At 34.2% G+C, this 288358-nt stretch overlaps 1 protein-coding gene across 3 annotated transcripts; it reads left to right on the plus strand.

The window, feature by feature from the left end:
- Positions 1-19555: 19555 nt before the first annotated feature.
- Positions 19556-190500, plus strand: VEGFC (vascular endothelial growth factor C). 3 transcript variants are annotated; one of them, XM_074228922.1, is made up of 7 exons: positions 19556-20198; positions 136823-137033; positions 138755-138945; positions 159737-159888; positions 173282-173391; positions 173973-174306; positions 184630-190500. In XM_074228922.1, the coding sequence occupies exons 1-7, from the start codon at positions 20055-20057 to the stop codon at positions 184742-184744; spliced, it is 1257 nt and encodes a 418-aa protein (XP_074085023.1). In that variant the 5' UTR covers positions 19556-20054; the 3' UTR covers positions 184745-190500. The 3 variants fall into 3 exon arrangements, with proteins under 3 accessions (XP_074085023.1, XP_074085026.1, XP_074085024.1); XM_074228925.1 differs by lacking the exon at positions 19556-20198 and adding an exon at positions 52807-60289; XM_074228923.1 differs by lacking the exon at positions 19556-20198 and adding an exon at positions 102123-108661.
- Positions 190501-288358: the final 97858 nt, after the last annotated feature.

Here is a 288358-nt window from a genome sequence, read left to right on the forward strand (position 1 = left end):
CCCTATCTCCCTCCCTTCTTTCTCCCTATAACACTCCCTCCCTCCCTTAATCCTTCTAAAAAGTCTATTTTGCTTCTGACCTTTGCCTTTTATCAGACAATCCTTTTTCTTATTTCCTTCCCCTCCCACGTCCCTGTTGGGTAAGATAGATTTCTATATCAACCTGAATTTCTATATTATTCACCCTTTGAACCAATTTCTATGAGTTTCAAGCTTTGGCTATCATCCTCACCCCACACACACATTTTTTCTTAACATTGTAAAAACTCTTCCTTGCACATCTCTTTTATGTGATAAATTTTTCCCAGTCTAACTCTCCCTTCCCTCTACTCCCAGAGTATTCCCTTTTTCTCACCTCTTAATTTTTTTTATTATCCCATCATAGTTATTTCATACTTGGACTTTGTTATCTTTGTATACTTCTAACTATCCTAATAATGATAAATTTCTTAGGAGTTATTAGTACCATGGTCCCATAAAGAAATGTAAACAGTTTAAATTTATTGAGTACCTTATGTTATCTCTTTCATGTTTACCTTTTGATGTTTCTATTGAGTCTTTTGTATTTCAGCCATATTTTCTGTTCATTTCTAGTCTTTTCATTAGGAATGCTTGAAAGTTCTATATTTCATTAAATATCCATTCATCCCTTGAAGGATTATACTCAGCTTTGTTAGGTAATTATTCTTGCTTATAATTCTAGATCCTTTAAATTTCCAGAATATTACATTCTAAGCCCTTCACTCCTATAACTTGGAATCTGCTAAGTCTTGTGTGATCCTGACTGTAGTTCCATGATATTTGTACAGTTAACTTCTGGCTGCTTGCATTATTTCCTCCTTGACCTGAGAGTTCTGGGATTGGGTGTAATATTCTTGGGAGTTTTTATTTTGGAATTTCTTTCAGAAAGTGAGCAGTGGATTCTTTCAGTTTCTATTTTAGCCTCTGTATCTAAGGGCAGTTTCCCTTCATAATTTTTCAAAATATAATCTCTAGGGTTTTTATTTAAAATCATGACTTTCAAGTAATAATAATTATACATATAAAGTTATACAATAATACTTAAATTGTCTCTCTTTGATCAAACTTCCAAGTCAGATTTCTTCTATTTTCCATTCATTTGACTTTGTTTTATTGCTCCTTAAAGTTTTATATAGTCATTATCTGCTATGTGCCCAATTTTAATTTTAAAGGAATTACTTTCTTCACTGAGTTTTTGTTCTTTATCTCCATTTGGCCAATTCTGCCTTTAAAGAAATCCTTTTGGCCAGCAAATATTTGTTTTTTAAGATGATTTTCTTCAATATTTTTGTGCCTATTTTACCAAGCTGCTAGTTCTCTTTCCTTAATTTCTTTGTATCACTCTCATTTCTTTCTCAATTTTTCCTCTACCATTCCTATTTCTTTAACTCTTCTGGGAATTCTTACTGACTTTGAATCAAATGAGCATTCTTCTCTTAGGTTTTGCTTGTAGATGATTTCAAAATATTGTCTTGATTTTCTCTGCTAAGTAATAGGGTTTTTTATGGCTATGGCTCCTTTTCTATTATTTGCTCATTTTCACAAACGTTTTCTTGATTTTGAACTTTATGCTCAAGTTGGGTCTGCCTGCTCACTTGGAGATAGGGAGGCGTCCCAAACTTCCAGCTTTTTTGTGCTGCTTGTTTCCAAGTCAGTTGTGGGAGTCTGTAAGTTTTTATTGCTTCCTAGCTGGTATTATAGTGGAAAAGGAGTTGTCACTTCTTTCCTGGTCTGTGCTCTGGTCGTTAACCAGGAAGAGTCCCTGCTCTTCTGTTATTACAAGTTCTATTGTTTCTCTTGACCCTGGAACTGTGATCAGGTCCCCTGCTCTGCAGCAACTATATAAGTGCTAGCACCTCTCTTGGCTCTCAAATTTTGACCAGGTACTTACTCCCTTGTGACTGACCACAAGTGCTCTTTTTCACCCTGGAATTGCAATCCCAAACTACTTTTGGGCAATAGAGTTGTCAAACAGTTCCAGCTGCCCCCCAGTGCCAGCAAACAATTCCCTGTAAGATCTTTTTGATTTGTTGTACAACTCCCTTACTGTTCTGGGCTGAGAGCTCCCAAAACTGCTGTTGCTATTGCTGCCATCTCCAATGCCTATGACTGATGTTCTTGCTGTGCTCCAGTTCTGAACACACCATGGTGTTTCAGACCTCTTCTATGGAGCTCCTAAGTTGTCATAAGCTGAAAAATGTTTCTTTCTGACCTAGTTGGCTATTCTGCTTCAAAATTTGACAGAAGTGTTAATTTAAATTGAAGTGAAATTTAAAAGTGTTTTGGAGGGGACTGTTTGGAGAATCCAGAACTCCACCATCTTGGCTGCAACCCACCCTCCTTAAACTTCTTTCAATAATTTTTAAAGATCTTTTGATCTTTAAGTGAATAATCCTTTTTAAAAGACTAGTAGAAATTAATTAAATATACATTTAATTATATAACCATTACTTTGCTACATGATAATTGTGCAAAAAAAGATAAATAGTTCACATAAATTACTATAAATAGAATTAATTTCATATTGACAAATTACATATTTTGTTCCTGTCTTCTGTCTTGGTTAATCTTCTAGTACCTAAAGTCAGTGTTAATGCCAGTGCCAGCCTTTTCCCCACATACCATATATATCATCTTCATCACATATGTTAAAAGACAAGGGAGATATCCCATGTTCCAAGACAAAGTTTGCTCTATTCAGTTCATTCTCTCTTATCAGAGCAATTATCCCCCATGATCCCCTGAGTGAGACCTTAGACAGTTGCCCCTAGTTCTCTCTCATCTTAGATGCTCTCGGTACTAGATGGAAGATGAAATATATGTGGTCTGCATCAGGGCATATGGAGTTTGATATGAGGGATCACTTATGTCCATTCTATAATGGAAGATTTGAGACTCAGAACAGTATTAGTAGTTCAGAGTTAGAGAGAAGATTTAGAGAAAACAAATTCATGAATTCTTAGCAGTTAAAGGTCTTGGGGTAGAGTAATAGACGAAATTAGATTTGAGAGAGGTAGGTGAGGTGATGAAGTGAAGGGACTATGATATCCTATAATCACATTTAACCAAGATTCACTAAAATGACTAAAATGGGCTCACCATTATCCTGGTAAGCAAGGCATAATCTGATTTAGAGTAAAAAGTGATTTCCCCATCAATCAAAACTGCATATTGTTCCAAATACTGATCACTTTTTCTTTTTTAGATCTGATTTTTATTTAATCTAAGTGTAACCTATAACTAAGTTCTTAGGTTTATTCTTTTTAATCACACACCTATATCACTAGACTTATTCTAGAAGTGTAAAAGAAAAACCTCTTTCAAGGTTTTTTCAACCAGGTAGTCAGTTGAGGTTAGTTGATCAAGCACATCCAAAAGAATAATTGATTCTGTTTAAATGGATCTGTGATCTCATTAGTATAGGCATTCTCTCTATGAGTTCATATCATCTTTTAGCACCTGCACACATCACCAGCACAAATCTAGTCCATAACTTCCCATATATTTTCTATAAATTATTCTTGAGACCATCTTCTAAGTGTTTTTAGCATTCTGTGGAAGCTAGTAAACCATTAAGTCTGTGTCTCTGCCATTCCATAATCTTGCTCCATGATCAGCCAGTCTTCATGCCTTTCTGCTCATATATTTATTGAATGATCTTTATATTAAGTAATTGATAAAATTATGATGTAATATACTTTGCCCTTTAGATTACAGGCAATATCATTCTTTCATAAATTTGATTGAATCAAATAATGAAAAAGTGTTATTGCATACTTACCAAGTACCAAGCATTGTAATAAATGTTGTGATTATAACTAGAAAAGCAATATAGTTTCAGTTCTCAGGAAGCTCAGATTTAAGTGGGGGAAAGAACACCTGTAAGGGAATTCAGCTAAAAGGAGGATAAAAAGTCTGAGCCATCTGAAGGTTAGAAGTGTAAAGCAGATAGAAAAATCAAGTGGTCCTTGGGGTATCCCAGAAGTAGCTAAGGTAAGGTCCAATGTCAGAAGGTAAGGTCCAATGGATTTTTGGCATTCATTTGATGAATGAATTGGGGAAAGAGGGAGCCTTAAGTGTTTCCTAAATGCTAAACAATGTATATTCAACTAAAAAGAGAAACTGTATCTATTCTTAAGAAACTTATACTCCAAATGGAGGAACAACATATATAAGAGAGTATATAACTGAAGAAAAATGTAGGGGAGATTGAGTATTTGAAGGATACTATAGAAGTATAGCACAAGGGAGGGCCTGAAGGTACCCAGTCCTTGGGGAAGAATTATATTTGGTTATTTGATGCTCATCCAAAGGCACTCTCAAAGGGAGGGAGTGACTTAGAAAGGTTCTGCCTACCAACACTGGGAAGAGCAGTCCAAGAGTTGGTCTTAGCCCAGAGGGGACAAATGGCAAGAATGGAGAAATTCCATTTTACAATAGAGCTGTTGCCTGATGTGATGCTTTTTTAAAATGAGTTTTGGAGTCTATGCTTATAGAATGTCCAATTTTGCAAACAATGTTTTTCATATTTCATGATGATTCTCCACAAATAAATGTATACATACACACATTTATATTCAGTCTGAAATATTAACATCTTTTCCATTATTTCCTTAGGTCTAGACAGTCAACAAAGCCACAAATCCAAACCTGGTTGTAGGATTTGGTGATTTCCAGGGTGAAAATGTGCATACTGAACGTTTAATAATTGGCTCTCTCCAGCTAGCACAAGCTAGCTCCACCACACTTCTGGTTTATGGCCAATATAAACTTAACAATTCAATTTTCCCTGGAAAAGTGATTATGTTATACCATTAGCATATCTTTATTGTTGTTATATCAGCTCAAAGAATTTCAGTGTTGGAGGAGACCTCAGAGGCTGGTTTCTTCAACCAAAGTCTGAACAAAAATCATTGTACAGCACAATCAACAAGAGGGAACACACAACTTATGTGGCAGGCCATTCTAGCTTTTGATTATTCCATTTTTTCCTTGTTTCATTCTTAGATCTGTTATTCAGTCAGGTCCAACTCTTTTGACTCCGTTTGGGAGTTTTCCAAAGATACCAGACAGGTTTGTCATATTTCTTTTAATATATGAGGAAACTGAGGCAAAGAACGTTAAATGACTTGTCCAAGGTCACATATTAAAGTATGTGCTTGAAAATAAATTTGAACTCAGGAAGATATGTCCTTCTGACACCAAGCCCAGTACTCTAGTCACTGCCCCTATCTAGCTTCCCTGTAGTTGATACTAGTTTTAGAAAATTGTAATTTTTGGCAAGTTTTACCCTTATTTCATTCCTTACTCTGATTCTCTGTGATTTCTACAAATTTTTCCTAGTTCTTTCTCTCCACCCCAACAAACAAAATATTTCTCGACCTTCTACCAGTATAATCTCCTCTAGTTCTCAGACTGTTTTAGAAGAAAGATTAGCAAACATGACATAAAGGATTCAAGGACTAGATTAAAGGGTAGGAGAAGGAAGGGGAAAGGTGTGCTGCTTAGTATGGGGTAAGAATAAGTGGGTGAGTATGACATATAGGATTTGGGGAAAACTGGCAGTGTTCAGAACAGAGTATGAGAAGGAATTAACTGATTCTTTTTTTCAAAAGACAAAGGACAATTAGGGAGGCTGATGTAATCCTAGCTTGGCTTAGACTCCTTTGCCTACTCTAGTTCCCTTGTGTGTGTGGTATATGCTTTTGTGTACACAGATATAGTTTTAAATTGCTTACTTAATTTTTTCTCAGAAAAAGGAACTTTGTAAAAAGTTCACAAGGGGACAATGTCACAGGACCTGAGTTAGAATTCTTGTTCTCTCACTCCTTGGGTGGCCTGAGGCAAAATCACTTCACCTCTATCAGACTCAGTTTCCTTATCTGTAAAATGAAAGGAGTGGAGTAAATGCTACCCCCCTCTTTAAATCTATGAAATATGATTGTTGACTTCCTTTTCAGTAAAAACTTGTGCTCGCAATTTTTCCCTAGGCAAATTATTCTACTACTATTGTGATACCTTCCATGAGGTACTAACTAATTTGAAAATATACTACCATGGTTCCTGCCTATGAAAATATTTGGAATTATTTAAACTGAGTATTGGATCAAAGTTAAGAGGCCTGATCAAACAAACAGTCAATCATGAGACCTAGATTCCTGTCAGGTTCAAGTCAAGCTGTGTCATTTATTAGCTATGTTACTCTGGATAAATTGCTTAACCTCTGAAAGTCACTAACTTTCTCATTTGGAAAATGAGAAGTCTGGATCAAGTGATCATCTATATCTCTTCTAGCTTTGACATTCTTCTATGAATTAAAGCTTCTTTTTAAAAAAGAATAGACAGGCAATGCAAAAGAGAAGCTGTTCTATATTTTAAACTGATTTTGTACAATTCTTTTTAAAAGAATATGAATTTTTTTTCATTTCAGAGAGATTTAATTTTGAAGATTATAACCTGTATTGGGAATTGTCTATATTTTGTCATTGTAGAGACAGACTTTAATTCCACAATTCAATTAAGGGTAATTAAAAAAATAATTCAATTTCTACTCTGGGCAAGATACTAGGTTGGGGATGCAAAACAAAAAATAAAAAATTTCTTGCCTTATATCCTAATTTGTTGGGGAAATGTGCACAAAAATTGTAACTATGACATTTATGAATTAACGCAAAATATTTCAATGCTCTGTTTAACTCTGCATTTCTTAACTTCTTCCTCAATAACCCAGGTGATTTATTCCCGTTAGTTTATTTTTAAATCCTGCTTGTCTCCTCATTCTTTCAAGTAGTCCTCTAGTTCTATTTCTTCTTTCCTCCTTGTCAATTAGAGATAAAAGAAACTTTTTTGTTAAAGGTCCTTTAAACCAGGGGTGTCCTAGAACCAGCTTGAGCCAGCTAATGAGAGTTAATTGTTAAACTTTCAATATGAAAATTTTCACTTTGGAACTCAGCAAATTTTACAATCAGGGCTCGATTTATGTGTTGCTGTTTGTCTAGACCTAAGGAAGTCATAGAGAAAATAGTAAAAATACAGACTGAACTCAAAAGTGTGTCTTACAGACATTTATTTTTGGAGAGTCAGTTATTAAACATGACATCCATAGATAAACCCTACTCAATAAAAGTTTATTTGAATTCTTTTCTGAAAAAATTAAAAATTGCAGACACCTAGGAGAGGTAACACATTGATGTGAGGGAGTTTCAATAAGCATGTAAATGCTATCAGACCCTTTCCAGCATTGATTGAGAGAGAGGAGTAAAAGGCAGGAATGTTCTGGGCAGACTGATGGAACAGGCAGAGTTAACGCTTGCCATGTAGAGTTGACAGAAGAAGGAGCAAAAGAAAGAAAAGAATACAAGAGAAACCGAAGTGAAATTTATTCCCAAACACAATTTTGCAGCTGTTCATTTTCACTAAAAACTTACAAATCTAAGCAATATGACCCCATTTTGAGCTTGTTACACTGTATGCCTTAGCATGAATTGTCTTCTACTTTCTAATAAGTGAAATAGTATTTTTTTATAAAGATTGAAGGTAAGGGAGCCTTTAATTGTATAATTAGAAAGGACCATAAAAGCAAAAAGATTGGTTGGGGGAGGGGAATTTAACCCCTGAGTATCATTTTCTATATCATTTAGTCAAAGGGTATTCACTAATCAACTGGGGTGGGGGTGGGAAATCAATTATTTTCCAATTTAATTGGACAATGGATCCCAAGTGATTGAAAACCTGAGTTGACTCCTGGCTTTGTCATATAATTGAAAAACTTTCCCTCTTTGAGCTTCAATTTTCTTATCAACAAAATGAAAAGTTTTGACCAAATGATGTGAAAGATTCCTTCCAATTTTAACATTTGATTACTTACAGAGCAGAAATATAGGGGCCTGCAGCAGTAAAGCCATCATCCAGGTAAAGGTGCTGAGGACAGAAAACAAATTGCAAAGACTTCAGCATTATGTTTAGGACATGTCCTGTTTACTTTTAACCTTTCTGTCTCCCAACTCCATAGATCTTCTATATAATACAAACCAATAAATTTTTTTATACTTGAAGTTGACTCAACCTTGGACTTTTCCTACTGGAAAGAACCTCCCCTCCCCATGTGTACCCCTACCCTTCCCTCAGTCTCTTGTTTTGTTTTGTTTTTTGGCAAGGCAATTGGGTTCAGTGACTTGCCCAAGGTCACACAGCTAGGTAATTATTGTCTGAGGCTAAATTTCAACTCAGATCCTCCTGACTCCAGGGCCAGTGCTCTATCCACTGTACTACCTAGCTGCCCTCAGCCTCTTCTTTTTGTAAAACATATTTTGTTTTTCCAACATCGTGCAAGGGGACTTTTCAACAATCATTTTGGAAGCAAAGTTTTGAGGTTTCCATTTCTCTCTCTCTCTCCCTCCCTCCTTTCCCTTCCCCTCCCCCTGAGAGAAAGCAATATAACTTAGGCTCTGCACATGTAATTATGTTAAACATAATCTATATTAATCAAGTTGCAAAGGAAGAACCAAACCTAAATGGAATTTAAAATATATAGAGAAAAAAAGACATAATGCAACTTTTAAAAATTGAAGATAGTAGGTTTTGGTCTGCATTATTTTCATCACAAGTCATTTAGAATTATCTTTTAGATTATTATACTGCTGAAATTGATGCAGGGGAGATGAAGAGAATTGTGAATGTAGAAATTGGATGGAGATGTAAATTGACTCTTGAGATGTAAATTGCTAGAAATAGAGAATTATGATTGTAAAGAAACAAATGTAATCTTAAAAGCTGCTTGGGTGGAGACTCCCCATTCTTGAATGTAAAATTTGTATCTTGTTCTCCTTAGGCTTTACTCTCTACCTAATTCCAGGTCCAGTTTGGGGAAGGGAATTCACCTTTTGCCTTCTGGAGGAGAGGCAAGGCATGAAAATCTGGCTTGGACCCTGGCTCAGGGCTGCAGTTTTCCCTGACCATGACCCAGCCAACACTGCTTGGCTATTCTTTTCTCTCTTTCTCTCTCTCTCTCTCTCTCTCTCTCTCTCTCTCTCTCTCTCTCTTCTCTCTGAAATGCTCACTCTCATTCTCTGCCGCCCCCACCCTCTGCAGAGGGAGGAGAGAGGGAGAAGGGAAATGTTTCTTTTTAAAACTTTGAAACTCGGGGAAGCTAGGTGGCGTGGTGAATAAAGCACCGGTCCTGGAGTCAGGAGTACCTGGGTTCAAATCTGGTCTCAGACATTTAATAATTACGTAGCTGTGTGGCCTTGGGCAAGCCACTTAACCCTGTTTGCCTTGCAAAAAAAAAAAAGAAAAAAGAACTTTGAAACTCAAACCTATGTCTCAGATGGAATGCATGCTTCACTGCAGAAAACTGTAAGACACCCCCCCCAAAAAAAAAAAAACTTGTTTTAGGAAACAGGGGCCCCATGCCTTCTTCCTGGTTTGGGGAAGGGGGGTGGGAGATGACCATGTTTTCAATTTCAAGCCCCATTCCCTAAAGATGTTAGCTGGGCTGAGAAAGCCCCACCCTTGGGAGGGGGAAGGGAAATGAGCAGATTGATTGAGCCGTGAATTAGTTAAAGAAAGGGGAAGATAACGTTTTTTGGGACTAAGAAATTCATATTTCATCTTTAAATTAACCCTGTGCTAATAACTAATATTTCTGTAATAGAGTAACTGGAGTTGAACTTTATAAAATTACTTAAGAATGCATTCAATTTAACTATTGTTTGGCTATTTCAAATTCTTAATGAATATATACATATATATGTATATATATATATATATATATATATATATATATATATATACATATATATATATGGCACCTCAAGAAATTCTGATTGATTCTAAAAGTTATTTTTGACTGGTCGTAATTGGTACATTCAAAAACTATAATATATAAATATATATGTGTATATTATGTACATGTGAATTTAAACATCATTGGGACATTTTAACAACTCTCTACTGACCCGGAGAGGTGAGAAATTGTTTATCTGTTCTGAGATCTGATACTGGCCAGGGCATCAATCTCAGCTTGGCAAATTTGTTGCAAAGGAGTTGTGTCTACATCTAAACTCCTGTGTCTGTGTGTGTGTTTGTGTGTGTGTGTGTGTGTGTGTGTGTGTGTGTGTAATTCAAATCTGAAATAGTTATGATTACCTGAGTTAAATGTTATTCCTTTTAGTGTGGGTTTTGAATTTAATTGCTTACAAAAGTCTAATTTTAAGTAAATTATGAAGTTGGGATCTAAGCTTATCCCACTTATACAATTTAAAAGTGGCAAAGTTTGTGAAATGATCTCATCTGTGAGCTAACTCCCTGTCCTCAAGATGCTTTGAAGAGGGCAGGAAAAATATCTAAGAGTAATTCAGTCACCTAAGTTTTGTAACAAGTCTTGAGAATGTTTGTGTGTGTCTGTGTGTGTGTGTGTGTGTGTGTGTGTGTTATTAAGAAGGAAAATTGGGATAAATTGTATGCCAAGGAATTTGGGAATATTGAATCATATAATTTACTGATTTCTTTTGGGAAAGAGAAATATTGTACTAAATTTTGTAATCTGATTTGTGTTGATGTTAAATTGATATGAATTGTCAGCAATCTCACAAGGTCTTTTGTTAAAGGAAGAAAGTTCATAATCTTTGTCTCATCATCTATCATCACATGTTTATGGAAGGGAACATATGTATATGTATTTATCAGTTACATGATATTCTTTTGTAACTTCAAAGAAATTATATTAACAGTGTTTGGTTCTCTTGTGAACATGTAAGTTATTTGAATACTGTAATGTTAAAGCCTGGAATTAACATGTGACTGCTTTGAAGGTGTGGTAAGTGAAGTATCACAAATTATGTCCCCCTTCTGGGATACATCTGTGGATTCATGGACAATATAATGGAAATATTATTTTGTAAATTTACTAACTCATGTTGTTAATTGACTTGAATGCCTAGTTGTTTTTACTATTGTTTTATTGCATAGGAATCAGTGGCACATGTTAGAAATTTAAAGTTGCCTAAAATATTCTAATGGCTTTTTTTAAGAATTCTGAAAGTAATAATTTGTACTTTTGAAGATGGTTAGTAGTTTATATATAGAAGTTTCTAGCTATATATATGTAAACTGGGGCTTGGAATTGAAAACATGGTCATTATCCACCCCCCCCAACCAGGAAGAAGGCATGAGGGTCCCCTGTTTCCTAAGACAAGTTTTTGGGGTTCTTACCTTTCCTGCAGTGAAGCATGCATTCCATCTGAGACATAGGTTTGAGTTGAAAAAAGTAAGATTTCCCTTCTCCCTCCCTCCTCCCTCTGCAGAGGATTGGGGCAGCTGAGAATGAGAGAGAGCACTTCAAAGAGAAAGAGAGAACCACCCAAGGATAATTTCCAGGAGCTCAAGTATTTTGTTTCTGTCAAATCTAATTCCTCCCAAGGGGCAAGCGCACAGCTGGGGGGGCATATTTTTGGTACCAAGTGGTTATTTGCTTTGAGGGATAAGCACCTATGTAACATGAGAAAGATAAAATGATGATGATGATGATGATGATTTCTCTGTGACAATCTCTAGCCATTTTGTGAGAAGTATGGGGATGATGGGCAGCCTCCTAGCCAGAAGGAGATGTTTAGTTACTTTAAACATTTTATAAAAAAATATGAATTAGGATTATTGTTTTTACATCTCAAAATCTGTTTATTGCATTTCATTTACAGCCCTTTCCTTAGTTTTGAATAACAATTGAATTAAGATTTTTTTTTCTGCTGGATCTCTTATACCAAGTTATAGACTGGCACACTCTTCCTTCTCCTTGGTGCTCAAGCCACCTGAAGCTCGGGAAATTGCTATATTACAACATATTGATCTACCTGACATCAGGTATGAAAAAATAGAAAGATAATATGCCAATGAAGCCATTTACCCTATGGGGTTTGATGTTTTGAAGAACAACCCTAGCCTCAACTAGGGTAGGATTCTTCTAAAAGTTCCCTCACCTGGTTCATTGTATAATGGAACACATCCTCTTTCCCCTCTCTGCTCTGTAATAACAAATTGCTTACCATGGTCATTCCAGGTGCATCATAATTAAATGGCTTTAAAGGAGAGATCCATTCTTCAACTAGAGTTTTTCTTCATTCTAAACATGGCCAAAGCTACAATCGAAAATTTTGTTGCAAATTGCTTTTTGGACATGTGCAGTTTTTAAAATGCCTTTTCAGTACATTTGTTTTATGCTATTTTTGAGCTTTTTCTTATAACTTATGTGGCATCCACTAATGAATCTGTGGTATTGAAACCCATGTTCTTATAAAAGGTATTTTGATACTGGCTTAAGATCATAAATTATAATTCTAGCCCCTTCTAGCTTTTTCCTGATTATTGGAATTATGTTCAATAGTCTTCTGTGTTATAATATCTCTGGTTTTTGCTTGCTCAATTTTTTCCTTTGAATTTTGATTCTCTTAGCTGTATAGCTCCAAGAACAGCCTCTGTGGATACTAACCCGCTGTGCCAGCCAATCATTCCCTGGACCCTGCCTCAATGAAACCCTAACTGTAATACATTCATTTCCAAATGGAATTTGAAAGGCCCAGAAGAATCTGGCCCTGAATTATTTTGAGGGCGGAATGATGCAGGGGAGATGAAGAGAATTGTGGATGTAGAATTGGATGGAGATGTAAATTGACTCAAGAAGCAAATTGACTAGAAGTAGAGAACTGTAATCTTAAGAGCTGCTTGGGTGGAGACCCTCCCCATTCTTGAGTGTAAAATTTGTATCCTGATCTCCATAGGCTTTACCCTCTACCCACCTTTTGCCCTCTGGTAAGAAACAAGACATAAAAACCTGGGTTGGACCCTGGCTCAGGTCTGCAGTCTTCTCTGACCATGGTCCAAAACTATTTTTGGCTGTGTTCTCTTGTTCTCTCTCTCTCTCTCTCTCTCTCTCTCTCTCTCTCTCTCTCTCTCCCTATGTCTTATAACCGTTTTAATAAATTTTTGTTTTGTTTCCACCCTTGATTTCCTGAATCTGAATAATGATACCTCATATGAAGAATGGAATACAAGTAGCTAGAAGCTACAAAATGAACAAGTCTGGGGTGACTAGGTGGCACAGTGGATAAAGCACCTGCCCTGGAGTCAGGAGTACCTGGGTTCAAATCCGGTCTCAGATATTTAATAATTACCTAGCTGTGTGGCCTTGGGCAAGCCACTTAACCCCATTTGCCTTGAAAAAAAAAATGAACAAGTCCAACAAAGTTGATCATCACCCCAAGTAGTTGTTAGTGTGTATAATGTTCTTCTGGTTTTGCTCATTTCACTGAGCATTGGTTCATGTAAGGTTTTCTAGGTTTTTTCTGAAGTTCTGTCCCTCATCAATTAGAGGATAGTGATCCATCACATTCATATTCCACAGTTTTCTTAGTCATCTCCCAATTGATGGGCATTCCCTTAATTCCCAATTCTTTGCCACCCTGAAAAGAGCACCTATGTTTATTTTTGTACATACGGGTTTTTTTAACTTGCTTTGTGTATCCATAGATCTAGTAGTGGTATTGCTGGATCAAAGGGTATGCACAGTTTTATTGCCCTTTGGGCATAAGTCCAAATTTTATCCAGAAGGGTTGGATCAATTCACAATTCCACCAACAATGCATTTGTGTCCCAGTTTTTCCATATCCCTTCTAATATTTATCATTTTCCTTTTTTAGTCATATACATTGATCATTTTCCTTTTTAGTCATATCAGCCAATTTGATCAATGTGAGGTGGTACCTCAGAGTTGTTTTAATTTCCAGCCTCTTCCTTTAATAAGATTAGTTGTTCCCAGAACCTCCATTTAAAGGAAGATGCCCAGGCTAATCCAAACTTCACTGTTCCAGGAGATCCACCTGACTCTCTGAACTCTATTACCCCATTAACCTCCCCCTTTTTAGTTTCTTTTTAGGTGTTGTCTTCCCACATTAGAGTTTAAGTTCTTTGCCATTATAGATTGTCTTTTCTTCCCTTATATTTGTAGTCCCCCCATTTAGCAGAATAGCAAAGTACCTGGCACTTAGTGTTTAATTACTACTTGTTGACTTAGAAAAGATGTACATTGTATGCAAAGGTTATAGAAACATAGGCAACTTTGGTTCAGCTAGCTCGTCCATTTGGTTGGTTTTAAACATGATGGACATCTTTCAAAAGGAATTTTATTTCCGGGAAAGTAGTACTCCTTTACAAATTGACTTCTCTCACCTTTATCCTCACTCTTTTACCAGATGGTAACATATCAACATCAAAAAGTAGTTAAAAAAAAGGAAAAATGCAAATTCAAGTTGGCAGGGGAAGAATCTGTGGGTATGCTAGTATTTGTAAATTTTCTCAATGTAGAATACTTAATCAGTTAAGGTATTTAAAAAAATCTTATAAATTGATTAAAACAAATAAGGTCCTGCATTTACAAATTTCCCAGTTCTCTTGCAACATGAAACCACAGTATTTTAAGCTCCTTAAGGATGAGGAATATGTCTTATTTCATTTTTTTCCCTCATCTCCAATGTTTAAGAATGAACTTAATAAATGTTCTTTGAATTGAACTGACAGTGTAAATGATCACTATCTGTATATGGAAGAATATAAAAATGAATGTAGAAGAAATATTTTTTCTCTGTTATTCAAACCTAAAAGTCATCTTTCAGTTTAAAGTTGTTGATATTTGTAGTTTAATTCAATTGTCTTCCAGTTCATATTGCTACATAGGTCACTATATTTGTCAGAGCAATAACTAGCAATTTTCCTACCTTAGGGTGGGTGGCATTCAGTTGAAAGAAAATGGAGGGAAGAGGGAAAATTGCCTGGGAATAAGCTCAAACTACCTGGTACCTTCCTGGTTGAACTGATGATTGTTTCTAAGTAGGTCATAACACAATTCTTATAGTTCCTAAGTGGCTTCAGGTTGGATGGTAGTAAACAAACCCTCTAAATCTTAAAGCTCTGGGACAAACCTCTAGTCATACCCTCCCCATTTAAGTCAAAAAGTGATCTCATCCCTGATTGGAGCTGAGGTAGCTACAGAGGGCATTTCCCAGCAATTGGTCACTGGGATGACATAGGATCACATGATATAATCCATATATCTTTTGTCTGACCACCCAGTTTTTAACCACCAGTTTACCATTTAATAGTTATTTGGGCAACTGAATGTCATTCTTGCGCATATATACACAACTCAGTAGACTTTCTGTTGCTTCAAACAGTACAGTTAGTAACCCAATTAAATTCTAGGACTTTTCCATGACTAAGTACATCCTGGAGATGATGCTCATAAAACTCTTCAAGATCATACATCTTCAAAACTGAAACCCAGACTTTTAATTTAGAGATGATAACTGCTACCATCTAATTTCTGCTCTCTCTCTCTCTCTCTCTCTCTCTCTCTCTCTCTATCTCTTGTGTTCTTTATACTACACACCATAGTGAATGCTCCTGCTTTGCAAACTGTTTAGTTTATTCTCAACATTGATGCTGCATTTATTGTATCCTCATTCTTCCAGAAAGGACATTCCAGCTTCCTTCATTAATTTCTATCTTTTTTTTTTTAATTTTTCAAGGTGGGAGGGGAGAGAAGAGTAATTAGTATGTCATTGGCTAACTCAATGACAAACTTTATAATGAATGAAGCACTTATTAAGTTTTTTGCTATAAGCCTGGAAAAAAAGAAAAAGAAGACAGTTCCTGCTTTCAAGAAGTTCATATTCTTATCATCACAGGAATACTTTTATTTCTCAACTTCTAGCTCAGAAACTAAAGGTTATGCTTGAAATATTGAACAAATTCACTTCTAGATCCTTTGCATCATCAGATTTCAAGCAAGAAGAGTTTATAAACCATCTGTTCTATTCCATTCCCAAGTTGGGTTTCAAAGATGTGAAATTCAATTCAATAAACATTAAGCAACTACTATGTGCTAAAAACTGTGCAAAGGACTAGGAATATAAAAGAGGCAAAAGACAGTCCCTGCTTCATAGAGCTTAAAAATCCTATGGGAAAAATCACATGAAAACAAAAATTACAATGCAAACCAGGTACAGGATAAATGACAATAACTAACAAAGGGAAGGAATTAAAAGGGCCAGGGAAAGGCTAACTATATAGGAAATGAGATGTTAGTTAGACTACTTAAAAGGCTAGGGTGATCCAGGTAATATGTCATAATAGAATTTGAAACCACATTTTCTGACTTTCCACATTTGTTGACCCATAGATGACCAAAAATAAAGACTTTATGCAATTTCTGAAAAATCCTTTTATAGCAATTTGCTTAAGTGGCATCCTGCTGGGGGGGGGGGGCATTGTGGAAAGCATCATGGGAATCTGAATCAGAATACCTTTCAATTTCTAACTTTACCACCTGCTAGCTACACAACTTTCCAAATTCCTTATTTCTTGCAGCCTCAGTTTCCTTATTGGTAAATGGGAATTATTTTCATAATATCTTTCTTCTAGTATCATATGAGAAAAAAATGTTTTGTGAACTATAGAATGGCATATAAATGCAAGATACTCATGAGACTTATAAAGCTATTAGGAGAGTGTCATTTAAATTTTATATCTCTCTTAGTACTTATCACAGTAGAAACAGGGTACTGCTGTTCACACTCAGTTTTTCTTTGTATTCATAATATCTAGCACATTGCTTTGTAAATAAAAACTAATAAACCTTAGCTCATTGAATTGAATTAAGGAATGCAAGTTGGATGAATGAATGAAAATAGTGACTATATGCTCCATACAAAACTTCCAGAAATATCTTACTGACAGAGTAGGAAAAAAATTTCATTGGGTCATTAATTTCAGTGATATCATTTTACAGAAAAAGAAACTGAGATCAAGTCAGATGAAGTGTCTTGGCCAAGCCAGTCTGGATCTGAACCCAAATCCTCTCATTGAAGTATCTTCAATACTTTCCAAGGCATTACCAATGTGCCTAAGACTGTCTTTTGAATAAGACAAGTACTATTTTTCTTTGGTATCTATTTCTGTGCTTGTGAATAAAACAATGTAGAAAGATACAGACATAATGTTTGTCCTTCATTTTTAAATAAGGCCACAGCATCAGAGAGGTGATGCCATGATGCCATGTATGCAAATTGGATTTCAGTGAGGGGGCTGATGTGCTAAGTCACCAAAATGACTTTGTCCTCCAGAGTCTTCTGGGTTCAGATGCCAGATGTGAATCAGGACTACTGGAGAAGGTCCAATATACCAGGCAATCAGATTTAAGAGATTTGTTCAAGGTCACACAGCTAGTAAGAGTCAAATGTTGGAGGTCAGATTTGAATTCCTGTTCTCATGACTAGAATGGGAACGGATGAGGGGAAAAGGCAACATATCTATACAAATAATTTAATTGATAAATTATGTGAGTTACCTTGGATAGTATAAATTTCCACTGTAAATCAGATTCATGAAGGAAAAGGAAATTGTGGCAATTTTGCCCCCGAGCTCAAAGTTAGTTTGGCCAACTTTAAGGAAATAGACAATCAATGAACATGTATTAAGATGAATGTTTGTCCTTTGTTCTCCAAGAAGACCATCACATCCGGGAGGTGATGCCAGGACAAGCACATGACTTGGATTTGAGAAAGGGGTTGTTGTGTTAAATCCCCAGCCTCACCTTCTCCTAGAGTCATCTGGATCCAGTGGCCAGATATGAATCAGAACAACTAGAAATGGAACTGGAGGAGAGGCAATCAGGGTTGATTTGCCCAAGTGACTTGCCCAAAGTCACACAGGGTCATTGTCTGAGACTGGATTCAAACTTCTGAGCTCCTGACTCCAAGGTCAGTGCTCCATCTACTGAGCCACCTAGCTGTTCAAACACTTGACCCCATATGGCTCTAGAGGAGAAAGTGAGACTTGTAATTTAGCATGGTATCCCCCTTCAATTAAATCCATTTCATGTGCTTGTCATGGAATCACCTCCCTGATGCCATGGTCTTCTTCAAAAAGAAAAGATGAATATTAACTGCTTATTAGGAGTAAAGAACTGTACTAAGCACCAGAATCTGATGTTCACCTGATGACTTCCACCCAGTGGATTCAATCACTCAAACAATTTTTCCAGTGATGAGAGAGTCAAGGGACCTTGACTTAAGGGCACACAGAGATGTCCAAATCCTGTTCCTTTTTGCTCAAGGATTTGGCTTGAATCATGACATCAGTTTCTGCCCATTTAATCCATGCTACACACTATATAGACCAATCTCCATTTAGCATTGTCAAGTTGTTGCATTTCTCAGACCTTGTGTAGAAGTGGATACTTGGAGATGGATAATTCTACGAAGTGGAGGGGAAGGGAGGTATATGGACGTGTGGGGGACTAGTACAAAGGCATGGTGATGATGGCAGATGGGATTTTGTGTGTTAAGGAGCAAGCAGACTGGTAAGGTTGCTTTGCCAAAGGAATTGAGGGGAGTAATGTGTAGGAAGTTTGGGAAGGTGAGAAGGGACCAGGTTGTAAAGAGTTTTTAAACACTGAGGGAGTTTATATGGATCCTAAGGTAACAGAGAGCCACTGGAGTTAACTGGGGTGTCGCAATACAAAATCTCTGGTGGGTCTCCGTTTTCTCATCTAGAAGACATTGGACTAGATGAGCTGAAATTTCTCCTAGCTGGACACGGGTCATCTTAGATCCCTTCGTATGGGTGTGCCCGGGAGCCCTCAGACCTTATATGGGGTACGTATTTGGTTGTGCTCTTAAGAGGTAGCAAGAATCCAGACCTTGACTCCTGGGGCTTTTCCTAAGGACCGCTCTCCCCTCCCCCTGTTGTCAACTACCCAAAGTTTAAGATTTCGCTCGCCCAAACTAAGAACCCTCTCCACTGACTTTTTTAGGCTAACACCCCTGTTCTCGCTCCTGCCCCATGCCTGCCGGCCCCCACACCGAGAAGGGCAGGGAGAGGGGGTGTCTCCCGCGGGATCTCCGCCATGCCGGTGATGCCTTTCCCTCGGAGCTCCCCAGTTGGACCAAACGCTGGTGGCCGGGGGGGACCAGGAGGGGCTTGCGAGGAGCTGGAGGGGTTCCGGGGGGCTTGCGAGCGTGGGCGCCCGTCGGCCAAGTTCGCCCCTTTCCCTGCAACTTTTGCCAGCGCCGCCGCCCGAGCCTCTGCGAAGGGAACCCCGCCGCCCTTGCGGCTCGGGCCGGGCCGGCCCCCGGGGCCCAGGTTTCCGCCGGGGTCCGGGGGGAGGGGCAAGCCGGGGGTGGGGGAGGGCCGCCGGAGCGCTCGCGGCTTCCCAGGGAGAGTGCGAGGGGAGGAGGCCAGGGCCCGGCGCTTCCTCCTCAGCCGCTTTCTCTCACATAAGCGCAGGCAGAGGGCGCATCCGTCATGCCCTCCCCCTGCGCCCGCCGCCGCCGCCGCCGGGGCCGCGCAGTTCCACGCGCCCGGGACGCCGGAGCAGCCGGGAGCCTGCAGCCGCCGCCGCCCTCGCCTCCCGGGCCGCCATCCGGAGCCCCGGAGCCGGCCAAGCCCGGGGCCTGAGCCGCCGCCGTCCCCGCCGCGGCTCCTGCCCCCTGCCCCCCGGCGCCTGCCGCCGCTGCCCCCTCAGGGGCTTCCTTGGGGAAAGGAGGGAGGGGGGCGGGGGGAACCATCTGTGCGGGTTCAGACTTTTCAAGGGGGGGGGTGTTGATGCACTTCCCCCCTCCCCAAAGAAAAACAAACGGAGGGGGCGCCTTTCCCGTCCCCGGCTCGGGCTCTCGCCCTTCACCTCGCGGCCTCCTGAATGAGGAGGACTCGGATGTCCGGCTTCCTGTGAGCCTTTTTACCTGACGGGCTCCGACGCTGCCCCGCACTCACGGGGAGAGCCGCCTGGCAAAAGTTTGGAGCCCCCGCGCGACGGAGCCGCCGCCTCCCGTCCGCCCGCCGGACGTTCCACTGGCTGGATACTGGGGGCCGCGACCCGCAGGAGCGCTCGGCGTTGCAGGGGCGCCCAAGCCCCCGCCCCCCGTAAGCCCACCAGCCTGCCCCCCTCCCCACCCCGCCCCAGCCCCCCCAGGGGTCTGTTCACCATGCACTTGCTGGGATTCCTCTCCCTGCTCTGCTCCCTGACGGCGGCCGCTCTGCTCCTGGGACCGCGGGCGCCCGCCGCCGCCGCGGCTTACCAGTCCGGACTGGGCTACGCCGAGGAAGAGCCGGATCTGGGGCCGGCGAAGGTAAGCGCGTCCCCACGGCTCCTCGGGCTGCCCCGGCGGGCGGGGGGCGGAGAAAGGGAGCCGGTCCAAAGAGAACCGTTGGGGGGTCTTGGGGAAGTGGGGGCTCAAGATGAGGACGCCTGTTCTACCGAAGAAAGACGCTCACAAACTTCCTTAAAAACTGTGTGTGTGTGTGTGGAGGGGGATAAAGGGGAGGGGGGGAGCAAGGGGGTTTCTGAAGCATTTGCAAATGAGCCTAAGTACCTAAAGCACACTTCACTTAAGTGCCCCGAGTAATGTCTACTGATAGCCAAGTGAGCCCATGGATGCTACAGACAGTCGAGCTTTGCCCAGTGACCCAACTGCTGTAAGGCTCAGCAGCGCAAGACGGGCTAGCAGAAGCGCGCCTTCCCGGGCAAATCAATGGTACATGGAGGCAATTTTGTCCGTGGGCATAGCTGATCAGTCAACCTACAAGATTTCATTGAGTAGCTGCGATGCGGGCTGGCTCGCTCAGAGGCTTTGTAGGGGGTGGGGAGGGGAAGAAATACAAAAGGAGTAGAAGAGACTTAATGACCTGGGAATGATGGATGCATTAAGACGCCTCAACCATGCTTGGGGAAAGAAACTTGTTCACTTGCGGAGGAAACTGGAGATGATTCTTATCTGGTCCTTTCAAAACCAGGCTGGTTTTCACTTTTAAAATTGCACTTCTTAGATCTCTTAATGATTTGCTGAAGGTGTGACAAATCCCAAGTCTGAAAATGTCTTAAAAGGCTGGTAAGGAGCAGTTAAAGAGGCTTTCCTTTCCAGGCTGAGATTTACCTTGTGACTTCAAACTGTTGCTGTTCCTTGATCTTAGAAAACTGTTACTCTAGAAGGTTTTAATATGCAGTTGGTGAGAGGTTGGACAGTAACGGTATCTAAGCACAATGTCATATCATACAATTACTTGATTAAAGATGCTTTAATGTATCTGGATAGAAATTTTGTGAATGAATACAACAGCAGAACTCTACTAGAGCTCCAGTTCAGTTTATGGCATAATGGAACGATAGGCAGTCAAAGTGACATGGTCTGTCTACTCTGGGGTTATTGCATTCTTTTTCACCTACTTTAACTCCTACTTTTATTTATCCTCAGCAATCATTACTTGATATACCACACTGATGCTGATGACAGTTTTAAAACACTTGTTGACTACAGAGAAGGGGGGAAGGAGGTTAGGATTAATTGCTATTCCATAGGCTAAATTATGCCTTAGAGTTCACTTTTGGAGTTAAAAAAAATGCTGTTCAAGTTAATTTTGAATTTTTAAGTTACAAAACATGGGATGTGAATGAAAAAAGTTTTCATGATATTTGAATGAATAGCTGCAAAGTTCTTTAATTACTCTTCTCATAGTTTTTTTGGTAAATTTTTTTTCTGTGCATTAAATCAAAGAAAATGCATTGAGTTAATTACCTCGCTTTTTAAAATGCAACTATTATTTAATTTCATAAGTTAAGAATACTGTGCTATTAACTATGATCTTAAAATAATTTATAAATTGACCCCAAATTATTATTTTAGTCAAATAAAGGAATGATGGAGAAGAGTTTTGTGAGCTAGGACAGTATAAGTTAAATTGTATAGCAGTTTATAGCAATGTAGTTTTTATCTTTTGAAAAGTTTCTGTTATTAATGCTGATGCTAACTATATGTGTGAATGATTTCCTGACCTAAAGTGTTATAAAATGCAATATAGCAAAGTCAAGCTCTTCCTAGGCTTTGAATATCAGCGCACATTTATTAGATGGGTGAAATAGTGTTTTAGAATGGATGGAGGGCTGACCTTGAAATCAGGAAGACCCAATTTCTGACATATATTAGCTTTGTGACTCTTTGGATGTAAGAGGTTAAGTGATGTCACTTAACTTGTGTGCCTCCCCCCTCCCCCCCACAGCAGCAAGTCACTTACCTTTTCCCTGCCCCCTTCAATAACTTTCCAAGACTTGAAGTTACAGATGGGTTACTCATCTGCAACTCTACAATTGGACTTCCCTATAAGGATGAAATTGTAGATCTAGACCAAATACACGTGTTTGTTTGTTTTTTTTTTTCCCAGAAAAGCAAAGCACAGGAGACATGAGTAAAACATAACTTCTATTCTGTGTTTTTAAGAAGAATTTCCTTTGGTTCTGTTGAAGAACTGGGAACAAGGTTGTGGAAGAGGACACTTAAATAAGTAATAATTGATAAAGCAAGTATTAAATAGTATGTGTGTTTCTGGGGAAAACAGCCAATTCAGCTAATAGAACTGAGTTGATTATCCTCAGTGTGCTACTCTGTATATGGATGTTTGTAAGTATGATGGTATTGACCTCTGGGGGGAGAAGAAGAATCAAATTTAATTTTTGAAGAAATAAATAATAATAGTACTGTAGAGAAGAGCCGATTAAATAAAAGTTTCATTAACTTTATACATGGAGTTCTTAGCACTTCTAGTCAACTGAGTTTTCCTTTTTTCATGTGAATTTCTGGTTTGGATTACATATAAATTATGTTATACAATTTCAAATTACATATAGTTTAATGGAATATAATAGTGACATTGAATTCTACTTCTTGGTATCTGTGTACCTTATTAGTCAGGTGTTTAAGAATTCATATAATTAAAGTCACTAAGACTATAGAGATACCAATCAGTACATTTCATGATCTGTAATTCATTGACTTCAAAGACAGTTCCCCTGTAATACACTGGAACAGTAATACCTAAATGGAATCCCAGAGATCTCAAAGGGTTAGAGTATCTCCTTATTTGTCAACTTTATGACCAATGGTGAATTTTGCACTGTTCTTTATTTACAATCATAAATAGGAACTTATGTACTTTAAGAATCTTACAAGGGGCGGCTAGGTGGCGTAGTGGATAAAGCACCGGTGTTGGAGTCAGGAGTACCTGGGTTCAAATCTGGTCTCGGACACACACTTAATAATTACCTAGCTGTGTGGCCTTCCTTGGGCAAGCCACTTAACCCCATTTGCCTTGCAAAAACTAAAACAAACAAACAAACAAAAAAAAACAAACAAGAATCTTACAGCTCATCTCCAATAGTTTAAGTTGAACGTTACCTTTATCTCCTCCATCTAGCCAAGGACATTTTGTTACAAGGAGGTCAAAGTAGAAATGAGAGTCAGGTCTTGGATTATCACTGGAACTCAGGATCCTATTCCATTCGGCATCATCCTAAATGTATAATTTACAAAAATGTTTTTAAAAAATCTTTTCTCTCTAGTGCTCAATAGGACAGGCAAAGAGTCAAAAAAAAAACAACAAAGAACTTTGTTTATATTGGGATCAAGTTTAGCTAGAACTAGCCAGGGAAAGGGGAGGATGAAAAAGGAGAAAACATGAAAGAGTTTAATCAAACCCAAAGGAATAGGAAAATGTGGCCAAATTATCCAATCCATCCTCTTGTCAACATGAGATTACTTGGGATTGCATGTACTTTGTCATTTCATGCTAGGACATTAGCATCTTTAGAAAGATCAGTTTAATGTAATTGAAACAAAATATACTAAGACATAGTCATCACTAAATACTACCCAATGTGTTATTTTGGTATTAAGTGATGCCTTGGTGACCCAAAAGACTAAACCAAAGGTACTTTGGTTTAATAAGTAGTAAAGGTACTTATTTCAACAGTACCCCAATTGATTGCCTGGGCTAAAAATTCTGAGTAAAAAAAAAATGGCTTAGAAACTTCAAGGATACCTGACTGGTAATAGCTTAATTAGTGAACTAAGATATTTTAGAATATAACATTTGAGGAAGACATAATTTCCACAATATACACATTAGTAGGCTAGATATATCATGAAAATGAGCTAATAAAGACCCTAATGGGGCAACTGGGTAGCACAGTAGAATGAGTCCTGGAACTGAAGTAAAGAAAGTTCATTTTCTGAGTTCAAATCCAGTCTCATACACTTACTAGCTGCATAATCCTCTCCAAGTTACTTAGTTGCCTCAGTTTCCTTATCTGTGAAATGAGCTAGAGAAAGAAGTGGCAAGCCATTCCAGTATGTTTGCCAAGAAAACCCCAAATCGGATCATGAAGAATATAACACAATTGAATAACAACAAATCAACTTTCCTTTCTTTTTTTAAATAAGTCACTTTTAGGAATTATATGTTTCATATAATAGATATTTACTTATTAATATATGAATCATTAATTTTAATAGCAATTCTGTTTTTAAATAACAAAGCATTTGGTTTTGGTACTTCACATTTAAAAATTATGATAGGCAAAGTTTTATGTATATATATACATGTTTATATATAATATTTTTCATCTTTTAGCATATATGTATATATTTATCTGTTATGTCATTTATGGCCTTCTCTATCATATTATAATTATCTCTTTACATATAAATGGGGTCATGTATCATAAGTCTTTTATAATAATGAGTTCACTTTCCCAAAGTATGTTCAGGATTATATAAATTATCTTCTCTGATCTTCACAACATATTTCTGAAGTAAGTACTATTATTATTATTTTAATTTTAGAAATAAGGAAATGGAAGTTTAGAGAAATTAATTGAATTTAATCAGTTAATCATCATAAGTTTATTAATAATCTACGCATTTGAGGTAAAGTGCTAAGTAATGGGGCACTGACATTTCCCAAGTTCAAAAAGCTAAGTATCTAAGGAAGGCTTTCTTGTTCCAAGTTCAGAACTCCATCTAATGTACTAAAGGGCCTCATTCTGTATCTGACATTATCTAGTAGGATACCCAGATCTTTTGACTAAGATCAAATATTTTCTATCTGATTTGTCTGTGATCTTTGATAATATGTCATAAAACCATAGAATGTTATAAGTAGTAGGGGGAGGGGTGAGGGGGAGGTCTTAGAGATTATCTAACAGCCAGTCATCTCATTTTAAGATGAGGAAACTTAAGCTCATAAAGATTAAGTGTTTTAAATTAGGTGACCCAGGTCATTAAAAAGGTTGCAAATAAAAGCCGAATCTCCTACTCCCAATCCAGTGTCCCATCATCATCAAATAATTGATTTATCCTCAAGGAACTTAAAGTCCAGTTAAAATAAAGAGCATATATAACATCTAAATAGGTGTTTGAGATAGCTTACAATAAATATTAGAAGTAAATTACAAAATATGTGTCACAAGAATATAGAGGTAGAAGAGATCACTTCTAGTTGTGGCAGCTAGGCGAAACCCCACAGGAAAAGTTGGTCAAACTGCACTTAATTAAATTAGTAGAGAGGGTTCTAGATAGAGAGCATGTTGTGAGCAAAGGCTTGGAGGTAATCATTTTCATGATTGAAATAATGAATAAAAGAATTTGGCTCTTCTGAGTCAAATCACCCAACAAAAACTGGTCAAGGATGACCTAGAGAATTAAAATTTATTTTTGATCACAAAAATATCCCCTATAACCAATGATAATAGTAAAATGCAATAATATAATATACTATACAAAATAAAAATAAAAAGTTGAATAATAGAACATATACTTTTTAAACAAACCTAAGAGCATGCCATTTTTAATGTGATTATTAGTCACTCCCTCTTTCTGGTTATATAACAGGGGTCACATGAATGGGATTTGAAAGCCTGAAGTTTGGAGTTAATTCTGTACTGGCTCTTCTCTTATGTCTTTATACTCTTGGCAATCTCATCATATCCCCAAATTCAATATTTTTCTCTACAGAGTGCTCCTCAACTCTAAATCCAGCCTTATTCCTCTCCATAATATCAGCTGCTTGGTTGAAATCTCCACCTATGTGTTAGAGTAAAAAAAATACCTTTTTTCTTAACAAGTCTATTTCTGTCAAGGTCAGTCATCTATCTTTGCAACTTGAACATCAACATCATTTTATTTATTCTAGACATTATGCTGGATGGTGATGGTAAGGATAAATGGATTAAGGATAAATCTGTGATTTCACTGGAACAGAGGACTTCTAGTGCAGAAAATCCCTATATTTATACAGGTTAATATGTCATCTGTGGCTTATAAAAATTGCCTAGAGCCAAGGTGTTAAAATCAAAAACATAGGAGCCACTGATTTGTACCTAAGCATCTCTGTAGATTACATATTAACTGTTTCAGAATGTAATATTAGTTATTGTAATGTTATTTTTTTTTACTTGTTTCCCAAATACATTTTAACTTGGTTCTCATTGCACTCACGAGTGTTATGAGCACAAAATAAACAGGAACATAGGTTTGACATTTGTGGCCTAGAGCATTGGGAGGTTAAATGATATGTCCTAAGTAGAACTTGAACCCCACTGGTCTTGGTCCCTCTCTGTCTATTTTGCGATTCTGTCTTTATAGGCATACAAAGCAAGAGACTGCCCTGTCCTCTAGGAGTTTGCATCCTATTAGAGAAAAAATAAAGATATAATATATTAAAATACATGCATATCCACATCTTTTCACTCTCACTGTCCCAAACTAATAAGCTGGCATCTTTTATCTTTTAAATCACCTCAATACCTCTCACCACTATCATCTTAATGAGTTGTTTTAATTCATGTTTCTTGGCAGAGATACTGGAGTTGTCTGTCCTTTCCTTCTCCAATTCATTTTATAGAAGAGGGTACTGGAACAAACAAGGTTATGGGACTTGCTCAGGATTTCACAACTATTAAGTGTCTAAGACCAGATTTGAATTCAGAAAGATGTGTCTTCCCTTACTCTAGGGCTGCCACTATCAATTAAGCTTTCCTTAGTTTTTTCCCTAATTCATGCTAGTTCAATCCCCATCATTTTTTTTGTTTAGATTATTTGAATAGCAACTGAATTTATTTCCCTGAATTCAGTCTTTCCTTTTCTAGTTCATCTTCCACACAGATATTTCTGAAGCTCAAGTTGGACATGCCACACTCTGTTCAAGGGCCCTTACTTCATCTCCATTGTTGTAATGATCAAATACAATATCTTCTATTTTTAATTTAAATTTCTTCACAATCTGGTTCCAAAGTCTCTTTCTAGGCTGAATACATATTACTCCCCTTTTTATATACTACACTCCAGTCAAACTGGACTATTCAACTTCTCTCAAAAAAAAAAAGACATTTTACAGACTTGTTAGCATGTGGTAAACATTTCATATTTTATGGTTAGAATGCACTCCTTCCTGAATCAACCAGAGCACCACTCGTTAAGAGATGTTTTTTGACATTTCTAAACAAGGGAATGGTGTGGCACAGTAATCTTTTAAAAACCTTCATCTGGCAACAATATACAGGATGGATGAGTGGGATAACTAGAGAAAGGTGAGAGAGACCAGAGATTAAAAGACTGGGTTAGAAGATTAGTGCAATAATCCAGCCTCAAAGTGATGAGAGACTGAGGCAATGGGGAATGGAATGACTTGGAAGAATGTGAGATTTTTAAGGAAAACTCAATTGACAGAAGTAAATTTAATGTCGAAGAACAAGATATAATTTATGCTTTCAAGCCTGAATGATTGGAATGATGCTCTTGATAATTAAAAAATCTGGAACTGCTTTGTAGGGGATATATTCCTCACATTTGAAATAGTTTTAAGGAATAAGATTACAAATTGCAAATTCAATTCAACTGAAACCAGCAAGTAATCTGTTCTTATTAAAAGGGAATAATGGAATTAAGTCAACAGAATTTAAACTATGTACAAAATTCCACAGCCAATCAATCCACAGCCAAAATAAGATACATATATCCTGATACGTAACATAGAAAAAATTATAAATTTCAGTCGCTGTATAACAAGAAGTCAAGTCACTGTTCTTGTTTCCTCAGCTGAAAAATTTCCTAAGGTCTTTACAATCTAATGTTAAGCATCTTATTAATAACTAAACAAAAAGTATTGGAGTTTTAATATACTGTGTCATCTCTGTGCCATCCATATGTTGCAGCATCAATAATCTTTGTCATTCTACAGATTCCCACACGTTATCCTTGCCATCTGTCTACTTTTGGCTGCCTGGGAAGGAGATTTAAGAATTCAGAAATGTAGAGAATATGTGGGAATAGGATAAAGGGTCTTTTTGCTTTCTTCTACCTAATACTTTACACATGAAATTACTGGTCTGATAGTCACTGGAGGTAATGGGGGGGGCAGAAATCTAACAGTGAAGAGGTGGGATATTGCCACTCTTTTCTTAATATTCTAGTTTCTGAGTGCATTCATATGTTGAAATAATATTTGTATATTTCTATTATTCACATCCTCTCTTACATGTCATATTTCCAAAATAATACAGAGGGCAAGAGAGGATATCTGGCTTTGGAGGACATTAAAAAGAAACATAACGTAACTTTCAATTGTTAATGTCCATCCATGTTCTTTAATTTTGTACTGTTTTGAAATGTTGCTTTATAAGTGACCTTAGATATGACCTAACAAACCTCTTATTTTATTGTTAGCAAAAACAACTAAGTAAAAGTTAAATGACTTGCCTAAGATCATACAAATAGAGCCTAAAGTTCACACTGTATCCTAATCAGTTGATGAAAAAGACACTATTTCTATATGGTAATATTTGTACCTTTATCCGAAGTGAAATAGGAGTCACTTTTTTTTTGCATGTGCATTTTTTTTATTAATTTTTGAATTTTACAACTTTTGCCTTAATCTTGCTCCCCCCCCACAGAAGGCAGTCCAATAATCTTTACATTGTTTCTATGCTATATATTGATCAAAATTGAATATGTTGAAAGAGAAATCATATCCCTGAGGAAAAAACAAAATATAAGAGATAGCAAGATTACATGATAAGATAATAAGATGATGGTGTTGTTTTTTTTTTTTCTTAAAGGGAATAGTTTTTAGCCTTTGCTCAAACTCTACAATTCTTTCTCTGGATACAGATGGTATTCTCCATCGCAGATACCCCAAAATTGTCCCTCATTGTTGCACTGATGAAATGAGCAAGTCCATTAAGGTTGATCACCACCCCATGTTGTTGTTATGGTGTATAGTGATTTCATTGTACACCAGCTATCAGTTCATTCAAATCCTTCCAGGCTTCTCTGAATTCCCCATCCCTTCTGTTTTCTAATAGAACAACAGTGTTCCATGAAGGGCATATACCACAATTTGTTCAGCCATTCCGAGTCACTTTTTTTAACTCTAAAATGAGCAAGTTGGACTAGGTGCTCTTAAAGTTTCCTTAGAATTCAAAAAACTCGTTTTGGCAGTGACTATATTTTGTGAGCCCATATTTGCCTTACATAACTTGGTTTTGGTGTTCTGGGCCTGAAGTCAGTAAGACCTGAGTTCAAATCCAGTCTTAGATACATACTAGCTTTTTGACCATAGGCAAGATGCTGAACCCTGTTTGCCTCAGTTTCCTCATCTGTAAAATGAGCTGGAGAAAGAAATGGCAAACTATTCCAGTATCTTTGCCAAGCAAACCCCAAATGGAGTCATGAAGAGTTCAACAGAACTGAAATGACTGCAGAATAATGACAATTTGCCTTACAAGAGGGTGGGAGATATTTATAGGAAGAAATGTAAAGTCATGATTGGGTTCAAAAATCAAATTGCCTAGCTGTATGACCTTGGGCAAGTCACTTACCCCCTTACCTTAAATAAATAAAAATTTAAAAAATACAAGTGGTTACTTTAAAATTATCTATAAGTGATTACTTTCATGAATGACTTTTCAAGTCCCAAAAGGTTAATGTAGCTTCTAGAACTGTTTTTTCTACACTAAAGTAGTAATTTTACATAAGAGATGTTGACAAATCAATTATGCCTTTAATTATTACAATATTCACTTAATATGGGCCCCAGTGGGATGTTTTATGCACTTCCACTAGATTAGATACAAATTTTTTGAAGTTAACATATATGATGTCATGCATTTTAAAGAAGAAATCATTTTCTTAGCTTCTTACACATAAGCTTAAAATCTCTTTAAATCTATTTAATTCCTCCTTATAAATATTCTCTAGGATCAACCCTATGGAGACAACTCCATACTATAAGGATGAAAAATTTGATTAATGTAACCAAAAAATATTTTTTTCTATATTATGTGTATGTCTGTGTATGTATGTTTACATCACTGTGAGGAGAAAAAGACACATTTTGTCCTCTGACTTATTATCTTAACTTTTCACTTTTGTTTCTAGATTCATTTATAACATGTATGAACAAGAGATTTTACTATTAGTCTCAAGTTCTAAATATAATAGGCATAAATATTGAGCACACAAACATATACACACAATGAGATATATCTTGGGCAAATACCTTCTCATCAGCTTGGTATGATTAAAATGATCAGAAAATTTATTAACTAAGAACACAAAGTAATGTGGAAAATATGAAAATAAAAGTTCTTTGGGGAAAAGTGATTCTTTAGGTCAACAGGACAGATAAGAGTATCATGTAACCCTGAAGTTTGATTAACCTACTGAGAAATTCTAATAATAAAAATGTAAAGTAAAAACAAAAAAAGGTAAAAAACCCCCAAAAAACCACAGAGTCACCTGAGTAACAAACAACTCTCTTGGGTTTTAGGTTCAGACCATAGGTAATTTTAATAGAAATTCTGCTTATCTGATTTATTTGCCTCCCCACCACCACCTTTGCTCCCATCACCACTACCATATTGAAACTGGAAAACTGAAGAGTGAACTTGCCTTTAGATATTTATTTGATTCCCATAACTATAGACACAAGCAATAAATAGAATTGAAATAGTAAAATATTTAACTAGGACTGAAATATAGCATGAAATAATCGGATAATAGCAGTGGCCTAAAGGACAACTAATATCCTTTCCATCTCACACTGTGATCTTTTGATCACCAACATTCCTAAACAAATACAATCTCATCTTTCTTCCTCCTTGGGTAGTTTGGAAAATAAATTGCTCCAATAGGAAGGACTCTGTTTGAGAAAATTTTACCCATATAATCAGCTTGCCTCTGCAATTCACCTTCAGCTTAATTGTTCTCTTTCCTTACTCTGTTGGCCCTCAGGCACACTCCAGGACTCCTGCATTCCTAGACATCCCCCATTGGTAGTCTTAGTTGCCCCTCTGACCTCTTGACATGATCTCCAGACACAGAAGAACCCTTCCTTAAAATCCCACCCTACTCTTTTCCCAAGTCACATTGCTTCTATTACTTTTGGGCTATTGGCTCATAGTCTCATGGAAAATGGAGTCCTAGCAATTTCTTTCATGAGTGATCGCAGTCAATGCTCAGTCATAGTACAAAAATCAGTTCTGTTTGATACTATTCTTATGCTCCTCTGTAAAACAAAGCAAAAAACATAAATTTCAGTCCTTCCAAGTTGAGCATACATAGTGAATTTGCAGTTTATGACAGCTATATTAAAGTTTACATGTACTTAAATCATTGAGTTGTATTTAGAAGATAGGTAATATTTAGTTATACTGTCTGTAGAATCAAACTTCAAAGTTATATATATATATATATATATATATATATATATATATATATATATATATATTAGTCTTCAATATATTCCATCAGTAAGAACTTTTTTGGACACACACACACACACACACACACACACACACACACACACACACACATATCCCTTGTCCTTTTTTTAACTATTCTCCCAACTTTATGGACAATCAGTAGGTTAGACTTACTTAGGTTTGAAAGTCTGAAGGTCCATTTCTGGATCAATGAATGACACAGATGGTATAGTCTTTTCACCATCTCTGCACTTTATAGGTACCACTATTACCTTGGGGTCATCACAACTGGAATATCTTGCAAGGGAGAACTGTCCCTGAATTTCATTCTCTCCCTATCCACTGTTTAGGCAGAGTGCTTCCTTGGTTTATGAGACAGGCAATGTTTAGTTTTTCTTTTGCAAACATTTTATAACATTAACTCATTCTATGTAATGTTTTTGTCTTTCTCACAGAAGGTGCTCAATAATACATTGTGAAATTAGTTTGTGAAGCATCTTCACACTTAGAAATTTGGCCTCAACTTTTTTTTTTGCTTTTCTCCCAATACATAGAATGGTATTAAGTGCAAAGTAACTGTCCAATTCATACTTGTTGATTCACACCTTCTGAGAATTTTAGAGATTAAAGTAGACTAAATAAGGTGAAGTACTCCAATGACCTGGATTCAAATCTGGACTCTGCCTCTTAATAACTATGTGACCAAAAGCAGCACTTCATCCTTTGGGGTCTAAGAATTGGACTAGAATGCAACTGAAATTCCTTCTAGCTCTTAAAGTATGATTTTGTGAATATTGGAGTTAAGTGTATATGGGGTGTTCCAAAAGTGTTAAGCTCTCACTCTCTCAATATCTTTCTCTATTTCCATACACATGCACATATCATGCAAATAGGCATCTGTATATGTACATACGTACTTTTCTTTATATATACATATATGTATGTAACTTCATAGATTTTGCTAGAGTTATTCTTGGAATTATAGGATTTAAAAGCAACAAGGTAAGAGGATCACATAGAGTTGGAGTATTGGAAGTATCAAGTCCATGAAAGTACATGAAAGGAATTCCCAATATAACATCCCCTTAAGAAGTCATTCAACTTGTTTGTGGATTTCTTTTTCTTTCATTTTCTTTCTTTTTTTAGGTTTTTTCAAGGCAAATGGGGTTAAGTGGCTTGCCCAAGGCCACACAGCTAGGAAATTATTAAGTGTCTGAGACCGGATTTGAACCCAGGTATTCCTGACTCCAGGGCCGGTGCTTTATTCACTATGCCCCCTAGCTGCCCCCTATTGTTTGTGGATTTCTAAGAAGAGGAATTCATCACCTCTTGGGGCAGCATATTGCATACCTGGAAAACTCTAATTAGTATGAGTTTTCCCCTGACAATTAGTCCAAAATTTACCTCTTTGTTACTCCTACTCATTACTCTAATTCTGTCCTCTGTGACCAAAGAGATCCATTTAAATCTTTAAATACAGCTGTCTTGTCCCCACCCCCTTCTTCTTTTCTCCATGCCAAATATGTTCAGTTCTTTCAATTTGAAACAAGACCTTTTACTTAAATTCAGAGTCAATCTATATCTGATCCTTTCATTTGTAGATGAGAAAACTAGAATTCTTAGATTGACTAAATCACTTTAAAAATTTTTCTAAGAAAGTGTTGTCTTGTTTCAAATATAAATTAAATTAAATATGGGTGAAAATGGATTTACTCTTAAAGCTCAAACTTTTAGATACTTAGTCTAGGAAAAGCATCCTAACAATTTAAATGCATAATGTCTCATATTCAAAGTTAAATAGCTTTCACATCTTTCCCTTGTGCAATCTGGCTTCATTTGCATCTTCACAGGCAAGATTGTGCCTTGTATTGAAAAGTGATAATGGTAATGATGTTATTTTCTGTGCTAGAATTAACAGGGTCTTCTGAATTCGATTTAGCAACAATTGTAATGACTTATTGCTAAACAATGTTGAATTCTTGTCTATGAGTTAAAATTTACAGGCATATGGAGTTTGTAGTTAGGGAGTACAGAACATATCTATTGGCAGAGGCATCTATGTATAAAGACTACAAGGTCTTTGGGGTACATTTAAAAAAAAAAACCAAATAGTTATTTAATAGAATACCATCTGTTCATTTTTGCATGCATAATCATATTTATATATACAGGACTTTTAAAAACATAAAATGCATGTATGTACTATTTCAGATTTGGTTGTGCTACAGAGATATGGAAAACTATGAACTCTTCTGTGGGGAAGAATAGTGGAAAGGACGCAAGGTAGAGAAATTTAGTGTGTGATGTATAAAGGAAGGAAGTGCAGAGGACTTTTAGTAATAGAAATGTACTGAAATTTAGGAGTATTGTAGTCCCAAGATTGCTTTTGTGACACTACTGTCCTTCCATTTTTTTTTATTTATGCTTTCTCAACTCAATTATCTAGTTGTTAACCTTAATTTGAATTTAGATTTGAACTCAGTTATTCCTGACTCCAGATGGCGGATTGCATCCACTGTGCCAGCTAACTTGTTCTTGTTTTAATCCCTCTTATCAAAATTTACCTGACCTTGCTCTAAAGTAAAAATAGTTGTCCAAAATGGTAGTAGGTATATTGGAGAATAGAATAACTGTAGTGAGAAAGACTTTTAATAGGCTAATGCAGTAGTTCAGGGAGAGGGTAATGAAAGGCTGTATTTGGGAGGCATAAGGCAGAATCAGAGGTGGCATTCGAACAGAGGCTTTTCTGTATCCAGATATGACACTTTCTCTACTGCTAGAAGTTAGATGCAATGCTATTAAAGATATGAACCTGAAGTTCAGAAGAGAGATACAGATTTTGCAATTATCTAAATTGAGATGATATTCAGAGCAATTTGTGTGTGTGTGTGTCTGTGAGCAAGAGAGAGAGAGAGAGAGAGAGGGAGAGAAGGAGGAGGAAAAGGGGAGATGATAATGATAGAATCAAAGACAGAATATTGAGAATGATCTTCATGAATCTGAAAAGAAGAGAGATCCAACAAAAAATAGTAGAATACAACAATAAGTTTTAATAAATTGGGTTGTTCAGTTCAATACAATTTAGCTTTGATTTATATTATACTCAAATATAGAACCTATCTCTAAAATCTCAATTGTATTTTTTAAGATTCATTGAATTTTATAAATAAAGAGAAGTTCATTTATAACATTTTCTTTCTGTTCTATAAAAAGGGGAAGGAAAGGAAATAAATATTTGTATAGTGTCTGCTATATGCCAGGCATTGTGCGATTTAGGCACTTTTACAAAAACTTTCTTATTTGATCCTCACAGCAGGCCTAGGAGGGAAGTTCAATAATTATCCAAGTTTTATAGTTGAGGAAACTAAAGCAGATAGAAACTAAGTTACTTGCCCCACGTAACAGCACTAGTAGTATCTGAGGTCAGGTCTTCCTAAATCTAGGCTCTGTTCTGTATTCATTGTGCCATCCATTGTCTCTCATATCTATTCGATTTTTCTTCATATTTTGCATAAGATAAAAAGTTGGAAGAGATCTCAGAGGACATGATGAAGAAAGATTATCTTTAAATAATTTAAATAGCATATTAATTTGCATATTTCTATAACAGTCATCAATTCCCATAGTTTTCTTTTTTGTACTTACTCTAATTTCTACCTACTAACTGATATCTGAGAAGTCAAATACAGTACAATTAATCTTGCCTTCTTGTTCAGTCATTTTTATTCATGTCTGACTTTTCATGACCCCATTTAGAGTTTTCTCAGCAAAGATACTGGAGTGGTTTGCCATTTTCTTCACATTTCACAAATGGGAAAATTTGGACAAGCAGGGTTAAATCATTTGCCCAAGGTCACACAGCTAGTAATTTGAGGTCAGATTTGAACTCAGAAAGATAAGTCTTCTTTATTCCAGGCTCAGCACTCTATCCATTACACTACTTAGGTGCCTTTGTGTGTGATTTGGTTTTCTTATCCTGTATCTCTAGATTGTTCAGACTATTTTGCTGTGAAAGTTTGGAGGGAGAAACTTTGTATCCCTACAGAAACATATTGTATGCATTTGCTTGTTGCCCTATTAAGCTTGCGTTTATTTCTTTTTAGAAAATATTTTCTCATCGTAAACTGTGCAAATACAATAAACAATCATAATAAACAAAAAATTTCAATATATGAAGAAGTATAAGAATTGTATCAGAAACTATAAACTTCTGCTTTGTGCACATACAGACTTGGTTTAATGGCGTAAAAAACAAAATTGCTCTATTGGTTCCTGTCCCCTTTGTACTTTTTTTTTTATTTTTTGAAGCAGACCAAGAAGACTCATTGATTGGTGTGTTAAATCCTTATTGTTTCTGTTGATTCATCTAGATACAATAATAATAATATAATCACAGATCTTCGCACCTCAATATTCATTTTAGTCAAACATTTTAGCGTGCTTAAACAAAAAAGTCAAAGGTATGTATTTAGATGAATTAAATAATTTTGACTGCTATCCAATAATGTAATTGGTTCTTTCCATTTCCAGAATGTACCTCTTTTCCTTTACATACACTTATTTTCTTGAAGCAGTAGGTTTTGTTTCATTTGTTAATTTGCCAAACACTTGGTAGTCTACGATGAGTCCAATATCGTGCATTTGTTCTTGTTGTATATTCCAGGCCAATTTAGAAGAGGAACAAAGAAGAGTTACAGATAATAAAATTGAACAGTATTTAAAGAGCTTATGAAAGGGGAAGAGGGTTGTAGGGCTGTGGTTGGAGTACTTTAGAGAAGGAGGAAGAAAGTGTACTTAGAGGGGCTAGGCATGAAAATGTCATGAAGAAATTTTGCTTTGCTTAATACTTCAGCTACAATTGCAAGGAGTGTGCTTGGTGGGGGGTATAAATCATTCATGCAATTATTTAACTATGCATAATGCATTGATTCATGAGGAGTGTGTGTCCATCGAGGGTACTTGAATAGAGGGGGGGAAGATAAAAAGTGATTATAATTTGATGAGATTTATGACTCTTGAGAAGTATATTTCTAATGAGATTTTAGAAGGGAGGATACTTAATGACAGTGAGGTAATGCTACTTATCAAACATTCAAGCAATCAAGAAATTCTATCAGAATAATAAAAGGAGTATATTTTTACAAAGGAATTGTAAGTACAAGACAGGGTTGAAACAATAAAAATATAAAAAGAAGGACTATAGTAGGAGAAGGCTAGTCATTAGTGGATAAAAACATCAAATGAAGGGCACAAGGACCTGTTATAGTAGAGGGAAACAAGGGAGGATACTGAAAAATACTACTCAATAGATTTGGCCAAGAGAGGAAATAACATACATTGCCAATTTGGTTAAAAATCTGGGAGTGAGGGAAAGAGAAAGAAAAGCGAAGAAGGGACTGATAAAAGGGAAGGTCAAGTTCAAAGTGAAAGTAAAGTTAAAATTTAAAAGAAAAGTTAAAGGGAAAAGGGAGCAAAACATTGGTGAGGAAAAAATAAGAGAAAAGTGTAAATGGAAAAGACAACATGGAGGGAAATATAGAATTAGTAATCTTAACTGTAAATGTGAATGGAATGAACATTCCCATAAAACAGAAGCAAATAGCAGAATTGATTAAAAACTAGAATCCTACAATATGTTGCTTACAAGTAACACATCTGAAGCAGAGAGATTCACAAAAGATAAGCATAAAAAGATGGAGCAAAATATATGCTGTAGTGTAATTAAAAAAAATCAGGAGTAGCAATCCCGATCTCAGACAAAACAAAAACAAAAGTAGATCTCAATAAAGGGATAAGGACAGAAACCACATTTTCTTAAAAGGCATCATAGATGGGGTAGCTAAGCAGTGCAGTGGATAGAGCACCAGCCCTGGTGTTCAAATTTGACCTTAGACACTTAATAATTACCTAGCTGTGTGACCTTGGGCAAGTCACTTAACCTCATTGCCTTAAATTTAAAAAAAAAATTAAAAGGAACCATAGACAATATCATTATTAAACACATATGCTCTAAATGATACAAAATTTAAATTCTTAGAGAAGCTGAATAAATTACAAGGAGACATAATAGCAAAACTTTAATAATGGGAAACCTCAACTGCCCTCTTTAAGAATTAGATAAATTTAAACAAAAAATAAACAAGAAAGAAGTAAAGAAGATGAATAAAATCTTAGAAAACTTAGCTATGTTAGACTTCTGGGGAAGACTGTATGGGGGTAGAAAAGAATATAACTTTTTCTCCAGTATATGGCACCTGTACTAAAATTGACCATGTACTAGGGCATAAAATTCTTACAATTAAATACAAAGAGGCAGAAATAAAAAATGTGTACTCTTTAGATCATGATGCAATAAAAATTTGATGTATTTAGAGGGCCCTAGAAAGATAAACTAAAAATTAATTAGAAACTAAATAGCTTAATTTTAAGGGATGAAGAGATCAAAGAAGAAATCATAGGCATAATCAACAATTTCATCTAAGAAAATGATAACGGTGTCATCATACCAAAATTTATGGGATGCACCCAAAGCAGTTTTAGGGGAAATTGTATATCTCTAAATACTTCTATGAATAAAATAGAGAAAGAAGAGTACAATTAATTGGGTATGCAACTAAAAATGCTAGGAAAAATATTTAAAGATCCCCAATTAAATATCAAATTAAAATTTTGAAGATCAAAGGAGAGAAAAATAAAATAGAAAACAATTGATCTAATAAATAAAACTAAGAATTACTTTAATAACCTCATTTCAGAACGAAGAAACTCAACAAACTCTCTAAGTAAAAGTCTCTAGTTCTAGAAACATTTACAGGTGAATTCTATCAGACATTTAAGGAATAATTGTTTAGTCCCTTTCTAGACTCTGCCAATCTTTCCCAGGCAAACATTGAAGGGGTGAGAGACAAAGAAGACAAGGATGACAAGTTCTCCAAAATCCCCAAGTACTCCAAGGTCTCCATTTATTGAACCAAATACCGGTGCTTAAATATCCTTTCTATTCCCTCAATCCACTCCCACTCCCTCCACATTTAGTAAAACAAGTCTCTGGTGCTCAAGGAAGCACACCAAGTGATGAAGGTTCACAGCACTCCCCCATACAAAACTTTCTCTAACATGTCCCCTTTCTTGTTTTTTTTTTGGGGGGGAAACAAAATTATTATATAATGAATGCCACATAAATTGTAAACCAAAGTTCAAAAATAGTATAAACAAATATCAATTAAACAATATTCCCAAATTCCTTGAAATACATATTATCCCCAACTTACAACTAAAGATTACAAAGTTTGTTTTTCTTTTGCCAACCAAAAAACCTTTCAAAGCAATCAAATTCAAAACCCAAATTAAAAGGAGTATGTTTTAACTTTACCTAACTATTTCAGAGTTTAGACGCTAACACAAACACAGAAAACAATTCCCTTGTATTATATTTACCAAGCTGAGATTGATACCCTGGCCTGTACCAGATCTCAGAATATAGAAACATTCTCCCACCTCTCCAAGCCAGTAGAGAGATGTAAAATGTCATATAGATGTTGAAATACACATATACACATATAACACAGCAAAATATTAGCCATAGGCACAGGCTTCATTCAAAAGACAAAATCTAAATTACCCAGTCCCAGAAAAAAATCTTCTTCCTCTTTTCTCTTAATTTTTCTCTTAAGGAAACTTCCCAATCAATAACCTATTGAAAAACATAGTCATTGCTCAACCCTGCCCCCTTCCTCCCAGAACCAGGAAAAAGACATGGAGGTCCCTTTATTTCTTTTCTTTTCTTTAATTAATTATTATTGAATAATTTTTGGAGGGGTCTTGTCCTTGTTGTGAAGCCTACATTCCATATGAGACATAAGCTTGAGTTTCAAAGTTCCAAAAAGGAAGATTTCTCTTCTCCCTCCCCTCTCCCTCTGTAAAGGGTGGGAAAAGCAGAGAATGAGAGAGAACATTTGAAATTACTTGAGTTGTTGACAACAGTACAATTTGTAGTTGTTGCATTTTCTGAACAATAGTCAACACCATTACAAACTGTCCAATAGCATGTGGCACCTTTGCTCTCAACACAGGAAGGGCAGTTAGTGTTCAATTCACAGCCCTCTGCTTCCTGAGCAAGACTGAGGTGCACCTGGCTGTAGGCTGAAAAGTGAAACTCATTGTGGCTTCTGAAATGAAATTCATCATTGGCCTCATAGTCTGCATCAGGATCTGCATACAGGTCTGCATCAGTGACACAGAAGTCTTTGAAATTGACCATAGATTTAGGAGTTTGGATTTCCCTTAACATACATAGCGTAATCAGGTAGGCAGTGGTGGCCAAAAAAGAACAGCAAGCATGTTCTCCACATCCCAGTCATGGCGCTGAGCAGTGGCAGACTACTGCTTGAGGAAGAAATTCTGTCCCCTGTGGCATTGCCTCAGAGACTCCACTTCTGCTGTCTCCTCAATGCTGAATACTATTTGTCTTCTCACTTTCCCTTTACTTAATGCTAGCTTACTTTTGTTGGTTCCTTAAAGCTGAATATTTGTTTATCTTTTCATTTTTGCTTTACACCTCTTTGTTCCAACTTAAAATCAGCCCCTGGTAACATCAACCTGTTACTTTCTCTGGAGTCCTCTGCTCCAAGATGTCTGCCTGGTTCCTCTTGCTGGTATCTGCTAGTCCTTATCCCAGACTTCCCTCAGATAACTTTTCCCTGTATGTGTACCATATATTAAGTTCCTTTCCGGATTCCCTGGAGCATTGAAGGGGCAGGAGACAAGGAAGACTAGAATGACAAGTTCTCCACGATTCCCAAATACTCCAAGGTCTCTATTTATTGAACCAAATGCCAGTGCTTAAATGTCCTTCCTGGTCTCTTAATCCGCTCCCACTCTCGTGGCACATAGTAAAATAAGGCTCTGGTGCTCAAGGACACCAGGTGATGAAGGTTCACAGCACTTCCACACACAATAGTCCCTAACAAACAATTAATTCCAATTCTGCATAAACTATTTTTAAAACATTGGAGAAGAGATTCTGCCCAATTTTTTTTTCACACTAATATCGTGCTGATACTAAACTGGGAAGAATCAAAACAAAGAAAATTATAGACCAATCTCTCTAATGAACATCGATGCAAAAATCTTAAATAAAATTTTAGCAGTTTACAAGTTATTACTAGGATAATGTAAGAATATCCTTTTCTATCCCCTTACAATTTTCTCCAGAAGTCTATCATATCTAATTTTCCAAGATTTTACTCATTTTATTGACTTCCTTCTTGTTTATTTTGTGGTTAGATTTATCTAATTCTGAAAGAGGAAAGTTGAGGTTTCCCATTATTAAAGTTTTGCTATGTCTCCTTGTAATTTGTTCAGTTTCTCCTCTAAGAATTTGAAGGATATACCACTTAGTGCATATATGTTTAATAATGATATTACCTATGGTGCCTTTTAAAAAAATTTAAGGCAATGAGGTTAAGTGACTTGCCCAAGGTCACACAGCTAGTATAACATAGTAAACTATTGTTTGACAAAATAGAAAATAGAATGACAAAAGTTAGGCATAGACCCACATCTCATGCTATATATCAAAATAAGGTCAAAATGGTTACAGGATTTAGACATAAAGGGTGATACTATAGACCTATTAACAAATCAAGAAATAATCTTTTGGCTCTATGGAGAGGGAAGAAATTTATGACCAAACAAGAAATAGAGTACATTATAAATTGCAAAATGGATGATTTTTGACAATATTAAACTACAACTTTTTTATACTAATAAAACCAATGCAACCAAGATTAGAGATTGATGGATCTCTTAGGTTTTAATTGTTTTCTGGGTGTTATATTCATAAATATATATTTTTTAGAGTGGGATGTACCTTAGCCAAAGATCATGGGGCTTATTCAAACATTCAGAGAAGTGGTTTCAGGTTGTTCTGGCAATTCCTCAGCACTTAATAGAAAATTTTGTGGTAAACATTACCTCAGTGGAAGTAAAAAATAAAATTCAGTGTAAAATCACACACACACATACAACGCATGTATTTTTCTCCATACACTTATGTTTATTTACAATGGGACTTATTAAGGATTTGTTAGAGTTTGCGAATCCATGCATGGACAACATGTGCAAGTGACTTGAAAGGCACTAGGGACCCCTTAGGTGTTTACAGTTACACATTTCTGTAGATATCATCTTTCCTCTGTTAGCCTTTGTCATGGTGATACAAGAAGTGATATCCACTTGAAGATTATTGAATGAGATTTTGGCAGCCATGCCATTTGCAACTGAAGTATGTATTCCTTTTTAGAAGAAAAGTTTCATGCCTGTCATTATCTCTTGTCAATATTATTATTTGATTGATCTTTAAGATCTGGGAATTCTAATTGCCCAGAGCACACATGGCTGTGGGCAGTCTTTTCTGTAATTGTTATAAGTCTTCTGGGTCAGGAAAACTTGGTAAACATTTAGGACCTTTAGTAGTAATTTGTTTTCTAGGGGAAAATGATAACAGGCAGGTTCTCACAATTAACCTGAGGATAACATACAATCTATGACATTCAGAGATTTCTTGTTCAGTTCAGATACTAATGATTTTCCTGAGAAAAATTAGGAAGAAGCAAGCAAAAATGATGACTTTAAACCATATAATCCCAGTATATTTTCTAATAAGGCTTGGAATAAGGGTCCCTCAAAATATAATACAATACAGATCAATAAATTAGTAGACTAAACCTAAAACTCTCACTTACTCTTTCCTAAACTGTTGAATTTCCAAACTAGCTCTCTATATACATTTCTGTACCCTAACATATTTCTCACTGAAACCATTGATTTTAAAACAAATAAAGTTTTTTTGAAAAATTATTTTATTAGTTGAAAGGAATAGAGTCTAAAATTGTTGCATTATTTAAAGAAAAGCTTATATGTGACAGGGTGGGAATACAATAAATAATGAATTCAGTGGCTTGGTCCATCACTTAATCTCAGATTTAGAGACAGAAATTTATAAATCATTAGCACCTTGAACTGTGAACTGTTCCAACAACACTCAAAATAGGACATCAATTAATATAACATCTACTCAGGACAGAAAATAAGAGATCATCTTTCCCATCTTAATCATGGAAAACAAACGCAGCAACTGCTGTTACTACTGTATTGCTTTAAACTATGCAAATTAAGTTATATATATATATATATACACACATATATATATTGTCTTTTTTCTGAATTAGAATTTTTTACTTCTATTACTTTTTAATGACATTACTTTCTTTTTTTAGTTATTGTGGACAGTCTGCTCTAAGGCAACCCTATTCCCCACATGTTCTCTTCCCCTCACCCTAGAGTATTTTACCCTTCCCCAATTTGTCAGCCTTTCCCCCAGTTTTAACAATGTATTTATTATGTTTTCTTTCTTTCTTTTATCTAATTATCTAATTCTTCCCTCTTTTTTTTCCTCTGTAAAGGAAGTAAAACCTTGTTTTCATTGTTTTCATATTTTGTACATTTTTTTCTAAGAAAGAATTTCTTTACTTCATTTTAATCTACTTTTGTCCTCTTCAGTCTATCCTAAACTTCTTTGATTCATAGAACTTAATACTTATATTTATTCTTTAATCTCTCTCTTCCTCATGGAATTAAATCTCCCAAAGTGCTTGTTTTGAGGTCCCTTTAGCAATTTCTATGTTATTGCTTTTTTTAGATTTTGTTTTCTGCAACCTTTTTTTTTTCTTTTTTGGTGTTCCTCAGTTTTAAAAGTATCAATTCCTACAGGAGATAGAAGGGTTACTACAAATATTGCTTCATGGTAGAAATTTTCCTTTGTCCCTGATTGTGTGGCTTATTTGTACCTCTTTCTATCTGCTGTGATCATGTTATTTCTCATATACCATGAAATCTTTCTGAATTGATGTCCTACAATCTTTTATACCAAATCCCTGCAGACTATGTCCATCTTCAGGTATCCATCTCTCATTATAAAATCTATTCCATCTTCCTTCATAGTGTTCTTCAATGGAATCCCCTTCCAGAACTGAATCAGTTATTTCCTACCCTTTCTTAATTCTTTTTAAATCTCTCCCTTTTCTACCTCACCTGTATTACTTTTTACTATGAGACAAGAGATTATTTTCTCTTCACTATTTATCATTGACTTGTAATTGACATTACAGATTCCCCTTTATTTTCTTTCCCTTTTCTTAACACCTTACCACCCTGAAAATTATTCTCATAGAAAATGTTGATTTACTAGTATGATATTATGAAATTTAGTGAATTAGATCTTTTCTACTGTTATGTTTATTTAACTTCTACTCTTCTTTCCTTCTTTACCTTCAAAAAGAAATCTCTTAAACATGTATCTTGTTTTTGTAGTCCTTGTTGAATTCCAGAGTCATATTCTTTCTAGTTCCCCCTCCATATTTTTTACAGTAATGTATTTTGTAACTTGTGTTTTCCTTGGTGGCTGCATTTATTTAGCTTTCTTATGCTTCTTTTGTTGAGGGTATTTGAAATGTGATTAATTTTCTCACATCTTCTTTTAGCTGGAGTTCTTTCAATGTATTTCTTATAGAATGTCCATCTTTTGTTGTTGATTATGCTAAATTGTAAATGACGTACTATCCTTGGTTGCTTCTTAAGGTCCCTTCCCATTCCTTTCAGCCATTTCTGGAAGTGCAGGATAATGGTCTCAGATTATTCGAATTTCTTTTATATTTGAAGTTCTTTCCTAGTCAGTTGAAGAATTTATTGTCATTGGAAATGACAGGTATCATGAGCCTTGAAAAAATATTTTCCTGCTGGGAGAAATCTGTGAATTATTTCATTTGGTACTTGATTTTATTCAGAAATTCTGGAAAGTTTTTTTTAGATTATTTCTTTCAATATATGTTCCTTATTTATCATGTTCTTCTGGCAGACCAAAATCCTTAAGTTGTATATAAGCATCCTGCCTCTGAGATCAATAAATTTTGTAAGTTCGGAGATCATATTTTCTTTAAACCTTTTTTTTTGCTTTTCTCCTTCCAGTTTATCATTTTCTTCTATACATTGGTATTCTCAATCAATGATTTTCTCTTTTGCTTCTTTGGAGAGACTTACAAATTTTGATTCAATTATTTCTGCCCTGGAGATAATAAATTCAGCTATAAAATTCTTATTTCTTTCTTGACTCATTTGGGAATTTTCTGCTGTGCTTCCACATTGTCTTTGGAATCCATAGATACTTTAGCATCATCAAATATTTGTCCAATTTTCATTATTTTTGTTATATATTCAGAAATGCTTCTTTCTATATAGATATCTTGGTGGTCATTCTTATATCTATTATCTTTTTGCAAAATATTCTTATTGATTTATCTGTTTGTGCTCAAGGTTTTAAACTGATTTTCTTCCTCCTAAAATCTTTTTCAGGCTTTTTTCTCTCAGAGTCCCCTTATAGCTTACTTTCTAACTCCTTCTTTTATGACAGATTCCCCAAGGACTACCTTATAAGTTTTTTCCCATGTTGAGTGTGGTTGTCCCAAAAGTGACAGAATTTGTCCCAGTTGTTTATCAGGTCCTTTTTCTTCAAGCTTATTGCAGCTTTCTTCCTATTGAAGGTAAATCAACCCTGGTCAGAAAAATAGAACATGTTCAAATCTGCCATACTGATAAATACTGGAATCAGGTCACCTATTCACACATCTCCTCATCATTCTCCTTCTCTTCTTTTTCCTTCTCCTTTTCTTCTTGCTCTTCCTCCTTTATATTCCTCTTTCTCCTTTTCCCCATCCTCTTTCTCCAGAGCTTATATGGTATACTAACACACACACATACATACATACATACACATACCATAGATAGATATGTAACATATAGCTAACATAAGGAGAATCTAGAAGATATCTTTGACCTTATACATTCTGCTTGGCCTTAAATCAGTCACACAACTACAAGAACTTCAATGCTACACTACGTCTTCAACAATAAACCTTTGCTTCTAACCAACAAGATGTGTCTTTCCACTTTCTTAATGGGAACTTTCTAGTCTAAGTTTTCTAGCCTCAGCTCAGGAAGCCAGAGTCTCTACCACCAAAGACTGTTAACTTTTAGCCCTCATGGCTCCTGTTGAGAAACATATACTATGTGTAAAGGACTGTGATAGATAAGTAAAATAATGAGGTAGCTATGTTGTCTTGTAAATGCAGTATTAGACTTGGAATCAAGAATTCCTGAGTGTAAATTTTTCCTCAGATACATAATGAATCTGTGACTTTGGACATATCACTTAACTTCTACCAGCCTCACTTTCCTTATGTGCAAAATGAGAATAACAATAACCCCCTACCTCATGGAATTATTGTAAGGATCAAATCAAATAAGATAAAACAGGCATAGTACTTTGCAAAACTTAAAGCATTACAGACATGTTTTATTGAAATTCTAATAACAAAAACAATTTATTATTTCAAGTATCTTTTCATTTAATATTGACTTTTTAGAAATAGTCATAATGCTTGATTGCTTGATTACTGTACACTTAACTGAATATACAGGATGAACAAACAGAAAAGAAAAATGTATTCCCTTTTCTTGAGTTTAACCTTAAACAGGTAATTGCTTGAGTTCCTATGAGGTTTTAGCAACTTATATCCCAATTTACTGTTTACTTGATGTATGGACGATGAATTAGTCAGCTCTAATAATCAGATACTAGAGGGTTGTTATTTTTTTTATTTTGGTTTGTTTTTCCCTATTGGACTCCCAATAACTTCAGTGATTAGATTGGGATATTCTGTAACAGAATTCTGAGCTCCTAGGTCACAATAATTTCATGGGGAATAGCTAGTTAATAGCAATTGACAGATGTATAGCTTTTTATAGTCAGCATTGTTTATTTTATTACAATATCACTTGCCTATGTGGAAAATTTTAAATTATTTTCTTTTTTATGTTTGCGTCTGCTGTATGTAATTAGTTACTTTAGCCTTTCTTTAAAAGACTTTTCCAAGTTTGTGTTTAAAAATTGGAACGCATATTTTGATTCATATTTGCTTATGGGTCAGGACACTTGTATCTATGCTAAAAAGCACACTAATTCTGTTGGGTGTGAGCCTTATTAATTTTTGACATGAAGATGATTCATTGTTTTGTTTCTTTGAATTCTTAGTCTTTCTTTTAAGTGTGATAACCACAGCCAAAGTAGAATTTTTTTAATAAGGCCAAAATTATCCAAGTATTAAAAAATCTCTTAAAATGAGTGTTCTTATAACCTAAAGTTCAATTGAGATAATACATGTAAAGCACCTGGTACATGATGGGTGCTTAATACATGCTTCTTTTCTTATTCTTTCTTCTTCCTTAAGTTTGAGTAATTTTGGGGAGTGAGCATGAAGTAATGTAAAGAATTCTAAACTTTGAGCCAAAAGATATCTGAATTCAAGACCCACCTTTGACATATATGAGTTATATGACCCTGGACAGGTTACTTCACCATAAGCCTGCATTTCCTTATCTCTAAGAAAAAATGGACATAATGGCTAACATTTATAAAGTGATTACTTTGCTAAATGCTTTACAATTTTTATCTCATTTGATCCTCCCCACAAACTTAGAAAGAAAGGAAGTTCTATTTTTATCCCCATTTACAGATGAGGAAACTGAGGCAAACAGGATTAAGTGACTTGCCCAAGGACACCCAGCAGTAAGTTTGGGAGGCTAAATAACTCAGATTTTCCTGACTCCAGGCCCACTTCTCTATTCACTGCACCACCTAGCTGTCTAGCTGATATTAACTCACAAGATTGTTTTGAAGAGATAATGTTATAGTAAAGTTAGCTTTTACTTACATATGCAAAATAAATGAATTGTGATGTATTTGCCAATCACTAATGGTGACAAATTATCAAACCTTCAATGATGCAGTATGTTATCCCTCTCCTGATAATGAGGTGCTGGACACAAGATGAAGAGACACCTGTTTTTAGACATGGTAACTGTGTAGATTTCTATTACTTGCCAATACTTATTTGTTACAAGGTTCCACAACTCTTTAACTTAGAAGGGGAGACCTCAGGGAGAGAACTTCAGAATGAGTGATGACGAACAAAAGTTCAATAGAATAAAAGGAAGTTTTGATGGAGGCACAGATAAAACAGAATCATTTTGACAGCAATATATAGAATTTATATTACATACTTTTAAAAAATCAAATGAAATGAAAGGGAGATCCATAGTTTTATATAAAATCATTTTTTTTATCAAATTCTTTGATGTAAATGAAAATGCTCCTTTTTTGGTGTGTAAATTTAGAGTTATATATTTATGTATGCACCTAGTGCATTTCAGCAAACATATACTTACATATATAATTATAAATGTAAAAACTTACATATGACACCCATTGAATCAACATGGGTTAGTCATTTAACTTCTCTCAATTTCAGGGAACTTTCTAAGACATAGCTACTAATTTATGGACAATTAGGTGGTACAATAAACAGAATGAGAGGCCTAAAGTTTGGAAGACTGATCTTCCTGAGTTCAAATCTGACCTCAGACAGTTATTAAATAGCTATGTGACTTTCAAAAAGTCATTTTAACCCTGTTTCCCTCAGTTTCCTCATCTGTAAAACAAGTAGAGAAGGAAACAGCAAACCATTCCTGTAATTCTGCCAAGAAAACCTCAAATGGGATCTTGAAGAGTCAGACATAACTGGAAAAATAACTAATATATAGACTAAGTATAGAACTTTGACTTGAGTCAGTGGAAGAAGTTCCCATACTATAAAGCTGGATTTTGAAGTATGTACCCTAGCATGACTTTTCTTAATGTTCTGGATAATCATTTGAATTTGAATAAGATATCTGGGGGGGGGAAGGGAGTGATAATTGAAGGAGTAGAGAATGATGGGTGTGCTGTGTGTCTTGATGTTATGCTGTGTGATTTGTTCTATCCTTTGAATCCTGTGAATGACCTGAAGCTCTCATCTCTCTAGGGATGGTTTTGACAGCTACATTTACTTTCAAATCACAATTTTATTGTCATTTTAAAATTAAAATTATAATTTTATGGTACTTTAAGAACTTTTATACAAAACTCTTTTCCTTATACAACCATTAGTCATATGACTCATAGCCTTATAAAAAAAACTCAGTAATTTGCTTTGTTCAAAAATACAGAGAAAACACCCAGTTTTTAAGTTCTTTTACTCCATTCTGCTGTACTCAAATGAGTATGCTATTACACACCAACAAATTTTGAGGTCAGAAAAGCTGACCAAATCCTACTTTTTCATGTTTTTCTACAGCTTTCTCTAATAGGTAGTTGGGATTTGATCTTCCATATATCTTGTTCCAGTTATCTCTGGCTCTTCATGAGCCCATTTGGAGTTTTCTTGGTAAAGATATTGGAATGACTTGCCATTTCATTCTCCAACACATTTAACAGATGAGAAAACTGAGGTAAACTGGGTTGTCACTTGTCCAGGGTAAGAGTCTGAGGCTACATTTGAACAGGAAGATGAGTCTTTCTGACTCCAGGATAAGGCATTCTATCTGTTGAGTCACCTAGCTATCCCCTTAAATAATAGAAATAGAAAATAAGATATTTTTGAAGACTTAAAAAAGATAGAGTTAGAGGAAAATATCTGTCCCTTCATCTAAACTTCTCTAACCAAATTCATTTGAAAGCTTCACTTTGGGACATTATTGTATTTAAAGTAAACCCCCCAGAAGCAAAACAGTCCACAATAGTGAAGTTCTTGGTTGAGATGTTAACATTTCAGTCTACCTATTAATGGCTGGGTACAGAAATAGGAATTGACTATCTTTCCCTAAGGGACCTACATTAAAATCTTCTAGTCATTCAATTTTAGATCTTTTTTGTGCATGTGCTGAATTTTTTTTATACTTTTGGCAACAGCTGGGAAGTTTCATCTCGTGCACATGTGGCAGTTTTTTCTTCCTGGAATCTGTCATCTGGTGTGTATTATACTTGGGCCTCAAAGCTTCCTATTCTTTTCTCAGAGTGACCCAAGGTGTTAATTGGAACCTTTACATGTAGCTGGGGCCCACTTATTTCAGATATGATTTGTTCTGTAAAGCCTTGAAAATTAAAAACCCATAGCATTTCTGTCCAAGACACTAACTTTTAGAATAGTATGCCATAACATTATTTGGAAAGGGGAAATGCTTTGGAGGTCATCTACTACTCCATTCCTATCATTTTATATTAACAAATTCAATTTATTTGAAAAAAAATGACAACTTAGTTTATGCAGTTAGCTTTTTTGAAATCCAGCCTGTGAAGCCCAGGCATCTATCAATTACTACCCTCTTTGTGGAGGATTTATGTCTCCTTTTATATTTTCTTCAATTTTTGTAGGAATCTCATGTACCTCAATGTGTAAAAGGATGAGCTTCTGAGCTGTAGCATGTAGTAAAAAAAGCTGGCTAGCTCAGTGGATAGAGCTCTGGGCCTGGAATCAGGAAGACCTGAATTCAAATATGGCTTCAGACACATACTAGCCATGTGACCCTGGACAAGTCATTTATCCCTGTTTACCTCAGTTTCCTCATCTGCAAAATGAGTTGTAGAAGGAAATGCCAACCACTCCAGTATTTTTGTCAAGAAAACCTCAAAAAAGGGGGGTCTTGAAGAGACAGACATGACTGAAAAATGACTGAACAACAAAGCAAAGAGGGATCAACAGGTGTAAATTCCAGTCACATTTCATACCTGAGGGTCTCCATATGAATCCATCCCCAATGATAGAAACACTCCCTTTGTTATAACTAATTAAAGGGCCAAAGTGAATATCATCCCTTCTATTTTTGGTTGGATGTTCTCCCTCCCTGATAGTAAATTGAAGCAGCTATCCACTTAAAGATAAAAATGCTAAGCAAGCATATTAAGAAACATGAACTAGTCCAAGAAGGTCTCTCCTTTCCTTTAAATAGAATTTTTTAGAATTCCTAAACTTAGCACAAGATAGTAGGGGATGGGAGGATGAGGAGGGAGTGGAAATTCATGTTCATAAGTTACTTGATGCTTGCAACATGATTTCATGCATTTTTATCATTTCTCCCATCATATCTGCAATATAGGTAGGATAAATATTTTCCCCGTTGTTCAGATAGTCTTCAATATCTGAGACAGAATGTTTCCTGTGGAGGACCCTTTTCTCTGAAACTTCTCTTTACCCTTATTCTATCAGAACTTGTTGACCTTTGGGGTATTGTGCATGATATATCTTTCTGCTCCAGCATTCTTTACCAATTAGTGTTTTGGCTCTTTATTGAAGGGGAATTTTAACTGCTGGATTCCATTTAACTGTTGTGTTCGCCTTATGTTCATGTTTCAAGTCTCCATGAAATGACTACATTTCAAATTTGATTAAGTAAACTATCACAGGAGTTTTGAGGAGTTTGGCCCTTCGAGCTATTAAAATATTAATAAGCTTTTGAGAGATCTATGACCAGCTGTAATTTGGTTGGGGGGAAAAAAATGTCACTTGTTCCTGAAACCCTTTGGGATTAAGGAGTAAGGAAAGCAGACAGCAGTCTAGGAACTGACAGGGAAAATGTGTGAGAAACAAAATCTGTATGCACTTCATTTAAAGAAGAGAAAATATTAAACTTTTAGATTATTCATGGATTTAGTTGAATGTAGATGTTTTGCAAGGTTGAGTTTTTCATCATATTCCATCATGATGAGAAATTAGGAAAGTATGCTAATTTTTAATTTAGAACAGCTGGGGAATACAATTCATGGAGTGAAAGCTTATCTTCTTGTCTGTCAGCAAGTGTTTGCAGATGTCATGTGAAACATTAACTACAATTATAAAACTAAATGGAATGTTCAGAGGTGATTCAAGAAATCTAATTGGCTAACACATAGAGTACTAATTCTTAGGAAATTCTCTGTCCAGTACCAGTTTTTAATGTACACAAGCTGTTCTTTTACCTTTAAAGTGATCTAGTTTAGTATTTCAAGGGGGAAAATTCAGTTTCAAATAAAAAACAGTTTTTAATCATTTGTTTATAAACACACAGTAAATGAAAGCTCACTTTCCATTAGGCAGTTGTTTCTCTCAGTCTCCAAGTGTCTGAACTTAAGCCTGTTCTCTAGGCTGTAGTAATCTGATAAAGATTGCTATCTCACACTGGAAAGGCTTCTTCCCTAATGACAACTTTCATTCCTTTTGAACTGTTAAACATTTCCCTGCATTTTAACTGGACTGTCTTAAATTCAGCTTTATCACATCATTTCCCAATGGCTGCAAGCTAAATTGACAAGCCATTAGAATATCTGTAAATCAATAAGATTTATTTAGTGGCTGCTGAATACTTTGCATTGGAATCTACTCTTGGGTGTTTGGATGAAAATATAAGCAGATTCTCTGCCCTCAAGATTATAATATGATACTTATTGATTGATATATGGAAACATGCTCCTAATCTATGCTAAGTATTTTAGTCATTCTTTTTCATCATTTCTTCTTATGAACTAGCAAAGGATAATGACAGTCTTCTAAAGACCCAGAATTTATAATTTGTAAATATTCATTACTGAAATAGATCCAACCAAATTCTTGACAATCAAATAGGCTTTTGTATCAAATGTGGAAAACTTACATAAGTTGCAATAAATGTTTTCTTCCTAAATTTTCTGTGCTGAGGTTTAAATGTCAAGATAATTAAAAGCTGCCATTCATTGTCTATTTATAAAGGGAGCAGAAAGCTCAAATTCTATATATGAAAGAATATAGCTTAAAAGGATAGGACTAGGAGCTTTATTTATAGGTTGCTGGGTTTAAGTCAAATGATTCTTGCACCTTACTGACAGCAGTTTAACATCATAGAATTTTAGCCTTGGAAGGAACTTTAGAGATAATCTAATTCAAAAATAGAGACCCCAGGAAGCAATACTGAATTGCAAAGGTCACATAGAGAGAATTTTTAGGCAATTTACAATAACTATTTTAAATGTTACTTTCTATAAAACTTGAATCTTGATGCATATTTTAATTACCTTTAGTTTTTATATTTTTTTGCTTTAGCATGTGAACAAATTTTTATTTAAAAAAATGATTTTGAGATAAGTCAAAAGAAACTTAAAACTGTGTTTTGAGTTGCTATATATTGAACTGTTCCATAATAACAAATATATTAAATGTTTCAAAAAGTAAAACTTATAAAAATCAATATTTGTTAACTACCTTCTTTATTGATGCTGAAGTTACAAAAGATATTCAATAACATTTCATTTGTTCAATACCTTCAAGAATGACACACATTTTCCACCTAAATGAAACTTATCTCTTTAAATACTTTAACTTTATAAAATTTAATGGTTGTGAGAATTCCTTCTAAATTCTATTATGCAATTTCTCGAATAAGAAGCAGTATGAACATTAACATCTTAAAGACTCAGGATTATCACTCAGAATACCAGTAATTGTCATGTTTCTGCCTATCTTCAATATCTGCCATTCACTTCTCCCTTTTGGGGGGAAGTACTACTTCTTATGTCTGCAACCAAATCTATTGTTTTTTTCTTTTTTTCTTTTTCTCTGATATTTTTCTTCTTTCTTCTTTTTTCATCATTCATGCTGATTTTCTTCATATTCTCCTTCTTTATGGTATTTGGCTTTTCCAATCATTTTATCCAATAGAAAGTCAATTAGAACAAGTAAGCAATCATGCATTTATTAAGAACCTATTAATGTCTATCAAGCACTTGGGCAATGGAATTACAAATATTGGGATTAAAGAAATTCCTTCTATGTAGGAAACCACTGGTCCTAGAATTCAGGAGAAAGAGGAATGGAGGGTGGATTGAAGTTAAGAAACCAAAAATTCTTCCAGAAGCAAACAACAAAAGACCTTTTTAAGCTCTATCATTCTTCCATTGTTCGCATATAGGTGCCAAAAGCAGAGTTCTGCAGTCTCAAATAAGTCAATTATTGTACTTTCAAAGGACATTGTAGAGACATATGATAGGCTTAAATATTACCTGCAGCAATTTTTTTTTCTAATACTGATGCATTAAGCAAGAAATAGCACAGATATGATCAAAACCATGTGGGATTAGGGAAAAGAGGTTGCCCTGGTATCCAATAAAATTTTAAAATAAATAAACTTAAAGGAAAGCCTCTCCCCAAGCACATTGTGCTGTATTCTTATGACTTATAAAACAAATGCCACATGTTGAAGGGAGTAGGTGTGTGTTTGTGTGTGTGTGTGTGTGTGTGTTAGTTTTTTGTTTTTTGTTTTTTTTTTTTTTTGCAAGGCAAACGGGGTTAAGTGGCTTGCCCAAGGCCAAACAGCTAGGTAATTATTAAGTGTCTGAGACCAGATTTGAACCCAAGTACTCCTGACTCCAGGGCTGGTGCTTTATCCACTATGCCACCTAGCTGCCCCTTGTGTGTGTGTGTGTTTTTAAACTTCCCTAGCAAATGATAGTCTGAATCAATGTCAATTCTTTTATCGATTTCTCATTTTGTCTGGATCAAAACTGTTTAAATAGGTCAGGTTGAAATCCATTATTTTTTCTCCTCACTCTTCTTTTTCTAACTTGGTATTTTTGAGCATTCCTCTAAAAAGCTGGAGAAGGTCAGATTATAGATAGGTAATTAGGAACAGTTCCCACATGAGACATCTTTTGTAACTAAGTCTTCTTGTAAATCTTAAAGTGTTTTATATGTGTGAACAATCATCATTATTTTTCTCTGAACTTTTAAAATCTACTTTTCTGAAGATAAAGGCGTATGCTTGACTATGCCCAAAAATCCCCCTGATATTAATGAAAAATATCTCAGGATGCAATCCCAATATTTTTTAATGAAAATAATCATTTCCCATGCTGTGCTAAAGCTTTGAATAAGCTAGTTCATTATTAGTGAAGAGCTAAAGCTTCCTATCCCCTGCTTCCCCCCCGCCCCCAATATGAGTCAGTCATACTATTGATGCTGGATATGAGTATTGTCAAAATTATTTCACATATTTTACTATAGCCATTATTACATGTATTATATATGTACTCCTCTGAGAACATTGTATCTTAGAGTAATAATAGTATAACCAGACATCACTATCCAGAAAGCAGAAATTGGGAAATAGTATTGGCAAAGATTCATTTCAAATAGCTAGAGATAATGATTTACTTAATCTCCCATCCCCACAAATGAGAAGTCCTAGTGATGACAAGCCCTTAACATATTTGCTTGTTTATTTGGTTCTTTTTTCTTTATTTTAATATTAAATTTTAATTGTATTCACTTTAATAGTTTAAAATATATTAAACATATAAAACAGTCAATTAAACAAGGAATTTATAGCTAGGATCATCATTTTTCCATGGATTGAATTTTCACCTGCAACCATTATGACAAATTGTAAACTATACATTTTATATCTCTTTGCATGATGAATCATTATCTCTTAACATGATCATACTTAGATTTTAAATAAATTTTCATTGATCTCTTCTATCAGTACAGATATATCATTAAGACTACCTTGTATCTACCCAGTTTTAATCTATTCTTTACTGATTTATGTATAAGTTGTCTTCTTCCTTAGGAAGTCTAATCAGGACAGAGTCTATGTTTTTCTTTTTCTTTGTATCAATAAAATAGTTATTTAAAAATGTTTGTAGATTGATTAATTAAATGTTTAATACTAGGCTATTTAACAAAGGGGGGGAGAATTTAGAGGAGGCGTTTCCTCCAGGGGTGCTTAAATGTGGTCAGAATGTTATGCTCTTCAAAGTCCTTCTTACTTCTTTATTGCCAGCTACACCCAGAGTCCTATCACTTGGAACTTTTTCTCACATCCATATTTCCCCTACATTCTCCACAATAGGGGATGGGCCATTCTCTTTTTTGGCATCATTGTATCTGAAACCAAATTGTCCTCTATATCTAAGCCCTGATCCCTATCCTAACTGACTTTGTCCCATGGGTAAAAAAACATGACTAGCCTTATACGTGTTTTTAGATACCAATGAAAATGTGAAATCCTTTATAGTTTTTTTAAATTAATTTTGATCTAGACAAATTTATAATAGATATAATTTTATTCATGTATTACATTCTCTAGTGTGGAAGCTTCTTCCATTCATGAAAATCAGAAAGTGATTTAAAACTTTTAGTCTTAGAGAATCACCAGGGGCACAGGGAGGTTCAGTTTTTTGCACATAGCCACTAGTCAGTGCCAGAGGCAAGACTGAAACCTGTCTCTCCTATTCCAAAACAGAGTTTCTGACCCCTATTCCATGTTGTCTCTCTTTGAATCAGTATATATTTATGTATTCCCTAAGCAAAGTTTGAATAAGATGAAAATTTCCATATTTAAACAGAAATGATAAGGCTGTTTCCAAAATATATGTAGATATTGAGAAGACAAAATGTTTTGAAAAGCAAAACCTGAGTTTTTAAAATAGAGTACACAAGCTGGTTTATATGTGGTAAATAATTTACCCTACAATAAAGGAGATTCATTATTAGTGAAAAGTTGCTAGCTTCCCCTGCTTAATTTGAGTCAGCTGTATTATAGATGCAGGATATAAGTGTTGTCAAAATTATTCCACATGTTTTACCATAGCCATTACTACATGTATTGCATACCTTCTCCTCTGAAAGAAATAAAAAGGAATGTCTAGATAATTACAATGCTTCCATTATAAAAACCAAATAATGTGATGTGCCATCCTCTATTTTGTTCAATTGTCCCAAACAAGATTTTCTTTAAAATGAAGAAAACTATTTTAAGTCTCAATAACCTCTTAACCTACCTCTTTATGTTCTTTGACCATTTATCAATTGGGGAATAACTCCTATTCTTACAGATGTAACAAGGTTCTTTGTATATTTGAGTTATGAGAACTTTATCTGAGAATCCATCAATAAATCCCTCCCTTCCCCCAATTTTATGCTTTCCTTCTGATCTGGACTACTTTCATTAAATATTTTTAGATCTAAAAAGAAACATAGAAATCATCTGGTCTACATGTGTTATTTTACAGATGAGGGAAATGAAATCCAGAGTGGTTAAATGACTTGCCTAAAGTCTCTTGACCTAGTTTGTACCTGGTTCATGGCAAAACCCCTATATAAATTAAAAGAAGTATTTATGATTGTGTTTAAGGCAGATGACATAGATTTAGTCAGTTGCCCAGGCTTGTTATAAGGAAAAAACCTTCCTAACATTTACAACTATTCGAGAGTAAATTGTATTGTCTTTAGGATATAGTGGTGATCTACCAAAATTGAATGACCACCTCATAGTGATGATTTCTTTGGTGATATGACTTGGATGAGATGTTTGTAGATGTCCCTTTCAACTTTGAAATAATCTGTAGTTTATGGGTCTATGATATTTTCAATGTATCATGAAGTGCCAAATGTGGGAAGCTTCTTTACAGAAAAGGCTGATTGCCAGTCTTCTGCCCTTTCTACTCAACTTCCCTTGGCACATTAAAGTTTTGTGATGAAGCAGGTAATAATCTGCTCCATGTTGGTAAAAGGTGATTAGTTATACTGGGTAATTTTTCATGTAAGCACTGTTCAAGTCAAGAGGGAAGAGGAGACAAGTATGAAAGGAAGAAAGAGAAGTAGTCTAATAGTAATGGAAATGGTTTTCTCACGCTACCACGATTTTCCCAAAGAATAGTAATTTTGTTATAGCAACATAAAAAGATACATGCTAATTAGCAATATTTCCAGATAGATTATTATTCTCTATCAATCTGTTTTTGTTTCCTAATTTCATGAGAATCCCTTGTATTTTGACCCCTTTTCTCTCCTCCCAAAGTGGATTAATTTACACATTAACCTCTTTCTTCTTACTCCTTCCATTTCCTGATAACCCATGATTATCTTTTCTGCAATGCTCCATCACTTTAATATATTACACAGAAAATTTCTTTAAATAACACCCTATATATTTATAATTATAATTCAACCCATAAATTCATCTGATCCCATTCATGTTTTATGTAGCTTATAAATGGATTAAGACCAATTGTGACTTTTTATGTCTAATTTATAATATCCTGAAGAACAACCAACCTGACAAAAATATTTTAATACTACTGTTTGCAGATCATGGATCATTGCATCATATTAGGGGGATGATAGATTTAGTGTTGCAAAGGATCTTAGTGACTATTTCATTTTACAGAAGAAATTGAGACACAGAAGTTAAAGGACTTTTTGAAGGTATCATAACTCCTGAGGTCATTGGAGTGACTAAATCAGGTATCCTCTATGATCAAATATTTGGAAAATAATTGTAATGGATCTTTTTTTTAACCACAATACAAACACTTTCAATTATGGATCATGTTTCTTAAGACTACACTAATTTTATGTTTATATACATATATATGTATATGTGACTGTGAATATGTATATATTTATATATATAGTACATATTGTATATATAGTGACAATTGAAAATCTATCTAATTATTATATTGGGGTATCACAATGGATGAGTGCTTTAAATTAAAGACCAAAAAACTTGATTTTAAATCCTAAGACATTGACCAGTTGTGTGACCCCTGTCAAGTTTCTCCTCAGCCTCAGTTTATATGTAAAATGGCTGTAATAATAACACCTAACTCTTAATGTTGTCATGAAGATCAAATTAAATATTATGTAAAGTACTTAAATGCTCTATTAATTCTAGCTTATTGTTTTATCATTATTACATACTACTGTTATTACATGTCTAGAAATCTGACCCAAAGATCCAGTTCTGGTGCTTACTGACTAATCAAATTCATGTTTTGAGAAAATTCTTCAGAAGATTAGATAATTCATTAATTGAAACAAAAAATAATGTTTAATATAACTAGCTAGAAAAGCTTTTTTTCTCCTAGTGATACTATCTAAAACCCTTACCATGATGACAAAGCCAGAAATATTTGTGGATTGGATTGTTGTGCCTTTGAAGAATCTTCTTTAAAAGAATTCTATTTTTTCCAAGTATCAGCAAAAGGGGGTTGAAGTCAATACTTGGTCAGTGGAAAATATAATTTGCTTAACTTTCCCAACCTCATTTTAGGCAACTTTATAGAGGAGGAATTTAGTCAAAAATATTTGAACAATCATTTTGGTATTCAAGTCATCCCCTTAATGGGAATTTTTAAGACCATTGAAATTTTTCCTCTTTATGTTGGTGGACTTTTTTTTGTTCACTTAGTAAATAACTCTACTATCAAAGCAATGTTCATTGTTGCTAGTTTGGCAAAGAGAATCTGCAAGGAAAACAAAAATCATTTTTATAATCAAAGACTCTTATACTTTTCCTTATAATACGCTAAACTCAATGGGAATAAGACTCTGAGTTTGTTTCAAAAGATAACAAATAAATTTTATTTTTTAAAATGACAGCAGTTATCAATATGTAAAGGTAAGTGCTCTAATCTTTAGGTTTTATGCCAGACTCTACCTCCTCCATCTCCACAGAGACCAAGAAGCAGTTAAGATGATGCTGATCAAGGCTTGAGCATTTTGAGGGTATCTAATTTTCTGAGATTATTTCACACAGGACAAGGGGAATAATTATTAGTGGATGAACTAGCCAGAGGTTAAGGTTTGTAGTTGCTCTTAGTCATGCTTTCAACACTTCCTTGGACTTGTGCACAATGTTCCATCTAGAAGACTTTGCTGGCATTCATTTTCTTGACATAGGAAGAATCATTGGAAGTCTTAGACAATCATGCTACCTAAAAGGGTCAAAGAGGTGTGGACTAGAGCTTTGTTCAGAATTTCCATGAAACAATAATGATTTTGGATATAGGAGGAGCAACAGAGGGGCTGAGTTGCAGTTTTCTTCATATAGAAAGATTATTAGTAGAATATTTGACTGGATGATTGGGAATTTATATTGATTCCAGTAACTGAATGAACTTGAGAGTTTTCTTTGAGTTTTTTTAGACCAGTATGCACCATTTTTTCCATCAGTCTCTTAAACTTCCCAGAATAAAGAATTTCACTCAGATCTAGTGGCAAACCAATGAATCAAGTCCATCTAGTTCACATGGAACAGATAGAGCCAGATTTTTAGAGTAGAAGGGAGTAGGGGAATATTGACTCTGGTATCCTGTTGAAAAGCAAAGAAAAACCATCTGACTTCTTTATTCTTATGCATAAGTATCAAACTCCAATAGAAAGAGGAGGGTACAAGAAAATACCTAAAAGCTTAGAATGTTGACTTAGAAAACCACATAATAGTATTAATAATGCTCTGTTTTATTTTTTTGTGTTGTTAAATATTTGCCAACTACATTTTAACCTAGTTCAACAGCATTTCCAAAGTGAACCACAGAGGGCCATACCTTTGTACTCCAGCATTTTGGAGCCTTCTGACAAACAGTAGCCTGAGCAAGAACATATTTTGCCTATGGAAACAGAGGCAGTAAGAAGAAATGTCAGAATTCACTTCTAACTCTGAATAAATCCATTGTTCTTTTCACTACAGGATAGTTTCTTCATAGTTCAAAAGGCTTCTGGAACTACCTTGTGGGAAATTTATTGAGGGTCAGAAAAATGAGGTGCTTTCCTGAACTCAATTTTGCCAAGCCAATATTCTGAAACTATTACACAAAGAGGATGGGTCTTCTAGATTTCACAGTCAAGCGTAAGTTTCTAAATTTCAAGAAACTACTAAACTCTTTCCCATAGTCATATTGAAAGCAAGTGGTCTTGCCGGAATGGATAGAGACTTTCTGCAGTGCAGGTATCCTTGAAAGAACATCCATTTGTTGGGAGGGGGGTTCATTGGATTTTGAAATGAAAGGAACTTAAGGATAATTGAATCTTACTCTTTTAAGTTATGTAAGAGAAAAATAAGAAGAATAAGGAAGGTGGGCTTGAGAGGGGGTGCTGGAGGGGTGCATATGAAATGATTTGGCTAAGGAAATTCAAATCAAAAGAAGCTAAGTGATTTGTCCAAATTCACACAGTTCAGTCGGGATAGAGCCAAGAGAAAAAATCCAAGGTTTCTGGTTCCTAATCTTGTGACTCTTCTTTATATTAATTAAAATTTCAAAATCAAGGAAACAAAAGTAAATCCAAGTTAATTTGACTTTAAGAAATCAACTGACCAATTGAAAAATAATTCCATTTACTTCCCATTTCATTGCCTGCATTCTTTATATGCTAAGTCACACAATATAATTTGATGAAGCATTAGAAGTCCATTGATTAAAATTTCACAATTAAAAACAAAGGAATTCCACAAGGTTATAAGCATTGCATCCCCAAAATAATAAAAATTACTGTCATTTATATGAGTAATTTTTAACTATCCTTAAAAACCTTGTGGATTTAAGGACTGCAAATAACACTTTTGAAGATCTGCATCTGGAATGATGATAATCACACAAACATGATACTAATAATAGTGATAGTTGAGTCCCTCCCTCCTTTTCACATTCTTATTACAATTAAGTTCCATTGAAATCATGAAACAGTATGGTAGGACAGCATTTTGGACCATCATGTCTCAGATGAATCAATACAGAACTAGTGTTGTGTAGACTGAGCCTTTAAAAAATTATCTTTCTACATTATCACATCATCATCTTTATCCATCTTTCACCCCCCTATCATCTATCTATATCTGTCATCTATTATCTCTAGCTATAATTTAGCTCTTGTTCTTTTTATCATAATTTTACTATCATCTCCATCATCAATCTTTCTCATCTCTAGCTATCAACTCTTTCTAGCTATCATCTTTATTATCCTATCTTTATCTTTGTGCACATACACATATACATACCTATATCTTAAGGGTCACCTTCAATGAGTTAGAAGGATGTCTTCCTCAAGTCTGTGAAGACTTACTCTGCTTGAATTGGCAGATGAGAGCAATTATTTCCAATGGCTATTAAGATAGTTGAATCAACCTCTGTGTGGTTCTTCGGCCTTGGTCAGACATTGAAGGTACCAAAGTCATCCACCACATCTACAGCCAATACTAGTTGTCTTGACTTTTGTTTTTCTACTAGACTTCAATGACTTTGGTAGGGAGAATAAGGCTGATGACTTTCAGCAGTTCTGTTTCACTTAAATCCAATTCACACTTGAGTCAAGACATCACACTACTATGTCATTGGTTTTCTTTGAAATGAAAGACAAACATATATGCATACAAATAATATTCATATATGACTTGTCTATATGTTTCCATGCCCATGTATACTTGTGCACATGTATGTGTGTAAAAATGAACATTATATGTGTCATTTAACTTTTTTAACTTCATTTCTATATCTCTAAAATGGTAAGTAATATAAATACTTGTACAAATTATGTCAGAGACTTAGGTCATGAGGTTTAAATGAAATAATGTATATAAGGTGCTCTGAAAAGCATACTTTAAAGTTACTGATAATGTATCTAATTCCAATATATTTTCTTTTCTTGGTAAGATTATTTTCCCTACTGATATAGTTTACAACCTGCCTATGACTCAGGTTGCAGTCTTTAAGATTCAGTGTTTCTTAAAAAAATTATTTCCCTGCTAACAACTAGTAATGGAATATTGCAAATTTAAGTTGGTCTTCACATGTATAATTTAGACCTGTGTTCAGAGCCCTTCCAGTTTGATAGATTCTGCCAAAACTTTTTATTCTGCTAGTGTATTTAGTTATCAAAGGCTGGAGATGATCATCTTCATACCATAGTGAGGCATCAGAGTGGGAATTCAGTGGAGAATATGAATCTTTCTTTGAGAGATGATAGAGAGATTGATGAGATGTGATATCACTATGTTTACGTGTATATAGACATCTGTCATTCAATTTTGTATATGTCATGTTGCTCTAAATATTATACACTGTGTAACTATTTTTCCAATAAAGTGGAGTCTTCAATGATGTTCCATCATGATTTGAACAATACCCTAAGATCTGGGGGTACTATTCCTAGTAACTCAGCCAAGGAGCCACAAATATTTGATCTCATTTAAAACATTTCACAGCTAGGGTTTAACCTATATTTCCATGTTTATTGAAACTTACTCCTCACTATGACAATTTTATGCAACCAAACTAGGCTTGCTATTTCCTTTATAAGACATTTTACGTCTGATTTCTATGCCTTTGCATTGGTTGCCCTCATTCCAGGAATGTATTCTCTCTCCTCAGCTCAAGAACCACTTTCTTTTTATTACTTTATTCAAATAACAAGCCTATATTTTCTTTGAATCATCCTAATCCCACTGGGGATAGAAGAGAGAAAATCGAAGTTCTTCAGATATTCATAGCCAAGCAAAATAAATGTCTATATTGACCATGTCTATAACATAGTTGGTCATTGTGTTGATTAGAATTCCTAAGTCCATCATAGTTGTTTTACAATGCTTTTAGTGTATAAGTTGTTCTCCACATTCTGCTCATTTTACTCTGGGTCGGTTCATACAAGTCTTCTCAGGTTTATCTGAAATCATCACAGAACAATAGTCTTCTATTATATTTATATGCTGTAAATTGTTCAGCCATTCTACAAGTGATGGGTACCTACTTCATTTTCAATCCATCACAAAAAAAGCTTCTACGACATGTAAGTTGTTTCCCTCTGTCTTTCATCTCTTTGAGTCATTGGCATAGTATTTTTATCACTATGTCAGAAAGTATAGCTTAGTGACTTTTTGAACATAGTTCCAAATTGCGTTCTAGACTGGCTGTATCAAGTGACAGCTTCCAATTCCAGAAAAGAAAATTCCATATCTCACTAGCTAGTAAAGGCTTCTAATAACCTGAAGTAAAATTTTTAAGATACTCCTCCAGGAACTAGACTGGCCCAGTTTGTAGAAGTCCACCACCAGAAGGCTTTCAGATGATGAATCATTTTAGCCACAGCAACTTTTCTCCTATCCCCCAGGTCTTTTTCTTCTTTTGCTCTCCTTTCTCTCTATTTTTTGTCATTCTGCTTTATCTCCTTTTTTTTTCTACCATTTCTGTTATTCCCTTAAGTGATTCATAGTAGAGAATTTATACACAGTATAATATTTATTAATGCCCTACATCCAAAACTCCCTTGTGTTGACCTCATTTTATATATTTATATTTATTAATTACATTTGTGCTGCATACTTGTTATCTTCCTCATTAGAATGGAAGCTTATTGTGAATGACGGTTATTTCATTCTTTTTATTTATAGATGCAAGTAAGTAGGACATTAGATTGTGCTGGGTCTAGAGTCAGGAAGACTAAAGATGAAATCTGAACTCAATTACTAAGAAGTTGTATATTCAGTAAGTCTTTGGATAAATATTTATACCCAGTAGGACATCTAGATAGAGCTGTATATATATAGTGCTGGGCTAGGAGTCAGGAAGACCTAAGTTCAAATCTTTTCTTGGACATGAACTAACTGAGTCATCCTGGGAAAGTCACTTAACCCTGTTTGCCTCCATTTTCTCATCTGCAAAATGAGCTGGAGAAAAAAAATGGCAAAACCATTCCAGCATGCTTGCTAGGCAAATCCCCAAGAGGGGTAACAAAGAATTGAACATTCCTGAGAACAACTGAACAGCAGTCCAAAATGCCCAGAGCATACCAGTCACTCTGCTAAGTACTGGGGGATACAAAGAAAGACAAACAACAGTCCTTGGTCTTAACCAATTCATAATCTAATGATCTTGCTTCAATTTCCTCAGTTGTAAAATTGGAATCATAATATCATCTACCTCTCAGGGTGGAAAATATCAAATGAGATAATATTTGCAAAGTTATTTGCCCAGTGTAAGTCCTTAATAAATACTTAATCATTAGCATTCTAGCCCTTCTATTTCAAGCACTTGGAACAATGCCTTGACATCAATTAAGAGGTTAATGAATGCATGTTGATTGATTGCCAAAACTCATTGGGTTATTGGATTAAATTTTGTGTTCCATGACATACAAATGTAAATATTAAGTAGATTCAAAATTATATATTTCTCTCTAAATATAAAATATTATATATTTACTTAAGCATTTCAACTAATTTTTCCCCTTCTATGTCAGACCTTTATAGGGGAAAATGATGCATAAATATCTGATTTATGTTACTAGATAAGTTGTATCTATTAGTACAAATAGAATAGATTAAAATAAATTATAGACAAATTCTTTATAGATGGATAAATTATTTTAAAATATAGAACTTTTTACAGAATTTTACAGAATTTTTTTTGGTATAGGATTATTACTTGCTTTTGCATGATCAAGACTAAAATTTTGCCAAAATTTTTTGACTCCAGAGAACATGTCACTTTAAATTCATAATATTTTAGCTACTTGCCTATGAGGTTGGGCTTTCAGCTTTTTGAGTTTTTTAATATGGACTGTTTGAGTTCTTTAACCATATGCAAAACAACTGTTGCTAATGTTTTCAGCAAGGATAAGTTTAGACTACAGTCTAACTCAGATTAATTTAGTTTGGATCTGCCTCAATGTGGTTGTCCTCCAGTCTATGAAACTATTTCTTTTGTTTTGGAATCAGAAGGAATTATTAATAAATGGAGTATGACTCGGGATAAATAGAACTTTTGCAAAATCCTGTTCATTGGAAAAAAGGTAGACTAAGTGAGAAAAGGACTAGGCTTCTTATTTGATAGAACAGATTTGGACTGGCTACAATAGTACTATAAGTAGTGTTCTCTGATTAACGTCATAATTTTTTGATTCATGGCAGCATAGAGAGAAGATGATAGCAGGCATTTTGAGATGGCTAATTTGTTGTTTTGTTATACTTGACTATGCTAATTTTTGTTGCAAGGCAGATTTGGTTTGTGAAGAGGTGATGTTTTGAGTTAGTGAGATGTGACAATAATATATAAAAAATGATACCAATTAAACCTAAAATTTTTTTACAAAGATAATGCCAGAGGAACTCAAGATATATATTTATGTATAACCAGCCTTATTATATTTATTTTATTGTTATATGAAACTCCTACAGGGGAAAATCCTTCTAGCAATGAAATATACTCCTGTTCTGCAATTTATAGTGTTAAACAGTAGCCCAAGGCATCAAAAGGTTAAGGAACCCATCCAGGGCACATAGCTAGTATTATGTATAAGGTAAGATTTGTTCCTAACCTCCATTACTCAGAGACTGACTCTCATTTCATTATGTCATATTGGCTCTTAAGGTCTTAATAAACTGGAAAGGATTACCATATGTAATGAATGATTGACTACGTTTATTGTTCAAGATAAACACAGAAATAACAAAAGTCGGGCCACCAAGTCTGTGAATTCTTTCAGTCCCAGTGTTCCTGATGGACTATTAAGTACATAGAAGCAGATGACATCCTATCCACATTCATGAAATCATAGATCTTTGGAGAATTGATGAATACTATTATTATATCAAGTGTAATAGATAAGGCATTGATAGATGTTTTTTGGAAAGGGAATGTCTTGTATAAATTGTTTTATTTATTGCTTCCCTGGAGATATTTAATCAGTCATCAAATGCTATTTTTATTTTAAAAAAAATAAAAAAAAAGAATGTTAGGAATAGAAGACACCTGAGATATCATCTAGTCATACTTCATCATTTTGCAAAGGAAGCAATTGAGACCCAGAGAAGTTAACCATTTAACTAGCTATTCCAGGTAAAGCACAAGTTCCTTGACTTTCAACTCCATGCTTCTCTGTCTCTGTCTCTGTCTCCCTTTCTCCCTCCTTCTCTCTCTCTCTCTCTCATTTAAGGAACAACAGCAGTTAAAATTCTGGAAAAAAATTACACTATTCTTCAATTTTATATAGATAAGGTAGACATTTTAATATTATTGAGAAAAGCTATACTTGATTACCCCACATTTTATGTAGGTTTTTTATTCCATTGAAAAAGACAACAGGGAAGTATTTCATTACTTTAGAATCTAATCTAACTATAAGTTTATGAAGGAAAAAAAGGTTACTTTCATTTTTGCCAGTTTCTCCTATTCTTGGAAATTTGATATTTTAAAAAATTATCAGTTATATTTTACCTAAATTAAATTTTAGCTTCAAATATACTCTATAGACCAATGAGTTAATTTTCTACACAAAGCAAGGAGTAAATATTGTTTAAAAATGCCTTTTCCACTTATTGGAAACAAGTCAAGTAAAATTTTATCCTAGGTATTCATATGCTTTTGCACAGTTATACCAACTTATTCTGTACTTTCATCTCATTTGCAGAGAAAACAGCTAGATATTGGAAAGAATATGGGACTATATCGGTACTCAGTTTTCTTCATCTGCTTCTATTATAGTGGTTTAAAAAAGTGTTATTCTCCTGTTGTCCCAGTATAACAATACAAAGAAACACATTATATTTAATGAAGTGTCTAATATCTTTTGGTAGCTTATCCAAACAAATTCTTTGAGGAAACAGATTAGGAAGTTTCAAAATGTGTGCTAGCTATTTCATGTCAATAGTTTAATTTAGCAAAGTATGACAGGCATCATGATCAATGGAAATAAGACATATGAAGAAAAGCTAAAGAGACAAGAATTTTTTGTACTAAAGGTGAAATTTAATAGTTATAAATATGAAATGATAAGCTTTGGTTAAAATTTTCAGGATTATTTAGGCCTGAAAAGACTCAAGTCTTCAAGAGTATGACAGAGTCTGATTTGTTCTACTAATTAACTCTTCTTTTTAGCTCCTTTTCTAGAGTGAAAGCTCCTTGAGGACAGGGAATATTTCTTATCTATCTGTAGGTCTCCTACAGCATCTTGAACATGATGGGTAGATAGATGCTCAATAAATGTTTGTTGCACTAGTGAATGCATGAATACCACAGGGAGTAAAGGAAAACAAAGAAGGAAGGATGAGAAGAGATTTAGATTTTATATAGGGATTGATTGCTATATGTCACTGTGCTTGTTGCTTCCCTCCCATCAAATTATTTAACATTTTTTTTTGAATTCCAAAATCATACTTTGCTGCTTGTCTCAATGGAAAGGGAAAATGATATGTTGTTGTTAATTAGTGGTGTGAAGTCATATAAAATATATTTCCATATTTTGTTGTTTTATCATTTTGCAGTTGTATATGACTCTTCATGACCCATTTGGGGTCTTCTTGCTAAAGATACTGGAGGGAGTGTCTTGCTATTTCCTTCCCCAGCTCATTTTACAGATGAGAAAACTGATAAATGAGGTTCACCAGGATCAACACCTAGTAAATTTCTGAGACCAGATTTGACTCAGGATGAGGAGTCTTCCTGAATCCAAACTGGTACTCTATCTACTCTGCCACCTGACTGTCCTTATTTCTTTATTTGCCATGTGGCAAAAGAAAATATTACACAAACATAATAAAAATAATGTTTTTAAAAGTATGCCTCAATCTACTCTCAGAATATATCAGTTATCTCTCTGGAGGTAGATAACATTTTTCATCATGATCCTTTGGAATTCTCTTGGATAATTATATTGATCAATTTAGATTTTACAATTTACCATCTTTACAATAATGTTATTATGAACAATAATATCCTAGTTTTGCTGAATTCACTTTGGATCAGTTCATTCAAATCTTATCATGTTTAATTTCTTAAAGCATAGTGTACTCCATCACAATTTTGTGCCACAAATTGTTCAACTAAGCTACAATAGATTGTTATTCCCTCAATTTTCAATTCTTTGTTATTATGTTATGAATATTTTTGTACATATAGGTTCTTTATTTTGATCTCTTTGGGTTACAGACTTAGGAGTGCTATTGTTAGGAGTGCACAGTTTTATAACCCTTTGGGCCTAGTACCAAATTGCTCATCAGAATGGTTGGACCAGTTTACAACACTGCCACCAACTCATCAATCATCCTTTCCTTATTTTTAATTTCTGAGAGGTGTGAGGTATATCTAAGTGGTGTTTTCATTTGCCTTTCCCTAATAAATAATGATTTAGAATTTTTTATATAATTATAGATAACTAATTTCTCTTTCTGAAAAATGCCTATTTATATCCCTTGACAATTTATCAATTGGGGAATAGCTCTTATTTTCATAAATTTGACTTTTTCCCTATTTGTTTGAGAAGAGTGGCTTTTATACATTTGCTGTAGAAATTTTGAATATTATTTTATTTTAGATGGTACTTTTTATCAAAATTTAATTTCCCTGATTAATTCTATTACTTTGATCAATTTTTCCTTTTGCTTTGTCTGACAATGATTGCTACAGCTGCTTTTTTTTATTTCAACTGAGGCATAATAGAGTCTGCTCCAACTCCTTTGTTTAAATGTGTATATGTCTGTGTGGGTGCGTGCATATGGTATTTGTTTCAAATGTAACTTGGAAACAACAAGTTGTTAGATTTTGTTTCTAATTCATTCTGCTACTTGTTTTTGTTTTATGAGTGATCACATCAAAATAACATTCACAGTTATTATTACTAATTATATTTCCCTCCACATTTTTTCTGTTTATCCTTCTCTCTCTTTTTATTCAGTCCCTGCACAAGTCTGTTTTCCTGCTGTCTGCTAGCTCCCTTAATCTTCCCTTCATTTTATCAACTCCCTTCCCTTTTTCTAATTTCCTTCCCTTCCTATTTCTCTGTTAGGTAAGATAAATTTCTATACATAACACTGTGTGTGTGTGTGTGTGTGTGTGTGCATTCTTTCTTGTTTGAACTGATTAGAATGATGTTCTGGAGTGCCTGGCACCTTACCCATTTCCATTCTATTGAAAAGTTTTCTCTTATGTGAATCTTTTACAAGAGATAAATTTTCCCATTTTGCCTTTCCCTACCCCCTTTACCCAGTACACTTTTCTTTCTCATACCTTAATTTTTTAGATCATCCCAATATAACCAACACTCATTTAGGCCTTCTATTTTTGTAGATTCCTTCTAACTGCCCTAATACTGATGCATTTCTTAGGAAGAACATGCATAATTTTCCCACATATAGTTGTAAACAGTTTATCAAATTTACATGTATTTGTTGAATCTCTAATTTTTTTCTCTTTCATGGCTACCTTTTATATTCTTCTCTTGAGCCTTTCGAAAAGGAATTTTGGTTACATGAAAGGAAGAATTTCATGATTATTATTGTTGTTCAGGCATTTCATTCATGTCCAACATTTTGTGACCCAATTTGGGGTTTTCTTGGCAAAGATACTGGAGTGGTTTGCCATTTCCTTCTCCAGTTCATTTTATAGCTGAGGAAACCAAAGTAAATCAGATCATATGACTTCCTCAGGGTCACAAAACTAGTAAATGTCTGAGTTCAGACTTGAACTTAGGAAAACTTGAGTCTTCCTCCAGGCCTCTTTCTGCCAAACAGGAATTTTTTAGATAAATTGTGGAATTTGGCTCTAGTTATTGTAAGGGTGTAGGTAGATAAATTCCATTTAATATTGATTCTGTGGAAAGGTAAAATTTCTGAAGAAATATATTGGTATATGTGATTAAAGGAAGCACTATAAATGTATGAAACATTAGAGACAAGAATGAAGAGGAGTGATGGAAAGTTTACAGACAATGTGAATTACAGAAGGAGAAAGAAAAAGTCAGTGAATGATTTGAAATTCACTCAAAATGTGCTAAGTAAACACTAAATAGTGTTATTGACTGAGGTCAAAGGGTTAGATGAAGAAATTTTTAGTATTGACATTCCTCTAAGAAGTGTTAATGCTATCAATTTTGTTTTCATGTTTAGTAGAATGATTCACGCCTGGGCACAAATGAGGTGAAGCAATTAGTTTAAAATATATCAATATGAAATCTTCTGTCCTTATCCTAGATTCAAAACCAGAAGTTCTCTATTCATCGTTCTCATTTAAATGAGTCACACACATATATACACACAAGAACACACAAATATACACATACATATATATGGAACCAAGAAATCTATAATGTTACATTTATAATTATTTGTCCAACACTTGTATTGACTCTATGGTAACAATCATAATGGGTACTTTTTTAAAGCAGATGTGTGATTTAATTAATTTTGGATCTTTGGGCTGCCTTATCAGACTTATCAATTTGCAAACTGGCTTCTCTCTAAACTTTTGCAACAATCAATGTTTATCCTACTCGTATGGACTTGGAAGATACTATGGCATGTTCTTATTTAGCTGTGTTTTGTCTCAAATGCATGGGTCTTCTGAGGATTTTCCCTGTATCCTCAGGGTCTGTTACATGCAATTTAATGAATATTTCTGTAAGTAAACAATTCCGTGAAGAATATGTGCCTTGGACAGAAGGCAACATACAAGCAGAAACAAGACTTCTTTGCTTTCAAGGTGTTTGCCTTCTATTATCAAACCCAGAAAATAGGAGATATTCAATAAATGTTCATTTTTATTATCAAGCTGTATGAAATAATGGAAGCTAGAGCTGGGGGTCAGCAAAGACTGAAGTTGTAAATATCAGTCTTGACATTTACAAGTTGTCTAAGTGAGTGACTGTCCTCAGTTCTAAAATTTGGATATCGATATTGGTTCTTGCTACTTCATAGGGTTGATTTTGTGATGTTTAAATGAAACCCTTTCTCTAAAGCACTTAGTAAACCTTAAAATACAATATAAATGTCGTCTATCATCATGCTGATAAATTTGCTCTATTCAGCTACTCATTTTCCCCTTCACACTTTCTCCCATCTATGTACTCTTTCTCTTATTTCTCACCAAGCTATATACCTTTCATCTATTTACAAAATTACTGTATTGACTATACATACTACAGCAAAACCTACTAAACCATCATGGGGTTTTGGAAGAGGCAACATGGTTTATTTGAAAGGATACTAGACTTGGAATCTACAACAATGACCCCACTTTTTTCCTGTCACTGTCTTCTTAACACCCTACAGTTTGACATCTGGCTTAATACTTTAACCAAAATACACTCTCCAAATTTTAAAATTATTTTTTAATTGTCAAATCAAATGACTTTTTTTTTATCAATTCTCATACATCTTGATATCTCCAGCCTTTAACACTGTTGATGTTATATCAGTATCCCTGACTTTCTCTTCTTTCAAAGTTTTCATGACACTACCACCTCCTGGTTCTTTTGCTACTTTTCTGATTGCTCCTTATCAGTCTCCTTTGTTGTATCTTCAGCTTGGTCATGCCACTTTACATGAATAATAATAATTCATAGGAACCTCACAGAATTCTAACCTGGACCTTTTTTCTTTTTTCTATATTATTTCAGTCATTAATTTCATCTCTGATAGGTTCAATTATATCTGTGCTATTGATTATCTAACCATTTCTCTAACCCAGTCCTAACTTGTATATTCTTTTTTAAAATAAATTTTTACAACAGCATGTAATGGTAGTTTGCACCAATCATTTTTTTATATGATGTTGAGTTTTATATTTTTCTCCTTTCCCTTGCCTGCCCTCTGACAGAAAACAATCTAATATAGGCTCTACATGTTTATTTATGCTAAGCCCAGATCCATATTAATCATGGTGTGAAAGAATCAAATTCATATGGGTGAAAAAAATTAGAAAATGTTGATGACATAATACATAAGACAACTTTTAAATTTGAAGATAATAAACTTTGGTCAGCATTTAAACTCCAGTTTCCTCTCTGGATATGGTAGTATTTTCTCATCACAAGACTTTTAGAATTATCTTTGATTATATTGCTGAAATGAATAAATCCCTTGTGGCTGATCATCATCCAATGTTGTTGTTAATATGTATATTGTTCTGTATCTATTCATTTCACTCAGCATCAGTTCATGTAAATCTTTCCAGTTTTTCTGAAGTCCCATCCTTCATGATTTCTTATAGAACAATAGTGTTCTATCACATTCACATACACAGTTTGTTCACTCATTCCCCAGTTGATAGGCATCCTTCCAGTTTCCAATTCTTTATCACCATGAAAGGAGTTGCTTTGAATATTTTTGGCCATATGACCTATTTACCCTTTCTCCTGATCTCTTTGGGATACAGACTTAATATAGATATTCTTGGATCAAAGAGTAGGCACAGTTTTATTTCCCTTTGGGCAAAATTCCAAATGTTTCCAGAAGGATTGGATCAGTTCACAACTCCAAGAACAATGCATTAATATCCCACTAACCTGTGTACTCTTCATCTTCAAGCTTGTATCTGCAACTGATTATTCATATTTCCAACTAGGTTTCCCAACTCAACATGTCCAAAATTGAATTCATTATATTTCTTCACAGACCTAATTCTCTTCCCAGATTTCATATTATTGTCCAGAAAATCTCTATCCTCCTAGTCACTCATGCTCACAACCTAGATGTTATTCTCCAAGTCTCACTCTTGCCTACTATATAATGAATATGTTGCCAAGCCCTGATGATTTTACATTTGTTACAACACTAGACTAGCATATTCCATCCCTCCTTTGATACTGCCATTACCATGGTGTATCGTTGCTTCATGCTTGGATATTGCAATAGGCTGCTGGTTTTCCTGCCTGCCACAAGTCTCTGTCCATTGAATTCCATCCTCCACTCCACTGTCAAAGTGATCTTCCTGAAGCACAGGTCTGATAAACGCAATGACTTATTCCCCTACACGAGTACTCTCTGATCCGATAACCCTGTCATCCTTGCTGTTGAATGAAGTTACTTCATCTCTCAACTCTAGGAATTTTCACTTATAACCCCATCTAAAATTCTCTCCCTTCTCATCTCTGCCTCTTAACTTTCCTAAGTTCCTTCAAGTCTCAACTAAAAATTCTCACTTTTTTTTATAGAAACCTTTCCTGAAATAATAGCATCTTTCCTCTGTTGACTATTTCCCGAATTACAGATGGAGTGACCCAAGCTGTCTATGAAGGCTTGAATCCCTTCCCATCAAATGTCAATTATACAAAGAGAATCGCACATAATAAATGGCAAATAAACCCAATTGTTCGAATGAATAGAAAACTAAAACAATAATATTTCTATGACATTTTAAGATTTGAGACTAGTTTGTAAAAACGAGAGTCCAGTGGGAATGAAATTTATATTTGTACTAGACCTAGTCAATATTATTGTATGACTTCTACCAGTGGCATTCAGTAGTATATGAAAAGGAAAGAAAACCAATGGAGATAAACCGTGCTAGGGTTTAACAAAGTGTAAACAGTACTAGTGGAAGTGGGAAAGGGCATAAAGACAGTGTCAATTTTAGAGCCAGGACAGAAGTACGAAATACAAAGTAAGATTGAATAGTAGATTAGGGAAGACTGAAAGTGTAGGAGGTCATGTTGATAATGATACATGCATTGTTGGAAGGGTTGTGGGAAATCTGGTACACTATGACATTGTTGGTGGATCTATTAACTCATCCAACCTTTCTGGAGAGCAAGTTGGAGCTATGCCCAAAGGGCAATAAAAATGTGAATACCTTTTAATCCAGCAATACCACTACTGGGTCTAAACCCTGAAGAGATGATGAAAAGGGGTAAAAACATCACTTGTACAAAAATATGCATAGCAGCCCTGTTTGTGGTAGCAAAGAATTGGAAATCAAGTAAATGTCCTTCAATTGGGGAATGGTTTAGCAAACTGTGGTATATGTATGTCATGGAACACTGTTCTTCTATTGGAAACCAGGAGAGAAGGGAATTCAGGAAATCCTGGAGGGATTTGCATGAACTGATGCTGAGCTGAGCAGAACCAGAAAAACATTGTACACCTTAACAGCAACATGGGGGTGATGATCAACCTTGATGGACTCACTCATTTCATCAGTGCAACAATCAGGGACAATTTTGGGCTGTCACAATGGAGAATACCATCTGTATACAGATAAAGAACCGTGGAGTCTGAACAAAGCCCAAGGACTATTTCCTTTAATTTAGGGGAAAAAACTGTTATCTTTTTGTCTGATCTTGTTATCTCTTATACTTTATGTGTCTTCCTTAAGGATATGATTTCTCATTACACTCAATTTGCACCACATGGAAACAATGTAAAGACTGACAAATTGCATTCTTTGGAGGATGGGGGGAGGGAAGTAAGATTGGGGGGAAATCGTTAAACTCAAATAAAATCTTTAATGATAATGATACACAGACTAAGGAAGAGTAAGGTATAGAGAACAGTAGAAAGAGGAGAGAAGGTAATTAGATATAAGGGTTTATATTTTTAAGAACAGAGAAGTAACAGTGTTAGGGAAAACAGTTCTAAAATATGACCAACCTTACGAGTGAGTGAGTTGGAGTTAAGATATAGGTCATGAGAACTAAAGAAGTAAAAGAAATGAAAGACAAGAATGTATGGGGCCATCAACGAATATATTAAAGTTCACAATTATTATTTAAGGGTTTAGGGAAGAGTGAACTGTGAAATATGTACTGAAATGTTTCAGAAAGGAGGGAAAGGAACCTGAAGTTATAGCAATGTGTCTGAAATTGATGATATAAAGTTTACCTGAAAAAAAGAAAAACTGCAAAATGCTAGTGGTAGAGAGTATATTTGAAAACAGTAGTGGTAAACAAAGACTGTTTTAAGTTGATTCTGGACATATATATTGAGGACATGGGGATAAAACAGTTGTTACTGGAAAGCGATGCAAGGGAAATGGCAATTTCTGGTTCACCTTTTATAAAGTCCAAGGATCAACTACTGCATTTGTTTCTAATACTCAAAAATAGCATTACTTGTTTTAAATTGTTCTCAGAAATTATTTTCTCTTAAAATTCTTTATATTTGACTTTTAAATAGAAATAGAATTTTGGTCAAATTTATGTTAAAACTTATTACTCATAAGTATACATTTAGCTGTGTTGGAGCAAAGAACCAATATGCAAGACAGCCATGTTGCAAAAGAAAATAAACATAAAATGTAATGTATATATATATATCCTTTAATTTGTATTGAATTCATCAGTTCTCTGACTAGAAGTGGATAGTATTTTTCATTATGGGTCCTTTGTATTGTCTTGGTTCATTGCTTTGATTACAATAACTAAATCTTTGACTGTTAAATATTGATTTAAAAAAAATCCCCCTCATAGAACAACTTTAAATGGAAGATTTAGTTTTACATTGTTGAATGAAAGATTTAAAGTAGGTGATAGTATATTCAAATCAGTAAGAGAAAAAAATCAGATCATAAACCTGATTCATATTAATCTTAGTTAATTATTACATGTATCTCATTTCCCTATTATCTTTTCATTTTTTAATGCTTCAATGACCATGCCGTTAAATTTTATGCATGAGTTACATAATAAAAACTCCATTATGTATTTGCATTTTGAAAAAAACTTTGGGTAGTATAAAGTGGAAAAAAATGAAGCTAAATTATACCACTTGTTCAGTATGCATAGTCATGTAGACTTATCTGTCTTCCAATCTACTCCATGAGGTGTATATCACTATGCTATCTAGGCATTCAAGCAACAAGTAAATTCCTGAATCTGGTTAATATATTCAGTATTCAAAACTTTATCAGCGTCTGGTATCTGTCTTTATTTGGTAACTTCATATGAACAACTGGCACATGGTGACCTTGGTAATGGTTATCTAGTATTCTCAGAGGTTTTATATTCCATGACATAATATAGGACATTTTAATATTCTTATCCATTCCTTGACCTTCTTGGTTATATGCAGTTATATGCAGGCTAAAAACTCAAATCTACTATAAAAAAATCAATGTTTTCTATTCAGACATAGTGTAGTCATTTACTTGGGCAAATATTTCAAATTTCTTCAACTTTACAAAGCTCAAGTATGCATGAGAATAACAATATTTAAGTAGATTATATAGCTTCATGAGAAGGAAATAATATGTATCTTTATGACTATAACTATATCAATCTACATGGATATGTTTTTATATTGTTGTTCATATATTCTTCACTAGAAGAAAAAAGCCAAGTCCTCAAAAATTGGGAATATTTATTTCATAAGCTAATTGTCCTGATGGAAAACATTAAAATAGCCATCTAAGATCATTTAGTATTTTAGAAAGTTGATGATTTAGAAGACTGAAATACCCAATAGATACCTAATCAATGCAAATAACCCTGGATGACATTTTATGGTGAAAGAGTATGCCAATTACCTTTTATTGTATCATTGAATGATAAGCACTACCTCTATTTGAAAACTGTGGAAAGGGGGACATTATTTTACAATTATCATATTCCTATGATGGAAAATCCCAATTCCTCAGAAATTCTTACAACTTTAATATTAGAATGGATATATTAACTCTTTGATGTGGGTAACCCCTCCAGGGTTACAGATATCATTCTATCCATTGTTCTGACCCTGCAACCATTCTTCATATCCTCTTATCCTCATATACTCTGGCACAACCTACTTAGCATTTGAGGGACCTTCCTCTATATTTCTGAGGATTGTTTACAAATTCTTAAAGAATGGTTAATTATTAAGTAAGGTAACTAGATGGCACAGAGAATAGAACACTGGACTGAGCTGGGAAGATGTGAGTTCAATTCCTTCCTCGGACACTTACCATTTGTGTGTCCATTGGTAAGTCATCTAAAATCTCATCACTTCAGCCTTAGTTCTCTCATCCATAAAATAGGAATAAGAATACAATCTATCCCACAGAATTTCTGTGACCATCAAATGACTATGTATATACACCTATATACTCTTGATTTCATATAGATAATATAGAGATCTATCATCTCTGTGTGTATCAAAATAAAAAGTATAAATGTGTCTGTATGCATACTCATTTGTTGATCATATATACTGATTTGATTAAAGATAGATATAGAAATAGTAATATATAATCAGAAGAGTATATAGGTATATTTACAATCATTTGATGATCACAGAAATCCTGTATATAGATATGTCTATATCTATTTATATATCTAGCTCTCGCTGTATTTATAATGTATATGCATGCATACATATATAAATAGATCTAAAGATATGGATATATGCATATACATAAGCATATACATATACATAGAAAGAGAGTGAGAGACAGAGAGATAGACAAACAAGTGTATGAGAATGTTCAAGGAGGCCTAATACCCCAAAACATGAGGACTTACTATCTACCTTTGGTGTTGACCTTTAACCCAACTCAAACCTGTAGCTCCAAGAAGTCGTATGGTAAAAACTGTTTCAATATATGAGTTAAACAATGCTAGAGTAACTGATCCACTGGTCAGTTGAGAGAATGCCTACCCAAAGTATGTGAAACCTTTCCAGTAGAATGGCTGAAGGAGAAGAATTTATTCTAATGTCCATGAAGGCAACTGAATCAGGTACTGTAGACATTGGTCAGAAATTGAAGAGGCCGGGGCCAGTTAGGTGGCATAATAGATAGAGCACTGGCCCAGGAGTCAGGAGGACCTGAGTTCAAATGTGGTCTCAGACACATAATAATTACCTAGCCATGTGACCTTGGGCAAGTCACTTAATCCTTGCAAAAAGAAAAGAACAAAAGAAAAAAAGAAAGTGAAGATGCCAAAGTCATCCTCTGCATCCTGGGATATCACCAATTATCTTGACTTTTCTCAGTTTTGTCATTGTCTCTTTGACACTTGACATTCTTGCGACTGTACTTCAATGACTCTAGAAGAGAGCACCAAGTTGACAATTTTCTATTACTCTGCCTTACTTAAAATCCAATTCACACTAAAGTCAAGACATCACCTCATGATGTCATTGGTCCTCTTTGAAATAAAGGTCAAATGACCGAGGGGGGTGAGGGTGGGAGAGACAGACAGAGACAGAGGGTTAAAGACAAATGAGAGAAAGTCAGAGAATGAAAATTTGGAAATCTTAGAGGATTCTCTAAATACTATCAATTATTCCTCACTCTTGAGATATATATAATATATATATATATATATATATGTATATGTAATTATCCTATATCATTCTCTTGTTATATATCTCTCTCTGAAAACATTTTTTATGTTTTTCTGTTATAGGCCTTTTTTCTGATAAATGTTTTGCCCTGTTCACACTCATCATATACCTTTCCATTTTCCTTTTAATTCTTTGGAGAATTCATCAGAGACTATAATAATGACACTCATTCAATAGACATTTATTAAATTATTAAATATTACCAGAAACTGTTCTGAGTACAAAGGATACAAAGGAAGGATACATACAAAGAAAAGTAAAAAAAAAATTGATGTTCTCAAAAAAATTGCGTTCTAATGGAGAAGACAAAAATGTAAATAATTATGAATTTAGAAAATATATACAGAGTACATGGAAAGTAATCTCAGAAGGGGAAGGCAGTACCAGTTGAAGGTGAGGAAGGGAAAATCCTAAAGATAAGACTTTATTGGAGTCTTGAAGTATGAAAAGAAATCAAAAGCTAACATCAATAAAATACTGATATTTTAAAACATGGATTTTTTTTTGTTTGCTTCCTGGAGAAGCTTCAGGTGATTAAAAGTACTCTGTAATTTGCCAAAGGTAATCCAGCTCAATTTCCTCCTTTTGTTCAATTCTAGATCCAGTCTTTATCAACTCCAATGTCTGTCCAAGATATGGGTACTAATGTCCCTTCTGTTTGGGTTGTCCATCCATTTCATAGCATAGACTAAGTATTTTTCAATTATTTGTTTATTCAGGCTAAATGTTCTTAAATACTTAAGTAACTAATACATAATATGTTATATTATATATTATATTAATTCTTGTCCATAGTACCTTTTAGCAAAATGTAGTTTCTTTGCTTAATTCTTTGAATTAGGCCTGTTTTTGCTTTTGATTTGTGCAAAAGCTGTCCTTTTTTATTTTAGGTGAAACATAATAGATTCTGCTCCAATCATTGTAGCTTAACTCTATTATTACTGTCTTTGCTTCAAGTGTGTCTCTTATATGCAACATATTGTTGGATTCTAGTTTCTGATTTATTGTCTTAATCACTTCTATTTTATGAGTTAACATCCCATTCATATGCATAGTTATGACAGCTGTATACTGCCCTCCATCCTATTTTCTTCTGCCTATTCTCTCTTCTTATCCTGTTTCTCCTCAAAAATATATTTTGATTTTGTCTACTGCCTCTTTTAATCTGCCTTCCCTTTTTACTACCCCCTCTAACATTTCCCTTATCACCTTCCCCTCCTATTTTTATATTTGGTAAGAGAGTTGTCTACATCTACCCTGGTGTGTGTTTGTGTGTGTGTGTGTGTGTGTGTGTGTGTGTGTGTGTGTGTGTGTCTGTCTGTCTGTATTTCCCTCTTAGAACCAATTTCAAGTTAGGCCTAAGTATTACACCCACCTCCCAATTTCTTCTCCAGTGTAAAAGCTCTTTCTTTAGTGCCTCTTTTATTTGAAAAAAATTTCCCTATTCTATCTCTCCCTTTGCTCTTTTCCCAATACATCCCTTTTTCTCAGCTCTACATTTTGTTTTTGGAGACCATCTCAATATAATCAGCTCACATGTGGGTCCCTATGTAGACTCATTTTAACTGACCTAATAGTGTAAAAGTTCTTTGGAGTTACATGTCTCATCTTCTACTGAGCTGACTGATCTCATTTCTGTATCTGAAACTGTCATGACAAAAATTGAATTGCTTCAATTTGAATTATCTTATGATGATTTTAAAAATCATAATACCAGACCCTGAGACTGAGCTCCTTTCTTGAGCTGAAGGACCAAGCATTCAAACTGAACTACAAAGAGTGCAGCTCTAATGGTCTGGCAGCATTGTTTGAATGACAAGTATACCAAAATTTGTCTAAAATATGTACGGAGAATTAACACAAGACAGGTACTCACGTAAGAATCAAAGCAAAAGAGATATAAGGAAACACTCAAGGTCCCTTTGAAGAACTTTTATATCTATTGTGAGACATGAAAAACACTGGCATAGTATCAAGCAACATAACATGCCTGTAATCAAAGAAGATGCTATGCTTTATGAATGAAGCAAAATTTCAGTACTCAAAAAATGTGCAGTATGCAAATTTCAAAACATTTCTTTCCTATATGGTCATATAGATTAATTGTGCTCTACCTGTTGTAGAGCCTTCTGAGATCAGCTTTAGTATGGCCTGCCACAGCATATAGTATACATTGACCTGAACATCATAATGTCATTTTGGTCATCTTTCACCATGAAGACAAAAAATAACAATCATCTTCCTATATAGGAATGTAAAAAGTTTAACTTTGAGTCTCTTATGATTATTCTTTCATATTTTTTATGTTTCTCTTGAGTCATGTTTGAAAGTGAAATTTTCTATTCTGTCAGTTCTGGTCTTTTCATCAGAAATGCTTGAAAGTTCTCTATTTCATAAGAAGATGTCCTTGTTTGTCATCTCACCTCCTTTGCCTTGTGGAATAACCAACTCTAAGCCTTCTACTACATTAACATGGAAGATATTAAATTTGTGTGATCCTGATTGCCTTCCTGATATTTTAATTATTTCTTTCTGGGATGCTTAACAATATTTTCTCCTTGACATGGAAGTTCTGCAATTTGGCTATAATGTTCTTAGGAATTTTCAGGAGATAATCTGTGGATTCTATCAATTTCTATTTTACCTTCTGGATAAAAGATATCAGTCTTTTCCTTGATAATTTCTTGAAAGATGATCTAGGCACTTTTATGATCATGACTTTTAAGTAGTTCAGTAATTCTTAGATTCTCTCTTCTAGGTCTGTTTTCCAAGTCAGTTGTTTTATTGATGAAATATATTTTCTTCTATTTCTTTACTTTTTTTGAATTTATTTTATTGTTTCTTGAATTCTTATAGGTTTATTAACTTCCAGTTGCCAAATTCTAATTTTTAAGGAATTATTTTCTTCAATGAGCTGTTGTACCTCCTTTTGCACTTGGCCTATTATTATTTTCAAGGAATTTTATTTTTTAGTAATTTTTTGTCTCTTTTAAAGACACTTCTGTTTTTAAGATTGTTTTCTTCAGTATTTTTGTGCATCTTTTATCAAGCTATAAATTATCTTTTCATAATTTTCTTATATTACACCCATTTTCCCAATTTTTTCTCTACCATTCCCTTTTTTAAAAAAATTCTTCCAAAAATCTTCCTGGCCTTGACATTTTCACATTGTTGTCTTTTGAATTTATATCTTGGTATTCCTTGCCACCATAGGAGCTATTTCTGGTTTTGGTCAAGTTCTTTTTTTTTTTTTTTTGTCATGTGCTCATTTCCCCAACCAATTTTTCCCCTTTAACTTTATGTTAAAGTTTGGCTCTGTTCACCAGGGGTTGGGAAGCACTCTCCTAAGCATTAGACTTTTTCTTGCTGTTATTCTGTTTCTGAGATGAGAGAGCTCCTGAAGCTGCTGTTGCCATCTTATTGTGGCTGCCTCTAAGACCCATCATTGACATTCCTGCTGCCCTCTGGGCCTGTGACTACCCTGAAAGTTACAAACCCTTTTTGTGCAGCCCCTAAATTTTCTTAGACTAGGAGCATGTCTCTCTCTGAGGTTTTTTTTTTGACTCTGCCAAAATTTGATTTGAGGCATGATTTTAAAGTTGTATGGAAGGGAATTTTGGGAGAGTTCAGCTGGATACTAATCAATATCACTGTCCTGGCTCTGTTGCTTAACAAAAGTTGTTAATATTTCATATTGCATTAGCAATAAATTAGACATTTCAAGTTGCTGGAAGCCACTACATGGCTTATGATAGATCTTAGTATATCAATTTTCTTTTGTTCCATTGTATCAATCATGTCTGATTTTTCATGACCCCATTTGGGATTTTCTTGGCAAAATTTATTAGAGTAGTTTGCCATTTCTTTCTCCATGTATACCAGAGCAGTCATTTCATGAATATCTTGAGATAGTTAATGCAAGTCACAAAAGAGTGAGGTTAGAAATCTAAGACATCTTAAAATGATATTTTTTGAGATTTGGAAGTTGTGATTCTCTATGTGTAAAATTCATCATTGCCCCCAAGCATGGAAAATTTTTAATACAGAAGGTGAATTTGAGAATGGATGAATAATGTTTTAAAAATCAACAAATGTGGTTTGTTTTTTCTGAGTCAGAGTAATTTCTTTTTTCACAAAATGTGACGAGTCATAAAGATCATTCAATTTAACTCCTCCATTTGATAGATTAGTGAAGGGTTAATATCCATTCTGATCCTGGGCAAGGCCATATGCTGGTTCCCCCATCACCTTTGCATGAACTTGAATATTTTTGCATGTGCCCAATACTCCCTCCAGGAACTAGCCATTCCTGCAGATTGAATCTTGGGAGGGTTGGCTACCCGCCCAGAGGTTCAACGTTTTGTTTCGTAACCTTGGCCGCGAATCTACCCAGGTCATGCACCTACTCTTCACTTGGTCATGTGCGTACTCTTCACATGCCCTGGTTAAGTGCCAAAAAAAGCGTATATAAGCCTATTGGCAGTGTGCCACCTTTTTCTAGGACACCTTAAAAGTACCTGACATTGAGCAGCCCCTCAGAGTTTCACCCATGGAAAGGATGCTTTGCCTGGGACATTTTCCCCATCGTAACTCTGAAAGGCTATGATTTGGAACACTCCCAGGTGCTGTGGATTTAGATGTTGATACTCCCCTGATTGGTGATGTTTTCTTTTAATATCTATCTTTATGTAGGCTTTGCTCTTCTTTTTATTATAGTGGGTCTTATTGGTTACTTTTGTTGTAAAATGGATTTATTTCTACCTATTTTATAATCACTTTATTAAATATACTTTTTGTTTTGTTTTGTTTTGTTGGTGAGGATGTGTTATTTTGTAGGAGTGAATAGAAACTAAAACTCCTTAATCAAACAATAAGGAAATAAGGGGTCTTGAGAAGACAAGTGTAATACCTGAGTGACAAAGCTTACATCCAAAACCCATATCTTCTGTCTCTTCATGTAATGCTTTTCTATTCCATGATGAATTATGATCAAATGTTTCAGAAGTTGAGTGAATTTTGAAAAAAAAATTGCATAGACTCCCAAGAAGAGAGAAGGAATATGTGTGTATAATCTTATTGAATATATTGGTAACTTATTTAGATTTATGAACTTTTGAAATGTTAATGCATTATGAAGGAGAGTGTATAAAGTGATAATTTTCTTACATGACAAGATAAAAGTGAATTTGAAATATGTGTTTATTCCTAAGTGTATATATATATATATATATATACATACATGTTATATATATATATATATATATATATATATATGTCTTTACCCTTGTACCCTCAAAAATCACAATGATCTTCAATTATGAGTCCCAAGAGATAAATATAAAAAGGGCTTTTATCCATTCCCACTTTCAGAGTCTAGAGAGGCTCCAGTCAGATCAGAGTTAAAATTTGAACCTCAATCCTCTGGCAGTACTCATTCTATTAAGTCTTCTTTCTCCTAGAGGAGGAGGAGGATGAAGAAGAGAAGGAAGACAGAAGATGAAGAAAAGGAAGAAAATAAGGAGGAAGGGAAAGGGAAAGAGAATGAAAAGGGGAGGAAGAGGGAAAAGGGAAGGAAACAGCTGCAATAAAATCTTTAGGTTTTGAGCAAGTATGTTTGAGCTCAACTCCTGATAAAGTTCTAGAATATAATAGAAAAGAGATGATTTGTGAGCATTTGAGCAGGATATTGATGATCACTGAAATCCAGGCTCATCCAGGAAAAATAACAGTGAAACAACATTGAAGTACAATGACAGTAGTAAAGTAATTACATGCATTATCTCATTTGAATTCATAATGAATCTATAGTGTTAGTATTATTATTCTCCATATTTTAAAGATGAGGAAACTGAGGCCGACAGAACCACATAATTAGTATTTATCTGAAACAATTCAAACTGTTTTTCTGATTCCAAACCCAACCTACTTTCCACAATGCCACTTCAAAGACCTGATTTCCTTTTATTAAAATTGCTTGTTAAAAGATGCCATAGAGGATATTCAGATTTTAAGCCATCTGTTGCCTCTCAGGTTATTTTTGTGAATTAGAGGATGTTACTAGTTAATTAAATGGTTAAGTGGTTTCCAGAGAGACCAAATGATTCAAAGAATAATGATTAACAAATTACTATCAATATTGACTGGAGAGAGGCTGGGGTGGAAGTAGAGGATGGTTGAAGGCCCTAGGTATCTGTTCTTTACCTCATAGGATCTTCAATTTAGAGTCAGAATGAGTCTCAGAAACCAATTAGTCCAACTCACTTTATTTTACAGATAAGGAAACTGAGTCCAGGAAAGACTGAAGGATTTGCTCAGTGTCATAAAACTATGTGAACCTTGCATGTGAACCCAGGTCTTCTTGCCAGTAAAGTCAACACTCTACTATGCCACTTCTTTTATTCATACTTCATAGAAGTTTCTTTGTCCAAGGGTTGTTAGTATTCACCTTGTTAAATACGGACACTAGAAACTAAATAGTAACTTTGAACATTAATCTTATAAAGATTAAGGTTATTTTTCAGAAAGTTAAAACAACTTCAGGATGGTGTCAGCATGGTTGAGGGTATAACAGAGTATTCATAGAGTGCTGTGTTTGAAACGAATTATTGCCAGAGAAGGGAATGAAATGAATATCTTCTAACCTTTACAACCCTTTTCCCTGTCTGATCATTTCTTTGGAAAATGTTGATTAAAAAAAGAAGAAAATGTCAATAAATTCCAGAAAATGTGGTCCTGTTCCCCAGTTTACCTTTCACTTTCTTTCTGTAGCTCTTGGTTGAAGTTCAGATAAAAATAATCAGTACAATCAGAAACAGTTGCACAGAACAAGTCAGTTTACAAGTATTTTAAATATTTTGTCAAGCAAAGGTTACACTTTATCTTTTTCATTAGCCACAGTCTAATGTGTTTAAGATGTATGGCATATCAGAGACTGTATTCATTTAATTTTTTTTTTGTAATAGCAGTCTGAAGCTTCATCTACACAACTAAAACAAAGTGGTGCTCTGGCTATTATCCCAGGTTACAGTAATCAAGCTAGCCAAATTAGAGAATCGAAATCCCAAAGTGACTTTCATGGACAGAATTATCAAACCTTCATCATTAGTATTTAGGATCCAATTTCTCATGATTCTTTGTCAGACCTTGCTTTTGCACTTCACCATTCTCTGTCCTTTATAGTAGATATTTATAATATTTCTTATCTCCATTTCATTTAACTGGATTTAAACATAAAATATGTTTGTTTAAATTATACCTTGGGTATTTATTTAGCTATATGCTTATAAGCAGTCAGCTGAACTTTCAGAGTTTCAATTTAATTACCTATAATATGGGGATAATGATACTTGTAGTATTTTGTTCAAAGGTTTATTGTAGGGAGATGCATCCAATTCTTAAAACACTATATATATATATATATATATATATATATATATATATATATGTATATATATATATATATTATCTTTGTCATTGCCATAGCCTTTCAACTTGTTCTATGGATTTCAGATAGAAAATCCAGGGGTAGGTTGCCATCCTATTATTTATTCTTCTCTTGTTAATATCCTATAGACTATTGAGTAGGTGGGAGAAATGACTGTTCTCTATAATTGAATAAAAGTAATTGGAATAGAAGCTCCTCTTCTATGGGTACACAGAAATCATCTTTGAGATTACTCCAGTAGCAGATAGGAAGATGGGAATGACATATAGCATTCTATTTCCTTATGATTTTCATTTTGTCATTTTAGAAATATTTTTATTCTATGTAGTTTAGATATTATAGATTTTATATGGCACTATTAAAAATATTCTTAAATTGTGTAAATCAATGTTATGACCAGGCACTTGAGGATGATTGTTTTGTCTGGGATTTTGTTCAGAATTCTAGTGCAGTTTTTGTTGTTGTTGAATTTCCAAGTATAATTTGATATTTGCATTTAAAACCAGGGATTTGTCATCAAAATATTGTTCAGAGATGACTAGTTTCTAGACTATGATTGGGCTTTTTTCAGTATGGTCCTCTTTTTAGGTTTTTGCAAGGCAAATGGGGTTAAGTGGCTTGCCCAAGGCCACACAGCTAGGTAATTATTAAGTGTCTGAGACCGGATTTGAACCCAGGTACTCCTGACTCCAAGGCCGGTGCTTTATCCACTATGCCACCTAGCCGCCCCTCAGTATGTTTTTATTGGTTTTTTTCAGTATATTTTTTTTTAAATTAGAACCCAACATTTAAAACCCAAATACTTCCTATTTTCTTTCATAAATTGAATTAATACCTTTACTCTCCTTTAGAATTATTGTTGTTTGTTATGTAGATGCTTCAGTCATGTCAAACTCTTTGTGACCTGATTTGGAACAATTAGCATTTGCTATTTCCTTCTCCAGCTCATTTTACAGATGAGAAAATTAAAGCAAACTGGGTTAAGTGATTTGTACAGGGTCACAGAGGTAGTAATTAACTCAGGCCAAATTTAAACTCAGATCTTCCTCACTCCAGACTCGGGACTCTATTCCCTTTACTTGATAATTGCCTTTCTATAGTTTTGGTGGTGATGATGATGATGATGATGATGATGATGATGATGATGATGATGATGATGATGATTGGGTATTAATTCACCATGATAAATCCCTACAGTTTTATAAACAAATCCAGCTCTTGCTGATGATTAAATTTCTGTATGTTAGGATCTATTTCTTATTCAATACTTATAGTGGCCCATAGAATAATTTGTACATAGGAGGCACTTTATAGTTTTTTCAATCACCAAGCATTTATTTTCTTGCCTCCTTGTCCCTCTCCTGCCCAACAATACAACAAAATAATGTCCACATTGTCCATGTCCAAAATTGTATATTGAAGTCTGCTTCTTGAGTCTATCATGTATCTATCCTGAAGTCAATAGAATGCTTCATCATTAGACAACTGGAACTATGCATAGTCATTGTATTATTCAAACTAATTAAGCATTTCATAGTTGTCATTACAATATTGTTATTGTATAAATTGTGTTCATAGTTCTACTAACTTTATACTATAAGTCTTCCAGGATTTCTGAATAGTTCATAGTCTTTAACCATTAAGGGAATGGCTTTTATGCTTATATATTTGCCTCCCCCAACACACACACACACTTCTTAGGGATGAGAGCTATATGCGAGAAACTTGCTACAAAATTTTGGGTCTTTCCTCCCTAGTTAATTGCATTGCTTTTATTTTATTTATTTTTACATTTATTTTATTTATTATTTATTTATTTAATTTTATTTATTGCTTTTATTCATGCAAAATTTTTTTTGGTTTTGTGTAATGAAGATTGTCCATTTTCACTCCTTTGATCCTATCTCTCTGTCTCTCTCCCCCTCCCTCCCTCCCTCTCCCTCCCTCCCTCCCTCCCTCCCTCCCTCTCTCCCTCCCTCCCTCTCTTCCATTCCATAGCTCTGAAATGTTTATTGCTTTCATTGACATTGCTGTGGTCATTGTATATATAGTTTTCTGGATCTGCTCATATTGCTTCAATCCATTGATATAAATCTTTATGTGATTCTTTGTTATTCATCATGTTTCTTTATAGATCACAATGATATTTATATTCAAAATTACTTGTTCATTCCCCAAACAAGAAGCATATTCTCTTTCCAGTTCTTTAGTACAAATAAAGATTTTGCTATACATGGTGTCTTTCCTTTTGAGTATGATTTCCTTGAAGTCCTTATCTATATTAAGCAGCAAAATCTCTGGGTCAAAAAGTGTGACTATTTTAGATGTTTTATTAGTGTGATTTCAAATTAATTGCTTTACAAAATTTGTTGTTCAGTCATCTTTCAGTTGTATCTGATGCTTTGTGACCCCATTTGGAGTTTTCTTAGTCAAGATACTGAAGTAATTTGTCATTTCTTTATCCAGCCCATTTGACAGATGAGGAAACAGGCAAACAGGGTTAAGTGACTTGCCCAGGGTTACTAGGCAAATGAGGCCAGATTTGAACTCAGGAAGCTAAATCTTCCTGACTCCAAGTCAAGCACTTCATCTACTGCACTACCTAGCTGCCTATATTTTACAGAATATTTATAGATTTACTCAGTTCTATCAGTGTGTCTATTATTACATACTCCTTCCAACATAAACTATTCCCATCTTTTGCAATTTTGTCAATTTCCTGAGCAGGAGGAGAAATATTAGAATTATTTTGGTTTTCATTTCTCATAGAACTATGAATTCTTTCTTATTATCTTGCATAGTTTCCAGTTTTTCCTTTGAGAAGTCTTTGTTATATATCCTTTGAGCACTTATCAATTCAGATACAAAATGAAAGGGAAAATTGATTAAAAATGAAATCTGTTAAAGATAAACAAACTCTGATATTCCACCCTACATAAATCTTTCATTTTCTCCACTTACTTCCCACAGCCTTCATAGATTCAAACTCTTAATCTGTTTTTAAACATGTAAGAAAATGCCAAGGCAAAATATATAAAGCCTGAAACTTTGTCTGAGCTGACAAGGAAACTGGTCCCCCTCCCCAAGGTATGCCTGAGACTTGCAAAGAAAAGAACTATGGGGAAAGAAATTTCTCACCCCCCCTACTCCCTCAGGCATTTGAAATAAGTAATTTTCCCTAAGCATACAAGTTGAAAAAGACTGGAGGTTATCTACAACTCAGGATCTCATTTCTTTTTGAAGCTCCCAGTTGCTCCAACTGCTGCTGCAACTTACTTGCACTATTCCCTTGCTTCTGTTTCAACCTTTGCTGCCACCATCTTGTTCCAGAAATCTGGTTGTAAAGTCAGAGGGAAAAAAATGAAAGAAGAAAGTGAAAATTTCAAATAATTATCATAATTTTATTCTACTACATTGTTTCTGCCCCTGGGCAATCTTTTTTTTAAATTATTTTTGATGCCAGAATTATCAGAAATCACTAGTATCTATCTTCCTTGCTACATCCATTCCTGTCATCAAAGGATCTCCACAGAGATGAGCAGAGGCACTAAACCAGAGTATGCATAACAGCAGCAATGGTAGTGACAATTAGTTTTTGGAACATTTAATATCCAAGGAATAAAAGTTCCCATGAGCCTCTACCCCAGAGGAAAAAAGAATGACTGAGGAGAGTTATTTTACATAAGGACTTCTTGATCTTTTTGTCAACTGTTGGTTACTTGAGTCATAAAATACTTTGATATTTGGGATACATGTGAATTTAATGAAAGAAATTGCACTGGAAAAGAAACGGATGTTAAGAAAAACTAACATTTAGATAACATTTTAAAATTGGCAGTAGAACTTTTTCCTTAATAGACAATAGGGTGGAGTGGCAAGAGAGATGGTCTTGGACTTGGAAAAATATACTAGTTGTATGACCAGAAACAGATCATTAAACCTCAAAATGCTCTGGACCACTCTGAGAAAAATTACTGAACTACATTATTAGAAGTAGTTTCCTCCTCTGGGAGTTCTGAACCCCAGTGAAATCACAGGTTTCTTGTCCTCTTGAATGTTTTACATAATCTCATTTGATCCTTACAGCAACACCATGATGTAAGTGTTTATCCAAGGCTCAAATGGAGTTGTCATGTGACCTGCCTTTGGTCATTTACTCAACTTATGAGTGTCAAAGGCAAGAAATGAACCAATATATTCCTGACTTCAAATAAAGGAATATATCCATAGTGCCACACTTCCTGGTCATATTTTGAAGTTAGTCATGCAGTGTGTCTTATAGAAAAAAGAATATTAGTTTATATTTAGAGAAAGGAAGATCAAGGGATAGGCCAGAGTACATTTAAGTAGGAGATTCATAGAAATATGGAACAACGATGTTGCTTGAAGGCTTCAATTTGAAAATCAAAAGGTTGGATTAAAGAATTTGCAATCTTAGGATTGTAAAAAGATAATGTTCCATGTAGTCACAGAAAATAAGTCCAGTTTAAGTCCAGTGATTTAAACATTAAATAAATGGATCTCCATGAGTAATGGGAAAACATTACATCATCTTCAATGCTGTCAGAAAAAAAGAAGGAAAAAAACACAGAGAAAATTCTATTGTCCTCAAGAAATTTACAATCACTATGAGCATTTCAATTCCTTTGACTTGTGGCTTTATATCAATCATGACTACTTTTAAGAATGTCATTTTGGGGGTGGCTAGGTGGCATGCACTAGCCTTGGAGTCAGGAGTACCTGAGTTCAAATCTGACTTCAGACACTTAATAATTACCTAGCCATGTGGCCTTGGGCAAGCCACTTAAACCCATTGCCTTGAAAAATATATATTAAAAAAAGAATGTGAGTTTGTATTTCCTCCTTCAGGATTTTTCTGGTATAACAATTCAAGAGCACAGCACATTGCTTTCATACTTTCTGGGTCCTGAACTTCCCTCCTTTCCTCAGATTAAATTTTGAAACTTCTTGTTCTTTTCCATAAAAGTGAGATTTAATCTCCAAATCTTTAATTTTATCATGATGATGAACAATGAACATTTTTTTAGGTTTTTGCAAGGCAATGGGGTTAGGAGGCTTGCCCAAGGCCACACAAATAGGTAATTATTAAGTGTCTGAGGCAGGATTTGAACTCAGGTACTCCTGACTCCAGCGTTGGTGCTTTATCCACTATGCCACCTAGCCGCCCCAACAATGAACATTTTCAAATGAATTATATACATAAAAATTGCAAATTGCAGAATATATGACTAATAAAAATACCATTGGTTGATATATATCTGCAAATGCATACTTGTTAAAATTTCTCCCTGATTTTATCATTGTAAGAATTCTCTTCATGTATGCTGATTGCAACTCATTTATTCCTTCTCATTCTGTATGATTTTCATTCATGTCCTCCCATAAACTCTAAAGGATTTTTACCAACATGCTGGATTTCTTTCTCTAGACCTTTTTAGAATTTCATGGATAAAAGAATAACACTAACACTTTTGGCAAAAAGTTATCCAACTTATTTCTCTAAAGGCATATATTTTTCATTTTATCTTTTCTCTAACCTACTATGTATCTCACCATTAAAGATTATGGAGAAGAAAGTGAGTCTGGTGGCTCACACAATATAACTCTCATTCAAATCTAGTTCACATGCTTGTCATGACATCACCTCCCTGATATTGTGGTTTTATTTGAAAATGAAGGAAAACATTATTATTACTTCAGTTGATGCATAATATATTTGATCCAGCCTTTTGCCTTTATTCTGTGTGTTGATCAGCTTCAAATTTGTTTCTTGTAAACAATATATTATGAGTTTTGTTTTTAATCCAGTCATTTACCTACTTTCATTTTATGGGAAAATTTATCACATTCACATTCACAATTAAGATTGCTTGTATTTTCCTCCATTCTTTCTTTCCCTTATTTATACTTTTCTGTATCTCCTTTCATTCTGTCCCTCCTCACCAATATGTTGCTTTTGACCACTGCCTTCCTGAATCTACCTTTCCTTCTTTTCCCCTTCCCCTCCTGCTTACTATATAAGGTAAAATATATAAAATATATAAGATAAAATTACTCAACTGAGTTTGTATGTTATTCTTTCTTAGTGCCATATCCAATTAAAGTAAGGTTCAAAGAGTTCCCATGCCCTGCCTTTTTCCCTCTCTATTTTAATAGTTGTTACATGTTTTATTCATGTGGTATAATTTAACCCATTCTGTTTCCCCTTTCTTCTTCTCCCAGGACAAACCTCTTTTTTTCACCCCTTACTTATTTTTTTGTCATCACATCAAAGCAAACTTATACCCATACCCTCTGTCTAAGTATACTGCTTCTAATTGTCCTCATAGAAATAGAGTTCTCAAGAATTAAAAGTATCATCTGCCCATATGGAAATGTATACAGTTTATTCTTATTAATGCCTTATTTTTTTCTTTCCTGTTTATTTTTTGGGCTTCTCTTGAGTATTGTATTTGAAGATCAGATTTTCTATTCAGCTTTGTTCTTTCTGTCAGGAAATTTTGAAAGTTCCATATTTCATCAAATGCCCACCTTTTTCCCTGAAAAAAAATTATACTCAATTTTACCAGATAGTTGATTGTTAGTTGTAATTCAACTTTCTTTGCCTTCCTGAATATCACATTCCATATTAATGTTGAACTTGCTAAGACTTTTGTAATCCTGACTATAGCTCCTTGATATTTGAATTCTTATTGTCTGCTTTCACTATTTTATATTTGACCTGACAGTTATCAAATTTGGCTACAATATCCTTGGAGTCCTCATTTAAGGATCGCTTTTGGGAGGTGATCAGTCCATTCCGTCAATAGTTATTTTAATCTCTGGTTCCAGAATATCAGGGTAGTTTTCCTTGAAACTTTTTTGAAAGACTGTCAGGCTCTTCTTTTGAAAATGACTTCTGAATAACCCAATAATTCTTAAATTATCTCTCCCGGATCTATTTTCCAGGTCACTTGTTTTTCTAATAAGGTGCTTTACATTTTCGTCTTTTTTCCCATATTTTTTATTTTGTTGGACTGATTTTTGATGTCTCAGGCTTCTACTTGTTCATTTTCTTCCATCTGTTTTTCTACCTACTTTTCCATTTGGCCAAATTCTACTTTTAAAGGAGTTGTTTTCTTTAGTGGGTTTTTTTCTATTTGACCAATTGTATTTTTTAAGGATTTGTTTACTTTGGTCCATTTTTATGCTTTCTTTTCCAGGCTGTTGACTTTTTTCCATAATTCTCTTGCATAACTCATTCCTTCTCACAATGTTTCTGTTAATTTTCTTACTTTATATTTAAAATTGTTTTTCAGCTATTCCAGGAGGAATTTTTGGGTTCAAGACCAATTCATATTCCCCTTTGAGGCTTTGCATGTAATCATTTTGATATGGTTTTCCTCTTCTGAGTTTGTTTTATGATCTCTGTTACCATAACAGCTTTCAATTGGCAGGGATCTATTTTGTCTTGTTTTTGCTCCTTTTTTATAGTTCAGTTCTGCTCTTGGGATGTAGGGATCTTTGTTCCAAGCTTTTTCCACTGGGGGCCAAGGGTCTGGTAACTGACTTTCTGCTCCAGGGCTTCTGGGGTTGCTGACTGCCCATTGTGCTAGGATGGCTTTGTCACTGCTGTTGTGCCCTGGGTTACAAGGCTGGCTGTGCTGGAGTTGGAGACCCCACAGCTTCCCTGCTTTGCTACTGACCAGCTGAGCCCAGATCCTACACAGTTCTGTGGTTAACAGCCTCCTGTTGGTTTTCCTGGACATTTTCTTTGCAGGGCTTCGCTCTCTCTCCCCCTTTACAAAATGACACAGACCTTTCCTGAAGTCCTTCTTCATTATCTTAAGCTAGGAAATTGTTTCAGTTCACTTTTTTGAACATTCTGTCTCTCTAGAATTCTTTTAGAGACTTGATTTAATGTTGTTTCCAAGGCAAAATAAGGAGAGCTCATGACTTCCTAACTTATCTCCATCATCTTGGCTCTGCTGCTTGCTTTATTAAGACTTTATTCTTCATTCATTTCTTTTTTTAAATTTTATTTATTTAAGGCAATAGGGTTAAGTGACTTGCACAAGGTCACACAGCTAGGCATTTATTAAGTGTCTGAGGTTGGATTTGAACTTAGGTCCTCCTGACTCCATGGTCAGTGCTCTATCCACTGTGAACCTAACTGCCCTTTCTTCATCCTTTTCTACAATAAACTCTCAGTACTCTAAAGCTATTGACTCTGCATACACACAGAATATTTTTTCTGATTATTGCTTCTTAATGATATCGCAGTGTCACTTTTGTTAAACAAATCTTTGGTATTCATATAATACAGGTACTTACACTAATTATACGTCTTTCCATTGCTCATTAGATGACCTTCTACTTTGACTGTTTTAAGGTCATGATGTTCAAGGATTCATATATCCATATATGTTCACCAGAAACACATTGGTATTGAAGAGATGGGCTTTATAGCAGGGAATCATTTAGTTTAATTAAAAATCAAGGCATCTTTCCCAAATGTAATCTATTATCCTTCTGTTATTTGATTCTGGGTATTGCTTGTTATCTGTCTATAGTTACTGTTTAAAAACTACATAAATAGACTAACTCAATATATATTTTGTCCAAATATGTATCATGATCTAAGCAACTTAGAATCTGCATCAAATTTTTCCTTTGCTTATGTATTTATCACTCTCAAATGATGCATACAGATATATGCGCACACACACACACATATACACACACACTTGCATTGTTATTGGCCTTGGTGGAACAGGTACCCTGTCATGTGACTAATCAATCAGTCAATCAAAATGACATGCTTTACTATATTCCAGGGCCTGTATTGAAGTCCTGTAATAGAAAAAAAAAGCTAAGGAGTCATGCCTGCCCTCAAAGAACTTTTATTCTAACAGAGCATTAAAAAAAATCTTGATTTTTATTCTGGTTGCCACTTGTATAGGAATATATCCAATATGATGTCTCTGCTTTCTCTCTCATTTGATCATTTTTAAAGAAAACTATTCTATAGTTCTATTTATCCTAAAATATTGTGTTATTTGGATTATAAAAGTCCATATCAGTTTTCTTAAACAAATTGTGAAACTCTACCTGTTCCTTTATCATATTTTTCTGAAAGGTTCACTTGATATATGGACTGATCACAAGCATAAAGATTTTATAGACATGAGAAAGGAGACAAATAGGAGTTGATCACTGATGTTTACTTCTTGGTGTAAAGCCAAATACATAATCTTTCCCCCTTCCTTTAAAAATCCCTCCCTCGGGGGGCAGAGCCAAGATGGCAACAAGAAAGGATCCAGTCTTAGGTGCTCTCTGATAAAACTCATAAGCTAAGGACTCTAACTAAACTTTCCAGAGACAGAACCCAGAGAGGGACCCAGTGAGGCAGTTCTCCTACTCAAGGTAACCTGGAAAATAGCAGAAAGGCTCTGCTCCCCGGGTCGGAGGGGAGGCCAGCCAGAGGGGTGGCCCACCAGAGCCAAAGAACTTCAGCCTCCTGGAGGCAGCCCCAAGGCTGTGGGAGCCACAGCTCACAGCAGCCAGGGCAGTTTCCTGACCTGTGCCCCGGGGAGCACCGGGCACAAAGTGGGGGAACAGCCGGGGACCTCTGCCAGAGCAAGCACGTGGACCCCAGCCCTCAGGGCACACAGCTAGCAACCTGGTCTTTCAGCAGGCCAGATCCAGGAACAGAAGCAGGCAGAGCCTGTAATCAGGAGCCCCCTAGGGCATGAGCCCATTGAACCTAGGGAGGGGAGTGAAGAGAGAGACTGCAGAGCTCTGTCCTCTGTCCCTGGAACAGGACTCTGAGGCTCTGACCACATTCAGATCCTGATCCTAGTCTAGGCTCCCCCCAGAATAGCAGCAGCCCCCCCCCACCTCAGCCCTGTGGCAGAGGGGGGTGCACACGGTCATTCACAGACCAGGAGGGAGGACAGAGCCTCACACACTGAGACCCTTGTGGGAGTGTCCCAAAAGATCAGGAAGCACCACCAAAACAGGCACAGGCTGGGAAAAATGAGAAAGCAGAGAAAAAAGAGGAACACAATTGAGAAATATTTTGCAAATGAGCCCAAGAAGGATCAAAATACTCGGTCTGAAGATGAGGAAGCACAAGCTCCTACATCTAAAGACTCCAAGAAAAACAGAAATTGGGCTCAGACTATGACAGAGCTCAAAAAAGACTTTGAAAATCAAATGAGGGAGTTAGAAGAAAAACTGGGAAAAGAAATGAGAGAGATGCAGGAAAAACATGAAAATGAAGTCACCAGCCTAGTCAAGGAAATCCAAAAAATCCTGAAGAAAATAGCATGCTAAAAACCAGCTTAGGTCAAAAAATTATGGAGGAGAAGAATGCTTTAAAAAGCAGAATGGGCCAAATGGAAAAAAGAGATAAGAAAAATCTCTGAGGAGAACAAATCCTTCAGACAAAGAATAGAATTCAGGGAGATTGATGAATTTGCCAGAAATCAGGAATCAATACTTCAAAACCAAAAAAATGAAAAATTAGAAGAAAATGTGAAATATCTCATTGAAAAAACAACTGATATGGAAAACAGACTTAGGAAAGATAATTTAAAAATTATTGGAATACCTGAAAGTCATGATCAAGAAAAGAGCCTTGACATCATTTTCAAAGAATCACTACAGGAAAATTGCCCTGATATCCTAGAAGCAGAGGGCAAAATAGAAATGGAGAGAATCCACTGATCACCCTGAGAAAGAGATCCCAAAAAACCAACCCCTAGGAATATCATAGCCAAGTTCCAGAGCTCCCAAGTCAAAGAGAAAATATTACAAGCAGCCAGAAGGACACCGTTCAAATATTGTGGAGCTACAGTCAGGATCACACAGGACTTAGCAGAAACTACATTGGAAGCTCGTAGGGCTTGAAATATAATATACAGGAAGGCAAAAGAGCTTAGAATGCAGCCAAGAATGAACTACCCAGCAAGGCTGAATGTCCTCTTCCAGGGAAAAAGATGGACTTTCAATGAACCAGGGGAATTTCAAATGTTCCTATTGGAATGGCCAGAGCTGAAAAGAAGGTTTGATCTTCAGATACAGGACTTGGGTGAAGCATAGAGATTGGAGGAGAAGGGGAAAATATGAGGGACTTAATGATGATGAACTGCATGTATTCCTGTATAGAAAAATGACACTGATAATACTCATATGAACCTTCTCAGTTAATAGAGCAGGTAGAGGGAGCTTTTATAGTTGAAGCACAGGAGAAAGCTGAATTTGAAGATAAAATATGGTGTAAAAAATGGAGTCAATAGAAAAAAAAGGGAAATGTAATGGGAGAAAGAAAAAGGAGAGGGGGAATAGGCCAAGATATTTCATATAATAAGATTTTTCTTTATTATAATGAGCTATTGCAGTGATATGGAAGGGGGGGAGGCAAGGGGGAATGAGGGAAACTTCGCTCTCATCAGAGGTGGTTAGGAGAGGAAACAGCATATGTACTCAATGGGGTATAGGCATTTGGAGTAAGAAGGGGGGGGACAGGGGGGAGGGGTGGGGATGTGAATGATGGAGGAGAGGATGGACCATGGGGGAGAGTGGTCAGATATAACACATTTTCTTTTTTACTTATTACAAGGGGCTGGGATTGGATGGCCTGTCTGGGACCATAGGGCCAGGTGGATGCTGGTCCTAAAGGGTTTTATGTGGGCTTGGGGCCTCTTGGCCCGGGCCAGGGATCTGTCTGCTGCACCACTGAGCTACCATACAGCAGAGTCAGAGTGAAAGGAGAGAGAAAATATAGTACATGGTAGTGGAGAAATACCAATGGAGGGAGTTGCAATCAGCAATGGCAATGGTGGAAAAATATGGAAGTAACTTTTGTGATGGACTTATCCTAAAGAATGTGATCCACCCACAACAGAGTTGTTGGTGTTGGAACAAAGACTCAAGCATATTTTTTATTATTATTATTATTATTATTATTATTATTATTATTATTAGGGGGTGGATGCAGGGCAAATGGGGCTGGGTGGACTGCCTGGGGCTGCATAGCAGGCGGATCCTTGGGTGTCTGAGGCCGGATCTGGACCCAGGTACTCCTGGCTCAAGGACCAATGTTCTGTCCACCACCCAGCCACCCCTACTATTATTAATATTTTATTTTATTTTGGGTCTTTTTTTTCCTTTTTTTTGGTTTTTGCAGGGCAGTGGGGTTCGGGTGGCTTGCATATCACACAGTTGGGTGATTGGTGTACCAGGCCAGATGTGGGCTCGGGTGCTCATGGCTCCAGGGCTGGTGCTCCGTCCATTGCGCCACCTGGCTATACCTACAATTATTACTATTATTTTTTTATTTTAATTTTTTTCTCTCCCCTTTACTTTATTGCTGAAGCAAGTCTATATTTATGGGAGGAGGGGGTATTTCGTTTACTCTTAAACAAGAATATTTTACTAATGTAAAAATAACATTAATTGTACAAAATGAGAATAAATTTTAAATAAAAAATAAACAACAGAATAAAAAATAATAAAAAAAATAAACAAGAAGGGAGGAAGGCCTCTCAATAGTACAGAGAGCTAGGACAACTGTATTAGACTAGCTATGGACAATGTTATCTCTATCCAGAAGAAGAAAAAAAAAACCACACTCAGAAAAAGCAACCCTTCAAAATCTGATGAACACTTTATAAAAATTTTATGTTATGTATCTCTTTTCCCTTAATTCTAATTCTTCATACTGAAAATAACTAATCTGTAAACATGTTTATCAAAAATATGTATATACAATGTATATGTAGTGTGTGTGTGTATATATATATATATATATATATATATATATATATATATATAATGTATACGTATATACAAATGCTAACCTGACTGTTTATCTCTGAAGGGAAGGGGATGGGAAGGGAGGGTGTAAGAAAATTTTGTAACTTAAAAATATATATGTGCATATGGATGAAAATAAGTAAATAAATAAATAGAGAAGAGAGGGAGGAGAAAAATTTGGAACTCAAAATCTTTCAAAAAATGAATATTGAAAAATGTCTTTTCATGTAAATAAAAAAATTATTAAATTTTAAAAAAGAAGCAGCACAGTAAAAGAAAATAAAAATAAAAAATAAAAAATAAAAAAATCCCTCCCTCTCTGAGATATCTCACAAAATGATACCTTGAGAATGTAGGCACAGGATCACCAGTTTCAAACATTCTTTCTAACTTCTTTTTCTTTAATGCCTTTGAAATCTTAGTACCTGATGAAAAAATATTTTTTTCTGACAAAGCAAACCCCCAAATAAATTCATGCTGTGTTAAGGTTTCTTCCTTTATTAGGAGAGGGGAGAAATCGTGCCAGAGTTAAAGGAGCATGGAGTTAGATCTGGAAGAGATCCTAAAGGTCCAGTACCCTCATTTTATAGACAATTAGAGTCTAAGAAATGTTGAGTTGCACAGAAGTACAAAGATAATAATTTTCTGAAGCAAGATTTGAGTCAGTTCTTCCTGATTCTAAACCCAATGTTCTCCCCACTTATGGGTAAAGTGGATCAGTCTCTCCTGCCAACTCCCTTTGCTAATCAAGATTAATAAATTCAGCTGTAGGGTATCATGAATAATAGGAGTCATGATACCCAATGTAAAAAGTCTAAAAGAATAATCATTGTAAAAGTCTGGGATCAAGAGTGTGATCAGATTGGATATGTACTGCTGGGAGATGTCTGCATAGAAATGATAAAACCATGGGAACTGATGATTCAATAAGTGAGATGTAGTGTAGAAGGAGAATAGAAGAATCTGAAATAAAGCATTTCAGGGACACTCCTACCCTCTTCCTTTAATAATAGATATAACATAATTGAAATCCAGTGAAGCAGAGTGAAAATTACTGGATCATTCCCTCACTGATATCATTTGTCTTCATTCAATCACCAAGACTTAAATAAGTTTTTTCATATACCTTAAAGTCTAAAGAACCAAATAATTATTATATACTTCTATTACACTTGCCCATGAAAGTATGAGATGAAATCCCCTTTACTACTTAAAATGACTGACTCCAAAGTCTGAAAGAGGATTAGTCTTTCATTTTATTCTCTTACCTGTCCCTAACATTTTGTGATATCAAGAATATCAATGTGAATATCCTCAATGGATAAAAGGGTATCTGATAAAATACCTCTTGCTCCCACTTATTATATACATTTTGAATTTGAAAGTGATCTGTGAGTTCATCTAGTGGACACTTTTGTTTATACATTCAATTGAATTGAATTCAATAAACATTTATTAATATGTGTCAGGTACTTTGCCAAGCACTGAGGACAGAGAAAGACCTTAAACGTAAGGAGCATACAATATATTGAATGAATGCATCTTAATATTCTCTAACAGTGAAAGAAAGAGAAGAGGAACCAGTCAAGATAGTGCTTTATGATTTCTTTCTAAGGGCTAAAGCTCTGTGATGGTAAAAATAAATGAAAAACTCTCCTTTAAAAAAAATTGAAGAGAGGCAGCATGGAATGGTAGGACAGAAAACAGACTTCTAAGTCAGGAAGATCTAGGTTCTCACTGCCTTCAGGAGTCTCTTTAAAACTAAGTTGCACAAAAAGTATGGATTTGCATTTGTAGTGGACGATCCTCAACTAGAAGGCTCTCACCAACTAAGTCACAGGTAATGGCCAAAAATAACAAAAGTAAGAAAACAAATAGTGCATATAGGATTGAGATAATAATTCCACTGTGGTCCACATCGCATATACTATACTTGGATTTCAATTCTAGGTACCACATTTTAAGAGGGATATTGAAAAATACCTATATTTAGTTGTAGTAGTGGATTATCAGGAAGGAGATTAGGTTTATAAAATACCATAGAACCACAGCTAGGGTGGGGTACCTTAAGGAAAGTTTAAGAAGCAACACCCACATATATTTCAAAATGTCATCCTCTTGGGGTATTAGCATCTATGGAATTTTTACACTTCTCAAGTGAATAAAGCTTGACTTATCACAAAATATATTCCTATGTTCTATAGAGAATAGAATGTGTTTATTTTTAAAAATATCCCTGTGTCCACTGTTTTATGTTATAGATGACTACCTTTCAAACCTGCCATTATTCTTAGCTATGCATTTAAGGAATGATTGGAAGAACTTGGAATGCTTTGAAGAGTTTAGGACAGGGGTAGCTCAGTGGCACAGTGGATAGAGCAGGGACCCTGGACTCAGGAGGACATTGAGTTCAAATCCAGCTTCAGACACTTAATAATTATCTAGCTGTGAGACTTTGGGCAAGTTACTTAATCCATTGTCTTACAAAAAAACCCCAAGAAAAACAAAACCAAAAAGAGTTTAGGATATTGCTATTCCTTTCTTTAAATATTTCAAGTGTTTTCATCTTTAAGAGGGATTAGACAGTATTGATAGCTCTAGACTGAAAAAAAAATTATACAAGTTAATTAATGTTAAATTGGTTAAATAATGTACTAGAATCCCACCCATCCCCACAAACAAGGACTGGTAAAAAAATGTCATTGACTGTCTTGTAATGAGTTACTTAGGATGACATAGAATCTACCTGACTTTGAGGGGAACTCCATAATGTGAAATAACTGTTTTCCATGCTAAGAATGCTCTCCTTCCTCCTGTTCACCTCTTGGCTTCCCTGACCTCTTTCAAGCCACAGCTTAAATCCTACCTACAGCAAGAAGTCATTCTCAGAGGCCTTATTTACTAATATCTTCTCCTCCTAGGTTATATTTCATTGATTGTGCATGCTTTTTTTCTTTGCCTAGATGATTTCATATTGCTTCCCTCATTCAAATGAGAGTCTTTTAATGGGAGATATTATTAATATAGTACTTAATAAATTCTTTTTGATGGACTCTAAGTTCTCATCCAATTTATCACAAATCAGATTAATCAGAATATATGGGTGATAATTCATTTTATAAACAAAAATACTTCAATATAGCTTGCAACCCACTTTTTAACAAGTGAAAAAAATTTCTTTGAATAATCATTGATAGAAATTGTCATTATACAAAATAATGTTTTGTTATCAAAAAAAGATCCAGAATTTTGGGGGAGAATTAAAAAAACCTTTCATTAATATCTTCTATTAATCATATTTATGGCAGTTTATAAAAAATTTCAAATGTTTGAATATATATATAATTATATATATATATGTTTTAAATGGTTAGACAACATGGGTGATCTTTTAATATTATTACTCACATCTGTAAACTGTATGATCCTTAAGAGATTAGAATTCATATAGTAATTCAAACATTTTGTTTAGGCATAAAGCTCAACAGTTGCTTATATTGTAAGCTCTATTATTCTGCAAATGGGAGAGATTTTTTTCTTGAAGTACATCATTTAAAATGAAATTATTTCAAAGACGTTTTTGATGTCTTACTAATTATTTAGGTTATTGCTTATTTTTTCTGACTATGCATAGGTGTTGCTAGTGATTCTCAGTTAAAAAAACATGAGGGTATCAGGAATGAGGGAATATGGAATAGCCCTAAGAGATGAATAAAGCTATTTATAAAACATTAACAGATCAGAACAGAAACTGAAATTTTCATTTGAAAAACAAAGATTGATTTAGAGAATAATTTTATTTGAGCAATAATTTTTTATATGAGGCTATGTGATATAGTAAATAGAAATCTGAACTCAAAGGATACTTACTGATTGTGTGATTATTAACCTCTTAGTACTTTAAGAATCTCTCTAAACCCTCTTGGCTGACCAATATCAAGATACTTTTGTCTCTAATCCAATTATTTTCATTGGCTGTTCACCATACCTAGAATGCTCTCCTTTTAATCTTCACCTTCTAACTCTCCTGGCTTCCTAGCTAAAAACATCAGTTTCTATAGAAAAACTTCCCATAGGCCTCTTAATTCTACTGCCTTCCCTTTTGTTGAATATTTCCTATTTATCCTGTACATAGCTTGTTTATACATAATTTTGTGTGGCCTCCTCCTTGGAGATCCTTGATCCTTGAAGGCAGGAACTGTCTTTTGAGTTCTTTGTATCCTCAGAACTTAGCTTAGTGCTTAGCAGTTGTTTAGCAAATGCTTGTAGACTGACAATGACTAAGGCTAAAAGGTTTTAGGAAAGGTGCTTACCTTGGAAGAGGAAACTTTGGTCCATCAGGGAGTTTGTTATAACAATAAAATCACAAGTCAATGACCTATCCTCTAAATTTTCATTGAAATTTGTATTTCATAAGCTTTTCAATCCATCTCATTCCACTGCTAAACAAATTTTACAAAAAAAAAGTCAGATCTGTAATTGATTTTCCAAGACATAAAAAAATTGAAATTTAGTGCATATAAATGTCTAAAAATAACAGCAATTGTCCTTTGGTTTTGAAAAGGTCCACACCAACCAACTTAATGGTGGCATGACTTGCATATTATGTTTATTATAGTGAAGGGGTTGTTACACAATGCTATCTTTCTCACTTGTGTTTTCCAGAACCTTGTCACTTTCTGACCTAATATAATTAGAAATAGGATTTCTGATTATGGTCTGAATGCTGTGAGAGTGACCTTTGACTATGGTTTCTTCTCCCAAATCAGCGAAGCACCTTGGCACTCATACAGCACCAGGCAAAATGTCAGTATATGCTTTCTGGTGACAGAATGGCAAAACCACAGTATATCCAAGCCTGTTTCTCAAAGGATTAATTGTCAGTATGATCTTTTCCTCACATATCAGTGAGGCACTATGACATTTCAGCAAGGTTGTACAAAGTGCCAGTGCTTGATATATGGAAACAAAGTAGTGATATAAGGTATATGAGGGACCAAGATATTTCAGCAATTTAAGCTGTGACAACATGATTAATCCAAATCTGTCTGTCAATTGACTAATCATCAGTATGGCCTTTCCTCTTGGAACTTCAACCACACTCCCCCCAGAACCCAAAGACTTTGGGTGCCCAGAAGTTCATGGGGATAATGGAGTTAGATCATTAGTCAGCTTCATTTATGGTCAGAACTAGGATGGTATCTGATCATCTTTAAACTTCTGACTTTCATTCTGAATTAATGAAAACATTCTTGGCAAATGCTTTTTCTCTGGTGATTCAGTCTGGCAGAAAGGATAGGGAGCCAGGTTTGAAGCCAGGCAAACTCAGATAGAAATCTTACCAAAGCTTCCTGGGCAAGTCCCTTACTTTATCTGTAATGTCAGGAAGTTGCAAAGCAATGCCAACTTGAATTGCAACCTAGAGTTTCCTTGTACTTTATGCCAAGAAAATCAGAAGTCTAATCCCTAAGTTTATGTGATCAATACCTAAATTTCAATTTATAGTTAAAGGTCCAGAGGACCTTTAACTGCTTTTCATTGAATCCAAAAATAAATGGTGCTTTTGAAAAAGTTTAAAATATTGATGTGTGTATGTGTGTATAACAAGTGCTAGAATAATAGAGGTTGAAAGTATCATCACTGTACCAAAAATATACAATGTTATTTGGGAATTACTAAATTTGGTGGCATGTGTCATATTTTCTCCTTTTTTTCCCTTTGTTTTAACTCTTCATCTCAGCTAAATTCAATGCAAAAGTCATTTTTATTAGTTGTCTCTACTGCCTTTCATTTTACTTTCTTCTATAACCTTTCCAGTCTGTGTCATGATACACTTGACTCTTCAAAATTACAATTGATTTCTTAATTGCTAAATCTGTTGGTCTTTGCTCATCTCATACTTCTTGACCTATCTGCAATATTTTGCCATTGTTGTTCATATTTTTTTCTTTTTAAACATTATCTTCTTGGAATTTTTTCTATAATGCTTTCCTCTTCATTTTCCTTTTAACCTCTCTGATCTGACTGATCCCCAGTATTTGGATCTTCATCCTTGTCACATCCTCTAAATGTGAATGTCCCCCCAAATCTTTGGCCTGCTTCTATTTTTCTCTCTACAATAGTTCACTTCATTCTCTTATCAGCTAATAAGAATTCAATTATCTATATTGATGATTCCCATAACTTAATGTGTCCTCTTCTCTGACCTAGTTTCAGTCCCCCACCACTTCCTACTGGATATTTTGAATTGCATACCCCATAAATATCACAACTTCAAAATTCCCCAAACATAAGTCATTGTCTTTCCTCAAACCTCTTGAACTCCAAACTTCCATACTACTGTCAGGGTCATCACCATCCTTCCAGTCACTGAGACTTGCCATACCATTTAATCACAGTTACCAAACGTTTTTTTCTGCCTCCATGGTAAAGAGTTTTCATGTACAAGAGAGTCCCTGTCTACCCTCTACTTACTCAGACATTAGTCTGGTTCAGGTCTTCAACATCTTTTATCTAAATTACAACAAAAGCCTTCTGAATGGTCTCTGCCCAAAGTCTCTATTTGCTTTAACCTATGTTTCATTCAACTCTCAAAATCTTTTTTAAGTTATTGACCTCTTCATGTCATTACCTTTCTCAATAAATCCCATTGGTTCCCTCTTATCTTTATTTCTTTTTATTTCATTTATTTTAAAATTTTTTTAGTTAAAAAGCATTTTTGTAAATCTCTTCAAAATCTACCCCTTCCCTTCATACATTTTATTCCTCTCCATAGGCTCTATATTGAGTCACATTGCTCTAATTCATTCACTCACTATCTTCCATTTCTTTACCTTTGCACTCATTATTTCCCCTGCCAAGAATGTTCTCACTCCTGCCCTCTGAATCTGTTGACTGATTAGTGATAGCTCTAATTAAAATTTGGGAAAGTATTCCAAAATATCTCTTTATTTTTTCTTTTTTCATCAATATTAGTGAAATGAAAAGTGACAAATAGGCTGTTTAATTCTTGGAGAGATTTTGTCCCTTAGTTTCTCTGTCCAAGGTAGAGGTGCTGAAAAAGAAAAATGAATATGTCAGGAGTTAGAGCCTTTTTTTTATGCTTTTCATTTATACATTTAAAATGGAAGGCAAAAACTAAAAGTAGGATTAAAACTGTACAATAATGAGTTCTAATATTTTTATTTCAATATAGCTGAAACAGTAAATAATAATATTCAATAATGAAAATGGTTAAACAGCACTAATATGTGTTATATAAGGAATTAAAGACTTTATTTTTCTGAAGCCAATAATCTTAATGATTTTTGAAATTGAGAGTTATATTGATAACATTGAATACCTACCAGGGTTAAATTGAACAATAAGAAAAATATTGCATTTCCTTTTAACATTTTAAGGAATAAGGAAAGAAAGGCTATAGCAAATATGTATGGATGGACAGACAACCTCAAAGAAGATAATTAGTCTGTTCCTAAGAAGTGCTCCATTTGGAGAAGTGTTTTTTTCACAAATGGGTTTTGCTTTTATTTAATGTTAAAGTAGTTATTTCCCAGTAGTCACTCTTGAAACACTTATTAAGAACTATGGGTCAGGTTCTGTGATAAGGACACAAATCACAAAGTAGTTAAAAAAATTCAAAGAAACTTCCAAGTGTAAAGGAAGAAAAAATTTCTCCATCAAAACAAGAGTATCCAAATTTGAATGTAATACCAAAGAACCAGTGAAACTGGAAAGCATTTGAAAGAGATGGGGTATTTTTAGGGGTTTATTTTGCAAGGCAATGGGGTTAAGTGACTTGCCCAAGGCCACACAGCTAGGTAATTATTAAATGTCTAAGATCACATTTGAACTCAGGTACTCCTGACTCCAGGGCCAGTGCTCTATCCACTGTACCATCTAGCCACCCCCAAGATGTTTGTTTTCAAACTTAAAATACTAATTTCTTTAAAAGATGATTTTTAAAGAGAATTGGTAGAAATTTTAACAACAATATGAATTATAATGAGCAGTTTTGATTTTTGGTTCTTCATTGTTATTTTGATTAGACTTTGATTCCTCCACTTCAAACTTACAACTATTTTATTTTAGGGTTATTTTGATTCTTTCTTTAACTCAGGAATTACATATTTGAGTTCTGCAAACAAAAATGCCTATTTATATGAATATTTTTCCAACAATCATTTCATAATGTGAAATTACTAACTTGTGCAGTTTTTATCAGTGACTTCCTCCAATCTTTTACCCCACCCCAAATAAATATTTAATTATGTAATAATTTGAGGTGAGAGAGAACACAGGTAATTTGATAATAGAAAAGACTTTACGTAGGAAGTATCACTTTGATTGAGCTATAATAGAAGCTGACTTCCTAAGATCAAGAAGCAAACCAGTCAGTGAAAAGGGATGGAGCTAGAAAATAAAATCAGTATATTTAGTTACTAATCCAAAATTTGCATATGACAGTAAATCAATGTGAATTATAAAAAGAACTGATACTAAGAAGATGAAGTTAATGTAGCTAGAATATGAGAAGCAAGAACCAGATGAACACTAGAAAAGTTAAATATTATGTTTGAATAACATCACCTTTCTAATCTTAATTATGCACAAATATATTCTTGCAGTCCTTTGGGGACAAGATAAAAAAAGAAGATTTATATGAACTCATTGGAATAGAATTTAACTGAAGGCTGTGTGTGTGAGAGAGAGAGAGAGAGAGAGAAAGAGAGAAAGAGAGAGAGAGAAAGAGACAGAGACAGACAGACACTGAGAGAGAGATTGAGATTTAAGACTGGAAGAGAACTTAGAGGAGATCATTTTACAAGTTATAGAAGAGGCAAATGATGCCCCAAAAGATTAAATGACAAGACTAAACTACTATTGTTCCATTGTTTCAACTGTACTTGACTCTTTGAGACTGGACTGATTTGCCATTTCCTTCTCCAGATCATTTTATAGATGGGATAAACAGGCGGTGACATACACAGAGTCATACAGCTAGTAAGTGTCTGAGAAGGAATTTGATTTCAGATATTCCTGATTCCATTCTATCTTATATACCACCTGGCTATCTAATATCACCCTTCTAATAAGAATTTGATTTAGGGATTGAACTTAAAACACTTTCTGTAACAGTGACTTTGTGTTTTTATATTTTTGTAAATGAGTTTATAAGAGAATAGATTTAAGAGATGAAAGGTACCTTAAAGGCCATGATATCTAACCCCTTAATTTTACAGGAGGAGATTTTAAGATTCTGAAAGCTTAAGTGACTTGGCCAGAATCATATAGCTAGTGTCTGATATAGCATTTAAACATAGATCATCATTAATCTATGTCCTATGCATTAAATAATCTTCCTTCTAACTGCAACTAAACATATTCAAATATTGATTATTAATATAGAAACCCATTCATCAGAATCTAGGGTTATATATTTTTGTATGTGAATGTATACTTGTGAGTGTGTATACAGTCAATTCTCAACATTCACCCATTTAACTTTTGTGACTTCAGGTATTCCTATAATTTTATTAGCAACTTCATTTTCATTTTTGCATTGGCAGCAATGCATATTCAGGCCTATGTACCTTAAAGGAAAAAAATGAGAGGTACAATGTGAGGAAGTGTGTGGAACAATTGATATCCTACTAGGCACTCACTGGTTTTGTTCATCCTGCCACTGTAAAGAAGGTCCCTGTGCATTTGTTGCATATTTTCGTTGTTTGTTTTTAAAACTAAAGTTTTGTGCTAGAATAACCCCCGAAGTGTAGTACAAGTCATTTGGGCTCTAAGGTGATGTCCAGATCTCACTGATAGCAGTGGCTAAAGTCCTAGCAACCTTTCCCTTGGTTTCAGATTGCTGCCAAGGTAGAGAAGTTTACAGAAGTATAGTATATAGTACTTCACATTACCATCTGACACAGTAAAAGGTAAGATTCAAATTTTTATGTGTTTTTGTTTTATGAATTTTATTTGCACTATTTATGGTGCTATAGAGTGCATGTATTATGAACAATGAATATAGGCCAAAATCAGTTTATTTGTCAAGGTGTTAACATAAAATTACATGAAATTCTAGGTTAAAAAAATATTTGGCATGATACCAATTTTGTTTCTTATGCAGCATTTTATGGGTTATTTCAAGGTTAATGTGTTAGGAAAAATGCATATTATCAGAATTAATGTTTTATTATAAAGAATTGCATGCAGAAAAGAGTATTTTTCAGCAATACCAGCAAAAGATTAAAATTAGGTTGTGAAAAAACTAAACTCATATTTTCTCTTAATTCTCAGTACCAATATTCACGCTTCACATTATTTTCTAGGAATAGTACCCTTGCAAATGTTAAGAATTCATTTTATGTTTGTATATAACCCTCATTAAAGATATACTCTGATTAGCTACAGATATAGAATATTTATATATATATATATGTATAACACATAAACAGTTTAATATCTCAAAATTACTCTAAGTGTGTAAGCATAACTAGTACACAACACATTAGATATGGTTCTTGAACCTAGATCTTCCTAAATGAGAGTCTCTGGGTCCTTTATTCCATTTAGCCATTCATACATTTGTACTTGCCTGTACATATTTGTGTATATCTATTCTGTAGTGCGAAGGAGGGGGTAAGATGGGCACTGCTAAATCAGTACTCTACCCGCAATGAATAGAAGAGGTTTTAAAGGAGAACAAGAAAATAATACTCATTAAGATACCATTGGTCTTGGGGTTCCTGAATTTGAAAAAAATAAAGACTAAAGGATCAGGGACATAAAAGATCTCAATAATTTTTGCAGTTCCCTATAACCTCTAGTTTGAGAAAATGGAGTTTAGAACATGCTATTCTCAGGGAAAGAGTTTGACTTTGTAATTCTTTTCTTCTGTTTTAATAGAAGTAAAGTTTGTCTACCTTTGTAGTATTCTGTTGAAGCCATCTGTTTTTCTTTATGCTATAAAAAGAAAAAAGAACAGAAATGGGTGTTTGGAAAATGGCCATTTAAAAGATTTGTGATGGGAGACTCAAAAGATTTCATTAATTTACTACTCATTAATTTGGCTTCAGATGCATTCAACATTTTCTTGTTGCTCATGTCTTGGCCTCTTTGGGACTTTTTATTGTGATTTGTTTTTACATTTTATCCTCATGAGATACTTTTTAAGGACAAAAAGAAAAATTTTGTCAGCAGTTCACTATCAACAGACAGTTGATAAACCTTGAGCAAACTATCCAAATAGAATAAAAATAATTGTTAAACTTGTTGTTTCATAACTTGCTGAATAGATTTAATATTGAGAGTGAAAGTCATAGAGTGTAATGAAAATCTCAGTTAGAAAGATCTAAGTTTAGGTCCTTGGCTCTAACTCTTACTAATTTTGTGACAAGAACAAAGCACTTAAGCTTTCACTACCTCACTACCACAACTCTCAGAAAAGTTCCCTTCTACATCAAAAGAAACTATGAAAACTGTGATAAAATCACAAGTTCAGATCTGTTAAATAGTCTAGATTAGCTTTAAGATCATTTAAAAGGTTCCACAGAAAAATTAACCAAATGCTATATTAGCTTTTCAAATTTTAATTTCAAAAGGACAAGTAGCAAGTTTAAGAAAAAAACTGTTATATAATTCTTAGAGTATAAACTTGAATTTGTTGTAATTTGCTTGGCTCTGGGAGTACAAAGAGAGTTGAGAGAGAACTGCCTTCAAACATATAATTTTGATACAGTAATACAATAAATAGGACAAGTGAAAGTAAAGTGTTATACAAAAATTTAGGAAGGGGTTCCAGGTGTTTTCCTATGGATTGATAATCTAAAGTTTCTTTTCAGCTCAGAATTGTGTGATTCCAATTGAGGAAGACAGATTAAAAGTCAAGTGATGGAAACTAGATATGTTGATGTGAATGAATGTCTGTATAACTATTTTTTAATCTTAATGATATTTTATTTTTTTTCAATTACACATAAATACTTTTCACCATTCATTTTTGTAAACTTTGGAGTCCTCCCTCCCCAAGACAGCAAGCAGTCATGATATATGTCATACATGCACAATAATGTTAAAACACATTTCCATCTTGCTCATGTTTTGAAAGGACCAGAACAAAAAGGAAAAATCACAATAAAGAAAAGACAAAACTATTTTAAATAAAAATAATATGCATAATATGTATTCATATTCCACACTTCTTTTTCTGAGTGTACCTGATCACTGCATTACTGAAAAGAGCTATGTCTATCATGGTTGATCATCAATATGTTACTGTGTACAATGTTCTCCTGGTTTTGCTCGCCTTATTCAGCATCAGTTCATGTGAATCTTTCCAGGTTTTTCCTGAAATCTGCCTGCTTATCATTTCTCTCTCTTTTTTTTGCTCATTATTTCTTATAGAAATATAGTATTCCATTAAATTCATTTACTACCACTAAGCTAACCATTCCCCAAGTGATAGGCATCTTCTCAATTTCCAATTCTATGGCACCACAAAAAAGTGCTGCTATAAATGTTTTTGCATATGTGTGTTCTTTACCCTTTTTTAATAGGATATTGGTATTCTGCGATCAATGGGTATGCATAGTTTTATAAGCTCTTTGAGCTTAGTTCTAAGTAGCTATTTAGAATGACTGGATCAGATTGAAATTCTACCAACAGTGCATTGTGCATTAGTGCTTCATTTTTCCCATATCCCTCCAACATTTTCCTTTTCTGTTATGTTAACTAATCTGATAGGTGTGAAGAGATACCTTAGAGGTGTTTTAATTTGCATTTCTCTAATTAATAGTAATTTAGAGAATTTTTAATATGTCTGCAGAGAGCTTTAATTTCTTCATCAGAAAAAAATGCCTTTTCATACCCTTTGACCATTTATTATTTAGGGGATGGCTTATGTTCTTATAAACTTGACTCAGTTCTCTATATATTTGAGAGGTCTTAATTAGAAATAGTGACTGTAAAAAGTTGTTCCATAGTTTTTTGCTTTCCTTCTAATTTGATTGGATTGGTTTTGTTTGTGCAAAAATGTTTTACTTTAACGCCAAAATTATCTATTTTGCTTTTTAGAATTTTCTCTATCTCTTGCTTGATCTTAAATTCTTTTCCTTTCCAAACATCAGACAGGTAAACTTATTCATGCTCTCCTAATTGGCTTATGATATCACCATTTATGTCTAAAATATATACCTACTTCAACCTTCTCTCGGTATAGGATGTGAGATGCTGGTCTGTGCCCAATTTCTACCATACTACTTAACTGTTTTCCCAGCAGTTTTTGTCAAATAGGAACTTATTGTCCCAGAAGCTGGAGTCTTTGCATTTATCAAATAGTACATTATTATAATTATTTCTGACTTGTGCACCTAAGCTAGTCCTCTAATTCACCATTTTATTTCTTAGTACCAAATACTTTTGGTAACTACTATACAATTTTACATCTGCTACAGCTAGGCTACGTTTCTTTGCATTTTTTTCATTAATCCCTTTGATATACTTAAATCTTTGTTCCTCCAAATGAATTTTGTTACTATTTTTCTAGTTCTATAAAAATATTTTTGTATGGGGCAGCTAGGTGACACAGTGGATAGAGCACTGGCCCTGGAGTCAGGAGTACCTGAGTTCAAATCCAGCCTCAGACACTTAATAATTATCTAGTTGGGTGGCCTTGGGCAAGCCACTTAACCCAATTGCCTTGCAAAAAAAAAAAAAAAAAATATATATATATATATATATATGTACATATATATATATATATATATGTAGCTAGATTGTTAGCTAGTGCTCTGGCACTGAATAAATTGGTTAATTTAGATTGAATTGTCATTTTTATACTGACTCAGTTTACCTATGAACAATTGCCTTTTTTCTATTTGTTTAGATCTAACTTTATTTTAAATAGAATTTCTCTATCTCTTGTTGTGTGGGGCATTACTGATTACATATAGAAATGCTGATGATTTCTGTTGGTTCATTTTATAGCCTGCAGCTTTGCTAAAGTTAATTGTTTCAAGTAGCTTTTTAATTGATTTTCTAGCATTCTCTAAGTATTCTATCATATCATCCGCAAAGTGAAAGTTTTGTTTCCTCATTGTGTATTATAATTCTTTCAATTTTTTTCTTCTCTTAGTGCTAAAGCTAACATTTCTAGGATAATATTGAAAAACAATGTTGATAATGAGCATGCTTGTTTCACTCCTAATCTTACTTGTAATACTTCTAACCTATACTCATTACATTTAATGCATCATTTTAAGAAAAATCCACTTATTCCTATGTTCTCTAGTGTCTCTAGTAGAAATAACTAGTGTATTTTTCATAGAATTTTTGGTATCTATTGAGATAATCATATGATTTTTTTAGTATTGTTCTTGATATGTCCAATTATGCTAATGGTTTTCCTATTGCTGAATCAACCCTTCATTCCTGATGTACATCACGCCTGGCTGTAGTGTATTATCCTCATTATAAATTACTTCATGATAATATTTATTTAAAATTTTTGCATCAATATTCATTAGGGAGATTAGTCTATAATTTTCTTATTATGTTTTGGCTCCTCTGGGTTAGGTATCAGCATCATATTTGGATCACAAAAGGAATTTGACATGACTTCACCTATTTTTCCAAATACAATATGTGGAATTGGAATTAATTGTTCATTAAGTGTTTGGTAGAATTCACTTATAAATCTATCTAGCTCTGGAAATTTTTTCTTAAGGATCTCACTGATGTCTTGTTAAATTTCATTTTCTAAAATGGGTCCATTTAAGTATTTTATTTCCTCTTCTGTTAATCTGAAAAATTTATATTTTTGTAGATATTCATCCATCTTACTTAGATTCTTGGATTTATTGTCATACAGGTGAACAAAATAGTTTCTCCTCAGAATGACTTTGGCTGCATCCCATATTTTGTTATATTTCATCATTATTATCAATCTCTTGGACAAAATTATTGCCTAACATTGATTCTATGATTTATTATGTGTTCCACATATTCTTTAAGATTACACATAATTTTTATTGCTTATGATCTGAAAAAGATTCATTTAATATTTCTGCCATTCTGCATTTGATTATGAGGTTTTTATGCCCTAACATAGGATTAGTTTTTGTATGGGTGCCATGTACCACTGAGAAAAAGGTATATTCCTTTCTATATTCATTAAATTTTTTCCAGAAGTCTAGTATATCTAATTTTTCTGAATGTCTATTTACCTTCTTAACTTCTTTCTTCTTTATTTTGTGATTAGATTTATTTAATTCTGAGAGGGGGAAATTGAGGTTCCCTAATAATATAGTTTTACAGTCTATTTCTTCCTAAAATTCACTTAACTTCTCCTCTAAGAATTTGGATGCTATATTTCTTGTTGCACAGGATTAGTGTTGATATTATTTCATTGTCAGGGCAGCTACATGGCACAGTGGATAGAGCACTGGCCCTGAAGTCAGGAGTACCTTAGTTTAAATCCAGCCTCAGACACTTAATAATTACCTAGCTGTGTGGCCTTGGGCAAGCCACTTAACCCCATTTGCTTTGCAAAAACCTTAAAATAATATTATTTCATTGTCTATAGTACCTTTTAGCAAGATGTTGTTTACTACCTTATCTCTTTTAATTAGATCTATTTTTGCTTTTGCTTTTACTGAGATCAGGATTGCTACCTCTACTTTTTTCTTTTTTTCCTTGAGTGAAGCATAATATATTCTGTTACAGAATTTGACCTTTATTCTTTATGTATCTCTCTGCTTCAAATGTGTTTCTTTTAAACAACATATTGGAAAATTAAGGTTTTTAAGCCACTTTGTTATTTCCTTCCATTTTATGGGAGAGTTCATCCCATTCATAGTTATGATTATTAACTATATATTTCCCTCAATTCTATTCCCCCACCCTCTTTCTTAAGCTGCAGCAAACTTTAACTTTGAAGTGATACATGATTCTTTTCTTTGGCTTTCTTAGAACTTAGCCTCTAAAACAGTTATCATGTCTATGAAGGAGATGGGAAAAGCCTTGCCTCTCCTCCTGACAAATTCATCTTAACTCCAAAGCTACTTCACTTCTTAAGCTATTTTAAGTTTCCCTAAAGTGTTTATTTTTAATTAGTCATTTTCACTTCTCATGATGTATTTGTTTGTTGCTTTGTGAGGCAATTGGGAATAACTGACTTGCCCAGACTCACATAGTTTCCAACTGTCCTGAGGCAGGATTTGAAACTGAGTACTTCTGTGCCACCTAACTGCCCTAAGGACTGCAATGTTTTGAGAAATGTATGTAAATGAATAGATAGGACAAAGGCATGACTTTAGTCTATATACTCATTTTTTTCGTCTTGTCAGAAATTTATATATAGTTCAAACCTTGCATTCTTTCTAAAGTGGGGAATTTCTTATCACATCTAAAAACTTGACCCTTTACAATTCAATGTCTTTGTTTTTAGTATCCACATATATTCTTTTTTGCTGGTCTCATTAGGGCACCCCATCATATACAAAATACATATAGAGCAGATACAAGATAACTGTAGAGGGTGAGAGCAATAATAATTTGGAGGGTGGGGGAAGGAAAGACCAGGAAAGACTTAACATAAAGGATGCTACTTGCACTGAGTCTTGAATAACTCAGTTCAACACAAGATGTTGTGATGAGAAGAGAATTTTGAGTATTGGTTATAGGCAGTGTAAAAGCGTTGAATGCTCCCCACCCCCCAGAAGGGTCTAACACCATGAATAATAGCAGCCTAAGGAGAAGGCTAACATTATGGGGAAAGGAGGGTAAAAATCCCTCCCTCTCAAATATATGGAATGGAATCATATTGGAATTTGAGGGCATGAGGTTTTAGTTCTGACATTACTTTTCTATTTTAAAAAAAGGCTAAAATCTCATCAAAATTGACCAGTTCAAGAAGGATATAGATAAGTCAGATGCATGTTTGTTCAATTTATCAAAATATAAGAGATAGGTTTTAATCCCTTTAAAAAAAAGAGAAGGGGAGGGATAAAAAGAGAGAAAGCTTTATGAACAATGAAATTAAAAATTGAACTGAAGGTTGTAAGCTTCATGGAATTTGTTATACCCCACACCCACCCCAAAGGAAACAATTAAAATTAAATTCAGAGGCAAAAAATTATAATTAATGTAAGAATAACAATGATTTAGATTAATTCATGTGTGATAGGCCATTACCTAGTGGTAGGCTAACATCCCTGTGATTTGATATTGATTCCAAGAAATACCTTTGACTACCACTGCCTAGCTGAACTGACTTTCTGAAAAACTGGTTTGCCTTCTAATATAGAATTATTCATATTATGTTACATTCACTTTTTCTTATATGAAGATCACAGGTTTAATGTGACTAACCAGCGCATATTTGTATTGTACAGGCCCCACATCATTTTTTCTTCCTTGTGTTGATCTAACTCACCATAATGGAAACTGAACTTGAAATTTTCACCTCATACATATTAAGGCATATATTGTTAGTATTAAATATTGTTATTGCCTTCATTTTATTAGATGAATATCAATGGGGAGGGGGGAAGTGTTCTTCAATTATCTCTACCTCACTTTCTTTTAAAAGATGTCTATACTTCAAATAAATAGGCATTTACTTACATTTATTCTAAAATTAAAAACTCTATTCAGTAAATATAACTACCATAATAAACATATCATATAAGCAAATCTTTCTGCTGTAGATCAGCTAAAATAAAGTTACCCATTGCACATTTGCCACGAAAGTTTTGTAGGAGTAAATTTGAGCAAGCCTGTGTTACAATTACATTTTTATAATACCTTTTTCAGTCAACAAATTAGGTAAAGTTAGCCTGAGTCCATATAAGTACTTTGACAAAAGCTTTAAAGAGAAATTCTATTTATGGATTCAGAATATCAAAAGCACAGAAAATATTAGCTTTTTTCTCAGTGAAATGAATTTTTGTATCAGGGTTTATCAAATAATTTTAAATAAGCTAAAACATATAGCTTTAATTTGACAACTAAGACATTAGTCATTTCTTATTAGATAAGTGAGCAAAGGATATGAACAAATAATATGAAAAAAGAATTCCAAACTATTAATGCATATAAAAGAAAACCCCAAATAATTAGAGAAATGGAAATCAAAACAATGAGATTTCATCATTTGTCTAGCAAATTGGCAAAAAAATGAGAGAACGTGAGGATAGCCAATGTTAGAGAATTTTAGAAAGACATGAACACCAGTCCATTGCTGGTAGAGCTATAAGTAGAAGCATTCTGAAAAGTAATTAGAATTATATAAATGAAATGAATCAAGTGTCTGTATCCTCTGACTACAAATTCCACTGCTAAGCATAGGAAATTCAGTGAATGAAGAACTCCTTATATTTATAGTAGGACCTCTTTTTGTCACAAAAAAATTGAAAGGAAAAATGCCTTGTTATCTGGTGAATAAATAGTGCATGAATGTAATGGAATATTACCGAGTCATAAAAATGGTGCTTCTAATGAATGAAGAAAATAATTTAAATGAGGTGATACCAAAAAAAGTACTATATATGTATATATATGAAAATTCATATCTATATTATGTACATATATATATTACATAATAAGTAAAATAAAGTAAATGAATAACAAAGTAACCAACAATTAATGTCATGAGATTGTACTTTCCAAGATGGATATAATCTTGTTATCCAAGATATTGAAGGAAACTGAGAGTGGGAGATGACTTGACCTTAAGAATTTCAAGATGCAGTGTGCTAAGCCAATCGTTTATCTTTGCCATCACTAGCTGTTGTTTGTCCTTCATTTTCAAAGAGGACCATGACATTAGAGAGATGATGCCATGACATGCAAGCAAATTGGATTTAAGTTAGAAAAGACTCTGCACAGTCACCAGGCTCTTCTGGAGTCTCTGGCTGTACACATAATGTGTAGAATTTGAGTTGTTGAAAAAGTACCAGTGGAACCAGAATAAACTAAATATTTATACTCAAATAGACCTGTGATCTCACTGAATGAGTTTTCTACAATGTCACATTACCAATACACCTATGTTCCTGGTCATCTTGTTAGACTCTTGCCTCAAGTCTCTGAAAGGTTCACCTTTGGAGAGAGGGAGGGTCTACCTAATATTCAGGGGATTTCTTGATTTCTCCCCATAAAATGAGGATGCAAGTAGAAGATATGCATTATATACCACTTATTGCTTCAACTTGACACATGATCTCCCTGTCTTATTTCTTGACCACAATTTCTTTATTATCACCATCTCTCCTTCTTCTTCCTTCTCCCTTCTGTTTCTTCTTCTTCTTCTTCTTCTTCTTCTTCTTCTTCTTCTTCTTCTTCTTCTTCTTCTCTTCAAGGTATTTTAATTTTCATTCCTCTGGTGACCATAGTGTTGTGTGCAATAACTTAAGTAGAGGATTTGTACTAAAAAGATTCTGTCTTTATTGCTGGGAGATGTTAGAAGTCACAAAGATTTGTAATCAATACAATCTGCTTTTCTTAAATTGTGAACCCAATGCACTGTCTTATAATCAGTCTTATAAAAATATATTTATGGGCAAATTCTTTAGGTTATCCATTGAGCTTCATATAATCATATAAATTATGTAAATATTCTTTATTTAGATCTTTGAAACTTAATAAATCAGCCTTCCATACTATAAATCAGCCTTCCCTACTATTATCTTATTATCCACCCCTTCATTTAATTTCCTTAATAATGACATTTACATTTGATGACTTTATTTTCCAATTTTCACTTCTAAACTTTCTAAAAATCTGATTGATGGCTTTATCTTTCAAATGAAACTATTCACTCCAAAGTTACCAGTGATTTCATAATTATCAAATTTAATGTTTTCTCATACCAGATTCATCTTGATCTTTCTGCCTTATTTGACAATGTTAATCACCATCGTCTTCTGAATTTTTTTCTCTAGGTTTTTGATACTCTTCTCACTCCTGGTTCTTTTCCTCTTTCTCCTTTGATTTTCCTTAAGTAGTTCTTCATCTATGTCACACTTACTAATCCTGATGTCCTCAAAGGTTTTTTTACTGGGCCCTCTTCTCCTTTTAATACATACATACACTCACACACACATATAAAATCTCACTCAATGTGAGGTAGTTATATCAATGGATATAACACTATGACTAGAATCAGAAAGACCTGAGTCTAAGACACTTTCTGGTCGTGTAATCTCAGGCAAGTCACTTAATCTTTGCCTGAGAGGTAGCTAGGTGACTCAGTGGATGGAACACTGTGCTTGGAGTGTAGAAAACATGTACTCAAAGCTGGACTCAGAAAGTCACAAGTTATGGGACTCTGGATAAGTCACTTTATCTTTATTTTCCTTAATCGACTAGAAAAGGAAATGGCAATATTTTTGCCAAGAAAACCCCATGAACAGTATGATCCCCTGGATCATGAAAAGTCAAACATGATTTTACTACAACTGAATCTCACTTGGTAATGTCATCAATTTCCCTGGGTTCAATTATCATCTCTAAGCAGACAATTTTCAGGTCTTTGTATTCAGTTTTAACCTCTCTTTCTGACTCAGTTCCAGCTGATTCTTAAACATTTAACTGGATAGGCATCTCAAACTCAACATGTACCCAAATCAGGATATCATCTTTCTTCCACTCTCTCCCAACACCCTCCAAAATTGCTTTATAGGAATCAGGGAATTATTTAAGCATACAGCATATTTACTCTTCATTTTCAGTCATCCCACATATTCATTTTATTGCCACATCTTGTTACAGCTTCATGACACTTATATAAGTAACCTCTCCACTCAAGGAGAACAACCATAGTTCAGATCTTTATCATACCTATTTGATTATGGGATAGACTGAAACATGTTCAGAAGAGAGCTAAAGCTTAATGATAAAAAAAAATATAAAAAGGCTGTGCCATATGATGCTTGAAGGAACTAAGATTTTTGACTTAAGGAAATTCAGATTTGTTGGGGGGAGGGTAGGTATGATGTCTGTCTTAAATAATTGACTGGTTGTAATGAAAATTAGTATTAGGATCATGTTTGACCCAAGAGGATTGAACTGACATTTTCTTCTTTTTATTATAGAGAGAATAATAATGACATTTCACAAGCAGAAATATACCTTTCTTGTCTTTATAAGTATTATTCATCACCACATATTCTTTTGTTCAGTCACACTGGCCTATTTTCCATTCTCCACACATGATATTTCATCTCCCCTCTTTGTATTTTTGTTCTGACTATCATTCATATCTGGAATCCTCTTCCTCCTCACCTCCACCTCCTATGAGCCCTGATTTCCTTCAAAATCCATAGTAAGCATCATTTTCTTCAAAATTAGATTTCACGGAGTCTGGGAACTTGGAAATTTTAAACATATTGATAGTTGTATTTCAATATGTTATCTTTTTAATCCAGTGTATCATCATATTATCAAAGAATGGGGCCATAGACTTCACTTGACTGACAAAGATTTACCTGAAACAAAAAGGTTATGAAGTATTACTTAGATGAATACTCTTTAAAAAAGATTCTTATAAATAAGACTCTCAGAGCTGGAAGGGATCTTAGGCAGCATTAAGTTCAACTTTCTCATTTTGCTAATAGGACAGTTTAAAAGACAATGAAAGATTTTCTAAAGTTTCCATAGTCAGTCAATACCATACCTGGAACACCATCAATCAATCATTAAATATTTTTAATCACCTTCTACCCTAACCTGACATGGTTAACTATTGACTCAAATGTGAATTTGCTAATGTTCACTCCACTACACCATCTCTACAAAAACGTCTAGTCCTACAGGCCTCTACAAATAAATTACATCAAAATCAAATTATTAAAAAACTTAAATATAACTGTCTCCTAAAATCATCAACACTTATTGGGAAGTTATGTAAATTATATATTAAGTTACATAAATACCTTTGCGCCCCTATCTGTGGACTTATTTTTTTCCTATGAATTTTAAAGTAGATCATAACTGCTGAGGAAGATTTAACAATTCTGGAATTAGCAAAAAGAAGAAGAGGAAGAAGAGGAGGAGAAAAAAGGAGACAAAATTATGTTATTTTCAGATGTAGCACTTCTGGTTTAATAATTCAACTTTGTTTTACTCAACAATGTTTCATAGCAACGAACCCTCCCCCTGCTATGTTAGTAAGGAATCTGGAATCTTTTTGAGACAGAAGCACACAAGCAACCACAAATTCATCTGGATTTAATTACAATATATAAAACAGGTGTGCATTTTCAGCTCACAATATTATGAAGATCAAACTGAGTTGTGCTAAGATGTCCAAATAATCTACATAGCCATTTGAAATTATCCCAGTCTTAGTATATTTATAATGTCTTTCATGAAAAAGACATTTGTGTATCCTCAGAACTCAGCTTATCAGAACTTATTTTTATACATCTAATTTGAGATTAATGTGTAGTGGGTAGTGTTTTGCAGCCTAGGATAGGTAAAGGAACACAGGGAGGGAAAATGGTTTCCCATCACTACTCTGACACAACCTGTGTGACCTCAGCAAACTCACTTAACTTCTCTGGTCCTGAGATTCCTTACCTATAAAAGAAAGAGGTCAGATTATATAGCTTCTAAAGATCTCCATCTCTAAATTTATGATTTAGGAAGAAACTGTTACATACTAAGCTATTTTTTACTATGCCTTTATCATTTCACTCAACATCACAAACATCCAAGTGAGTATTATCACAATTGTCATTATTTAGCTTCAGCTAGTTGGCAAACTGGTTAGAATGGTATACTGGGGGTCAGAAAGACCTGAATTCAAATCAAGTCATTTAACCTGTATTTATCTTAGTTTCTGTATCTGTAAAATGGGGATAATAATCAATACAACTATGAAATTGTTGTAAGGACAAAAAAAGTTATGAAATAAGTGAATCATTTTCCAAATCTTGGAATTCTCAAATTCTCATTCTCTCTCTCTCTCTCTCTCTCTCTCTCTCTCCACATAAATATATGTGTGTGTATATATATATATATATACATACACACACATATATATATGTAAAACATGTATGTATATGTATTTGTATGCCTGTATATACACAAAAAGTAGCTATTGATTTTGGCATTGATAAAAGTGAAAGAAGGAACATAGAAGTCACAGCTGTAATAGACACATTAGAATGACCTAGTCCTTTTCCTTATTGTGCAAATGAGGAAACTCAGGTACAGAGATGGGAAAGAATTTACCTATTCCACATGGACTAAGTTACAAAACCAGGATTCAAATTTAGTTTGTCTGACTCCAGTCAAACACCTCTTTTCAATCTATTTGATGTCCTAGAGTCCAGGCTCATTTTTTTAGTTAGAAAAATAAGTTCCAGAGAATTGAAGTGATTTTCCCCCAAAATATGATGAACACAAATGGATTAATTCATTTAAAGCACTAGGAACTTATCAATTTTTGCTGTTATTTACAAAATTATCCCTTAGTAGACAAAAAATAATGCATAAAAGCCTCAATTTTAAGAATCTCCTTCATTAATTTATTTTTCTTTTGTGACTTTGTAACAAAACATAAGGTTTTATAGAAAAGCATATTTTACAAAAGAAATCATGCTAATTATTCAAGACCTCTAGATCTGAAATAAATTTTAACCAAAAAGAATCTAGGAATAAAAGAACTCCATTTAAAAACACTATCATATGTCAGTAAATTTCAAAGTTAGGAAAAGCAAAATTTTGTTCTAAACTGGAATGAATTATAAATAGGGTTCTGGAGTTGCTCAATCAATAAGCTTTTAGGAAGGACTCCCTATGTTCCTTTATTATGCTAGAGATAGAAATACAGATAATACAGCAATCCCAACTTCAAAGAATTTATATTTACATTCTAATGAAGGGGGAGGCAAAAAGTATGTATGTGTTAGTAAATGAACATATATTTGAATTTAGATATTTACATTTATAATACAAACTAATTAAATTAAAATAAGCACAAGTTAAATACAAGCTTGTGAGAGAGGACACTAGATCTTGGAGGATCATGAAGGTGTTCAAGCAGCAGTCAGAGTTTCATTTGTATAAAAAGAACCATGAGATCTAAACTTTATCCTAAAAAATTATTTATATACTTAAATTGACTTCTAGTCCTATTGGTATGATTATTTTCTTCACGGGTAGATAGTATAACCCTTCCCTGCTTTCTCTACCTCTAAAATTCTTATCCATGTCTTTAAATCTGAAGGAATATTCACTGAATGTAATCAATGTTTCTCATTAGTTCTTTCAATACCTTGAGACTATCAATATCCTATTGTTAATTGGTAATAGCAACTGGTTAATAATCTACACTATTACCTCTCAAATTATATGAATTGCCCCCTTCCTTTTTTGGTCATATGTGTCTCTGATAATCTCTTTTAAAATAGTTTTTCTTTGTTTTTATGCACTTGAGCACAAGTTTCTTTGGAAACATGATGAAGCTTGCTGGATATGTTTGTGTGTGTGTGTGTGTATGTGTGTCTGGGTGTTTCTATTGCATTTGGCTCTATCTTATTGTAATTTTTTTGAAATTGTACTGCTTGAGTTTCATATGAAACCTGAGTTTCATACTCAAGTAGGATCACTGGGAAAATATTGATATTTAATTAGATGAACTTTTGAAATAATAAGCATTATAAGATCGCAGAAAATATTTCCTATTTTATGACATGAAAAACAACCCTTTTGCCACTAAAATATTGAATTAGTTCATTCTCTAGATATGTGTGTATATATATATATATATATATATATATATATATATATATGTGTGTGTGTGTGTGTGTTTGACATTCAGAGATCTTTCTAATTTGCTCCCTATACCTTTCCAGTCTTCTTAATACCTTACTTCCCTCCCCCACCTATCATCTGGAGTTGACACTGATCTTGTTATTCCTTCCATATGACACCCATCTCCCAACTCCAAGAATTTTTAGAGGCTGTCCTTTATATCTGAAATTCTCTCCTCATCATTGCCTCCTTAATATTTTGTTTTTTACAGGTCCCAGATAAAATTCCATCTATTACAGGAAGCTTTTCCTAACTCTCCTTCATTTTGATGCTTTCCAAATATTGATAATCCCCAATTTTTTCCTATATACAAGTATATCTCAGAGATACTTCAGGTCCCTTCCAGACCACCACAATAAAATTAATATTGCAGTTAAAACAAGTCACACAATTCTTCTGGTTCCTCAGTGCATGCAAAAGTTACATTATAGGGGGCAGCTAGGTAGCGCAGTGGAAAAAGCACCAGCCCTCACCTCAGGGACCTGAGTTTAAATTTGGTCTCAGACAATAATTTCCTAACTTTGTGACCCTGGGCAAGTCACTTAACCCTATTGCCTTGCAAAAAAGCCCCAAAAAATAAATTTAAAAAGTTACATTATACTACAATTTATTGTGTGTGATACTGTGTCTAAAATATACATTCTGGGGCAACTAGGTGGTACAGTGGATAGAGCACTGGCCTTGGAGTCAGGGGTACCTGAGTTCCAATCCGGCCTTAGACACTTAATAATTACCTAGCTGTGTGGCCTTGGGCAAGCCACTTAACCCCATTGCCTTGCAAAAAAACCTAAAAAAACCCTAAAATATACATTCCTTAATTAAAAATATTTTATTTATCAAAAAATACTAATTTTCAGAGTTGCAGCAAAGTCATAATCACTTTTCTGTTGGAGCATCTTGTTTTGATGTGTATGGCTGCTCATGGCTGCTGACTGATCAAGGTAGTGATTGCTGAAATGTGGGTGACTGTGGAAACTTCTTAAAATAAAAAAATAGGTAATATGATGGATAGAGCATCGACCCTGGAGTCAGGAGGCCTTGAGTTCAAATTTGATCTCAGACACTTAATAATTACTTTGCTGTGTGACCTTTGACAAGTCACTTAACTCCATTACCTTGCAAAAAAATATATAAAACAACAATGAAGTTTGCTATATCAATTAATGCTTCCTTTAATTTGAGGCCATCGTAGGATTATTTGTTGGCCTAATTTCATTATTTTTTTGTCTCCAGGAATAGGAATACCTGAGGAATTGGGGAATGGCCAGTGAGTGGAATAGTCAGATAGTACATAATATTTAGCAATTAAGTTCACAATCTTATACAGGCATGGTCTGCAATACTGCAAAAACAGTTTCAGTAGGACATCAAACATCACTGCTCAAAGATCATTATAGCATATGTAAAATACTTAGAATTTGACACAGAAGCATTGCTTGAAATCTTGCCAGAATTGTTGCCAGAAATATTACCAAAATCTTACAGAAAGACACAATGTCATAACTTACTGTTGGAAAAAATTGGCACAAGAGATTTGCAGATGCAGAGTTGCCACAAATTTTCAGTTTGCAACAACAGGAACAAAAAAGAATACAATATCTGCAAAAGCTCAATAAAGAGAAGCCCAATAAAACAAAGTATGCCTGTGTAACCATAGGTCTGGATTAATCATATTGTTGCAACCCAACACTGCTGAAATGTCATGGTGCCTTGTATATGGGGTCACTATTTTGCCACCAGGTATCACATACTAAAGTTTTGCCCAACATTGCAGGGATTCAGATGATATGGGAAAGGAAGTCATATTCAAAGGCCAGTAACATTCAGATCATAACCAGAAGTTGTTTCCTATCAGTTCAGGCCATGGCATGAAATGGTTCTGGAAGAGACAAGGAGAAGGATGTCTGTGCACAACCTACCCCTCACTAAAGGCTTCATATAAATCAATTCTATGCACATAGTACAACCCAACTAGTTCTACTGTTTCTTAAAAAAAGTACTCGTCTTCTATATCTGTGTTTGCATTGACCCTCACCCAAAGAAATGTACTACTTCTTGGAATCCACAATTTCCTTCAGTAGAGCTGCAACTCTGCCTTGTTCATGATGCCTTTCTATAGTTCCCCTCTGAAAATAGTGCCTTCCAAGGTTCCCTTAAATCAGTTTTGTTTGTTTTTTGTTTACCTATAAAAGTACATGTTGTTCTCACTATTACATGTAAACTGTTTGAAGGCAGGGAGTGCTGTATTATCTTTTTGTATGTGAATACCTATTACAATTATCTCCCACATAGTAGGTACTTAAAAATGTTTTGTTGATTGACTATGAGATTACTTTGAAATCTAGCAGTCATGCTGGATTCCCCATTATCTTTCATGTCTCCTCCTAACCTGTACTTCAGGAAAATCACTTGAATTACTGAATAGAAGATAGAGTGGCATGGAGGGAAGGGGAATGGGATTCTTAAACAAGGCAGATTCACCAGCAAGCTATTTCACAAATCTATATGTGAAATTTAAAGTTCTACACTAGAGTGGCAGCAGTCTCAAAAGAAAGGGGTATAATAAAGAGGGGCTATACACATGAAATCAGAAGTCTTTGCATCATGAACAAGGTAGGGTTGCAGCTCAGTACTGAAGGAAACCAGGGATTCCAGGAAGGAGTGTAATCCTATAAATGAGGGTCATTCCAAAAAACACAAAGGACAGAGTCCTTTGTTTAAGAAACTGTAAAACCATTGTGATGTACTATATGCACAGAATTCATTTATATGAAGCCTAGAAAGTGGTAAATGATCAGGTTGTGAAGAGCTTTAAAAAGGTGCCAAACAGCAATTCATATATATATATATACAAGGCAAAAAAGAAATTATTCTAGTTTACTAAATTCCACATACCAAAAGAAAACTATAGATGGTCCTGCCATTTAGTTATATGTTCATACTAGATTTCAATAATGTGTGCTATTATGAATGTGGTCTTACTGTTTCCATGAATAAAACAACTTATATGCCATTGGACAAAAATTTCACTTTGAGAGTAATACTAATTAAATTAATGCTTTTTAGTAGTTCATGAATTATGTGATTCTTAGCACCTTCTGGCCTTTCCTACCTTCTTACTTTGAAAAATAAAATAGGTCATCCAGAAAAAGAACCTTTTAGTTGTTTGGCATAGAACTTCAATGGAAGCCAACAAGAAACAAACAACAACAGTGTTGATAGAAATAAATAGAAAATAGACATCCAGAGATATAAAGCCACATATTTAAGAAACATAAATGCACAGTGATAGAGACACAGAAATAAAATGTCTGAAACAGAGGGAAAAAAAGAAATTTAACTCTAAAATGCAGGAAACAATAATACTGAATCTCAGAGAATAGTTCTGTCTAAGAGATAGAAATAGAGAATAAAAGTGTGATAGAAAGAAGGAAGAAAGAAGAGGGGAAAGGGAGGAAGGGATGGAGGGGGAGAGAGAGAGAGAGGAGGGAGGGAGAGGAGAGAGGAGAAAGAAAGTGTTAAACTAGAGGCTATTTAGTATTTTTACTGTTACACAGATATTAAGGCTAGATAATTCATCATTTATCAATGAAACCTCTGGAAATGCTCTTCTTATTTAAGTAGACAGATATTCAGACCATACACATAGTCTAGTGCTATATACATGTATATATCCAAAACTTTTTTACCTCATTAGAAACTCAGAACTAAGAAAGAACCTTTTAGTTGTTTGTAATAAAACCTCAATGGAAGGCTAAGAAGTGGTCATCATCATCATCATCATCATCATCATAATACCTGAACCTCAGAGAACATTCCTGTATAAAAGATAGAAATAGAAAATAAAACAGAGGTAGCAAGGAGGAAGAAAGAAGAGGGGGGAAAGGGAGAGGAGGGGTAGGAGAGAGTAGAAAGAATGCTAAACTAGAGGCAAATAGAATTAACTTTCAAAATGATAGAAAAGGAAGGTGGAGAATGTTCCTCAAACAGAAAATGCCTTTTTCATAAGTACCATTGTAAAAATGAAGGTTATTACAGATAAATCTGTGAAACTGTACTAGCAACTAAACTAGCAGAAGCATAGATGTTTTTTTTAAAATGTCAAACTCAAGAGATTGGTCAATAATTTACTGTTTGTGTTTTAATTTCAAAGGTGGTATTTATCTTCCTAAGAGCTTTTTTTTATTATAGCAATACTGTGTTTCTGAAATTAAATAAATTTTTAAAAGGTTATGTCATCTTTCAAATGAAAATAATAATGTGGTTTTGATATTTACCCATTAAAATGAGGTTCTGGGTCAGAAGAGAGAATATATGTGAATTTTCTTCCCTGTTACAGGTCAGGGAATATAGCAATGAAAAATGTCTAGCTTTTCTCAATCAGAAGACTTTCCACAGGGTAATTGAATCATTTGTGCTTAAGTGTCTTTCCAACCCCTTCAGAGAATTTAGATTCTCATAGGGCTTCAATCATGTTATTTCACAAAACAAAATTGACAGGAATTTTCATCCTGTGGATTTAGCTTCTAAGAAGTAAATAGATTTTTTCAGAAGGATGGCTAAACATTAATGAAAAATAATTGACAGGAAAATAAAGGTCCTGATTACCAACTCACTGTAAAAATTAATCAAAAGGGGATTTGAATAAGCCAATAATTTTTCACTTCTTTGAGACTCTATGGATTGTATCCTTGTAGTCATTTTCTGCACCCTACCTCTCTGAAATGCTACCAGAAAAATTCTTTATAAACTTATCTTAGACATTTTTTGTTTGAGTTATTATTACATTCATTAATAACAATGAGACCCATAACAATTAATACAAACTACTTTTCAAGTTGATGATTTTTAGAGGGGAATACCCATATGTATGGAATATGTGAAATTAGATGACAACTCTACTCATCTCCCTTCTACTTTGCTCCCCATTTCTTCCTTCCTATAAAAATTCTTAAGCATCTAAAATATTTTGATAAATAAAAATCAAATTACATTTGTCATAGACTTTAAATGCAAGAGACTTTAGAGATCTTCTAGTACAACTTTTTCATTTTATAGATGAATAAATGAGCCTCTGAAGGATAAAATATCTTTTCCAAGATGTCAACTCTTACAAATGGCAAAGGTATAATTAGAGCTCACTCTTTTGGGTCTTTATCCCTATGCATTGTGTCCTTTCTACTTGTCTTTGCTAATTACCAAAAAATACAGAGAACTACTTGTTCACTCACCTGTTTTTAGGGGGCAAGTTACCTTAGGTCAGGTGAGAATACTTTTGCTGCTGAATTAATTTTGGGTGAAAGGTTAAAACAGAAAATACTTAGGGTGGTGGGATTGGATTTTTTTCTAATCGTAGAAGGGCAAAGATTGAAGGGGATCGATGAGGGAGGATGAAGAGGAAGTCTGTAGTTATATGACTAAGATTATTGAAGAATGATAGGAAAAAAGAAAATTAAGTCTCTAGAAATGGAAGAAGCAAAGTACATGGTTCATCTAACTCTAGTCCCAATTCCATTTCATCTCTCTCTCCAAAGTGATCAATCCAAATATTAATAGGTGTCTTTTGTTTAAAAGAAAACTTCCCCTCTCTCTCCTTTTAAAAGCTTGCTTCACCAAATGACACTTCTGTTTTTGGATTTAATAAAATCTTCTTTTCTTTCTCCTCAAGAGTGGAAAGAAGAAAATGAAGTGTATGTGTTTGCACTGCTTTCTTTGAAGAGTGAATTCTAGTAGATTTTTACCCTAGAGAAGGAGCTATACCACTTAACATTTATTCCCTTTTTTAACATTTTGGCCTTTGAACAATCCCACTCAGTCCTAGGGGTGTTTGAGTATCTTTTCCTAAAGCATAAAAAATTATATTTCCCCCATATAAATTTGTTAGACTCCCAGTCGACCCTCTGTAGCTACATCATAAGGATGTAGTTATGGAGTTGGGCCTTGGGTTAAGCTGCAGCTGTGAACTTCATTGTCTGTTACCAATTTCTTTTTCTCTGATCCTTAATATCTGAAGAAGACATGTGCTTTTAGGTGTGGCAAATTACTTTAACGTGATCCATGTGTGTCCTTTTTCTCCTGTGAATTTCTAAAGATTCCTGAGAGTAGACAATGAGTGACACTCTTAGATACATAAGAGGCAATTCATTACAAATCTTGGTGAGGCAGTTGAATGGAACACTGACTGGCTTCTTATCAAGCTCAGTACCTAATTCATTTTCACTGATAAGTTTAGGACCATTAATGGTGTCAATAAGACATGAGTGGCAAAGGGTTACCATGGGGTGACTGGTTAATTAAGTAGACTCTCCAGAACCACCTCCATAATTGGAAGACAAAGATGAGATATACTTATATGATCTGGTCCTGAACCTTAGGTTTCAGTGTCTTGGGTTAGGTTTGTGGGGGCACTAGCCTCTCTTCTTGGAACAAGTATTCCCTTATTAAACTTCTTTTATTCCTAAAACCAAATCCTTTTAACATTAAGCTTGTTGGACCTCCTTCGTCTTTCATCTGACCTTGTTCTCTGTGTGCAGAGATCATCTACACCTAATCTACTTTGCTCTTCTTAAGCTATCATTTTTTGTTTTTGTTTTTTATTTTCTAATGTAAGCAGAGATAATTTTCAACTTTCATCCTTTTGCAAGCTTTTGAGTTCTAAATTTTTTATCACTCTTCCCATCCTTCTGCCCATGGAAACAAATAATTTGATACGGATTATACATGTACAGTTGTCTTTAATATATTTCCATGTTATTCATGTTGTGAAAGAATTAGTACCAAGGGGAAAATACACTGAGAAGGAAAGAAAAAAATTGAAAACTGAATCCACAGTTTCTTCTCTGGATGTTGACAGCATTTTTCTTAATCAGGATTGTCCTTAATCAGTGAACTGCTTCCATCACTGAAATTGCTTATGTTGCTATTAATGTGTGAAATGTTCTCCTGACTCTGTTCACTTTATTCAGCATCAGACATACAAGTCTTTCCAGGATTTTCTGAAGTCAGGCTGCTCATCACTTACAGAACAATAATGCTTCATTATATACCATAGATTGCTCAGTCATTTCTCAATATAAATTGGCATTATAAAGAATATTTCACAAAATTTCACAAATATATTAATAAGCTTTATAATGTCTTTTGTCTTCTTTATCCCTTTACATTAGATCTTTTTTTTCCACTTTTGCTTTGTCTGAGATCAGGATTGCTACCCTTCCTTTTTTTTTTTAACTTCAGTAGAAGCATAATATATTCTGCTCTAGTCTTTTACATTTACCCTGTGTGTATCTCTGCTCCAAATGTATTTGTAATAAACAACATATTTTAGGATTCTAGTTTTTAATACACTTTCCTATCTGCTTCTATTTTATAGGAGAGTTCATACCATTCAAATTCACAGTTAGGATCACTAATTCTGTATTTTCCCCCATCCTATCTTCCCCTCTTTGTACTTTTCTCTCTTCTTCCCCATAGCCTCTTTGACAATGTTTTCCTTCTAACTGTTGCATCTCTCATTCTGCCCTTTCTTCTACCAGCCCTCTTCCTTTTTTCTCCTCCTTTCCCCCCATTTATACATACATATATATATATATATATATATATATATGTATATATATACTTTTATTTTAACTTTACCTTTACCCTTATTTTTACTTATCTTTTCCCTTTTATCAACCTCACCTTTGTCTTTCTTTTATCTCCTACCCTACTTCCCTATAGGGTAAGATAAGTTACTAAACCAACTGGAGAATGTATATTATTCCCTCATTGAGTCAAATCTGTAGGGAATAAGCTTTACTTAGGGCTCACACCCTCTGTTTTCCCCTTTGCTATAATAGGTCCTTTGTGCTTCAGCCAATTGTATTAGTTATTAGTTATCCTTCTTTTCCCAATTTAATACTTTTTATGTCATTTGTTTTATACCTGTCTTCTACCCACATCTTGTCAAAGAATATTCAAACTGTTCTGATAGAAATATATAGTTCTCAAGAACCATTAGCATACTCATATCATAATAAATTTAAACTCACACCCTCTTTTCAAGTACAATCTCTCCAGCTGGCCCCAATATAAATACAATCCTCAGGAGCTAAGAGTTTGAACACATCAAAGTCTATTTATACCCACACTTCCCTTTTCAAGTACTCTCCCTTTCACTGACCCAATAGAAATACAACCTTCAAGAACTAAAAGTTTGATCATATCAAAGTCAATTTATACCCACATTCTCTATCTAAATATGATCCTTTCAATTGTCCTAAGAGAAATAGTTTTCAAGACTTAATTAATGCCCCCCTTCTGTGGACCTTTTTATATATCTCTTGAATCTTGTATTTGAAGAACAAATTTCAGTTCTGCTCTTTTTATCAGGTAAGATTGAAAGTCCTCTATTTTGTTGAAAATTCATCTTTTCCCTTGCTGAATCTTTTAGGCTGGTTGATTCTTGGTTGTAATTCAAGCTCTTTTGCCTTTTGGAATATTATATTCCAGACCTTCCAGTCCTTTAATGTTGAACCTGATAAATCCTGCATAATCTTAACTGTGGCTCCCTGCTATTTAATCATTTATTTTGGATGCTTACAATATTTTCTCCTTTAGCAGAGGATTCTGAAATTTGACTACAGTATTCCATGGAGCTTTTATTTGGGAATCTCTTACTAGGGCTGATCAATGGATTATTTCAAGGACTATTTTATCTTTGATCTAGGATATTAGGGCATGATAATTTCCTGGATGACATTATCTGGTTTTTTAGTCTCATTGTGGTTTTCTGGCAGACCAATAATTCATGAATTATCTCTCCTGGATCTATTTTCCAGGTTGGTCATTTTCCTAAGAGATACTTTCTTCTACTTTTTTAGTCTCCTAGTTTTGTTTGATGGATTCTTGGTGTCTAACAGAGTCATTAATTTTCCATTTGTTCAATTCCATTTGTTCAATTTTATTTTCCTCAGTTAGCTTTTTTTCATTTACTTTTCCAACTGGTCAATTTTACTTTTAAAAATATTGTTTTCTTTAGTTAATTTTTCATATTTCTCCTGTATGACTCTCATTTCTTTTCACCATTTTTCTTCTTTCTCTTTTCTCTGATTTTTAATATCTTTTTGAACTCTTCCAAGAGTTCTTTTTGGAATTGAGATTAGTTCATCAACCCTTCAGAGCCTTCACATGTAGACATTTTTTCCTTCCTTTTCTCTTCTGAGATGGCACTTTTCATCACCACTATGAGAATAGAAGTTGACAATGGTTATCACTTTTCCTTTTTTGGGGGGGGAGGGGACTTTCCACTCTGTCAATCACTGTGTTCTTGGTATGTACCCTGTCCTAGGTAACCCAATCTTGTGCCAGCTTCTCACTGAGCTGGGTTGTTGGGTCCCTCACTGCTTACAAAGGGATCCACTTGGAGTTGGGTACCTCACTGCTTACAGAGCTTCTCTGTGGCTAAAGTTTCTTTCTGATTTGCCTAACTTTCCTACCTACACTTCACTGCACTCCCTTTTTAACTATATAACTGACCTCTTCCTGATATTCTTCCAAGTTGTGTCATTGTTTTTTAGGATCTGTTTAGAGGGTTCATTTAAAGTCATTTCTGGAAAAACTCCAGGAGCTTTCCAACTTCATGCCACCAACTTGGGTCTCTCCCGGAAGTCTTCTTATGCCATCATTTTTAATTGTCCTGCCTTCTCTTTTTCTCTTCATCTGTGTGAATATTTTAGGGCTTGTATATAGAAGAAACACAACAGAAATTTCGGAAAATCACATGACAATTAGAAGTATACCTCTCAAAACAATCTACCCTTTCTTCAGAGTGCCACTTAAGCTTTCTCACCTTGTTTTTTAAATAATAATGATGGCCATTCCGCCTTTCTATCACATACAAAACTGTATAAGAAAACTTCCTTAGCTGATTTAAGAATTACTTAATGTCATCCTTCATTCCTTCTTCTAAACCCAGGTTCACTTTTAGCCAATCAAAAATATTGTTGTTTGAATAATAAAATTGGTTAGGATTTTATCTATTTTGTAACATAACTGCTTTGCCTTCTACTCCTCCCTCAGAATAGAGTAGGAAAAAAAAAATTATTGCAAAGTTGAGTTTTTTTGTTTGTTTGGTTGCTTGTCTTTGCCTCAAAAATAAGAATTAATTTAACCAGTTTAGAGGTCTTCTCAAATTCATAACAGACCTTTTCTCTATTATCTATTTTTTTTTGCTTTCAGTCACTCAGATAACATTTGTTAGGGATTATCAACTGAGGCAGGTAATACTAGATGATGCTAGTACGCATTCAGGAAGACCTGAGTTCAAATGTGTTCTCAGTTACTTACTAGCTGTGTAACTCTGGGCAAGTCATTTACTGTCTTTCTGTCTCAGTTTCCTCAATTATAAAATGGGAATAATAATAGCACCTCTTTCTCAGACTTTATGGAAATTAAAGGAGATAATATTTGTAAAGCATTTAAACCATAGTAAGCCAACTTACTCCCTTTTCTTATCAGTCCCACTAAATTAACTACAAGAACCTGAGTATTATTCTATAGACTCAAACCTATTTTTATGACTTAGATGGTTATATGCATTACATTTTAAAATATCAACCTGAGATATATTTATGCACAGGCAAAATGAATTCAAGGAATAAATGTTAGAAGTATATATGACCCAACTCCTTGGTAAATTTTTTTAAGAAAATGATACTTTGTACATACTTTAGATTTAGTGCATCATCAAGAACTTTCTACTAGTCTCTTGCTACTTAATTAAGCTTAGAATATAAATTTTGAAATGACATATATATAATGCACTATTACAAATATTAGTATGACTACTATATAATAACAGCATACACACTTACACACACACACACACACACACATATATATATATATATATATATATATATATATATACATATCTATCTCTCTTTATGCTTTTTATTTTAATCTTGTCACATTACTCTTCAAACCAAAAGGTACTGAAAGGACCTGTTTTTACTAAAATGTCATTTCATTATTTAGTAAATAAGTAGCTATGAGACATAAGAATGTATATTCTTAAATATTTTAGATTGAAATAGTCAGTTCTTGAGCAACATATAAAATGTCAGAGTATAATTAAGTCACATGATCCTTTTAAAATTATGTTCCCAATGTTTTTTTCTCTATGCTTCCTCCCTATGAAGTAAGCAATTAGTTAAGAATGGTAGAAAATTCTTATATTTTAATCACTTTCACTTACCTAAAAATATTTTATATTATTCTGTCTGTATATATATATATATATATTTATGTGTGTAGATTTGCAGATTTATATATGCATATATTTTGTGTATATATTTGTGTATATGTTTACATGTGTGTTTCTGGGTTATATATATTATATATATATATATATGTATATGCATATATACATATATGTATTGTTTCCTCCCAATAACTCTTTAAAGTCAGAAAATATTTCATCTTTTGCTTTGTGCCCATAGTACCTAACATAGTTCCTTGCACATAGTAGGAGCCTAATTACTGGTTGCTTAATTGATGTTAATACATTGCCATGTAGGACCTAATTTGCATAAGTTGTGAGTTGAAATTAAAATTGCCATAATCTGTATAATGGTATTTAGTTAATATTATGAGCAGAATAATTTTAACATTGTTTTTAATAACTTCTCTAACATTGACCTTCATGAGAGCATAGATGATTTAAAATACTGAAATAGTATTTCCTCTTAGTATGGTGACTCTTAAAAAACCAAAATTATATCCTTAGAGGATGAAATTAATATGCTTATCCTGATTTAAACTAACTTGAAAAATTGTCACTTAGTCTTCTAAAAACCCCAAATTTAAACAACTCGTGTAACAGTTTCAGTGGTTTATCAATTTTTCAATAGCCATAGAACAGGCTGTATGAAAATTGATCACATGATAATGATGCTGTTATGTTGTATAGAGATATTACTCCCATGTGAATGATGCTTGTAGTAGAGAAAGCAATTACATACATACACACAAGCACATGTATATATGTATACATATATACATAGCAACACATGTGTATATAGCATGTAGTAGAGCTCATTTTCAGATATTCTCTACTTGTCCTAGTGTGAAGAGAGTAATTGAATTATTATAGGTTCAAAATCCCAAGGAACATATTCTACTATCAAAATAAATTATTTTTTAAAATTTTCCCCTGAGGTTTTGTTAAGAAATGTTTTCTAAAATCCTCTTACACTTAGTTCCATTCTTCTTAAGTAGATTTATAAGAGTTTTATGAAATTTGTTGCCATAATTTTACTTTAGAATATTGTTCAAAATAGTGTATTTAGTAGATGCATATAAGGCCATCTAAGGCTTATAAGCCCTTATTAAATACCATTTGAATTGTTTCAGGTTTTAAAAAATACATATTTTGATGACTAAAGAATTTCAGCAATGTTATGGGATTCAAGTCTCTGTCATGATATCATGAGCTAATCTAAGTTGTCTGATATAATTTTAAAATCTGTATTTACATTTTTTGTTGTTTTCCTAATACCTTTGAGTAAAATAAAAGTAGCTGTTTTATTCGACTTATACTAGAAGGTAATAAAAGGGCAATAATCTAATTATTAAACCCCTAAAAGCAAACACACACACACGTGTGTGTGTGTGTGTGTGTGTGTGTGTGTGTGTGTGTGTACATATATATAATTAAAATTAGGATTAGAGATTTGTAGTTGGAAGAATATTTTAGTAAAAATACCCATTTTTATGAAGAGCAACAATAATCAAAAAGAATGAATCATCAAATTATAACTACAAACCATAGTTTGCTAAAAAAAAGCCATACCTACTTTTAAATGCTTTGAATTGATCATTAATAATTTAAAATAATGTTTTCAGCATGAACTCTATATCAAGACAAAATAAGTACTGTATTCATTTACCAAATATTTGTTAAGAAGTTATTGCATGAAATAAGCAAAAAGTATAACTTTAAAATTATAACCCAAAGCAGTAATTTACTGAAAACCATGCACAATTTTAAAAGTTTTGAATTTATTCATTAAAATCTTGAAAATAATGTTTTTATTATGAACACTATAGCCAAAACAAAAATAAGTGCTTTTTTCATCTACTCATCAAACCTTTATTTAGTGCCTATTGTGGTCACTGTAGTCTTATCCTTCAAGAAAAAGAATTATTTTATAGGAAACTTTAACCATTTGGCATCTTGACACCTAAAATCCTACAATCTGAAAAGTAATTGATATTGCATGTTTCTTTAACAGGATCATGCAAGCAAAGATCTGGAAGAGCAGTTGCGGGCCGTTTCCAGTGTGGATGAACTTATGACAGTCCTTTATCCAGAATATTGGAAAATGTTTAAATGTCAGTTAAGGAAAGGGGGCTGGCAGCAAAATGGGGAGCACCCCAGTCCTGACACAAAAGAAGAGAATGTCAAATTCGCTGCAGCACATTATAATGCAGAGATCTTGAAAAGTAAGTGCAGGAAAGAAAACATTTAATCAATCATGAAAACAAAACCAGGAGTGGGGGTAGTTATCCTTCCTCAATTTGTCCCAATGCCCCCATCATCTGAGTATCTATACTGTTGTATACAATCTTTAGAATTTCATGTGCTGAAAGGGAAAATATTTATATCTTTTCTACTAATATACTATTGTAATTAAATTGGGAGGGAATAAATACTATATTTCTTATGGTGTTTTAGTACCCTCATTTAGTACCTGGGGGATGGAGCAGTGAATATCCTTTTATGTGTATACATATAAATATATATTTCATTTGTATGCTTGTTCTTACCAATATAAGTACACTCCATCTTGTAAGACACCTGATCATTCCCTCAAGTAAGGTTTCCTAATGTTCCATTTACATGCAATGGAGAGAAAAAAGTCATTTTTTTTCAAAAGGTGCTTTATGAGTGATTGTTCAAAGATAATGATTGACTTCAATAGACTCAGGGGATACAAATCAAAAGAATAGTGGTTTTAGGATCAGAGGAATAGGATTTAAATTTTAGCTCTTTCACTTAATGCAAGACTTTAGACAAATCTCAATTTCCTAAGTCTCAGGTGTCTTATCTTTAAAATGAAAGATTTGAACTAGATGACCTCAGAGGTTACATCTACTTTAAAATCTTTGATTGTAGATCTTTGTGAATAAGCATTGAAAATAAGTAAGACATCCCTTGCCCACTATTCCTCTGTTTCCTTTAGTGGATGATATTCTGTTGAATTAATATACAGAAAGCTTTCTTCAGTTGTTAAATAAAATACTCCAAATTTCATATTATTATCATTAGATTTGAATTGTTAATAAGTATAATTTGAGGCAAAAATCTTGAAGTGAATAAATAGTCTTTTCCTCTAATAGCATTTTTAGTGGTAAAATCAAACTAGATTTTAAACATTCGGATCAATAGAAATACCCTTTACCTCTCAGAAACATAAGAGTAATTTAAAGTGAATGGTCTATAATCATTGAGTGTTAGAACCAAAAGGGGAATTATAGATGAAGTACAATAAAAAACAGAGCCAGAATTCAAATCCAAATCTTAGCAGTCTTTGGTTTACAAGTGTATGAATATTTCCACTATACCATGTACAGGCAAATATGATTAACTTGCAAAAAGAGAGGAGGATATCTTACCTTATTTGCAGAAATAGTTATACACTATACAGATGCAGCATTGCCACTTCATAGATTTCCCAGAAAGCTCTTCCAAGGATAGTGTTGGATAGTGACCAGGTCCTTCTGCTCATTTGCATTTGGTTTAATGAGTACAAAGCAATAATGTTTATTTTACTTGAAAACCACACAGACAATGCATGCCGAAGAATACTGACATGATACATTGCTTTAGTCTTTGTAAATAGTAGATATTAAACTCTCTCTGAAGCAAGGAAAAAAAATTTGCACATAAATTTCCACAGACTGGTCTTTGTGGTTTTTCATAAAGTGTAAAGCCTTAGATTGCCTAAAATTTGGGGAAAGGGGTTTCCTTTGAAAACTTCCTCAGCTCTTCAGCTCCTTTATCCCAGTATTTGGGATTCTTGCTCCCACATTTTTATTAAATTTTCATATTTGACCAGATAAAGTACCTAAGAGTATGAACATGTTGGTATTATTCTAAATGTGAGTGACCTCCTGCTGCCATGTTTCCTTTATAACTTATGGACTTCCCTATGACTCGGCAGGTATTGATAATGAGTGGAGAAAGACTCAGTGCATGCCACGTGAGGTGTGTATAGATGTGGGGAAAGAGTTTGGAGCAGCAACAAACACCTTCTTTAAACCTCCATGTGTATCCATCTACAGATGTGGGGGTTGCTGCAACAGTGAGGGACTGCAGTGTATGAACACCAGCACAAGTTACCTCAGCAAGACGGTAGGTATTTCAGTCATGCTTTGAGATCACTCCTGATTAATATATACCTGTAACAGTGGGCATGTTCTGGTTATACATTTATAGAGACTTTGAAGAGAGATCTAACCAGTCCAGAATGTATAGTGTAAGTTCTTTGTGGATCAAATTGCTGCAGTTTTTCTTACTAAAATTGTGGTGCTTTTTTTTCTTAGGAAGCCCTAAAGAAAGCAGCAATGCTTGATAAGGTCGATAAAAGATTAATTAAATAAAATTAAAATTATTTTAAGTTAGAAAATACAAAAGTCATTAAGGCACATTTGTATAATTATTTTGTTAATTTTAAGTAGTTTTAGCACTTCTACATGTGGAAATATGACCAATTTTTTTAAGGTTATATAGTATAATCAAGGGAATGGCAATTAATTAATATAAACTAAAGAGTTCAACAAAATCATGATCATTTCAATTCTACTAAGTGTCTACTCTCTGCTAACCTCTGTTTTGGGCACTGGAGATACAAAGCCAAAAATAAGTAGTTCTGATACCACATCTAAAGTGTTTTATGTAATCTGTGCTTTCCCTAATTCTAAAATTTAAGACTTTTAGTGAGCAGAAAAGCATGTATGAAGATTAAATTTGTAAATGGCTCATTTCATAACTTATGTACTTGGGGGGGATATGTATGGCTGTGTATATATATGTGGGGGGGGGGTGGTATATTGTGGGCCATATATAGAAGAAGAGCCTCCCTGCTGAAGCAGTTATGTGCATAACAATCCAACTGAGCATTATATTGTTTATAGAGATTTGAAATGTAGTGTGTTTATGGGCAAAGATATGTAGAGGACTGGTGATCTAGGCAGGATTAATTCAAATTCCAACAGTAAAGGAATATTTGTGTGGTATTTTCAAACCACTTTCAAGGCTGGAGTTGACAGAAAAACCCACATTAACATTAAAATGTAATCCTGTCACTGGTTAACCTTTGAAAATCAAATCTTTCTCTTTTCAATTTGATATGTGTGCTTTAAATTTGATATGTTAATTGCTATATGGGTATAGGGTATGATTTTTCATTGAAATAGGTACTAGAAATATTCAGAGAGTATCAAGGTTAGGAGAAGCCTGATCTCTAATCAGTCTCAAGATCTTTTACTTTTTCCCCAAAAAACATTTTAACTTTATACTCATGATTTCTTCAATGAAATATTGTTCATCTTAGCAAGACCATAAATTGAGAATCATTATATAAAATGCTAATTACTTGTTTTCTGCCATATTTGCTCAACACATCTTGAAAGAAAAAATTGGCATATCTGTTTTAAAAATTTCTTTCCATTCTTTTCAGATAAGAATTGTAAGGAAAATTTATTCTATAAACATGAATTTTCTATTCAGCTCTTTTTGTCTAAATTCTTAAGAATAAAATTGGCATGTGGTGATTTTGGACCTTGTATTCTTCCTTTATTTGTCCCACTACACATAGCTTTGTAACAAAGTCGTAAGTATTCTATTCTTCAAACATTTTTCAAACAAATAATTGATTTTTGTCCTTATTCTTGTTTAGTTATTTTCAGTTATGTCTGACTCCTTGTGAATCTGTGGTTTTCTTTTCTTTCTTTTTTTTCTGATTTTTGCAAGGCAGTGGGGCTAAGTGACTTACCCAAGGCCACACAACAAGGTAATTTTTTTAGTGTCTGAAACCAGATTTGAACTTAGGTCCTCTGACTCCAAGGCCACTGTGCCACCTAGATGCCCCTTCTTTGTAATTTGTCATTTCACTTCTCTAGCTCATTTATACATGAGGCAAATAGGGTTAAATGACCTGCCCAGGATCACACAGCTAGTAATAAGGTAAGATTTGAATGCAGGAACTTCCTGATTCCAACACAATCACTCTATCCATTGTAACAACTGAAATAGCAAAAATTATACAATCATCTACATGTCATATTTAAAGGAAATAAATTAATTTATTTCTTATAAAATTAGTAAGAGTTTACCCATAGAATCACATGATTAGTATTTGTTAGCAATAGAAATTATTCTCAACATGGAAGGATTTTCACTAGTTAACAAACTTTTGATGCTTAAAAAGTACAATAAAACAGTACAAATATTAAATGCAAGGGGCCAGGAAAATATAGTTTAAAATATTTTTATTACATAAGACATTTAATAAAATAATAGCTAACTAATCAACTAAGGAATTATTGCTTGAAAATTTTACTTGGTACAGCTTGTGCATCTTACTACTGAAACAAACTTTCTTTCCAAAATATTTTTATGAATATTAAAATTTCTACATTGGTAAGGGCAGACTGCATTATCAATTAAGTAGTTGGAATCTCCATTTTCTAAGTCATTGATTCATTGCATTAATAAATAGAAAATGATTGTGTTGCTCAGATAAGTCTCCAAAAAGAATCATCCCTTCACCAAATTTTTCTTTATTATAAAAATGTTGCTATTTTGAATTACTATTAAGTTACACACACAAGAATTTGGTCTCATTTCTTTGGAACTGCTTGAGTTTTTTCTATAAATGAAATAGTTGAAGTAGATAGTCTTCTGTACTTAAATTCAGGACGTTCTCTGTTTAAATCTCCCACCAGGTACAGTTGTCTGATCCCAAATCAATTCTTCTTGCTCTTCCTATCCTGTCAAATGTGTGTGGGTGTGCGGGGGGGGGGGGGAGTGAATGTCTCAAAAGCCCTTTCAACCCTTAAAACTATGATCATATAATCCTAAAAACCAAATAGATTATTTAGATCTTTGGGAAATTCAAAGATATTTTCTTTGTTATAATATCAATAAGATATATTTCTTAAGACTACACTTTTCCCAAAAAGGTTCTCCTCATCCATGTTGATGTTCAGTTGTTTCAGTTATGTCCAACTTTATGGACATTTGGGGTTTCTTAGCAAAGATACAACTTTGGCTTGCCATTTCCTTCTTCAGTTTATTTTATAAATGAGGAAATGAGACAAACAGGGTTAAGTGACTGAGGTTAGATATGAACTCAGGAAGATAAGTATTCCTGATTTCAAGTCCTGTGCTCTATCCATGTTGGTACCTAGGTGCTCTCCCTTGCCCATAGTACAGTTTTTAAAATTCCAATTTCATTTTAATTATAAGATAGTTTAACTTAAGCAAAATATTTATGAAAATAGAATTTTAGCTGCCATGATTCTAATATAGGATAGTATGTGATGTCATTTCTTGTTGTAGAGTTGTATTAAAACCATATCAGGTTGATTGATCTTTAGAAACTTGCATTTGTTTTAAGATTCAACCATAATCATTTTAAATGTGACTAAAGGACAAACTTTGGACTTGGGAAACTTAGCTTCACATTCTATTATTTGTAACACAGTAGTTACATAACCTAGATGAGTCATTAACTTTTTCCTATAATTATAAAATTCCAAAGAAAGTGTTGATCTGTATTGATCTAATGAATGATACATATTGGAAAGTACTCAAAGGAGAAATCTGAGGTAAAATGTTAAAGGTTTTAAGACTCTTTTATCAAATGATGCACAATTCATCTTTTTTAGGTGATTTTAGCCATCTATATTTCTTTAGTTATATGACTAATTTGTACCTTTATCCATAAGGATAAGAAATTTTTCTTTCCAAGACCTGTGTTTGCTGCTGTATTATCACTATACAACAGTTAAGAAATTCGCATATTGTGAAATGATCTGTATTTTGTTATTACTTAGAATTTCTAAAGCTGAATCACTTTATTTGTCTTTGTAGTTATACTATTACTTCGTGTCCATCATATTGAGGATAGTTATTCATTTATATTCCAAGCCACCACACAAAGAAATTACTGAATGTTTGTCAGACAAATCCCTTACAAAGGGTTTGAAGTGGGTGCTCAATATGTCAAAGGTCTGTCTGAAAATTTTGGCTTAGGTCCTGAATGCTTATAGGAAAGAATGTTGAACTTGGCATCAGGAAACATGGGTTTGATTGTTGTCTTGGATGCTTCTTAGCTGAATAAATTATCTGGCTGATATATAGGATTCTTTAGAGGAAAGCCCTTTGCACAAAAACCTACAAATGTGTAATGAGATTTCTTACAATATTAAAAAAATTATCTCCTTAAAAGTTTTATATTTCCTGTTCATCTGGATCATGAACATTATGGTTTAAACAAACTTGCAAATAGAGATAGGCAAAGTTAGAAAATGCCTAGGACATAGTTTGCAAAGGATACATAAGGGTCATTTTAAATATTGCTTTTATTTTTAATACCACTTTTATGACACATTGATATTTATTTCATAATAAGGCAAAGCCACATGTGTTTAATGAAGGTCTTCCATAAGCTACATCAGATGCCAGTTTTTCTATCATAAGCCTAGGAGTGCTACTGACAATTTCCAAAGCTCAAAGATGTGCAAAAACATTTTCCTGGACTATACTTAGCTCCTCGGTATTAACACCATGAGAAGAATTGACCTTTTCATTAAACAATAAATACTTCAATGATATATGGTTGCAAATTTTAAATATATACACTTTAACTGTTTTTCTACTTGGAAATTAAGGAAAAATGCTTTATTTTTCCATATCACCTGATGTCAATGAAACCCAAAATTCCATTCTCTTTATGGAATGTTAACTGCTTCTTTGTGACATAAGTGAAATGGAAATCTAAGCATTTATTTAGGGGCTTTTAACCTCAGTTCTTGGTTTTCCTTATTATTTTGATAACTGCATTTTGATATGATTGTTTTCCTCTATAATATTTCAAATTTTATATTATGCATTTGAAAACTTTATTTTAAGAAGGGGTTCAGAGATTTCACTAGATTGTCCAAAGGGGGATTAAAACATGGAAAAGGTTGAGCCCTTCTTTAGGTAGAACCTAAATTGGGAAACTTCAGGACTTAAATGTGAATCATCAATCTGCAATCTACAATATAACATTTAACAGTCAAATACACAAGAGCTCTTTTTACATGACCAAATACATGACTCCACCTCTAAAAGTTCCCAGATTCCTTTTCTCTCATTGCTTCTGGAACTAGTACTATAGAAGCCCTATCCACAAGAGACTCTTACTGCCTGAGCACATAATCTGAACCTCTTTATTGAACACAATCTTCTCTCACTCAGCATTATTTCCTTTAGTCCATCTCCTCTTTTCCTTATCTCAGTGCCTTGATGAGACAATTCAACTCTACACTCTATTCCTCTCTCAAATTCTTAGCTTCCATATCATATCACCAGTTATGTCCTGCCAGGAATACTTGCTCAAGCAATCCCATCTTTTCCAACAAATGACCCCCTCTATTATTCCCACTCTATCACATATTTTCAGTCCATTCTTCTTGTTCATTCCCTTCCACCAAAACTAGAATTCATTATCTTTCTCCCTGAACTTTCCCCTGCCCATATCTTTCCTTTTACTATTGAGGGCAACATTAACTTCCAAGTTCCCCATGTTTCAATCTAGAGGTCATCCTGGATTCCTTACTATCTCCCCCTACCCACTATCCAATCTGTTACCAAAAACTGTTGATTTCTTTGCAACATCTCTTCTCCCTATAGAATGGGTGGATGAGAACAATTTATTGCAGAGGTCATGAAGTAGCATTGAGGAATACTTGGAGCTTTGTAAGACATCAAAAATACCAAGGTCATCCACTATATCCTGCTTCATCACCAGTCATCTGGACTTGATATGTTCCCTTCTCTCTTCTGTCTTTATCCCAGTTCTGGTATAAGCCCTCATTATCTCATGCCTAAAATACTGCAATAGCCTGATGATGATGAGTCTCCTTCTTCAAGTTGTTCCCTACTCCAATCCATCTTCTATTCAACCACTAAAATGATTTTGCTAAAGCATGGGTATGACTATGTCATCTCACCTACTCAATAAATTCCAGTGATACTCTCTCTTGCTTCCAGGATCAAATAAAAATGCTTTGATTATCATTCAACACCCCTTATAATCTTTTTATACACTTCTCCCTGACATGTACTATCAGTTCAGATTACTGGCCTCCTGGCCATTCCACAAAGAAGAAACTTTATGTCACAAGCTCTAGGAATTTTCTGTGACTAGCTTCCATACCAAGAATGCTCTCCTTCCTCATCTGTGACTACTAAATTGCATCTTCCACAGGAAGCTTTTCCTAACTCCTCTCAATTCAAAAGTCAAACTGCAGAACTATGACCTTTGTGAGACTCTACAATGCAGTAGGCACATTAATAAATGAATTTTAAATGATTAAATTTTCTTCTGTATGTTGCCTAGAAATCTAATGGTAATTTATAACATTCCTTCTATGAAAAATATTGGGACTAATAACAAATTTCTAATATGAAAGCATACTTTTAGGATATAACCCATTCATACTGTGTAGACTACCTTTAAAAATAATGTTGGCATCTTCATTTCCTTAAAATTATAGGATTTCTCCCCTTCTTTATTAGCATTTGCTAATAAAGAACAAACTATATCTTTATTTGTGGTTTCCCTGTTCCATTTCTTTCATATCTTTTTTATTAGTCTAAGTACTCAAAATTTTCATAAATCCCAATCTGAAAAGAAAAAAGCAAAAAAGTTTTATAGTTAATTTCACTCAGCAGGGTTGTTGTAATTTTTCCAACACATACCTTCTTTTGAAAGATTTGTAGATCTTTCAGGATCAATATTTTTCAAAGGGAGATAAAAAAATTTGAGCAGTGAACCTTGAGGGTGTCATTTCTTAGAAACCCTACTTAAAACACTCACAATATCAGGGACAATCTCTGAAGAAAAAGTATCTTTTTCTGAAGAGTTTGAAATTAATTGCATCAGGACGTTTTTCCGTTAAAAACAAATGAGTAATATTTTGAGCTATAAATACAATATACTGCAATAAATATTGGATATACTATCAAACTCTTGCCATTCTAAGAGGCAGGTTAGAGAAGATCTAAGACAGAATTACCAGATATCTTTAGGAGAAAGATTCACTAATTTTTCCAAATGGACAAATTTAGAGGTATCACTATTGCTCTCAATAAAGTATTTCAGCATTTAAGAATCATTGTTTAATAATTATTCCTTAAGCCTGCCCTAAATCCCTTATGTTTTGTTTTAAACCCATTCCCTCATGAATTAAACTTGGTGCTTATAGAAGGAAATTCTTTATCTTCCTTTTTCATTCTGTAATTTGAAGGCCATTTCTGAATCATCAGGATTTAAATCATTCAAGAATCTTGGATTCGTCTCCTACACCTTTTTATAATATGATAGACAATATGTATGTACATGACCACTGATGAGAATGACGAGATGATAATTAATTTCTGACTTCTTATTTGGCTGCATTAGTAACTAAGCAGTTCAATTCAAAAGTTCAAACAAGTTGGCCATATGGAATAGTGTTAAGTATAATTTAGTTTACAACTTGTTTAGCTAATGGTAATCCCCACTACTAAGGTTAAATTCTCCTGTAGTCTTTAAGGAATTTGAGTTAATGGTGTAAATTTTTTTTTGAGGGGAGGGCGAAATCTATGAAATCGTATGTGTGAATTCATTAGAAATAAAATATTCAATAGTCAACTGAGGGGGAGTACCAAATCAGTTTTGACTTCTATATTTTAGACCTGACCTAGAACTCTTGATGAGGGTACTATGTGTACCAAACCAGAACTTGCTCTATAACTTGTAGACTTAGAGAGTAGTCCACAGCAGTCAGAGGTTAGGTCACAACCCATGGTCACAACCAGCTTTTGTCAGAGAGAAACTTGAACCCCTGATTCTGAGGCTAGCTTTTTATCCACTAAATCAAGCTGCCACTATACTCTCCTTCCTTAGTACTATATTAATAGAACCATAGAGTTCAAGTTTGAGGCACATTAGAGCTTATTTCATCCAGGATTGTTATTATGCAGATGAAGATATTCAAGACAAAAGAAGTGAAGGGATTTTCCCCAAATCTCCAAAATAATAACAGGGGTTAAAAAACTCAGTTCTCTAATTCCAAATTGATCTCTGTATTGAATTACAAAAGGGAAGCATATACTATATGGTCCCTGACAATTTTAACTAATTATTTTTGCTAACCAAGTGCCAAATTCATTTGTTTCCATGTTGATTAAGAAAGTGTTTTTAGCACCCTCTAAATTTTAGTGCCCATGATCAAAGCCTCATTGGCATTTCCCTAATTCATCTCTCTGATATCATGTAAAACACAGCAAAACAAACTAAAGAAAGTTTTGTTGAATAAAAATATAATTAAAATAACCAAATATCTGCCAAATTGTTAAATTGTATTTAAGAATATTAGCAATAAATGCAAATGAAATATTGCAGTTATATACTTCCTATGATAACCTCATAAACATGATGCTCCTGAGTATTTGAGACATAAGCTTTTCACAAATATTTTAATGAAGATATATTCTGAATTGTAGAAATCACCCTATAGTTATGATTTATAGTATAGTATCCAGCAGTATCAAGTACTGCTTTCTTTTTTTTTAGATGACCTGAATTGCCCAAGGTCAAACAGTGAGTATATGTCAGAGGCAGAGCTTAAAGTCAGATCTTCCTGAGTCCAAGTTTAGCTCCCAACTCTGGCACATTGCTATCCCTTCATTGTGATATGTGGCTACAAACCTGAAAATTTAAAGTGAATGAATTTGTATTTATAAAAATATAAAATACCCAAATAAGAAATAGATCATCTAAAATAAATCAGTTACCTAAAATAGAGTAAAAGAATCTCTAAAAGTCATAATAACATAGTTTCAAAGGTAATTTTTCAAAGGCATTATAATAAATTTTCAAAGCTGGGAGAATCTTTCTAAATCATCTAGTCTAATCGTCTTTACAAAGGAGAAAATGGAGTACTAGAGTGGCTACATGACTTGTACCAAGGTCATGCAGTTCATGAATAATAGACCTAGGACCCAGACCAGGCCTTCTAATTCCACTATGGTGTTCTTTCTACAGTATCATGTTCTATACTTCTGATAAATGAGATCTCTTAGTACAGACAAGGGCATCAGTCTAATAAGGTCCATGGAAAAGTATAAACACATTTACATAAAAAGTAAATTTTGAAAGTATCTGTATTATCAATAGCAAAGTACCAAAAAAAAGTCTATTTTTGTAGCTCTTTCTAAGCACAAAATTTTTAACCATTTTCTATAATCTGAATAATTTCAATCTTAAATTCAACTACACAGTAAATGTATAATGGGTATTCTAGGTAGTTCTAGGTAGTTGAAATGCTCTAGGAATGAAGTATTTGAATGAATGATTTTCTAGCTAACAAAGGCTTGACCATTTACATTTTGGAATCTTTGAATTGAAACCATTTCTTGTTGAATATGTATCTAGATCTGAATGTGTGTATGTACTTTTTAACATTAAGTAGATTATACTTGTTTCTGTTCTTCAAGGATTTGTGATTTTGTCATTCATTCCCTCAAAAATAGATTACAGCCAATTCTGTTACCAAAAAAATCTTTGTGAGTAATTATAGCTAAAGAGATTTGCCACAGAGTAGGTAATGCCCCCTAATTATCTTCTCTAAATATAGCTACATTGAGCCTTGGATAATATACAGGTAATCCATTGGCCTACCCATAAATGCAATCATTCCAACCTAAGTAGGTCTTGCCAGAACTTAGCACTAAAATAGCCTTAGAAGATCCAAGGAACTCAATGCTTCATTGAGCCATTATAGTAGGACAGAGAATACTTAACATCATTATTAGATTCAACATAATAATAAAAACACAGAATATCAGAGAAGAGACTTTAGAGATCAACTATTCCAGATCCCTCTTTTTTATAAATGAAGAAACTGAAAATCAGAGAAAGTGGAGAAAATCAGAAAATGAAATAAAACTTCTATTATGTTGCAAAACCAGGGGAGCAGCTAGGTGGCACAGTAGATAGAGCACCAGTCCTGGAGTTGGGAGGGCTTAAGTTCAAATGCAGCCTCAGTCATTTAATAATTACCTAGTTTTGTGACCTTTTTCTTTGATAAAATTTTTAGAAAAAAGAAAAAAAAAAGAAAAACCAAGTTTTCCTGCTTTCCTAAATTTAACCTTTTTAGTGATAACTTAGTACCATTATTAATAGGACAGCTACCATATTTCCCATGTATAAGACACCTTAATTTTGGGGCCCAAAATTTGGGGGAAAAAGTATTGCATAAAGTTATTGAACTCAAGTTTTCTTCATCATGAAATTCAAGGTCCTTCTGCTCATAGCTTTCAGGCATCTTTTGGGCAAGTCTGGTGCATATATAGGTTTAGTTCACTCCATTTCATGATCGCAAAGCACTAATTGTGTCCTCCTTTGAAATTAGTAACTTCTTTTTCAACAGCAATTCTTCTTGCTTCATGCTGAGCCATCTTTGTGGACACAGAAATTTCAATGACCCTTTGATCTTTGATATCTTCAATTCCCTCTCTAAATCAGACCATGTTGCTGACTTGCATCTCATGGCCTTCCTCTACCAGGGAGTTTTCAGTTGGGTTTTTTCTTCCCATTGCCAGTCTCAAATTGTTTTCTCAGTTGGAGGAGGAACAGACTGACATTCAGCAGCACGATTTCTATTCACTTTTGCAAACTGTATCACTTTGAACTTGAATTCAGCACTGTACAAAAAATCTTTTCTGGACCATTTCTGGGCAGAATATGGCAAAATGTAGCCTAAGATAATGGTAACAAATGCAAAACAATGAGCACAAAAACAATAAGCATGGATAAAGTGAGAAATGCAATTAAAAAATCTGCAACAATGAGCATTATAATAAGCACAGAAAAAGCAGGAAATGCTAATTAATAATCTATAACCACTCTATAAGACCCTCCCGGTTTTTAGAGCTTAAAATTTTTCATCTTATACATGGGGCAATACAGTAGGTGGCACGATAGAGTGCCCAGCCTGGAGTCAAGAAGACCTAAGTTCAAAAGTGGCCTAACACACTAGGTGTGTGACTCTGAGCAAGTCCCTTGTCTTTGTCTCATTTTCCTCATTCTGTAAAATGAGCTGGAGAAGGAAATGGCAAACTGCCAATATCTTTACCAAAAAATAAAAACCCAAATCGGGTCATGAAGAGTTAGACACAAGTGAAACAACTAAAGAAAAATAATCTATTATTATATTTTGATGACCCCAGAAACTACTATATTGCATAAGATTACTTGCTACTGTTTCAGATTAGGTTAGATTCAGTTTTTCAGCTCCTCTCAGGAAGTTGTTATGATTTTCTATTCTCACTTCTTACTCTTGACCACTGGTCAGCTTCTAGCCCCTTGCCCTATCATTGAATCTGTTATACCTGCCTCCACTTGTCATCTGTCAGGTAAAATTGGACAAAAATTTTTTTTCATACACGTTTTTACAAAGCAATGTAGTTATTTTTTTTAACATCTGCTTTTTTCATTGTGTAGTACAAAAATGATTTTTCAGTTCCAGAATTGTACTATTTTTAATGTTGATGTTGCCAGCTGGATAAGTAGGGTTTTGTTTTACATGTATTTATTCATCAAAAGAAAATGCCTGAGAGGGGAAAAAGCCTTAATTTTCACTACCCTGGATCATAGGACTAGAAGAGATATTAGTGAACATTCAGCTAGTAAAATATCTTCATGCTCCAGAAAAGGAAAAGAATTCCTAGAGATATGAAAGTGACTGCCTATGGACATATAGCTAATTGGAAAGAAAGTTGGTAGAGAAATGCAATTCCTTGACTTCTAACTCTATACTCTTTCAATTACATTAAGTTAACTCTTATAGGTGACTGATTAAAATCATTGCTAAATTTCATATGGTTAAATGCCAATAGATAGATATACAAACAAGATAGATGGCTGGATAAAAAAGTTATGTATATACAATATGTATCTTTACTTATATACATTATAGACTTGAAATATGGTAGTAGTCATAAATGTTTAGTATTGCATCATAATATCAGTACTATCCTGTTTCTAAGTAAACAGGTATGGTTCCAGAGAAATGATTTATTCATTTTTAAAAATAATTATATTCTTTCTTCTTCTTTTGGCTCAGTTTTTCCACTGACTCAATAAGTATTTCAATTATGAACTATAAAAAAGAGATTTCTCAATTCAGATGGTTTTGCCAAGATGTTAAATATGAAAAGTGAGGATGGGGGATAGAGAATGTGAAGCTTTCATTTTTCTTCTATTAGAGTAAGAAAATGACAACTACAAAAAATAATAATTTATGTGAGAGAAGGAAAAATAATTGAATTGTTATAAATTGGAGCATTAACAACATTGAGAATCTAAGCTGTCTACACTAATTAAAGTTATTAAAATAAGAGGCAGTTCATCATGGTTTCATCTTCTCAGCATGGTCGATCTTATTTCTATGAATCCATCCCAACCCTCTAAGTGTTTATAAGATAGTCTTCATGGACTTGTGGTTTGAAAAAATTAAGTAACCTCAGTCAATGAACAGATTTTTCAGATCCATCCTTCAACTATTCTAGTTTAGTAGGAACTAGGAGAATTTGTTCTCAACTGCCAGAAATTTTGAGACCCAATGTGATCTTCTCCATGACACAATGAGACACTGAGAGGGGGGGATTCTTATTTATTGAAATGAATGAGAAGATTATACTTTATACACTAGTCAGGTAAAACTGCAATTTTCAAATTAGGTATGTCCAATAATTATGAACAGATATATTTTTTAAAATATAGAAATATTTAACTAAAAAGCTTGCTTGATTCATATTTTCCTCAGAATTATCCATTTACATTTTTGTTGTTTGCTGAGTCATTTTAAGCAGTGACTCTTAATGATGCCATTTGGGCTTGCAGTCTCCTGAAAATGTAGAAATAAGTAAGGGTGCCACAGTCAAACTCTCTATACTATTGAACTCCTACTCCTCCTTTGGGATTCCTGCAATACTATCTGTTACATGATCTCTTGACATGGGTTGAATTAGAGTTACAGTGGTGTATAGTAGATTGAGTGTTAGAACTAGAATCAGACAGACTCATCTTTCTAAGTTCAAATCTGCCCTCAGATACATACTTTTTGAACCTAGGCAAGTCATTTAATCCTGTTTGCTTCAATTTCCTCATCAGTAAAATGAGCTGCAGAAGGAAATGACAAGGGGCAGCTATTTGGCATAGTGGATAAAGCACCGGCCCTGGAGTCAGGAGTACCTGGGTTCAAATCTGGTCTCAGACACTTAATAATTGCCTAGCTGTGTGGCCTTAACCCCGTTTGCCTTGCAAAAACCTAAAAGGAAAAAAAAAAGGAAATGACAAACAACTCCAGTATCTTTGCCAGTCAAGAAAATCCCAAATGGGATCATGAAGAATTATATATATATATATATATGACTGAAAAAACTGAACAACAATGAAATGATAGTGTCAACCAATATATTATATATTAGCAAATTTTAAATTCCTTTTAAAGTAAAAAATGAATATAAATAGAAGTTTAAATATTTTCTTCTGATACACTTAAATAATTGTCCTGCACATCCCTATAGGATAAATACATTTCGCTTAGGAAAAACTGCTCTACTCTGGACTGTTCCAAATCCACTAAGTATTTTTTGCACTATGCTTTCTCATTCTGCCTGAATCTAAATGTTTTTCATAGGTCAGGAAATAGCATGGCAAAGTGCCATGGGACCAGCTGTGAGTTAGCTGTTTCTAACTTTTAATTGAATGTATTTCACTGATATGCTGGAACTTAAACCCCAGGGTTGTGTTTGCATGGTGAGAAAACATCAGAGGAGATGACCAGTCTAGGTCAATGAGCAATTCAATAAACATGAATTAAACATCTACCCTGCATAATTCTTCCCTAAGAACACTCCACAGTAAAGAATACTGTTAAAAAAATTGTTCAGCATAATGCAACTGGTATTAAAAAAACAAGATAAAGCTATTTTAAAAATAGACAAAAAAAATATATATGTATACGTACAATGTGTATGCGTTTGTATATATATACATTGTCAAGTAACATCAACCCCCAAAGCAAGGATATGATCAAATTGAGGTGAGAATTCTTAGGGAATAATTACAAATTGGACATAATAGTTACAAAGATATACCTATATACCCCTCCTAGTATTATTCCTAGAGTGTAGCTATTAGAAATAAATTTATCTGTCATAATAGTGTTCTGATTAGACTTCCTCAATTCACATTTATTTCTGTGAGCGTAACAGCAGGATTGTTGTTTTGCTAGTCACTGAGTACTTCTCATCATTATAGCACTATGGTCTTAATTTTCATTCTTTGCCATTGTATCCTTTCTTTTAACAAATTAGAACATTGCCCCAATTTTTGTTTGAGGATGAGAAGTAGAGAAATGAGAAAGTCAGGATATCCAGATTCTCCTATTCCTGTTGAAAGGACCATCTTCCTTCAAGTCATCCAGGCTCAGAACCTAAATGTCTTACTTAACTCCACACTCTCTTCTTCCCATATCCAATCTGTTGTCAATTCCTAACAATTTAACCTCCTGGACATGACACATATGTCAGTCATTAAGCATTTATAGAATGCCAGCTATGTGCCAGCACTTCATTAAATAATGAGGGTTCAGTCCCTGATCTCAAGTAACTCAAAATCTAATGAGAGAGAAATCATGAAAATAACTATGAGCAAACAAGACATATATAGGATACACTAGATATTATGGGTTAGGAGGAAATGTTTCTTGTAGAAAATGGGATTTTAGCCTGGACTTGGAAGGCTACTAGGGAAGCTGAGAGAAAGAGATGAAGAGGGAGAGAATTCCAGACATGGGAGAGAACTGGTAAATATACTCACTCTAGAAATGGAGTGTTTTCTGTGAAGAACAGCCAGGAGACTGGTGTTTCAGGAGTATATGCTGGGAAGTAAAGTACAAGAAGAATGAAAAGGTAAGAGAGGATCAGATTGTATAGGACTTTGAATGCCAAACAGAGGATATTATATTTAATTGTGTTGGTGATAGGGAGTCCTTGACATTTATTGAATATGAATAATGGAGGTAATATAATTAAATCCATGCTTTAAAGATAGTAAATTTGATAGTTGATTGTAGGATTGACTAGAATGGGGAGAAACTTGAAGAAGGGAGATGAAATAGAAGGCTATTGAATTTATCTAGTGTTGTGGAAATATCAGAGAAGAGAAAGGGACACATATGAGAAATGTTAATGACATTAAAATCAATAATAGGTTTTGATAACAATGGATTTAGGAAGCAAGAACGAATGAGAAGTTGAATATGACACCTTGGTTGTAGGGATGCATCACCCCAATGCAGGTTTTCATTCCCTCAAAACTGGATGACTGCAATGTCTGCTAGTTCACCTCCCTGAACTAAGTCTCTTTCCACTACATCCTATCATCTCCTCTCAGTGATCATTGCATGCCTGATCATATTATAACCCCTCTCCATCATTCAGTAAACTTTCTTGTTTCCCTAACACTTCTATTGAAATTTCTATAATCAAATACAAAATCTTCTATTTGACTTTCAAAGTCCTTCATAATTTTTCCCCTATTCACACCTTTCTAGTAGTCTTCTTCCACCTTACTCACCCTCACATGTTCTGAAATCAAGTTGAAACTGGTCTCTGCTGTTCCATCTTCAGAATCCATGTATTTTCACTGGTTCTCCCCCATAGGTGGAATATTCTCCTTCCTATCTAAGCCGCCTAAGAGGTTTGGTTTCCTTCCAGTCCCTTCTAAAACTCTATGATCCATAAGAAGCCTTTCACTTTCATGATAACTGTCTTCTTTCTGTTGATTATTTCCAATTTATCCTGTTTATATTTTATTGTACATAGTTCATTGTTTGCCTCTTGTTTTTCCATTAAATATGAACTATTTCAGAACATGGATTTCTTTTTGCCTTTTTGTATCTTTAATCCATAGTGGTCACTTGAGTAACTGCTTCATGACTTGCTTGTTGTTACTAATATATACACATATAAGTGTATGTATATATGTGCAGTGGAAAACGTTTGCTGTTTGTTCTTCATTCTCAAAGAGGACCGTGACAACAGGGAGATGAAGTCATGAAATGCAGGTGAATTGGATTTAAGTGAGGAAGGGTTGTACAAAGTTATCAGATTCGCCTTATGCTGCAGAGGCATCTGGGTCCAGTGGCCAGATATCAATCATGACAAGTGGAGCTGACCCTTAATACAGGGGAAGATCTTGGGAAACAATTGTTATTTACATTAACTCTGAGTCAGACCCCAAACAATGACTTAATGGGGTTGACCTGAGATCTTTTTTTGGCCAATCAATGAGAGTCAGAGTAGAAGGGAGAAAATGAGGAAGAGGGAGAAGCTGAGAAGGAGACAGAGAGAGAGAGAGAACGAACGAGAACGAGAACTGGGTTGCCCAAGGAGGAACAGTGTTCAAATATGAACTTAGATATTTGACTATCTGTGTGACCATGGGCAAGTCACTTGGCCTCATAGGACCTCAGTCTCCTTCCTAATTTATAAAATTAGATCTGTATAAAGGATTTATAAGCCTTAAAGTGCTATGGAAATGTGATCTGCTATTATTGATATCAACTTCTGTGTGTGTGTGTGTGTGTGTGTGTGTGTATGTGCCCCTTTACCTATTCTTTTTTCTCCAAACAAAAATTACCTTTCCTATTGTTGTACTTTAAGGCCAAGCCATTGAGGCAGTATCATACCCATTTAATTAGAAACTATTATCTTATAGCTGTGATGAAACAAGAATAAACATACCACTGATTTCAAATATCACTATATTCACTCTGTTTTTTAGTCATGACAATGGACTTATAATATTTCATTAGGAAATATGACATTAAGTTGTCCTTAGGAAGTTAAATATTAGAGTTTTCCTGTTGCCTTATATTGTGATTTTTCTTAGTTTTACTAGAGTAAACAGATAACTTTTTTAAGAAAATAATTTTTAGCATGACTTAACACTTTAAAGTATATTATTTTTTAAAAAAGGAACATCTGTGATCAATATGAAGCAAATTAAACATAATACTTTTATTGAACAGCTTTGATAACTGCAAGCATCACTTGAACATTTCTCTCTAATAATTTATGGTTATTATTTTGATGGCACTACTTACTGATCTGACTTGTCCCAAAACCAGTCTTTTAATTCTTTTGATTTATTCCATTCAATCAGTATATACATGGTAGTACAAGAACCATTTAAAAACTCATCTTGTATTTAAATTGTTCACAATTCATCATCATTCCACCTAAAGAAAAAAAGGGAATAGTGCCTGGCAAAAGTATTTCATAAATGTCTGTTACAGTTAGGTCATTGCCAAATGTTTAGAATTCAGTTGTTATTCAGTCATTCCGTTTGTCCAACTCTTCATAACCTCATCAGGCATATTAGGTCCTTTTATCCTCCACTATCTCTTAAAGTCTGTCCAAGTTCTTGCTCATTGTTTCCATGAAACTATCTGCCCATCTCATCCCCTGTTCCTTTTGCCTTTATTTCTTTTTCAGTATCAGGGTCTTCTCTAATGAGTCCTGAATTCTCATTATGTGGTCAAAGTATTTAAGTTCCAACATATTTGACTTTATTCTGAATTAATTTATTTGTGCATTAAAAGATTTGATCTCCTTGCTATCCCAGGGATTCTCAAAATCATTTCTAGCACCACATTTTGTGGCACTCAGCTTTTCTTATAGTCTATATCTTATAGTCATACATTGCTACTGGAAAAAAAAAACAACTTTGACTATAAAGACCTTTGTTGGCAAGGTGATGGATCTGCTTTTAAGTATGCTGTCCAGATTTGTCATAACTTTCCTTTCAAAGAGCAAGCATCTTTTAATTTCAGGGCTGTAACTGCCATTGCAATAATCTTTGAGTCCAAGAATATAAAATCAGACACTGCTTCCATTTCTTCACCCTTTCTTTGCTAGGAAGTGATGGGACCAGTTGCCAAAATCTGTTTTTGTTTGTTTGGTTTTTGGGGAGTTTTGTTGTTTCAATACTCTTGTTGTTTTATACTCTTGTCTTTTTCCCTCATCAAGAAGCTTCTCAATTCTTTGCTTTCTACAATAGAGTGGGACATATATTTTTCTATGTTTTCCATTTAGAAAAAATTGTTGTAGTTTGTAAAACCTTCCTAATCCCATTGGCTCTTATTATTAAATAGTTAGTTGATGTATTAAGACATAGCCTAAATAGTGTACTTTATGTGAGCTACATATATTTGGCCATCTGATGTCTGAATTTTAGTTTTTAATTTGTTAAAACATAACAATAGGTAGATTTGTTCTTATATTAATCAATTATTTTAATGAGATACCAAAAAAGCCTTTCATTTTCTTTGCATCTGAAAGAAATACTCTGAATATTGTCATATGACTTTAAAAAATCACTATCAAATTAACTTCCTTCCTTGCTACTCTTCCAGTTTCCTAGTCTTTCCACACCATATTCCTCCTTCCTTTTAATTCAAAGTGAAGGTTTCACTTCTGAATGTTTGCAGTCTTTATTCCATAAACATAATACAAATAGATTTTGTTCACTAAATACTCATGCAATTATTTCCTTTCTATGTACAGTTATTTTATGGTTTTTTTTTGTTTTGTCTGTGCCTTGCTTGTTTTGTAGTGCTTACATCTATCATGCAAATACTTATAAAATACTTTATCCATTTTGCCACCTCACTATTACTAAAAGTAAAATTTGGAAAAGCTATGATGTTGATTTTTATCAAAACATTCTTATAACTGACTCATTCTTTATAAACAGTTTTACACAAACAAATCCATAAATTTGAAGCAGTAGTATGTTCAGAGTTGCTAACCTGTGGCAGTCACATTCATAAAAAATTAGTTAGCCTGGTATATGAGTTGAGAACACTTGTAGATGGTGCAATGGGTAAGTTCGAGACCTGAAGTCATTAAGACCATTGTTCAAACCCAGCATCAGATGCTTCCTAGCTGCGTGACCCTGGGCAAGTCATTTAACCCTATTTGCCTAGTTTCCTTATCTGGAAAATGAACAGCAGATAGAAAAGACCAACCACTCCAGTATCTTTGCCAAGAGAATCCTAAATGGGATCATGAGGAATCAGACATGACTGAAATAACTGAACAATAATAGTGGACAGAGAGCTGACCTCAAATTTACTTAAAATCAAGTTTAATCCAAAGTCTGCATGTCTGGGCAAGTCCCTTAACCTCTTAAAGGTCTAGACAATTTTTTCTAAGCCCTTGCATCACAGAGAAGATGTCAATATGAAATTGTGAAAAGATTTCCCTTATCTTGGAATTCCAAGTCCAATTCCTATCCTCACATGAAAAAAAACATATTTTTGAAAAGAAATGAAATCTGCATATTCTAAATGTATGATATAACTTGCCCTGGAGTGAGGAAGACCAAGATTCAAGACCTATCTCTATTATAGGATAGTGGCCCCTTACAATTCTCTAAAACAATATCACATATAGATATTGACATGAATCAGTAAAGGGAGTTTTAGTGAAATATCATTTCCACAGTTGAAGTTTACTATAGCAATGAAATCATAGGTTTGACTGGCCAAAAACATACTCATTCATCCCTTTACTCTACATATATGTAGATATCTATAAATACATAGACTTGTACACATATATACACAAAGAATTTTGAAAAGTATACATATGTATATGTATATTATATATTTCATAAATGTAAAAATAAATACTTAGTCATGATTAAGGAAACAGAATAAGGGATGGGGACAGATTAATGAGTTTGGCTATAACTTTAACAGTGTAGGATACTTGTGAGTAACCCTGGTTAATGCAACTCCATCCCTAAATCTATCTTCCAAATCAAATTCCATCTCTAACTTTAAGGTCACAACAAGTGATTGGAGGACATATAGCATTTTTGTTCTAATAATATTTCCATTATCTCAGTACAAACAATGCCAGCATGAAACCACAGTCCAACTATAGTTAAATTTTCAGTCTAATCTCATCAGGCATTTAGCACTTCATTTCATTTTTGTGATATTGTTATTGTTTTGGAATTTATATTTAAAGTTTCTGAAATTTCCAATGTACTGTATTTCACTTAAACATTTTCTTAATTGTATGTTTCATAAAAAACAAAATATTCAAAGAAAGAAGAAAAAATGGAATTTTTCATGAATAGGAAATCCAAAACACACTTATGTCTAGAATTACTTTATATATCTCTGCCCTCAAAATTAAGTAAAATGATTTGCCTGATATTCAGGCTTATTCTCAGTCATTATAACTGAAACTTCTTTCCATTAAAATCTCATTGTCTGTTCATTGGAAATGCATGTTAGTAAGCATTCTTTGTCCTTTTTCTATTAATTTTAAAATAATATGAATGAATTCTCACATTATTAGGAAACCTTTTTGGGGGATCATCTAAAATTGATCCCTAGTCACAAAATGAATTGGTAATTGAGCCATACATATTTAAAAGATATTAAATGTAATAATTTAATTTAATTATTTCTTTGTTAAATTCATAATTAAGTGAGTGAATGACCAAGATGTTGTATTTGTAATTCTTTTTTTGTGGTTCTTTAAAAATATTCAACATTTTTTTACTCTAATATAAATGTCTAAATTCTTTCTATCATTAAAAGGGTATGAAATATTCACTATGAGATAAAAATGGCAAAAAATAAAATGTTCTTATATAATATTCATAGAAATTAAATGTATCTCATATATCATATATGTAATAATATTTGATGAATATAAAAACACTGGATTTCATTTACATTTGTTAACAGAATCTATATAATTGCTGCTTCTTTTTTTTCTTTCTCTATAGTTGTTTGAAATTACAGTGCCTCTTTCCCATGGTCCCAAGCCAGTAACCATCAGTTTTGCCAATCACACCTCCTGTCGATGCATGTCTAAACTGGATGTTTATAGACAAGTTCATTCAATTATTAGACGTTCCCTGCCAATGACACAGTCACAGTGAGTATGATCTGATTCTGTTTCTGAATCCTCTACCACCAATATGAAACAATATAGAAAGTCATAACTTGACCAGAACCATCCTTAGGGAAGTTACCAGTGTCTAAATCACCTAATGTACAAAACTAAAGTCAAACATACAGGATGCTATGAAAGTAGAATTAAATATTATATTGATATATCATCTCATATCACATATATATATATAATTATAATATAGAATATAGTTAGGAATAATACACAGACAATGGAGCAAAATTCATAAAGAAAAATCCCCATGGATCCAATGCCTTAGCAAATTACAACAGAGAAACAATATCTTTATAAGATATTCTGAGTTTGATTTCAAATCAAAATGATAGCATGCTTCATTGATGTAGATTCTGTTGCTAGCAATACATATCACAGTGCTTCTCAGCATAGTATTTGTGGCTTTCTATGGCCATTCTAATGAGGAGTCTTTTCAAATGTACATGGACTGATCCTTGGGTAATAGAAAAATACTTTTTCTGGGCCTATTATTAAAATTTTCCCAAATTTGTAAGACCCTGCTAGAACTTATACTTCCTTATCATATCTTCCTTGAACTAAGGATCACCTCCCCTGTCAAGAAGAAATGAAATAATTTTACTTATATTTGAATATTTTCCTATTTCCATGGAAATTTCCATTCTTGTCAAATTAGAGGTCTAGGCCACATATTAATATGTGTTTATGTATACATGATAAGTGGAGATAGTTTTAAATGGCAAAAAGAACCATAGGGGCGGCTAGGTGGCACTGGGGCGGCTAGGTGGCACAGTGGATAGAGCACTGGCCTAGGAGTCAGGTGTACCTGAGTTCAAATCTGGCCTCAGACGCTTAATAATTACCTAGCTGTGTGGCCTTGGGCAAGCCACTTAACCCCATTGCCTTGAAAAATCTAAAAAAAAAAAAAGAAGAAGAAGAACCATAACTCCTCATTTCTATTTTCCTATGCCCTCTTTTTTTTGCTGGTTTCAGAAATGGCAGCACATATACACTCAAGGTCAGATAGAAGAGTGGAAGTATATTTAGATCTTGAGTCCATGATGAGGACATAATCATTACCCATTATAAAATAACAGTAACCACTTGGATGTCTCCTCCTCTCTTCTTCCTCTCTCAGTTCTAGATAATATTTAATTCAACATTTCTAAGCACTAAAGAAATGTGTACATGAACAAAAAAGAATGTAAATACAAAATATTAATATATCATTTAGTCATGTCCTGAGAAATTGAGGCAAGCAGGTTAAGTGATATGCCTAAAGTCAAATACTTAGTGTCTAAGACCAGATTTGACCTCAGGAAGATGTGTCTTCCTTTTTCCAAGTCAAGTGCTTAAATGTTCTATGAAGGTAATCAAAAGAGGGTAACCACAAACCCTGAGGGAGTTCTGGAATTTCTTGTAGCAGTTGGGATTTCAGTTGGGATTTGAAGGGGACCAGGAGTCTGAGATGAAGGGGACAACGAGAGAAATTCCTGGAGTCAGAAGATGGGGATTTGAGGAATAGCAAGAAAACAAGTATCACTGAATTGCAGCATCTATGGGCAGGAGAGAGGAAGAATGTGTAAGAAGAATAAAAAAGATAGGATGGGGCTAAGAAAGAATTCTGAATATCAAAGAACTTTCTATTTGATCCTGCAAAGAAATATGGAACCCTTGGAGTTTAGTGAATGGGGGTGGCAGATAAAGGGTGACATGGTTAGAAGTGTAGTTTAGGGAAGGTTAATTAAACAAATGATTGAATGATGGACTGGAGCAAAGAGAAATTTATGGCAGGGAGACCAACCAGCAGGTCATTGTCACAGTAAAGTAATGAGATGATACCTTCACCATTAACAGAGCAACAGCAGGGTCAGACAAGAAAAAAGTGCTGGTAGGTCTCTTTGGCAACAGAATGGCTCTGAAGGACTGACAGATAGTGAGAAGTTGGAGATGACACCCAGGTTCTGATCCTGAAAGTATGAGTATTCTACCCAACAGAAATAAGAGAATTTCAGAAGGAAGAGAAAACTTTAGAGGAAAGATAAGTTCAGGTTCAGACATAATCAGTTAAAATGTATACAGTACATACAGTTTGAGACATTCAATAAGCAATTGGAAATGCAGTTTCAAATGTCAGGAGAAAATCAAGGACTGGAAAAGTAAATCTGAGAATCATCTTCATAGAGAAATAATGGTTTTATTCATTGAAGTTGATGAATTAACCAAGTAAAATAGTATAGAGGAAGAAAAAGATGACCTCGAAAGAAGACTTGTGGGACATACACCATTTTGTAGATGACCTGGATCAAGATTCAATAAAATACTGTCTAGGAGAACCAGGATAGAGAGTAGTGTCACTAAAACCAAGAAAGAAGAGAGTATTAAGAAAAAGGGTAATCAAAAATGTCACATATTAGATTAGTGAAAAGAGCACTGGGCTTAGAAACAGAGGACTTGGATTCAAAGGAAAGTAAGTTACCTTTCCTAAGACTCACTCAAGTTATTTATCTGTTGAAATATATATGTACAGAGAGAGAGTGAGTGTGTTGGACATGGCTCCAGGGTCACTTTTAGTTCTAATTACTTGATGCTATATAAAAATTCGTACTTTAAAAATGATATTTTTAGCATCCAAGTTTTCTTCAATGCTAGATGGGAACATCTCATTTCTGTATACTAGACAAAGTATGAAAACTATCATAAGGAATATCATTCATGGCATTTTATACATATATATCAATACTACTTTTACATTTTTCTGAAATAATAATCATATAAAGGAAATAGGTAGATAAAGTATTTTCAAGGAGCTGCCCTTTGAAACCTCAATGGCATAGTCCATCTATCTAACCACTCAATTAATATGTGCTCATCATCTACTATACATAAAACATTGTAACATAATCATTTGAGACCATGCAGTTTAATGTACTGTCTCTGCTCTTAAGGTATATTATAGTGTAATACGAAAGATGTGACAAATATATCCTGAAAATTAAATAATATAATAATCTAAAAGTTGTTACTGAATGGCATGTTATAAAAATCTCTATGAACACAGAGTAAAGTCAAATGAATTATGGAATAAGAAATGTTATGAGTTCATAAGAGAATGAAATCCTGTGTATTGAGAGACATCTTGCATGGTGATGATAGTAATAGAGAAGGAAGATCTCAAAGGATTAGAAAGAATTGGGTCAGTGCAAAGGGAAAGTAAAGTGAAAAGGGGAATGAAAGTGCATAGAAACAAAGTTTTGTGTTTTATGGGCACAAACAAGAGTACAAAGGCAAAAATAATTGTGTTGTGGACATGTGTATTGAGTAGAAAAGTCTGACTAAGGAGACTTCCGTCAAAGATGGTGGAGAGAAGTCAGGCACAGTATTACGTGCTCCTGATTCCCCTCAAAAATAACATGAAAGAAAATTCCTAACAGAAATTCTATCAATAAAACCCAGAAAGAGAAACTAGATCACCTACCTTCAAGGTCTGTTTCAGGGGACCATGGGTGAACCAGGAGCAGAGACCAGAGAGAGCCAATGCAAGGACAGCAGCTGGGGGAAGCCAGAGGACCATCATTAGTAGCAGATGCTTTGGTGTGTGGCAGGTGCAAGAGCCACCTTTAGCTGCAGAATCTTTGGCGGTGGGGGGTGGGGGTGGGGGGTGGGGGCAAGGAGCTATGGGAGAGTGAGCTCCAGCACAAAAAGTTTCAGAGCATGCCTAGAAAATAACCAGCAAGGCTGGGACCTGAGCAACATACTTTCAGCAGAGCCCTCTCCCCAGAACAAAAGGTAAACAACTCCCACCCCTCTCAGGCTCAGCTTTAACTCAAATGAAAATGAGATTAATTCCCTCCCTCAGGGCTCAGCCCATTGTTCAAGATCAACTCAGGCCCAACTGCTGAGGGCCTCAAACACTCCAGAGAAAGCAACCAATGCCCCCTACTGACTGGCCCTGGAATTACTAAGCCAAGTGAACAAAGCCTTCAAAAGCAAACCTCTGAGAGCCAGCCCCCCCCCCAACACAAGATTGTAAGAAAATAAAGGCCAGAGAAAAGGGGGGGGCATGAAGAAATACTTAGAAGAAATCAATTCTAAATCAGAGAGATCTAGCACTTCTGAGGAGAATATGAATTGGTCTCTAGCACAGAAAGTCCTCCTTAAAGAAATAAGGAAGGAGTTTAAAAATCAATTGAAAAAAATGGGAAAAGAAACTCGAGAGAAAATTAACACATTGCAGGAGAAAACATCTCACAACAAGAAAACAAATCCTTGGAAAATACAATTGGACAAATAGAAAAAGAATAATTCTCTCAAATCCTCAATTGAGCAAATGCAAAAAGAAAATGATTCTCTCAAAACTATAGTTGTGCAAATGGAAAACTCCTTCAAAAATAGATTTGACCAGCTGGAAAAGGAGTTGCAAAAGGTAAATGAAAAATTTTCTTCTCTAAAAAAAAAAAAGGAATGTAATTAGAATTAGTGGAAACTAATGACTTCATGAGACAACAAGATTCTGTTAAACAAAACTAAAAGATCAAAAAAATAGAAGAAAATGTAAAATACCTCATCAGCAAAACCATTGACTTCAAGAATAGATCAAGAAGGGACAGCCTGATAATTATATGCCTTCCTGAAAACATTAAAGGGGGGGGGGGAAGCCTGGACTAAATATTACAGGATTTAGTGATGGAAAAATGCCCTGATATTATGGAACCAGAGGACAAAATACTTATTGAAAGAATATATCAATCCCCTCTGGAAAGAGATCCTAAACTGATAACACCAAGGAATGTTGTGGCCAAATTCCAGAACTATCAGATAAAAGAGAAAATCCTGCAAGCAGTCAGAAAGAAAAAATTTAGATACCAAGGAGCCACAGTAAGGATTACACAGGACCTGGTTACATCAACATTAAGGGATCTAAGGGCCTGGAATAAGATATTCCAAAGAGCAAGGGAACTTGGAATGCAGCCAAGAATCCACTATCCAGCAAAGCTGAACCTTCTCATCCAGGGGAAAAGATGGACATTTAACAAAGTGGGAGACTTCCAACATTTCCTGATGAAAAGGCCAGAGCTAAATAGAAAATTTGGACATCAAACAGGAGGCTCAATAGACACATGAAAAGGTATATAAAAAAAGGTGTAAAGAAAAAAAATTGCTATCCAATAAGATGAAACTGGCTAAATCCCTACCTGGGAGAAAGACTCTAATACCTCTCAAGAATTATAACTCTATTAGAGAAAATATATTTAGCCAGAAGTTATGGACACTCATAATTTTTCTGTGACTCAAATAGAATGATTGAAAAAAATACCTCCTTCAAAAGGGGGACAGTAAGGAGGCGGGAGGATGGAGGAGATTGAATGGGTAAATCTCATTACATTAGGAGGTCAAAAAAGACCTATTGTAATAGAGGGGAAGAAGGGAGGAGGTAAGAACTACCTGAATCTTCATCTCATCTGACCTGGCTTAAAGTTAATTTATACATACTCAGTTAAATTAAGAAACTTATGTTCTCTTTCAAGTATTAAAAGGGGAAAAGGGGAGGGGGGATAAAAAGGGGAAGTAACAGAAGGAAGGGAAGGAAGAAGGGGAAAAAGGAAAGGAACAAGAAAGGGGATAGGGTTGATATAAGAAGGCAAACATAATGAAGGTAAGGTATTCAGAAACAAAACACTGGGGAATATAGATAAAGGGGGAAAAGGGAAAAATACAAACAGAGGGAAGATGAAAGCAAATAGTTAGAAATTATAACTTTGAATGTGAATGGGATGAACTCTCCCTTAAAATGTAAGCAGACAGCAGAGCTGATTAAAAACCAGAATCCTACAATATGCTGCTAACAAGAAACTCATTGGAAGCAGAGATACATATAGAGAAAAAGTAAAATGCTGGAGCAAAATATATGTTGCTTCAGCTGAAGTGAAAAAAAGAAGGGGTAGGAACTCTTATCTCAGACAAAGAAGCTGCAAAAATAGATCTCATTAAAAGACATAAGGGGGAAAAAGAGATAAGGAAATTATATCCTCCTAAAAGGTACCATAGACAATAAAGTGATTTCAATATTAAATATGTATGCACTCAATGGTATAGCATCCAAAATTTTAGAGGAAAAGTTGAAAGAGCTAGAGGAAGACATAGACAGCAAAAATTTACTAGTGGGAGACCTCAACCTCCTGCTCTCAGATTTACATAAATCTAATCATAAAATAAACAAGAAGGAAGTTAAGGATGTAAATAGCTAAAAATCCTAGATATGATAGATGTATGGAGGAAATTGAATGGGGATAGAAAGGAATAAGAAATGTAGTAAATTGGGAAACAATTTTTACAACTAGTATTTCTGACAAAGGACTCATTTCTAAAATATACGAGAACTGAGTCAAATTTTCAAAAAACAAGCCAATTTCCAGTTGACAAATGGTCAAAGGATATGGAAAGGCAATTTACAGTTGAGGAAATCAAAGCAATCTATAGTCATATGAAAAACTGCTCTAAATAATTACTTATTAGAGAAATGCAAATTAAAGCATCTCACACCTCTAAGACTGGCCAATATGACCAGCAAATAAGAATGACCAATGTTGGAAGGGATGTGGGAAATCTGGGGACACTAATACATTGTTGATGGAGCTGTGAACTTATCCAACCTTTCTGGAGAGCAATTTGGAATTATGCTCAAAGAGAAACAAAAATGTGCATACCCTTTGATCCAGCAATACCACTACTGGGTCTATAGCCTGAAGAGATGATGAAAAAGGGCAAAAAACATCACTTGTACAAAAATATTCATAGCAGCCCTATTTGTGGTGGCAAAGAATTGGAAGTTAAGTGAATGTCCTTTATTTGGGGAAGGGTTTAACAAACTGTGGTACATGTATATCATGGAACATTATTGTTCTATTAGAAACCAGGAGGGTGGGAATTCAGGGAAGCATCGAAGGATTTGCATGAACTGATGCTGAGCAAGATGAACAGAACCAGAAAACCATTGTACACCCTAACAGCAACATGGGGGTGATGATCAACCTTTATGGACTTGTTTATTCCATCAGTGCAACAATCAGGGACAATTATGGAGTATCTGCAAAGGAGAATATCATCTATATCCAGAGAAAGAATTGTGGAGTTTGAACAAAAACCAAAGACTATTACCTTCAATTTAGAACAAAACTCAATATAATATTATGTAATTTTGCTATCTCTTATACTTTATGTTTCTTCCTTAAGGATATGATTACTCTCTCATCACATTCAACTTAGATCAATGTATACCATGGAAACAATGTAAAGACTGACATATTGCCTTCTGTGGGGATGGAGGGTGGGGGGAAGGAAGTAAGAAAGATTAGGGGAAAAATTGTAAAACGCAAAATATATAAAATCTTGCTTTAAAAAAAGAAAATTCTGGGTGGCTAGGTGGTGTAGTAGATAAAGCACTGGCCGTGGAGTCAGGAGTACCTGGGTTCAAATCCAGTCTCAGACACTTAATAATTACCTAGCTGTGTGGCCTTGGGCAAGTAACTTAACCCCCATATGTGCCTTGCAAAAAAAACCTATAAAAAGAATATTCTGACTAAATTAAAAAAAAGAAGTTACATAGAAAAGTAGGACAAGATCTGTTCAGATAAGTCATTGGATTCTAAATTTGGAAGATTTTAAATGTTAGACTAAAGAATTTGAACTTTATTATCTAGGCACTGAGAAGTCACAGAAATTGACAGGATCATAGTTAGAATAAGAAAGCCAAACAGCACTTATAGCATTGAGAAAATGAGTTCATAAGATTTAAACTATTTCAACCTAATCAAGAAATTTAGTCTTTGCTATGGGACTGAAGAATGTAGTTAGTTGTAAAGAAGGGATAGAAAAGGAGAGACAAAAAGCTAACTCTAGTTTAAGTACTAGTTTGTTGTATTTACAATCTTGTAATTCTTTTGTAAAAATTTCTGTAATGTTTACTGCAACACTAAATAAAACATGTTTGCTTATAAGAAATTATAAATAGTGGGGTTTATTGAGGAAAATTTCATCCTTATGAGAACACGTCTCTTTTTACTAAGGAACAGAGAGTGAATTTATAGGCTTGGCGACTCTGACCTGGAACATAGGACTTCAGTGTTTTGGAATTGTTGATCTATAACAGGCACTGAGTCTAAAAGCTTAGGAACTTGACTCTTCATTAGTTTTTTTTTTCCCTTTCAATTTTAAGTGCTCTCATTTTTAATTAAGAGGTATAAAAAAAGTGTATAAAAAGTAGATAATAAAATGAAACTGCAAAACAGATTTCAATTAAATGCAAAGTAGAAAGAATGCACATTGCAATCAAGACCCCCATTAAATGTGTACATTTCCTGGTCACAAAGAATTAGAAACTGTGACATTTATTCTATCCTGTTCTTGTTTAGGCTATTCTGCTAGCTTGAATTCAATTCTTCCTCTAGAGTGTTAGCCTACACACAAAATGCCAGTGGGTTGGTTCTTTCAAGGTTAAGCAAACATCATCTGGTCCTGAACCTTCTCCCTCATCTCCACCCCCATAGTATCTGACATAATGATTTCATCAGTTCCCTTGGGTTCAGTTAATCAGACTTTGCCCTGGGTCTATTCTATGCCCTATTCTCCGAGGGCTTCTGTTTGTTTTTTAGATATGGAGTCAGCTATGTCTTTGGTCATAAGACCAGTTAGCTAAGTTTAAAAAAGTTCATCACTAGAGATTGAACTATTTACTATTCTGTACTGTTTGTTTTGTTTTTTTGGGGGGAGGGGTGCTTTTTTATTTTTATAGTCCCAGCTGCACATGAAATCTAGGCACCTAGTGGCTTAGTTGATAGAGTGCTGGGCCTAGAATCAGGGCCCAAGTTCAAATCTGAGACTAACTGTATGATCCTCCATTTTACCTTAATCCCCTGGAGAAGGAAATGTAAAATAACTCTAGCATTTTTACTAAAAAAAAAACCCATAAAAAGCAATATCATCCATGACGAGTCAGAAATAATTGAATGACTAAACAACAATTCATGAAATTATCTAATCAGATCCAATAAGCTTTTATTAAGTAAGAATCTATTATGTCCTGCTCAGTCTAAAACCAAAAACAAAACAAAACCTTGAGCTTAAGGAATGCTTTTAGGGAACATAAGGGTTGTTTTTAGTATTTTCCTCACCTACCAAATAATGGCTTGAGTAAAATGGGTACTTAATAAATGTCAGTTGATTTGAATTGCTGAATTGTGGGTTTCCCAAAAACACCATCAGTTTTTAAATTTCTAAAGCATTTTTAGTTAGATATCTATATTGCCTAGATATTCTACCTTCTAAAAAGAATAAAGGAAAGTAAGCGCTAATTATCTGTTGATTAATTATAAGGAAACATTTAATTAAATTAGGTTGATTTCAGAATAGCCTCTCAATGAAAAATAATTGAATTAAACCTTTTTAAATGCCAAGGGTCTTTCTGTTTTCCTTTTTTTTTAAAGTAGAGTCTGATTCAATGCCACACGCACCTCAATAACAGATAGTTCAACAAGTACTTAATAATTTCCTACTTTGAAGGAAGGCCTTTGAACACAAAGACTGAATAATATTTTACCATTTTCATAGATTAATAGTTTATTTTAAGATTGACTCCATAATAGAGTGAAATAGTTATTGGCAACTATCAATTATATGTGAACAATCTGGATTTTCAAGATCAATTTCCCTGTGTTCCACTGAGTCATAAGATTGAAGATGAAAATTGAACCATGGAAATTGTTGAGAGTATCAGGGAGAAGGTATATACAGAGAGGAAGATGAGAGGGTCTGGGACAGAGCCCAGTTCAAATCTGAGTAGTAGTGGAGAGACAGTGATCTAAAAGATGACTGAAGGACTGATCAAACTGGGAGGAGAAAAGTTTAGTGAAGAGCAATGTTACAAAAAAAGCAAGAGAGTAATAAGTATATAAGAGATAGAGGTGGTCAGCATGTAGAAGAGAACTCAAGAAAGAGAAGGGCTTAGAAAATACCACAAAATTTGCAATTAATAAATTTTAGAAATAAATTTATAATTTATAAATTTATAAATAAAGTTTCATTTAATCAGCTAAGTTGAAAAAGGTTGAGAAGTATGTAAAGCTAATAAAGTAATGGCAGTATGATTTAGGAGTATGATTATGAAAGGAAGGAGAGATATAAGAATATTGGAAGAGACCCAAGAGAATTTTTTAAGGATGGGAAAATCTATGGATGTTATAAGAGTAAGGCAGAAGCTAGGGGATAAGGAGAGAGGGAAGAATTAGACAGAATGGGAGGGGCAAATTAAATAGAGAGTCTCATAGAGCAAATAGCAGAAGAAATACAAAGAGGCAGGTAACAAGAAGAGCCTCTCACTCTCTAAGAATAGAATGAAGACCATTGTTGGGAGCTCAGGGAAGGTAGAAGGTTTGTTTCTTGGTGATTTGAAATGTAAAATGGGAGGGGAGGAGATTCCAACAGATGGCCTCAATTTTCTCAGTAAAGGATGAGAGGAAGTATCTTCTGATCACAAAGAGCTGGGAAGGAGGTATCATGAGTGGTTTCAGAAGAGAATGGATGATTTGGAAAAGATATTGTAAAAGATAATGAGAAAACCAATTAAAGAAGTAGAATTAGAATGAGGTTAGGAAACCTCAAATGGAATTAACAAATTTTATAGAGAACTCAGTTAACAATGTTTCTTTTTTTTACCTAAATTAATTTATTCAGAACCATGACAATTAAATCAAACAACTGAGCAAAAAACTAAACACAACGATCACAGTTATTAGGAAAAGACCTCATCATTTGACAAAGACTAAAGGAAAAACTAGAAAGCAGGCTGAAATAATAGGTCAATATGTTATATTGTACACATGTCAAGATAAACTCAAACTGATATATGACTTAAATAGGAAAAAAACTATGTCATGAGCACATTCGAGTAGCAAAGAAATTACCTTTCAAATGTATAGAGAAGGGAAGAGTTCATGACCAAACAAGGGACAGAGTGGATCACAGGAGATAACAGACAATTTTGATTATATAAAATTGAAAATTTTTGCACAAAACTAATCTAAATCAACTAAAATTTAAAGGGCTAACTTGATTTAAAAAAATCTTTATAAGGGGCAGATAGATGGTGCAGTGGATAGAGCACTCGCCCTGGAGTCAGGAGTACCCGAGTTCAAATCTTCATAGCAAGTTTCCTGATAGGTCTCACTGATTTATAAGACTAAGATTCTTTCCCCAAAAGAGGAATGGTCAAAGAATATAAACAGATGATTTCAAAGGAAGAAATCCAAACTATCAACAACCTAACGAAAAACTGCTCAAAAATCATAGAGAAATGCAAATTAAAGCAATTTGAGATTGATAAAGATGACAAAAAAGAAAAATGAAAATTGTTGGTGAGGTTGCAGGAATACATGCACACTAAATTTCACTCTTGATGAAACTGGGAATCGTAACCATTCTGAAGGTTTTATGACCAAGAGTTAAAGCAAAACCTGAGGGTTGAATAGGTCAAGTGACTTTACCAGTATTTGAACCACCTTAAATACCTTCTTGGCTCCATACTAGTAATTGGCTAAAATAAAAGCTCTTTAGCATGCCTTTTAAGGCTATCCTAAATATGATTCTAATCTACCTTTTGGACCTCATTGCAGTTTTCTTATTTATGCAATGTTTTTTGGACAAATCTGGTAACTAACTATTTGGGGGGGGGGGTTGCAGGGCAAATGGGGTTGAGTGGCTTGCCCAGGGCCACAAAGCTAGGTAATTATCAAATGTCTGAGGACAGATTTGAACTCGGGTACTCCTGACTCCAGGGCCAGTGCTCTATCCACTGCACCACCTAGCTGCCCCTTATAAAGATTTTTTTTAATCAAGTTAGCCCTTTAAATTTTAGTTGATTTAGATTAGTTTTGTGCAAAAAATTTTCAATTTTATATAATCAAAATTGTCTGTTATCTCCTGTGATCCACTCTGTCCCTTGTTTGGTCATGAACTCTTCCCTTCTCTATACATTTGAAAGGTAATTTCTTTGCTACTCGAATGTGCTCATGACATAGTTTTTTTCCTATTTAAGTCATATACCAGTTTGAGTTTATCTTGACATGTGTACAATATAACATATTGGCCTATTATTTCAGCCTGCTTTCTAGTTTTTCCCTTTAGTCTTTGTCAAATGATGAAGTCTTTTCCTAATAACTGTGATCGTTGTGTTTAGTTTTTTGCTCAGTTGTTTGATTTAATTGTCATGGTTATGAATAACTAACTATTCTTTGAATTCATGCTATCCTCCTATATCCTCCTATCCTCCTTGTTCTCTCTGAGGCAGTGTGACATAGGGGAGAGGGTGCTGAACTTACCATGAGGAAGAACTGGAATTGAATCATGCCTCAAATCTTTACCTTGTTATCTTGAGCAAGAATCTTCACTTCTCTTTGCCTTCATTTCCTAATCTGGAAAATGAGTTTAACTCAATGACCTCAAAGAACCTTTCCAATTCTAAATTTATGATCCTATTTTCTAACTTTTTTGTATCTACACAAAACATCTCTCCTACACCCTGAACTCATATAATTCTTTCTCATCTTTGCCTATCAAAATCCTTTAAGATCTTCCTTAGGGTCCATCTCCTTTATAAAATCCATCATCTCCCCACCAACACTACCACTAAATGAAAGCAATCTCCCTCCTTCAATTTTCCTATTTTTGCTTCTTTCTCTTTTTTGCATCCTTCACATTCTCCTTTAATGGTGTTTGAATGCTTACTATTTTCCAGACACTGGAACATAGAGATCCATATAAAAACAAAAATCAAAGATAAACCCTGCCCTCAGGGAGCTTACATTCTAATGGAGGAAGATATCACCTAAAAGGGTCCTGAAAATGGGGGTGAAAAGTATACTTATTTAGGAAAAATGGTAATAAAGTCTAGAGAGTCAGAAACAAAGCTGAGGAGAAAATTAAGAGTGGTTAGCCTGGGTCTTTTCTCAAAATGGCTCTAGGGAAAAACTCACCAATTGGAAAAGGGGACAACTGGCAGAGAAATATTCCAGAGGGATCTTCTAGATTGGGAAGGCAGCTAGGGGCCAGTGGCAAAGTGTAAAATCAGAAGGAGAGTTAGGAGAAGAATTTTACAGACAACAAAATTTAGATTATCAGAATTTAAATGATGTGCCCATTATTTGAGTTTCAACCATATTTCCATATAATCAAATTTAAAAAAACTGTGTGTTTTATTTTATATATTGGTATAAAAGTATTATTTATTAAAGGTATGAATCTGGATGAATGTAGTTGTATACAGTATATACAATCACCCAACTTTTTTCTGTTGTAGCTATGTTATTGCTAAAATTCTGTATCTTATCTAAAGGTGTCATACAACCAACAAGACTTGCCCCCAAAATCATATCTGGAACAATCACATCTGCAGATGCCTGGCTCAGCAAGATTTCATTTTCTCCTCCAGTACAGGAGACAGTGGTAAGCAAAATAAGTTTTTAAGGACTGGATGAATAGATTCTATTTTTTTTTATTAATACAGTGATTTCAAATTAAAGCTAGGACTCTGATCAAGACAATTCCCAAGGATTCATGATGAAAAATGCTATCCAACTCCTGAGAAAAAACTGATCAGCTCTGAAAGCAAATTTAAGAATTTTTTATATTTAGTTTGTTTTTTATGTGTTTTCTTTTTCAACATGACTAATATGAAAATATATTTTGTATGACTTCATATGCATAATCAATATCATATTGCTTGCCTCCTCAAAGAGGAGGGAAGAGGGAGTATTTAGAACTCAACATTTTGAAAAAATTGTTAATCCTTGTACATTTGGGAAATATTTAATTAAATATATTTTTAAAATCAAATTAAGGCTAGGCAGGAAACAACATTTGTTATTGATCTAAAAGATATAATTGTAATTATTACAATTTTTAAAATGATGGTGAGAAACATTTTTTATCTTTTTTTTACATAAAATGGTACCTTTTAACAAAGTGAACTTTCCCAAAACAAATGAAGGTATTTTTTCAGTGTTTTTGGCCTGGCCTTTCCTTAGATGCTTCAGATGGATTTCATGATATCTGTGGTCCCAACAAAGAATTGGATGAAGAAACTTGTCAGTGTGTATGTAAAGGTGGACTTCAGCCTTCAAGCTGTGGACCCCACAGAGAACTGGACAGAGACTCCTGCCAATGTGTGTGTAAAAACAAACTTCTACCCAGCTCATGTGGAGCCAACAGAGAATTTGATGAAAACACATGTCAGTGTGTATGCAAAAAAAGCTGTCCAAGGCATCTGCCATTAAATCCTGGAAAATGTACCTGTGAATGTACAGAATCTCCAAGTAGATGTTTGTCAAAAGGAAAGAAGTTTCGGCAACAGAACTGCAGGTAAGAATCACTGAATCTTTCCAACACTGATACACTTTTCACAAATCGCATGAAATTTCTCCTCTTGCTGCAGGGCTTATTTAATCACAAAATCATAATCAAAATCGAAATAGACAAACCTTAGCCACTGATATCAGAAAGTTCTGAAAAAAATATAGCAAGGATATGTTGATAAGGGAAGAATTAAGGGGAAACTCCAGTTTCTATCACAGGAATAATAAGGTAAGACCCAGAAGAGATAGAGGTAGATGTTTTTGAAGCATGTGAAACTATTAGGTTAGACTATTATAACTGTTGGGAAAGAAAAGCTATGATATTTTTGGATATGGCCAGTGAAAGAATTTTGTTTTGCTTTGTGATAAATATTTGTTTAAAAATGGTTTTGCTTCTTTTTCTGTTAAAGTGTGAAGTAAGAGTTACCAGAAGAGAAAATAAGTACTTATTAATTTTTAAAAATAAATTTAAAAAAGAACTTTTGGAGCCCAAAGGAGATAGACAGATATAGTTAGATAAATAGTCATGGCTAGGTCATGATAACAGAAACAGTCTCTTTCAATTCAGGGTTCTTAGAAATTTATGAGCCCAGTAAAGACCTCCCTACACTTATCTGGAAGATGGAGGGGAAATAACTTATTGAGAGATTGGTTGGCTAGAAGATAATTAAAAATGTTCTAGCCCTTTGGTGTCATAGACCTCTTTAATAGACTGAGAAAGTCTAAGAAACCATCTCAGAATAATGCTTGTTAAGTTCATAAAATGAAATATCATAGGGAGAAAATTACATTGAAAAAATTTTCCATAAAAGTTCATAGATTCTCCAAAATCCACTTACAAATCCCTTAGGAATTTATGGATATCAGGTGAAGAACCCATTCCCTAGCCTAACCAATAAAGAAAACTACTGGACTCCATTCCAAATGGGACTGAATCTAGGAATGAAGGTAAAAGTGAAGGTCAAAATAAAAAGACTCTGAGGCCCTATTAGTCAATGATTTAAATACTCACTCCATGGAAGGATAGGATGAATAGTAACAGGATTTGAATTTAGAGCTGAATCTGCAATATCATTTGGAGAAATATAGACTCAATTTGGTCTGAAGGGGTGCTAAGATGTGTTGCTGGAATTTTCTGGCTGACACATAACTGAGAGTTGCATGTTGCTGATAGGAGTTAGGCTACAAGATAGAGCACCAACCCTGGAGTTAGATGGCCTGAGTTCAAATTTGACCTTAGTCACTTACTAGCCAAGTGATCCTGGCATATCACTTAACCCTGTTTGCCTCAGTTCCTCATCTATAAAATGAGTTGGAGAAGGAAATGACATACCACTTCAGGATCTTTGTGAAGAGAACCCCAAATGAGGTCATGGAGAATCAGATATGACTGAAACAACTCAACAACAAAAGATGGGACCCAGTTGGTGAAGATGTAGAGACAAGTAAGACCTTTGGCAGTTGTATGGACCAAGGATTGGAGAAGGGAGAGGTTTGAGACACAAAGGAGGTGATAGGTGGCTGCATGAATAGAATGAATGAACAGATGTCAGGAAGGTAGAATTCACAGGATTTGAAAATTAATTGTATATTTTGCATAAGGAAGAAAAAGGAATTGAAGATGATACTGAGGTTGTACAAACCTGGAGACTGAAAGGATGATAGTTGTCCCAATAAAGAAGTTCAGAAGAGGGGTGGGTTTGATAGATGGTTAGGTTTTACTATCATTTGTTAGATAAGTGAAAGGTAGAACTTGACAGATTGCACAAGATTTTAACATGTAGAAAAAGAAGACACACTATACAAGTGGAACAGACAGGGACATATTCAAGGAACAATGAAAATTCTAGCTTACTGTATAGGGCATATGTAAGAGAATAGTGGTAGATGAGTCCAGAAAATTAGACTGTGGGAAGAAGACTGAATCACTGAAAGTTTTTGAATAGGGAAGCAACACAAGAACCATGCTTTTTTTTATAAATTAGATGTTTAATAGATTTTACTGTATTGAACTGATTTTGTTAAACTGAAGATTATTTGGATATTAAGGCAATTTGGATGATTGGAAAATTGGGATACTAACGTAGTGGGAAGAAGTGTTAGGTGGCTATTGCAGCAGTCATCTTAATTTTGGATCTGGAATCCAAGGTATGAGTACTCAAGTCCATTCAGCCTTCCATAGGCTGAATAATACAATATTACATATATGAATTATTATTTTTAAAACATATTTAAGTAATGTGATTAAAATACTAAAATTTCATTTAAAAGCTTTACTGAATCTATAATAATTGTTTACTAATATATGCTTTCTCAGTGAATATTAAATTGAAATATTACCATGTGAAGAGTAGTTTCCAAAATGATTTAATGTTAAAAGGTAGTCTTAATGCTCAAAATATATGGGAATCACTAGTCTAGATGAGAAATATTGAAGACTTCCAAGCTAAAAGAACTGTAACATAGAAAATTCAAAGATGTCAGTGTGGACAAGAAAATTGGAAGTCAAGTGGCGGAATCCATTGAGGAATATTTAAGAATGATCTGGAGGTGTGTTGACAGTAACTACAAGGATTAGAATGGCCCTTTGCATCATTGCCAGCATGACTGATTCGATTTGTTGACCATTGCTGACTAACAGGTCTAGATAAGACATTATTCAACTGTGGGTCATGGGCTTTGTGGATAAGTTTCATGGGGTTCATGAACTTGATTAAAAACATTAGATCTTTTCTTTATAAACCTATATATTTTATTCTTTACCTTTAAAAACATTATTGCCAAGGGTATCCATGACAAAACTACCTTGCATGTTAAGAGGCATGTAAGTAAGGTCATTACTATCACTGAAAAAAACATGTTGAAATTGCTCTTGGAAGAAAAAAACACTTGACAGTATCTAAGTACAAAACATTATAGTGTGGAATCTAGAAACTGAAGGCCATAAGCAAAATGTTTAGAAAAATTATAGGAATAAATACCATTTACATGAAAAAAGCATCACTTAAAAAGGATTTAAACAACAATCATGTTGAAACCTGAAGCTTATCCTGATTCACTGCCAGTTATCAGAGAATGCCATTAATTGGCAAAACAGCTATTTGGCACAGTATATCATATGGATTGTCAAAATAAATTTATATGAATGATAATAGCAGGCATGCTTTAAAGAACCTTCTCCTTTCCACAAAAATAAATTGATGAGAAACATCTTTTAGGAATGCTTTTTAGTTTTAGTATGAAGTTTTCCCCATAAATTTCCCTCATGAGAAAAATTACTGACTCTTTTTTGAGTCCATTAGAACTGTGTAACCAACGAACTATTTCAGTTTCTTAAATAGTTGTTTTCATTATGGATGTTCTCTTCAGTGATTCAGATCGCAACCCATCCATGCCTGATCACACTATAGGATTTGACCATGCCATTCAATAAGTGGACCACAGGAGGTACACATACTATTCTTAAAGTAAAAAGTAAATTCTCTTCATTTTAATAGATTTTGCAGATGACTATTAAATTAGGACATTTAAGCTTATAATTATCTTCATTGAGTTTCCTTTTTCCCTCATCAGTTAAGCAATTTCATTTATTTTATTTCTTTTTACCCTATAAATAGCTAGTGTTATACTTTTACAATAATCACTGAGGAAGATTTTCTGCATTATTACACTGATTTACTATCTTATCTTTTGCCTTCTCTAATCAAACTTCATTCTTACATTGACAATTGCCAGTCTCTTAGAAGAGATTTCACCCACACACAAAAAAATCTAGATTTATACATGTAGATAATTACAGTCTTTATTTAGTAAATTTCAAAGTACCTTATAAACCACTATTCATATTTTTCATTAATATTTGAAGTAATGAGTTCATCTAAATAGATAAATATGAATTTCCCCTCTGTTGGCTCAAAAATTATATTCTTCAAATTTACTCAATGAGAATATAGTAGATCCTATCAGACTCTCAGATTAGGTGCCTTCCATTCTTTGTTGCATTTAGTTTTCTATTTCATTTACTGCTGTTTTTAACAAATTAAATCATAAAAACACCAGAGGATATTTAAATAACCTTAAAAGTTGGAGATATTTACTATATTCAATAAACATATTGTCCATATCCTTTTTAAATTGAACTAGTCGAAAAGTTTTAAAACCTATTTATTTCCTTCATTGACATGGAGTGCTTCATTAAATTGTATTATTTACTATAAATCATACACATTATGCATTATTATGAGATAAAAACATACACATTATAAAAATGCATATTTTTATGTGGGTACAAGCATAAAGAATGATATCTCAGGGTAGATTTGAGAAACTTTTCTCTTTTCCCTGATTGTTTATTCTGAAAAGGGAAATTAGAAGGATTTTTGTGGGTGATAAAATTGGTCAGATCCTTCTAGATCCATTGATATTTTTCAGTTCCTCAATTCATTACTGTCTAAATAAAAAGATGACTATTACTATACCTATTGGAGAGAAAAATCATGGAATGTTATAGTTTCAAAGGCCCTTAGAAATCACTTTGTCCAATCTTGTTATTTTGCAATAGAAAAAGTGAAGACCCACAGACAGTAATTCTGCTACATCTCATATGTTTCTTTCTTAACGATTAGATCAATACATACTATGGGAACGACGTAAAGACTAACAAACTGCTTTCTGTGGGGGGTGGGGAGAGGGAAGCAAGATTGGGAGGGAAATTATAAAACTCAAAATAAATAAAATCTTTCTTTAAAAAATCTTGCTCAGGATCACAAGGATACTTAGCAACATGATTTTTAAGTAATTTTAAGTCATGTTTGCCTTTAGGATTTCCTCTCTTCCTCATAGTAATGGATCCACTACTTTTCAAATATGCTGTTAATCAAAAACATCTGTTTGGAATTCATATACATTAATAATATCAATCTTGTCACAAATCAAGTAAAAGAATGTGTACAAGCCATTGTATAAATGTTAAAATTCTATAATAAATGTAGCAGATCTCCAAGAATCTAGTCTCTTCTGCAAGAAAGTATCTGTGATATATTGATGTGAGGGTTCTGAATGGTCCACAATACTTTAACTTTTTAAAAAACTGAATCTATCATTTCCTCAATGTATTTTAACATTCTTGTGCTCTGTACATCTTGAAGTCATCAAGTATCAAAATGTATCTTGATTTAGTTTGCAAGATTTGTGAACTTGTTTAAAATATTCCCTCTTCTTCCCCTTCACCTGATGAGGATGCATAACCTGTAATTGTCTTATGATCATTTCTTTATTGTGCTCATCTGCTCATAAGCCAGAATCACTGTGTCCCATATCTAGCAATTATGTAACACTAACCTTTGCAAAGTACTTTACATATAATTTCATCTGATCCTTACTCTAATCCTATGAGGTAGGTTCTATTAAGATTCACAGGAAAGTCCAGCATGTTGTGCCCTCATCAGAGAGGGCTCTGTGCTCCTAGAGCAAGGCAGGTGTTAACATAGACTATTTGTAACTGACCAGTGATAGAGCATTCTGAGGTTTTATTGTTCTGAACAGTCACAGCCAAACCACACTATAACAAGTCTCTAACATAGTGATGTTTCTTTAATGATGAAGAAAAAGAACCATTAAAATCCATATGTTACAGATGAGTAAACTGAGGTATGGTAGGTTAAAGCAACTCAGTCAAATTTAACATAGTTAATAAGTTTCTAAGGATTCAAAATCCTAGTTTTCCTGATCCAAGACTACTTCTTTGTATCTCCAAGAAGATGTAAAAGATCCTTCAATTTAGCTTCAGTTTTCTTTTATCTTTTAGGGTTTTTTTTTTTGGTTTTTCAGCACTTTCAATTGTGACCCTAATAGAGGTTTTCTTTGGTAGAAATATTGGAGTAGCTTGCATTTCCTTCTCCTGCTCAAACAGAAAATGAAGCAAACAGGGTTAAGTGACTTTTCCATGGTCACACAGATGAATCTTCCTCACTCTAGTCATAGAATTCTATCTACTGTACCATTTAAATATCCAATCTTTGGGTTAGTATATTACAAATATATTAATATTTCTTCTGTTCAGTTCTTCCAGTAATATGTTGTTTTATTAAGTGGACAAAGAAATCACATTTAACATACCACTACTTTAAATTCAAGTTTATAGACCACCCAAAAATTATGTGATCATTAAAGTATTTAAATTTTTTTGGAAGATGGCTACTCTATTCCCAATGGAAAGATATAGAAGCTTCATGAAACTGAAGGTCTATTTTAAATTTTATTTTTTAAGAAGTGTTGGCAAGGCCAAAAAATTTTTCACCTACAGGACTACTTGGGATATCATCCTTTGTAGTCGTACTTGATTAGTTCTTGACTAAGAGATTCAATCTGTCAACAGGATTACACTCATGGCCTTTCTAGTATAGGAACACTTCAAAATCAATCTTTCACCAAGGATTTATTAGGCTCTAACTCTTTGCTGGAAACTGTGCTAAATGCTGAGAATTTAAATTCAAACAAACAAACAAAAAGATAGTCCCTACCCTCAATAATTGCTTAAAAGGATAAGAGAAGTGTGGGGGAAGGAGGCACTGACAGGATTGAGTAGTTTGGATTATAGCCAGAGGAGACTGATCTGAGTACTATTCTTAATTGGAGGTCCTGGGAAGAGCCTTCCAGTAATTGGAAGGATGTAGGGAACTATTGAAGTGTGAATTCCATGTAGTGGTGTTCCAAGAGTACTTGATGGAATATATACTCCTCTGTCATAGTCTTTGAGAACATAGGATGACCTCCTCACTGTCACAAGACGCAGGACCATAAGCTTATGCAAGAAATCAGTGAAAATCCTAAAATGTGAATTGTTTACATTTTACCTAATAGACTAAACATGCATGAATAGACACACATCTATGTGTGTTTAAACACATAATATATAGATATAGATTAGATATAGATATAGGCATAGATATAGATATAGATATATACACACCTGTATAAAAATGGAAGATACATATGTCCTTTTGCTTATCTATATATTTTAAAAGCCCTTTAACCTCTGGGATTTTAAAATGTAATTGCAATCTATCTATATCTAATCTAATTATATACACACATAAATTTGTAGCTAGACATACATACATGTATATGTAGATAGTTTGACTAGTACTAACTTCGGATGTCTTTCCATATTACACTGTATTATTTATATTGGTCATTTTTATGAAATTATAACATATATATATATGTTTATACCCATATATATATACATATATATATATATATATATATATATATCCTTATCATATTCAGTCTATGCAGTTGTGGGCCATGTAAGTTAGTTCCAGTTTTACATTATTAAAACTAAAGCCTCTAGTTCTGTATATTTTAAACAGATAAGTTCTTTTTTTCCTCTCAATTATAACTTTAGGATAAAGTCTAAATAATAGGGCCACAAAAGTTTCTCTGATCAATTTTGTATCTTTTATTATACACTGCCAGGTTGTACTACAAAAAAGCTTACTTCATTGACAAAATCAATAACAAGATTAAGGGCCTATTTTTCTGTAGCCCCACCAAAAATGGCTTTTATAATTAAAAATTATCCCTACTTATTTAATGTATGTAAATTTATATCAGTTGTCTTGATTTAGATTTTTTGATGATTAGAGTATTCAAATAACTTTTCATGTGGTTATTGAAAATTTATATTTCTTCATTCAAAAATTATTTATACATGTTGTTTTACTATTTCCACTTAAAAATTTTATATTCTTATAGATGTAGGGCAGTTTTTATAAGTTCTGGATGTCAGACCTTAGTCTATTATGGTGAGAGAGGTCTATGACTGGAAAATGTCCCTACTGAGGAAAATTTTCACTTTTATGGTGGTTTGGCATTTTCTCAGCAACTTGAAGTTACCTTGAGAAGTTAAGCAACTTGGTTGGTCCACGTCAGACAGAGAGTGTCCTTGTTGATGTTTCATGCAAAAGTCCATCTTTCATATTTCTACCTTGCCTGTCTTCTATATTTGAAATACAAGGCTGTACTTGATCCAGAGTTTAAAGGTTTGGTCTATCTACTATGGCATACTCTCTTTTTGCATCTTCTATCTTCATTGGTATTTGATATATTTATTATCAATATTTCCCCCAATCTGATTTTTGTTTCTATTTTTAAAATATTTTATATCAAGCAAAATTTTACTTGGGACCTGAACATTGAATAAATTAAGTAATATTAGTATAGTGGAATGTTATGGTTTCATAAAGTTGCAGAAGTAAACCTATGATTTCATTAGAAGAGGGAGTTCCTAGAGGGGGTTCTTTATCTACGGATATAGATCAGCACCTTCTCCATAACTTATTTTCCTAGTTGTCTGGGAATTCTAAAGGCTAAATTTGACTTGTGTAGGGTCGAACAGTCATTATATGGCAGATATCACTCTTGATCAATTTTTCCACTATGTAAAATTCTAAGTTGGTAAAAGCAAACCCAACAGTATTGTCTCTAGTAATTTTTTGATTTGCTTTTTTGCTCATCATAATACATAAGATAAGCAAAAAAGCATAAGAGAATAATTCCAATAAAAACAAAATAAATTGGGATTATTCTCTAATTGGGGGGGGTTCTCTTTTCAAAAAATAGACATTATTTGATTAAGAATTGGTTTGGGGGCGGCTAGGTGGTACAGTGAATAGAGCACTGGCCCTGGAGTCAGTAGTACCTGAGTTCAAATGCAGCCTCAGACAATTACTAATTACCTAGCTGTGTGGCCTTGGGCAAGCCACTTAACCCCATTTGCCTTGCAAAAACCTAAAAAAAAAAAAAAGTAAGTTCAAACATGCATCACTTAACCTACTACATGAAATGATTTTGGATACCCAAGGTCTTGCATTTTTTCAAAAAATTTATTTGGTAGATATTCTGTATGTATATGTATGTGTCACCTTATAAGGCCCTTTAGGGACTTTTTTGATATTTTTCTGTTTCCCCAGAGCCTCACCCAATGCTTAGAACCAAGTTGAAGCATGATAAGTGTTTGTTGAATGATATGTGCATATGACTATATAATAAATGGAAATGAAGTATAAACTAGTTAAACCCAGCATGTTAAACTATTGCCCTTTGAGTCACCCCTGATTCTATTTTTTCAGTGGTTTTAGTTACCAGTTCTATGATTTATAGCCATTTAGCATAACAGAGAGAATATGTGTGGTACAGATGATTTTTGGGTCAGGAAACAACTTGGGATCATTATTTGTATTATCAAATTTCACAAATGCAATTCAGCCTGCTCACTTCCTCCTATTCCATTCTCAGACCATCATATTAGTTTTCTTTAGTCCTTGACCAACATATATTGACTGATGAACTAATTAAATGATGGCCCATTTTACATTATCATAATTTCCCACTATTATTAATGTATTTTAAAAGATTTATTACTTTTCATAATATTGCAAACTTATACTTTTTACATTTTATAACACAAAGGTATATTTGTAATTAATATAATATATTCTTTTGAATATAATCTTTAAGTATATTGTAATATCCTTGTTAATCTCTCAATATTTATTTGAATTTTATCCATTATCATCAATGCCAATTTGACTGTTTATGCACATGATAATTTTTAGAAAAATATTTAAATTTAATCTATATTAAATTCTCTGAATGAATCCTGTTTTTTTGTAAACAATGCATTTTAGGATTCTGTTTTTCTTTCCATCCCACAAACTTTTTACTTGTAATTGAAGTTGAGGTTGCTACTTTCTCTATTATATATCAATAAGGTGACATATTCTCCCTGAATTCCATTTCTCCTAGTTTTATAAGTTTCACATAAATATCATGCAGGAAAGGGGACATGAAGGCAGGGGTGAGAAATATTGGGAGACATCCTGCAGCCATCTGCTAACTGGAAAAGAAGAGTGAGGGTGTGGCTGCTCACTCAGTGAAACATAAAATTTGAATTTTGAAACATAAAAGCCTGGGGATCATTCCAGTCCCTGATTCCTGCAAATTCTGCCATGATTACATGATCACAGTAAATCAGCAACCATTAAATAATTCCTTTCATAAATTCTGTTACATGGTACTTTCATCACAAAACATGGAATTGTACTTCAAAAAGATTTGATTTTCAAAATATGACCATCATGTGGGTTTTCATCAATATGCTTCTAGTTATTAAGTCATCCTCCCAATACATTGGGCACAGTTCTCCCTTTTAAATTTAATAGCATTAATGAAATATTGTTTGAATATTATTTTGACAGGAATAATATGCTATATTATTTTCCACTGTCTTTAACCAAAGTATATTTTTTCTTCTTCCCCCCCCCAGTTGTTATAGACTACCATGTCTGGGAAAAGTGAAGCGTTGTGAGCCAAGATTTTCATTCAGTGAAGAAGTATGTCGCTGTGTCCCTTCACATTGGAAAAGACCACATATGAACTGAGGAACAGCACCATTTGCCAGTTGAGCATACAGTTTACTATGATGGAAATCAGACTGTATTGCTATCCTTTGGAACTCTTGATAAACAGAGACTTTGTTGGAGTCATGATAAAGACAACTCTGATTTTTCCTGAACAATGTTGATGGGGCTCACTTGCATAAAGAACTCATTTAAGGACCCATTTTCTGCCAATGACCAAACAGCCTAGGTTTTTTGTCCTTTGTGATTTTTTTTAAAAAAGATAATGACTATATAATTTATTTCCACTAAAAATATTGTGCAGCATTTCTGTTTATAGCAATAACAATTGTTAAAGCTCACTGTGATCAATATTTTTATATCATGCAAAGTATGTTTAAAATAAAGTGAAAATGTATTATAAACTCCTAATAATGCTCACTCAGTCCCTTATCTTGTATATACTGTCTGACATTGGAAAAAACTTATTTTTATTTTAGAAAAGAAATTGACAATATCTAGGAAAATGTATATTTCTATGAGAAACCTCAGTAAAGAAGCTTTTGCTCTATTTAGCCCATACCCATAAAATTAATCTTGAAAACCTGTAGCCAAGGGGAGTGATTTCAGTACTTTGGGGGACATGAAATTACATCTTCACAAGTCACATCTTTCTGACCTATTCAATGAACAGAGTTGCTATAGCTGAAAAAAAAAAATTAAATCTTCTTTGCCTAATCTTCTGATGAGGAGTCTCTCTGAACTTAATGTCTTCCTAAGGGGAAACATGCCCAACTGATCTCCAGGACCTTACTTCATTCCAGTGTTCATAAGCTTTCCCCAAATTTATGCTCCTCTGGCCTTAACCTTTAAGAAATCTCCATTTCCAGGCCTTTAAAGACTACCTTCCGATTCATTTAGTCTTATCTGAAGAGAAATGCAATGGGGCATTTAGATGGCACAGTGAATAGAGCACCAGACCTGGAATCAGAAGGATTTGAGTTCAAATTTGGCCTCAGACAATTAAAAATTACCTAGCTGTGTGACCTTTGACAAGTCATTAACCCCATTGCCCTGCAAAAAAAAGAGAAATGCTCATTTTTTAAAAATCATTTAATCAAAATAAGATGGATACATTTTTGTTTATTTATATTTACAGCTGCTACTGAAGTTCGTGGTCTAAGTGATCATGAGTTTACAAATTATGATAAACTATTTTGAAAATATTTACTTGTATATAATTAGAAGTATGCTTTTGCAGATATGTTTTGCTAGTTGCCATAAACCCTTGGTTAAAATAAGAATCAGAAAATATTCAAGCTATCTTACAGCACCAAAAGTAATATTTATTTCAACCACAGCAAAAAAAAATTTTTCTTGGTTTTTTAAATCACAGATAACCATAAAATCTCAGATTTGGAAGGGTTCTCAGAAGGCATCTAACTCAATACATAACTGAGCAATAATTTCAAGTTCCTTGTAAAGGAACATCAAGCTTTTGTTGGAGGGCCTCCATTGTGATGAGACTTATGACTTTTCAAGGAAGTTGATTCCTCTTTTGAATTGCTATCATTATTAGGAATTTCCTCCCATATGCCTCGATTATTTTAGGCAAAGTGACTTGCATTCACCAGGGTCAGCTAAGTACTTTCTTTTATTCTCCTTGAATATATTCTCCTTGAATATACTCTACTGGCCATTTTTGTTCCATTCCTTCCTATCCAAAGATCATTATTTGGCAGAGAAAACAGAAGTAAATTTGGAGTTGGGGAGTTTTCCCTTATTCCTCTCTTTGTGTTTATTTTCCTATCCATCCCAATCAGTTGTCTATTCCTTTTTTAATTCTACTCTCTCCCCATAAAGGTTTTTTAAAAGCTGCCTTTTTTATCATGAACCTTTGTTGCTAGTATTTCTTCAGATTGAGCAATTTTGATATCATTCTTTAGAAGATTGTGCTATGTTTGTATTCTGCTTCCTTCTTTCATCTTTGGAACATTCTGCACATGACCTTTTAAAATCTAAGCTGGTTGTCAACTTCTCTTTGCATCCAGTGATCTTTTGAAAGAACAGCCTCCTTTCTTCATTAGAATAACTTGTCTTGCATATTTTTAGAATTTTCCATAATTTTAGCAAATATCTACTTTTCATTCTAAGAGCCCTTTGACTTCTCAAATCTGAGATTACTGTCAAACTATGGCCAACTTATTTTCCCTTCTCTATCAAAATTCCTTCCTTCAAACTTCCCATCACTTTAGAAATAATTATTTTTGCATTAATTTTGCCTTCGTTGATTCCTCCATCTTTTTGAGAATGAAGTGATGATTAAGGCAAGGCAGGAAAATATTTGCAGCACCATATTTGTCCAAAAGAAAATTCCAGCAGATCTCCAAAGAATTTAAATCCCTTATAACTATATTATGCCTCTATGCCAGATTTGTTATCCAGTTCCTAAACCTATCATCTGTTTCCTCTTTTTCCATCCTGGTTTTATCAAATACACTCCAATATCAATGTTCTTTCTGTTTCTGACTTGTTGATATTTATTCAAACACTTCTGATCATATTTATCCCCTTTATTTCCTTGATAATCTTCAATAATAACTAATCTCTCCTTATTTCTTTTATTTTACCCTCCTTCCTTATGTATTTTTTACTGAAGTACCTCTTTGTGAGTCAAATTAAAATCATTTGTCTCATACCATCAAATTATAGTGATGCTAATAGATGAAATTTCTCCCTTTGGCATGACTTACTTGTTTATCAGAGATGTTTGGTGTTTATAGAATCTGAGGTCACAGAATTTATCACGACTTCTTTCTTGGATGTTGACTTTTATGAACTTCTAGGGGTCTCAAGTCCTATTCTTCCATTTATCATAACTTTTTTCTAGTATTTAACCCCATATATGTTTTGCAATTATCTCTCTTTCCTCTTCATTTTCACTTTTAAAACCCTTTAAATTAGATTTGCAGAACTCCAGGCAAATATATTCATACTACTCCATCTTTGGTCAAGAGACTCTCATTTCCATCATTTAAATCATAGTTCAGACATCCAAATGTCATTCTCAGATAAGATATTTTTAACCATCTCTTTACTCCCCAACTTTGCCTTTCTCTCATGAATCTTTTTATGTCAGTAGACACTACTAGCAAAAACAACTTCAACCATATCATCTTCCAGTTCTCACTGAAGAATCATTGAAGGAAACTTTCTAGTTTTATTCTGACAATGTAATTTGGTCCATCTTTCTCGCCATGAATAATAGTAATCATCAAATCTGATGGTACAGGAGGTACAGAGAGATCTTAAACACATGCCTTAGAAAGACAGAAGACTCTTCTGTCATTGCTACAGAGTTAACAATCACTGCCTCAGGACCCCTTAGCATGTGGCTAATCTCTCACCATACAGTGCTTGCAATGCCCACTATCATTCTTTGGAGAATCAGCAGATAACTTCTACATAAGAGTTTCTGATTCCTACCTCTTCAAGCTTATCATTTGTCGTCAAAAGTTCCAAATCCTTCTTCACTTCTCTCTGTGTCATTTTTCAACCTTTTAACCTCTTGACACAGGTAAGTATTCCCCTTTGCCCCTTCAGATTACTTTTGTCCAAAATGCTTTCCTTGCTTTTTTTTTTTGAGATACAACCATTTCATTAACTTAGATAACCTAAAGGTTACTGGGAAATCATTCAATACTCTTTACATAATTTTCTAGGAGGGAATCTAGACTACAATTAGAACAGATACTAACCACTTATTAAATAATAAAGAAATATAAGCATTATTAATTCTTTGCAGGCCAATACAAGATGTTTGATATTTCAATGTTTTTCTTTAGGAGCAAATGTTTCCACTCTTCTTAAAGTTGCATCAGATAAACTATTTGCTGAAAAAAGACTTTATCTTGAAAGCCAAAGATAAGAAAAGAATAGAATAGTGAAATGAACATAGAATTTGATAATAGATAATCTGGGTTCAATTCATGACTCATGGAATTGTAGAGCAGAGATTTAAAGTAGGAAGGTGTCTCAAAGGTGTCGAATTCCTTTCATTTTAAAGATGAGGGAATGAAGTCAGAGAGGTTAAATGAATGGTTCAAAGTCACTACTATTAAAATAATACACTTAGAATTTAAATCCAGAACTCTGACTCCAGATTCAACCACCTTTACACTGTATCAAACTGCCTTATAGAAAACAACTGATTGGATCAAGTAATTTTACCCCTATGATCCTCAGTTCATTTATGTTTAAAATGGGGGTAGCAATATTGGAATATTATATAGTTTTTGAGGAAAGAACTTTGTAATTTCTTAAAAAGGACTAGTAAATGTTCCCTTTATGTTAAGAAAGTTTTCTAGAAAGCCAAAGGAAAATAGCTCTATAAAAATATAAAGATAGCTTAATTATATGAAATGGATTTCAATCTTTAGCAAAATATAAATCAGTAAAATTCAGAAGAAAAGTATACAAATGTTAATGTAGAATATGTACTTCAATGTTCTAATGATTCAGAGTAAATGTAAAAGGATTTAGTTGACAAAACTGCTCTCTAAAACTAATATTTTGAAAGGTATTGTTACTGATTTTAGGTCATTTTGGCAAACAATAACAGTATGCTGCAATGAATTATAGAAAATTGTATAAATCATGAAGAAGCTTCAAGTATTTTTATGCTTTGAGGAATAAAGTCATACTACTTTCTTAAACAAATTTTATTATATTAATCATAATCCTACTGCCTAATTTTTAACTTGAGATTCTGAAGTCTTTGAATAGGTAAATGTGCCCACCTCATATCCAACCTACTGATAGTCTTATGTCAAGGTAATTTAAAAGTCTTGAGCATGGAAAAGAGAAGCAAATTCGAAAGTGACCACAACTTCCTAAAAATTCCTCCAAGGGAACAACTTTAAAAATCAATGTCACAGATTAGTGTGGGAGAGAGAATAAAACAAAGATGGATTATCTTTCTGCAGCTGATCAGGAGAGGAGAAATCACAGTCTAAAATATGGTTAGTTCAGCTCCCAGACAATGCCCTTGTTTCTCACCACATTTAAAACAACCTAGAACTAACTAATCTGACAATACTGGTAACTGCCTTTTGCCTGAGGAAGTTGCATGAAGAAATATTTATTTTCAAGCTTCAAGTGATCATTTGAGGATTTATAAAGAATATTACAAAACAGATTTTAATGAATCCAGTTATTTGTTATCATTTTTTAAAAAAATTTAAAGGGTTGCATACAAATTAGCTTCCTATAGTCTGATGCTATTCCTCCCTCCCCCAAAAAGAAAGAAAGAAAATAAAACAAAAATTTATGCCTCTATACCAAAAATTTCGGCCTGAGTTCTGCCAGAAAAAGTAACACAAATTTGCCCCTTGAGTTATAATTACGAATGTAGACAAAGACAAGATACTGTCAAATATTGCATTGACAGATGCTATGTATAGCATAACCTGCAAAACTTAAAGTCAGAGAAGACCAGGGTAGGCCAGCTAGATGAGTGGCTAAACAAATGCTTTTTTTTTAGCATGTACAATTCAATGTAAGTGTATAAACATAATAGGAATATTCATGTTAGTTCCTCAAGGACAGGGAACCCTTTTGTCTTTTTAGTGTCTCATTTCTTAACCCAGTGCCTGACTAAAAAAAGTGATTTATCAGTATTTGTTAACCTGACCTTCACCATGGAAAAGAAAATCAAATTCCACTTAAACTTTTGAAACAAATGGAAAATAGAATGGATTTGGAGTTAGGAAACAATGGGCCAAATCCTAGTTCTGTTCTTCAATACATGGGTGACTCTCAATAAATTCTTTTTTCTATCTTTGCTTCTTTTTTGTGTTTAGAATGAGTTTATCACTAAAATTTCATCTGGTTCTAACTAAATATGTGAAATAAAAAATTATAAGTGAAAGTCCAAAGTTGGAAACCAAATCATGGAATTCAGTTTTAAAAGATTAAAGAAAATGCATTTATTATAAATTTAATGCCAGTCGCAGAGGATATCCCCTTGATGTAGATTATCAGGTTTACCATATCACCCTTCACATGCCTACTCATTGTCTAGATTAGTTTTTCACTCTAACATATATTCTAAGGGATATATATATATCATGATCTCATAGTTACACTCAGATTCTCTCAGGTTCTAGATATAATTCTTTTATGGAGAAATTTAATGCCCCTACCTAACCACTCTAGCTCTAGGGGATCCACCAATGCATTTTTCCTTTACATTGCTAGCCAGTTACAACATAACAAACCACTGGCAACCCAGTCTTGGATTTATACAAATCTGCTAATCACAATAATGACACTTAGATCTTAAAAAAAAATTTGCTTAGCAATAAGAGAAATAATAATGCCATCAAATATACTTACATATTAGAGCAAGATTATAAATAATAAAGTACAAACACAATCCATAGATAGATTGGAATCACATTCTACCACCAATTCATTTAGTGTCTATGGGGGAAAATGAGCACATGTTTTAGAATTGTAATCTAGTGAAGAAGTACATACAAAAGGAAAACCCAGGTACTTGAGGTGACTCAGAAATCTGAATTGCAGACTTTTATGTCATCATCCACTAAGGAACAACTGCACCAAAAGAAATTGCTTCTTTGCTTATTAATTGTTGATCTTCAACTTCCTCTCTTCTATATTTTATTTCAACTTACCAAACACCTTTAAAGGGGCTATCTCTATGTGAATAGCAATTCCTGCTGAGGTCATCTAATTGGGAATCTGTGGACTATTCAAGCAAGGCTAGATTCACCAATCAAAATAAGGCTCAAAGTAACACAGTTCTCAGATGGACTCTAAGCAAGACAACCTGAGTCAACTCATCTGGGGAAGAGGCAGCTGCAAAACATGTCTTCACTCCTTTTCCTTCTCAAAACAGAAGTAACAGTTAATTTTTTTTTTACAATATTAGGTGGGTCAGAGCACAATCATAGATATTGAAGTTCTTGGCCAAGGGACTCGAATGTCTCTTTCAATAATTAAGAATCTCTTATCTCAAGCCTTCTGATAGCTGACTGCTTCTAGTTAACAGTTTTTCTACTCTTGTCTGTTTCTTCAAACTCAACCACTGGTTCTTCTTATTTTCAATCTCCTATTTCAGGTTTCTATCATTTAATGGCTTAAGTAAGAGCCTCCTGTAAGTAAATCATCTGTCACATAAATGTACCTATGCTCACAAATTTCCCTTTTTAATTAATTTCTCTTTTAAAATGATCCCTCAGTCTTCAAAAGAATTTATGAGTTCAAATTTAGTTTAATTTTTTGTAGTTGTGAAACAGATACCAAGGAATCATAATGTCCTACAGGTGTAAGGTCTTCAACACAGTCCTTCAAATCATTTTCTATCCTTGAACTATATTTTGTTGTACTTATATTGTTGAGTTTTTAATTAAAAAAAAGTTCCTACCCCACTGAATCATCAGTATATCCAATATATCCATATCAGTATATCATTCTATATCATTCACAAGATAAATGTAAATTTTATGTATACTATAATTTATTTTCTGTCCAAAATTCTGATTTTTAGGGGCAACTAGGAGGTGCAGTAGATAGAGCACTGACCCTGGAGTCTAAAAGAGTTAAAATCTGGCCTCAGACAATCAATACTTTCTTAGCTGTGTGACCTTGGACAAGTCACTTAACCCCATTTTGGCCTTGCAAAAACAAAACAAAATTCTGATTTTTGTGTGTGTGTGGTTCAAAGCAATTCAACACAATGAAAGAATAGGTTGAATTGAATGTAAAAAAGGAAATATTGTGTACTATTAATATAATGAAAGGCAAATAGATGATTGAAATATAAATTGCAAAATGATAGATCAGAATAAAATCTTTAATTATTAATTCAAATATTTCACAATGGTATATAAATTACTAGCAAAGCATTTTACTGGTTTCATTTCTGATGCAAATCTTATACTATTGTTGTTAATAGGAGGTATAAATTTATTTCAAAAACATGAAAATTTACAACTTATTTTATATAGAGATATATATCTATATGTACACAAATATGCAGATATATGTACATAAATACAATCTTACATATAGACAATATAGAGACAAAAATAGTATGCTCAAAATTTTCAGGGTGGTTAAAAAGCAGTTCTTTTACAATTGGGTTAATAATTACTGAAGAAGGAACTAGAAAGCAATGTTTATGAAGCCATTTTTGAAGATCACAAAACCTTTTTGCCCAGTTCCAAGCTTATAGCCTAGTCATATAATACAAATATGTAAAATAGATCTAATAGTATTAGATGTTCACTAGGAAAACTATATCTAAAACATGCTACCAACTTAATAATATGCAAAATATATATTGGGAGATAGTTCACTAAGTCATCTATGGTTTTATCCATCCTTAAATCCATTGTCATTGCTCAATAGAACTATAACATTCAAGTCATAGAGTACTAGAATATTATATTAATCATTTGATATATATGAATAATATTAACTTGTATGATAGGGCACCAATGAAAAGTACATTAATAGATACTTAATCTTCTTGAAATTGTCCTCAATGATATCAAAATGCTCTATGGATTTTAATAAGTATAACATTCTTAATTCTGCCTTCCTTCATTTTTTTATCACAAACTACATTTTTCAACATCTTGCCTTCTGCTCACTTTTACACTGATAACCCAAAATATTAAATTATCTATTAATCTGATTTACAGCATATAATTTTTATTCTTCATTTTATGTAAGAAATGATAGGTGCTGGGCAGCTAGGTGGCATAGTCGATAAAGCACCTGCCTTGGAGTCAGGAGTACCTGGGTTCAAATCTGGTCTCAGACACTGAATAATTGCCTAGCTGTGTGGCCTTGGGCAAGCCACTTAACCCCATTGCCTTGCAAAAACCTAAAAAAGTTTTTAAAAAAGTTTTAAAAATGATAGGTGCACTGCATTTGTTGTCACAATAGTCTACTTATATTCATTTTTTCTACAAAGCAAAATAACTAAGGATCCCATTGTTTTCTTTTATCTTTGGAACCTTGATGAAAATTCAATTCATTTTATTCATCTCTGCTAGGAGAACCTAGACTCTAACCTTCCACTTAGCTTCTCTTTAATCATTTATGCATTTCATCTTCATTTTCAGTAAAAATGTCATTAGGGATTTGAACAACAATCTTACACTAAAGGTATTAAACTTGCATAATTCGAGTGACTTCTTTCTGATGATGATCAAGAACTTGTGTCTTATTTCAAAGCCAGAAAACCAGGGTCTCTCCTTTCATAAGCTCTTACTCACTCTGTCCTTGATGCACATTTGGAGCCATAAATAATCAGTCTCCAACAATGAGGAGAGTTTTATGCAGTCTTGTAGAACCCTGGTCTTGTGTCCAGGAGTATATTCATATTAGCAGAAATTTTAAAATTATGATTCTTAATACTTTAAAAAAGTTGTAGGGGACCTCTATGGTTAAAAAATTTAATCACCTAGTAAGAAATCTGATTAATGTGCCTCTGTATTCAGCTCTGCTAGTCGTTGGTCAGCAGATTATCTCTTTTGGAACTGTATACATAAGATCTTAGGTTTAGAAGCAAAAGAAACCCCACAAGTTAGTAAATTCAAATTACTCATTTTAGAGATAAAGAAACCCAGAAAGATTAAGTAATCTGAGATTAAGACATTAAGAGTCATATAGTATAGCTAGTGAAAGTCTAAGATGAAATATGAACCCAATTCTTCTTGTCTTCAAAACCAGCAATTAAACCACATTGTCTCTTTCAGTATTTTCAAGTTAAATAGAGCCCCCACAACAGGTTGAGGATGCAGAGAATTTTTGTAGAGATGACTTCCATCTATGGCTACCTTCATGAAATAGATCACAGCTTCACCAGAAACTGATGAAGGAAAAACACACTTTTATCTTGATTCTATTAAAAAAAATCTCTTTAAGACTGCTTTTTTTAAGACAAATTTTCTTCATTCTTTCAGGGTCCTTCTATCAAATTCCTCCTCCAGTTACACAGTAAATAGAATTGAAACTAGGTTCTTGAAGAATGTGCTGGTGGAGTGCATTGACCACTATTTTGGGGTATGAAAGTGAAGGGTGACAAGTAGAGTAGAGATTTGTCAAAAAATTTTATTCCATCTCAGAACTAGATTAGCTAAATTTAGAAAAGTTGATCACAAGAAATTTGGTCACCTGACAATGGATTCTAGGCAGGGGTGTCAGGGAGGTACAGAAGTTTGTGTAGCTTGTTTACATCTGATGTTGGAAGTGTTTCTAATATGTTTTGCCTAAACTATAATGAAATAAAAGTTTACTTATATTAAGTGATGAAATAAGGTTCAAGGCAGTAAATGACATATGATAGACTCTAAAAGCAATTTAAATTGAATTTGGGTTTATAGATATGGGTCACACAAAATACTTTTGAATGACATCATACCTTATATAGTAGGGAAGAAGTAGCATCCCAAAAGGGGAGGTTATATTGAGAAGATATAACACTACAGCTAAATTTTTTAAATATTTGAGAAATTAAAAATTATTCAGTTTTAGAAATATTGCAACAATTGAATTGTAGTCCATATCTTTTAAAAAATATTCTTCAACATGACCCGTGACCTATCTTTATTTTCTTTTCTATTGTGTGTAAGCTACTGGCCTTCTTTCTTCCTCCCTTTCTTCATAACTACTAACTGTCCATAAACTATTATTTTTCATCTCATCCACTCATTGTGTTGATTTCTTCCTCCTTTGGCTCTAAAAGCTATGAAGACTCAGAGATCTCTAATGGCCCTTTGTTAAATGCTGTACTCTAACATAACTGTGATAACTAAGACAAGACAATCCAAAAAATCAGAAATTATAATGAAATAAAATTCACATAAAACTTATGCGTTTATATTTATCTCCCTGGATTTGACTTGTTGCCCACTTTGTAGTGAATTTCTTGGTTGTCCTGATATTAATATACAGATAACTGGTCTTGACAGAAACTTTTCTTTAGTCATGCTTCGGACTAGGAAAGTCAAATGGCTATAAATAATGGTACAGTATTTGTAACATCCTCTCGTACCTGCTGCCTGCAAGCAAGGTATGTATATTTTAACATTTAGGAGTTTGGAGAATCTCTCGTTCTGCCACTGATTTGGGGTACAAACATTCCAGTTCCATTTTGTCACATAAAAGTAAGACTAGCTCTTACAAATACATATTTACTTCAAAGTAACAGCAAGAAAAAAAAAACATGAAACATTTCTCTCAACAGCTTTCCTTTGTCTCTGGGGAAGGAAAAGGGTCACAGTTCAGTTGCATTCTTAAGTAGTATGAGTCTTACCAAGGTCTTAGTCCAAAGCCTTCTTTGGGTTTGTATTCTAGAACCCTGGCTTCCCTGCTAGGCTAATTGCAAATGCAGTCTGGAACCTTGGATTCCAAATACCCCATGTCTGAAATTCCAGATTTTAGGAATCCATTCCAAATGAAAATAATATTCCGAACAGAATAAACAGAATAAACTCTAAACCCATTTCTCAGGGTTCTTAGATTAGAAGAAAATGAAGATGATGGTTAGGTCCTCACTTATCCAAGGATGTAGCCAGAAAAGAGATAAATGACCAACTATGTGATCAATGAAAAAGGATCATTCCCAACCACATGGTAAGGCAGTACAGCATGTTCACATAAGCATCAGATCTCCAATCTCACAAAAGTACAGCCTTGGTATCTGTTACATGAGTACCTATATTTTAGGACAGTTGGGCATATACCTAACCCTAGTTACAATTCAGGTACTTAATGCTGATTCAGCTCTCAAAAAATATCAAGTTGCCAGAAATCATTTATGAGGTACTATAAATATTAAATGACTTAATTATCCCTAAACTTAGTACTCAATTGATTTATCACCACAACCCTAAACTGACTTAAATCTATACAGAATTCCTATAAATGCAAGGTATATTTCTAAAGTATTTCCTAGGTCATACTCTCAAAGTAAAAGCATTTATGCCCATTGGTATTTAGTTTCTGCTTACTCTCTAGATCACTCCTCTCCTAAGAGGAAGGACTGTTTAAATTAGAAGACTGTTTGTTGGCTCAGCTCAAGGCATTAGAAACAGAATAATCAGATATGGCAGTCCAACAGTCATAATTTAAATGCTTCTTTTAAACCATTTTCATATATCTTTTTAAGAAATTGAATCAGCACCTGATAAAAAACAGAACTGGGCAATTCAAAAAGAGAGAAAGGAATCTCAGATCATTTCCTAATGGTTTAAGAGAAAACCCAAAGACTTGTGAGAATTTAGATGAGAATTTATGGAAGAATTTATGGCTTACACAGCAGAGAAAATGAACAGAAAGAGACACCTTGAATTCACCGTGTCAATTTTCTGCAAGTGAGCCAAAGAGAACAACCCAAATTGGGAATACAAACACTCAGAAAAATTTGGAAAAAGAGAAACAAAAAACAATTACATTAAAAGAATACATACTCTATATATAAGCAAACCAATTGATCTCTAAAGGAGGAAACTAAAAGACAGTTTATGCATTGTTCTATTTATATCAAGCTTTGAAGTACATGACAAGTCAAAAAATCCATTTTGATGATATAATGCAAGAAATAACATTTTTTTAAATTCCCAAACTTCTAAATACAGATATTACAGTAACGGAATTCCCAGACCCCTCTCTCCCACCATGAGAGAGATGTGCCATTTATAACAATTAAGGGGCTCCTCTTGAGATTTTAATGTAAATTCATTTTCTTGGTATTTTCCAGGAAGAACACAAGAAAATAATACACTCTTGGTCATAGAATAGCTCAAAGAATCCTGGGAAGACTGGCCAAGGGCTTTGGAGCCAAGAGTCATTGAAATGTTTGGGAGGACATCCATGGTAAAGGGGCAAATTCCAGGGTGGCATTGGTGGCCAGAACCACCCTAGACTGACTGAGAAGTCCTCCATTTGGGAGGAGATCTGTCCTGAAGGAGAGGGTAGAGGATGATAGGATACTGGAAGGAAGGGGATTTGGGTTCCATCTCCAGGAATTTCCACATGGCCAGTAGCTGGAAGCCAAAGACAGTGGAAGGAAGCCAACTGGTTCTAGTGCTGTGTGAGTGAGTTAGGATGTTCCTGCAGGAGTGTGAATCTTTGTTCTATGTCCTGTCTTGTGTAAGTGCCTGTGTTGGGCATTTCTGGGTCTGAGAACCCAGCTTAAGGTTTAAAGTGGGGGGGAGCTGGGAGTTGGGTTGAGGAGTTTCAGAAGGTGGATGAGGAATCAGATAAACCAGATTGTTAAATTAGTTTGGGATTTTAAACTGTCTTAATACTATTGTAACTATTACAAGTAGTTAAGTATTTGGTTAACTAAGAAGAAAAATACCTATGTTATTGGGGATATTTACTGATTTATTTTGGGAAAAAGCTCTAATTCATTTTAATGTTAAGCCTAATAATGCTAACAATTGTATTTTTATTTTGGATGGGGCTTTTGGAATGTGAGTGCTGGATTCTCTGAATAAGGTACTTTAAAGTTTTTATAAAACTAAACTTTTGGGAAATTTAGTTGTAATTGCATTTGGGTTTTAAATGTTTTATATGTATGAGTTTGGATTCTGAGACATTCTGCATAAAGAGGTCTGGGAGACAAAAGTGTAAAGACAGTGGGATATTCACTTTGCTCTTGTTCTAAGGGGAATGAGATTTTTAAAGAATCTTATGTTTAATGTATATTAACAATGTATGTTCAATTTTAAAGAAGTCAAGAATGTGAACTTCTCTCTTAGTAACTGCAGAAAGCTGGTATAGAAGTCTCTGATGGATAACCCAACATTATGTGGGTAACTTATTGATGAGTAAGATGTATTTATCAGGGGTGGCTAAGTAGCGCAATGGATAGGGCACCGGCCTTGGAGTCAGGAGTGCCTGAGTTCAAATCCAGCCTCAGACACTTAATAATTACCTAGCTGTGTGGCCTTGGGCAAGCCACTTAACACCATTTGCCTTGCAAAAACCTAAAAAAAAGATGTATTCATCAGTTATGTGATATTCTTTTATAACTACAAAAAGATATTTGGATATATTTTGTGAATATATGCATGTGTGTGTGTGTGTGTGTGTGTGTGTGTGCTATTTAAATACTGTATTGCTAAAGCCTGAAATTAACTTGTGATTGCTTTAAAGGGCAATAGGGGAAATATAAAAAAGTGTGACCCCTCCTGGAATAAATCTGTGGGTTCATGAATAATGTAATATTAGAAGGATTGCTTTTTTCAATCTAATAATTTGTGTTATTCTTATTGTTGTTCTGTTACATTGAAATTAATAACACATGCTGAAAATTTAAAGCCACATAAGATGTTCTAATAGTTTAACAGAAGTCTGAAAGGTAATTTGTATGTTTGGGGTGGTGGTGGGGAGTACAGCTAGGTGACATAGTGGATAGAGCATTGGTCCTGGAAACAGGAGGACCTAAGTTCAAATTAAGGATTTCCTAGCTGTGTGACCTTGGGTAAGTCACTTAACTCCAATTGCCTTGCAAAAACCAAAATAATTTGTATGTTGAAGATGGCTAGTAGCTGGACAAGTTTACGTATAAAAGTTTCTAGCTATATATATATATATATATGTGTGTGTGTGTGTATGTGTGTGTGTGTGTGAATTAGGAATATTTTTGATATATATCTGTATCTGTATCTATATCTATATTCCAAAGCTGTGATTGTTTGCTTTGAAGTAAAAGCACCTTTGTAATATGACAAGGATAAACACAAGATAATTTAAGATTTTTCTGTATAATCTCCTGGACAAAGGAGGTGTTTGTTTGTAGTAAAATACAACAGGCTAGAAGGAGGATTCTCTAGTCAAGTGGAATCTGATACATGGATAGAGTAGATATGATGTGAGACAAAGGGATATCTCTAGTAAGAGCTAGGGGATGAGGCCTGTAGGGCCAGTCATAGTTAGAATACCTGGTTTTATCAAAGACCCAGGAAGGATACTCAAAGCTTTAGGTAGGAGTTTCATTAGTTGGGATTCCACTGAGACTATAATTGGAATTTAGTGAATTGTACTCACTGGAAGTTCTAATTAGGTAAAACAATTATTCTAGATCATAGGACTTTTTAATCAATTTTCTCTTTTTTATGTCAGGTACCAGGATGGTCAGCAAAAGGGCATGCTACTGGGTCAATGTCATGTTCTTGGAGCCAAGGAAACCAGTGGGATAAAGATATCAGGTGACAGGGATGTGCAGCCAAAGGGGTGGCTTCTTAGTATGACCTGAAGTTTCATCCTTTTGACTTGATTTCCCCAGAATGATATTTGGATAATGTCTCACCTGAAAGAATAAATCTGGCCTAAAACATTGACTATCCATATGACCTCTGACTGGACACTGACATTCAATACTTATATCTATAAAGGAATTTTCCATTAATGTCCTGGATCTTCATAGTTACTAAGAAAACTAGAAAAAGAAGTTTTAGGTGAATCGGATCTAATAGTCAAATAGGTTAGATGTATGATTCTGACACCTGCCATCAGCTACAATTAAAATAGAAATTAAGTTTCCTTAATTTTTATTTAAAGGGGATATTTAGGTAAGAATAATGGGAAATTCTTAGGATAATTACAATTTCAAGGTCGAGTTTAAAGAAAGAAATGTAAGTCAAATAAGCATATCAGGAAAAGGAAAACCTATGGTATATTTGAGAATATTTTGGGGAAAAAGTCATTTTGGTTAAGGATGTTTGAGTCATTACTGTAATGAGAGCAAAGGTTAAGATTGATTTATTTTAAACCATATGCTGGGTACTCTTTGAACAAAAATGACTGTTGAATGTATATGTTACAAGCTTAAGTCAATGTAATAAATCTCATTGGGAGTTTGCACATGTAGTAAAACACTAATGGAAGTTTTTCATATTAAATGAAGTATGTGTGTCAATGTGACAATAAGGCAAATTATAAACTGTAATAAGTTCAGAATCTCGTTGTCTTGTGATGAAAACATGTCTTTTGGTCTGAGTAGAATGTTAACCAGTTTCTTTACCAGAAGACAAGGTCTCAACTAATCACCTGAACTGGAGAGGACTTTTTGGAACAGATTCAGAAGATGTAGAAGGACAATGGATGTCTCCAGAAGAGAAGAAAGGAGAGACACTGGACCAGTTCATCTCCACCATCTCTTGTCTATGTGTACATTGTTTAGTCAGGGGATCTGTATCTGTAACCTCCCCTTGATTCTGCAAGTGTGACATCCCTCCTTATGCCCTTCTCCTTATGGAAAGGAGGAGGAGAGGCAGGGTAAAAAATATTCTTCATTGAGAGAGAAGGAGAAAGACTATTGGGTGGCATGATATAATACATGAGTCTGTATATCCTATCTAAGGAGAGTTCTATCTCTGATTTAGACAAGGGGGGTATTAGTAATAGTGGGAGGAGAATCTGGTTGACAGAAGTCAATCCCCAGTCTTTTGGTGTAGCTAACTGTTGGACATATTCTGGACTGTTCAGCTTAAGAGATGGGTGGACTGAGACTCATGTGAGATGTAATGATGGTACTTGGATACCTTGTAAAGATATGCAAACTGGGGGACTTGTTGAGGGAAACTGTGATTATGAGTTAGTATGGACTTGCAAGGAAAGTGCAGAAATGGCCATTTGCAAGAAAAATAATTTAAGGGACATCACTAGATATATTAGCTATTCTTGGGGTTGGTCCAATGGCACAATCAGGGATTTATTTTGATCAATTTTGGAACAGGAAGATTTATCTAAAGGCATTGGTATAAAAACTTGCCAGTGGAAGAAGGTACAGCAACTTTGGAAATGTGCCTATTAACATGATGATTAAATGGCTTATTTAGGAGGGCCCTTTGGAAGTAAGAATGAACAGTATTATCCATTTGTTGTAAAATGGGAAATGATATTCCTGCTGGATTTGTGAGATTTTACTGCCTACACCCATTTGTCCAAAGGGTTGGTCACAGAGTTGTTAGCTAGATTTAAGGGCCTACTACCTGGGCACAGGATGGGAGTTGGGGCTATGGAATCCCAATTTAGAGCCTGATTATATTCTAAACTGTAGTGGAAAAATTAGACATTTAGGGCCTCAACTTGCTGGCTAGCTAAGTCATGCAAACAAATCTGTTTGTTTGAATCTATTAAGATAGATACCAATAGGCAAGTAGCAAAAGACATCAGAAAGTTGACATGTGCCCCAGCACAAACCTAGAAAATAGGATGGGTCCATGTCTGATAATGAGGAAATAAAAATCTTGATAGAAGAAAGTCAGTAGTCTTAGAAGAAATCACTAATTAAAGTGTGGAACCCAAATTCTTATTGTAATAGAAAGGGGGAAATTGTGAGGAAAATCTTGGTGTTTGGGTTCCACAAGAATGTGAAGGGAAGGATTGTAGGTTTACATTACAAAGACTGGGCTCTGCCTATCATTGTCTTATAGGCAGGTGACCTCAAATATGATCAAAAACTGATGAGATTGCCCCACCTGCTTTCAACTTAACCTAGAGTCTTGACCTTCTCCTTTGTGCATGTTCAAGGAGATCTAGCTAATTTTACTCATTAGTATAATTTATTAATTAAATTTGCAACCCCAGCCCATGATTGGCATGAAAGGCCAAGAATAAAGCCTTTCATACTGCATAAAAGAACTTGTATATTGGGATTTCCCCACCCCTCTCTCCCACCATGGGAGAGATGTGCCATTTTGTTAAGATATATTAACAAAATCATTTTAATCACTCTGGAAAAAAATGAAATCCCATATTACCTCCAGAAAACAACATCAACAAAAATCCAACATATGCCTCAAACTCCAAGTTTTATAGTAGTTAAATTGAACAATTTTAATGTCAAATGACAAATTCTCCAAATGACCACAAGACCTTCAAATTTTAAATTAAGGAAAGAAAATTCAAATACCACATGAATTTTTTTGCACTACCCACATTAAACCTCAGAAGGAAGTGAAATATATATTATAAAAAGCAAAGATGCAAAAATAGTTCAAGATAAAAGACTAAATGATATATACTACAAGTTTGACCTTAATCATCAGTGAAAAAAAGATAGAAATTAAGTGAGGGATACATTTGAAATATTCCTAAAAATTATGTATCCCTCACTTAATTTCTATCTTTTTTTCACTGATGATAAGAGGAAACAGGAAAGTGCACATTAAGAAGTTTATTTTAAAAGTACAAGACAATAAGAATAGAATAACATTTTAAAAATTGAAATTACATTAAAAGACAGCCTGAAATATAATGAACAAAATCTCAAAATCCATCCTGCTGGTAATTAATATGTTTTTTAAGGGACTAAATTGTACAATGGGATGTTGCATAAGAGAGAAGAATAGTTATAGAAGGTATAAAAAGGAATCAAGTCTGTGACTAACCACAAAAGAAAAAGTGGGAACAGCTAGGTGGTGCAGTGGATAGAGCACTGGCCTTGGAGTCAGGAACACCTGAGTTCAAATTCATTCTCAGACACTTAATAACTATCAAGTTGTGTGACCTTGGGCAAGTCACTTAACCCCATTGCCTTGCAAAAATCGAAAAACAAATAACAAAAGGAAAATAGTGGTCCTGTAGTCTATCAGTAAGAAGAGAGGCTACAGGAGAAGGGGTAAAGTGGCAAATGGAAACAGATAAAAAACAAGGGGGATTCCAAAATAATGGTGGGTAGGAGCCATGAAATAATACCCCCATCAGTGGAATGATAAGAGATAAGAACTTTTCAATGGGACTAATGTTCATATATATCTGAGACATAAAGAGATGAAGATCATTTTTTCTAAGAGTTTTTCTTTCTAGGTACAATATTTTATCTCAGAAGAAGATGAATCAGAGTTTCTGAGAATAATAAACACACATAAGGGTGGGAGTAGCATGGGTCCAAAGAGTAGATTTTTATTCTAAAAAGGAAAGAAATTTATAATGAGGTGAAGGGGTAGAATTGATACTTAGGGTAATTTCTACCATGGGGCAATCTTCATTGTCTATCTCAGGAATTTATATATTTAGGATTGAAATAAAACAGGAAAAAAGAGGGGGAGATACAACAAGACCTACAATCAATAACATAGAAATAGATGGAAAACGAAATTCAAATCTGGAAACTTGGAGATTTAAATTCCATCAAGAATAGAAAGTTACCAAAGAACAAATAAATATAAAGACCATGAAAAAAATAGTTTAAAAGAGAAAAAAAAATTTAAGTGTACAGAGAATATTGAAGCCAAAAAATCTGAGAACCACTGTTATAAATAAATTAACAAAGAAAAAACACTTGATTCACTTTTTTCTAAGAACAATTCAATGCTAATGAATTATTCTGAAAACCTGCAAGAAAAAGTCTTCTACCCATCTCTTTTTAAGATACAAATATAACCTTAATATGTAGATTGGGAAAGAATTAAGCAAAGAAAAATTTATTGGTGATTAGCAATTCAAAATTTTCAGTAAAATCCTTTCAGACAGACTATATATTCATCCAAGAAATACCTTTGTCTAATTTGGATTTATACAAAAGATAAAAATTTTTTCTGATATTAAGAAAACATAGTTAATTATATTAAAAACAAAATTGTCCTAAAGTACGTGATTATCTCAATAGTTACAGAAAAAGTCCTGGACAAAATATAAAACTTATTTATGCAAAAAAAAATTAAGTATACAAAATTTAGGCACAAAGGAATTTTTTTCAATATTATAAAACAGCATATATCTAAAACCCAAAGCAGGTATAATATGATGTAAAGAGGATACACACTGAAAATGTACTTTAATCTGTGTACAGACAACTCTGGGTTGAGTTGCTTTCTTTATCACAAGTCCACCAGAGAAGTTGCTTCAATATTTTTCCCTCAGTTGCTATTACTAGCTGTACCTCCACTCTATTTCTCCCCACTCTCATTTATTCTATTCTCTCTCTACTTTCATCCTGGCCCTGTCCAAAAGTGTGTTCCATCTGAGTACCCTTTCCCTCCATCTTCCCTCTCTTCTATCACGTATTCCCCCCTTCCCTCCCCCCCATTCTCTCTCATCCCCATCCCTTTCCTCCCATCCTTCTCCAGGGTAAGACAGATTTCCTCACCCTATTAAGTGTATATGTCATTTCCTCCCTGAGCCATTTCCAATGAGAATGAAGGCTCACTCATTCCCCCTTGCCTTCCCCCCGACTCCACTGAAAAAAGCTTTTTCTTGAATCTTATGTGAAATCTCTCAGCTTCTGCTTCATATACTTTTTTTTCCTTGCAGTGCTTTCCCCCATAGCCCCTAGACTCCATCCCTTTACCACACCATACCATTATATTCAATTCCTTCCTATGTCCTATCTATATATGTTCCTTCTAACAGCTCTTATAAATGAGAAAGTTCATATGAGTTATCAGACAGTTCAACATCATCAAGTTCCTCATGGTCCCTCCCTTCCACTCCCTCTATGGTTCACCAGAGTCCTGTACTTGGAGATCAAACATTTTGTTCAGCTTTGGTCATCTCAATAGGAAAGTTGGAAAGTCCCTTGTTTCATTGAAAGTCCATCTTTTCCCCTGAAAGAGGATGTTCATTTTTGCTGAGTAGTTGATTCTCAGTTGCAAACCAAGATCTTTTGCCTTCTGGAATATCATATTCCAATCCCTATGAGCCTTTAATATAGATATGGCTGGATCCTGTGTAATCCTGACTATGGAGCATCGGTAGTTGAATTGTCTGTTTCTGGCAGCTTTTAGAATTTTCTCTTTGATTTGGGAGTTTTGGCATTTGGCTATAATATTCCTGGTAGTTTTTCTTTTGGGATCCCTTTCAGGGGGTGACTGGTGAATTCTCTCAATTTTTATTTTACCCACTGCTTCTAGGATCTCAGGGCAATTTTGCTGTATTATTTCTTGACAAATGAAGTTCAGGCTCTTCTCCTGGTCGTGGCTTCCAGATAGTCCAATAATTTTTTAAATTATTTCTTCTGGGGGGGCGGAGCCAAGATGGTAACAAGAAAGGATCTAGTCTTAGGTGCTCTCTGATAAAACTTCTAAATTAAGGACTCTAACTAAACTTTTGAGAGACAGAACCCACAAAGGGACCCAGAGAGGCAGTTCTCCTACTCAAGGTAACCTGGAAAAGAGCAGAAAGGCTCTGCTCCACCAGTTGGAGGGGCGGCCTGCCAGAGTGAAAGTACTTCAGCTTCCCGGAGGCAGCCCCAGGGCGCTGGGAGCCCCAGCTCACAGCAGCAGGGGAGTCTCCTGAGCTCAACCTCAGGGAGCACCAGGCAAAAAGTGGGGGAACAGCGGGGGACCTCTGCCAAAAAGAGCACATGGAGCCCAGCCCTCAGGGCACACAGCAAGCAGCATGGTCTTTCCCCAGCCTAGATCCAGGAACAGAAGCAGAGCCACTAAGCAGGAGCCTCAATGGTCATGAGCCCATTGAGCTGAAGGAGGGGAGTGAAGAGAGTGAAGAGAGACTACAGAGATCTGTCCTCTGCACCTGGAACAGGACTCTGGGGCTCTGAACACATTCAGATAATGATCGCAGTCTAGACCCCCACACAGAACAGCAGTGCCCCCCCACCTCAGCCCCATGGCAGAGGGGGGCACATATGGTCATTCACAGACCAGGAGGGAGGACAGAGCCTCACACACTGAGATCCTTGTGGGAGTGCCCCAAAAGCTCAGGAAGCACCCCAAAACAGGCTTAGGCTGGGAAAATGAGCAAGCAAAGAAAAAGAGGAACACCATTGAGAAATACATTATCTATGATCCCAAGAAGGATCAATATACTCAGTCTGAAGATGAGGAAACACAAGCTCCTGCATCTAAAGACTCCCAGAAAAACAGAAACTGGGATCAGGCTATGACAGAGCTCAAAAAAGACTTTGAAAATCAAATGAGGGAGTTAGAAGAAAAACTGGGAAAAGCAATGAGAGAGATGCAGGAAAAACATGAAAATGAAGTCAGCAGCTTAGTCAAGGAAATCCAAAAAAATGCTGAAGAAAATAGCATGCTAAAAACCAGCTTAGGTCAAATGGATAAAACAGTTCAAAAAGTTATTGAGGAGAAGAATGCTTTAAAAATCAAAATTGGCCAGATGGAAAAAGAGATAAGAAAACTCTCCGAGGAGAACAAATCCTTCAGACAAATAATAGAATTCAGGGAGATTGATGAATTTACCAGAAATCAGGAATCAATACTTCAAAACCTAAAAAATGAAAAATTAGAAGGAAAATGTGAAATATCTCATTGAAAAAACAACTGATATGGAAAACAGACTTAGGAAAGATAATTTAAAAATTATTGGAATACTTGAAAGTCATAATCAAGAAAAGAGCCTTGACATCATTTTCAAAGAATTACTACAGGAAAATTTCCATGATATTCTAGAAGCAGAGGGCAAAATAGAAATGAAGAGAATCCACTGATCCCCCCGAGAAAGAGATCCCAAAAAACCAACCCCTAGGAATATTATAGCCAAGTTCCAGAACTCCCAAGTCAAAGAGAAAATATTACAAGCAGCCAGAAGGACACAGTTCAAATATCATGGAGCTGCAGTCAGGATCACACAGGACTTAGCAGCAACTACACTGGAAGCTCGTAGGGTTTGGAATATAATATACGGGAAGGCAAAAGAGCTTAGAATGCAGCCAAGAATGAACTACCCAGCAAGGCTGAATGTCCTCTTCCAGGGAAAAAGATGGACTTTCAATGAACCAGGGGAATTTCAAGTGTTCCTTTTGGAATGGCCAGAGCTGAACAGAAGGTTTGATCTTCAGATACAGGACTCAGGTGAAGCACGGAGATTGGAGGAGAGGGGGAAAATATGAGGGACTTAATGATGATGAACTACATGCATTCCTGCATAGAATAATGACACTGATAATACTCATATGAACCTTCTCAGCTAATATAGCAGGTAGAGGGAGCTTTTATAGTTGAAGCACAGGAGAAAGCTGAATTCGAAGATAAAATATGGTGTAAAAGTAGAGTCAATGGAAAAAAAGGGAAATGTAATGGGAGAAAGAAAAGGAGAGGGGCAATAGGCCAAGATATTTCATATAATAAGATTTTTTTTATTACAATGAGCTATTGCAATGATATGGAAGGGGAGAGGCAAGGAGGAATGAGGGAACCTTTGCTCTCATCAGAGGTGGCTAGGAGAGGAAACAGCATATATACTCAATGGGGTATAGACATCTGGAGTAAGAAGGAGGGGGGAGCAGCGGGAAGGGGTGGGGATGTGAATGAAGGAGGAGAGGATGGACCATGGTGGGAGAGTGGTCAGATATAACACATTTCCTTTTTTACTTCTTGCAAGGGGCTGGGATTGGAAGGCCTGTCCAGGACCATGGGGCCAGGTGGATTTTGGGCCTAAGGGGTGGTATGGGGGCTCAGGGTTTCTTTGCCCCAGGACCAGGGATCTGTCTTCTGTGCCACTCAGCTACCCTACAGCAGAGTCAGAGTGAAAGGAGAGAGGAAATATAGTACATGTTAGTGGAGAAATAAGAAAGGAGGGAGTTGTGATCAGCAATAGCAACGTTGGAAAAATATGGAAGTAACTTTTGCGATGGACTTACCATAAAGAATGTGATCCAGCCATGACAGAGTTGTTGGTGTTGGAACAAAGACTGAAGTACATTTTTTATTACTATTATTTGGGGGAGGGTGCAGGGCAAATGGGGCTGGGTGACCTGCCTGGGGCCACATAGCAGGGTGATCTTTGGGTGTCTGAGGCCAGATTTGGACCCGGGTGCTCCTGGCTCAAGGGCCAATGCTCTGTCCGCTACCCAGCCACCCCTACTATTATTACTATTATATTTCATTTGGGGTCTTTTTTTTTCCTTCTTTTTGGTTTTTGCAGGGCAGTAGGGATCAGGTGGCTTGCATGTCACACAGCTGGGTGATTGTTGGGTCTATGGGGCTGGATGTGGGCTCGGGTGCTTTTGGCTCCAGGGCTGGTACTTTGGTCCATTGCACCACCTGGCCTTACCTACAATTATTGCTATTTTTTTGTATTTTAATTTTTTTCTCTCCCCTTTACTTCATCGCTCAAGCAAGTCTATATTCATGGGGGGAGGGGTATGTTATTTACTCTTAAACAAGAATATTTTATTAATATAAAAAAATTAGTACAAAATGGGAATAAAAAAATAAAATTTAAAAAATTTATTTCTTCTGGATCTGTTTTAAGGGTCAGTTGTTTTTCCAATGAGATATTTCACATTTTCTTCTAATTTTTGGCTTTTTTTTTGGAAGAATTGTATTTCTTCCTGATTTCTTGCAAAGTCATCAGCTTCCTTTAGTTTCATTTTCCATTTGAAGGAGTTATTTTCTTCAGAGAGTTTTTTAATATCCTTTTCTAGTTGGCCAATTCTGCTTTTAAAGGCATCCTTCTCCTCATTTGTCTTTTGTTTTGCTTTTTCCATTAGGCCTAAACTGGTTTTTCAACATATTTTCTTCAGTATTTTTTTTTTTTTGTGTATCTTTCACCAAGCTTTCAATTTGGTTTTCATGATTTTTCTGCATCGCTCTCATTTCTCCTCCTCCCAATTTTTCTTCCACCTCCCTTAACTGCTTTTCAAAGTCTTTTTTGAGCTCATCCATAGTCTGAGCCCATTTTCTATTCCTCTTGGAAGTTTTGGATAGGGAAGCTTTGATTTTGTCATCATCTGAGTATGTGTTTTGATCTTCCATGGGACTAAAGTAATTCTCTCTGGTCAGATTCTTCTTTTTCTGTTGTTTACTCATTTCCTCAGCCCAAGACTAATTTACAGCACTTCCAAGGCTTTGGGGATTTTTTTTGGGGGGGGGACACCCTACTGGGCCCTTTATTCTTCCAAAGTCTTATGCTGTCTAGTCTGTGCTTTGATATGTAGATGGACCAGTACTTCCCTATATCCTGGAGCTATAAGGCCTGATCCAGCTTTCTTAGTATGGAAGCCCAAACTGCAATATGTGAGTGTAGGCAAACAGGAGAGTCCTACCCTTGGTAGAGAAGAGAAATTTCTGTGGACTTCCCTTACCATCTCTGGGAGTGCAGGCTGTTTTTTCCTGATTCTTGATGTAGGTTCTACGGTTGTGCTCCTCACACCACACTCACCCAGGTGCAGCAGAGTTCTCTCCCTGCCCCTTCAAATTGTTGCAGGTGATCTCTGGGCTGCACTGGGCTGGGCTGGGCTGCTGAGGCCTGGTGAAACTGGGTCCTGGTGAAGCACACCTTTCCCGTGGAACTTCTAAGTTATCTTGGACTGGGAAAATGTATCACTCAGTCTTTCTGTGGGTTCTGCCCCACTAAATTTTGGCTAGAGCCATCCTTTGTTTTTTGAGGGGTTGGGGGATGAGAGTTCTTGGGAGATGCTGCCTTCATGCTGCCATCTTGGTTCTGCCCTCTGGTATAGTTTTTAAAATAGAGTAAGTTCAATTGAACAAATTAGAGAATAAGAAATAATGGAACTCAAAAACCTAGTGTTTGATAAATTTCAAAACAAATTAATTAAGAAAAATCTTCCTATTTGATAAGAGTTGTTAGAACTGTAAATTTTTAATAATCATTGTGGAAGCAATTTTGAGTCACACAAAGTTGTTAAAATGTCCATGACCTTTGACCATGAAATTCCACTACTAAATATAGATCTCAAAAAGATAAATAATTAACAGAAAATCTTTGTATACACTCCAGTATTTATAGTAGTAGGTTTTTTGTGATTCAAAAGATCTGTGATCAAGAAGATCCATTGATTGAATAATGGGCAAATTTTAGTATGTAAATTTGGGGGTTTTAATCTGTTAAAACAAATTATAAATATGATGAATACAGAGAATATATGAACTGATTCAAAACGAAGTAAATGGTGAAAAAAATCTGTACAAATAATAATAATAACAGTACAAATGTAAAGAACAACTACCGCAAAACAACTGAAAGTGAATGATGCAAAATTACAAAGAACAAGTTTGGTAGTAACAAAGATGTGAGGAGGGGTGGCTAGGTGGTGCAGTGGATACAGCACTGGCACTGGAATCAGGAGTACCTGAGTTCGCATGTGGCCTCAGACAAAAAAACAAAGACTTGAGGCAACACATGGAATATAACATATGGTGTCAGATTTTTCTGAATGGATTAATGAGTTTTGCAGATTCTTTTCTCTTCACATTTTTTCTTTCCTTAAAATTATATTAATATTGTTACATTAATTTTCTGTTGATTTTATATTAATATTAATGAAATGTTTTTTTGTTTTTTAGAAGGGATTCAGGGGAAATTTCAAAGACCACTTCCTTGATATATATATATATATATATATATATATATATATATATATATATATATATATACATATACATATGTATATATATATATATACATATATATACATATACATATATGTTGTCTCACTTCTTTCCACGAGACAATATAAACTTCTGGAGCCATTTTTTTTTCTGTATCACCAATAAATAGTCCTGCATTGAGCACTTATTAGGTATTTAGTAGATGCTTGTTGACTGATTGATTTAGTACTTTTTTACAAATGAGACACTAATGTAAGCACCGAGATTAAAAGGTTAAAATCTTACCCTCATGGAATCTAATTTCCACATGAGGAGCAGGGGAAGAAGGGAAGAAGAAGAAGAGACTCAAATGAAAAAAGGCTTAGAAAGAAGTGGGAGTAGAATCAGAGTTGCAATATCATAAACCCTAAAGGAAGGTTGAATGTAAAGAATGAAGAGGTATACAATGTGAAATGCTCCAGAAAGATCAACATTATTTTGGCCCACAATATTTGGCAAGTAGGAAATCATTGGAGAAATAAGATAGTAGGTCTACTTGGGGCAGAAGGCAAAAAAGCTTTTCCAGATATTTGGAAAAGCAAAAGGGGAAATGAAAATGTTTTCTTGAAAAGAAGTATTTTCGGAGGATAAAAAGAGAGAATAAATGTTAGTAAATGTTTTTTGCTATTATTTTTACATATTGTTTTATCTATTCTTTATAAGAAAATATACTTTTATTTATTTATAAAAACTATATAGTCTTATCAGAACTCAGTTAAAAACACATTTTTTTCAATGATTGCCTATGTATCTTTCAAATTTTTTACTGAATTCAATTGCAAAATTAAGGAATTTTTATTTTGGTCACAGAATATTTAGGTCAAAGATTTAAAATTACAACTTTTTTGCAGGAACCAGAGAAATTTTCCTGGCAGAAAGAAGAATGTATTCCCTTAAAAATGGTTATATGTGAGTTAACCATATAAGAGTCTAGTGGATAGAGCACTGGCCCTGAAGTCAGGAGTACCTGAGTTCAAATCCAGCCTCTGATATTTAATAATTACCTAGCTGTGTGGCCTTGGGCAAACCACTTAATCCTATTGCCTTACAAAAAGCTAAAATAAAGTCTCCATAATATTTAGACATACAAATTGAATACTATAGTATATTATACTATGTGTATTTGTATGTGTGTGAATGACACACACACAAATTTCAAATAACCCTCAGATTGATGGATCATTCACATGCCATTAGAATTTCATTTTTCCTTGACAAGCAGGGACTTTGAATCCTCAAAATTTAGTATAGTCCCTGGCATCTGATAAGCACTTAATAATGATTTTTGATTATTAGACTTGGAGTTTGGGATGAAGCCCATGTGATTTTATGAACAACTGCTTCACTTAGAGTTTTCTGTGATTGAACCTGAAGCCACAATTGAATACTTTGGAAGAAGTGTTGTTCCATTCTTTTCAGGATAATGTGATCTGGTAAATGTCACTTAACAATTCTGTTCCATGTAGATTGTTCTGCTGTATCTGATTAATAAAAAAGAGCAGGAGGGAAGACAGAATTTCCCAATATGTAACTTCCTTATAGGATTAGATCTAAAGGTTACTAACAATTAAATGGCTGCTGGAAATATACCATAACTCAAGAAATAGTACTGGAAACCATCTTCTATCTCTATGTTGATTGGATCTATTTTTTAACCTTTTTTTCCTCCTCAAAGTGGGGAAAAATTTATGGAGGTCTACTAAAATTCAGTGTAAATTTTGTTGAAGATGAACAACAGAAGGCTCAGTCAATGAAGTTCAAAGCATAGTTTTCTAGAAAAGGTTAAAGGTTAAAGTGCAGAGAGTTGGAGGGGTGGGGAACAATCTTAAGAATAAAGCAGCAAAAGGTCTTCAAACTTTTAAAGATGTTAAGGAATGAAGCCAAAACAAGCAGAAATCTAAGACATTTAAGGGAAAACATGCCCTGATCTTGGCTTACAACTAGTTCTAGGAAAGGTAACATGTTCTATTAGGTGATTCTTACATTTATATCGAATTAATTTAATTTTGTATAAAGTGATTTCACTAGGCATACTTTAGCAAATGAGCAATTGCTGAATGTCATAGTTCATATAAGTATTAAGTTTGGGGAATTACAAAAACCTTATTACCAAGGAATGTTTGGTCAAGATTCTGTGTCCATTACAATAAAAAAATATTTTGCCCTGGAATAAACAGATACTTGGGGTCATGAAAAGCCAAGATCTAAGGTTTTTCTACATGTCAAATTTTGTTGATTTACATTAAAAATTTTAATACTGATTCAAAATGCACTTGATTGAAAATTTAACTTTGCTTGTATGTATAACTCTGTATTCATTCTGTTAACAAGGATTGTTTTATGTCAACTGTGTGCAAAGTACTGTGTGAGATACTAGAGAATCAGGCAAAAAAATCCTATTGTCAAGGAGCTTGCCATCTAGCGGGTATCATTTACTGATTTTAGACAAATTCAGACAATTATCTATATGCAGACATGGCCTTAATATGAAGACAGAAAATAAAACTTGTAGAAGACTATACAAGACCTTAGACACCATTTGGAATAGAGGCAAATTTTAGTTTTATTTTGAAAGACTTCATAAGCAGAAATCAGAAGTGTATGATAATACAGTACTGAAAACAACTAAAAAATAATGGGTTTTTTAAGTCATTTATCAACAAGTACAAAGATGGGTGATCCTGCCTTCAAGCAAGATGACCTTGGTTCAAGACCTACCTCTGAAACTTATTAACTTCATGACCCTAAGTAATTTTCTTAGGCTCTATGTGTGTCCAAGCAAATCTATAAAGACAACAGAGTTGATAATTGTTCTGTTTATTTGTTTTTTTGCCAGTGAAATTGATCTTTGCATTAGAAATTATAGAATAAGAATCACTATAAAGAGGAAGTTGTTCTAATTAGTAAGTATATTGTAGAGGATCACCTAGTTTCTTTTGAAGGATTCAAGTTAGCTAGTCAAGTTGTACATCCTAATAATACTGAAAAAAAAACGGGAGATATGATGGATGATATATCTTTAGAGTAGAAAAGAGCAAATATACCAAGTTTCAAAAAGGACAAGAGTTTTCTATACAGCATAGACCAAAGTACTTAAAGTACTGAAAAATTTTTTGGCTTAACAATAAAAATAGTAATAGTAATAATTATCATAATAGTTCATATTACATTTGCAAAATGGTTTGCCCCTATTACTTCACTTGATAATTAAAGCTATGCTGTCAAAAATCTGTCAAGGCAAGTCATAAAGAGCTAGAATGACTTTATCAAGAACAGGTCACTCCCAAATAGCCTCATTTTCTTTTTTGCCAGGATTATTAAATAGGTAGATGAAGAAAATGCTGTGGATGTTTTCCCTATATTTTAGCGAAGTTTTTGATATTATATGCCAAACTAATCTTGTGAAAATGGAAATATGTAGACTAGAAAATAAAATTATATGTATTCCAAACAAGTAAGAAGACTAAACTCAAAATACTTATAAATGAATCAATGTTAACATAGAAGATTTACAGTTGAGTATCCTCAAAGATATGCACTTGGCTCTACTATAAAAATATATATATATATATATATATATTATTAATGACTTGATCAAGGCCATAGATGCACAGATTCAAAAATTTACAGATGGAACAAACTGAAGAGATACAATTAACACACTTATATGATAGGCAGAATCTAAAAAAGATCTTGACATGTTTGAGTTTTGACCCGAGTTTATTAAAATAAAATTCAGTAGGGAAAAATGTAAAGTCTTTCTGATGTGTACAAAAAAAATCAATATCACAGTATAAGAAGGGGAAATTCTACTTATGTAGTCTTACCTAGGCCAAATGACTTGAATCTATCAAGGACAACTAGGTGCTCTCTTACAATATTCTTACTTCTATCTTATATCAACTCCCTATATTCTTGTACAGTAGTTTTCAGGGCAAAGCTCAACCTCATTGGCAATTAAAAGATAAGCAATATAATAATTGAGATGTTGTGCTTTCTTTAGTTGATGGAGTTATCCAGAGATTAAATAACTTGTTTAGGGTCATAAAATCAATAAGTACCAAAAAGTAAATACTGAACCAAAGTCTTAATGGAGTTCCTAGCAATTTAGACAATTGATGTTTAAGTGTTTTTTTAAAAAATTCATTTTTCAATAAGCTTAGGGATAATGAAAGGTTGTTATCACCACTATTGTTCAATCTTTTACTAACAATAGTAACCATCAAAATAAAACAAGAAAAATGAAATTGAAGGAATAAACATAGGCAATGAGGAAAGAAAACTTACTTTTTGCAGATGATATGATGGTATTGTTAGAGAACTTTCTAAAGTCAACTAAAAATCTAGTCAAAAACAATTAAAATCTTTAGCAAAATTTTGGGATATAAATGAACCCACCAAACCATCAAGAAGGAAGACATATAATGAGAAATTCCTTTTAAAATAATGATATACATAAAATATTTAGGACTCTGCCTGCCAAAATACACTGGGATTATATGAACATAATTACAAAACAGTCCACAAAAATAAAAGCAGAAAGCAACGACTGGAAAAATATTAATTGTTCATGGGCAGCTAAACTGATATAATAAAAATAGCAATACTAACTAAATTAATTTGCTTTTTCAGTGCCATACCAATCAAATTACCAAAGAATTATTTTATAAAGCTCAAGGTTAACAGGATTCAAACAATCTAAACTGGTTACAAGGACAAGACAAATCTGCTAAGATAAAAGGTAAAATTCCACTTAAGGATTATAAAAATCAACTGCACAAGAACAGTATAAGAGAGATGGGGGTAGATTTCATTTATATGATAAGAACCCATAAATATTGAGAGACTGCAAGATTGATGTGCCAACATGTAATTTGATATTGTGAAAAATTTTACATTAGATTACATTACTAAAATACTAGCATTCAGGAAGAGGTAATAGAACTACTGTTCACTTTTAGGCACAATATTTAATAACATCCTTTTGATTGTTACTTTGTAATGAATAACTTTTTCAAGGTAAGAGTTTGATAAGAATAACTCTAATATAAATATATCTTCTTTTCTTGCATCTGAGCTTAACTTGTAACATGTGGACTATTCTCAGTTTCTTAATTCCATTACTTCATAGAGAGAGAGGTGAAAGGCTCTACCATATTTGGTATAGCATTTTACACAGTGAAACTGGAGGAAGACAGTGATGATTTTTGCTTTCCAAAATAGAGAATTAAGGAGGTTTTAAATGTTCTTACTGAGTAAAGTTCTTTTTTTTTAGGTTTTTGTAAGGCATATGGGGTTAAGTAGGTCTGAGACAGCATTTGAACCCAGGTATTCCTGACTCCAGGGCCGGTGCTTTATCCAATGTACCACCTAGCCACCCCATTAGTAGAGTTCTTACCTGTTCTTACAGGTAGAGAAAATTATTTTGTCTCATGTTAGGAAATTCTAAATTTTCTAAATCAAATAAAGTCCTAAATTTGGAACAAAGGACTGATTTTTAGATGCTAAAAACAGGGTGAAGGAGAATAGACTTAATATTAAGCTGAAGAAAAGCTGCCTAATTTTTGTTAGTTGAGTGTAGTCTGAGTATGACTAAAGAACTCATATTCTGCTTTTATCAGAAGTTTCTAGTCAGGACATCCTAGCCAATTGGCACTGAGGTTATGGTCAGGAGGTCTTGAATTAATGAAACAAGAGGAAACTAAAATTTTCCAATACCAAAACTATTCACCCATGGAATTCATGGGAATAAAACCCCTGCTGCACTACAACTTACCTTCTCTTTGCAACAATTTTCCACTATAATCCCTCCCACAAAAGAAAATGATTTACTTACAAAAGGTAACTAGATTTAATTCATGAATTATAACACTGATTCTTTCTCTTCCCCTTCTCTGATTCTTAAATTTCCCCTTAAATATAAGAGCTTTTTTCATGACCTCCCTTTTTTCTACTTCTTATACCTCTTAATTTAGTGTTCTTAAAAAAACCTATATAACATGAAAAATTTGTTTTGTGACAATTTTCTTAATAATTTATAATTATTAATTTTTCCTGTGTTTCTATTTCTAAAGGTGTTTGAGCGTTAAATATTCTGTACTCATTTGATATTGGCTTTTTTGTTTGTAGAAATGCCTGTGAAAGTTCATCTTCTATGAGTAATGATAAGGCTCAGTTTTCAAGATATATAATTTTGGATTTCAATTCAGTCTTTTTTGTTCTCTAGAATATTTGCTCCACAATTTTCCTGTGATTTTCATGGATATAGAAAAAGCATTAGTTATACAAATTAGCTTTCTTTCATATTTGAAAGTTTTTCCTAACCTACTGAAAAATATGTTATTGCAGAAATCATGATTTCCATAGCATGCCTTGCATGCAATTTCAAGCAAGAATTTTTCTTTACTTTCCTTGTGTTTTTTTGTAGGTCACTTAAAAGTTTGATGAATCAGTGTTTTGTAAACCATATTCAAAAGTTTTGGATAGCTTTTTTTGTAATTTTTACTACAGTGTGGCATTCTTTCTCATTATGATGTTTCTGGTGAACCTATAATCTGGAATGTATCCCTACACTTTCTGTCTTCAAATTTAATCACTTTATTTTGTATAGAATTGGTGTTTTCTTATAAAGTTACTGCCTTTTGCTTCTCTTTTGCAACATTTTCTTCAGCTTCTAGTTTGTGTGTGCATGTATATTTTCTCTTATGTGAATTTTTCTGACCTCTTTTAAGACATTTTCCATTATGAATTCGTTTTTCTAGCTTGCAGTTTCAATTCTTGAAAAAGATCAATATCATTCATAATTTCTTTTTTAGAATATCTCATATCATTTGACCCACACTGGAATTTCTTCTTTCTGTTCCATAATTTCTTTAGTATTCTTTTTTTCATTGGTAATTTTAATTTCCCTTTTTTTCTACTACTTATTCATTGATCCTTGACCTCTTTTTGAATTTTTATTTCCTTATTTGTTTCTATCTTCATGAGCCTCTCTGTTGTTTTTTCTGATTGTGAGCTAGGTTTTTTTCTATAATTGAAATTTTTATTTCATTTTTCCAATACATGCAATGATAGTTTTTCAACATTCATCCAATTGGAAATTTATGAGTTCCACATTTTTATACTATCCCACTTTTGTCCCCAGTCCCCATGACAGAAAATAGCCTGGTAAAGAATACAGACAAAAGGTAATAACTTTATAAGATGTACATTCCTTTATAAAATGTACATTCCTGTTCAATATATTTACATATTAGTCATGTTGTGAAACAGGACTTAGAACTAAGGGGGATGGAAAAAACCATAAGAGAGAAAGGAAGAAGATAAAAGAAGTTTTAAAAAAGTGAACATAGTATACTTTGCTCTCCATTCAGTTTCCATGGTTGTTGTTTTTTCCCCTCTGGATGTGGATGGCATTGTCGATAGCCGATCTCTCAGGGTTGTTCTTGATCTCTGCTGAGGGGAGCTGGATCCATCATAGTTGATCATCTCACAATGCTGTTAATGTGTACAATGTTTTCTTGGTTCTGCTCACTTCACTCAGTATCAGTTCGTGCAAATCTTTTCAAGTTTCTCTAAAGTCTGATGGCTCATAATGTCTTATGGGACATTATTCATATACCATAATTTATTCAATCATTCTCCAATTAATGGGCATCCCCACAATTTTCAGTTTTTTGCCACTACAAAAAGAGCTGTTGTAAATATTTTTGAACATGTGAGACTTTTCCTGTTTTTATTTCTTTGAGATATAAACCTTGATATTGCTGTATCAATTTTTGCTGTATTTATTGCTCTTTGAACATAGTTCCAGATTGTTCTCCAAAATAACTGAATCAGTTCAAAAATGTCCCAATTTTCCCAAATTCTGTAACATTCATCATTTTCCTTTTTTTTATCATTTTAGCCAACCTGATAGGTGTGAAGTGGTTCCTCAAAGTTATTTTTTTTGTATTTCTCTAATCAGTATTGATTTTGAACATTTCTAATGTGACTATAAATAGTTTTGATTTCTTCTGAAAACTGCATGTGCAATCCTTTGACTATTTGTCAATGGGGGATGGCCTGTAATCTTATAAATTTAATTCAGTTCTCTATATATTTTAAAAATGAATCCTTGGGTCTGGAATCAGGACAACCTGAGTTCAAATCTGGCCTCAGACACTTAATTATTACCTAGCTGTGTGACCTTGGGCAAGTCACTTAATCCCATTGCCTTCCAAAGCCCCCCAAAACAGAATCCTTTATCAGAAACACAGCAATGAAAATTGGTTCTCAGCTTTCTGCCTTCCTTCTAATCTTGTATTAGTTTCATAGTACAAAAACTTTTTAGTTCAATATAGTCAAAATCATCTATCTTGCAATTTATAAAGTTCTCTATTTCTTATTTGGTCATAATTTCTCTCTGCTTCATAAATTTAACAGATAATTTCTTGTTTTCCTAATTGTTCTATGGTATCATCTTTTATGTCTAAATCCTGTACCCATTTTGACCTAATTTGGGCATAATGTATGAGATATGGATCTATGCCTAGTTTTTGTCATGCTGTTTTCCAGATTTCCCAGAAGTTTTTGCCAAATAATGAGTTCTTATCCCAGAAGCTAGTGTCATTGAGTTTGTCAAACAGTTGATTAAGGTATTCATTTACTACTATTTCTTTTGTACCTACTCTAATCCACTGGTCCATTACTATTTCTTAACCAGGACCAGGCAGTTCTGATGACTTTCACACATGACTTTTCACAATATGGTTTAAGATCTGGTAGAGCTAGGCCACCTTCCTTTACATTTTTTCATCAATTCCCTTGATATCTTGACCTTTTGCTGCTCCAGATGAATTTTGACATTATTCTTTCTAGCTCTGTAAAATAGATTTTTGGTAGTTGAATTGGTATAGCACTGAAAAAAGAAATTTAATTTGGGTAGAATTATCATTTTTATTATATTAGCTTAGCCTAAGAATGAACAGTTGACATTTTCCCGAATGTTTAGTTCTGACTTTATTTGGGTAAAAAATGTAGTTTGTAATTGTGTTCATATGATTTCTGGGTTTGTCTTGGGAAGTAGATTCCCAAGTATTTTATGTGGTCTAGAGTTATTTTAAATGAATTTTCTCCTCTACCTCTTTTCCTTGGGCTTTATTGTTCAAAAATAAAAATACAAGTGATTTATGTGGGTTTATTTTATATCCTGCTACCTTGCTGACATTTTAATTGTTCCTAGTAGTTTTTTTTTAGTCCATTTTCTAGGTTTCTCTAAGTATAACATCATGTCATGTGTAAAGAGTGAAAGTTTTTCTTCCTTGTTGCCAGTTTTAATTCCTTCAATTTCTTTTTCTTCTCTTATTGCTAAATTAATATTTCTAATACAATATGGAATAGGAGGGGTGATGGTAGTCATCCTTATTTTACCCCAATTTTGTGGGAAATGCTCCTATTTATTCCCATTATATTTGTTGATTGTTTTAAATAGATCCTGCTTATTATTTTAAGGAAGAGTTCATTTATTCCTAAACTCCCTAGTGTTTTTTAAGAGGAATATGTATGATATTTTATCAAAGGCCTTTTCAGTATCTATTTTTTTAGGTTTTTGTAAGGCAAATGGGGTTAAGTGGCTTGACCAAGGCCACACAGCTAGGTAATTATTAAGTGTATTAGACTGGATTTGAACCCAGGTACTCCTGACTCCAGGGCCGGTGCTTTATCCACTGCAGCACCTAGCTGCCCCACTTTTCAGCATCTATTCAGATAATCTTATGATTTGTTAGTTTTGTGATTTATATAATTAAATATATTGATTTTTTCTAATATTGAATTATCCCAGCCTACCTAGTATATTTTTTTCTAGAAATAAGATGCTGTAAGCTCTTTGCTAAAATCTTATTTAAGATTTTGGAATTGATATTCATTAGGGAGATTGGTCTATAATTTTGACTCTTGGCTCTTCTTGGTTTAGGGATCAGCACCAAATTGTGTTCCTCAAAAGAATTTGGTAGAACTCCTTCTCCTATTTTTAAAATAGTTTATATAAAATTGCAATTAATTGTTCCTTAAATGTGATGATGGGGTGGTGGTAATGGCAATGATTTGGCAGGGACTATTGCTCTTGTTGCTGCTGTTATTGTTGCTGTTTGCTGTTGCTGCTGTTACTGGAAGCTAGATTTATTATCTACCATACTTGTGGTTGATGGGAAGTAACTCACTGCAGTAGAGAACACAAATAGGCATCCCCAGAGCTAGACTGTGAAGCACAAACTGGTGCAGTCACTTACCATAACTGCACATGGTATCAGGGGATAGGCAGAAGGATAGAAATTCTAGGTCAGAGATTTAAGGATTTAAGGTGTCCAAAGTTATTTCATAAAGTTTTGCTCAAGCTATATTTCTTCCTAATCTTGAAGGCTCATAATTGGTTACTTCCTAAATTTATTTTATATCTAGCATACAATTCATCTTTCTGATGATTTGCCTACATTGATGAATTCTGTGGAACAGCAAACCTCTAGCTATTTTTCCAATCATGTGACCTCCAGAATCTTGGAGTTAAAATGAGCAAATTCTTGTTACTGCTGATAGTGATAGTAAAAGTATTTTGCAATATGAAATAAAACAAAAGAAATAACTTATCTTAAGAGAAAAGATTAAGGTCTTTCCTTTGTTCCGTTCTAGAGGTAATACTTGTTTTTATATATAGCCAGTTCATATAATACTACTTCTAGCAAGATCTACTAAGATGAACTGACTTGGAGTACAGAACCAGTGGCCATAAATAAGTGTCTTGTCTCTGGATCAATCCAGCTCAATTTAAGAGAGGTTTTTCATCAAAAACCTGGAGATAAAGTGATTTTATTTTTTGATCACAGACTTTCACAGGAACAAATTATTTTGATGAAGAGGAGTTATATTCTGTTTGAGTGGCAAGAAAACTCACACTAATTAAATCATAGACCTTTGATGTATGAGAAAAGACACATATGCCAAAATAATTCAAAAGCAGTAGTTTTGCCAGCAAGTAAAGATTTGACTTTAATTGATTTTGTAATTTCTCAAATTATGTTCCATCCATGATTTTAAATTAACTTTTTTCTCTGAAACTATTAATTCTCTAAATTATATTTATGCTATTACTGCTTCAAAATAATAGCTCCAAACATTTTCTAGTGATGGTTTACCACATGAAACATTTCTCATTAAGAGCTGAATAATCCTTGTCAGTTGGTGGTGATATATATTGAGATCTGTAAGAAACCAAGAAGGACCCCATTAGGCTTTTTTTAATAGTTTACAAAGTCAAAAACATTTGCTATCCAGAAGAAGAAGAAAATGCTATTGTTCTCACTTTTTAATTTAAATAAAATACCTAGAACTATTGCAAAGTTCTTACTTTGGCTCTCCTCTAAGGCTATAGGGATTTTAGTAAGGTGAACAATATTTGAAGATGAAGAATCTCAAATTTTCCCCAATTCTAATTTAGAAACTCATTCTCCTGTTCTTGACATTCTCTCTCCATACTTTCTTCCATTTCTTTTTCAACTAACTCCCTCAACATTTGAACCTTTGGAGATAATTCTGGAGCATTTTGCTCAGTGATTTGCTTCTGAGGATATCTATCCCATTTGGACTATGCTTAAAATAATCTTGTGCAATACCAAGCCAATATCAAAGAGAGGGTTTTTTTTTTTTTTATCTAGAGACTCAGTTTTCTTTCATCTGCTATTGAAAAATGTGTGTTTAACTAAATGATCCCCTGCTAGGCTCCCAAATGACCCAAAGATTACCTGATATCTTTTGTTTCTAATATTATTATGCAGCCGCTAATTTTATATTTATTCACTATGGGTACAAGATTGATTTGTTTTGATTAGAGGTTTCTTGGCAGTAAAAGATAATTTTCAGCACTTTAGACAGCTCCCTTTTCATAGGAAACATTATTTTTTTCAAGGCTGCTTAGATTTCACCAGATTGCCAGTCCTTATCTTTGCTGTTTGATCTCTAGTTAAAATTACCCAAATCTATGCCATGGAGGTCCTGTGAATCTTTCAAAATGCAAAACCAATCCTCTTCCATATCATGAACTTCTTCATCTTATACTTGCTTGTATTTATAATCTTTTAGACATTTTCTGTAATTTTTTTCTTTTAAATGATTCTTAGCCTCCTCCACAATAAACAAGTGATAATTACAAACGTACTTTTCAAATCCTATCTAAACAAAAAGGTGTTATGTCCCACAAAGGAAACGTTTTCATAAAGTATCCTGTTTCCTAAGGGCATTGCTAGATAGAGAAGTTTTATACATAACATAAAGTCAGATTCAGTTAAAAGTCAAATAGTCTGAATTGACTGCCAAATAAAATTATAAAAAGAGAGGTCAGGAAGTGAAAGAATACTGGACTACTATTAGAGAGATGGTGTCAGGTGCTGATCATCTCTGGAAACCTTTAAAGTCTTACATCAAGAAATGGAAGAACTCTGTTATTGAATTCAATGAGTTAGCTCTTAAGGAGCTGTTTAAAGATAAATGACTGACCCAGGAAAGGGTTTGTTAGTTTCTGTGACTTAGATAATTGAATAAAAGCAAAGAAATGGAAATAGTTAACCAGTTATTTCTGTAGTAAAATAAGCATATTTGGTTCTAATACTCTAAAACCAATGTAACATGATCCCTGGGTATTTTAGGCTAAATGATTCCTTAAAACAATACCAAGAATAAAGAAAATATATCTAAGAAGTACACTCAATCCAATTTTTCTTGATTGAATTTATTTTTTAAAAAAACTCCACTTTTGCTCAAGATTATAATATCAATTATCCATATTAAATGAAAATATTTTGAAAAATATTGATAGTTCACATTTATTTAGTTTTTAAAATTATAAAGTATTCTCTTTAAGAAGGTCCATGAATTTGAGGAATTAAGTTATTTCCATTTTACATATGAAGTGATTGAGGATCAGAGGCTATAGTCAAAACATATTCTTATTCTCTTTAAAAAAAAATGCTTTTGTTGATACTTTTTAAAACCACCCACAGATACAAATGTCACTGCCTTCCTAATAACAATATAACTCTTCCTAGTTATAAAAAGTACCTTGAACTCTTTTCTATAGATGATCCCAGAAGCCAAATTTGGGAAGATGATCTACATTAATTAACTTTTTTGTAAAATTCAAATGAAGAAAATTAATAGAAAAAATTTTAACCAAATCATTAGTTGACAGAATTTTACTTAGTAGACTCTATACTACAACTTCTAAGCCAGAGTTTACTTGGCACTAGCCAGAGCTACTGAACTTTTTAATAGGGAAATTAAAATATGGAGTCTTCTTGTAAAAAGAAAGCAGTGAAGTCATGATATATAGATTGTGATCACAAATTGAAACACTAAGAACCAGGATAAAATTAGAGAAAAAAGGATAGAGAAATAGAGGATAATTTGGCAGGAAAATATAGTAAAAGATAAAAATTTAATTATGTACCTCTAGCTTTTAATAGGTATTAGAAATATGTGGTTACAACTTATTCAACACCAGTCTTATCAAAGTGACTAAAGCAAAACAGTAAATTTTCTAGCAACGTAGGAAATAAAGTTAAAAATATTAATTCCACAATGGTTAGAATCCAATTTGGGAAACAAAATGTTTCATTAGATAATGAAATCTTTGTTCATCTTTTAAAAAAAAAAGATACATTTGAAACCACTGAGATAGGTCTGTGAATGCTATGCTTCTATAGATTTTTTGCTTATTATTTGAATTATGTAAAGAAGTTTGAATAAACTGGGAATGTACAAGAAGAAAATGAAATAAAAGGAAGATAATTTCATTTCAGTCCTTTACTCTCATGGAAAAAATCATTTTAAGTATATTACAGTTATGATAAAGAAAGAGGGTAACCTGGAAGGTGAAGAAATCCTGAGCTACAGTTGTATATTTTCATGTAGTCAGCAGAGTAATCACTTTCTATATCTCACAAAAGGAAATATGAAAACTATAATATTTGTGTCATTTCTTTTTCAGATATCAAAAGGGAAAGGGTAGAGAAGGCATTTCCAGCCCCAAGAGAACAATACTGGAAAAAACTGAAAAACAAATCTATCAGAAATTTCATTTAATCCAATATCTTATACTATAATACTACATTGGATTTCTGATGGATATGATTTAAATATATTAAAATTTGTATCTTTAAAAAAAGAAGGGAAGTAATAATAAACTTTTACTATTATAGGTAGTGAGTAAATTCTTAGGCAAACAAAGAATGGAGTTAATAGCAAAAAAATGGATTTTTGCATGAATAAAAATAATGTAACTAGTAAATAAGAGAAACTATATACATGTCATTTGTGGGGGAGGGAGGCTTCAGAATAAGTATGCCTATAATGTTAAAAAGTCATGAGGCTTAAAGTCATTCCAAGGTTGCCAAACCAAAATAAGATCATCTTATTCAAAAAGACAAATGTTACCATGAACATATAGGTGTATTATATGATATATGGGAGGAGAGAGAGAGAGAGAGAGAGAGAGAGAGAGAGAGAGAGAGAGAGAGAGAGAGAGAGAGAGAGAAACGAGCAAATATGTCCTTGCATTTTGCTTTTGGAAACCCTGGCCATGGCTGTTCCCTTCATTCTCCCACATCCTTATCCTTTTTTGCAACCCAATGCAGTCCAACAAACACTCATTAAATGTTTACAATGTTCAAGGCATAGTCTCAGGCCCACATTTATAAGGAACTTTTTCCTGGAAGGATACAACATTTGTACAGAGAAAATATAAGAAATTGTTGACTTTCTTTATGGAGGAAGCATACTTTCTGAATTCAATCTTACTAAGTTGATTTTGTAACCCTCACATTTAAAAGCTTACATGAACCTCCACATACACATACATTCAATTTTCTGGTGCTTTTCAATGAACTCATTTTCATTTCTTTATGATGGGCTCTCTTTCCCTCTCTCTCACATGAGCACCCAATGTATCTTAAAAAAAATATGCATTAATAAGCCACTTTACTATACACTTGATCTCTTAAAAAAATTCTTCAAAATCCACTACTCTAAATGAAGGAGTTGAGAATGTTCTGGCAAGCAAAAAATTACTATGATTGTGAATGAGAAAAAAAAGACAACAGTAATAGAACATCCTTCCTAGAGATTGAAAGAGTTAATAAACTTTCTTTTTAGGCTTTTTCAAAGCAAATGGGGTTAAGTGGCTTGCCCAAGTCCACACAGCTAGGTAATTATTAAGTGTCTGAGGCTGGATTTGATCCCAGGTACTCCAGACTCCAGGGCTGGTGCTTTATCCACTATGCCACCTAGCCACCCCCTAGAGTTAATAAACTTTGCTAAGTGCCTCTTTCAAGGAATACTGAAAGTCCTAAAATCAGTTAAAAAAAAACTTAAGAACCTCTTCTTAGCCAATGACAATGGAATTTCATTTCACATTATTACCATGATCTCCCATATTGTTAATTGTCATTGGTAACATCACCAAATTTCTTTCCATAAAGAAATTAGGCAATTCTTTAACTTTGTTTTCTCCTTCTACTAGATGTACTTTGTCATGTAGAAGGAGAGAGAGAGAGAGAGAGAGAGAGAGAGAGAGAGAGAGAGAGAGAGAGAGAGAGAGAAACTTCTTTCAAAATAGCTATTTCTAGGTCTTTCAAAGTCAAAGATCAAAGATTCTGGACACAGGCACTAAATAAAACAATCTGAAGAGGAACTAGCTTCTATGTTTACTCTGTAAAGAGGGTGTGCACTTCTTCAGAATAGATGTTTGAAGCTACTCTTAAATCCTGTCCTTCATCCATGAGTGGAAATGTACTTCTGGTCAAAAGTTTGGAAACAGGGAAAAAGGTAAACTCCAGTCATGGTATGATTCTAAAACCTTTCTAAAGTTTTATTGTGAGAAGCTATGGCAGAGAGGAATTTAACACAGAGAAGGGGGTAGATTCAACAGTTCAAAAGTAAAGAAGTATAGTATAGTTCATAAGAGAACTAGAGAGCTTCAGGAAAACCAGAGTTCAAATTCCACTTTGGGTATCTGTTTAGTCCTACTCATATCACTTTACATCTCTATGCCTCTGTTTTATTCTTTATAAAATAATGAGGTTGTAATAAAAAAAAATCTCCAAAGTTCCTTCCAACTCTAAATCTATGACCTTGCATTATATTTAAGTATATTTCTAAGTGAAATATCCCATGTTTCACTCCCAGAGGGACATGATTCCAACTCTGGGAAATATTTTAATATATTCTCTTTGATTCTTCTAAGGGGCAGTAACTCTATTAATATCTATAGTCATTTCTTGTGTTTCAAAATTTGTTTTTACTCAAAGTTCACTTTAATAATTGTTTCCATATAATTTTACAGAGAAGGAAACAGAGATCCAGAAGAGCAAATGATTTGTCCAAGGATAAAAAAGAAACAAAGATCAGAAATAAGAACCTAGGTTCTTGGCCTGACTGTAACCTCTATGGTCCTTCCATCATACTGACATAATTTAAGCAATTATTAGTGGTGAATAGACTGCCCTATAACTTCGAAGATAACAATCTAACAAATTCTAGTAGTCTAGTAGTCCTAAGTAATTCTAGTCATTAGTATTGTCTTGTAATATGGATAGAACACCAAAAAAAAAAGTAACTGGTGTTCTCTGTCATGGAGCTAATTAGTCCTAAAGTTCCCAAACCCATTGTCTTGCTATCTGTAACACACCATGTGCCTACCAGCAGCTTAACAGTGATTCAACTGATCAATATAATGCTTTAATCCTATTTTGCTAGCCTCAGTAACCCAAATATCTGAGAAACAAGGAAAGGTAGAAGTGGAGAGACTGACAGGGAGAGAGAGAAAGGAGAAACAAAGAGGACAGAGTGCATGTTTCTTTTTTTTAATTTACTGAAATTGCCAAAATGCCAGTAATGTTTTAAGCATGAGATGGGGAAAAGGAATTCTAAAATATAAAAGAAAGGTTCAGCTCAAGCCAATTTAATGGGAACAAGACAGCATAGCAAATTTGCCAGACACTTTGAATTCATTATTGGTACACCATGCATTTAATAAGCATCCTTAATTCTCAACATATACAAGTTGTTTCCATGGTGATTATTCATTTCTTGTTCAAGAATAAAAAGGTGACTTTCTGACACCTGTTGTATCTCTGTATTGTATAAAAAATAACCTTTTCCAAATATGAAATACATTATATTTAGACCAAAGCCTCAAACCATTTTAATGGAAAGGATGCTAGAAAATATAGGAGAAAATAATCAATTTTTTAATCTTATTTGCACAATTGTCAACTTATCTGAAAACTCAAGGACTGAAGTTAATGACAACTGAACTATGTTAAGCTCAAGAATTGCAAGCTGTCCATGGTTTTAAGTTGCAAATTCAATTATAGTTCATGTTGAATTAAATTAAGTAGAAAACAAGGATGTTACATGGGGCAATCCATTTAGATTTGGTTTCATACAAACACCATCAATGGAGTTATGCAGCTGAGATTTCAAAGAAGACCTATTCATTTTTTTTATCCTTTACCATTTCTAAAAATCAATTTGGCTCTAAATAACTACAAAGGGGCAGGTGTCATCACAAGGGTCTAAGGTTACTCTATATAAAAGGAAAGACAACAGAACCGTGGGAGGTAGGAAGATTGCTACCTTACCAAGGAACTAGCTTCTCTTCCAACATAGACCTATCAATGGTCAAAAGAGAAAAGAAAGGCATACAGGACTTCTTGGACAGTGTTGTAGGCTCATGTTTTACACTGCTCTTTAAGAAACTATTGTCTTAGGGGCAGTTAGGTGGCATAGTGGATAAAGAACTGGTCCTGAAATCAGGAGGATATGAGTTCAAATTTGATCTCAGATAGTTAATGATTGTCTAGCTGTGTGACCTTGGGCAAGTCACTTAATCCCATTGCCTTGAAAACAAAAACAAAAAAAATTATCTTAAAGGAGAGACAGAGAAAAATCTTATTGGAATTTTATTGTAATAGTTCAGGATGGCCACATGAGTTGACTGTTCAGATATCTCTTTCTGAATTCCTTGTGTTCTTTGTATTTCTGAGTAAGTCTTAAGTGGCAGGCCATACTGCTGTGGTCCCTGAAGCTATGGAGAAGAAAATATTAAGGAATTTGTGGGTGATAAATTTTCACTGAAAACAAGAGATTCTTGCAATCTTGACAGTACCTTCTTTTCTTTTAGTCTTTTGAGAAGTTATCAAAATGCAATGGACACATGTTTTACATAAAATTAAAATTTATTTACATAAAATTAAAATATATTTGTATTATATTGTCCCCCAAAGCACATCTCAGAGATTGTTACCATGAAGAATTTAAGTTTAGAAGGATAAGTGAAACTGGACCACCGACTGAGCCATTCTCTTCCCTGCCCCCCCACTTAAGAATTTTTTTTCCAATTACATGTAAAGATAGTTTTCAATATTGATTTTTATAAGATTTTGAGTTATAAATTTTCCCTTCCTCCCTAAGACAGAAGATAATTCAAGTAAAATAATGTTATATTCCCATATTAGTCTTGTAGTGAAAAAAGAAGAATCAGAACAAAAGAAGAAAACCATGAGAAAAAAAAACAGAAAATGATAAAAGTGAAAATAGTATGCTTTCTTTTTTTTTGAAGTCATTCCCCTTTCATTTTTTAAGGTATTTAATTTTTTTCCAGTGACAAGTTGAGAAAGTTTTCAATATTCATTTTTGTAAAACTTTCTCTCTCATTCCCTTCCCTACCCTCTCCCCAAAATACTAAGAAATTCAATATAAGCTATACATGTATAATCATGTAAAATGCCTTTTCATATTAGTCATGCTGTGAAGGAAGAATCGGAACAAAAGGGAAAAAAACACAAGAAAAAAGTAAAAAGTAAAAATAGTATGCCTTCATATCTATTCAGACCATAGTTCTTTCTCTGGATGTTGATGACATTTTCCATAAGTCCTTTAGAATTGTCTTTGATTAATGAATTGCTGAGAAAAGTTAAGTCTATCATAGTTGATCATCACACAATGTTGCTGGTAATGTGTACAGTGATCTCCTGGTTCAGCTCACTTCATTAAGCATCAGTTCATGTAACTCTTTCCAGATTTTTCTGAAATCTTCCTGCTCATTATTTCTTATAGAACAGTAGCATTCCATTACATAACTTGTTCAATCATTCCCCAATTGATGGGCACCCCTTCAATTTCTAGTTCTTTGTCCACGACAAAAAAGAGTTACTGTACATATTTTTGTACATGTATTTTTTTATGATGTCTTTAGAATACAGACCTAATAGAGGTGATGGTGTTTGTCTTTCAGACTCAAAGAAGACCATGACATCAGGTAGGTAATGCCATGACAAGCACATGAATTAGATTTGAGTGAGAGAGGGCTGTACTAAGTCATCAGCTTCTCTGTCTCCTCTAGAGCCATCTGGGTCCAGTGGCCAGATACAAAGCAAGACATATGGAAATAGATCTGGATGCTAGGCAGAGTTAAGTGACTTGCCCAAGGTCACATAGCTAGTGTCTGAGTTCAAATTTGAACACAGGTTCTTCTGACTTCAGGGTTGGAGCTCTACCTATTGGGGAATCCAGCTGCCTAGTAGTGGAATTGCTGGACCAAAGGGAATGCACAATTTTACAGCCCTTTCCCTCCTCCTACTTCTGCCCTCCCTTCTTTGCCCCTCATTTTTCTTTCCCCTTTCCCCACCTATTTCTCTATAAGGTAAGATAAATTTCTATACTCAACTGAGTATAAAGACAAATTAGATGGGAATAAGATTCAAACAGTATTCACCTTCTCCCTTCTTTCTCTCTAATATAATCAGTCCTTTGCACCTCTTCATATGATACAATTTCTGCCTCCCACTTCCTTCTCCTACTACATTCCTTTTTATACCCCTTAATATATCATCACGCCAAAGTCAACTTATACCCATACCCTCTGCATGTGTATACTTCTAACTGCCCTAATAGAGATACAGTTCTCAAAAGTTAAAAGTATCACCTTCCCCTATAGGAACATAAACAGTTTAGTCTTATTGAATAACATGTTTTCTTTTTTCTCTCCTATTTACCTTTCCCTGCTTCTCTTGAGCCTTGTATTTAAAGACTAAATTTTCTGTTTAGTTCTGTTCTTTTCATCAGGAAAATTTGCAAGTCCCCTATTTCAATTAAATATCCATCTTTTTTTCCTAAAAGATTATACTCAGGTTTCCCTGGGTAGTTGATTCATGGTTTTAATCAAGCTCCTTTACCTTCTAGAATATTACAGGCCCTCCATTTCTTTAATGTAGAAGCTATAAAGTCCTGTGTAATTCTGACTGAGCTTCCATAATATTTGAAGTATCTCTTTCAAGTTGCTGCAGTATTTTCTCCTTGAGCTTATAATTCTGGAATTTGGTTATATTTTTCTTAGAGTTTTCATTTTGGGACCTCTTTCAGGAAGTGATCAATGGATTCTCTCAATGACTATTTTATCATCTGGATCTAGGTCATCAGGGCAGTTTTCTTTGATCATTTCTTGAAAGATGCTGCCCAGGTTCTTTTTTGATAAGGGCTTTCAGATAGTCCAATATCCATTATCTCTCCCAGATCTATTTTCCAGGTTAATTGCTTCTACAATGAGTCATTTTACATTTTCTCCTTTTGAAAAAAATTCTTTTGACTTTGACTGATTCTTGATGTCTCATAGAATCATAAACTTCCACTTGCCCAAATCTAATTTTTAAGGATTTATTTTCTTCAGTTAGTTTTTTGTACCATGTTTTCCATTTGTACAATTCTACTTTTAAAGGAGTTGTTTTCTTCAGTGGATATTTCTTTCTATTTATCCAGTTGTGTTTTTTTTTTAAGGAATTGTTTTCTTCAGTCAATTTTTGTCCTTCCTTTTCCAAACTATTGACTCTCTTGCATCATTCTCATTTCCCCCAATTTTTCTTCTACTTTTCTTATTTGATTTTAAATTTTTTTTTAGTTCTTTCAAAAAGGTTTTTTGGCCTTGAAAACAATTCATCTTTCCCTTCATGGTTTCAGTTGAAGGCATTTTAACATCTTTTTTTCCTTTTTAAAGTTTGTGTTTTCATCTTCTCTGTTGCCATAGCAACTTTCTATGCTCAGGGTTCTTTTCTGTTTTGTTCCTCATTTTTAGCCTATTTCATTATTTTTAAATTCGATCTCTGCTCCTCAGTTACAGGGAACACTATTCCAAGCTTCTTATGCTGAGGGCCAGGGGCCTATTCACTGGCTATCTGCATAGAAGTCTTGTTCACTGTGCTGGGGTGGTGTGGCCTAGTTATGTCTGTTGTTCTAATCTGCTGAACCAGTACTGAGGGACCTTGGTTGCTGATCTATACTGTAGCTAAGAATCTCCCCCTCCCCTTCCCCCTGGGTGGCTCACCTGAACACCATCTGTTCTCGGTTGTGCTCCCCTTTTACCCAAGTGAGCTGGAAAATTGTTTCATTTCATCTTTTTGTGGGATCTGCTGTTCCAGAATCCATTTAACATTTTGATTAATAAAAAAGATTTAACATTATTTCCAAGGGAAACTTGGAAGTGCTCAGGCAACTTCCTGGCTTGTCTCTGTCATCTTAGCTTTGCCTTCTTGATGGAGCTTTCTGATGTCTAACAAAAGATAATTCTTGCAACAGAGGTCAGAGGATCTTTGAAGTCAAAAATCATGAAACCAAACATCTAATACTAGAAAATTTTTATTCTGACCCAATCTCAAATATTCAATCTTATGCAACTTTTAAAAAACTTCCCCAGGGTGTCAATCAACATATTGAGTGCTTTCTTATAGTTCTCTTAACATTGCATGAATGGTAGTTGAATGAATAATAATAATACATGAATGAATGAAAAATGTTCAAATTCAATCAAAAGTCTATCTGTTCCCTTCCTGTGCTTCCATCAAAGATGCCCTTAATGAGTAAAGAAATGTTAGAATACAGGCTAAGCGGTTAGGGAAATTCTCAATCACTTTTTTTATGAGTAAAAATGACTAGCATTGAACTTTTTTTAGATTTTTTGCAAGGCAAATGGGGTTAAGTGGCTTGCCTAAGGCCACACAGCTAGGTAATTATTAAGTGTCTGAGACCAGTTTTGTGGTACTCCTGACTCCAGGGAGGGCCAGTGCTTTAACCCCTGCTCTACCGCTAGCATTGAAATTTAAGGGTTACAAAACACTTTACAAATATTATCTCATTTTTTCTTTTCAAAAATCCTGGGAAGTAGGTTTCAATATCAGGTCCATTTTATGAATAAGAAAACTAAGGCAGATAGGGATTAAGTGACTTGCCAAGGGTCATATATTTAAGAAGTACATGAGGTTATATGTGGACATGGGTCTTCCTGACTCTAGTTCTGAAACTCTATTACTTTGCCACCTTCTTGCCTAATAACAAAATATAATTTGTCTAAGCATTTACTATCTTGCCCTCTTTTAATGTTTAGATCTCATCCTTCAATACTCTTAGAATTGTTTGATCATCAGTATGGACCTCTTTGATAATTTTTTTTATCTAGTTCAGCTGCTGTTTCAAACTTTACTTTTATAAAATCATTACTATCTCCATATGCAGAACAAATTGTGATATTAAAAATCCAAGTGATTGCAATTAGTGGAGAAAGTGCTTTAAAATATTTACAGATCTCTTTCTTTGTGAATCTGCTGTACTCCCAGTTTCATCCTTAAATGTTCTTTAAATTAACTCTATTAATTGAATCTTTCACTGAGTTTTCTGCAAATTTGAATTTTCCTCCATTGTTTCTTACTATTTTATGAAGCAATGGTTTTCCACCATATTTTCCTTAATATTTGATGAATGAGATTACGTTAAAAATTGGTGTCACTTTAGACTGTAATTTGTCTTAATTTGCCAAGAGGATTTCTAGATGTTTTTGCTTCCCTCCGTATGGCAATTCAGTCACATTGGTTAAGCATCTTTTTGAGGCTTTTGCTCTCTTTGGGGATGACTTAGTTTTCTCAGTAAAATAAGTGGTTAACAACTAATGGGGTTAGAAGGTTGGGAGTAATAGGTGAGAATGAAAAAAGCAAAAAAAGTCTTTATTAGGGTTTTTGAGGGATGGAATTGGGGGGATAGGGGTGGAGGGAATGAGGGAGAATTGCCAAGCAGCAATGATGACCCAGCAGAGCTTATACATAGTGAATTGGCTGCAAATAAAAGCAGTATTTTCTTACTTTCTCCAAAGATTTCAGCAGTCCTCGAGGAAGAAAATAATCAGATGGTAGGAGTTACAAGAGACAAGATTGCATAGATCTAGAATGATGAAAACTCAGGTGAGTAAGAAATTCTTAGGAAGTAGCTAGTGAAATATTAGAGGGGAAACGTGGCCAAGGCTGACAATCAGTAGTTCAAAAGGGATTAAAACATACATTGTGTATATAAAGTTTGGTGTTAAAAATCTGGAAGGTCAGATATTGCAAATATTTAATATGGATCTAATCAAAGATCTCAATCTTCCTAAGAATAAAATGGGCTCACATCTGGAAAGTTGGGTTTCAATTGTTATGCCAATACTGTAAACAATATTCTATTTATTTCCATTAAAAGCTAATTTTTTAGGATTTCAAACATCCTAAGCATATCTCAGTCACTTAATATTTACAAAATATTTTATCATCATCTGTATTTGTTATTTATTGCTCAAAACAGGCAAACAAGGTAGGCCATGGTTGTGCTTTTGCTCTTTGTTCTGATTTTAGGAACAGATTCATTCAAAAAGTTCATCAGGATTTCCAATAAGTTAATGGAAGAAGCAGGATTAGATTTTAATGCCACTCTTCCCTACCATGGCCTCAGTTCTAAATTGTGTACTTACTCATAAATCTATAATATACCAGTTCAGCAATTGTAATGCATCAAGACAACCTGATGAGGTGAGATAAGCAAAAACCAGGTTCATCCAGCCAGTTAACTCAGGTAACAGCTTGATTTGTTCAAAATGAATGAGGATTAGTTGCCAATTCAAATTGCCTATCTGATGGGTCCAGAAAATTGCTCAGTTTATTCCCATTGCTCCATTACAGAGCAAGTATTCTAGAAAAATCACACACTTTATAGTCCATTGTTGGTAATAGCTGAGGAATGGAAATGGAGAGTCACAGACATAGACTTGAAGGAAAACAGATGTTTCTTTTCTTCCTCATATTGAAGGCTTTTAAACATTCCTTTTTTAAGTGCATTATTTTGCCTAAAAAAAATAAGTCACAAAAACTTAATGGCTCATGCAAACTAATTCAAAAACCCCCAGTATTGACCACTATCCCAGAAATGTGTGTCCTTTATGATTAGCAGACCCAGAGAGTAAGCATTTGACACCAGTTCAGCAGGAACTATTTGAGAATTCCAGAGACACAGAGCTGGTTTCTATCACTGAAGGGTGGAAAGAGGAAAAAACAAGAATTTTGGAAATAGGTCACTGATGAGAGAGGGGAAAAAATGCATTGCCCGATTTCAAGAATCTTTTTTGTTATGACACAAAAAATGGCAAAGTTTGGGGAAAGAATGTGTAAAATTTAACAGCTAATCAAAAAACATAGATTAACTTCTATGTGTAAATGGTTAATTTTTTTTGGAAAACCTTAAACATGAATATCTGCTGATTAATGTAATACCTGTTTTATTTTTTGGATACTTTCTCCAAATTATTTTTGTCCCTTGCCCTTCTATTCCCTTTAATATGCCAGTGTAGATCAAGGAAGAGGACACAGACTCAATAATACTTCTGTTTTGCTTAGAGTTTGGTTTTAATTACCAAATTACTATACTAGTCACTCAATATAAGTTACATAAGTCATTTGTTAAGAATCATAGATAATTAAAAATTTGTGGCCTGTAATCCCTGCTTAAATTGAAACTAGTGGATCACTTAAATTTTTTGAGTTCTCATTTGCAATGGAGCTAAAGGAAATCAAAGTATCCTCACTAAATCTGTCACGAATATAGTGAGCACCTGGCCCAACCTGGACAAGAGGAGGGATACCAGACTAAGGAAAGACAAATAGAGCTAGGTCACAAAAAATGTAAGGGAGGAGAAAGGAAGGGAAAGGAAGTGAAAGGAAGACAGGGTGGGAGGGAAGGAGGAAGAAAAAGAAGAAAGGAGGGGAGGAAGAGAGGGAGAAAGGAAGGAAGAAAGAATTGAGAGAGAGAAGAAGAAAGGGAGGGAAAACATTTAGTATGTGAAATTTTGCTACTCTTTATGAGAGTTTTATTCCTTTAACATATATGATACTGAAACCCCCCTTTTTTGAAGTTAAATCCCATTGAAAGTAATGAATCCTTTACAACATCCTAAAACCAAGAAGTGATTTTATGAGGAATTACAGTCATACAAATGGCTTGTGACTTGGTATACAGAATAACTATTGCAACAGATCTATTAGAAAGCTCTCATGAGACACTCAGGTTCTAAGTCATTGGAAGTCTCAAGAACTGGGTTTTACATGTGCAGGAATTTGCTTTTTCTACTAAGGTCAAGGAGAGGGCTTGTCATAACTCTAAACAGTCCACCTAGATAATTGGACATAGGGACCTTAAAAGTGCAAATGGGCATGAGACCAAACATGACCAAGCATACATCAGGAGAAAGGAAACAGAGAGGAAGAGGGAGGAGAGGAGGAGGGAAAGGGAGAAAGAGGGAGAGAGGGGAGTTATGTTCTATTTTATTGTGCTGAACACACTAACACTATTTTGGTTTCTTTTTTCTCTTTTATCTCTGTCATCATGCTTGATTGAATTTCTTTTCTTTTTGGTTTTTGCAAGCACTGGGGTTAAGTGACTTGCCCAAGGTCACACAGCTAAGCAATTATTAAGTTTCTGAGGACAGATTTGCACTCAGGTCCTCCTGACTCCAGGACTGGTTCTCTATCCACTGTGCCACCTAGTTGCAATAGTGCAATAGTCTGACTTTCAAGTGTTTTAAAGTATCACATAATCCCTTTGAGATATGTATATATATATATACATATATATATATATATACATATATATATAAGTTCATTTTTACACAGCCCTTTAGAGTTTACATAATGCTGCTCAAAACAGCCCTATACAGTACAAATAGTATTTATCTTCATTTTATAGATGGAAAACATGAGACTAAGGGAGGTAAAGGAAACTTCCTAGTCACCAACTTGGCTATGGCCATGAAAGCAAAACCAATTCTAAATTACTGACTTAGAATTATGACTAAAATACTTTAGATTATTCCACCCTAATTGGTTACAACAACCACAAGTTACGAATACCCAGAAATAACAGGTTCCTGGTACTACTGAATAAATAGTATTCTTTAAATGAACTGCAATAAACTGAATCTTATGATCTTATCTAATTAAACCATACAGATAGAAAAGCCTTTAGCCTAGGATAAAAGCTTTCAAGCTTCAAAGTCCATGTCATTCAATCTTTATGATTTACAGATGAGGAAACAGAGGCCATGGAGGTGAAATGATTTTCCCAAGGTCATAGAAGTAGCAAGTATCAAAGTGAGGATTAAACCTAGGACCTCAAATTCCAAAACCAATGTTCATTCTCTATTGTGCCATGCTACCTGTGTCATAAGAAGGGAAAAATCAGCTCTGTTGAAGGGAGCTGGAGCTGTAAAAGACTTATTCAGAGAACAAGACTGAGTAGGGGGAGGAAAGGCATGCAATGGGAATAGACCTCCTCATGGGGTTGTGATACTGCAGTGATTATCTGTCAGCTATTGAGAATATGAGGGAGAAACCAGAAAGTTTCTGTGAAGTAGTGTTTTCTTGGGAACCAGGCAAATCAGTCTGAACTTAGAGATTATAAGGTTGAGAAATATGTCCAGGGAGAAAGGCTAAGTTACTAAAATAGAGGCAAGCTTAATAATAGCTGACATTTTAGAGTGTCTCAAATTAAAAATGACAAACACACAAATATATACAATCTGATTCCCACAAAACCCCTACAATATAAGTAATAGTTTAAATTTACATTCTACTTTCAGTTCTGTAAAGTGCTTTATATAATCTCTATTCTATGAAATAGGTAATATTAGTTCCAATTTACAGCTAAAGGAACCGAGGGTCACAAAGAATAAATCATTTTCTTGGGTTACCAGTATCTGATGCAGTATTTGAACCCATGCTTTCATTAATCTAAGGTCAGCTCTCTAAATACTACATCACACTACCTCAATAGGTTAAGGATTCTTAACTTTTTTGTGTAGAAAGGGAGAGAGGGAGAGAGGGAGGGAGGGAAGGAAGGAGGGAAGAAAGCAAGATGAAAGAAAGAAAGAAAGAAAGAAAGAAAGAAAGAAAGAAAGAAAGAAAGAAAGAAAGAAAGAGGACTTCCAGCCAAGATAGCAGAGAGAAGACAGGCCCTGTGCTAAAGTCTCCTGATCTTCCCTCATATATAATGTGAAACAAATCTCTTAATAGAAATAAAATCAAAACGCAGAAAGAAAAGCTAGGAGATCACCTACCTCGAGAACAGATTGAGGAGAGATAACCTAAGAATTATTGGTCTTCCTGAAAATATTGAAGAGAAAAAAAGCCTGGACTCAATATTACAGGATTTAGTGACAGAAAACTGCCTTGATATCATGGAACCAGAGGGCAAAACAGCTATTGAAAGAATACATTGATCCCCTCGGGAAAGGGATCCTAAAATGAAAACGCCAAGGAATATTGTGGCCAAATTCCAGAACTATCAGATAAAAGAGAAAATCCTAGAAACAGCCAGAAAGAAATAATTTAGATACCAAGGAGCTACAGTAAGGATTACAGAGGACCTGGCAGCATCAACATTAAAGGATCAAAGGCCCTGGAATGTAACATTCTGAAAAGCAAGGGAGCTTGAAATGCAGCCAAGAATTCATTATCTGGAAAAATTGAGCTTTCTCTTCCAGGGGAAAAGATGGACACTTAATGAAATAGGAGACTTTCAACTTTTCCTTCCAACTTGAGGTCCTGGGTTTTAATCTTCACTTTGATACTTGCTACTTCTATGACCTTGGGCAAATCAATTCACCTCTATGGCCTCTGTTTCCTCATCTGTAAATCAAGAAAATTTGGACTTCAAACAGGAGACTCAAGAGACACATGAAAAGGTAAAAAAAGGGAGGGGAATTTAAAAAAAGACAAACACTGTTATCTAATAAGGTGAAACTGGCTATATCCCTACCTGGGAGAAAGATTTTAAAAATTGTAACTCTATTAGAGAGAATTTAATTAGCCATAAGAGATGGACATTCATGACTTATTTGAGAAACTGCTACCCAATAAGATGAAACTGACTATATCCCTGCTTGGAAGAAAGATATTAACAACTCTCAATAACTTTAATTCTATTAGAGAAAATTTACTTAGTCAGTAGTAATGGATACTCATGACCTTTCTATGACTCAGATAGAATGATTTAAAAACAATACCTCCTAAAAAAAGGAGGACAGTAAAGAGATGGGAGGATGAAGGAGACTGAATGGGATAAATCTCATTACATTAAGAGGCGCAAAGGACTTATTGCAATAGAGGGGGAAAAGGGAGGAGGTGAGAACTGCCTGTATCTTCATCTCATCAGATTGACTTAAAATTAACATATATACACTCAGTTAAGAAACTTATCTTACCTTTAAAGAGGTAAAAGGGGAAAAGGAGAAAAGGAAGAAAGGGGGACCCAACAGAAGGAAGGGAAGGAAGAAGGAAAGGGGGAAAAAGGGGGAGGGTGTTGGAAATAGTAGGGCAAATACACTGAAGATGGTGGTATGTAGAAACAAAACACTGTGGAATGTGGATAAAGGGGAAAAGGGGGGGAAATACAACCACAGGGACGATAACATGCAGGGCAACAAAGAGTTAGTAATTATAACTTTGAATGTGAATGGGATGAACTCTCCCTTAAAACATAAGTGAATAGCACAGTTGATAAAAACCAGAATCCTACAATTTGCTGCTTACAAGAAACTTATTTGAAGCACAGACACACATATAGACATACATATGTATATACAAACATATAAAGGTAAAAGGTTGGAGCAAAATATATTTTGCTTCAGCTGAAGTGAAAAAAGCAGGGGTAGCGATCCTTATTTCAAACAAAGCAGCTGCAAAAATAGAAAGCCTTAAAAGAGGTAAGGAAGGAAACTATATCCTCCTAAAAGGTACCATAGACAATAAAGTAATTGCAATACTAAATAGGTATGCACCCAATGGCATAACATCCAGATTCTTAGAAGAGAAGTTGAAGGAGGTATAGGAAGACTTAGATAGCAAAAATCTCCTAGTGGGAGACCTCAACCTCCTGTTCTTAGGTTTAGATAAATCTAACCATAAAATAAACAAAAAGGAAATTAAGGAGGTAAATAGATTGTTAGAAAACCTAGACATGGTAGATTTATGGAGGAAATTAAATGGGGATAGAAGGGAATATACTTTCTTTTCTGCAATACATGGCACTTACACAAAAATTGACCATGTACTAGGGCATAAAAGCCTAATAATCAATTGCAGAAAGGCAGAAATAGTGAATACATCTTTCTCAGATCATAATGCAATAAAAATCACATGCAATAATTGGACCAGGGAGATATAAACCCAAAACTAATTGGAAATTAAACAACCTCATTTTAGAGAATAAGTGGGTCAAACAACAAATTATAGAAAGAATTATTTTATCATAGATAATGACAATAATGAAACAACATACCAAAACCCATGGGATACACTCAAGGTGGCTCTAAGGGGATATATTATATCTTTAAATGTATATATGAATAAATTAGAGAATGAAGAAGTCAATGAAATAAATATGCAAATAAAAAAATTAGGGAAAGAACAACTTAAAACCCCCAATTAAATACCAAATTAGAAATTCTAAAAATTAAAGGAGTAATTAATAAAGTTGAAAGCAAGAAAACTATTTAACTAATAAATAAAACCAAGAGTTAGTTTTATGAAAATAAAACAATGAAACTGATAAACCTCTGGTCAATTTGATTTTTTAAAAAAAGGAGAAAACCAAATTGCTAGTATCATAAATGAGAAAGGTGAACTCACCACCAATGAAGAAGAAATTAGAGTAATAATTCAGTTATTTTGCCCAACTCTATGCCAATAAATTTGATAATCTAAATGAAATGGATGAATATTTACAAAAATATAAGTTGCCCAGGTTAAATGTAGAGGAAATTAAAGACACTATCTCAGAAAAGGAATTCAACAAGCCATTATTGAACTCCCTAAGAGAAAATATCTCCAGGGCCAGATGGATTCACAAGTGAATTCTACCAAACATTTAAGGAGCAACTAGTTCCAATTTTATATAAACTCTTTGGGAAAATGGGTGAAGATGGAACTCTGCCTGACTCTTTCTATGACACTAATATTTTGCTGATACCTAAACCAGGAAGAGTTAAATCAAAGAAAGAAAATAATAGACCTATCTCCCTGATGAATCTTAAATAAATCTTAGCAAAACAACTGCAACAATTACCACTAGGATAATACATTATGACCAAGTAGGATTTTTCCCAGAAATGAAGGGTTGGTTCAATATTAGGAAAACTGTCAGTATAATTAATTGTTTCAATAACAAACCTATCAGAAATCATATGAATATATCAATAGATGGTGAAAAAGCTTTTGACAAAATGCAGCACCCATTCCTACTAAAAACACTAGAGAGTGTAGGAATAAATAATAGAATAATAAGCAGTATCTATCTGAAACCATCAACAAGCATTATATTCAATGGGGATAGGCTAGAGGAATTCCCAGTCAGATCAGGGGTGAAACAAGGATGCCCATTATCACCACTACTATTCAATGTCATATTAGAAATTTTAACTTCAGCAGTAAGAGAAGAAAAAGAAATTGAAGGAATTAGAATAGGGAAGGAAAAGACAAAATTCTCACTCTTTGCAGATGACATGATGATATACTTAGAGAATCCCAAAATTTCATCTAAAATAACTACTAGAAATAATTAGCAACTTTAGCAGCATATAAAATAAACTCTCATAAATCCTCAACATTTCTATATATGACTAGCAAAATGCAAGAGAAAGAGCTGGAAAGATAAATCCCATTCAAAATAGCTTCAGACAATATAAAATACCTGGGAGTCTACCAAGGCAGACTCAGAAACTTTTTGAAAACAATTACAAAACACTGCTCACACAAATAAAATCAGACTTAAATAACTGGGCAAATATCAACTGCTCATAGATAGGCTGAGCAAAAATAATAAAAATGACAGTTCTACCAAAATTAAACTACTTGTTTAGTGCCCTACCAATAAAAATTCCAAAAAACATGACTTTAATGAATTAGAAAATATTATAAGTAAATTCATATGGAGAAATAAAAATCTCCAGGGATTTAAGGGAAAAAAGTGCAAAAAAGGTGGCTTAGCCCTACCAGATTCGAAATTATAAAGCATCAGTCATGAAAACTGTCTGGTATTGGCTAAGAAATAGAGTAGTGCATCAGTGAAATAGACTAGGTGCAATAGCAGGAACTGATTGTAATAATCTGCTGTTTGATAAACCCAAAGAGTCCAGCTATTGGGATAAAAACTCTCTTTTTGATAAAAACTGTTGGTAAAATTGGAAGTTAGTATGGAAGAAACTTGGATTAGACCAACATCTCACACACTATACCAAGATAAGATCAAAATAGTTACAGGATCTAGAGATAAAAAAAATATTAAAAGCAGACTAGGATATCAAGGAATAGTTTACCTGTCAGATCTATGGAAAGGGAAGCAGTTTATGACCAAAGAAAGATGGAGAACATCATTAAAAATAAACTAGACATTTTTTTTACCATTTCAAAACATATTTGAGCACAATTTCCCAGAGCAGTGCACCACTTAAGCTAACCAACATTTAAGTCCAACCAAACTTGAAAGATTGAATATGAATAAAATATTCTTACATAACCCTATCAAGGCAGACAAAAATAGAAGAGATGGTGGCTAAGGCTACTTTCAATTATCATAGAAGTGAGGAAACTATTCTTCTGCTAAGGGTCATTCAGATATTTTTATCATTCACGGACTATATTTTGTCAAATATTTAAATCATCCCTATAAAACTATTAGATTTAGTGAATTTCAGGTTTTGCCAATGGTTGCCTTAGCAGTGCCAGACCAACACTGTCCACTGCCTGAGGTTCCCTGACCCTATCATAGAGTCCAAAAGGAAAAGGGATTCCCTGTAGATAAATAGTCCAGGTGTTATTTTTTTCAGAGTGATTACTTTATTTTTTAATTTTAGAAAGGTTTTATTTATTTTGAGTTTTACAGTTTTTCCCCCAACCTTGCTTCCCTCCCCCAGCCCCACAGAAGGCATTTTGCTAGTCTTGACATCATTCCCATAGTATGCATTGATCTAAGCTGATTGTGAGGAGAGAGAAATCATACCCTTTAGAAAGAAACATTATATTATGAGATGTAGCAGAATTATATAAGACAATTTAATTTAATTTAATTTAAACTAGACAATTTTGATTTAATTAAATTTAGAGATTTTTGCACAAACAAAACAACTGCAACCAAGATCAAAATAAATGTAGTAAATTGGGAAACAATTTTTACAACTAGTACTTCTGATAAAGGACTCATCTCTAAAATATACAGAGAACTGAATCAAATTAAAAAATAAGACAAGCCATTCCCCAAATAACAAATGGTAAAAGGATAGCAAAGTCAATTTACAAATGAGGAAATCAAAGTCATGTGAAAAATTGTTCTAAATCACTAATTATTAGAGAAATTCAAATTAAAGCATCTCTGAGGTACCACCTCACAACTCTCAGACTAGCCAATATGATCAGAAAGGACAATGCTCAATGTTGGAAGGGATGTGGGAAATCTGGGACACTTATACATTTTTGGTGAAGCTGTGAACCCATCCAACATTTCTGGAGAGCAATTTCTAATTATGCCTAAAAGACAACAAAAATGTACATACCCTTTGATCCAGCAATACCAGTACTGGGTCTATATCCTGAAGAGATTACAAAAAAAGGTAAAAACATCACTTGTACAAAAATATTCATAGCAACCTTGCTTGTGGTGGCAAGGAATTGGAAATTGAGTGAATGTACATCATTTGGGTAGTGGCTTAATAAACTGTGGTATATGTATGTGATGGAATACTATTGTTCTATTAGAAACCAGAAGGAATGGGAATTCAGAGAAGCATGGAAGGATCTACATGAACTGATGAACCAGAAGAACACTGTACACACTAACAGCAACATGGGAGTGATGATCAATCTTAATGAACTTGCTCATACCATCAGGACAGCAATCAGGCACAATTTTGGGGTATCTGCAACAGAGAATGCCCTCTGTATCCTGACAAAGAATTGTGGCATTTGAACAAAGACCAAAGACTATTACTTTTAATTTTTTTAAAAAATATTATCTTATTATATAATACTTCTATATATCATACATACGTTATGTTTCTTCCTTAGGGATATGATTTCTTTCTCATCACATTCAACTTAGATCAATACATACCATAGAAACAATGTAAAGAATAACAGACTGCCTTCTGTTGGGGGGGATGGAAGCAAGATTAGGGGGAAAATTGTAAAATTCAAAATAAGAAAGATCTTTCTAAAAAAAGAAAGAAATACATAAAGACAGACACAAAGAAGGAAGAAAGAAGAAAAGAAATGACAAAATTGGGGAGGGGAGGGAGGAAGGCAGGGAAGGTGAAAGAGGGAGAAAGAGAGAAGAAAGAAAGATCTTATACATGCTAAAATATTTATATAAATATTTTTTGTAGTAACAAAGAAAATGCAAAGTAGAGATTATCAAACAGGGAAAAGCTCAACAAACTGTGGGACACAAATATAATGGAATATTGCTGTACTGTTAAGGAAAAATAAATATTAGAGAATCATGGAAAGAAATAAGAACTGATATAAAATGAAGTCAACTAATCTAGAAAAAACAATACAAACAAAAATGTAAATATAAAGAGTAGTGTCTGAAACAAACTGAATACTATGAAATTAGGGTGACTGGCCAGGACCCAAAGAAAAGATATAAGACTTCACATTCCCTTTCTTCTTTCTGAAGATGAAGAAGGAAAGGTGTGTAGAGCATTGCATATAATATGGTTGGTCTATTAGGTGATTTTACTGAACTATTTTTTTCACTTTTTCATTCTTTGATATAAACTTGATAATGGTTCTCATGCAAAGGAAAAAAAGAGAGAGATTTGTCATTGTAGATACTATAAATACAGGAGATAAAGTAAGGATTGGTCTTTTGATTTCCTTGGAATGAAGAGCTTCCAGATGAGGAAACTCCCTCAGTCAATTACATTTGCACTTTCTCTGCTATTTATCATCTTACAGAGCTACTTAGAGCACAGACTGGCTAAGTTATGTGTGTAAGGTTCCAAAGGTAGTATGTTTCTGGGGACTGAACCATGGATCCAAGGCTCTATTTCTCTATTCACTATGGCACAATACTTCTTAAAAACAAAATACAGTAATTTTTTAAATGGGAAAGATACATTCACTTTCCTAGAAAGTCAAGTAGCTCTTTGGGCTATGATCCAAAAGTCTGCTGTGTTGCATTCCCCTTTTTCAATCAAGAAGGCTACTATTAACGTAGTATGGTGAGAGGGAAATAAGGCTAACACAGCTCTACCAATTTTCCTTTCCAGCCAATACCATTCTTTGTAAATAATATTTAATTTTCCACAATTATATGCAAAAGAAATTTTAACATTCTTTTCTTTAAAATTTTAAGTTCCAAATTCTCTCCCTCTCTTTCACCTCTTCCCTCTGAAATCATAAGCAATCTGATATAGTATATTCCTGTGCAATCATGCAATATTCCTCTTGACTGAAAATTCAAGCATGAAGTCATTAGAAGCAGCCTATAACTTCTTGCTCCAAGGCTTCTTAGAGGAAAGGCAAACTACTGAGGCATAAACAGAGTAAAATCACCTAGCAAGCCAAGAGAGGATATGACCCCATTTTAAGTAGGCTCCACTTGTGCTTATGTGGGTTTGTCACACAGATTCCCAGTACTTAGAGTGAACATATTTTCTCCTTCTTAGTCTTATTCCTTTTTCCCCTTCTCTTCCACTAACTCCCCGCTAGCAGTCATTATTTTCTCCAATTAAATTCAATTTAACAAATTTTAATGTGCAAAGTCATGGGGATATAAAACAAAACAAAATAAAAACAGTCCCTGTCCCTAAGAAGCTTATATTCATCCCCCAAAACATGGGTATGAAAAAGAAGCATTTCTTTACCCATGTAAGTCATGCTAGATTTCTAAAGAATCCTCTAGTTAGATATAAGGAAGTTAAGAAGAAGTAATAATGAAAGAATTTGATTTCTTCATGTACTTGGAGTCTAACCTAATCATCCTACCACCATCTTTCCTCTTTAAATTACCATTTTAGCAAGTTTCATGCTTTGTCAAGGTTAAAATACAAATAAAATTGTAAATCATGTAATTCATGAAAATTAAAATTATCACTTTCAGCAGAGCTTAAATCTGATATGTCTTCATAGTTGAATATTTTGTCACAAAAACAATTCAGTATAATTCACAAAAGAATCATAACTTTTCTTTCTTAGGTGGTATACAGTCTACTTAATTGTTTCAAAAGTAAGGAATGATATAATGAAACAGTATTCCATAATTTACATAGAATATGACTTTAGCAATAAAACATATTTAATTTTGAGTGGTAAAAAACAATAAAACTTCAAATATTCACTTCTTCCTCTTTGGGAAAAGGTAGATAGAAAATATAAAAGCTTTCTTTATAATTGTTGTGATTTTTTTTAATCAGTGTGCTCAGAACTTAATACTAAAAACTCTGAATTTTTTTTACTGAATGGAAGTCAATGAAAATTTTGATTTCCAAAGGGAAAAGGAAACTATAAAGAAGACATATAATCCAAAAATTAGAAACAATCATTTCTTCAAAGAGATTTCTTCTGGATGGTAGAATTAGTATCAACAAATCAGTTTGTAAAATCCCATTACATTAAGCACAGAACAAATATCTTTTCCCTAAAAGTCCTCCTTTAAAAATTTTTTTTAATCTTTAAAATTTTATCATTTATTTTTCTTTAAATTTTGAATAACAGATTCTTTGCCAACTTCCCATCCCTCCCCTTCCCACTGAGAAATCAAGTTTTATGATAAGAATTAAACATGTGAAATGCAAAACAAATTTCTACATTGATATATTACCAAAAATAAGAAAGAAATTATGATTCAATTTGTACTCAGAAATCATCATTTCTCTTTTTGGTGATGGATAGCACATTTTTCATCATGTGTTCTTTGAAATTGCTTTAGATAATTATAATGATCAGAGTAGCCAAATCTCTCACAGTTTATCATCATAACATTTCTGTTACTGGGCACAATAATTTCCTGTTCTTCTCACTTGACTTTGTATAAATTCATATGAATTTGTGCTTTTCTGAAATATCTCCCTTATCATTTCTTCTAGCACAATAATATTCTATCACAAATATACCTAGATTTTTCATCCATTTCTCAATAGATGAAAATTTCCTCAATTTTTCAATTCTTTGCCACCCCAAAAAGAGCTGCTATAAATATGTTTTGTCCATAGGGGTCCTTTACTGTGATTTCTTTGGAGTCCAGATCTAGTAGTGTAAAACTAAATTAAAATGTATTTATGATTTTATGGCCCTTTAGATATAGTTCTAGATGTTCTCCAAAATGGTTGGACCAGTTCACTACTCCATCAATAATTCTTTATTGTACTTATTTTCCTCCATCCTCTCTAGCATTTTACATATGATTATAAATAGTTTTGATTTCCTCTTCTTTTTTTAGAAATATTTTATATATTTTCAGTTTTACAATTTCCCCCCCATTCTTGCTTCCCTCCCCCACAGAAGGCATTCTGTTAGTCATTACATTGTTTCCATGGTATACATTGATCTCAGTTGAATGTGATGAGAGAGAAATCATATCCTTAAGGAAATATGAGATAGCAAATAAAATATGAGATAGCACAATCACATAATAAAATAATGCTTTCCCCCCCCCTAAATTGAAGGTAATAGTCTTTGGTCTTTGTTCAAACTCCAGAATTCTTTCTCTGGATACAGATGGTATTCTCCATCACAGATACCCCAAAATTGTCCCTGGTTGTTGCACTGATGGAATGAGCAAGCCCATCAAAGTTGATCATCACTTTGATTTCCTCTTCTGAAAATTGACTATATATATATTTATATATCTTTTGGCCATTTATCAATTGGGAAATTACTTTTTATAAATTTTACTTTCTTCTCTATATATTTGAGAAAGGAGGCCTTTATTAAGAAATTTGCTATAAGTTTTTTTACATTGCTTATCTGCGGTACCTTTTAGAAAAATGTAATTTCACTTTTATCTCTTTTAATTAGATTTTTCTGCTTTTGCTTTGTCAGATATCTTCATGGCTATCTTGGCCTTTTTAAAAAAAATGGAAGCATAATAGATTCTACTTCAGCCCATTATCTTAACTCTGTGTATTTTTCTGTTTCATGTCTTATTTATATAACTATTGTTGAATTCTGGTTTCTTCTCCATTCTTTTATCCACTTCTGTTTAATGGGTGAGTTCTCATTTACAGTTATGATTGCTGTGTATTTTTCTCCATCCTATTTTTATCTGTTTATTCTTCTCTCTCTCTCTATGCTTATTCTATTCCTCTTCGAATCTGTTCTGCTTCTAACCACTGCCTCCCTCAATCCATCCTTCTTTTTGTCATTCCTTGTCCCCTTTCTTTTCTATCCTTTCTTTCATAATACTCTCTTTAATAAATTGCATTTCTATATGTAATTGAGGGTATGTATATTCACTCTTTAAACCAATTCCAAATGAAAGTGATGTTTCAACAGTGCCCATCATCCTTCATTTTCCTCTCCACTATAAAAACTTTTACTTGTGTGGTTCTTTTTTGTTAATTAATTTCCCCAGTCTACCTCTCCCTTTCCCCCAGTGCATCCTCTTTTTCATCTACCTTTTTTTAATATCATGCCAACATAATCAATTTGCCCTCATGCCCTCTGTCTACATAGATTCTAACTGCCCCCAAAATGATAAAGTTCTTAGGAGTTATATGTATCATGATTACTCTTTCATGTTTATATTTTTATACTTTTTTGAGTTTTTGTTTGGATGTCAAATTTTTTATTTAACTCTAATATTTTCATCAGGAATTCATAGTTCTCCACTTCATTAAATTTCCATTTCTCCCTGTTCTCAGTTTTGCTGGTTAGAGTATTCTTTTTTTTTAGATTTTTCAAGGCAGTGAGGTTAAGTGGCTTGCCCAAGGCCACACGGTTAGGTAATTATTAAGTGTCTAAGGTCGGATTTGAACCCAGGTACTCCTGACTCCAAGGCCGGTGCTCTACCTACTGCACCACCTAGCCACCCCTGGTTAGAGTATTCTTGATGTTAATAATCTTTCCACCTTTGCCTTCTGAAATATTATACTCCAAACCCTCTGCTTCATTAACATGGAAATTGTAAAATTTTGTGTCATCCTGGCTGGATCCATGATATTTGAAATGTTTCTTTCTGGATGTTTACATTTTCTCCTTGACCTTGGAACTCTGGAATTTGATTTTAATATTCCTGAAACTTTTCATTTTCAGATCTCTTTCAGGAAGTGATCGGTGGATTTTATATTTTTTGTCATTATTAAGAGTTTAAATTTCATTTGATTCAGAAAACTAGAAATGAGAGAGACTTATTAGTAGGGGAATAGATGGAATTTTGGCATATAAATAGGATGCTATTTTGCTATAATAAAAGATGAAGATGATTTCTTATAGAAACTTAGAAATAATTTTATGAAGTAGTGTGAATTGAGGACAACAAAGAAAACAATTTTTATAGTAACATCACAGAAGCAAGCAACTTTGAAAGGTTTAAAAGCTCTGATCAACATAATGATCAACCATTATTCCAAAAGAATAAATAGAAAGTATGCTATTCATCTTCTGACAGAGAAGTGCTAAATTCAGGGTGGAGAATACAGCATACATTTCTGGACTTGGTCAATGTGATTTGATGTGTTTGACCATGCATATGACCATGCATACTCGTTCAAGGAAAGTCTGGTTCTATGTGGGTCACTATGGCAAAAATATTCTAGAATGTAGCTCCTACATATACATATATATACATACATATATATATATATATATGTGTGTGTGTGTGTGTGTGTGTGTGTGTGTGTGTGTGTGTGTATATGTCATGCTCTTACATCCTATTATTTCAGGCAACTTTTTTTTAGGTTTTGGCAAGGCAAATGGGGTTAAGTGGCTTGCCCAAGGCCACACAGCTAGGTAATTATTAAGTGTCTGAGACCGGATTTGAGCCCAGGTTCTCCTGGCTCCAGGGCCAGTGCTTTATCCAGTGTACCACCTAGCCGCCCGCTATCAGGCAACCTTTTTAACAGCATATGCAGGCAATCTTCCCAAATTAATTAATTTCCTCTATACATTAATCATAGAAAAGTTAGTTAAATGAAATATAGAATTCAAAATGGTCTTGTTTTTTGGAGAAAATGTTGAAAAAATACATACACATATACACAAAAACACATATACATACACACACACACACACGTACACACCAGATGACAGTTTGCTGAGGTCATAAATATTAGTAAAATAAAATCTAATGAAGGTTTCATTCTTCCTAAAAATGTAACCCTTAACCAAGGAATAATCTTTCTATGTATTTTATTTTATACATTTAAAAACATTTCCTGAGAAACAGACATCACCACACTGACCAAAAAGTCTACAACCCCACAAAAAATATTATGAATTCCCTTTTTATAAAATCCCTAGAGAGTAATTATCTAGCTCTGCTTAAAGAACTTTAATATTAGAGAATTCTCTGTGGTCCAAGACAGTCCATTCCACTTTTATTAGCTCTAATTGTTACTGAGTTTTTTCTTATAATGAGAATCTTCCACCTATTTCTGTCCTTTGGGGCCAATAAAAAAAGCCTAGTTTTTCTTCCTCATGACAAAAAGACAACCCATCAAATAGGAGAGTGGATAATTCTCCTCCTTCCCACCCCCCCAAATCCCCTTATTTTAACTATGCTAAACAGCCCCTTTTCCTCCACTCACCTTTTCTCTAGCATAGGAGCCAGCCCTCCTAATCCTCCCAGTTACCTACTACTGATGTAGTCCAGTTAATTTTCAATTATTCAGGATATTCATACACAAGAGAATGTGTGTAACGGTATTTCTTCTCCAAGTGATACAAAATAGAAAGAAATGCAGTTAGATTATATTTTGGAAGATTTGGGTTTGATAGTAATAAAAATTTCTTGACATTGAAGGCCATTTACCAAAGAAAATTAGGAAATCTTGTAGAAGCCTTGATTCACTTTGCACATAGCTTTTATGTAATAGAACAGGGACTGACCAATGAGTTCCAATGCTAGGAGCAAGTGCAATATGTTCTTCTTGTTGCATACCATCTTGGAGCCTTGAGAACTTCTTTCCAAATATGTGTGATGTTATGTAATGGAGAGGCAAGATCTCCAATTAAGACCACGTGTAGATATGCTGTGCCTGTTTCCCTGGTTTAAGATCAATTTGCTAAGGTCATGTTAGATAATTTGAGTCATGAAGGATAGGAAATAGTTCAGGAAAAAAGTCATAAATATTATTAAAGACTGAAGAAAGTTGCATTCTTCCTAAAAAAAAATGTAACCCTTAATCAAGGAGTAATCTTTCTATATATATTTTATTTTATATATTTAAAAACATTTCCCGAGAAAGGGTCCATGGATATCACCAGACTGCCCAAGAAACCTCTTTATCCTCCCTCTTTATACTTCTTTATCTTCCCTCCATCTCTCCATCCCCTTCTGCTCCCTGATCCCTCCTCTCTTACTCTTTCTCTTTCTCTCTCCCTCTCATCCTCCTCCCTTCTCCTTTCCCTCTCCCTTCCCTCTCTTTCCCTTTTCTTTCTTCTCTCTCCCCTTCTTCTCCTCTTCCTCTTTCTTCCTTTCCACTCCCTTCCTTCTCCTTCTTTTTTGCAAGTGTAACCTTAAGGAGTTTCTTGAAGAATCTAATCGAACAGTGGATTGACTTGGCTACCAAAGTAATTATGTCCTACAAGCAAGAAAGCAGCCCCACCCATCAACTACACTCTATATGGAATTGAACTTGATGTTACAAACTATAGAATATTAATTATATATAGATGAATTTGAGGATACCAATTATTAATGATGATAATAAGAAGATACTGACACTGATGATTGATTCTGGGAAAACAACAAACTAGTTGAGAGCACAAATCAATATTAGAAAATTACCTCTGGATGGGAAAGGAGGTGGAGGTAAGATAGAGTAAATGAAAAGGCTTTATCCCTATATTCCCTTCCTAATTTTAAATTTTTGACTCAAATCAAATTCTGGGGAAGCAGAGCCAACAAAAGCTCAGGATGAAACATTTTCCAGGACAAGACAATTTAAAAGGTTAGAAAGTGACATGTGTAACTCTGGGGCTGGGGAGGCTCAGGAGCCCACATGGTGGTAGCACCAGATGTGAGCTTTGGAAGTAGCAACAGGAGCAACTGGGAACTCTCAAAAATGATAATAGGAACTGCTAAATTGTCATGATGGGATTATACAGGGCATTCCAGTACTAGCATTAGGTGTAGGACAGTACATTATTTGTCAGCTCCATTGCCCATAATCACTTCCAAGTTATAGTTACAAGGCAGAGAGGACTATTTACTGTCTGAAGGGATCAGGGTCCTCAAGGAGCCAGATGCCCTCTCAGGAGGGACCCATTTTTTTCAATTTTTAAATCAATTTAACTTTTTACTTTATGTTTCTTGCTTATCATTGTGTTTCTTGCAACATGGATAATATGGAAATACATTTTTATGACTACATGTAATTAACATCATATTGCTTCTTTTCTCAAAGGATGAGGGAAGAAGGGAGATAATTTAGAACTTATTTTTCATGGATGTTAAAAATAAATAAATAAATATTTAAATTTAACTAGTAATGAAATAAAAGTCTGTTGTCCAAAGATTAACCTCTCTAAGTTTGGAACAGTTCATCACCAGTTTTGTTTGATAGTTTTGAATTTTTCAGCCCCTGAAAACTCTCAAAAACTGTATAAACTTTAGAAGAGTTGTAGAGAGGGTTCCCATTCCAACAAAAATCACATAGACCTAAAGTTTTGAAATAAATATTTTGTTAGGGTTTTTTTGATGAAAGAAGAAAAAAAAGAAAAATACCTTCAGTCATTTGGGGTTACCCTAAAATCTAGAGGGGGAAATGTAGTCACCCTCTGAGAACCTGACTTGCTGGAAGAATATGGTTCAGTGACATTTTACCAGAAAGAATTCTGATTCTATAAGTTCTCATCTCCCTCTTTTTTCTATTTAAATTCATTCTTACCTATATCAACTGATTCTATGAACATAAGCACTCTCTATCTTTAATAAAATACTCACTTTCCTCACAAACATTACTAGTTAATTTGCTCCTTAGACTCATTGCCTAGTATGAAGTCATGACCATTTGGATCTAAGTTTATTTTCATGGCTGACATAGTCATTAGTCTGGGACATTTTAAAATGATCCTTTCCAGAGCAAGAGGCCTTCTGTTCTCAGGATCATTTGATTCTATAAAATGACTTTTAGCTTAGCTAAGAAGATTAGCCCAATGAATAGTCTCTTTTATTTATTATCTTAATGATTAATTAAATAAATGTGAATATCAAACAATGATGGTGACAAACTGTTTTTAAAAAATTAAGGAAAACTTCTGCTATTTTAAGTAGTACCCTTGAAATCCAGAACATCATTCCTAACTGCTCATTAGATATTTCCACCTGTCTAAATTGCAAAAGCTGGTCTTGTCTACAAACAAAAAAAAAACAAAACCCTAGCCTATTCTGACTTCTCTACTTTTGTCAAATGGTATAGATCATTCATGATGGTCAAACTTTGATTCCTCTCCTTCCTAAAGGTCTCTCCCATCTATATCCTTTAGATTTTACTTTTGAGACATTTCTCATATCCAACTTCTGCTTTCTATTTCACTATCATTGAGTTTAGACTCTCATTTCCATTCACCTGAACTATTGTAACATTCTTCTTCTAGGTCTTCTCATCTCCAAACAGCCTTTCCATATCCTTTCTACCCTTTATCCCATCTACTTTCATTTCACTGACAGATTCTTTTTAATCAGATCTTTTGTTACTTTATCTCAAAAAAATATGGTATACCCTATTTGACAAACAAGATAAAAAATATGACATTTCTCTTAGCTTGACTAACTTCATACTATTCTGCACCCTTGGGTGCTACTTTCTGTACAGACCAAACAATTCACTGACCTCCATATATATTCATGTTCAGTAACTTCACTACAATTCCTATTAAGTGCCATGCCCTAAATCCCTTATTCCCACATATTCAAATCATATAATCCTTCGGGGCCCAGTTCAAATGCTGTAATGGATAGAGGCCCTGGACTTGTAGTCAGGAAAACCCTGTGTTCCAGTTTAACTTTGGACAAATCACTTAACCTGTTTATACCTCAGTTTCCTCATTTGTAAAATGAGGGACTTGAACTTAATTATCTCTAAAGCTCCTTCCCGTTCTAAATCTGTGATCCTATGATCCTTTATATGTTTATACGGGAACCACCTTCCTCATTTTCAAAGGAGTCTTTCAGTCTTCACATCCAAAACTGAGCGGTCTGCCAGATCCTAGGACTTCCCTATAGAAGTCCAAATAGCACATCTACTAAATATCTCACAAGAATTTTTTTCAAGAAAGTATTTTATAAATTATAAATTCTCACATAAATATAACATAGTATTGTTACCTTTCATTGAAGTTCTAGAGGGGCAAAGGTTTTTGAAGACAATACTACCAGAGTTCAAGCTCTGCCTGGGTCTACCGAGCTGGAAATGTTTCAAGTCTCAATAACGATCATTGTGTATCCATAAGGGCCAACCTTGTTTATTCCAAAGAGACTTGTTAGCAGGGTTATACAGACAGTTACAGCCAATCATAAGAATATCTGTTAAGTTGTGGAGGGGTCTTGACCTAACCCCTCATTAAAAAGAGTATTCACACAGATGAAGTTGTGATTTTTTGAAGAATTATGCATAATTAGCTATTAATAATATGAAGAATATGTGCAAAAACATAATGGGAATAGAGTACTACCATACCAGCATAAGGAGGTTCAGAAAATGGATAAAATAAAATAACCAAAATAGGGATATAAATGTGTGTATGAGTATGTATATATGGATATGCATATGCATATACATTCACATACAAACAGTTTTAGTTCTCTTTTTCTCAAAACTATATATATATATTTGCAAGTATACTTATATTTATTTTGTGATATGTATATATATGTACATACATACACATACAAATGTATATATTCTCTCTCCAGTTATAGAATAAAAGGTCCCAGAATATATAGACTATTGCATTTTGTCTTTGTATCCTGTTCTCAGGGTCTATTTCAGGACCTGGCATAAAGTAAGGTCTTAATAAACATTAAACATGAGAAAGAGACAGAGAGACAGAGACATATGGACAGAGAAAGAGAGATACACACACATACACACCCCCACACACACACACAAACACACATATATACATCAGTATCAGTACTATGGCAATATCATTCATTAATAGTAAGTCCAAAAATTCCAATTAGTGAATTCTATAAATCACCATGTCTTCCATTTGCTTGATTGTTTGCAATGATCACTGTTATGTAAAGCATGTTGTAATAACTATGCACTATATTTTCTAATAATTACACTGATACAAATTATAAAGTAAAAATTAACTGTTATATATAAGCATTCTCCACATTTTAAAAGACAAAGTAACTGAGGGTTAGAGGGGTAAAATATGACATCTAAATTTTTACAGAGCCTGGACTTGAATTTAGGTTGCTAATTCTAAATCTGACTATTATTTCCATTATGCCATCCTGGGATTTTCAGTTAAAACTAAAAAATACCAGCTTACTTCATCTATTTCATCTCCAAGCAGTCTTTCCTTTCACAAGTCCTTTCTCTCTCTTTTTTTCTGTCTTATACTTAGACAATTTTTATGGGGAATGAAACTTGAGAAGTCTAAGAAAAGGTAGTTGAGGCTACTTTCTGGAATGTCTAAATGCCTTAAGAGATTTATACAAATCCACTATGCCTAAGAAAGTTGTACTCATGAGAACTAAATAAAAGTGTTAGTAGCATATGTATGTTTAAAAGATTCCAGATGGGGAATAAAGTAATAAGAGAAATGTTATATCAATATTACATGTTCAGGGGCAGCTAGGTGGTGCAGTGGATAAAGCACCAGCCCTGGAGTCAGGAGTACCTTGGTTCAAATCTGGTCTTAGACACTTAATAATTACCTAGCTGTGTGGCCTTTGGCAAGCCACTTAACCCCATTTGCCTTGCCAAAACCTAAAAAATATATTACATGTTCACTGTATCTCAGATCCAGGGGCAACAATTAAGATTTTTTTATTGACAGTGAAATTTCCTGGTAACTTCTGAAAAGAACTAAGAAGAAAATGTACTATGTAGGGCTGATGCAAGTGGATTTCATACTTTGTTGCAAAGATTTTAAGAACAGAGATGACTAATTTAATTTGAGCAAAGAAGTAATATTATAGAGAAGTCTAAGAATTAGGATTACAGATTTAAAATTGAAAGTCTCCTTAGTCATCATCTGGTCAACCTGTTTCATATTACAGATTAGATCAGAAAGATAAAGTGATTTGCCCAAGGTCACAAAGGCAGTAAATTAATAGTTCAAGATTTGAACACAAATCTTCAAATTCTAAATCCAGTCTCCTTTCTACTATACCCAGATGCTGATTCATTTTGTAATTAATCCTTTGCATCACTCAAAGATTCAAAATTTCAATAGGAAAATACTGAAAGAATTAATTCAATTATGACCCACACAAGAACTGCTCGATTTCATTCCTTTCCTCTCACCTTGCTTTATCCTCTTAACTTCCTAAGATTTGTTTTTGAACCTGGGATTAAAAATAGAAACTGCAAAATTTTGGAAAGTGAAATTGAGAGTGAGATAATGAGAAGGGACAGAGATAGTGAGTTCTGAATAAAACAAAATGCTTCCTAAATATTTCTAAAATACTTTCAGTACCCATTTGGAAACTCATTTGAATGTTAATTAAAATAGAAAAATATCTCAGAAAAATCTCATAACAGCTTGAGGAGTTACTAAATAAAAGTTTCTTATCTAATGTTCTTTTAAGGAAATCTTCATAAGAGTTTTGGAAACATATACTTGATAATTCAAAGGAAAAAGACTTCTAGCTAGACCTTTGTAGATGTGGCAAACAAATGAAAAGTTATCTTGTTTTGAGTTTTTTTGTAGCCATTTGTTCTACAATTCTTCCTTTAATTCAACTATTTCTTTTAAGAAGTAATGATTAGAAATGCTTTGAAAGTTTAAATGTATCTGTGGAAAAGAAAGAATTTAATAAATAGGTATTAGAGTAGTTAGCAAGTTTCTATGTATAGCTTCCTGCTGATATATTCTTTAACTCTAATTTGTTTTAGAAACTGCTAACTTATCTGAGGCTTACTGACTTTTTCATACAACTTTTTCTAAGACTAAAACGTTGAGCAGCTTATCCTGAAAGCTGTTTATGGCAGTCTAAATTGAAAGTGATATTCAAACCTTTTCTCAGAATATGTTTTCTTTGAGACTTGAAGCACAAGTGATTTCATCAGTTTCTACTAATATAGATCCCAGTCTTCTATGACTTAAATAGATGGTCTTTCAGAATTGTTGTAGTGGGGAAAAAATCCTTGTCCTTCCAAGGTAACAATGAGTCTCTATGAATTTAGGCTGCTCTTCAGATGGTAGACACAATCTACCACTAGGCCTAAACCCAAAACCTTTCCAGTTTGATAAGACTTGCCAGAGTTTGCTTTTTGGGGGACTCAGCCTTTAAGAACCCAATGTCAACATCACATCATGATGAGGCATTGTAATTTGATATTAGTGGAGAGAGATAATGATGGGACAGAGGCTAATGTAACTTTCAACTATTTCTGATAATGAGAGGTTAGAAGAATTATAGTTAATTGAAACCCACAGATAATCAGAAACTTCCTAGACAATATTTTTAATTTCCTCAATCCTTCAGCTTTATTTCTATCTCTCAAGCTGCTTGTTATTGCTGATGATGATAAAGATGATGATAATGCTTGTTCTTCTCAAGGAAAACCATGACATAAGGAAGATGATGCTACAATAAGCAATTAAATTGGATTTGAGTGAGGTGGTGCTGTGCTAAGTCACCAGCCTCACTTTCTCCTTTGGAGCCATCTGGGTCAGATATGAATCAGGATAACACAAGATGGCCCTGAAGGTGAAGCAATGAGGGTTAAGTGACTTGCTCAGGGTCATACAGCTAGTAAGTAGCAAATATCTGAGCCCAGATTTGAACTCCAGTTCTCTTGATTCCAAGGCTGGTACTCTATCCACTGCACCATGTAACTATATTAACAGAAAAATAAATTTCAAGATGAGTTTTAAAATGGAGTTTTAAAAAGGGATTATCCTCAATTAACTACAAATTAGGACTATCCTCTAAAAGCTCAACTACCCAGGCTTAGAAGGAAAAAAAAAACATATTGCCAGTTGGGGGAAGGGGGAAGCACTAAATATTTTTGAGCAGAGGAGTGACATCATCAGACCTTCATCTCAGAAGAATTAATTTAATAGCTATATGAAAAAATATTTAGACCCAGTTTCAAAATCATTACTCCTCACCTTCTTCTTGCCACCTTCTTGCTGTCCAATCTCTCTAGCTAATTTGAAATTCCACCTTTCAGTCTAGGGCCATAGGCTTTGAATTGGTGAAAATTCTTCTTATCTTGCCTACTCCAGATATACCACAATGCTCCCAGGTCATAATTAAATCTTACCACCACTTTAATACCTCTCCCATGGCTTTCTGCCTCTAACTTTGGGAATAGCAATTAAATTAACACCAATATTCCAGGGAAATCAATTTCCCTATGACTCTAGTTTCCATCCCAGTGATTCCCCAATCTAGAGACCTACCCTGGCCATACTCCCCTCTATTTTGTTCTCTCCCCTCATTAGAATTTAAGCTCCTTGAGAGTAGGAAATATCATGCTTTTGATATATTAATCCCCAGTACTTAGAGAATTGACTGGTAAATGTTTAATAAATAGCTTTTCATTCTTTCTTTCATACTCATGATGCTTATTATGTCCCATAGGGAGAGTCAATGATGCAAAAATAATAAGGCATATTACCAAATCAATTAGAAAAGTCAAAGATGGGAGAAGGAATGATTTGGCACATCTGAAAAAGATCTGAAGATTTTAATGAATTGAAAGTACAAAACGAGTCAATAATCCTATATAGCATTGTGAAAGGTTAAAAAAACTAAAAGAATCTCAGGTTGCATTAAAAGATGCATAGCATCTAGGAAGAAGAAAGTGATTGTCTTTTCTCTAAGGCCACACCACATTATGAGTACTATATTCAGTTCAAGGCACAATACTTTAGGGAGGATATTGATAAACTGTCCAGAAGAAAGGATGAGGAAAGACTTCAAGAGCAAGTCAAATATCAGGGAAGGACTTGGACACAGGGTGTGCTGGAGCTGGCATGAATCTGTTTGCAAGAGCCAATTAACTACAGATTAGGATATTTTACTTGATTTATTTTTTTATTGTTTCCTGTCTAAGCTTAAGAAAGTGAAGGAGAAAATGTTAATGATGCAGAAAATGTTAAATTTGGAAGTGTTTCTCCCCAGAAAGTTGATTGTTAAACATTTACCAGCACACCCCTGTCTGGAGATGTTTAGCTTAGAGGGGAAAGCAACATGATAAGTTTCCTTCATTTAATTACAGGATTATCTAACAAAAGAAGGATTATATTTAACCTCCTATAAATATGAACATTGCAAAGAGGAGAATTCAGCCACAGCATAAAGAAAAAAATTCTAGCAATTACAATCCTTCTAAAGTAGAATGTGCTACCTCAGAAGATCAATTTACTTTCAACAAAAGTCTATAAACAAAAGCCGAATGACCACTTCAGTAGATTATGATACTGTGTTTTCTAAGTGTAGGATTTCATTTTGGAGAGATGCACGGTTCTGGGTGAGCATTAACATGAAAAGTCAGACAAGCAGGTCAGCTGAATTGTTTAGAGTGCATGGACCTCATCCTGCAGGGTGTCTATAGGCAGCAAAAAAAAAAAAAAGCAAGGAGGCCCCAGGTCTCTAGGATCATATTCTCAAAACTGGCCTTTGTACTGTAGCTCAAGATAGGAATGTGTTGACATGAGGGAAAGCAAAAGAGTCAAGAGGGATACTGTTGTGATTGTTGTAGCAGAACTGTGCAGCTCTGTGAAGTCTTTTTACTTGAGTGACTTTCCCTTATGTGTCTCTGTTGATACTTTTCTGGGTCATGAAAGTCACTGTAAATATCTTATGTCTGTGTGGCAAGCTATTTGAAGTCTTATTCATTGAGTGCTCCAAAAGGCTGGCTAATGTTAATTCTGTGTCATATGTTTAGACATATTTTTATTTTTGATAAGACATTCTAATCCTTCCTTGTCAGGCCAGAGGAGTATGACAATTAACCATCCTTGCCTTAGGAGGTACTTTTTTTTTTAGGTTTTTTTTTTTTTTGCAAGGCAAATGGGGTTAAGTGGCTTGCCCAAGGCCACACAGCTAGGTAATTATTAAGTGTCTGAAGTTGGATTTGAACCAAGGTACTCCTGACTCCAGGGCCAGTGCTCTATCCACTGTGGCACCTAGCCATCCCAGGAGGTACTTTTTTTTTAAAACAATGTTTTCAATATAAAGATCTTCCTCATTTTTGCCTAGCAGAATTGTTATCTTCTTTTAAATCACCAATTGGGTACCATTTCCCAAAACAGACCTTTCCTACTCTTCCCTGTTTTTAGAATTCTCCCCTCTTGTGAAACTTCTCTGAATCCACTTTTTGTGTGTGAAAATTGTATCCCTTTAGTAGAATGTGAGTTCTTTAAGGTCAAGGACTATTTCATTTTTGTCTTTCTATACCTTAGCACTTTATCTGAAATAGTAGGGATTAATGTTTTTAGCTGAGTGGACATCCTTCTAGATAAATATGTTTATCTTAGTTATGCATTTAACTAGAAGATTTCCAAGGTCCCATCCATCTCTGAAACTCTTGAATTCTTTAATTAATCCGATACTCCCATGTGACTTAGAAAAGGGAAACAAAATTTGGATGGGGGGAGTTTCTTGGGAACTGATACATGGCTTTCTTTCTTCTGTACAACTAAAAGAAAAAATTCTGCAGAAAAGTACCTGACACTATCAGATTTCAAACAATTTAAGCCCCCAACCATAATATGAAATTGTAAAAGGGAATGATAACAGATGGGCAGCCTTAGTACTTACTATAAGAAATACCAAAGTAAAATACAAGCTAATAACAGTCATCTGACTATGGATCACAAAAGTTGAAGAAAGACTTAGAAGAGGTGTTTCATTCCTGAATCCAACTGACCTACAAGAAGGTAGAATGTAAAGCTGGAAAGTAAAATGCCCTCCTAAAGCAATGTATCCAGATAAGCCCATAGAGGATTGTCTCCTGTAGACGCAGAACAGAGCTTCAGAGAACATGACTAAGCTGAAAATCTTAACTATTCCAATATAAAAGCATTGTATGTGTCTTTACAAATTCAGAACTTATAAAAGAGTTTTGATCATAGTGATTTATTAACATTTATTTCATTGAACTAAATATTTAAACATAAGTAGTCTGTGAGGTTTTATACTATTCATAATACAGAAACAAAGCAAAAGATTTTAATACTGAAATAAATGCATAAGCAAGGTAGGAATGGGCAAGGTAGTTGAGTGGAAAAATTGATCTTGCCTCTTTACGTTTTGTTCTAGTTCAAACTTTTTTGGATGTTAAAGCAGAAATCTGTGTGATCTAATCCTAAATCTCTATTTTACAGTTGTTTGAACAAGATAGTTCTCAAATTGTCCCCTTCCTTACACTGGGAACTCATGGAGAGCAAGAGATGTATTTTGACTCTCTTTGTATTCTCCCAGTGCTTAACATGATCCCTGACTCAAAATAGGAACTATAAAAATTCCATTTCCTTTAAAAAATTCACATCAAAAATGTTTTTAGCTCTACCCAGTTAGAGAGATTAAAAAAGAAAAGATACAATCTTGGACCAATGGACATCTTCCTATCTTTTGTTAACTGGGTATGGTAAGTATATCAAAAGGAATGTCAAGCCATCTTAATGAGAAACAGGTTCTTAGTCACTCCACCCCAATAGAGTGAGTTGGTCTGCTTGGTTCTGAATATGAAATTGGAAGCTAATATTAGGAACCAAAATTGAGCTGATAATCACAGTCACAGGATGTGATGTGGAACCACACCATGTAGAAAGCAGGTTGAGCAAGAACAATGATATCATCAGAAAACATGGGTATCCTATAACATTCAGCTGTTCCCTTAACTCTTCAATCCATATGGACTGGTCATATGTGTTCATACATGTATGTTTTATATGTTAGTCCTATATGTACCTAAAAGGTATGGATATGTGGGAAACTATTTTTGTGTATTTATGCATTTTTGAGTTTACTGTTAATTTTCTTACTATACTCTTTCATTATATGTTTTTACTTTGAATTATTTTCTCAGGCTGACTGGAGGGAAAAGTAGCATTGGTAGAGGCTTAAGAGTAATCATTTTTAGGGTATGTGGAGCCATAGATACCTTGAATCTAGGATAGCTATCCTGGATGCCTCATCTTGTAAGACAGAGGTCTTGCCAGGTACTATCCAAAAGCTCAGCTCCTGCAAAAGACAAAGGAAAGCATGCTAGGGATTAGGGTAAGGTTACAAAGAAGATGCTCTGTTTGTAAATATTTAATTATTTTATTTTTTGTAATTAGAACTTCTACAAAAAAAGAATGGATTATTCACACAGCAAGAGAAAATGTCTAAAATATATCCATAAGAAAGAAAATATTGTAAATAATGGTACTAAGATTAGGACATCATAAGATATAGACTAATTCCATATGTCTATATACTTCCCATTACCTAAGAGCAGAATCTGTTATCAGAAAAACATGAGGATGTTAGCTATTTTTTAAATGTTGGCAAACTAACCCAAAGCCATCATGCTCTCTCATCTTTAGTATGGGAAAGGAAAAAAGCCAAATGACATGACGAATGCATATATCAAATACATATATCATGAGCATGAACCAAATGACTTTTCCCACAGTTTACTGAGTGCATGTTTATCATTATCATTTGACTAGGTCTATTCAGCAAGGTGGGGGCAGTTAGGTAATGCATTGCTTGGCCTGGAAAACTCAGTTTTCTGATTTCAAATGAGGCCTCAGATGCTTACTAGCTGCATGACCCTGGGCAAGTCATTTAATCCTATATATATCAGAGTTTTCTCATTTGTAAAATGAACTAATGAAGGAAATGGCAAACCATTCCCATATATTTGCCAAGAAAACTCCAAAATGAGATCATAAAGTCAGATTTTACTTTAACTGAACAACTGAACTGAATTCAGACTGAACAACAACTGACTGAATTTAGTAAGGTAAAGGCACTATGAATAATTCCCTGAATAGTAATAATAATAATGATGATGATGATGATGATGATATATTTATATGTTTCCTTAGAGCCACCTCATTAGGCAAATACAATTATTTCTTCCAAATCCTCATTGCACATGAGGAAACTGAGGCACAGAAAGGATTATTGATTTTTCCTACAGTCTATAATTGGTATGTAACAGAGATAGCATTTTCACCTAGTCTCTATTGATTCCATACTAAATGTTCTATTTCATTATCCTACCTTTAAATAATGGCCAGGACACTACAAGTCTTACTAAGAAAATCAACTCTTTCTACCACATAAGAGAGCATTTCAGACCCAAGAAGGTGTCCCTCTGTCAAGTTATGAAAACAATGATGAGACTCAACTATGGAAAGAAAAATCTACCATAAGAAAATACAATTTTAATCAGTGAGTTCTATTTGGCAGCATCTGGCAACAAGTTCCTGAGGCACTAACTTTTTAAAATGGATTTTCAGGGTGGCTATGTGATGCAGTGGATAGAGTACCCAGGCCTGGAGTTAGGAGTACCTGAGTTCAAATCTGGCCTCAGACACTTATTACCTAGCTGTTTGACCTTGGGCAAGCCACTTAACCCCATTGCCTTGCAAAAAAAAAAAACCTAAAAAATTAAATAAAATGGATTTTCAAATTGTGACAACAATGAGAGGAAGGTGAGTACAGTGAATAAAAAGAACTCTGAACCACCCAGAAGAATTTGAGTCTTGACTCTGCTGGGAGACTTTGAGGGAGTCATTAAATCCAAATCTACCTTCATTTGTACAAAGAAAAGTAGCATTGCATATCATAAAGAATGTTGCACTTGGAGTTGGAGATCCCAAATTCAAACCTGGTTCCATCAACTGTGATCTATGATGTTGGACAACTTACTTATCTCTTTTGGGTCTTAGTTTCTTTTTTTAGGGCTTAAAGAACCTCAGAGGACCCATTCTACCCTTAAATCTAAGCATCCTATGATGATAGCATTTACACTCTACCTGTCCCACAGGGTTGATGAAAGGGAATTACTTAGTACACTGTAAAAATGCCTTTATACCTATGAGTTATTACATGAATGAAAAGTAAAAATGTAATAAATCACTCAGATATCTAAATATCCAGATGTGTTACCTCATATAGACATAACACAGCTTTGAGTGAAATTGAAGGTCTAAGTACATTAGCATGCAAGACACTGTACAGAAAATTCAGAGGTATAATCAAAAAACAGGAATCTAAGAAATTAATGGGGTGAAGGGGAGAAATGTTTTCCAAGGCAACATTTTCTTTAAACATAACTAAGAATAAACCTAAACTTTTCTGGAAGATTGAATATGCTTGGGAATGCAGTAAAGTAACAGTTGCCTTTTGGCTTCCTGGCTTCAGCTGGGGTCTAAGATATTAAAATATCTGCCACAAGAGACATTCTCATGGTTTCCTCCATCTGGCTACAGTCAGAAAGCACCATAGACATGAGAGAAAATCTGGGTTTATGACATTTCACATGAACTGTTTTATGTAGTTTGAATAGGAACTTGTTGTTTCAAGGATATTATGGGGATGGGGGTGGTCATTTAAGTGAGACAAGAGGGTCCCTCACATGACCACAGACCTTGAAATAAGAAGCGACCTCAGAGACCATTTTATCCAACTCATACCTGAATCAAACCATCTCCATGCCTTAGGCATTTATGTATCTACTGGCTCAGGTGACTTTATTTTCCACCATTTTCTCTGATCTTTTCTACCTTTAGCTCCTACAAATCCCCGTAATAAATCATCTAATTAATCAAACTGGATTACTTGCTCCTCTCCACATATCCTTTAATCTATCCCCTCCTGACTTCTCCAGCATCTCACCCCCACTATTATCATTCCTACTCTTTCTTGCTTTGCATATCTCTCTCTCTCTCTCTCTCTCTCACTATTTATTGGCTCTTTCTCTGTTTCCTACAAACATTTCCTTGACTTCACATCCATTAAAAAAACTCATTTGATCCTAGCATGCTTACTAACTGCCATAATATAGATTTCTTCCTTTTTAAGGCTAAATCCCTGAGAAATTCATCTATACTTGTGTGCCTCTACTTCCTCTCCTTTCACTAGCATCTAAATCCTTTGCTGTCTGACTTCAACGTTATCTTTAAACTGAAACTGCTTTTTTCCCAAAGTTACTAATCATCTCTTGTTTGCTAATCTAATGACCTCTCCTTGATAATCATACTTCTTATCATTTCAATAGCATTTAAAATTGTTTCTGACTCAAAAGGCTGTCATGGTGTTGCTTTCTCATGACCATTTCTTCTCAAAAGTCTTTACTTTTTTTTTTTTCATGTGTATCACATGATTGTCCTTCAAGACTCTCTCCCATGCTGGTCTCCCTTCTTTTTTCATTCTATACTATCTCACTTGATGATCTCATCAACTGTGTTCAATTATCATCTCTAATCAGATAACTCAGATCCATATATTTAACCCCAGTTTCTCCCCTGAGATACCAACATGTATTTCTAATTGCCTCTTCAACTGTTTGAACTGGATATTCCTAAGGCATTTCAAACTTAACACACACAAAACAAAACTAATATTTCCCCAAAATCCTTCCTCCATCCATTCTAAATTTTCTTTTTACTGTCAAGAACATCACTATCATCAAAGTAACCTGAAATTGTACCCCACATATCAAATCCAATGCCAAATTTCACTTCATACATATGTACACATTTATCATATTAAATCATATAACTATCTTAACTTATTTATATTGTACTTTAGATATATTTATAACATTTATATTTATATAGAGAGAATATTTTATGGAACTTTCATATATATTTCTCCACTCATATAACCACAATCCTTAACTAAGTCTGGATTATACCGCAATAGCTTGTTTGTTGATCTCCCTACTACAAATCTCTCCCTACTCCAGGCAACTCTTCATTCGACTGTTAGTGATCTTCCTAGATCATTGGACTGATTATATCACTCATGCACTCAGTAAATTTCACTGTGTCTCTGTTCCCTCCAGAATCAAATATAAAATTCTCTGTGGGCCTTCATAATCTATCTTATATACACCCACACTCACAGCTCCATCATTCAAGACTCTGACTCTCCAACTCTTGATTCTGGGCATATTCACTGGTTGTTTTTCCTATGCCTGGAGTGCTTCCTCAGTCCCTGTTTCACAAGAAAGAAGTCTTTCTCAGACTTCCTTTAATTCAAGATTCTTCCTTCTGTTTACCTGCAATTTAACTTTTAAATATCTTACTTGTATATAATTTTTTTATGCTGTCTATTCCATTAAATAGTAAGGACCTTTAGAGAGGGACTGTCTTTTTCCTTGCTTTGTATGTCCAGTACTTAATAGAATATCTGTTTTATAGTAAACACATTGTTTGTTGATTGATCAATGTACTATTCCCTAAATGTGCGCCATAATTTCCTAGCTCCATGAGGGTTAACCTATTCCCCAAATATGAAATGCCCTTCCCTAAATTTGAAATGCCCTGCCTTTCAAAATCTTCCAAGACTTTCAAGACTTAGCTCAAAAACCTTTTCATTTTTGGAGATTTATGTTCAATCCCAACTATTTCATTTACTAGCTCCAGGACTGTGGTGAAATCATTTAGTCTTTGTGATGTTCTGATTCCTTATCTCTGAAATGGGGAAGATGATATTTATACTGTATACCTCATGAGAAAAGTATTTTGTAAATCTTTGAGTGCTCTATAAGTGTATTATCATTATCATTGCTATCTTTCTCACTTCTTATCTGTCATTTTTGGGGTCTAGCTTCTTATTAATCATACTTCTGGATATGGTTATTGAAGCAAATCTCATAGTTCTGCTGACAACTTCCCTTTCTAAATTTCTACAGGTTATAAGTTGCTGGACTAATTAAATGACATTTAGCAAATGCTAAGAGACAGTTATAATATAATGGACACAGAGAGTTAATGGGATAGAGATATTGGGTTTCAGGCTATCCAGGTTGATTGGATCTATGGGAATAAGGCAGTTCTTAAATTCAAATCCCGACCCTGATACACACTGGCTGTTCATAGGATCAATAGTTGAAATGCCACATATGAAGAAAAGAGAGTCAACCACTTTGTTCCTTAGAAGGGAAGTTAAGTTATGAGGCTAGATAGATTGGTTGAAATTGTAAAGAGCTTTAAAAAAAATACAGGGGGAAATTAGAATGGGGAAAAATCTGAGATTAAGGAAAAATAACTGGCATCTAGAGATTGAATTGGAGCAGAGTGAAACAAGATAGTAGAAGGTCATTTCACTAGTCAAAACAAGAGCTGATAAGGACAAACTAAGATGACTGTGAGAATAGTGAGGTAAAAGATAGATGGGAGAGAGGTTGTAGGATTTTGTAAAAACAGTTGTTTCTTAATAAATTTCTAATGAATTGATTGAACTGAATTAAAGCTGTAAATAATTGACAGAAGTTTAGCACCAATACCTATTCATTTTAGCACCAATATCTACTCAGATATGTTAGTGTTAAGAAGTAAGTATTAATAGAAGTTCTATTTGGCAATGCCTTGCTATTGTTCTTTTCCTGGTGAAAAGGAGAAAGAACATTTTAGCTCTTATGGGGAGGAGGAAAAATATATTTTAAAGTTGTCATTATAACTAATGTAACTAGGATTTTATCCAAGATTTAGGAATTTTGTGTGCTACTGCTTATGCTGAAGGAGATGTAACTCTAGATTGTTACAGACTATGGAGTTGGTAGAGAGCTTCCTGGGAGGAAGATTTAAGTGAGTTGAAACAGATACCAAGGATAAGAGAAAGATTTTGGAAGCAGCAGATATGTAGAGGAAGTCAACACTCCAACATGTTCCTGATTTTTCTCTTGCCTCCTAGAAGTCATAGAGACTCCCTAGGGGGAGAATGAGGCTTCTTTTTTGGTTGAACTGAAATCATATTTGGATTCCATCAAACAATCTCTTAACTTCTTGTATATTTTCTGGTATATTCTAATCTGTCTGACTTCTCTAATTTATATTTGCTTAAGCTCCATGAGGGCAGACATTATCTTTTGCCTCTTTTTTATATCTCCTGCACTTACACAGAGGAGGTATTTAATAAATGTTTATTGATTGACTGGGAAAATGGATTTGCACATACTATTTGTGATGGGTTTGTTTGTTGTTGTTTTTTTATAATCAGTGTTTAGGACAGAAAAATTCAACTGGCAAGTGCAAGCTAATGGTTTGACCTTAAGAGTGGTCAAGGAAGTTGCTCTTGCTTTGAAATCCAAATATTTGCTATTTTGGGAGTGGGGAAAATGAGGTAGACATAAATTTGACCTCTTGCCATTACTGAAGTTAGCAAAAGGAAGGAACAAATGTCTCATCACACCTCTTTTCTAGCTTCCCTCAAGGTGAAAATTGCAGTCTCCTTTGTAAATAAGTGAACCAAATTCCAAAGTTATCTGTCTTTGGAATACCTTTTGAGAATCATAATTAGACAATATTGATTATATTGATATTCATGCAGACCTAGAGATCAAATAGGGGCACATGTATATCAGACTATTTTCAATGCAAGTATCATTAAAAGAATACTATACATATATGAGTTGTGGAATATTCTAACCTCTAGGCAAACCAAAACTGTGAGTCTTTCAAAGAGCAATGGAAAGATGTATGCTGGGAACAAATATGCTACAGTATGTTATCAATAATAAATTTCTTGCAAAAATGGAAGTAATATATATAATGACAAAAATAAAGCATAAGAAAGGGAGATGGATTGGTCATTTTATTAAAGCAAGAATTAACAGAAATGCAGATTGCAGGCTACTATGACATGCATATACTATCAAGACCTCTAAAGGAAGAGCCCCAGCATATTGGATGGTACCTCGTGAGAGATGTATAAGATAGATATGGTAGGACTCTAATAGAATTAGATAACTTGATTTAAAAATCTGCTTATGGATCCATCAAAGTATTAAATAATGATAAAATAGCAATAATACTATACTACTACATCTCAATGAATCTATTATTTTACAGAAGTATTCCTGCCAATGATACAGATTTCAATTCAACCATGCATTTCTCATTCTTATTCTAGTCATTTCTTATCATGTTTTCTATTAAATTCCTAGAGCACTTTATTCTGTGTGCTTTAGACTTTCCTCTAAGTCTTTTTTTAAACATTTTACATGATATAGCATAATTTTATTATGCTGCTGGATTTTTTAAAAACAGAAATAATATTATTAGGTCAAATCACCTAATACCTCAAAGGAGTATAACTTTAACAGATCATTTATTTAGATTATAAGATATTATTTCATAGTTTAAAAAAATTATGATCTGGGAATCAGGATAGTAAGGAAGTTTAACAAGTTACTAGAAAGAGTAAATAAACATGGACTTTTATGTCTAGAATGAGTATCAGGGTACTTCTGGAAGAGCAATGCCAGATACAAAATCTGAGAATGGGTTAAGGCTAGTGGTGAATACTAAATATAAGCTGAGCAGTATTGGAGGGAGGGGTTCTATCTTAGAGACAACAGAAAGACCAAAGAGGAAACAAGAACCATTTCTGGGGTGAATGGTATGGAGAAAAGGCAAAATTACTCAATTTTCATTTTACTTCTGTTTTCTCTATTAAGGAGAATGATGCTCACATTGGCAAGGGCAGAATATAAATGATTTACAGAAACACAATGTAAGAAAGAAGATGCTTTGAGAGCAATTACATTCAAACAATTAGACCTGGATGAACTATAAGCCAGAGTACTCAAAGAAATAATGGCCCTTTATTATTTAATATATACCCAGGTAGTACCATACTATCCATAAATTTTATTTTGACAGAGTAAGTAGACTGGAAATCAGCAGAATGTCATAGGAATAGAATAAATATATTTCAATAATACATTTGACATGATCTTTCAAAATATACTTTTAGACAAGAATGAGAGGTACAGTCAGAATCATTTGGATGATCTTAGCAAAAAGAAGCAATTAATTAATTTATGATGGCCTAAAAGGAAATCTCTCGTAGGATATCCCAGGAATGTCTTTGATCTTATGTTCAATCTATCAATGATCTGAATGAATGGATAGATGATATGTTTATCAGATTTGAAGATGATATATTGCTGGGTTGGATTACTAACAAGGTAAATGAAAGATAAGACCCAAAGGTTATCAACAGTTAAAATAACAAACTATTCAGTGAGATGAAATTAAATAGGAATAAATCTCAAGTTTCTTCCTTACTTGGGGGTCAAAATATTGACTTCATAACATCTAGTCATGAGAAGCTTAGTACAATAATGTCAAAAAAATTTTGAATTTTGAATAGACTTCAGCCTCCACATAAGAAAACTATATGACATAATGGTCAAAAACTAATTAGATATTGGGTTGTATGAAAGAGAAGCATGGTATACAGAAAAAAGAAAATGAGAGATCCATCATGAAATGTTCTAGTCAAAGCACATCTAGTAGACAATTGACTTTTTTTCCTGGTTTCTAATTGTCAAGTATTTATTTTCTTATTTTTTTATTTTAGAAAGGTTTTATTTATTTTGTTTTACAATTTTCCCCCAATCTTGCTTCCCTCCCCCCACCCCACCCCCACAGAAGCCAGTCATTCCCATAGGATGCATTGATTTAAGTTGAATGTGATGAGAATATTAGAAATGTTAACTTCAGCAATAAGAGAAGAAAAAAGTGGAAGGAATTAGAATAGGGAAGGAAGAGACAAAACTCTCACTCTTTGCAGATGACATGATGGTATACCTAGATAATCCCAAAAAATCATCTAAAAAACTACTACAAATAATTAGTAAATTTAGCAAAATCCCAGGATATAAAATAAACTCTCACAAATCCTTAACATTTCTATATATGACTAGCAAGATGCAACAGAAAGAGCTAGAAAGAGAAATCCCATTCTAAGTAACTTCAGACAGTATAAAATATCTGGGAGTCTATCTGCCAAGGCAGACTCAAAAACTTTGTGAAAGCAATTACAAAACACTTCTCACACAAATAAAATCAGATTTAAATAACTGGGCAAATATCAACTGCTCATGGATAGGTAGAGCTAATATAATGAAAATGACAATTCTACCAAAATTAAACTACCTGTTTAGTGCCCTACCAATTAAAATTCTAAAAAATTACTTTAATGAGTTAGAAAAACTTGTAAGTAAATTCATATGGAGAAATAAAAAGGCAAGAATCTCTAGGGATTTAATGAAAAAAGTGCAAAAGAAGGTGGCTTAGCCCTATTGGTCTAAAATTCTATTATAAAGCATGTCATGAAAACTGCCTGGTATTGGCTAAGAATTAGAGTGGAATAGACTAGGTGCAATAACAGGAATTCATTATAGTAATCTGCTGTTTGATAAACCCAGAGTCCAGATATTGGGATAAAAATTCTCTCCCATAAAAACTGCTGGGAAAATTGGAAGTTAGTATGGAAGAAACTTGGATTAGATCAACACCTCACAAGATAAGATCAAAATGAATACAGGATCTAAGCATAAAATATAATATTATAAGCAAATTAGGTTAACAAGGAACAGTTGACAGTTTTGAGCGCTACACTTTATAAGTACATTGACAACCTGGAGCACATCAGTGAGATGGGATGTCCTGGGTCCTTTGAAGAAACTCAAGATACCTAGCATTGAGAAGACTAAAGATGTTTAGCCTAGAAAAGAGGAACATGATAGTCGTCTTAAAGGCTATAAAAGACTGTCCTGTGAAAGAGATATTAGACCTGTTTTCCTTGCCCCTGAGGACAGAAAAATGAGCAATGACTGAAAATTGCAGAGACAGATTTTGGCTTTGTATAAGGAAAAACTTCCTAACAGTAACAGCTGTCCAAAATTGAATTGCCCCAGGATGCAGCAAGTTCCCTTATGCTGTAGTTATTGAAGCAGAAACTGGAGCTATTTTAGAAGAGGCTCCTACTTGGATATGGATTGAATTCACTGGCCTTCTGATGTTTCAACCTAATCAGAGGTTTCAGCTTTATGACTGCTGGAAAATACCAATTCCAGTTACTTGGATTTCAGGTTTTCACACAATGTCCCTCTCACTCTTGGCCTCAATAGTTCTTAATTCTTAAGTACTCTGTAGTGTAAGGAATTCACTCCAAAGTTCAATGGTAGATCATTTTAGTAGTGGGGGCTGGAGGAAAAGAAATGAGCACACTTTTAGTTATTGTGTCTAATCTTGGTCTATCTTTCCTTCATCTGAACTCAAAGCTAATTTAATGGGTAAATGGATAACCTCTCATTTGAAGTAATCATGCTCCTCATAGATTCATTATTGTACCAAATCTCATCTGTAAAATTTTTCTTGTTCTATGATGGCTCTAGTCTAACAAGAATTTCACAAACTGAATAGAGAATTGTTTCCAAGATTAGTAAAAGTTCTTATCAATGTTTTGTGCAGAGATAAAACCCATGCAACTCCTCATCTTGTTGAGAATCCTTTTACAAATGCTTCCTTTGATATGTACATTGATTTTAAAGGCCATCTCAAAAGTATTTTAAGTATTCTATCATTTGGGGTAGTAATTTCTTCCCAGATGTCTCTTTACCTACAGGGGATCACAGAAGCATGATTCAAGACCTAGGTCTCTAATTCTTTTTTTTTTTTTTAGGATTTTGCAAGACAAATGGGGTTAAGTGGCTTGCCCAAGGCCACACAGCTAGGTAATTATTAAGTGTCTGAGACCGGATTTGAACCCAGGTACTCCTGACTCCAAGGCTAGTGCTTTATCCACTACACTACCTAGCCGGTAGGTCTCTAATTCTAAGAAGCAACATGATGCTATGAAAAAAGAGTCCAGGGTTTGGAGTCAGGAGACCACATCTGGTTCTCTTGCTTTATATCTATATAACTTTAGGCAAATGAAATGAACTCCCTGGGCCTATTTCCATAAATTGAAGAACTGAATTCAAAGATCTTTAAGGTTTCTTTCAATTCAGTTCAGTTCTTCAATCATAATTATTTCACTTTCCAAAGCAAAAATTCCAGGGGATTCTTTATTTCCTGAGGATTACAGAATATTGATTGCTACCATCTTCCATGGTAACATCATCCTAGAGGATAGTTTTCTTCATATCCATCAGCGAATGAATGAATGAAGCATTTATTTAAGACTGTGTAAGGTGGGGATAAAAATAGAAAAGTAAGATAACACTATTGGGAGAAACAAAACCTCTGGGAGATTTCAAATAGCAGATCAGATGGAAAGCTCCAAAAGGTCTTTAAAAGCCATTCTTTAAAGCCATTTCCACTGATAAAATCATAACAATTTCTATGATAAATCATTTGACAATGTCAAGGACTTCATATCAAAAACTTTCTTTTCTGCATCTTCAATAGATGTGATTATTGGAATCTATAAGAGCAGTTGCAAGGCTATTTCTCCATCAGAATCACTTCCCAGGACAATGACTTTGGGAACTAGAAGATGGAAGTACTGCTCTTCCTAAGATTCTTGGGTTCAGGGTTGCTGGGCTATCTTTATTTGAATCTTAGACAAGATGATAGTTAAGGTAATGGTTGGTTTGACTAGCCTGGAACAGGCTATCCCTTATATTTTTCTCAGGGCATGCTATTGCTTCAACCAGGTTGACTTGTCTCCCCTATGTGTGACAGCTAATTGGCAGTTGGCAGAGATGTCTGGCCCCTTCTCCAAAGAATTTATGCCATGGATGATGGACATGAGAACTGGGCTAAAATCAGAACCATGGGTGCAGCTTCTACCAGGGCTCCTGTGATTATATGCCTGTGGGGCATTTGATCAAAGCTGCTTGTGGTGGTGAGGAAGAAGGTAACTTCCCACCCTCTCCTCAAGGTTTTCTTCCCTTAGTGATGAATGCAAAAACTGAACTGGAAGTAAGTCTGATGGTTTGGAGGACACTGCTATTCCCAAGGCTCTTGGGTTCAGGTTCCTAAGCTGTCCCCTCCAGGATCTGAGGGGAGATGGAGGTCAAAATGCTGGTGGTTTGAATTATCTAGCACATGCTTTCTTCCATCTCAGTCTATCTTAATGATTCATAAAATATGTTCCCATTTTCCATGGTAACTTTATTCCATTCATTTTTTTAGTTTCTGGGAATCATAATTCTCCTGCCATTTTCTGATGTAATTTCATTTCAGAGGGTTCTTTATCTCCAGAGAATCACGATTCCTTCATTTTTTGGTGTAACCTTGACCACCTCCTTACTCTTCCCTTTTTGCTTCTAGGTAACTCAGCCTTAGACAATACCAAGCAGTGATGCCTATAATATAAATGACCTTCCTTTAAAGAGTCCATGATGGTATGAAACCATGGTCACCTCAGTCATTTGGAGAAAGCTCATAATGTCCCTAGAGAGTCACAAGAACAATCAGCCCCTTGGTCAGGAAATAAGAGGAAGTGCCAATTCAGTGGAAATTTATTTATTACATGCTTGGAGGCTGCTGAAATAACAAAAAGTCTGACTTAACAGGCCAACTGGCTCTACACAAAGGCAGGAGGGACCTGGCTTACATGAGGGCAGTGAACAGCATTCAAACAGAGGTCTATAGAGAGCCTTTTCTTTTTTTTTTAAAGACACTCCCTTCAAAGAAGGAAAAAGGCAATGTGGTCATATAAATTAAATTAGGCATCAATGAGAAACTTTCCTTGACCCAGCTCCTAGCAGGAAATCTGCTCAATGCGGCCCTTGGCGCCAAACAAGTCACCAGCTCCTGCGTCAGTACTAATGCATTTTTCATGACTACATTGTGTGAGGAAATCCCGATTCTCGGGTTCAAAGAGTTAAAATAAGCAAGGCTACCCATGGGCTAAAACAACCAGCTCCCAGGAGTGACTAGAAGGGATTAAGTCTTAGTCTACCAAATCTGAGGGAAATATAATACTCTGAAATACCCTACACCTTTATCAGACATATTTTTCTCTATATTTCTCTACTTTTATTTTGAAAGAATCAGAGCTCTGAATTATAAAAATTTCCAGTGAGCTCTGTATCCCCAGAGCTCAGCATATTTTTTTGTTGTTGTTCAGTAGTTTCAGTGGTGTTCTATTCATTGTCACTCTTATTTGAACGGCTGTCTTGGCAAAGATATTGGAATAGTTTTCCATTTTCTTCTCCTGTTCATCTGATAGATGAGGAAACTAAGGCAAATAGGGTCACACAGGTAGTAAGTGTCTGAGGCTGAATTCTTCTAGACTCCAGATCTGGTACACTATACACTAAGCCACCTACCTCCCCCAATCAATCATATAGTAAGTGCTTAATAAATGTTTACTGATCGATTGAATTGACTCTTCAGGTCACAGAATCAAGTCCAATAAGGTACCTAAACATTTATCTAGGAGAAAGGTATCAAGCAGAAGGTTTGTTTCTTTTATCTTTCTGGGATTAAATTTAATTTGTTGTTCCCTTCCTTATAAATCTCTTGGAAATCTGTCCAGGAAATTCTACTTTCCTTGATTGTTTTCCTTCAAGTGATTTTTTGGGGCTGGTAAAAAAACACCATGTTATAACATAACTGGAGTCCAGAAGATCTGTATTCAAATATTACTTCAGACATTTTCTAGTTGTGTGACCATAGATATGTCACTCAACCTGTCTGGGCTTCAGATTCAATTTTTTATAATAAAGAGGATGGACTTCATCATAATAGTCATATCCTAATCTAACCCAATCCTTTGCCTTTTTTTCCTATTTTTCCTCTCATTAAAATGGACAATAATGTAATAGATAATAAACTTTTTTAAATCTACAAGGCTGAGGGATTCAATAAAATTCAATAAAAATAAAAAATAGTCTCTGCCGTCAAGGAGCCCCACAATGTAAAAGGTAGAGGCAACAAACCAAAAGAGACAGGAAAAATAGGGGGAGGGGGGAGGGAGGGAGGGAAGCACACAGGAGCATCTTCTTCCATGGAGTTGGAACCAAGAGAGCATCATATGTACAGAGAACTGAAAGGAAAACTGTATTCTCTCTCAAGAAGTTTAGTATCTCTTCCTCTAGCCCTCCAATGAGGGATTGAGCTAGTTGCATGCTAACTCAGAGGAAATCAAGTCACAAAAGTCATGATGTTTTCATATGACACTTTATTACATAGGTTCAGCTGCAACATATGCAGATTATTTAATCTTAAAGACTTTAATAATATTAGCTAGCCTATTCTCAGCAACACAGTGACTCAAGACAACTTTGAAGAACTTATGTTAAAAAATGTTCTCCATCTCCAGAGAAAAAGCTGATGGTATCTAAATATATATTGAAGCTTTTTTTCACATTTTTATTGATTTTTCTTTTTGGGGAGGTATGAGCTATTTTTTCTTTCATCACTTGACCATTATTTAAATGTTTTATATGACTATACATTTATAACATATATCAAATTCCTTACTTTCTCAATGAGAGGAGGAAAAAAGAAGAGAATTTGGAACTCCAAGTATTAAAAATGAATGTTAAAAATTATATTTATATATAACCAGGGGAAAAATAAAATAATAAGCAAATATATTTTTAAAATAATTTAAAAATAATAATATCTAACATTTATATAATAGCTTAAGGAAGGTTTGTAAAGTACTATGCATATAATTTTTTTCAGTTTATCTTTATTATGATACAAAGGTAGATGCTATTTTTTCTATTGTAGAGATAAAGAAGCTAAAGCAGGCAGTTCAGTGATTTTTCCAGAGTCATATAGCTAATATATGTCCAGAGCACTATTTGAAATCAGGTCTTCTTGACTTCATATCCAGAGATCTATTCACTGGCCCACCTAGTTGCTTTATCCATAAAAATCTTTAAATTGAATTTTATTCTAAAGTAAAAAAAAAAAGTAGTGTGATAATAGTAGGAATCAATCCATGCATATAGAGTATATAGCAACAAAAATCAAACACTCATTGCTCATATGAAAGTTAATTTCTGCTTAGGGAAACAGCATTGGATATATATATTATTATATATATATATATATATAATATATATATAGATAAATGTATGTGCTTATGGATATGTGTTTATATGTTGTCCAAGTACAATAATAAGTAATAAAAGTTTTCACAGTTACATTCATGGTAAAAAGTTGGTTTTCTTTGCTATTGTGAGGAATGGAAAGAAATGTATCCTCCTTTAGAAAGGAGGACTTGTTCTACACTCCTGCTTCTCAAACACACAGAAAAAAGTTGTGACCTCCCTCAGGCAAGGCAGCCTAGTAGAGGGACGATTCTCTTTGAAATCATATATTAGAATGGTCTCCTAGGAAATTTAAGGTTTTGTCTACTCTTGTTGTTTATACTCTGTCTCCATCTCCTCACTGCTGTATAAGCATCCTATCTCCTTCAGCTTCGGTATGTTCATTACCATAATAGCTTCCACCTAAGAGGTTAATGGAAAATCCCAGAGAATAAAACTTCATGTCTATATTTTCTGTCATTTTGTTTTTAAACTTATATTTTAAGGCTTACAGTTTTAGATTTCATAGTGTTTATAAATATACATATAAATATATATACACATTTAAATAAATATCTGTGCAAATGCACATACACAAGGTGATTTCAGGACAAGATACTAATAACTACAGGTGGTGATTGAACTATCTTAAGGACAAGTATTAAGCAAATGTTAACTGTTATTATTTTTAGAAATAACACACCTATCTTGTATATTTTCCGTACACTTATAAACATTCTCAAGTGGTTAGCTTGAGTGTTTTTTCCCCTTTTTTTCCAGATGAGGAAACAGGCTTAGTGAGGTGGATCAGTCTTTTTTTTTCAATATTTGAAATAAAATCCAGTAGAATTTTTCAAAAAGGTGGATGCACATAAAACTGCAAATCTTACTATTCATTTTAAATATATATAACAAAGTTATCATGTAACTTTCTTTTGTTTTCTTCCCTTCCCCTCTCCTTGTCCTAGAGATTTGTGTTTGTGTGTGTGAATGTGTGTGTAAAATAGTTCTATGCATACTTTTACTTATCAATTCTTTCTCTGGATACAGATAGGGTCTTCCTTTTGTAGTTAATTGACCATTTATGATAATCTAAATGACTTAATCACTCAAAGTTGTTCTTAAAACAATATTGTTATTACTGTATACAAAGTTTAGCAATTACTTTTTGTCAGATAGTTATGTTCAATTATGGAGTTACATAGAATGATTTTTTTTAAAAAGCTGTCCCTGCCTTCAATGAGACTTCATTCTAATGGGGGGATTACATGTAAAGACAGGATATATATAGAGAGGAGTAGTTGGAAGTAGAAAGAAGGTATTGGAAGGATGGAGACTTAGGGGGGGAAAAGAGGACAGAGAACATAGGAATTGGCCTGAGCCTTGAGAGAATCAAAAAGATGGAGGGAATGACTTGTCTAGGATTGCATAGTTTAAAAAAAGTGTCTGCACAGAACTTAGATTCCTGTCCTTCCTGACTCCATGCTTGTGCAACAACTCCAGTATTCTCAACAAAAACAATTGGTCAGCTCCTCACATTAAATTCCATAATGGAAAGCCCAAATAACTCTTTGTATAAGATCACATTTAGGTTTAATATAAGCAAAATCTTCTTCAGAGGTGGAATTTTTGGAAGCAAAATAGACTTATGTAAATAGGAGAATACAATCCTCAAGTCCCCCACATCTTCATCACACCAGTTTTCTATTAGCAACTACTGAATCTTTTCCTAGAGATCTTTATACTAAAACTGAATGACCACCCCTTTAGAGAAGTTGGAGATATGAGATATGAGAAATACCAGATTCATTTCAATTCAACATTTGATTATTGATTATCTAGTCTACATGGGAAGTAAACCCCTGGTTTAAAAATGCCACCTGGAAGTCCAGGGGGCAGAGCCAAGATGGCAGCAGGAGAAGAGCCTCTCCTAGGTGCTCTTTCCAAAATATTTAAAAAATCTTAAAGTTATGACTCTAACTAAATTTTTGAGAGACAGAACCCACAGAAAGATCCAGGGAGGCAATTTTCCAGCCCATCTGTATCCAGAGAAAGAGGGGCAGCCCACCAGAGTGAAGGAATTTCCATCTCCTGGGAACAGCCCCAGGGCATCTGGGAGCCCTGGCTCCCAGCAGCAAAAGCAGTTTCCTGACCTGCACCCCAGGGAGCACCAAGTCAACTTGGAAGATCAGCAGGGAGATCTCTGCCACAGAGAGTCCCCAGGCCCTCAGCCCAGTCATTGCACTCAGTCTTGCTGCCACATCCCATATCCAGCCTGCAGAGTCACCCAGCAGGAGCTTCCAGGCAGCTGTGCCCTGAGTGCTCAGCCCACTGAAGGCAAGGGAATGGAGGGAAACTTCTGAGGTCTGTCCTCTGTCCCTGGAACAGGACTCTGGGGCTCTGACCACATTCAGATCCTGATTACAGTCTAAGACCCCATAGAGCAGGCCCCCCCCACCTCAGCCCTGTGGCAGAAGGGTGTGGTTATAGTCATTCACAGACCAGGAGAGCAGTCAGAGCCTTACACACTGAGGTCCTTGTGGGGGTGTCCCCATAAAACTCAAAAGATCAGGAAGCACCCCCAAACCAAGCACAGGCTGGGGAAATGAGAAAATGTGAAAAAAAATAAAGGAACCAGACCATTGGCAACTACTTTGTCTATGATCCCATGGAAGATCAAAATACTCAATCTTAAGATGAGAAAGTCCAAGCTTCTGCATATAAAGACTCCAAGAAATATAGAAGTTGGGCTCAGGCTATGATAGAGCTCAAAAAAGATTCTGAAAATCAAGTAAGGGAGATAGAAGAAAAATTAGGAATAGAAATGAGAGAGATACAGGAAAAACATGAAAACAAAATCAGCAGCTTAGTCAAGAAGATTGAAAAAAAAATTGCTGAAGAAAATAACATGTTAAAAACCAGCTTAAGTCAATTGTATAAAATAGTTCAAAAAGTTATTGAGGAAAAGAATGCTTTAAAAATTAGAATTGGCCAGATGGAAAAGGAGATAAAGCTCTCTGAGGAAAACAAATCCTTCAGATATAGAATGGAGCTAAAGGAAAATGATGACTTTGTGAGAAATCAAGATACAATAGATCAACACCAAAAGAATGAAAAATTAGAAGAAAATGTGAACTATCTCATTGAAAAAAACAGATTTAGGAATTCCTATAGGAAAATTGCCCTGATAGCCTAGAAGCAGAGGGCAAAATAGAAATTGAGAGAATCCACCAATTTCCCCCGGAAAGAGATACCAAAAAAAAAAACCCAACCCCCAAGGAATATTATAGACAAGTTCCAGAACTCCCAAGTCAAAGAGAAAATATTACAAGCAGCCAGAAGGACAATTCAAATAACCTGGAACTTCAGTCAGGATCACACAGGACTTAGCAGCAACTATATTAAGGGCCAGTAAGACTTGGAATATTATATTCTGGGAGGCAAAAGAGCTTGGAATGAAACCAAGAATCAACTACCCAGTAAAACTGAACTTCCTCTTCCAGGGGAAAAGATGGACTTTCAAAGAACCAGGGGAATTTCAAATGTTCCTGTTGAAATGACCAGAGCTGAACAGAAAGTTGAAATTTCAAGTACAGGACCAGATGAAGCATAGAGAGTGGAGGAGAAGGGTAAATTATGAGGGACTTAATGATGATGAACTGTATGTATGCCTGCATGGAAAAATGATACTGATAATACTCATATGAACCTTCTCATTTAATAGAGCAGGTAGAAGGAGCTTATATAAATGAAACACAGGAGAGAGCTGAATTTGAAGATATAATATATTTTTTAAATGGAGTCAGTGGCTCAAGGGAAATGTACTGGGAGTAAGAGAAAGGAGAAGTGGAATAGGCTAAGATATTTCATATAAAAGATATGCACTCAATAGGGTACAGACAAATAGAGTCAAAAGGAGAGAAGGGGGACAAGGGGAAGGGGGGATGTGGGTAATAGAGGAGAGGATAGATCATAGGAGAGAATAGTCAGATATAACACATTTTCGTTTTAACTTTTTGCAAGGTGCTGGGATTGGATGGCTTGTCTGGGACCACAGGGCTGGATGGTTGCTAGGTCTCTGGAGTGGAATGTGGGCTTGGGGCCTCTTAGCCCCAGGGCTGGTGCTCTGTCCACTGCACCACTCAGCTACCCTACAGCACTCTAGAAGAGGGACAGAGTGAAAGGAGAGAGAAAATATAGTAGAGGGAATTACAATCAGCAAAAGCAATTGTGGAAAAATATCGTTGTAACTTCTGTGATGGATTTATAAAGAATGTGATCTACCTGAAACAGAGCTGATAGTAACAGAACACAGACTGAAACACATTTTGCCCTTTCTTTTACTTTATTTCACATGAGGTTTTATATTTTTGTGGGGGAGGGGGTAATATGTTTACTCTTAAACAGTAATATTTTAGTAAAGTGTAAATAAAAAAAATAAAGAAAAAAAGAAAAGAATCCTACCTCAAAAAAAAAGAAAAGATGGCATCTGAGAATGTGATTTGAATTTCTGGACCACAAGAGCCATCATGATTTCATCAAGAATAGGTCATACTACATGAACCTTATTCCTTTTGACAGAAATAATAAAGCAGAAAATTAGGATACTACTGTTTAAAATAGTTTACCTGATTTTGGCAAAATATGTGATCAACTATCTAGTCCTTTTATTGGAAAAAAACAGAGAGAGTAGGTTGGACAATAGCACAATTTTTTCCAATAAAATTTTATTTGGTACTGACTGAAAAAAATAGTTATTGTTTGATGTCATCTTGGAAGGAAAGCTTATTATCATTGACTTGGATAAAGGCATAGATATTGTATATTGTATAGAACTTGAATTCAGAAAATATCTTGACAGAATGAAACATTGGAAGCAATCTACTGAGATGAAATTTAATAGGAATGAATGTGAAGCCCTTCATTTGCGTTTAAAAGAAAATCTCACAAGTTTAAAGCCAAGGAAGCATGGATAGATAGCAATTTGTTTCCAAAAATTCTGATGGTTTTAATGGCCTGCAAAATCAACATTTGTCCATAATGCAATATGGCAACTAAAGACAACTAATGTCATTCAATAAACAAAAATGTGATATTGGGCTACACTATTCAATGCAGAGCTTCCTGTTATTCTCTGCCTTGGTCAGATGTCCTTGAGAGTAGAGTTCTAGGCACCAAAGTTTAGGGAGGACATTGATAAGAAGAAAGGGGTCTAGAAGAGGACAGAATGCTTATGGGCCTTGGAACTATAACACAGAAGGATTTGTAGTTAAAAGTGAAATCTAGGGGCAGTCAGGTGGCATGGTGGATAGAACACTGGCCCTGGAGTCAGGAGGACCTGAATTCAAATCCAGTCTCAGACACTTAATAATTACCTAACTGTGTGACTTGGGCAAGTCACTTAACCCCATTGCCTTGCAAAAACTAAAGGAAAAAAAGTGGAGTATAGTCTAGACCGAGAAGGGAAAACTTAGAGCAAGACATTAAATCTACCTGTAGGGATTTGAAAAGTCATCCAATAAGGAAAGATTCTAATTGAGTTATTTCATTCCAAATGATATAACTAAGGAACAGTGAATGGGAAATACAAAAAGGCTGATTTAGGTTTAAAGAATGGGAAAGGTTTACTAACAATTTGTGCTACCTAAAGAAGAAGAATCATTCTTGAAAGGTAGTAGATTTCCTCTCATAGTTCTTCAAGTTGAGAATGGATGACTACTTCTTGAGCATATTGTAATGTCTTTGGTTAGTTGGACATTAAGGTTCTTTTCAGATTTGAAATTCTCTGCATCTGTGACATGTACATTCTTGTAGTTTATTCTGTGTAGCTACAAGTCATTGTTTAGGTAATTTTTAATTTGTGTGCATGTAACTTTGACAAGATGATTTACTAAAAATTAAATGTTTCATAGCAATATTAAGTTTTAGTAGGAAAGGAACTTTTTCCAAAGTTCTAATAATTCTGTGTAGCTTTAAGTCACGTAGCTACATACAGTTTCAGAAGAGTTTAAATGAGCATCACCCAAAAGGCAATAAAAAATAAAAACACATAAGGTAGGTACAAGAAACATGCAAGATATTACCAATCAAGATTCATGCAATTAAAGTGATATAAAGAATATGATGTTTGAATAGAAAAGAACCATGGATCATCAGAGCAATCTAACCAATAGACTGAGTGTTCTAGTAGTATTCTAACGTCCATACAAAGAGTAGTTCATTTTGCCTTTCAGTTGCCCAACACCTAACCTAGCACACATAAGATACGTATAAATATTTGTTTATTGATTGAAGTTGGAATCACATTTGCCTCACTGAAAGGAATATCCTGAAGATTGTTCAAGGAACTGTGCTAGGTACTAGGAATATCAAGCTAAAAAAAAGTAAAAAAACCCAGCAATTTTCTTCAAGAAATCTATATTGAACTAGCTTCTAAGATATCTATCAATTTAAAGATTCACTAATTCCATATCAGTGCCTAATTAAAGACAGTGCTCCAAGGCTAGAATCTTAAACTGCTACCTGTTATTACTGGAAGGTAAACAGACACTAAGTGAGATCACACCACCACCATGGAATGTCTCCAATGAACTTAGTGCATAATATCTCGAATACAATCTTCCAGTTCAGAAGCAAAACATAACCTCACATATCACTAATAAATTCTGGGGGGGGAGGGGTAATGGGGGAGAGAAACATAATCTGTTGGGCCATGATTTTTCTTTAATGAAAAAGCTTAACTAACATCAGCTTCCTTTGCCAACTTTTCCTAAGCAACACAGATAAGAGTGGATATGGCTCTCCAATTGAACAGACTTACTTTAACCACTCTCTAGGAACAAAAAATGATAATAGGTATGGAAAGAAGAAATAAAACAGTTCTTATGTCTTTGCTCTGCTCATTAATGCAATGAGAGCTTTGGAAAACTGTCTTTTTTGATGCCTTTGTTGAACTGGCAAACCAGATTAAAATGTTTTAGGAAAATAGATATATAGATAGATAGATGATAGATAAAAAGATAGAAAGATGAAAATATAACACAACACAGATAATGTTCATTTATTCTTTTTTAAGTCAACTTGTGGTTTCAGGGAATTGATTTTTTCACCCCTGCTTTAGAGAACCATAGAATTGTTAAAAAAAAAAAAAAAGTTAAATTGTTAAAGATGTCCACAAAAACAAACAGCATTTATCTAAATTTACATTATGAGAGGGGAAATTGATTGTGAATAATTATGAGAACAAATAAGACCACAATAAATTAAAGATTATCTAAACAAGCTAATATGTAGAACTCAAAGAGGAAAAGACATTTTCCAAGGACAGGTTCAAAAAAGGTTTTACAATAAAGATGACACCTAAATTGAGCTGTCCAAGAAGGGAAGAATTTCAATAGGTGGAGATAGTAGTAGGAGAGAAAAAAATTCCAAGTTCAGGGAATAAAAGCATGACAGATAAGAATATAAGATATTGTTATATACATGATAAAATAAGAAAATAGCTCCCCAACTTTCTTCATATTGCCTACTTTTGTTTTGTTTTGTTTTGTTTAATGATTAAAAAGTAGTCACAATTATGGTGGAAAAAAAACTCTAGATGTGGAATCAGACAGCCTTGGTTCCACTACTCCCTTTGACACTACCTGAGTGATCTATGGCAAGTCATGTAACTGCTGTAGGCTTTCTTCATTTGTAAAATGAAAACTAGATGGCATATTGCAAGGTTCCTTCCAGCCCAATATACATGATTCTATATGTGCTAAATACTATATAGTTATATAGCTATACAAATATATATAAAACCTTCCTTGAAGTTGCCCTTAAAAATGTCTTTTCCTTTTTTGAGTTCTACATATTATCTTGTTTGGGTAATTTTTAATTTGTGTGCTTGTAGTCTTTGACAGGATGATTTCCTAAAAATTAAATGTGTCTCATAGCAGTATTAAGTTTTAGTAGGAAAGGAACATTTTCCAAAGTCCAAAGAAAATTCCAACAACAACTGAAAAATCAATCTGGGTCATTCTTGCTCATTAGCTTTTCTATTTTATAATATGATGTTATTATCTGAAAACCAATTTAGTTATAAAAGTTCATGAAGAAGGTTGTTGTTTTTTTGTGAATGAAAGGGAGTGATGTCATGAAACCCTCAGAAGCATAGCATCTGAATGGAACCAACCAGCTTTCCAAGACCATTTAGTACAACCTACTTTCTGGCACACATTGCTTCATTTAACTGAAGTTCATAGGGTATGAGCAAACCAGAACAGATTAGCATCCAAAAGAAAAAGAAATCTACATAAGTATTGATTTTCACTTCAGTTATGACTAATGCATGGCCCCTTAAACATGACTGCTTGTGTTTTAGAAACTTTTATACTATTCTTCCCTAAAACAACCCATATCTATTATGTTATTGAAGTAATTTTTAACAAAAATCTATTTATTTGAAAAGAATTTTTAAATATACTTGCATATTTTAATAATAATAATAGTAATATGTGCCTATATAACTTTAAGGTTTTCAATCTAATTCAACAATTTTTTTAGAGGCTGCAGATAGGGCACAAAAATTTTGTAAGTTACATAAAATTATTATCGTTTTCATTTTACTGTTAATGAATGAATGAAAGAAAAACCAATTTGTTAAGTACTTAATGCATGCAGAGGTTGTTAGAGTCACACAACTAGGAAGAAGCATCAGAGGTGGAACAAAACATATCTTTTTATTTCGAAACTCATTGCTCTTGCCAAGGCAGTATAATCTATTTCTTGGTTTTGTGCACTGCTACATTGTTTGGGAGCAGCTAGGGTATTATAGAACACTTAGTTGGGAATCAGAAAGACTTATCTTCTTGAGTTCAAATCTGTTCTCAGACTCTTACTAGTTGTGTGACCCTGGGCAAATCACTTTAAACCTGTTCGCCTCCATTTCCTCATCCATAAAATTAACAGGAGAAGGAAATGGCAAACCACTCCAGAATCTTTTGTAAAGAAAACTCAAATGCATTTTTCATGACTGAAAAATGACTGAAACAACAACAAATCTTGCTTTTCCTTTTTTCCTTTTATTTCTCTTTCTATATAGATGAATCTTTATCTTGATTGTTTTTAAAATGTCTCCTAAATATTTTGAATACTAAGAGTGAGGCTAAGAAATGACTGTATTTGAGATCTATACAAGAAAATATGCTAAAATATTATATTTTATTATGGCATATTTTATAAAAGCCCATAAACTGTGAAATGACAGAAACAGAGAAGAGAGAGAGAGACAAAGAACTCTAATTCTTTGTTCCTGAACAAATGTCTACAGTCTTTTTTAATTGTGTGGTCTTCTTAGGTATCACAATACCTGCTTTTCAAAGTTCTTGCATCAATGATTAGAGCAAAACTAAATCCACAGAGCTGGTGGACAGCTATGCAGTTTTTCTAAAAGTAGAATTCCAAATCAAAGTCCCAGAGAGGTTGAGCTTTGGTGCAATGGCATTTCAATTTATATCCACTATCCTGGGACCAACATCTCTGCAATAAAACCAGAAATAATGGGCTAAATGTAGATGAGCCTGAGGAGACAATGATGAAAACACATTATGTACAGCCTTGAGACACAGGATTGGCCTACTGGCACAGCCCACACAGACAATCTGTTAGCTAGAAGAGAAGGTCATGCCATATTCTTTACATTACACAATTCACACTTGTGTTTATCTAGGGTGTCAAAACGGGCCAAAGAAAATAACTCACTCTGCGGGAAGTCTCAAAGCTCTCTCACAGAACATTGGCTAACGAGATCTAACTCCTCCACTGAGAGTTGCATTAATTTTCAGTCTCCTTCCCACATCTTTGCTTATCCTCCAGAAGCACCAGTTGTCCCCTAAAATCTCTAAGCACAAACTTCAGAGCAACAGATTTCTAATACTGCCATTCCTCAAGGTATTTTTTCTAGCTTTCTCCTATCCCCACCTACCACCATCCCCACTTCCAAATAACCCCCAACTTCTCACACACATACCTCAATTAACTGATTTGTAAATTTGTAAATTCTCCCACTCTTTTAAAAAGAGATGGTGACATACCTTTCAAGTTCAGGGCAACAACTCTGCTTGGAGTTTGCCCAAACTGTCAGACCTTGAATTTGGATCTATTATCTCTGTTTGAAATATTTTAACTCTGGTATGAAAATAGACAAGCTAGGCGAAGGGATGGGATGAACAGGGGAGTGTGTATGTGTTTTGAAGGGGAAGAGAAGACTTTATCTTCTACAATATGTTACCAGGAAAGTTGTTGATTAAATTTACAGGATTTATCCTCCTGCCAGATATTATTTCTTATTATTTCAGCAATCAGAGAGAAAAATGGATAGATTTCAGAATTTAATCTGGGTTTCTGCTAACCATGTAACTCTGATTGCACAGTTTATTTTGCAACACTATGGAAATGTACATCAAATAAATCAAAACTTTGGGAATATTTTTTATCCAATGTTATTTAAAGATTATTTAATGCCATGCCTCTCTGATTCCTCTTCTCACAGTCATGTTCATAATTTGT

Source organism: Macrotis lagotis, chromosome 3 (assembly GCF_037893015.1).
Source record: "Macrotis lagotis isolate mMagLag1 chromosome 3, bilby.v1.9.chrom.fasta, whole genome shotgun sequence".
NCBI lineage: Eukaryota > Metazoa > Chordata > Mammalia > Peramelemorphia > Peramelidae > Macrotis > Macrotis lagotis.

Coding starts and splice junctions, on each gene's coding strand:
- VEGFC (XM_074228922.1), top strand. CDS start 20,055: ATGCACTTGCTGGGATTCCTCTCCCTGCTCTGCTCCCTGACGGCGGCC. Junction 20,199..136,822: donor CGGATCTGGGGCCGGCGAAG/GTAAGCGCGTCC, acceptor TTTCTTTAACAG/GATCATGCAAGCAAAGATCT. Junction 137,034..138,754: donor TAATGCAGAGATCTTGAAAA/GTAAGTGCAGGA, acceptor ATGACTCGGCAG/GTATTGATAATGAGTGGAGA.